Source organism: Vulpes lagopus, chromosome 5, assembly GCF_018345385.1.
Source record: "Vulpes lagopus strain Blue_001 chromosome 5, ASM1834538v1, whole genome shotgun sequence".
Lineage (NCBI taxonomy): Eukaryota > Metazoa > Chordata > Mammalia > Carnivora > Canidae > Vulpes > Vulpes lagopus.
In genome coordinates, this window is record NC_054828.1 from 15,562,967 (window position 1) to 15,851,324 (window position 288,358).

General features: G+C 38.5%; 5 protein-coding genes and 1 pseudogene across 18 annotated transcripts in view; 3 read left to right on the forward strand and 3 right to left on the reverse strand.

The window, feature by feature from the left end:
• Positions 1-3,555: 3,555 nt before the first annotated feature.
• CRY1 (cryptochrome circadian regulator 1) lies at positions 3,556-102,359 on the forward strand. Of its 2 annotated transcripts, none has more exons than XM_041757410.1 (13): positions 3,556-4,591; positions 68,683-68,791; positions 83,132-83,274; positions 89,093-89,277; positions 89,654-89,742; positions 90,306-90,446; positions 90,528-90,839; positions 92,371-92,522; positions 92,759-92,961; positions 93,067-93,162; positions 99,153-99,224; positions 99,299-99,405; positions 102,341-102,359. In XM_041757410.1, exons 1-12 carry the CDS (start codon positions 4,434-4,436, stop codon positions 99,403-99,405), a joined length of 1,767 nt encoding a protein of 588 aa, XP_041613344.1. In that variant the 5' UTR covers positions 3,556-4,433; the 3' UTR covers positions 102,341-102,359. The 2 variants fall into 2 exon arrangements, with proteins under 2 accessions (XP_041613344.1, XP_041613343.1); XM_041757409.1 differs by lacking the exon at positions 102,341-102,359 and adding an exon at positions 100,349-100,989 and having other exon boundaries at positions 3,557-4,591.
• Positions 102,360-105,044: 2,685 nt separating this feature from the next.
• Positions 105,045-113,531, forward strand: MTERF2 (mitochondrial transcription termination factor 2). Of its 7 annotated transcripts, none has more exons than XM_041755274.1 (4): positions 105,045-105,248; positions 107,005-107,127; positions 109,288-109,379; positions 112,111-113,531. In XM_041755274.1, the coding sequence occupies exon 4, from the start codon at positions 112,169-112,171 to the stop codon at positions 113,324-113,326; it is 1,158 nt and encodes a 385-aa protein (XP_041611208.1). In that variant the 5' UTR covers positions 105,045-105,248; positions 107,005-107,127; positions 109,288-109,379; positions 112,111-112,168; the 3' UTR covers positions 113,327-113,531. The 7 variants fall into 7 exon arrangements, with proteins under 7 accessions (XP_041611208.1, XP_041611211.1, XP_041611210.1 ...); XM_041755277.1 differs by having other exon boundaries at positions 107,018-107,127; XM_041755276.1 differs by having other exon boundaries at positions 107,028-107,127.
• A 3,727-nt stretch (positions 113,532-117,258) lies between these two features.
• Positions 117,259-133,283, reverse strand: TMEM263 (transmembrane protein 263). The gene is made up of 3 exons (XM_041755280.1): positions 133,063-133,283; positions 124,206-124,272; positions 117,259-120,170 (listed from the first exon to the last, which is right to left on the reverse strand). The coding sequence occupies exons 2-3, from the start codon at positions 124,264-124,266 to the stop codon at positions 119,884-119,886; spliced, it is 348 nt and encodes a 115-aa protein (XP_041611214.1). The 5' UTR covers positions 124,267-124,272; positions 133,063-133,283; the 3' UTR covers positions 117,259-119,883.
• Positions 132,391-135,647, forward strand: LOC121491732 (formin-like protein 5). Its single transcript, XM_041756931.1, has 5 exons — positions 132,391-132,448; positions 132,588-132,969; positions 133,167-133,653; positions 134,282-134,306; positions 134,840-135,647. The coding sequence occupies exons 1-5, from the start codon at positions 132,391-132,393 to the stop codon at positions 134,896-134,898; spliced, it is 1,011 nt and encodes a 336-aa protein (XP_041612865.1). The 3' UTR covers positions 134,899-135,647.
• A 59,296-nt stretch (positions 135,648-194,943) lies between these two features.
• LOC121492318 lies at positions 194,944-195,122 on the reverse strand (annotated as a pseudogene).
• Positions 195,123-199,038: 3,916 nt separating this feature from the next.
• The window catches only part of RIC8B (RIC8 guanine nucleotide exchange factor B), a 102,509-nt gene continuing 13,189 nt past the window's right edge, over positions 199,039-288,358 (reverse strand). The window contains exons 3-14 of one of the 7 annotated variants that reach the window (XR_005987898.1): positions 262,804-263,412; positions 252,086-252,180; positions 241,943-242,171; positions 241,108-241,203; positions 234,686-234,830; positions 224,266-224,410; positions 216,282-216,401; positions 214,423-214,571; positions 213,036-213,119; positions 209,147-209,285; positions 208,317-208,493; positions 199,039-202,481 (exon numbers count right to left, since the gene is read on the reverse strand). Coding sequence is in view for 3 of the 7 variants with exons in the window: in XM_041755789.1 (XP_041611723.1) it covers positions 202,370-202,481; positions 216,282-216,401; positions 224,266-224,410; positions 234,686-234,830; positions 241,108-241,203; positions 241,943-242,171; positions 252,086-252,180; positions 262,804-263,412 (1,551 nt within the window). In the remaining 4 variants the exon portion in view is untranslated. The remainder of the gene's footprint in view (positions 202,482-208,316; positions 208,494-209,146; positions 209,286-213,035; positions 213,120-214,422; positions 214,572-216,281; positions 216,402-224,265; positions 224,411-234,685; positions 234,831-241,107; positions 241,204-241,942; positions 242,172-252,085; positions 252,181-262,803; positions 263,413-288,358) is intronic. The other 6 variants (XR_005987897.1, XR_005987899.1, XR_005987900.1 and 3 more) reach the window with 6 other exon arrangements.

Below are 288,358 nucleotides of genomic sequence, written 5' to 3' on the forward strand. Positions count from 1 at the left end.
AAAATCGCCTCTGCAAGATGGGGTCATGAGAGAACACAGTCCTTCAATTCAGAGGTTTACACACTTGTGTTTGTAGAGTCCTAGCATTTTAAAATAGTAGAGAAAACTTTGAAATCATCTAGTCCAATCCACTCATTTTATAAATGAATTAGTCAGGCTAAGAAAACTTAGGTGACTTGTTCAAGATCATCAACTAATTAATGGCCAGTTAATTACCTAGTCTCTTCTTCTTAGTCCCATAGTCTTTCTACCCCATGATGTTGGAGCCGACCAGAACTTCACATATTTTTTAAAATATTTTATTTATTTATTCATGAGAGACACACAGAGAGAGGCAGAGACACAGGCAGAGGGAGAAGCAGGCTCCCTACAGGGAGCCTGATATGGGACTCAATCTCAGGACTCTGGAATCACAACCTGAGCTGAAGGCAGACACTCAACTGCTGAGCCACCCAGGCATCCCTTTCATAAATTTCTTTTTTTTTTTTTTTTCCTTTCATAAATTTCTGACAATGCTCCTCATCCCTCCTTTATACCTTTAATCATAAATACTCACTCTGAAAATGAAGGTGAATGGTGGTAGCATTGAGGGACAGTATACATAAGTAAGTAAGGAGATTGGATTCAAATGGTTTTGGTTTTTCTTTCTTTTTTTTTTAAGATTTTTAAATTTATTTATTCATGAGAGACACAGAGAGAGAGAGGCAGAGACACAGGCAGAGGAAGAAGCAGGCTCCATGCAGGGAGCCTGATGTGGGACTTGATCCCGGGTCTCCAGGATCATACCCTGGGCTGAAGGAGGCCCTGAACTGCTGAGCCACCAGAGCTGCCCGGTTTTGGTTTTTCATCTTGTTTAACTACTTACATGTATTTCTGTGCTTTAGTATCTTTATCAGCAAAGCAGCCATAAGTTATTAATACATAATAATAAGCTGCCTCAGAAGATTATGAGGGTTAATAATAACCTAACATGCTTGGCACATAGTAGGTACTCAATAAATCATAGCAATTATTAAATGGTTACTCCTTCCATAAATAGATACATATTTTTTAAAGATTTTATATACTTATTTATTCATGAGAGACACAGAAAGATAGAGAGAGGAGCAGAGACCTAGGCAGAGGGAGCCTAGAAGCAGGCTCCATGCAAGGAGCCTGCTGTGGGACTCGATCACAAATTCTGGGATCACGCTCTGAATCAAAGGCAGATGCTCAACTGCTGAGTCACCTAGGCATCCCCACAAATAGATATATTAGAGTAACCTTACCTGTGTGCCATTAAAAACCCTTTAGTCTTTGAGGAATGCACTGCTGACAGTACTGACACTTTTATAGTAAGTCAGTATTTTTATGTGTAAATGAAAGTTACACACACACGCCCACATACAGCTGTCTGTTAGAAAAAATGAACAATTAGTAAACATAAGTCAACTCTACACAGATCAATATTCTCTCTCTCCATTCCACAATTTCATTTGGATGCTTGAAAGCAATTCTTATGTCTTTAGGCATCATCTACTTACTTTAAAACTACGTAAAGTGAAACATAAAACACTATTATTTTTAAAAGTACAATATACCCTGGAGAATGAGGCAATCCAAGTGGGGGCACAACTCTGTGTGCTACATCCTATGCATAGATGATGGATCTTTCAGCGTGGTAATTACCCAAGGCTCATCTCCATTGATAAAAATAACAAATATTTAATACTTTATAGAGAACAAAGGGTTTTCGTATATATAGCTTTAAATGCTCTTCAGAAACCAAAGAAAAGATGCTATGCCCTTTTTATGGCAGTAGAAGCAAGGTTAGGGAAGACTATCCAGACATTGGCTCACACATTGGCTCACTACATGATTAAAATTACAGTATTGTTGTATTAGTTTGCTAGAGCTGCTATAACAAAGTACCACAAAATGAGTGGCTTAGAACAATAGGAATTTATTGTCTCATCCTTCTGGAGGCTGGAAATCTGAAATCAAAGTGTTTCCAGGGTCATGCCACTTCTGAAGGTGCTAGAGAGGGATCTGTTCCAGGTCATTCTTCTAGCTTTGAATAATTCTTGGCTTATGGCACCATGACTCCAATCTTCACAAGCCATTCTCTTTGTGTGTGGGTCTGCCTCTGTGTCCAAATTTCCAAATTTATAAAGACACTAGTCATATTGCATGAGGGCCCACCTTAATGACATCATCTTAACTTGATCATCCATAAAGACCTTATTTCCAAGTAAGGTCACCTTCACAGGTACTAGGGATTATATGAATTTTAGGACACAACTCAACAATTGCCCTATCTTTCCTCCTTTTAACCTTGCTGGACACATTGATGGCAGAGAGTATTCATTCATTCACTCATTCATTCAATAAACATTGCAGTGCCTATGTATCAGGCTCTTTACTGTGTATTGATGGTGCAAAAAACAAACTGGACAGCCACCCTGTCCTTGAGAAGTCACACTTTAGAGGAAATCAGAGACACATTATTATGATAATAAATACTATTATTGAACACCTACTTCATGCTAGGTATTAAAGTAGGTTCCCTTCATTTACTTTTCACAATAGTATGTGGGGTGAGGTATCAGAGACACTCCTGGGGAGATGGGTGTCTGTCCTGAATCTGCTCTGGACGGCAGGAATATTTTTGCAAATTAGGTAGCACTTCATCTGAGTCTAAAGGCCTGTGCAGAAATACACTAGATAGCTCAAAGGTTGCTGTGGTGAGTAGCACATTCTAAAGAAGAGCATTTTATAAAGGAAAAAAATAGCACGTGTGAAGGTTAAGAGACATAATCGTAAAATCCACCAATGCTGAGGCTTTTGTCTATTTCCCTCGGGTTCCTACAGTGCCTGGTTCATTCAGCCATCGCTTAACGAATACAAGGGCATCACACGGCGAAAGGAATGCCCTGGCCTGATGCTCACTGTCGCTAGAAAGGTGGACCAAGGCCCCTTTATGAAGAGCCTTGTTAATCACACCAAGGGTGAGAAATCAGGGCTGACAGGTGAAGATACACATACAGCGCGAAGGGATTCCGCGTGCCTGGCACCCGCCCTGCCCATCCCCCCTATTCCCCAGAACACGTCCCCGGGAGCCACCCCACGAGGGCCAGAAGAATGGAGGTGGGGCCCCAGGGAGCCACCCCCACCCCGCGAGGGCCGGAAGAATGGGGAGGAGGGCGCCAGCATCACACACTCCGAAGTCGGGTTTTTCGGCCAAGGCTGCACTGAAGCACAAGGCTGCGCTTGAAGTCGAACGGAGCTTTCTTCTCTGCCTCCAGCGCGTCCTGCGCTCATTCCCCTTCCGGCTCCTCCGCCGACTCTCAGAGGACCCCCGGCTGCTGCAGGCCTTCCCGGAACGCCACGGAAGGAATCCCGGAGCGCGCTCCCTCCGCCGGCCGCGCCCTCCTTCCCTCTGGAACGCAGCGAGAGCGCACGCGCACCACCGGAGCCGAGCGCGCGCCCGCGAGCTCCCCGCATCCCCGTGCTCATCCGGGTCTCAGAGAACTTCAGCCAATAGGAGACGCTCACGGCCTCCAGGGGCGGGGTTAAGCCTTCCCTCACATGGGGCCTGTGGTCGCCGCGCGCGCTTCTAGGCGACCAGCTGGCGGAGCAAAGGGGCCGAGGAAAAGAGCTCAGAGTCTGAGCAGGGGTCGACGGCTTTGAGATCAAGCAGCTGCCGCCCCCTAGAAGCGACTGAATCGCGAGCCGATTCCTCAGTCGGAGCCTCTGTAGTAAACACACTTCAGAAACGTGAGGTGCCGGGGGTCACGTGGGGAGCGCGCCCTCCAATGAGGAGCCGGGGGCGGGGCCGAGGCCGCTGACGCGGCGGTGGCGGCGGAGTCACCCGGGCAGCCTCGGGACCGGTCACCGGCCGGCAACCGTCCAGCGGCCTCGACCACCGCCTCCGTGCTCGCTCCTCTTCCCCGGGCTGAGAGACTGCGTGGCCGACGGTGGCTGGATCTCCGCTCCTCCCTCTCGGTGGCTGGCCTCAGGCGGGCCGTTTTCTTCTCAGGGGCCGCCTCGGTGGGGCGAGGTTTCCGTGACGAACCTCCTGGGGCTGCCGGCGCCGGTCGAGGCCGTCGGGGCGGCTCGGGCTCGTGGAACGTGCTCACTGCCGGGCTCCGAGGCCTCGGAGCGATGCGCCTCGTGCGAGCGGTGGCGGAGGGCGCCGGCTCCTAAAGGGCGTCACACCCGGACTCCGCTGACTGGGCAACCTCCATTCATCTTCCAGCTGCGCCTCCAGCGCCCGCTCCTTCTGCGGCCCCCTCCTCGGACTCGGTTGGCCCTTTCCCCCGCTGCCGCCCTGTCCCCACTGCTTGGGTGTGGCGGTGCCCCCTGGGAGCGGAGGTGACGGGGATGAGCCGGCCCTTCCTTCCTTGACTATCTGGGGAGGGGGGACCTGGGCGAGGACCCGCCGCGCCCCCGGGATGGGGGTGAACGCCGTGCACTGGTTCCGAAAGGGGCTCCGGCTTCACGACAACCCCGCCCTGAAGGAGTGCATCCAGGGCGCCGACACCATCCGCTGCGTCTACATCCTCGACCCCTGGTTCGCCGGCTCCTCCAATGTGGGCATCAACAGGTGGCGGTGAGTGGAAATGCCGTGGGACCTGGGGCTTTCGGTGTTTAACGGGTCAGGGCTTGACCGGCAGCCGGCGGAACCTGAGAATTTAGACCCGGGGCCGCCGTCCTTAGGCCGTTTCGGATTAGAGGTGCCTCGGGTAGTACGTAGAATTGGCTTAGTAGTTCCCGGCCGGAGCGTGCTGGCAGCCTGGATCACCTTGGCCTTCGTGTGTGAGTTACGTGCCTCCGCGCCACTGGAAACTCTTCCCCTGGTTTTGTGGGGCAGTTCTTAGCGGTGGAGCACAAGAAACGCCCTCCCGGTTCTCAGTGGCCGCTGGATTGATGTTCTTGGCTTCTTGGCGGCTTTCGGAAGGATCGCGGCTTTGGGTGTTTACGTTTGTGTGTGTCTAGGTAACTCATAGTGTGGAGAAAATCTTTCATTCAGTAGAGGCACTTCCAAATCCACTTTTCTTCCACCTCGAGGTCGCCGTAGGAAAAGCAAGGCAAACATCTGGTTTCTCTTTGCTCAGCTGTTCCTCTCAACTCCTCCTTGTGGTTGACGAGACAAAGCACAGTTTTTCTTTCTAGGCAAAGTATAAAGCCTTCTAGGGATTAGAGCACTGAAAAAAAAAATCTTCCGACAAGCTTTATGATCTTTTCCTGAAATCCCAGGCTGGATGATTTTTAGGCCCCCTGGTGGAAATGAAAGCGTTTGTTTTACAGATAGGGTTTTTTTTTTTTTTTTTTTTTTTAAGATTTTATTATTTATTCATGAGAGACCCAGAAAGAGAGTGAGAGAGAGAGGCAGAGACATAGGCAGAGGGAGAAGCAGGCTCCATGCATGGAGCCTAACGTGGGAATCGATCCCAGGACTCCAGGATTACGCCCTGGGCTGAAGGCGGCGCTAAACCGCTGAGCCATCGGGGCTGCCCTACAGATAGGTTATTGATCACTACTGTCTACCAGGCACTGCTTTAAACACCAGGGAGGTAGCAGGGAATGAAACAGACAAAAATGCTTGCCCTTTTCGAGCACATGTCTCAGAAAGTCAAGTATATAGTAGTTTGAAAAAATTTCTCTGATCATAGTTGTGAATGGGGGGGGGGGGGAGGAAGGTGGACAAGAAACAGGAGGCTGTTGCATTCATCCAGGTGAGAGATGATAGCCGCTTGAACCATAGTGATAGTGGTGGATGTGGTGAGTAGTCAAATGCTGGGCATATTTTGGAAGTGAGAATCCGCAGTGTTAGCAGATTGAGTATGTGGTATTAAAGAAAGAGAAGGGATTAGGAAATTATTTCAAAATTGTTGGTTTGAGGACCTAGAGTTAAGTGAAGTTGTTTGCAGAAGCCAGTGGGAGGGTGATTAGAGTTCTCTTTAGGACTTGATTAAGTTTGAGATGTTTATTACACATCCCCGTAGAGATGGCAGATTGGCAGTTGGATATATTGGGTGCTCAGGACAGAGTTCCAGGCAGGACATATAAATTGGAAGGTTATCAGTTTGTAGATACCATTTAAAGCCATTTATTCGTTCATCCATTCATTGAACAAATATTATCATGCACCTACCACATGCCAGGCATTGTTTTAGGGCATTCAGCGTTAACAAAAATAGCTAAAAAATCCCTACCCTGTTAAAGTTAAATTCTAGTGGAGCCATGAGACTGTATGAGAACATAAGGAAGTGAATGTAGATAGAAAACAGAGTAGGTCCAAGGACTGAGTCTTCAGTACTCTAATGTATAGAAATTGTGGAGCTGTGGAAGAATTAGCATAGGAAATTGAGAAGGAATATCTAGTAAGATAAGAAGAAAACCCAGAAGAGTTTTGGTGTCTTAGAGGCCAAGTAAAGAAAATGTTTCCAACAGTGTGCTTTACCTATGTCAGGAGTTGCTGATAGGTCAAGTAAGATGAAGACTAAAAACTAAAAATCGTATTTAGGATTTTGAAGCCATTTATAGTCTTGACTGGAGTGGTTTCAGTAGTTTCTGGAATGCCAAAGAGAGACTGAGAAGAGAGAATTTGGGGGACAGTTCAGCCCTTTTAAGGGAGTTTTGCTGTAAGAGGATCAGAAAAATGATGGTTCCTGGATTGGGATGTGAACTCGAGAGGACTTTTTTTTTTTTTTAAAGATTGGAGAAATTGCAGTATATTTCTGTGCTTATGGAAATGATATAATAACTGTATATAAAAGCATTCATTAGCAGAATTGATGTCATTAATGCAAATTCTGAGAAAAGATAAATGTAATATATTTTAGTGTATTAACAGTATCTTTAAAAATAGAGTAATAATTCCCTTTTCATAAAATTGTTAAAGAGGATTAGATTAGTTAACAAATGTAAAATGCTTAAAATGTGACTGATAGTAGTAAGTGCTTTTTTTTTGTTATTTGCTACTAAATTGAAAGCCCTAGATGAGTAATATCTAATTAAATGTTTGCAGTCAATTTCTTCTAGAGTATTTGATAAGTTTATAAAATCTAGACTTTAAGCTTCTGTAGCATGGGGATTATATGTTGCTTATCTTTGTACACCCAGCAACTCACACTGTCAAATGAATGAAATATAACTTGTAAGCATAGTAGGAATAGTCCTATATTTTCTTTTTTTTCTCTCATATTTTCCTTTTTAAAAGATTATTTTTAACTATTAAATATTGGTCTTTCTAAAAGATGCGTAAAGATGGAAATAATGAATAGACTTTTTTTCTTCTAGAGGCTAAGTTATAAAAAGGTAGGGATAGAATTTTATTTAGTCTGTTCTCATAGCACCAAATTCAGTGCTTTTCATATACTTATAGCTCAGTTACTGTTTATTGAATGAAGTGACATCCAGGAGTCAGTAATTTTATACTTAAACAATTTTATTTATTTCTTTATTTACCATAGTATAATGGGCAATCTCCTTACTTGGCATTCAGGCTATCTGGTGGTTTCTATCATATTTCCTTCTGCCATTTCCTTCAGTCAGCAGCATTTCCTAGATTTTTGGATTTGATTTAATAAAATTTATTTTGCCTAAGTAAGTTAACAAAACTTTTTTTTTTTTTTTTTTTTAAGTAGGTTCCATGCCCAGCATGGAGCCCAGTGTAAGGCTTGAACCCACCACAACCTTAAGATGAAGACCTGAGCTGAGATCAAGAGTAGGTTGCCCAACTGACTGAGCCACCCAGGTGCCCTCCAGAATTACCTTTTAATATTGCCATCATTTCATTTAAAAAGGATGCTTTAACATTTAAAAAGAAAGTTTGAAGCACATTATTGGAAAATAAAGGATAATCCTTTGACTTGAATAAATTAAGCTTTATGAAAATTCACTTTGCCTTATCAGTGAAAACAGTATCTTGAATTTGGCATATTTAGGATTTTTTTTAATTTTAATTTTTATTATTATTATTTTTAAAGATTTTATTTATTATTCATGACAGACAGAGAGAGAGAGAGGCAGAGACACAGGCAGAGGGAGAAGCAGGCTCCATGCAGGGAGCCCGACGTGGGACTCGATCCTGGGTCCCCAAGATCACACCCTGGGCTGAAGGCGGCGCTAAACCGCTGGGCCACCGGGGCTGCCCCATATTTAGGATTAAATGATTTAAAATATTTCAGTTATGGCTCAGTCAGTAGAGTATGCCACCTTTTTTTTTTTTTTTTTTAAATATTTTGTTTGTTTATTCATGAGAGACACAGAGAGAAGCAGAGACATAGGCAGAGGGAGAAGCAGGGTCCTCACAGGGAGCCCGATGTGGAACTCAGTCCCTGGACTCCGGGGATCATGCCCTGAGCTGAAGGCAGATGCTCAACTGCTGAGCCACTCAGGCGTCCTGTAGAATATGCCACTCTTGATTTCAGGGTTGTGAGTTCACACTGCACTTTGGGTATAGAGCCTACTTAAAAGAATTTCAATTCTTTCCTTATCTCTTTTTAGACTTATACTACACAAAAACTTATATGCAAATATTCAATCATAAAAAGAAATGAAGTACTGATACATGCTACAACGTGGATGAAGCTTAAAAACATTATGCTGAGTGAAGAAGCCAGGCACAAAATTCCACAAATTATTTGATTATATTTATATGAAATGTCTAGAATATGTGCAGATATGTAGAGACAGAAAGTAGATTAGTGGCTTCTTAGGGCTAGGCAGGTTGGGCGAGCCGAGAGGTTGTAGCTAAGGAGCACAGGGTTTCTTTGTGAGGTGATGAAAATGTTCTAGAAGGTGATAGTTGCACAACTCTTTGAATATACTAAGAAAATATTGGATTGTACACATAAAAAAAAAATCTACCCACTCCTTTAAGGTCCAGTCCACATGCCACCTTTTCCATAATAATCTTTTTTATCATGTTGTCTGGGATGTTTTACAGTCTTGTGAACTTTTAGGCCATTTTTTGATATTGCTTCCCATATCACCATCAAATATCATTAAAAATAAGTAAATACTTCTTTAATTTGTAAATATTGATATAGTCCTCATATATTCTTTTTTCCTTCGTTTAACAGATTGCAACTCTTTTTCCTGAAGAGAAGGTACCATTTCATCAACCAAAAATTTATTTTTCATTCATGTTTATGGTAGGCACTATTTTGGTGATGGAGATAAAATAGTGAATAAGAAAAAGTCCCTGCCCTTGAGGTCCTTTTAGTACAGGAGGATGAAGAGGCAGTAAAACAAATATAATATGTCAGGTGGTAGTAAGTGTAATGGAGAGAAATAAAGCAGAATGTGAGAACAGAGACCTAAAGAAAGGGAGGTAAAAGGCTGTACGGATATTTACGGGGGAGAGCTCTCTCTGTATTCTCTATAGTTTCTAATATAGTGTCCCATACAAAGTAGGCATTTGCTAAATATTTTAAAAATTTTCTTTGTTAAGTCTAGGGTTTAGGAGTATGACAGTTGCTTCATTTAACTTTGATGCTAATGTGTATCTTAAAATTCAGAGAAATAATTTTCAGTGAGGGGATTATCTTTGACATTTAAACTTCAACATGTTTAAAATACAATTGACGTTATCACATGTAGATTCTCTTAATTTTCCGTCCAAATCTATAAACATACCCACATACCCATTCTTTCCTTCTACTGTCTAATTTTGGTAGAAGAAACATTGCTTTCCCTATTCAAAACTAGTCTCCAGCTATACCCCATTTTAAACTGCTTATATTTTTTACAACTTTATTGAGGTATAGTTGACAAAAATTGTATATATTCAAGGTGTATAGTATGATGCTTTGATATACACACATACACATATATTTTTTAAAGATTTTATTTATTTATTCATGAGAGACACAGAAAGTGAGAGAGGCAGAAACATAGGCAGTGGGAGAAACAGACTCCGTGCAGGGAGCCTGATGTGGGACTCAGTCCTGGGACTCCAGGATTATGCCCTGGGCTGAAGGCAGGCAGGCGCTCAACTGCTGAGACACCCAGGTGTCCCACACACATACACATATTGTGACTCTTGTTTTTTTTTTTAAGATTTTATTTGACAGAGCATGCGTGTTTGCACATAAACAGAGGGAGTTGGAGAGGGAGAAGCAGGCTCTCTGCTGAGCAGGGAGCCTGATGTGGGGCTCCATCCCAGGAACCTGAGATCATGACCTGAGCTGAAGGCAGATGCTTAACCGACTGAGACACCCATGAGAGGTGCCCCATGACTCTCATTTTTGATAATTTATTTTCTTATCATTTCTTTAACCTCTTTTTGGTTTGCTTCCAGTCAGCATATATAGATGTTTAAGTCGGGGTTCTGTAAGAACAAGAAAACCAATAGAGGAACAAAACCTACCCTTGAGTATGTTTCTTTCCTGCAACTATGTTTTTCAGTTCCTTTATAGCCAAACTTCATGAACAAGATATTTAATATTGGCTAACTTCATTTCTTTATCTTCTATTCAACCTTCGATCCACTCCTAGTCTGGGTTCCACTTCATCTACTCCACCAAAACATTTTTCAACCAAAGGATATTTTAAAATGTTTCATTCCTTGACCTTTTACTGTGTTTGGCACTTTTGACCACATTTTACACCTCCTCCCCCTTTGCACTGGTTAGAGGACCCTGCCCTGTTTTTCTGCCAAAGCTATTAGTGTTCTTCCTTGATTTCTCTTTTTCTGTTCAGCCCTTAAATGCCTCTTAGGTCTGTGATCTCCACTCTTTTTTCATTGTACATTCTTAGGCAGTCTCATCTCTCTTCAAAAAGTAAGTTACGGGATGCCTGGGTGGCTCAGTGCTTAAAGCATCTGCCTCTGGCTCTCTCTCTGTGTGTGTCTCTCATAAATGAATGAATGAATGAACGAATGAATGAATGACAGTTACTGTTTACCCAGAATTCACAAATCATCTTCAGCTCATATCTCCTGATCTCCAGATGTGCATCCATTATATATGAATTTCCTGCCTATTTGAATGTATTGTATTACCTTAAACTCAACTTGTTCAAAACAGAGACCATTGGGGCACCTGGGTAGCTCAGTCAGTTAAGCATCTTGACTCTTGATTTTGGCTTAGGTCATGATCTCAGGATTGTGAGATGGAGCCCTGTGTCAGGCTCCGTGCTAGGCATGGAGCCTGCTTGAAATTCTGTCTCTCCCTCCCCGTCTTCACCTCCCTCCTTCTCCTCTCTAAAAAAAATTAAAAACCACAGAGATCATCTCCATTATCTCTATCTCAAAACCAAACTGACTTTTCCTCTGTGTCTTTTTTTTTTTTTAATTTTTATTTATTTATGATAGTCACAGAGAGAGAGAGAGAGAGAGAGAGAGAGACAGAGGCAGAGTCACAGGCAGAGGGAGAAGCAGGCTCCATGCACCGGGAGCCCGACGTGGGATTCGATCCCGGGTCTCCAGGATCGCGCCCTGGGCCAAAGGCAGGCGCCAAACCGCTGAGCCACCCAGGGATCCCTCCTCTGTGTCTTATCTTCATATATAAAATACTACCATTTGCCCAGTTGTTCAACTGACAGATTAGATTGTCAATTATATTTAAATTTATTCAGAAAATACTTGAGTTCCTACTGTGTGCCAGTCACTTTGTTAATTTCTGTGGGTAAATGGAAGTCAATAGATAATTTCTCTGCCCTCAGAGAATTTACAATATAAAGAAGGATTTATTCAGAAATAAAATAATCATAGAAATACATTCTTCTGTCTCCACTGTCACTTTAGCACATACCGCCAACTTTTTTGCCTGGATTATTTGAGTAGTTTATGAATCATTGTTCCCCTTCCCCTTCTCTAATTCATTCTCTGTAGGGCTACCAGAGTGATCCTTTAAAATTGCAAATCTGTTTATGTCCTTTACTCTTAAAAATCCTTCAGTGACATTTCTTTACCTTTAGGTTAAAGTTCAAAAACCATAACATACTATAAAATCCTTGTATAATCTAGTCCTTTGCTTCTTTTTCCAGCCTTAGAGGATTGCTTCATTGAGGCATTTGAGCTGAGCCTTGAAGTATAAGATGAATCTGAATAATCACAGGATAGATGGAAGGAATTCCATCCAGGCTGAGGGAATAAAATTTCAGCCTAAGGAAATAACATGAGGGAATGCACAGTATTCTGCTACTGGTATAGTTGTTAGTATAACTGAATCCTATGGTGCATGAAAGAACAGGAGGTATTATATAGTACTCTGTTGGTTTAGTATTCTGGATGGTTTTGTCTGACTCAAACAGGCTTAAGCAGAGAGAGCTAGCTTATTGGCAGATGTAACTGAACAGTCCAAGAGAAAGTGGCTTCAGACATGGATTGGTGCTACGCCTCAGAAGATGTCTCCAGGACCAGATTTCCTGCTTTGCATCTCCAAACTTCACTTATATGGTTTGGCTTTTCTGGCTGTCCTCTGGTGGTGAAATATATCAATAACAATAGTAGTTATGGAAGTAAAAGCATATGCCTCTGCCCTAGAAGTTTTAGCAAAAGTATGTGGCACTTCAGTGTCTCTCCTATGACCAATTTATGAACCAGTCATTGTAAACATTTCTGTGAGCTGCAATTGTGTGCCTCATGGGTGGAATCAACTCAACTGGACTGAAGTAACTGAAGTAGAATGAGTAGAAAGTAGGTGGATGTCCTAAAACGATAGATACCTATTATGTAAGAACTCAGATCAGAAGGTGGGACTAAGTCAGAAAAATGTTGACTCCTGTTTGAAGAAATGTAACTTTGGCAGCTGAATAAATTATAGAGGAAAGAGCTGGTAGAGCAGTGTGGAGGCTTTATCAGTAGTCCATTGAAAGATAATGTAGGCTTCAATTAGAGAAAAGTCTATAAGGAAGGAGAACTTCAAGAGAGTGATTGTAGAGGTGTGATGGACACTTTAGGTGACTGTCTAAAAAAGGCAGTTTCAGAGAGGCAGTAGAATGGGAGATTCTCATGCTTTGTGTGCCTCTTTGACAATTAGCCATTAAGTTAGAACACAGGATTAGACCATATTTCGATGAGGAAAAGAATGAGTTTGGTTTAGGTCATTGCTGAATTTGAGGTACTGCTAAGATATCAACATGAGAAATGGAAAAAATAGAAGTTCACGTTTGGAGATTATAGACATTAGAACTGTGGATATGGGAATAATAATTCCTACATAATAGGTAAAACATGACTGATGATATTGGATAAAGTAAGATGCATCAAAATCTTGGTGGTTTCTATAAGATGAATAGAAACTGGTGAAGGAGACTGAGAATAATCAAAGAGGTAGAAAGAGAAGCCTGCCAAGTACTGCATCATGGAAATCAAAGGTGGCAAGACTTTTTCTTCATTGTGCTGAAGAAGGCAGGTTAGGATGAGTTTTGACAGTTATGTGGGAAAAATAATCAGTGACTTGGAAACAGATGGAAGAAATAACTTTGTGTCTTGAATGCTGGGCAGTGGACCCTCCAGGATATAGAGGACCCTCCAGAAATTGTATTATTCTAATTTAGGGATATGTACTTTTGTCCTTGATTGTCTAGACTGCTTTATAGCTCTGTAAAAAGAGATCAAAGACAAAGTGTAGATAAAAATTATGGAGCTGGCCAGTCAAAATGGCCAAACTAAGGAAACAACAGATATTGGTGAGGTTATGGAGAAAGGAGAACTCTCTTACACTGCTGGTAGGAATGCAAAATACAGCTACTCTGGAAAACAGTGTGGAGGTTCCTCAAAAAGTTAAAAAAAATAGTGCTACCCTACGACCCAGCAATTGCACTAATAGGTATTTATCCAAAGGATACAAACATAGTGATTCAAGGGGACACATGCACCCCAATGTTCATAGCATTAATGTCTGCAATAGCCAAACTATGAAAAGAGCCCAGATGTCCATCAACAAATGAATGGATAAAGAAGATGTGGTGTGTGTGTGTGTGTGTCTGTGTGTACGCACACATATATACTACACAATGGAATAGTAGCCATCAAAAAGAATGAAATCTTGGCCATTTGCAATGATGTGGATGGAAGTAGAGGGTATTATGCTGAGTGAAATAAGTTAAAGACAAATCTATGGTTTCACTCATATGGAAGAATTTAAGAAACAAAACAAAACAAAACAAAAAAAACATGAACATGGGGGAGGGGAAGGAAAAAAAATAAGACAATCAGAGAGGGAGATAAACCATAAGAGACTCTTAACTATAGGAAACAGGGGACTCCTGGGTGGCTCAGCGGTTGGGCGGCTGCCTTCCACTCAGATTGTGATCCTGGGATCCGGAATCGAGTCCTGTATCGGGTTCTTGCAAAGAGCCTGCTTCTCTCTGCCTATGTCTCTGGCTCGCGCGCTCTCTCTTTCTCTCTCATGCATAAATACATAAATCTTTTAAAAGAAAAAAAAAGAAACAGGGTTGCTAGGGGGGACATAGGTGGGGGCGGGTAACTGGGTGATGAGCATTAAGGAAAGCACTTGACAAAATGAGCAGAGTGTTATATGCAACCGTTAAATCACTAAATTCTAACTCTGGAAAAAAAAAGTTATGGTGGTGGGACAACTGAACAGCTACATGAAAAAGAATGAAACTGGGCTACTTTCATACATCATACACAAAAAGAAACTCAAAATGGATTAAAGACCTAACTGTGAGACCTGAAACCATAAAATTCCTGGAAGAAAACAGTAATTTCTTTGACATCAGCTGTAGAAACATTTTTCTGGATGTCTCTTCAGGCCAGAGAAACAAACCCAAAACTAAACTTTTGGGACTACACCAAAATAAAAATTTTTGCACAGTGAAGGAAACCATACACAAAACAAAAAGGCAGCCTAGTGAATGGAAGATGTTTGCAGGTAATATACCTGATAAAGGGTTTTTTTTTTTAATTTTTTATTTTTTTTTTATTTATTTATGATAGTCACACAGAAAGAGAGAGAGAGGCAGAGACACAGGCAGAGGGAGAAGCAGGCTCCATGCACCGGGAGCCCAACGTGGGACTCGATCCCGGGTCTCCAGGATCGCGCCCTGGGCCAAAGGCAGGCGCCATACCGCTGTGCCACCCAGGGATCCCTGATAAAGGGTTAATACCCAAATTTGTGAAGAACTTATATAACTCAACACTAAAAAACAAAACAATTTGACTAAAAAATGGTCAGAGGACCTGAATAGATAGTTGGTCATACAGATAACCAACAGGCACATGAAAAGATGCTCAACATCACTAGTCATGAAAATGAAAATCAAAACCACAGCATGATACCTCACACCTGTCATAATGGCTATAATTAAAAACGGGACTCAAATACAAAGAAGAGACTCAAATACAGAGAACATTGTGCACTATTGGTGGGAATGCAAATTGGTGCAGCCACTGTGGAAAACAGTATGGAGATTCTTCAAAAAATTAAAAATAGAAATCCAGATGATCCAGCAATTCCACTACTGGATATGTATCCAAAGAAAACGAAAACACTGATTCAAAGAGATGTATGTACCTCTGTGTTTGTTGCACCATTATTTACCATAGCCAAGATTTGGAAGCAACTCATGTGTCTCTTGATAAGATAAATGGGTAAAGGAGATGTGGAAAAAAAGTGGAATTTTACTCAGCCATAAAAAAGAATGAAATCTTGCCATTTGCAACATCTTGGGTGGACCAAGATAAGTCCAATAAGTCAAATAAGTCAGGTATGATACCATATGATTTTACTCAGCCATAAAAAAGAATGAAATCTTGCCATTTGCAACATCTTGGGTGGACCAAGATAAGTCCATAAGTCAGATAAGTCAGGTATGATACCATATGATTTCACTCATGTGGAATTTCAGAAACGAACAAAGAAAAAAGTGTCCAACAAAAAAGAGACTCAAATACAGAGAACAAACTGGTGGTTACCAGAGGGGGTGGGTGTGGAAGTGGGTGAAATAGGTCAAGGGAATTAAAAGTACACTTACCTTGATGAGCACTGAGAAATTTACAGGATTGTTGAATCATTACATTGTACACCCGAAGCTAATATAACACTGTGTTTAATTACACTTGAAATAAAAATATTTTAAAAAGTTAAGAATTAGAAAACTGATAACAAATGTTTCCTGTCCATAGCAATGCAAATTATTTCTGTTCATGTCATTCAAATGAATTTTGTAGCATGAGCAGTGTAACTCTCTGTATGGCAGATTCTCATTTTAACGAGTTTTAACATCTTATTGGTTCATTCATTATGAGTTAAGTAAAATCTCTGCCATATTCATTTAATAATTTTAGGAGAGTCACGATTGAGGGATTGATGAGTTTTTATGGGAGAGGTAAGACATAAGTTGGTTGCACAGATTCTGGACAGGCTGAGGAAAGTGAATTCTGGGCACATCACCAGACTTCTAGTCAAGACAGGGTGATAAATACGAAATAAGATATATAAAATAAAATGTGAGGCCCCACTGTAGAGTTCTTTGAATGACAGACTGAAGTGAGTTTAGAATTATCTGGCTCTTTAGATTCTTTGTTTTTTTTTTTAAGATTTTATTTATTTATTCATGAGAGACACAGAGAGAGACGCAGAGACACAGGCAGAGAGAAGAAGGCTCCTCGCAGGGAGTTCCACACGGGACTCGATCCCGGGTCTCCAAGGTCACGCCCTGGGCTGAAGGCGGACGCTAAACCGCTGGGCCCCCCGGGCTACCTGGCTCTTTAGATTCTAATCCTTATTTACCTACTGAGTAGCAGTGGTACTGATTTTGGGTAGGTCACTTGCCCTTCATTTGATTGATTTAGGAAACATTCATTAAGAGCCTGTTTTGCAAGGCACTGGGGGTACAAAGATGAAAGTCAATGTTCCTGCTCATAGAGAAACTTTCACACCATTAAAGGACAGATGATTAGAATATAGAATGTTAAATAGGACCTCTTAAAAAATATGCAGATTTTGGGAGCACAGAGGAGACAACCCTAGTAGAAGGAGAGGGAGAAAGTAGTAGAGGTGATTAGTGTGTGTGTGCGAAGGGGGAGTGGGTAAGAGGAAGGAGGGAGTGAAATACTGGTTTAAGAGGAGTTCCAGAGATTTTTTTTTTAAAGACTTATTTATTTATTTATGATCGACATAGAGAGAGAGAGGCAGAGACAACACAGGAGGAGGGAGAAACAGGCTCCATGCCGTGAGCCCGACGCGGGACTCGATCCCAGGACTCCAGGACAGCACCCTGGGCCAAAGGCAGGTGCCAAACCGCTGAGCCACCCAGGGATCTCCAGAGTTCCAGAGATTCTTGAGTCAATATCCTGATAAGAAAAAGAAAGTACCAAAAAAGCTCTAATATCTGATACCATTGGAACCAGCAATTAGTTATCTGAAAAAGGCAAACATAAAGAAGAACATACATAAGTGTATGTTAATTTGACAGCTTTTGATGTAAGACAAAATTCCAGATCTCAATTCTGCTCACTTCTTTATCCATATTCATTCCTTAGGTGGTCTCATTTAGTCACAAACTTGAATACCTCATGATTTGCTATCATGTGTTTCCTGCCCTGACCTCTGTCTTGAGCTCCACATCCCCATATCCAGTGTTTTTATTCGGATTCCAAATAAGTGTCTTCCACTTGGTTTTGCCTCCATCTTCCTCACCTACCATGGTTTCTCAGTAAATGACAACATTGACGTTGGTTCTCTGAAAATACCCAGGAGCCATCTTTTTTTCATTTCTTTTTTCCCTCAGAACCTCATGTCTAGTCCTTTGGCAATTATCATGGCTTTTCCTTAAAAATAACTTTCTTACCCTTTCAAATCTCACCCTTTCATTGCTGTCATACTATCGAAGTCACCAATATTTTTTTTTCCAGAACATTGCAATAGCCTCCTAACTTCTACTTCATTTTTATACCTGCCTTCCCAGTCTGTTCCACGTGGAAGCCAGAGGAATATTTTAAAAACCTTGATCAGATCAGGCCATTTCTGTGGTCAGCATCTTCCCATCGCTTCCACGGTATTTGTATTTTCTGCTTCTCTACCTGGAATATTATGTCAGACCTTGGCAGGGCTCATCTCCTCAATAGACTTTCTCAGAGGGACTTTTTCTGACCATCCTATGTAAAGTAGTTGTCTCTACTTCTATATACTTCCCACTTTTCCCTTTATGTCTCCTTGCCCTGTTTTATTTTCCATGGCATCTGTAACTACCTGAAATTATGTATTTAATTACTCCTTTAGCAGATTACACAAAAGAGGGATTAATTCATTGTTGCTTCCTCATTATTCATTATTGGCTCTTCAGCCCTATAATAGTGGTTCTTAGTTGTTGGTGCAGAGATGCTTATGGGCTCCTGAGATACTTTTAGTTAAGCCAAAACTGTCTTCATAATAATATTGACATTATTTAATTTTTGAAACTGTTGCTCCCATGTGTATACCCTAAGTTTTCTAGAAGCTACATGATAAGTAGTGACATTATTGCAGCCATGGCTAATGGAATGTGTGCTGGTGTAGTCTTGGGTTTTAGTTTTCTCAGCTTTAATTTCTCACGTAAATAATTGGTAGATATTACCTATAAGATAGCGCTCTTTGAGATTATTCAGTAATTTTAAAGAATATAAAAGGTTCTAAGACCAAAAAGTTAACATAGATGTTCCACATGTACTTGGGGGTTGAGTGTATAAGTGAATATTGTTCTGCTGATTTTATTGATGGAGTTTCATGTTGGCTGTCATAAATTACACCCATAGTCTGATATGGCCTATTTTTTTTTAAAGTTGCTTAAAACCTTAAAGACCCCTGTGAAGCAAACTTGAGTACAACATTTCTTTAGTACATTTTTTCTTATGATTTGTTATAAATTAGAAACATTTTTAGTGATTCACCTATTATCAAGCCATTTTGAAGTATTCAATTTAGTTTTCAATAAAACAACTTTTTTAAAAAAGTTGAAGTATAGGGCAGCCCCAGTGGCTCAGCAGTTTAGTGCCGCCTTCAGCCCAGGGCCTGATCCTGGGGACCTGGGATCGAGTCCCACATTGGGCTTCCTGCGTGGAGCCGGCTTCTCCCTCTGCCTCTCTCTCTTTCTCTCTGTCTCTCATGAATAAATAAATAAAATCTTAAAAAAGAAAATTGAAGTATAGTTAACATAAGGGTTACGTTAATTTCAGGTGTACAGCATAGTGAGTTGACAAAAAAAAACTGCTTTCTTTCTACATTCATTTAATCAGTACATACAAAATTTAATTACATGATTATAGTTAAGTTCAACTGACATAAGCAGGTTTGACTCTTGATATGCCTAGAACTTTAACTGATTAAAACAGGAATCAGATGTACTAGAAAGTGATAGCTTGCTTTTCTCAAGCTGAAATTAGCCTTGGCCATCAGTCAGTGTTGGGTTCTGTTTTACAGAGGATTTAGAGAGATTTATGATTTCTTTGATGGTAATAGGAAAAATAATTATTAGTATTATTAAAGATGTAACTACAGGTTTTTAAGTCTGACATTTTATTTTAAGATTTGGCATTTTAAAACTCTCACATATTTTTGTTTTGGATTGCTTATTTGTTTTAATTGGGTATTAGGGTTTCCTAGAGATAAAAGAAGGAAAAATGCTATTTTAAAAAAGGGATTCTATTGACTCTAGCTACTTTTGCCATTTTTATCTTTTTTTTTTAAAGATATTATTTATTCATGAGAGACAGAGAGAGAGAGGCAGAGACACAGAGAGAGAAGCAGGCTCCAAGCAGGGAGCCTGATTTGGGACTCCATCCTGGGACTCCAGGATCACGCCCTGGGCCAAAGGCATGTTCTCAACCACTGAGCCACCGAGGTGTCCCATTGTCATTTTTATCTTATTCCATCTTTACCTCTCAGTAGCAACCATAACAACAAACTAAATATCTTAAAGACATTTGTAGTGTCTTTAATTTTTGCTGTTTCAAGTGATAATGGCCAGCAGGAATTAAAAGGCTATAAATTTAATGATTTAATATTAAATTATTGTATAGTGTATACATGCTGGAGAATGTGCTTGGTTTCAGCTCAGGTTATGATCTCAGGGTCTTGAGATCAAGCCCCGAGTGGAGCCTGCTTAAGATTTTCTTTCTTCCTCTCCCACTGCCCCTCTCTCTCTCCCTGGCTTTTGCACATTCTCTTTCTCTCTCTCAGAAAAAAAACAAAAACAAAGTAAAATAATAAAATAAATATCTATATGGTTTTATAATACACTTATGTTTTTTATACATAAAAATCTTTTTTCTGTCTAGAATTTATATTGACATATGATGGTGATTTCCTCCAAAATGGTGGTCGGTCATTTGACTACTACTAATATCCCTACTGAACTGTTATTTCACTATACAGTAAGTTTTTAAAGTTTTGTGGTCTAATTCTAGGCTATTTAATTTTCAAAAATGTTTTTCTGATGAAGAATGTAATAATTATAAATAATTCATATAATATGAAGAAAGGATCTCTACAATATCACTCCTAAGAAGTATACTATTGGTAGTAGTTTAAAAATATGAATGCAAAAAAATATGAATGCATATAAATATGTGGCATATTTATGTGTTAATTTTGGCATCTCTTTTAAAAGATGCAAGTAATTCATTGGACATTCCTTTGGGAGTTAATTTTGTTAGGTTTGTGCTGATGCGATCCTGTTTGTTAGCCTTGTAAAATAAAATTGTAACTTTATATCCTTTCTATGCTCCCTAACAGAATAAATAGCAGAGATTTTATGTTCCTTAAAGGTTTGCTAGAATTCACCCATAAAGTCTTTCGGGTTTGGGGTTTGGGGAGCAGAATGATTCTTTTTGTATTTATCTCTGGGAACCTGCACAGTTCACACATTAAACTGTCCCATGTCAAAATGCTTATTGAAAGGATGAATTTAGCTTTTATTTTAGTAGCTTATGACTCTGTACTCTATTTTTCATCTTTCTCCTGTGGACAGTTTATTGGATCTAGAGTTGATACCTGACCCAAGCTGTACCATTTGGAATTTGGAAGTTTTGAAGAGGCACACAGAGACTCTAGGTGGTTGGTATTGGGCCTTGACACTGAACAGCCATAAAAAGCCAGGAATCTTAGCATAGAAAAGTGATTGTAGAAAGAGGAAAAAAAAAGGGGGGGGGGGCACACATGTAGAAAGGAACAAATGAAACCATTCAGTTTCAAAAAGGAGCAGGAATAAGGGATTCCTAACGTTGTAGAATCCTTAGCTTGACTGTACTCCGTGAACACAGGTTGGTGAGATATTCCAGTATTTTTCCAGTACCTCTTTTTTCTTTTGCTTGACTTAGTGTGAGTAGATTTCTGTTTATTGCAGTGAAACAACTCCTGAATTAGATTATCTTGTTATACTTTTCAATTCTGTTGGTGTTTATTAATTTTCTCAAGTTTTCTTTTCAGTCAGTTTGGTAATTTAATAATAATTCATATTTTCCTAAGATGTCTACATTTAATCTAGTCTTACATTTTCATATGGATTGCTAAAGATTATGCCCCATTCTTTTCTTTTAATTATCACCAGAATTGCTGTTCTAGTCCCCTTTTTACATTTACTATGTAGGTATTTGTATTTTTTTCTCCTTTTTGTTTTTTAGTTAGATTGCCAGATGCTTTTCTGCTTTACTGATCTTTTGAAAGCACAATTCTTTTTTTAAAAAACATTTTTTATTGGAGTTCAATTTGCTAATATAACTCAGTGCTCATCCCGTCAAGTGCCCCCCTCAGTGCCTGTCACCCAGTCACCCCAACCCCCCACCCACCTCCCCTTCCACTACCCCTTGTTCATTTCCCAGAGTTAGGTGTCTCTCATGTGCTGTCACCCTCTCTGATATTTCCCACTCATTTTCTCCTCTCTTTCCCCTTTATTCCCTTTCACTATGTTTTATATTCCCCAAATGAATGAGACCATATAATGTTTGTCCTTCTCCAATTGACTTAGTTTACTCGGCATAATACTCCAGTTCCATCCACGTTGAAGAAATGGTGGGTGTTTGTCATTTCTAATGCCTGAGTAATACTCCATTGCATATATAGACCACAGCTTCTTTATCCTTCTCTTTCGATGGACACCTCGGCTCCTTCCACAGTTTGGCTGTTGGTGGACATTGCTGTGAAACCCCAATTCTTACAGAAGAAATACAGAATATTGCCAGAGTTACTTTTACAAAAAGCATTAGGCCTAGATGGTTTCATAGTTGGATTCTACAGAACTTTAAGGAGTATGTAACTTTGGTGCTATGAAAAGCACTGTTCTAAGCATAATAAAAGAAGAGGAATCTGCAGTCCAATATTATTTAGGAATAAAATATATGTAGTTATCAAATAGAATACAAAGTCATATTTAAAAATATATATTCTATGTGCATATTGAAAATTCAGGGATAATTCAATATTGGAAATGCATCGATACAAACCTCTATACTAACAGAGCAGAGAAAAATCACAAGAGCATCTTCATAGATGCCAAGAAGACTTTCGGTAAAGTTCAGCATTCTCCCTTTTTTTTTTCCTAAGTAGGCTCATACCTAACATGGGGCTTGAACTCAACAACCCTGAGATTAAGGGTTGTATGCTTTATCAACTGAGCCACCCAGATGCCCCCAACATCCATTCTTAATAAAAAAACTAGTGCTAAACAGAAATAGAAGGTTATATTTAATTAATTAATTAAATTAATTAATTAGTTATTTAAAAAGTGGGCTCCATGCTAGGTGTTGGCTTGAATTTATGATCCTGAGATCAAGGCATGAGCTGAGATCAAGAGTTGGACACTTAACCAACTGAGCAACCCAGGCGCCCAAAGTTTTTTGATATGGCTATATAAAAATACCAGCTGAAAAGCTAGCATCATGTTTAATGGGTGAATTTTGGAAGAATTTTTATAGAATTGAAAACAAGATACAGATGCTTGCTATTATCATTGTGCTGGACCTAATGCAGTCTAAGAGGCATAAAATTGGAAGAGAAGGTAAAATTATTGCTGTTTTTACATGACAGTTATATACATGAAATATCCAGTTAACTGAAAAAGGGTTATTAATAATAAAAGAACTCAGTGATGATGTAGGTACAATTTTTCTTAACCTTAAGAGCAGGAGGTTAAACTAACCTTCTATTCAAGACACATCATCATCATTGGTATGTATAAGGTCTCTCTCTTAGTTATTTTCTTTCTATAGTTTCTTTAGTTCTCGTTTATATTTATCTATTTGAATTTCCCAGGGATCCCTGGTTTGCTCAACGGTTTGGCGCCTGCCTTTGGCCCGGGGCCTGATCCTGGAGTCCCGGGATCGAGTCCCACATCGGGCTCCCTGCATGGAGCCTGCTTCTCCCTCTGCCTGTGTCTCTGCCTCTCTCTCTCTCTGTCTCTCATGAATAAATAAATAAAAATCTTAAAAAAAAAAAGAATTTCCCTTCCCCCTTTTAAACAAATGTCTTAATATTTGTCTATGCTATTTTCAGAAAGTAATTGTATAGTGTGTTATATTGTTTATATTCTAATGTGTTTATCTTTTTGCATTTGTGTTTTTGCAAAACAGGTATTGTTATCCTGTGTGTACTTCTTTTTAAATTCGCATAAAAGTTACTGCATTGTGTATCTTATTCTGTCTTTTTTCCATAGGCACCAAAATTTTAAGATCTACTCATATTGGTACTTTTCTTTTTCTTTTTTTTTTTTTTTTTTAAGATTTTACTTATTTCAGAGAGAGTGAGGGAGAGCATGAGTGGTGGAAGGGGTAGAGAGGGAGAAGTAGACTTTGCTGGGTAGGGAGTCCAAAGTGGGGCTGATCCCAGGATCCTGGGATCATGACCTGAGCCAAAGGCAGACGCTTAACTGACTGACCCACCCAAGTGTCCTCATGTTGATACTTCTAATCCATGGTTTCTTCTTCTTCTACTTTTTTTTTTTTTTTTTAAGATTTATTTATTTATTTTACAGAGTTTGAGAAAGTGAGGGAGAGGGTGCAGGGTGCTGGAAGGGGCAGAGGGAGAGGGAGAGAGAGAATCTCAAGTAGCTTCCCTGCTGAGCATGGAGCCTGATGCAGGGCTCCATTTCACTACCCTGAGATCATGGCCTGAAACGAAATCGAGTCACTCAACCAATTGAGCAACCCAGGTGCCCCAACTAATCCACTGCTTCTTATAACTGCATGGTACTTTATGAGATGTTTACCTGGTTTTACCTACGTGTTATCTTAGGAATAGCTACCTATTGATTTCCAATTTCCTGACATCACATACTGTGTTGCAGTGAACATCCTTGTACATGATTCTGTGTAAGAATTTCTTTGGAACCTTTATACATATGAATGGAATTGCTGGGTTATAAGATAGGTTTTATTTGGTTTGACTAAGAAATGCTGAATTGCTTTGTCCAAAATAGCCAAATCAGTCTGTATTCCCACTAGCAATGAATGAGTGTTCTTACATTCTTATATCCCAACATTTAAAAAATATCCAGCTTTCTAAAATTTACCAATCTAATAAATGTAAAGTGATCTCTGTGTTTAATATATCCTTTTGTGGTTACTAATAGTTTTGAACATTTCTTGTTATATTAGCTTTGGAGATTTTTTTTAAAGGTTTATTTATATAGATTTTATTTATTTATTCATGAGAGACAGAGAGAGAGGCAGAGACACAGGCAGAGGGAGTCTGGGATCGCCCTGGGTCAAAGGCAGGCGCTAAACTGCTGAGCCACCCAGGGATCCCTTTTTTTTTCTTCTGTAAATTGCTTTTTAATAGTCTTGTCCATTTTTCTTTTTTTAAACATTTATTTATTTATTTATTTATTTATTTATTCATTTATTCATTCATGAGAGAGACACAGAGAGAGAGGCAGAGACACAGGCAGAGGGAGAAGCAGGCTACTCGCAGGGAGCCGGATGTGGGACTCAGTACTGGATCCTGGGATCAGGCCCTGGGCCTAAGGCAGATGCTCAACCGCTGAGCCACCTAGGCATCCCTGCCCATTTTTCTTTTTTTTTTTTTTTTAATTTTTATTTATTTATTCATGAGACACACACAGAGAGAGAGAGAGAGGCAGAGATATAGGCAGAGGGAGGAGCAGGTTCCATGCAGGGAGCCTGATGTGGGACTTGATCCCGGGTCTCCAGGATCACGCCCTGGACTGAAGGCGGCACTAAACCACTGAGCCACCAGGGCTGCCCCCTGCCCATTTTTCTATTGATGTTACTGTCTTCTAAAATTTTGTTTGTTGGAATTTAAAAATAAATCTATATTAAATGATACAAACATGATCAACAGGCACATGAAAAGATATTGAGCGTTACTAGTCTTTAGGGAATGTAAAGCAAAACCATAGTGTAATACCATTTTGCACCAACTAGCTAGGATGGCTATAATAAACACATTTTTAAAGGAAAATAAGCATTGTTGAAGATGTGAAGTCTGAACTCTCATGCATTGCTGGTTAGAGTATAAAATGGTACAGCCACTGTGGAAAAGTTTGGTAACTACAACTACCATGTGACCCAGCAATTATACTTTTTTTTTTTAAAAAAAAAGATTTATTTATTTATGATAGACATAGAGAGAGAGAGAGGCAGACACGGGAGGAGGGAGAAGCAGGCTCCATGCCGGGAGCCTGACGTGATACTCGATCCCAGGACTCCAGGATCATGCCCTGGGCCAAAGGCAGGTGCTAAACCACTGGGCCACCCAGGGATCCCCCAGCAATTATACTTTTAAGAATTCCAGTAGAAATGAATAACAGTCATTGAAACAAAAATTTGTACATGATTGTTCGTAGCAGCTCTGTTCACAATCACCAAAAGATGATAACAATCCAGATATCTGCCAACTGATGAATAGACAAATGAAATATAATATATCCATGCAATGGGATATCATTCACCCATTAAAAGAAATGAGTCTCACTACGACATGGAGGAATGTCTGAAGCATTATGCTAAGTGAAAGAATCCAGACACAAAAGATCACATATATGATTCCACTTATATGCAATATCCAGAGTAAGTGAATCCATGGAGACGGAAAGCAAGTTAGTAGTAGCTTGGGGAGGGGGAATTAGGAATGGAGAGTTATTGCTTAATGGACAGTTTCCAGTTGGGATGATGAAATGTTTTGGAACTAGAGGTAATGATTACACATTATGAATTGAATTAAATGCCACTGAATTATACACTTTAATATGGTTATCATGTGAATTTTATCCCAAAATTATAAATAACTTTCATATGTATCAGAGACTTGAAAATATTTTGGCTAAAGGGCCAGATGATAAATATTTTAGACTTTGTGGGCCATACAGTCTTTATCACAGTTACCCAATTGTCCTGTTGTAGCATGAAAGCAGTTCTAATAAAATTTTATTTACAAAGCAGCCGTGGGATGGATTGGCCCATGAGCCTTAGTTTGCTGTCCCCCTACTATAGGTAAACAACCAGTTAGAGTCTTAAGAAGAGAAATCCCATTTACAGTAGCAACAAAGAGATAATAACACCTAATAATAATTTGAATTCAGATACAGAGAGATTAGTGATTGGGTCTTTATTATTCTCTGCCTAAACTCTTGTTTTCAAATAAGGAATGAAGATAAGCAGAAAAGTTACCAGTTCATGACCCCTGAGACTTCCTTAGTTGAGAACATTCTTTCAAGACTCAACGAAGAGTGTAGTTTGAAGCTTTCGAAGTAGAAGAGGCAACAAACCTATGATTTTAGTCATCGTTTAGTTTCAAGATTTCTTAAAGAGAAATCATCTTCCTCCTCTTTTTCTCTAAACTTTTCCAACTTTCCCTCCCCGTATTAGTCTGCAGTCTGGAATCCCGCTGTATAGATTCCACTTCTCTTCTCCTAGAAAGGCTTCAGGAAAGCTTACAGTAAATTCCAGGTGTTTCAGTGCTTCAAAATATAAAAAACAAAACTAAAACTTACAGAAGAAAACTCTGGGGGTAATTTTAAAAATTACTATAAAGTAGGTATACCTTTCTTACTTATGTTTAAGATTTTATATATTTATTCATGAGAGACAGAGAGAGAGAGAGGCAGAGACACAGGCAGAGGGAGGAGCAGGCTCCCTGTGGGGAGCCAAATGCGGGGACTTGATCTCAGGACCACGGGGTCACATCCTGAGCCAGGCAGAGGCTCAAACACTGAGTCACCCAGGTGTCCCAGTAGGTATGTCTTTCTAAAGTGCAAACCAGAGTCATTTGCCATTCCTGGTTTCTCTGTGTTTTGCTTTGTCGGCTATATCTTTGTTTTTATTTTTTGTATGCCTCTTATAAATAGTATGTAGCTAAAGTTTAAAAAAATTTTTTTAAAGATTTATTTATTTACTTAGAGAAAGAGTATGCATGAGTGGGAGGGGGAGAGGGAAAGGGAGTGGGAGAAAGAATCTCAAGAAGACTGAGCTGATGTGGGACCTGATCTCATGACTCTGAGATCATGACTTGAGCTGAAACCAAGAATCAGACGCTCAACTGACTCCACCACCCAGGTACCCTTGTAGCTGAGTATCTTTAACCTGATTTGAATTTTTAATCTTCAGTAGCAAAATATGATCCATTCACATTTGGCAGATTCAGTTCCCTATTTCAGGGACATTTTCTTCTAATGTATGTTTGAATATTTTTTTCCATTCCATTTGTTGTGGTCACTGCTTGGAGTTCAGTAATTGAATTGGCTTTGACTTCCCTATCTTTTTTATGGTTTCAGTTATTTCATTATTTTTCTTTCAATTGTAACCTACTTATTGTCTATGATTCCTACATGCATTTGGATATGCTGAGGTTGATTGGATTACATTTGGTTATACTGAGGTGGGTAGATTCTGCCCTTTTTTGAAAGTTTCTAATTTAATTATTTTATAATGGGCCTTTTGGTTTTTATTTTTCTCAGCTCTGCAATCTTTTTATATCATTCTGTTATTTTATCATTTTTGTATTCAAGCATTTAATTGATTTGATGTGCTTTTAAGCTTCATCTGAAGCTACAGGTCTTTTTGGCAGATTTTTCCATCTTGTGTTCTGATTTCTTCTATACCAGATTGTGTTGTTGTTGTTGTTTTTATCTCCTATGGAATTATTTTGTTTTATTTATATTAATATTACCATGTTATTTCTTTTCATCTTATTCATGGGAACTGTATTTTACTTTTTAAAAAACTCAAATTAACACATAGTAAAATTCATTCTTTTTGGTGTATATATAGCTCTTGTGAGTTTTGATTAATGCACAGAACTTTATAGCCACTGCCAAAATCATGATACAGAATGGTTCCATCATTTCCAAAAAATTTCCTCATGCTATTCCTTTGTACTCACATTCTATTCCATCCTTAGTCCCCTGGTCTTTTGGCAACACCTGATCTATTTTGTATTTTTTCAGAACGTCAAAAGTGTATTGCCTTTTGAATGTGGTGTCTTTTATTTAACAGAATGCAGTTGATATTCATCCATATTGTTGTAGATAGCAATAGTTCATTTCTTTTCATTGTTGAATAATATTACATTATAAGAATATACTACAACTTGTTTATCCATTTCCCAGTTCAAGGAATATTCAGATTGTTTCCAGGTTTTGGCAATATTTACTTGTTCATGAGAGACACAGAGAGAGAGGCACGGAGACACAGGCAGAGGGAGAGGCAGGCTTCAAGCAGAGAGCCCAATGTGGGACTTGATCCTGGACCCCGGGATCACGCCCTGAGCCAAAGGCAGACACTCAACCCACTGTGCCACCCAGGTGTCCCTTGTTCTTTAAGATTTTTTAATGAGAGGGGATCCCTGGATGGCTCAGCAGTTTAGCGCCTGCCTTCCGCCCAGGGCGTGATCCTGGGGTCCCGAGATTGAGTTCCATGTCGGGCTCCCTGCGTGGAGCCTGCTTCTCTCTCTACCTCTCTCTCTCTCTGTGTGTCTCTCATGAATAAATAAATAAAATCTTTAAAAAAAAAAAAAAGAAAGAAAAAAAAGATTTTTTTAATGAGGGCAGCCGTGGTGGCTCAGCGGTTTAGCACCGCCTTCGGCCCAGGTCCTGATCCTCGAGACCTGGGATTGAGTCCTGCATCAGGCTCCTTGCATGGAGCCTTTTTGTCCCAATGCCTGTGTCTCTGCCGCGTTCTCCCCCCCTCTGTCTTTTGTTAATAAATAAAATCTTAAAAAAAAAGATTTTTCTAATGAAACATTTCAGACATATGCTACAGAAGTATAACAATTGTATATCTGTCACCCAGAATTTCAGAATTTATACTTACTTTATCCATCTCTATTTCTGCTGGTATCTCCAATGTATTTTAAAGCAAATTCCAGATTTTTTGTTATCTAACCCCTATGTATTTCCAAATACATTTCTGAAAAATATAGTTATTGGGCAGCCCTGGTGGCGCAGTGGTTTGGCGCCGCCTGCAGCCTGGGGTGTGGTCCTGGAGACCCAGGATCAAGTCCTACATCAGGCTCCCTGCATGGAGCCTGCTTCCCCCTCTCCCTGTGTCTCTGCCTCTCTCTTTCTCTCTCTGTGTCTATGAATAAATAAATAAATAAAATCTTTAGAAAAAAAAGAAAAATATAGTTATCTTACAAAACTGCAGTACCATATTGCATGTAATAAAACTTAAAATAATTCCAATTGCTTGACATCATCTGACATTAAGTATCATCTAGATATAAAATACATTGGAATGATCTAGCTTTTGAGGTAAAAATTAGAAAATTGGTTCTTAGATAACACATTTATGGGTCTTAAAACTACTTGAAATTCTGTTCCTTAAAGTAAAAAGTGGGAGATACAGACACCAAATTCTGAGTCCTTAATTATAAACTAAGTTGATCTTCAGATTTTGATTTCAGCAGCATAAAACAACTCCCTTTCTGTTCTCCATTGTGTTAAAACCGAAGTTGCTCATTCTGTGCCATTGATCCATTTAATTTTTAAATTGTTACAACTTCCTTACCTTGCTTGTTGCCTGCCTTGTACTTCTGTAGTATTAGTGATTCTGAAACCTTTTTTTTTTTTTAAAGATTTATTTATTTATTCATGATAGAAATAGAGAGAGAGAGGCAGAGACACAGGAGGAGAGAGAAGCAGGTTCCATGCCAGGAGCCTGACATGGGACTCGATCCCGGGACTCCAGGATTGCGCCCTGGGCCAAAGGCAGGCTCTAAACTGCTGAGCCACCCAAGGATCTCCTGATTCTGAAACCTTTAACAGGTGGAAAATTGTAATCTGTTAAATTTTCTGTGCTTGTCACTCTTGTCAATGAGACAAAAATCCCAAACTAAGACTCCCGCAAAAATTCATGGAAAAATGACCTTATTTATGATATTTTTCTGCATCATCTGTATAATATATTTACTTTTTTGTTTCTTATTTTGTTAGAGTTTGTTTTTAGTTAGAAAGAATGAAATGTATAATATCTAAATAAAGTTAATATCTGGTGTCTTCATTTAAAACAAAAACAAAGCACGCTGGGGGTGCCTGGGTGGCTAAGTTGGTTAAGCGTCTGCCTTTGGCTCAGTTCATGATCCCAGGGTCCTGGGATGGAGCCTCGCATCCTGCTCCTTGCTCAGCAAGGAGTGTGCTTCAGTGCTTCACTCTCTGCCCCCTCCCCGCCCCCATTCATAAGTGCACATGTTCTCTCTCTCTCTCTCTCAAATAAAGTTAAAAGAAAAACAAAGCACTATGCAGAAAAGAGTTATTAACAAGGCAGGCTTGAGATCACTGGTCTTAGGCCTGTTTGCAAGGTTGGCTTGTAGCTATAGTCTGGAACTTAGATTTCCAGAGTAGTTCCCACCATTCTCTAACTGATAAGAGTGATTTATGTTCCTAAACCATTCATTCTGAACAGCTTCTTTCCTTCAGAAAGTATGGAATTTTGGTACTCCTTAAGCTAGGGTAACTGTGTGACCAGCCCCCAATAAAACCTTGTATCCTAGGGTCAGGTGAGTCTCCCTCATAAATAGTACTTCACTTGTCTTGCTGGAAGGATTAAACACATCTACTATAAACATTGACATATAGGTTTTTGTGTGAACATAGTTTTTCATTTTCCTTGTGCAAATATCTAGGAGTAAGATTGTTGGGTCTTAGGGTAAACATTTCAACTGTATTAAAAACTACCAAATTGTTTTCCAAAGTGGCTGTACCATTTTGCAGTCCCATTGGCAACACTAGAGTCTTAGTTGTTCCTCATCCTTGTGAGGGTTTGTTGTTATAAAGTTTTTTCCTCATTCTAGTAAGTATATATATATATATATATATATAGTCAGTATATATTGACATTTCATTGTTTTAATTTCATTTTTTTAAAGTTTTAATTTAAATGCAGTTAGTTCCAGAGTGTAATATTAGTTTCAATTGTACAATACAGCAAATCAACACTTCCATGCAGCACTGGTACTCATTACAGTAAGGGCACTCCTTAATCCCCATCACCTATTTAACCCATCCTTCTCCCCCTCTTTCCTCTGGTATCCATCAGTTCTCTATAGTTAAGAGTCTGTTTCTTGGTTTACCTCTTTCTCTCTCTTTTTTATCCCCTTTGTTCATTTGTTTTGTTTCTTAAATTGCACATATGTGTGAAATCTTATGGTATTTGTCTTTGTCCTATTTCACTTAGCAAAATACTCTCTAGCTCCATCCATGTCATTGCAAATGGTAAGATTTCATTCCTTTTTTATGCCTATATTTTTTATGCTAATATTCCATTTAATATACACCCCCCCACATATTCTTATCCACTTATCAATTGATGGAACTTCACTTGGGCTGTTTCCATAATTTGGTGATTGTAGACAATGCTGCTATAAATATAAACAGGGTATATGTATCCCATAGAATTAGTATTTTTGTACCCCTTTTTTTTTTTTTTTATTTAATGATAGTCACAGAGAGAAAGAGAGAGAGGCAGAGACACAGGCAGAGGAAGAAGCAGGCTCCATGCACCAGGAGCCCGACGTGGGACTCGATCCCGGGTCTCCAGGATCGCGCCCTTGGCCAAAGGCAGGCGCCAAACCGCTGCGCCACCCAGGGATCCCTTTGTACTCCTTTTTTGATTTGTTTTTAGTTAACTTTTGTATAAAGTTTGTGGTATATGTCGAGACTCATTTTGCTACCTATGAGTTTTTAGGGGTTTCAGCACCGTTTATTGAAAAGACTATCCGGGATCCCTGGGTGGCGCAGCGGTTTGGCGCCTGCCTTTTGCCCAGGGCGCGATCCTGGAGACCCGGGATCGAATCCCACATCAGGCTCCCGGTGCATGGAGCCTGCTTCTCCCTCTGCCTGTGTCTCTGCCTCTCTCTCTCTCTCTCTGTGACTATCATAAATAAATAAAAATTTAAAAAAAAAATTAAAAAAAAAAAATTTAAAAAAAAATAAAAAAAAATAAAAAAAAAAAAAAAAGAAAAGACTATCCTTTCTCCATTGAATTGCTTTTGCGTCTTTGTCAAAAGTCAGTGTGTGTATGTGTACTCATATATATGTGAATTTATTTATGGTCTCTCTTTTCTGTTCTGTTGATTTATATATCTGTCCTTTCACCAACACTATATTTTCTTGAAATCAGGTAGTATGAGTCCTCCAAATTTGTTGTTTTTCAAAGTTGTTTTGTCTATTCTTGTTCTTTGGTCTTTTCATGTAAATTTTACAGTTAATTAGTCCATATTTACAAAAAATCCTGGTAGGATTTTGATTAAAATTGCATCAAATTTAGATCAGCTTGAAATAATTAACAATGTTGAGTCTTCCAATCCGTGAACATAATAAACTTCACTATCTATTTAGGTCTTTGATTTTTTTAAAATATCTGATTTATAGTTTTGGCATGCAGAGCCCAGGAATTGTTTTTGAAGTCCTCTGTTTTGAAATAGTATGTATTATCTTTAATTCCTGTCTATCTGAGAACTTTTAATTTTTTTCCCTAGAAACTATACCATAAGCCATTGCATTTAATTTACTTCTCTTTACTTGAGGGCATTGGTGTATATTTATATGTGTGTGTGTTTTGCTTAAAGAATAGCTCCATGAGATTATATAGCTTTTGTTTTAGAGCTGAGTTCTGCACTGTGTTAACTTGTGTTAAAGTTTTGCAATAGAATTCTTTCCATGTTGATTGAGAATTACCTTTTATAATGGGGGCATATTCTCAGATTTTTAATTTTGCAGCGTCTTCAGTATGTGGCCCTGGAGCTGTATTTTGAAAATTAAAGTCTCATGGTTGTTTGAATCTTTAAAAAAGTTACCTATATTTCCCCAGGGGCATTTGTGTCTTCTCAGGCAAAAAATGATAAGGATTTCTGTGGGTTTTGGCCCCATTATTGGTAGTTGCTGGAAATGGGAGTAGTGAATTAGGGAGTTTCACCCTGGGATTTTCATGTACCTTTTTAGGATCTTAATTAGTTTTTCTTTTATTTTCAGTTCTGCTAAGACTTTGTTGATAGAAGTAAACAGCTCTGTCTAGTTATATATAGTTAGGACCACTGAGTTTTTCCTTTGGTCTTTTGTCCTAACCTAGAGGGACCAAAGTGTCAAGCCATAATAATTCTTCCTTCTTCTGCAGAATTCCTGCAATCCTGGAATGATTATATGGGTTTTAGTCTCAGGAGTTGTGTGCATCTCTTTACAAAACTGATGCCCATAAAATGTTATTTCCATGATGGCTAGTCGCTTACTTTTAAGTGGTGTGTCTAATGACATGTTACAGTTTCTTGAATAGGGTCCAAATGGTCAATTTTAATGTTGAGGATATATAACAGGATTTCTGAAGATTAAACTATAGTACCGATGGCTTTGATAGTAAAGTTTGGTTCTTTTCTAGCACTTGGCTGATTTTGTTCATTTGTTTAGAGAAAGAAATTAATGACATAGTAGTAGATACATTAACAGAAAAGGTGAATGTTTTGTATAGCAATAGAATTTGAAAGAATACCTTCTAAGTCCAAATGTAACTAAAAAATGGATTAGTAATCCATTTGTCATTGTTTCTCAAATTGAAACATTCTGCTGTCCTCAGCTTTTTGGAGGGATTCTTTGAATTAGTTTCTGTTGCTTAAGTTACCCATCACTAAGGTAAAGAGACCTTGATAAAAATATTGCAAACAATAGCATACCTCTTAGTGGTGGGAAACTATTATTATTGTTATTAATAGTTGGGAGTCTTTAAACATTTAATACATTTTCTATTAATTTACCTGAAATTTGTGGTCATTAAAGCTATGGATGCAGATAATTTAATAAACACTGATAAAAAATTAAAAGATCCTGGTTTATATTCACGCAATTCTAGGTTCAAGTCCTGACTTCATTTATGTTAACAATCTGTATGACCTGGGTAGGGTATTCAACTTTTATGAGATTATTTATTTATATTTTATATGGAGATTATACTACCTATCTCATAGAGGATTAAATTAGGTAAAGGAAGATACTTAGCACTGTGTCTAAGAAATTACATTCAAAATCAACATTAAAAATAGTAATACAGAATAGGAAATATCAGGGGGCACTATGTTTTAAGGATTAATTACTTTACAAAATTTTTGTTACATATACCAAAACATACATGATTAGTTGTTCTTGATCATATTTTTTTATTAAGGATCGCTGTTAAAAAGTTTGAAAGTCACTGATTTAATCTACTTATCAGATGGAGAAAATCGCCCAGTGAGATTAAACCACTTCTCCCCATCCCTGTCTATGCTGATAGTGTCCTAACATAAAACTTGATTATTATATTCAAAATCCTTCCAGTTTCTTTGTGTAATTTAAAATAATAATGAAATTGTCAAGAGATAAATGAGTACAGACAGCCTCATGGTGTTTCATATTAGAGTCTTTACTTAAGAATGTTCACTTTATAATAATTCACTGTGAAGTAAGTTGTGATTGGTATATTTTATTGTGTGCTTATTATATTTTTAAGAGCAAAAAGAAGTAGTACTTGCACATTTTCATCAATTGTTATATTTTTTCTTTGCGTGTTTATTTCTATCAAAGTTAAATATAGTTTAAAAAAACATTGTCCAAAAAAAACATTAAAACCCCTCAGAAAAAGCAGAAAGTAGTCCTTGTCCCTTCTCTAACCATCTTCTTCCTTGTTCCCAAAAACCTACTAGTTGGGAATTTTATAGGAATTTTATAGTAATAAATCTATATATGTATTAAGGGGAATTGACATCTTTACGCCACAGGGTCGTAATTCATCTTGTATGTTCATTTATTTTGGTTATAGTTAAAATTTTATCAAAAGACATTTTTTTCATAAAAATTTTTAAAACTTCTGTTACATTTTTTTCCTGGGTCCTTCATGTTTTTTAATGCTATAGTATGGTATCTTTAAAAAGTAATAATTTGTTAGGAGAATATAGAGATGACTTTGTATCATCAACGTCTTAGTCTAAATTACCTATAGTGTATTGAATTTCTATGTATACATTATATTGTCTGTGAATAATGGCAATTTTTTCTCCCCTTCCAATCCATATACCTTCTATTTATTTATTTATTTTTTAATTTTTATTTATTTATGATAGTCACACACACACACAGAGAGAGAGAGAGAGAGAGAGAGAGGCAGAGACATAGGCAGAGGGAGAAGCAGGCTCCATGCACGGGAGCCCGATGTGGGATTCAATCCCGGGTCTCCAGGATCGCACCGTGGGCCAAAGGCAGGCATTAAACCGCTGCGCCACCCAGGGATCCCAACCTTCTATTTATTAATTTGGTATTTGGTAATGGGAATATTTAAATATTTTTCTCCATTGAGTATGCTTTTTTTGCTTAGGTTTTCATTAGATAAATTTTTGTCAAGGTAAAAATCTTAAGGAAAATGGTTCCTGGCTTTTTAGTAGCTTTTTAGTAGCCCCAACATGGGGCTTGAACTTAAACCCTGAGATCAAGACCTGAGCTGAGATCAAGAGTGAGACACTTAACTGACTGAGCTACCTGGACACCCCTTCTTTTTTGCTTTTAAAAAATCCAAAATACCTTATTCTTTGCTGTTTTATAAGGCCAGTGTTCATTTAACTACATATTTACCACTTTCTGTGTTATTTCTCCTAGCGTTTCAAATCTTGCACTTGGAATCACTTTCTTTTATCACTAATAATATCTTTTTGAATGTTCTGTAGTGAAGGACTGCTAGTGGCACACTCAGGGTTTGTTTGTCTAAAGGTGCTGTCTTTCTATCCTTATTTACACTGGGTTTAGAATTGTAGGTTGACAGTTATTTTTTTTTTTTTCAGCATATTAGAGATATAGTAGAGCCAGCTGCTGTGCCTCCTGTTACTTTATTGAGGGTAATTTGTGAGGGTGAGGGGATTGGCTTTTAAATCTTTGCTTTCTCGGGATGCCTTAGTGGCTCAGTGGTTGACTCAGGGCATGATCCCAGTCTAGGGATCGAGCCTTCCTGAGGGGCCTGCTTCTCCCTCTGCCTAGGACTGTGTCTCAGGAATAAATAAATAAAATCTTGGATGCCTGAGTGGCTCAGTGGTAGAGCGTCTGCCTTTGGCCCAGGGCATAATCCTGGAGTCCTGGGATTGAGTCTCACATCAGGCTCCCTGCATGGAGTCTGTTTCTCTCTCCCTCTCTTTCTCTGTGTCTCTCATGAATAAATAAAATCTTTAACAAATAAATAAGTAAAATCTTTAAAAAAATAAAAAAATAAATCTTCTCTTTCTCTGATATGTTCTTCAGTGATGGATCTTAGTGTATTTTTTACATTTATTCCTCTTAATTTATAAGGCTCCTTGAACTTGTGAGTTAGTATCTGTAATCAGTTCTGAAAATTCTTCAGCTGTTAATTTTCAAATAAGTGCTCCTACCTCATTCTCCTTTTGGAACTTTATTTGTACACTTGATAGATGTTTCATTGCATTCTTAATGTCTTTATTTTTTTAGCTCTTTGCTTTTCTGTTTTATTTTGTAAAATTTCTTTATATCAGCTTTCCATTACATAATTCTCTTTCTAACTGTATCACATTATGTTTTATCTCAATATTTTTTAAATAAAAAATTTTTTAAAAAGATTTTATATATTTGTTCATGGGAGATACACAGAGAGGCAGAGACATAGGCAGAGGGAGAAGCAGGCTCCTTGCAAGGAGCATGATGTGGGACTTGATCCCAGGGTTCTGGGATCACACCCTGAGCCGAAGGCAGACACTCAAACGCTGAGCCACCCAGGCATCCCTCAATTATGTTTTTTTTTAAATTTTATTTGTTTATGATAGTCACACACACAGAGAGAGAGAGAGAGAGAGAGAGAGAGAGGCAGAGACACAGGCAGAGGGAGAAGCAGGCTCCGTGCACTGGGAGCCCGACGTGGGATTCGATCCCGGGTCTCCAGGATCGCACCCTGGGCCAAAGGCAGGCGCTAAACCGCTGCGCCACCCAGGGATCCCCTCAATTATGTTTTTATAAAGAGAGGTTTTCTTTCATCTTTTTCACATATCTGAAAAAAAGTTTTACTCGATTTTTTACTCCCTAAACTTGTTTTGTTTTTGATTCTTGCTTGTTTTGTTGCTTTTATTTTTTAAACTTTAAATGTATTAATTAAATTATATTGGCTCTGCTTTCAAAATGTATCCAAACTCAGACCATGTCTCATAACTATATATTAATTATCTTACCAAAGCCACTGTATAGAATGTTGCAATAGTTTCCTTTTAGAGTTCCCTGGTTCTTCCTTTTCTCTGCTTTCACCTGTTATTATCCTTCATAATCATAGGTAAGATTAATCCTCTAATGACATCTCATTGTAAAAGGTGGTATCCATATAATAATTTTTTTAAAAGATTTATTTATTTATTTATTTATTCAGAGCGAGAGAGAGGCAGAGACACAGGCAGAGACACAGGCAGAGGGAGAAGCAGGCTCCATGCAGGAAGCCTGATGTGGGACTCGATCCTGGGACTCCAGGATCACACCGCTGCACCACTGGGGCTGCCCTCCATATAATAATTTATAATATGTTGTGTGAAGTGGAACTTGATAACTTGCTAACCTAATTTTTTGGCAGTCTACCTTTCACTCTCTATGCTGTAGTCATACTAGGCTCTTGAGTAATCTTTTAAAGATATTATGCATATTCATCTGAATCACACATATGATATTCCCCCTGCAAAGAATGTTTTTCTTCAGCATGACTCGGTCTCTCACTTTCCTTCAGTTCTCTGCATAAGTGTTCCATTATTACTAAGGATTTGCTGATAGTCTTATGTGAAATAGCAATCTCTATTCCTTTATTCTATAAAATCATTGTTTCCTCTTTAATCTTATATTATTCAGCTCATACCATCTGACTCATTCCTTTTTTATTCTGTCTGCATCCCTCCATCAATAAAACGTAAGCTACACAATAAATGGTGGGAATGCCTTTTTAAAAAAAATGATACAACTGTGACCCTAATACCTAGTGCAGTTTGTAGTGCATAATTTGTTCTCAAAAAATATTTATTGAATAAAAAATGGTCACATGACATTGTTCAAGGGATTGCAATTGTGGCGAGAGTAGGTACTGTTATTTTGGGAGTCACAAATCTAATTATAATTAGAATACTGTGGTTTACTTTCTGTGAACTTTTTTATTTTTTATTTATTTATTTATTTTTGAAAGAGTGCATTCTTGTTTGGTTGCTTTTGGGAAAAACCTCTGGCAAACTTGAGATAATTGTGTGCAATTTCAGAAAAATGAGTATAACTTTCAGCATTTTAAAATGTTTTTCAGAAAAGAAATTTGTTTCAGGCTAACTACAGAAAAAACATTATATATGGCTCTCTAAGATAGTTTGCCTTTTACAAATGTTTAATATATTTTATTTAATTATCTGAGTTCCCTAAAGCCCCAAATTAGCTCTCCTGCATAATTTTGTTGATCCTTTTGAAGTCAAAATTCAGTGTTCTCTAAAAATAGACAAAGATTAGTATGAGGCCTAGATTACAAATACTTTTATGTGATTTTTTTTAAATGAGGGTAGAATAAATTGCATATACATGTATTAGTGTAATTCACTTCCAGAAAATATATGATACTGCTGTTAAAGATCATCTTACACTGCTATTATAAAGCACTGCTATTATCACAATGCTGTGATAGTAAAAGATCCATACATGTTAAACATCTTTGTGAAACTATGTGGTCCTCCGTTAACAGATTTTTTTCTGTGTTTCCTTAGTGCCATGAAGTTTTATAATATAATTTAATAACTAATAGTTTATTTTTATACTTTATTTTCATTAAATTTAGGAGACCTTAAGGAATATGAGTCTGTATTTTTTATTATATCTCAAGAAAATGCCCAAATGTTGATTTAAAGAATGAATGAGTGAATGAATGAATGAATGAATGAAAGAAAGTGCTTCTGATATACTTTTCTGTATTTTATTAGTCACTGGTAATTGACTAGGAAAGCAAAAAAAATGTTTTGTTTGGACCATCCTACCAGGGAACCAGAAACATAATAGAAGTTAATACAGACTGAAACGTGTCTTTTTACCGAAATAAGATATTGTAGCTTGCACTGTTAATTAGGGGGATTTCTGTTGTTATTATTTCTTTACTTAGAATGTGTTTTTATTGTATAATTATGCAATACCTGTGTGGTCAGGGAGCATTTATTTTCAGATGTGTAAATACATGCAATTAGAGTTTGTGGCCCATGACCAGTTCAGACCTTCATTTTGAAATTTAAGGAAAGTTTCTCTCTCTCTTTCCCCTCATCTCCTGCATTGAAAACTATGTCATATTAGTAGCTATCTTAATGGGATTTTAAAAATTCTTACATTTTTCTTCTTTTCTTTAGAGCCCTTACATTGGTCTCCCATTAGTCCTCCTCATCCAAGTGTCTGTCTTTCCCTTTCTTTCCCTTCCAATCCACCTTTCCTTGTCTTTCTTCTTGCCTCTTAACTCCCTAATTAACCAAACTTAGAACAGATGGAGTCTTGATGTCAGTTTGTCCTTTCAAAAAATGGTTGCTTCATCCATGTCATTCTTTCAGAGATCTGTCTTACAAAGACCTATCCTTTCTGCCAGCCTTTCTTCCTTACTGTCTCTCCCTTGTGTGTGTGTGTGTGTGCGCGCGCACCATCTGCTTTCCTACAATTCTTTTTCCCAACCTCCTTCCCCTCGCCATCTTTCTGCCTAGCCGTCCTCATAGTGTCCCCTATATCCTCCCAGTTTTTCCAGCTTCTTCTATTACTCTTCTTTATATTTTCTTTCCCCATTTGTCTCCCTCTCTTTTCCTCTTGAGTCCATTCCTTTTTTCTTAACTCTTCACCTCCTTGAGGCTTTCCTTCTACAACTCTTACTTTTTACTCCTGTCCATCTGTTGTTCCATCCATATATCTAGACTCATAGCTGTTAATACCATTAATACAATGACTCCCAAGTTTATGTCTAACTATCAAGATATATTTCCTGAATATCAGCGTTATATACATCATTTGATAATTAACAAGTTCACTTGGATATCTAATAGACACCTCAAACTAAATATATGTAAAACTGAACTCCTGAGCATTTCTGCTTCTGAAAATGGCTGATTAGGTTGTCTTAGGCCAACCAACTGCTAAAAACATGTAGAAAACCTGAAAAAAACCTCTTAGAAGTCATTGGAGAATTACAAAGATATTAAGAATTGGTAGAGCAAAGATCTAGAAGAAAAGGAAAATAAAGACAATTTGAAACTGGCATTTGATGCTGCTTTTTCCTTAATGCAGGAGTCAATTCTGAAAATTAAAATTGTGGGCAGCCCCGGTGGCGCAGTGGTTTAGTGCCGCCTGCAGCCCAGGGTGTGATCCTGGAGACCCTGGATTGAGTCCCACGTCGAGCTCTCAGCATGGAGCCTGCTTCTCCCTCTGCCTGTGTCTCTGCCTCTCTCTCTCTCTCTCTCTCTGTGTCTCTATGAATAAATCAATAATAAAAAAAAATCTTTGATAAAATTGTGACTAAGAAGCTGAGCAGAATTTCTAGCAGTCTCAGAGCCAGAGGGGAAAAAATGGAGTTCAGAGCCTACCAAGGAATGAAGGCCCTGGAAATACTCAGCTTTGCCAGGGCTTTATTCTATTTTTCACCGTTTGAAAATTAAAAAAAAAAAAAAAAAAGCCCATTCAAGCACTGAAGTCCAGCATTAAATCAACTCAATCATTGATTGATTAATGGTATTCAAATTTATTTTAGAATTGCCACAAGTGAAAGTCATTCTATAAAAGAAAATATCTATAGTTCTAAAAAATCTTTTTAAAAAATATTTATTTATTTGAGAGAGCACAAGCAGGAAGAAGGGCAGAGGAAGACGAAGAGTGAAAAGCAGGCTTCCTGCTGAGCACAGAGCCTGACTCAAGGCTTGATCCCAGGACCCTGAGATCAAGATCTGAACTGAAGCCAGATGCTTAACCAGTGAACCACCCAGGCACCTCTGTCATTTTTAAAATACATAATGCTTGACATGCACTCACAAATAAACAGTGTCCATCAAAAGATGAATGGTTAAAGAAGATGTGGTCTATATATACAATGGAATATTACTCGGTCATTAGAAACGACAAATACCCACCATTTGCTTCAACGTGGATGGAACTGGAGGGTATAAAGCTGAGTAAAGCAAGTCAAAATCGGAGAAGGACAAACATTATATGGTCTCATTCATTTGGGGAATATAAAAAATAGTGAAAGGGAATAAAGGGGAAAGGAGAGAAAGTGAGTGGGAAATATCAGTGAGGGTGACGGAACATGAGAGACTCCTAACTCTGAGAACAAGGTAGTGGAAGGGAAAGTGGGCGGGGTTTGGGGTGACTGGGTGACAGGCACTGAGAGGGGCACTTGACGGGATGAGCACTGGGTGTTATGCTGTATGTGGGCAAATTGAACTCCAATAAAAAAAAAAACAAATGACTGAAACCATGAAGAAATGAAAGAAGAAAATAATTAGAAGGAAACCCATAAGAAATCCAGATATTAGAGTTATTAATCATGGACTTTAAAATAGTTATGATTAATAGTTTCAAGAAGTTGGATAATAGAGAATCTTGGGAAGAGCTATACAAATAATCAGAGTATTAGAAATGAAAAAAAGTTTTTTCACAGAACTTTATTGATCTAAAAAAATATTAGAAATGAAGAAAACACAATAGTTGAAAATGGTAACTCAGTGAATAAGTTTAACAGAAGATTAGATGTAACTGAGGAAAGAATTAGTAAACTGTAAGATCAGAAGAAAATAACCAGACTCTGAAGCAGAGACACATTAGGATAGAAAATACACAAGAGTATGAGAGACAAGTGGGGCAAGGCAGAGAGGCCTAGCATGTTTGTATTGAACTTCCAGAAGCAAGGGCATATGGATGGTTCACTTGGTTAAGTATGCTTTCGGCTCAGGTCATGGTCCCAGAGTCCTGAGATTGAGCTTTGCATTGTACTGTGGCTCAGTGGAGGGTCTACTTCTTCCTCTGCCCCTCACCCTGTTCATGATCTCTCTCTCTCTTGCTCTCTCTTACCCTCAAATAAATAAAATCTTAAAAAAAAAAAAAAAAAGAAATTCCAGGAGAAGAGAGAAAATCATTCAGGAGAAGCAGATGAAATGTTAAAAATATTCTAGAAGGGGTTTGTCAGGCAAAAGAAAAATGATTCTAGATAGAATTACAGAAGAGTAATAGAAACTGTATGTGGATACTGAATGAATGAGTACCCGCTGTTCAAAGTAATAATAATATCTTTTGTATATGTAGATATGTTAAATGGAGATAATAATATCTTTTGTATATGTAGATATGTTAAATGGAGATAAATGGAGTCAGTATATTCTAAGATCTTTGCATTATTAGAGAATCAATAAAAATGCTAATTTATATTGGACTTTAAGAAATTAGGGATGTAGGGACGCCTGGGTGGCTCAGCAGTTGAGCATCTGCCATCAGCTCAGGGTGTGATCCCGGAGTTCCAGAATCAAGTCCACATCGGGCTTCCTGCATGGAGCTTGCTTCTCCCTCTGCCTATGTTACTGCCTCTCTCTCTCTCTGTCTCTCATGAATAAATAAATAAAATCTTAAAAAAAAAAAGAAATTAAGGCTGTATATTTTGATTTATAGGTAACATCTAAAAGAAGTTATAACAGTGGAGGAAAATGGCATAGTAAAAAAATAATTTAAAAGAAGTCACAGAACAAGTAGAACAAATATTAAGAAGGTAAATTTAAACCTATGTATGTCAGTAATTCTATTTAAGTGAACCACATTTTCTAATTAATAAGGATTGTTTGAATTTAAGAAACTGAGATTGAGCTATGAAATTTCCTTTTTTGTAGGTCAAAACAATATAAGTAATTTCATGTGGTTCAACCTAAAACATGTTGCTTAAAAGAAATACACCTTAAATATGGAGGTTAAGATAGGCTGAGGTTAAAAACCCATGGAAAAAGGTATGCCTGTGCATACACTAATAGAAAGAAAGCTGGTATGGCTTACTGATATCAGATAAAGTAGAATTTAAAGCAAAGAGGCATTATTAGAGATACAGAAGGATATTTCGTGGGATATTTCATGGTTATTTAAAATGGTCAGTCCTCCAGGAAGATATAACAGGTCTAAATTTTATGTGTGAAATGTAGCCCCAAAATGCAAAAAGCCATAACTGATAGAACTAAATAGAAAAATAAACTCATAATCACAGAGGGAAATATAAATACATTTCTTTCTAACTAAATAAGTAAGTAACTAATAGAACAAGCAGATCAAAAATCAGAAGAGTTATAAAAGATTGGACCCCAAAAAAAGAAATATTACAACAGTATGCTTAACAATCTTGATTTAATTCACATAGAGCATTTCATCCAACATCTACAGGATGCACATTCTTTTCAAGTGCACATTGAAAATTTAGCAAAATTAATTGTATCTTAGGTATAAATCAAACCTTATATTTCAAAACATTGAAATAACAGTGTGTATTTTGACCACAATAAAATAAGCTAGAAATTAATAACAAAATTTAGAAAATCCCCAAATGCTGATAATTAAGCAATATGCTTAATTTATGGACCAAAGAGGAAATTACATAGGAATTTTGAAAACATTTTGCTAATGGCATATGACAATGGCATATTAAAATTTGTGGAATACAGCTACAGTTGTGTTTAGATGACATTTATGGCCCTTAAAGGTAGGTAGTAAGGTAGTAAGGTACCTTACTACTATAGGGAGGAAGAAGAGAGATTGAAAAATCTGTGGCCTAAGGAAGGGTTCATGTCCAAGAGGTTGAAAAAAATCAGGGAAAATAAACAAAGTGAAATAAAGGAAATAATAAATATGCACAAAAAATTAAAACCGAATGCATTATTTCCACCTCTTGAAATAATCAGAGTAAAACAAACAGCAAAATCCCCAAATCCTCTTCATCCTGTATTCCCATTTCAATAAATAGAGAAATTTCATCCTATCATGTGTTCTGATTTTGGAATCACCTTAGCTTCTCTCTTTGTTTTATAACTCACATTTACTCTGTCAGATGATTGTAGGATTTTACCATAAAAACATATCCAGAATTTAGTCACTTCTCATCATCTTCATTGATTAGTCTGGCCTAAGCCATTGTTATCTCTTACTTGGATAACTGTTGTAGTTTTTTTTTTTTTTTAATTTTATTTATTTGACAGCACAAGCAGAAAGAGGGGGAGAGAGAAGCAGGCTCCCCACTGAACAGGGAGCCTGACGCAGGGCTCGATCCCAGGACCCCGGGATCATGATCTGAGCTGGAGGCAGTTGCTTAACTGACTGAGCCACTCAGGTGCCCCAACAGCTGTAATTTCTTAATTGACCCCTTTGTCCCCACTCTACCCATTTTTTCACACAGTGGTCAAAATTACCTTGCAAAACTTTCATGTCACTCTTCTGCTCATAACTTTTCAAGTTACTTTCCATTTCTCTAAGCATACAAACCAAAGAAAGGCCTTACAATGGGCAAGGAGACCCTAAATAATTAGCTTATCTGGATTCATGTTTTGTCCTCTTCTGTCCCTTTCTGTGCTGCAACCACACTGTCCATCTCTCTTCTTCAGAATGCCATTGAATATCTGGGCCTTTGCACTTGCTGTTACTTTCTCCAAATATCCACATGGCTTACTAGCTTACTTCAGAACTCTGCTAGTATCACCTTGTTAATGAAATCTTTTAAAATCAGCTCATAATACAGCAATCCCAAACCCCCATACTTGGCACTTTCTACATTGTTTTTTTCTCTGTAATATATGCCTAGCACTCAAGTGTTGTTTGTTAAATAAGTAAATGCGTGGATGGAACTATTGAAGTGGTTACTACCAGAGTAGAGAGGTGGAAATAATATTGTTATGGGAAAGAACTTTCCACACCTATTTGTTTCAGGATGTGATGTTCTCATTCATCTATTTTTTTGTTTTGTTTTTAGTTTGAAATAATTTTAGAGTTAGTTGCAAAACTAATGGAGTTACTATTAACCTACCCTTCGCCCAGCATCTCTTAACACCTTACACAACCATAGTGTAATTATCAAAATTAAGAAATTAGTATTGGTACATTACTGTTAACTAAACTACAGACTTTATTTGGATTTCACCAGTTTTTCCACTAATGTCTTTTTCTGTCCCATAGTACAACCCAGAATTCCATATTACATTTAGTAGTTACATCTCTTTAGTTTCCTTTATCTGGTGACAATTTTCCAGTTTTCCATTGTCTTTATGACCTTGAGATTTTTACAGTAAGCCATTTTATAAAATGTCCCTCAATTTTTATTTCTCTGATGTTTTTCAATTAGATTGAGGTTATACATGTTTGAAAAATACCACAGAAGGTTTATACCTTCTCATATCAGGAGACACATGGTTTCAGTATGTCTTATTTCTGGTGATATTAATCTTGATCATGTGGCTAAGATAGGTTTCTCCACTGTAAAATTACTTTTTCCTTTATAACTAATATTTGGGGAGAGATTTTTTTTGTATTTTTAAAATTTAAATTCAGTTTGCCAACATACAGTATAGTACCCAGTGCTCATCCCATCAAGTGCCCTCCTCAGTGCCGGTCAACCAGTTACCCCATCCCCCAGCCCACCTCTCCTTCCTCAACCCTTTGTTTCCTAGAGTTAGGAGTCTCTAATGGTTTGTCTCTGTCTCTAGTTTTTCCCATTTATGTAGCTTCAAAATATCTCTCCCTAAAAAAATAAAAAATAAAAATAGGGAGAGATATTTTGAACCTATGTAAATATCCTAATATCCTTTCTCCTTATACTTTCAGCCATTGATTTTAGTATTCAGCAATGGATCTAGCCTGAAACAATTACTATGTGCTATTCCAGTCATGATTTTTTCATTTCATCTATTCTTATGTAATGAGGAGTTGTTGGAATTCTTATGTAATGAAGAATTCCCATTTACTTATTTAATAATTTATTTGTGGAATTATGTACATGAGTATTTGTATTTTATTCTTTGGGTTATAAATCTATTACTGTCACTTTTTAAAAAAAATTTGGCACACATCTTGTTTTTTCAGTATGCACCCATTTTATTTCTCTGGAGTATTTTCTTACTTTCTGGCATCATGAGATGTTGGTTGTTCAGCTTTGGAAACAGCCATTGCAGTGAACTCTGGTTCTTCTTATTGGACAAGGTTGTTTAGAAACCAAGATCTGGGTGCTTATTTCATCTTTTATAGTCTTTTTTCTTTTTTGGCACTTTGTTTTTTTCACAGTCCTTGTACTGTGGAAACCTCTGAAAAACCAGAATTATATGTGAAATAAAATTATCATTATTAGGAGGAGAGAACCTTATGATAGGAATGTCAGAAAACCAATAGTATATGTAGCTCTGTCACTTGCTTTTTGTACATGTGTTGAACAGATTTTATGTAGTTCCATTTTAATCCCTAAAGCCTAGAAGTAGATTTTAAAGCTGATTTTTGGCCTCTTCTCATGGTGTCATGATGCACTGTTTTCTAAAAATACACATGAAATAGTAAGAGTCCTAGATTTCAGATACCTTTATGTGACTTGGGGGTTAGGGAGGCATAGATTACAGAGTCTTATGCTAGTGTAAGTCAACCTCAGAAGTTAAAAACTACTTCAAGTAAAAACCAACTTAAACTGCTATCACAAAGTGCTCATCAGTCATATTCTTTGTAAAATTTTACAAAGATTCCTCAGTCTAATTACCTTCCTTTGATATGTCCTTTAACAACAGGGACTTCAAAAACAGAACAAAATAATAGGGACTTCAATAATACAGTGTATTAATTACTATAATAATAAATTTGCATGTCTTATTTTCATTAAACTTGGAGACTCTTGAGGACTAGAAATCTGGATTTATTTTTTGTGTCCTGTGTAGGTACCCACATGTTGGTTGTATAAATGAAAGACTATACTCAGAATATGTGATTCTACATTTTATTAGATTGCTAATAATTAACTCTCAAATATCTCTAAAAAGAGTAAAAATTAATGTGAATCTAAATTAATCTCTTTACCAAATAAGAAATGGTGATATATTTGGAATTAATTTAGTTTTACTTCATGCGTTTCTCTAAGCCTAGAACAAATTCTGAATATAGTTATATAGCCTGCATAAGGAAAGTGACATTTCTTACTTTCAACCGTGAAATCAAATATATATGGAATGTGTTTGAGGTCCATGACTAGTTCATAACCTCATTTATTAGTAATTAAACCAAACTGGCTCTTTTTTTATTACTGAAAACGTAGGATTCTCAAATTTCAGTTGGATTGTTCCTTCCTACCACCTTCTACTTTCCCCTTTTTCTGACTCTTTTTTTTAAAAATTTTATTTATTCACGACACACACACACACACACACACACACACACACACACACAGAGGCAGAGATACAGGCAGAGGGAGAAGCAGGCTTCATGCAGGAAGCCTGATGTGGGACTCAGGACTCCGGGATCATGCCCTGGGACAAAGGCAGACACTAAACCGCTGAGCCACCCAAGCATCCCAAAGATTTTATTTATTTATTCATGAGAGAAAGAGAGAGAGAGAGAGAGAAAGAGAGAGAGAGAGAGAGGCAGAGACACAGGCAGAGGGAGAAGCAGGCTCCATGTGGGGGACCAGACGTGGGACTCAATCCTGGGTCTCCAGGATCACGCCCCAGCGATGCTAAACCGCTGAGCCACCTGGGCTGCTCTCCTTTTTCTTTTCTTTCTTTCTTTCTTCTTTTTTTTTTTTTTTTTAAAGATTTTATTTATTTATAGACAGAGAGAGAGAGGCAGAGACACATGCAGAGGGAGAGGGAGAAGCAGGCTCCATGCAGGGAGCCCGACGCGGGACTCGATCCCAGGCCTCCAGGATCATACCCTGGGCTGCAGGCGGCGCCAAACCACTGTGCCACCGGGGCTGCCCTGCTCCCCTTTTTCTGACTCTTATCATCCTGTCCCCCACTCCCTCTCTCTCTGTCCATTCTCGCTTCTCTGCCCCATCATTCTTTACTTTTTTGTTCCATATACTCTTGTTTCTATCATGTGTCCTTACTTCTTTCTCCCATGTGTCATCATATCATTACCCATTTGTCTTGTCCTTCCTACCTTCTTTCCTTCCATCAGTCATTCTGTCCATCCTTCCTTCTAGGAATATATACGTTTATCCCTTGCTTCTGTCTCTCCAGACTTCATCCATCCTTTTTCTTTTTCCTTTTCTCTCCAGCCTTCTTACTGTCCTTCTGTCTGTCATTTCATCTGTTCATACCAAGTGAAGGTCCTTTCTTCCGTCTGTTTTTCTTTTATCTAGTTTTATGACTACCATCTGTGTGCTGATGACTTCAATATTGTATCTTCAGCCTATACTTCTGCTTTGGACTCTAGACTTAGTAATTCCACATCCTTTGCTATCCCTTAAATTTCTATCCAGATTAAGTTGTTCTTATCATTTTCACTATTATTACCACTCTTATCTGTGCCACCATCATCTCTCCTCTACAGAAGTGAAGTAGCCTTCTGAGTGGTCTATTTTTGCCGTTTCTAATACCCATTTTCTACCCAGAAGTCCAAGCAATTATTTTAAAAGTTAATTCACACCATGTCCCTGCTTCTCCTCTAAACTGTTGAAAGGATTCCTGTTCTTACTCAGAATAAAAGTCAAAGTCTCTATGTGATTCAACACCTAGTGCATCCTTAACACCATTTATCATTTTCTTTTTTTTCTTTCTCCTCACTGATTGGCCTCTAAGCATATTTTTTGTCCCTCAAACACAAGACCTCATATATCTGGGCCTTTACCCTCTGTGAATATTCTGTTTTCTCAGTTATCTGTATAGGTCATTTATTCTCTTAAGTGTTTCTCTCTGCACACATGGCATCTTCATTATTTTATATAAAAATATATTTAATGAATGCAGTGACCAAAAAGGCAAAAACTCCACTCTTGTAGAATTTATATCTAGATGGAAATGAGAAACAAGCAATAAATATAAGAATAATATATATTAGTATGTAAGAGCATGTGTTAAAAAGAAAAACATAGCAAGGAAGGAGGATCTGGATTGCTAGGGGCAAAAGTGAGGGGAAATCAATTTTAGTAAGATGGTCAGAGAGCGTAGCACTTCAGAGGTGATATTTGAGCTCAAAGAGCTGAAGAAAGTGAGAAATTGAACCATGTATATATATGAGGGGAGTGTATTCTACATGGAAAGAATAGCTTATGGAAAGGCACTAAAGTAGGAGCATTTCTGTCATATTCTTATATTCAAGTGATCTCAAAGAGTGTGTCTAGAACAAAGTAAAGGAAAAGGAAAGTAGTAGGAGATGAGATCAGAGAAATAACTGTTGCCCAGGTTTGTCCTGTGGGGCCTAGAAGGTGATTTTAAGGACTTTTTTTTTTTTTTAAGATTTTATTTATTTATTCATGAGAGACAGAGAGAGAGAGAGAGAGGCAGAGAGACACAGGCAGAGGGAGAAGCAGGCTCCATGCAGGGAGCCTGACATGGGACTTGATCCCAGGTCTCCAGGATCCTGCCCTGGACTGAAGGTGGCATTAAACTGCTGAGCCACCTGGGCTGCCCAGGACTTTTCTTTTTTTATTTTATTTTATTTTATTTTATTTTATTTTATTTTATTTTATTTATTTTTTATTTTTTTATTATTTTTTAATTTTTTTTTTTGGACTTTTCTTTTTTGATGGATGAGAAGTCATTGCAGTTGGAGGGTTTGTTCATGACCACTTGGTGTTTGGGTGAAGACCGGGCAGGCAATGGGGGTAAGTATAGAAGCAGTGAGATAGAAGGTCAGAAATGATGGAGGATTGAAACAGAGTGTAAGGTAAAAGTTAGTGAAAAGTAGTTAACATTCTGGATGTATTGTGAAGCTACAACTGATGAGATTTGCCAAAGTTTTACATGTGGGCTACAAAAGAAAATAGAATCAAGGACAGTATGATATTGCTCACCATTATCCATTTCTTACCTGAGCGTATGAGATATTTACCTCCTTATCTCCCTGTACAGTTTAGTGAAGCCACATAACTAGTTATGGCCAGTGAATTGTGTAAAGATGTACTTGGCTGAAGCAGGGTAAAGCCCCTATATTGTTCTCCAGTTCCTGCTTTGAAGGAGGCCTTGTGTTAAAAGTATAGAGCCACAAGATTAAAGGAACTGGATTGGTAAAGTCACCACTAAGAGGGTAGCTACCTGGAGTTGCAGTAAGCTCAGCATGAGCATCATAGAATTTTTTGTTTTATCAAGCTGCTGATTGGGGGGGGGTCGGTTGTTACCTAATATAAGCATATCCTATTCCAATCAGGTGGCACTGTGGCCTGGGTAACTTGAAGGATGGAATCATCAGTAACTAAGATTGGGAAAGACTGTGGGAAGAGAAGATTTGAGGGAATTTTCAAAGGAAGATGTTGAATCAAGGCTGTAGAATATTTAAAAAACCCTTCTGTGACCACTGTATATAAAATTACACTCCTCCAATATTCCTCTACTGTATTTTTATTTTTTTTCCATAGAAATGATCACAACTGAAGTACAGTGCAGTAATTCAAGAGCTTAGAATCTGAAGTCAGGCAGGCTGAATGAGTTTTAAATACTAATTTTGCTACTTTTCTATTCATGTGTTTTTGGGAAAATTACTTATTCTTTATGCTTCAGTTTCCTCATTTATAAATGAGGGAAATACCTATATCAAAGGGTTGTGTGTGCTTATAAAGTGCTTAGAGCAGCATCTGATAGTACACTTCCTAAGTGTTTGCAGCTATCATCATCATCGTTATCATGAAAACTTCATGAGACCAGGCACTTAATTTTGTTTTTCCTTTATCCCAGGGACCAATGTTAGTAGGCTCTCAATAAAGTTTTGATGAATAGATGGATGGATAGATTGCATGAGAATGGCTGTCACTTTTTGCAGTAATGTCAATGTGGGTAAGATCTTGACCATTGGCCAAACCATAGACAGACCTGTGATAGGTGCTGGGTCATAGATTTAGAAAATTTTTTTTCAGCATTATTAGTCTTTTTCTTTTCACCTATAGAAATTGAAATTTTATTAAGTGAAAAGTGAAATATAATTAATTTTTTCCAGCTCTATTGAGATAAAACTAGTGACATAAAGTGACATAAAACTAGTCTTTTTTTGGAAGGAGAGAAATCTCAAATAGTACTATTCAACTACAGAGAAGAATTCTACATAGATCTGGGACAGCATGCTTTTGGCCACATGTTGGACAGATTTTATTTAGTTGTATGTAAATCCTTTAAAGCCCACAAGTACATCTTACACTTAATTTTGTTCTAACCTGGTAAAGTCACAACGCTGTGGTTTCTAAAATTAGAGAAGGAATAATAAGAGTTCTAAATTATAAATAGCTTTGCGTGACATTTGAGGTCAGAGAGGCATAAGTTACATAGATTGTATTAGTGTAAATTGATTCTAGGAATTAAGTGATTTTTTTAACCCTTTTTAAGTCTTACTATTCAAATAATTTTTCTGTGTTTTTCTTTTTTTATATTGATAGTATTGTTGCTCATATCATCTGTAAATAATCAGGCCTTTGTTTCTCCTTTCTTATTCTTATACCTTTTATCTCTTGCTCTGTTACTTTTTCAGTTAGTTCTGCTAGCCAGGTTGATTAGAAGTGGTGAGAGCATGCATCCTTGTCTTCTTTCTGATCTGAAACCCAGTGGTGTCTTTCTTTTCTTTTTTTAAAGATTTTATTTATTTATTCATGAGAGAACAGAGAGAGAGAGGCAGAGACACTGGCAAAGGGAGAAAAGCAGGGTCCCTGTGGGGAGCCCGATGTGGGACTTGATTCCAGGACCCTGGTATCATGACCTGAGCACAAGGTAGACACTCAACCACTGAGCCACCCAGGTGCCCCCAAACTAGTGGTTTCAGTATTTTACCATTAAATATGTTTTCTGTAAGTACTTTTTTTTGGATGCTCTCTTTCACGTTAAGGAAGGTACCTTAGACCTACCCAGTCTTCCCTAATATTAATATCTTAAACAGTATCTTAGAAGCACTAACTAACCTCCAGATGTTATTCAGATTTCCACTAATGGTTTTTTCCTATTCCAGGATCCCATCCAAAATATCACATGGCATTCAGTCATATGTCTCCTTAATCTCTTCTATGACAGTTTCTCAAGTTTTTCTTGTTTTTTATGATCTTTATGGTTTTGAGTACTGGTTATGTATTTTTGTAGACTGGCCCTCAATTTAGGTTTGATTTTTTTTTTCATAATTAGACTAGGATATGGGTTTTGTGAAAAACCCATAGTGGTAAAATGTGCTTCTCATCATACATATCATGTCAGGATGTACGGGATATCAACATGTTGTGATGTTTATTCTGATTATGTGGTTAAGGTGCTGTTTGCCAGGTTTCTCCACTGTAAAGTTACTATGTTATCCCTTTCCATTCAGGAATGGGAAATTTTATTTTCTTTCAACCCAGTCTGTAAAGACAGGCAAGTTCCCTTGTTGCTCTATACTGTGACTTAAGACTTATGCCTTATTTTATATTTGAACTATTAATAGAGCTCTTTGAAATCCAGGTTTATATTGAGGGTCTTTTATTGGCTTCCTCACTTTGGATGGGCCTTGGGCTTTATCTCTGGTCCTTCTCAACTTGGATTAAGCTAAGGGTTTTCGGTGGTCTATAGAAATTCTCTAGGTTAAAGCTGACCTTAGTAACCTACTTACACTCTTGTGACTCCTTACTTTTGGGGCAGTCCGGTGAATTATGTTTAAAAGTTTTGTTTTGTTGTACCTGTTAGTTTGTTATTAGTTATTTCTGTAGGGATATCTTAATTCAATGTTCTGTCAGCAATGGAATTTGGGAGGTTTCTTTGTCATTGATTTTGAACATATTTTGAAGTGTTAACACTGGATTGGGGGGGGGATATAAATCTTAGCATAGGAAGTATGATACTTGTATCATTCTCCCAGCTTCCTCCCACCCCCAGCATAATACAGTTCTTAAGAAATCCTGATTTAACGTTACCTTTTTTTCTGCTTTGATTATCCTTTCCTATTTTTATCCTCTTGGTCAACTACTTACGGATTCCAAACTCTGCCTCAAATGTTTTCTTCCTCATGCCTCCCATGTCCCTTTTCCCTGCTCCCATACACAGAGTTAGATTACTTCTGTGCTGCCATAATACACCATTAAGAAATTTACCATGTGGTACATAAACATCAGTGTTTGGTTTAATATTATGGTAGATGTTATTCTCTTTACCATTATTTGGTGTCTTTTTCTGCAGGAAGTTTATTTTATACTTTCAGCCTTTCTTGAAGTCTGGCTTGGCCGTGTGACCTGCTTTGACCAATTGTGAGCAGAAATGCTTTCGCTTATCTGCAGTAGATGTATATATCATGAGTGAGAAATAAACTTTAGTTATTTTAAAACACTGAGCTCGGGCAGCCCCGGGTGACTCAGTGGTTTAGCACCGCCTTCAGCTCAGGATGTGGCCCCGGGGACCCAGGATCGAGTCCCGCATCGGGCTCCCTACATGGAGCCTGCTTCTCCCTCTGCCTGTGTTTCTGCCCCGCCCCCTCTCTCATGAATAAATAAATAAAATCTTAAAAAAAAAATTGTCTCCCTCTTGACTCTCCCTCCCTGTATCTCTGCCCTTTTCTGTCTGTTCTTTGTTTCTATCTTTATTTAACCCCACCATCTCTGTCCTACTCCCCATCTCCTACCCTGTATCCCCCTCATTCTTAACCTGAATTGGTACCTTTTAGCAGTTCCAGAAAATTCTCAGTCATCTTCAGGCCTCTCAGCCTGCAACTCAGATTAACTTCCTGTTTCCTTGGATATTTTGTGATTGCTTAATTTTTGGTGGAATTTTTAAAATGGAAATTGAGGCATGGATTTGAATACAGAGAGGATTTATAATTTCTTTTAAATTATTCCAGATTACAATCTACCTGGGACCACTTTAAATGCAATTTTATGCTTGAGGTGTTTGGGACCACTTAAATTCCATGAATTGGTATTGAGATTATGCTTTTGGGCACAAGGTATTTTTTAAAATAAATTTTTAATTAAAAAAATTTTTTTAAAAAGATTTTTATTTATTTATTCATGATAGACATAAAGAGAGAGAGAGAGGTAGAGACACAGGTAGAGGGAGAAGCAGGCTCCATGCCGGGAGCCCGACGCGGGACTCGATCCCGCGACTCCAGGATCGCGCCCTGGGCCAAAGGCAGGCGCTAAACCACCGAGCAACCCAGGAATCCCCTAAAATAAACTTTTAAAAATAATTTTAGATTTATAGAAAACATACAAAGATAGTGTAGAGAGTTCCTGTGTAATCTCTACCCAGTCTTCCCTAATATTAATATCTTAAACAGTATCTTAGAAGCACTAACTAACCTCCAGATGTTATTCAGATTTCCACTAATGGTTTTTTCCTATTCCAGGATCCCATCCAAAATATCACATGGCATTCAGTCATATGTCTCCTTAATCTCTTCTATGACAGTTTCTCAAGTTTTTCTTGTTTTTTATGATCTTTATGGTTTTGAGTACTGGTTATGTATTTTTGTAGACTGGCCCTCAATTTAGGTTTGATTTTTTTTTTCATAATTAGACTAGGATATGGGTTTTGTGAAAAACCCATAGTGGTAAAATGTGCTTCTCATCATACATATCATGTCAGGATGTACGGGATATCAACATGTTGTGATGTTTATTCTGATTATGTGGTTAAGGTGCTGTTTGCCAGGTTTCTCCACTGTAAAGTTACTATGTTATCCCTTTCCATTCAGGAATGGGAAATTTTATTTTCTTTCAACCCAGTCTGTAAAGACAGGCAAGTTCCCTTGTTGCTCTATACTGTGACTTAAGACTTATGCCTTATTTTATATTTGAACTATTAATAGAGCTCTTTGAAATCCAGGTTTATATTGAGGGTCTTTTATTGGCTTCCTCACTTTGGATGGGCCTTGGGCTTTATCTCTGGTCCTTCTCAACTTGGATTAAGCTAAGGGTTTTCGGTGGTCTATAGAAATTCTCTAGGTTAAAGCTGACCTTAGTAACCTACTTACACTCTTGTGACTCCTTACTTTTGGGGCAGTCCGGTGAATTATGTTTAAAAGTTTTGTTTTGTTGTACCTGTTAGTTTGTTATTAGTTATTTCTGTAGGGATATCTTAATTCAATGTTCTGTCAGCAATGGAATTTGGGAGGTTTCTTTGTCATTGATTTTGAACATATTTTGAAGTGTTAACACTGGATTGGGGGGGGGATATAAATCTTAGCATAGGAAGTATGATACTTGTATCATTCTCCCAGCTTCCTCCCACCCCCAGCATAATACAGTTCTTAAGAAATCCTTGATTTAAAGTTACCTTTTTTTCTGCTTTGATTATCCTTTCCTATTTTATCCTCTTGGTCAACACTTACGGATTCCAAACTCTGCTCAAATGTTTTCTTCCTCATGCCCTCCCATGTCCCCTTTTCCCTGCTCCCATACACAGAGTTAGATTACTTCTGTGCTGCCATAATACACCATTAAGAAATTTACCATGTGGTACATAAACATCAGTGTTTGGTTTACATATTATGGTAGATGTTATTCTCTTTACCATTATTTGGTGTCTTTTTCTGCAGGAAGTTTATTTTATACTTTCAGCCTTTCTTGAAGTCTGGCTTGGCCATGTGACCTGCTTTGACCAATTGTGAGCAGAAATGCTTTCGCTTATCTGCAGTAGATGTATATATCATGAGTGAGAAATAAACTTTAGTTATTTTAAAACACTGAGCTCGGGGCAGCCCGGGTGACTCAGTGGTTTAGCACCGCCTTCAGCTCAGGATGTGGTCCTAGAGACCCGGGATCAAGTCCCACGTCAGGCTTCCTGCACGGAATGGAGCCTGCTTCTCCACTCTGCCTGTGTCTGTGCCTCTCTCTTTCTCTGTGTCTTTCATGAATAAATAAATAAAATCTTTAAAAAAACAAAACAAAACAAAAAACGAAAAAAAAAATAAAAAAAACACAACAACAACAACAAAAAACACTGAGCTCTTTGGGGGTTTGTTCAGTGTAAACATATTCTGTCTTGATTGACACCCCCATCTTGAAGGCAAAAACTATATTCTGGCAATTTTTTATGTCCTTAAAGCTGTTGGACTAGTTTCCGTAAAACATTTTAGATTATTATATACCCTGTAGGAAAGCAGCATTATATAGTGCAAAGAGCATGGGTTTGGGGTCAGACATATTCAAATTAAATTTTTTACTTTATTGGTTAGCTGAGTTACTTTGGAAAATGTCCTTGTTGAGTTTTAGATTCGTTCTTTAAATGGGATAACTTATAAAGTTGTTGGAAATACATGTAAAGTATTTATATTCCGAGAATGTTCTTTCCATTGGCTATTGACTCAAGTCTTAAAAATTCCTTTCTACTAATTAAGGAATCAATCCCATTTACAATTCCACCAAAACCAATAAGATACCTAGGAATAAAGCTAACCAAAGAGGTGAAAGACCTGTCCTCTGAAAACTATAAAACACTGATGAAAGAAATTGAAGATGACACAAAAGAATGGAAGACGTTCCCTGCTTATGGAATGGAAGAACAAATATTATTAAAATGTCTATAATACCCAAAGCAACCTACACATTTAATGCAATCTCTATCAAAAATGCCAGCAGCATTTTTCACAGAGCTGGAACAAACAATCCTAAAATTTGTTTGAAAACACAAAAGACCCCAAATAGCCAAAGCAACCTTGAAAAACAACAGCCAAAGGCATCATAATTCTGGATTTCAAGTTATATTACAAAGCTGTAGTTATCAAAACAGTATAACACTGGCACAAAAAATAAATACATGGAAAGGAACAGAAAACTCAGCAATGAACATGCAGCTAGACCAATATATGGTCAATTACTCTTTGACAGCAGGAAAGAATATCCAGCGGGAAAGAGACAGTCTTTACAACGAATGGTGTTAGGAAAACTGGACAGCAATGTGCAAAAGAATGAAACTGACCCACTTTCTTACACAATTTACAAAAATAAATTAAAAATTGATTAATTTTTTGCAAGATCTGAAACCATAACAACCCTAGAGAAAGGGATCTCTAGGTGGCTCAGCGGTTTAGCGCCTGCCTTTGGCCCAGGGCATGATCCTGAAGTCCTGGGATCAAGTCCCACATCCGGCTCCTGTCATGGGGCCTGCTTCTCCCTCTGCCTGTGTCTCTGCCTCTCTCCCTCTCTCTGTCTCTGTCTCTGTCTCTCATGAATAAATAAATAAAATATTAAAAAAATGATAGAGGAGAACATATGCAGTAACAACCTCTTTGACATTGGCTGTAGCAACTTCTTTCTAGATGTAACCCCTGAGGCAAAGGAAATTGAAGCAAAACTAAACTGTCGAGACTTCATCAAAATAAAAAGCTTCTGCAAAGCAAACATTCAACAAAACTGAAAATCAGCCTGTGGAAGGGGAGAGGATAATTGCAAATAACCTCTGATAAAGGGTTGGTATCCAAAATCTATAAAGAACTTATAAAACTCAGCACCAAAAAAACCCCAAGTAATTCAATGAAAAAATGGGTACAAGACATGAACAGACATTTTAACAAAGAAGACATCCGGATGGCCAGCAGACACATGAAAAGTTGCTTAACATCACTCCTCATCAGGAAACTGCAAATCAAAACTACAATGAGATATCACCTCACACCTGTCAGAATGGCTAAAATCAAAAACCCAAAAAACAACAAGTATTGGTGAGGATGGAGAAAAGGTGAACCCTCTTGTACTCTTGGTGGAAATGCAAACTGATGCAGCCACTGTGAAAAATAGTACTACCTCAAAAAGTTAAAAATAAAACTACCCTGTGATTAATTGCACTACTAGATATTTAGCCAAAGAATAAAAAAATACTAATTTGAAGGGATACATGTACCCAAATGTTTGTAGCAGTATTATCTACAATAGCCAAATTATGAAAACAGCTCAAGTGTCCATTGACTGATGAATGGATAAAGAAGTGGTATATACATACACATACACACACACATATATACATACACAATGAAATATTATTCAGCCTTTAAAAGAACAAAATCTTGCCATTTGCAACAACATGGATAGAGCTAGAGAGTCTTATGCTAAGTGGAGTAAGTCAGAGAAAGACAAATACATATGACTTCACTCGTGCAATTTAAGAAATAAAGCAAATGAGCAAAGGGTAAAAAGAGAGGCAACCCGAGAAACGTTCTTTTTTTTAAAAAAAACATATATTCGATGTGTATCCAGTTTTCTTTTGTTTTAAAGATTTTATTTATTTATTCATGAGAGACACAGAGAGAGAGGCAGAGACATAGGCTGAGGGAGAAGCAGGCTCCCTGCAGGGAGCCTGTTGTGGGACTCAGTCACAGGACCCCGGGATCACGACCTGAGCCAAAGGCAGAGGCTCAGTCACTGAGCCACCCTGGTGTCCCAAGAAGCAGATTCTTAACTATAGAGAACAAATTGATGGTTACCAGAGAGGAGGTGGGTTAAATAGGTGATGGGGATTAAGGAGTGCACTTGTTGTGATGAGCACTGGGTGTTACATGGAAGTGTTGAATCACTATATTGTATACCTGAAACTGATATTAATTTATGCTGTATGTGAACTAACTGGAATTTAAATAAAAGCTTGGGGAAAAAATCTCTTTCTCTTGCCTTCATGAATTTATTTGGTTAGTCATTAGATAAATATTTTTTGAACTTCTGCTATATGTTATACATTGTCTAGGCGCTAGAAAGTGGATAACAAGATCGAGTCCCAGTCTAAGGAGGTTACAGTCCAGTAGCCAGTAATTCTCGCTCCCTATATCCAGCTATTAAAATCATACTAATAATTGCAAGGCCTCTCTCTATGATCAGCACATCTTTGAAATTTTTGCCTAAATTTTTCCCCATCTCAAAAAAAGAAATCAAAAAGTGATTTCTCCCTCTTGTTTTTTTGTTTTGTTTTTTTTTTTTTAGATTTTATTTGTTTGAGAGAGAGAGAACATGCACGTGTGCATGAACAGGGGTGAGAATCAGAGGGAGAAGCAGACTTTCTGCTGAGCTGGGAGCCTGACTCAGGACTCGATCCCAGGACACAGGGATCATAACCTGAGCCGAGGGCAGAGGCTCAACCCACTGAGCCTCCCTGGTACCCTTTCCCTCTTGATTTTTTTAAAGCAATAGTAATGTTATCCATACATATCTCTTATAATATATGTTGCATTCTACCTGGCAGGTTCTATTATATTCATACACGTCATGTATATTTTTAAGTTTCTAGATTTTCAGCTTCTTGAGCATTGAATATACCTATCACTTATCTTCTATTTCTCAAATCAATGAAATTAGTGAATAATGAATAATATCACTCCTTAGAGGTGTTTTAGGAATTTGTAGGGCATCTTTGTTCATCACAATAATTGGAGGGCACTAGTGGAATTAGTGAGGAGAGGCCAAGAATGAAAGACTTTTTGCAATGTTCAGGACAATCTCTCAAGATAAATTGTTGTCTTGAGTCCCAATAACTTTCAAATATTCTGCCAGATGTTTCATGTAAGTGAAAAACTTATGAAATTCTCTGAATCTAGAGCCTAAGTCCATGTTTACATGTAAGTGCTAGGTATTTCTTATGAAATTTTTATTGTATTTTTTTAAGATTTTATTTATTTGACAGAGAGAGCACAAGCAGGGGGATCAGGAGTGGGAGAGGGAGAAGCAGATTCTTTTGCTGCTTAAGAGACTGAGCCATGCAAGTGCCTCCTTATGAAATTTTAATGTATACCGTTTTCCTAGAATGTATTTATTTCCTTTGTAAATTAAGGAAAGATAGTACTTTTTGTCTAGAATTTTTACTAAGTCTTACTCAACATTACAGAAAATCATGTCACCAAAGGCAGTACTACTTACAGTGTTTGAGTCACCAATAATACAACTGTATTACTCTGTTTTTGTAGCTCTTGAATTTATCTTTTTTTTTTATTTATTTATTTATGATAGTCACAGAGAGAGAGAGAGAGAGGCAGAGACACAGGCGGAGGGAGAAGCAAGCTCCATGCACCGGGAGCCTGATGTGGGATTCGATCCCGGGTCTCCAGGATCGCGCCCTGGGCCAAAGGCAGGCGCCAAACCGCTGCGCCACCCAGGGATCCCAGCTCTTGAATTTAAAATGATTCTGGATGTAGGTTAGGCATTCAACTAATTCATTGTTTTCTTTTGTTATACTCAGATATTTACATTTGGAAGTATGTGTTATTTTTAAAATGTAAGTGACCTTCCTTTAATTTCTCCCATATATTACAGTAAAGTATTAAATTAATGCTTTAAATTTGTGCATATAGATATGCTATATTATCTATAAATTTCTTTTTTTAATTTTTATTTAAATTTCAGAATTTAAAAGAGGACACTGCAAAATATTTGTTGTAAAAAGCAACATTGTGTTATGTTATAAATTCTGTGATTGGGATCCCTGGGTGGTGCAGCGGTTTAGCGCCTGCCTTTGGCCCAGGGCGCGATCCTGGAGACCCGGGATCGAATCCCACGTCGGGCTCCCGGTGCATGGAGCCTGCTTCTCCCTCTGCCTGTGTCTCTGCGCCCCTCTCTCTCTCTCTCTCTCTCTCTCTCTATCATAAATAAATTAAAAAAAAAAAAAAAAGATTTAAAAAAAAAAATTCTGTGATTTATGACTATTAGAGCCTGGCAAAGTAAAAAATTTATTTAAAAATATATACTTAAAAATAAATAAATAAATAAATAAATAAATAAATAAATAAATAAATAAATAAAAATATATACTTAATTACTATTGAAAATTAAACTATTCTCTTTAGGGAAAATGTATATCACAAATATTCTAACAATCTGAATAATGATTATTTAATGATTATTAAATGAAAGCACCAAAAATTTGTTACAAGCCAAAAAAATCATATCCAAACTTTATTCAATTTATAGAGAGAAAGTTTGCTACTTATAATTTTAAAGTTTTCTAATACAACACCATAGACTTTGGTTAATGATTAAGATTGTCTGCTTGTTTTCTTTATTATAATTAATATGTCCAGACCCTAATTTTTATTTTATTTTTTAAAGGATTTTGTTTATTTGAGAGAGAGAGAACACAAGTGGGAAGAACGGCAGAGGAAGAGGGAGAAGCAGACTCCCCACTGAGTAGGGAGCTGGCCCTGGGGCTCAATCCCAAGACCCAGGGATTGTTTCATGCAGAGGACGGAAGATATTTTCTATGTGATTTTAATTATTTTTTAAATTAGCTTTTTAGGGTCAGCAATGAATTATTTTGATTTAGATACTCTAAGTGTAATTTTCTTCTTTGAGCATATGATAAGATATATTTTATAAACTAAAGTGAAGAACCAGATGGTTTTAATCTGGTATGATACATGTTAATTTGTATGCCTTGTTTTCAACAACCGTGGGATTATGTTGTATCCCATCATTGCCTTTTTTAGACTATTTTATAGACAGAACTAGAAATTCTGGTTACATAAAGCTATTCTAGCACAGGCGAAAAAGTAGGTCATTGTGACGGGGAGTATACCAAACCGCCCATTGGTTGCTATAGCAATGACCTACTTTAAGAAACTATTTCTGTTGATTCATGTTGAAATCATCTGTTGGAAATGGTATAAGGAAACTCATGGCATGTAGCTTTTTTTTTTTTTCTAATGGCAGTAAGTTAGTGATCTCTGGAGGTTTAAAAAAAACTTTAATATTTTTAAAGCTAAGGAGTTTATTTTCTTACTTAACACCCATTCTATTTATTTTGAAGTGATGCAGTTAGTAATGTAAATAACAGGAGAACTGTGCTTCTGTATAGCTAATATAATTATGCAAAGAGTTGTAGTGAGTTTTACTACCCTTTGGTCTTTAAAAACTGACCTGTTGCATGTGGTTAATAGCTTTATTAACTGAGCCTCCAAATGGGTATCGTAATATGCCACATTAAGAGAAGATCAGAAAATATGTTCCTGTTAAAAGTGTACCTTATGTATTTTCAAAGTATTATATTGAATTATTCCATTGAATATTAGAGGCCTGTTCTGAGGCACATGTAATATATAAAGGCTGAAATTGATGTGTTCTCTGGAACACACTGAATCTGAACTTTGGCAGAACTGACTCTTCCTGATTAAGGGTAAAGGATGAAAGGTTAGATTTTTATATAACACCCTTTCAAATGACATTATTATCCCTTTAGCACTGAAAAGAAATCTTACATGTCAATGAGTTGATACTTTGAACCTCTCGGATATTAGAGGTTTCATTTTATGCTATTATCAAGGAAGGATTATATACTTAGATAAGTTGATTCAGGATCTTAATTGCACTGTGCCTTTGTGTGTGTGTGTGTGTGTGTGTGTGTGTGTGTAATTTTAATTCTAGTGTTGTTAACATACAGTGTTATATTCATTTCAGGTCTAAATATAGCGATTCAGCAATTCTGTATATTACTCAATGCTCATCAAGATAAGTGTACTCTCAGTCCCCTTCCCTATTTCATCCATTCTCCCACCCACCTCCCCTCTGATAGCCATCTGTTCATTCTCTGTAGTTAGAAGTCTGTTTTTTGATTTGTCTCTTTCTTATCCCCTCCTTTGTTAATTTGTTTTATTTTTATTTTTTTAAAATTTATATTTATTTATGATAGTCACACAGAGAGAGAGAGAGATAGAGAGAGAGGCAGAGACATAGGCAGAGGGAGAAGCAGGCTCCATGCACCGGGAGCCCAACGTGGGATTTGATCCCGGGTCTCCAGGATCGCGCCCTGGGCCAAAGGCAGGTGCTAAACTGCTGTGCCACCCAGGGATCCCTGTTAATTTGTTTTATTTCTTAAATTCCACATATGAGTGAAATCCTATTGTTTTTCTCTGACTGGCTTATTTCACTTAGCATTATACTTTCTAGATGACTATATGTTATTGTAAATGCCAAGGTTTCATTCCTTTTTATGGTTGAGTAATATTCCATGGTATATCTAAATATATGTATATCTGTATATCTTCTTTATCCATCTTTTGATGGACACTTGGGCTGCTTTCATTGTTTGATTATTTTAAATAATGCTATAATAAACAGGGGTGTGTGTATCCCTTTGAATTAGTGTTTTTGTGTTTTTTGGGTAAATACCCAGTAGTGCAATCCTGGATTATAAGAAAGTTCTATTTTTAAACTTTTTATTTTATTTAAATTTTTAAATTTTTTATTTTAAACTTTTTTTTTTTTTTTTTTTTTTTTTGCAATGAGAAGGGATGGGAAGGGAAGGGGGAAGGGGTATTTTAAACTTTTTGAGGAACCTCTATACTGTCTATAGCATGACTGCACCGGTTTGCATTCCCATCACCAGTGCACAAAAGTTCCTTTTTCTCCCATCCTCACCAACACTTGTTTCTTGAGTTTTTGATTTTAGCCATTCTCATAGGTGTGAGGTTGTTTGTCATTGTGGTTTTGATTTGCAGTTCCCTGATGATGCATGATGTTTATCTTTTCATGTATCTGTTGGCCATCTGGATGTCTTCTTTGAAGAAATGTCTATTCATTTCTTTTGCTCATTTTTAATTGATTATTTGTTTTTTGGGTGTTAAGTTGGATGTTTGGGTGTTAAGTTCTTATATATTTTGCATACTAACCTTTTATTGGAATATGTCGTTTTTAAATATCTTCCTCCATTCAGTAAGTTGTCTTTTAGTTTTGTTAATTGTTTCCTTCTCTGTGGAGAAGATTTTTATTTTGATGTAGTCCCAATAGTTTATTTTTGCTTTTGTTTCCCTTGCTCCTGTTATATATCTATTCATGTTCACATTGCCTTGTCACTGGGAAAGATTTTCAATGACCCTTTGTTCAAAGTCACATTCAAGAGAAATTATGAATCTGAGACAATTCTCCATACAGATGTAAGCATCCAGCTAATTATCTTCTGTTTTCATGCCCAAGTATTTACATATAGAAATATATGTTACTTTTTTTAGAAATATAAATTATTCCAAGAGGAGAATAATGATAACTTCTGCACTATCAAGTGCTAGTAATTCTACCAGGTGATTTTATAGTGTTTCTAGTTTTTTCAACAAGCAAGATAACTCTATGGGTTTGGGCTTTTTTTTTAATTCTATTTTTAATTTTTTCAATAGGTTAGTTTGATCACATGGCATTCGTTTACTAAATATAGAAACCAAAACACAGGGTAAGAAAACTGCACAGTTAGGAAAGAGACATAGATACTAATTTGAAATACATCAGAAGGGGAAGAATACATAGATACTTAATTTCAAATACATCTGATATATTTGAAATACATCAGAAGGTGATGTCTATATATGATAGCTATAATATAAAGAGAATATGAACATTTCTCTAGGATGAGGCCATTGTATCCTATGGTAGTTTAGATGATGGGGAAATTACTTTCACCTCAAAGACTGAAGATAAATAGGATATGAACTTGAAGAGATGGAAATTGAAGAGAAGGAAATTCTAGGCTGAGGGAAGATCATGGAGCAAATTCCAGGAGAGTGGATATGTGGCAAGAAGAGTAGTTTCATATGGTGGGAAGGAAGGGGGAATGGTAAGAAATGATCCTGGGGGGGATCCCTGGGTGACTCAGCGGTTAGCGCCTGCCTTTGGCCCAGGGTGTGATCCTGGAGTCCCGCGTCGGGCTCCCGGCATGGAGCCTGCTTCTCCCTCTGCCTGTGTCTCTGCCTCTCTTTCTCTCTCTCTGTCTCTCTCTCTCTCTCTGACTATCATAAATAAATAAAAATTAAAAAAAAAAAGATTTGGTGTAGTACATAAAATGGATTAGAATAGGGAAGAGATGGGATCCCTGGGTGGCGCAGCGGTTTGGCGCCTGCCTTTGGCCCAGGGCGCGATCTTGGAGACCTGGGATCGAATCCCACGTCGGGTTCCCGGTGCATGGAGCCTGCTTCTCCCTCTGCCTGTGTCTCTGCCTCTCTCTCTCTCTCTCTCTCTCTCTCTCTGTGTGACTATCATAAATAAATTAAAAATTATTAAAAAAAATAAAAATCCAATTTCCTTATAAAAAAAAGAATAGGGAAGAGATGTTGGTAGGAAGGTGTTAAGGCATTGCAATAAATAATACAAGGTATTATTTGTTCAAAGTCACATTCAGGAGAGAGAGATAACAAGGGCTAGAACACAAGTGGTATGAAGAATATGAAGAAGGCGACCAAAAATAATAGATAACACATAATTGTGCTTATTATGGATCAGCCACTGTTCTGAGGGCTTCAAGTGTATTAGTTAATTTAATTCTCACACATGTTGTGATTTAGGTGCTATTACTATCCCTGTCACATAGGTAAGGAAAATTGCACTTTTCAGGATTTATTGAAGGACAGTAATTTGTTGCTAGACTTGTTAAATTATGTGACATCCATGTAATGGAATGCTATGAAACCATCAAAATTGATGCCATAGAAGTATGTCTATTGCTTTGAAAAGATATTTACTGTGTTAAGCCATGTTTTCAGTAGATACAGTATTTCTGTTTGTTTTACTCTGAAAGACTGTATGTTCCTTATCAATTTTGTACCTTTTATGAAGTAAAAAAAAAAAAGCAAGCATGTTTCTCTCATCTTTACTCCCACCCCAAATTCCCACTCCCCAAAGGTAGCTGTTACTAATAATTTGTAAGTATCCTGCCAATACTTTTCTTATGTACATATAGCATAAGTAAATATGTGCAAATTTTATCTTATGAAAATAATAGATGCATTTGGGTTTAGAAGTCACAGTGCAAAGGTACTATATTTTTTAAAGTACATATATTTGTATTTACTTCTCTGTATTTGGGTGTACTTCTTTAATTTTTATGTGAAATTACAATGCTGTAGATGATAACATCTGTGGAAGAAAAACATCATACTATGGAAGAAAAACAACATACTTAAATATATCTATTCCTTTGTTTTATGCAGTATCAAAACAAAATTATCTCTTTGGTTGCATTTTCCATTGTAGCATGTTGCTTTAGTCCATAGCATTCTCTACAGTGTTTTTTTTAAAAATTTTTTTATTATTATTTATTTATGATAGAGAGAGAGAGAGAGGCAGAGACACAGGCAGAGGGAGAAGCAGGCTCCATGCACCGGGAGCCCGACGTGGGACTCGATCCCAGGTCTCCAGGATCGCGCCCTGGGCCAAAGGCAGGCGCCAAACTGCTGCGCCACCCAGGGATCCCCACTCTCTCTACATTGTTTTTGGTTCATAGGGTGTTTATTGAAAAGAATTAAGAATGTTTATTTAGCCTGTGAACAAGAAAGGGAAAAATAAGGCCAGTTATTAATTAATCCAGGCTTACTTGTTTATTTTATGCATTAATCAGGTTTTTTTTTTTTTCTTTTCCCATTTTTTTCCCATCTGTCATTGACCTGTTTCACCATATGGAAACATTTCCATTCTGAAACTAATGGTACAAAAGAGATTTGAGGATTATATCTGCCTTGGATTATCCTTCCAGGACATTTTAGTTTTGTACTGTTTAAGAAAATGTAAATTTGCTAGTTCATTCAACTTCTTAATTTTTTATCTGACTGCTACAGTGTAAAAAAAACTTTTATCAAGCAAATACATAAAATTAGATGCTTTCTAATAAAGATCACCAAACATGATAAATTATTCAATTATGGATAACTTTCTAAAACTCAGGTACTTTTGTGTTGGTTTAACAATAACAATCTTCTCCCCCAAAGTATTTGTACATTTGTGGTGGTAGGTTGGGGTAGGGGTCAGTGTTAGAGCAGTGACTGGTTCCAAACCCAGACAGAGCAGGTATGAGGTAAAACATAAATGTGAAGATAGAAGAGTTTATTTCCTATTTGTTTAACACAATTATGCGGCATCCTAAAAGTGATATGATGGGAGTCCTTGTGAGTCCTCAGTGAAAAGAATATCAAACTTGACTAAGTATACTGATGTTACTAATAACTACAACTATAAAAAATTAACAAAACTTTCTTGATGAAATGATGGGATCAGAATAGGCAGATGATTTGGACTGAACAACTTCCTAGAATAATGGTGTCCGGTAGAACTTTCTGCAGTGATGGAAATTTTCTTCACCTGTGCTGTTCAATATGGTACGACTAGGCACACGTGGCTGTTGAGAGGCCTTAAAGTGTGGCAAGTGTGACTGAGAAACTAAACTGTTAATTTTGATTAAATTTAAATGACTATATGTTCTTAGTAGCTACAGTATTGAACAACACATTTCTGAAACATGCCTTTCATTCATATTTACTACTCACAAGTAAGACACAATCACTATTCTCAGAGACCATGTGATTACATGTAATCACTGTAGTTAAAAAAAAAAAAAGGCATACAAATATTTAACCTTGTGATCAGATACATGAAAGAAGCAGAATTAAGAGGAAATAAGATATGTCCAGCTGAGGGGAATAAAATCTACATGAAATGTTAGAGAAATTAACATGAGGCAAACAGGTTGAATTTTCCAGGGGTGACCTCTTTTTCAGATTTGCCCTTAGAGACTGCTCCATTTCTTCACAATAAAAGATGTACAGTAAGCAGTCTTTTGGTGCTGCCCCAGAATTTCCCAACATATCAATCATGTGTAAATCTTGTTGATACTTATTTCATTGAGAAAAATCCATCTGTCTCATGGAATTTTTCTTTTTTAATTAACCTGGAATTAACTGAGTTAATGCCACATAATTTAACAACTTATTATCAGTTTTTTTAATTATATAAGAAACTTGAAATTTGGCATTATGTTTTCTCTCTCTTAGATGATTACAATAGCCCCTAATACTCAAATTCTTAAATTACTCACTTGCTTGGAGTGATTAAATAGGATGTTTCCATTTTTTTTCAGTAGAAAAAAATGTCCTAGATTTTTCAAAGTGGCTTCTCTGTTTGAACCTGAGTTCATTTCATCAATGAAACAAATCACTTCATTTAATTATATAATTTTTATGTTTACAAATTAAACATTGCTAACATTCACTCACTATTATTTCAATGGAAGTTAGTGATTTAATTTAGGGATTATATTAAAACACCAAGAAACTTGTAATTAAAAGATTATAAATATAATTTCTGAAAATAGTAATTTATAGATCAGTTAGAAATAAGATAAGAGCTAATAAAATTATGAGGTTGGCATATCAATTTTTAGAATAATATGCTTTTGTAATACTTTATCTTCTAAACATGCATGTTTAAGAATTTTAATATTTTTCTCTCTGTAGATTTTTGCTTCAATGTCTTGAAGACCTTGATGCCAATCTGCGAAAGTTAAACTCTCGTCTGTTTGTGATTCGTGGACAGCCAGCAGATGTGTTTCCCAGGCTTTTTAAGGTAATCTTTAAAATCTTTGCATAAAGTAATAATCTTTTGTCAGAGAAGACACATATTTGATATATAAAGTATTTGAGGTAATTTAAGTTTTGGGAAATTCTTTTTATTTAATAAAAGTTCACATGGCAGAATCAGACAGTGAAAAAAGTGATTTACAATGAAAAGTTAAATCTTCCTTCTGCCTTAAAGTTCTAGTTCCCTTCCCAGAAGCAACAACTACTACCAATTTCTTATGTATGCATTAGAAATTTTTTTTGCATTAATAAGACTATATATGTGCATGTATCTGTATCTATTTATCTAATACCTGTAGGTCCATCAATATATATAAATCTGCATTTATGTGTGTTACCATCCCCCTTTCTAATAACAAAGATAGGACACACATATTTTACACCATATGTGCCATGCTTAGCAAATGCTAAGCGAAATAAGTCATAGAGAGACAAATACCATATGACATCATTCCTATGTGGAATTTAAGAAACAAGCAAGCAAAGGAAAAAAAATCAAGAAAACAGACTCTTAATTTATTTCACCCATCCCTTACCCCCCACCACCCCCTCTTCTCTGGTAACCATCAGTTTGTTCCCTATAGTTAAGAGTCTGTTCATGTCTTCTGCCCATTTCAAGACTGGATTGTTCATTTCTTGGGTGTTGAGTTTGATAAGTTCTTTATAGATCTTGGATACTAGCCCTTTATCTGATATGTCATTTGCGAATATCTTCTCCCATTCTGTAGGTTGTCTTTTAGCTTTGTTGATTGTTTCCTGTGCTGTGCAGAAGCTTTTTATCTTGATGAAGTACCAATAGTTCATTTTTGCTTTTATTTCCCATCATAAGATGGGTCTTGCAAGAAGTTGCTGTGGCCAAGTTCAAAAAGGGTGTTGCCTGTGTTCTTTAGTATTTTGATGGATTTTTGTCTCACATTTAGATCTTTCAGCCATTTTGAGTTTATCTTTGTGTATGGTGTAAGAGAATGGTCCAGTTTCATTCTTCTGTATGTGACTGTCCAATTTTCCCAACACCATTTATTGAAGAGTCTGTCTTTTTTCCAGTGGATATTCTTTCCTGTGTTGTCAAAGATGAGTTGACCATAGAGTTGAGAGTCCATTTTTGGGTTCTCTATTCTGTTCAATTGATCTATCTGTTTTTGTGCCAGTACCATACTATCTTGATGATCACAGCTTTGTAATACAGCCAGAAGTCAGGCATTGTGATGTCCCCAGCTTTGGTTTTCTTTTTCAACATTCCTCTGGCTATTTGGGGCCTTTCTGATTCCATACAAATTTAAGATTATTTGTTCCAACTCTGAAGAAAGTCCGTGGTAGTTTAATAGGAATTGCATTGAATGTGTAAATTGCCTTGGGTAGCATAGACATTTTCACAATATTTATTCTTCCAATCCATGAGTGTGGGATGTTTTTCCATTTCTTTATGTCTTCCTCAATTTCTTTCAGAAGTGTTCTGTAGTTTTTAGAGTATAGATCCTTTACCTCTTTGGGTTAGGTTTATTCCTAGGTACCTTATGGTTTGGGGTGCGATTGTGAATGGGATTGATTCCTTAATTTCTCTTTCTTCAGTCTCATGGTTAGTGTATAGAAATCCCACTGGTTTCTGGGCATTGATTTTGTATCCTGCCACATTGCTGAATTGCTATATGAGTTCTAGCAATTTTGGGGTGGAGTCTTTTGGGTTTTCTATTTACAGTATCATGTCATCTGCAAAGAGGGAGAGTTTGACTTCTTCTTTGCCAATTTGAATGCTTTTTCTTTCTGTTGTTTGATGGCTGCGGTTAGGACTTCTAGTACTATGTTGAATAGCAGTGGTGAGAATGGACATCCCTGTCATGTTCCTGATCTTAGGGGAAAGGCTCTCAGTGTTTCCCCATTGAGAATGATATTCACTATGGGCTTTACATAAAGGTTTTTATGATACTGAGAAATATTCTCTTTATCCCTACATTTTGAAGAGTTTTAATCAGGAATGGATGCTGTATTTTGTCAAATGCTCTCTCTGCATCTATTGAGAGGATCATATGGTTCTTGTCTTTTCTTTTATTGATGTGATCTGTCACGTTGATTGTTTTATAAATGTTGAACCACTGCACATGCTTATTTGAATAAGAGATTAATTCAGCAGATAGTGATTGAGTGCCTATTATGTACAAGACAGAGTTCAAGGGGGTATGGATATTCTGGTGAACCAAAGAGAAGACATTCCTACCTTGGCAGAGCTTATATGATAGTGGGAAGGAGGCAGATAATAAACTAGTAAATATGCAATGTCAGGCAGTAATAGGTACTAAAATAAAGTGTGGGATATTAAGTGCCGAGGTGAGGGAAGGGTAATTACTTTATATGGAATCATGGGAAGCTTAACTTCGAAGATGATCTATATGACAAACATGTGAAGGGACTGAGCCATGTAAATATCTGGAGTGTGATATTGTGAATCCACAACATTTTGCACCTTGTTCCATCAAAAGGTCAAGTTTAAATCTGGGGTGGCCATATAACTTATTTTGACCAACTGCCAAGGACGACACTGAGTTCCAAATCCTAAGCCTCAAGCAACGTTGAAGTCTGCCTTTGCCCTTTTAGAAAGCTTTTTGTATCATGCAGAGAGTATTGGCTAAAATATCAAATTATGGGAGACTGTGTAGAGATAGAGGGCCAATCAACAGCCAGCACCAACGTCTGAGATGTAGAAGAGAGATTATTTTAGATCCTTTAGGCTCTGCCAAGCTGTCAGCTGATTGCAAGCTCATTTGTGAGCCCGGGTGAGATCAACAGAACCACACCATCTATTAATTGACAGACTTGTGAGGATCATTTTGAGCTGCTAAGATTACTGTAACATGGGGAAAGAATGTTGTAGGCAGAGGGGACAGGAGTTACAACGGCCTTCATATGGAAGTGTGCTATGACTTGTTTAGGAACAACAAGAAGGCTAGCATGACTAGAAGCAGTGAGTGAAAAGCAGAGAAAGGGTCAAAGAGGTTGCAAGGAGCCAGATCACAGGACTCTGTTTATAGACCATGTTTAAAAGTTTGGCTGTTACTCTGAGTGAACTGGGATGCCATAGAAATTTTTGAGTAGGAGTGATATGATTTCATTTATGTTTTCTTTTTTTTCTTTATTATTGAAGTATAATTGACATTCAATTTTTTTTTTTTTTAATTCGACAGAGAGAGAGAGAGGCAGAGACACAGGCAGAGGGAGAAGCAGGCTCCATGCAGGAAGCCTGACGTGGGACTCGATCCTGGGTCTCCAGGATCACACCCCGGGCTGCAGGCGGCGCTAAACCGCTGCACCACTGGGGCTGCCCTTGACATTCAATATTATATTAGTTTCAGGTATAGAGCGTATCAGCTTAACAATTCTATGTATTAGTGCTCACTGTGAGTGTGGTCACCGTCTGTCACCATACAATGTTATATATTATTGATGATATTCTCTATGCTGTACCTTTTGATCTCCATGACTTATTTATTTTATAACTGGAAGTTTGTATCTGTTAATCTCCTTTATCTATTTTGTTCCTTTTCCTACCCACCTTCCATCTGGCAACCACCAGTTTGTCCTCTGTATTTAAGAGTCTGTTTGGTTTGTTTGTTAATTGTTTTGTTTTTTAGATTCCATAAATAAGTGAAATCATATATTTGCCTTTCCCTGTCTTACTTATTTCACTTAGAATAATATACTCTAGGTCCATTTGTATTGTTGTAAATGGCAAGATTTCATTCTTTTTTGTGACTGATAGTCTAGTGTGTGTGTGTGTGTGTGTGTGTGTGTGTAGACACACACACGCAACATCATCTTTATTCATCCATCTGTCAGTAGATACTTAGGTTGCTTCTGTATCTTGACTGTTATAAATAATGCTGCAGCAAACATAGAGGTACATATATCTTTTGAATTAGTGTTTTCATTTTCTTTGGGTAGATACCCAGTAGTGGAATTACTGGATCATATGGTATTTCTATTTTTAATTTTATGAGGAACCTCTATACTGTTTTCTTTCTTTTTTTTTTTTTTTTCTCTATACTGTTTTCTACAGTGGTCGCACTAGTCCATATTCCCACCAACATTGCATCGAGGTTTCTTTTTCACCACAGTCTTGCCAACACTTGTTATTCCTTGTCTTAATACTAGCCATCCTGAATGGTGTGAGATGGTATCTTATTTGTGGTTTTGATTTGTATTTCCCTGATGATGAGTTATATTGAGCATCCTTTTTTTTTTTTTTATCTGTTGGCCATGTGTATATTTTCTTTGAAAAATGTTTATTCAGATCCTTTAACCATTTTGTAAATTTAAATTTAATTAATTAATGTATAGTATATTATTCATTTCAGAGATAGAGTTTAATGATTGATTCATCAGTTGCATATAATACCCAGTGCTCAGGACATCAAGTGCCCTCCTTAATGCCATAAGAGACTCTTAGCTATAGGAAACAAACTGAGAGTCATTTGGCCATTTTAAATCAGATTTTGGGGGGGGATTTTGATGTTGAGTTTTATAAGCTCTTTATATATTTTGGATATATCATTTGCAAATATTGTCTTCCATTCAGTAGATTGTCTTTTTTGTTTTGTTCATTTCCTTCATTGTGCAGAGCTTTTTATTTTGGTGTATTCCCAATAGTTATTTTTTATTTTTATTTTTTTCCAATAGTTTAATTTGCTTTTGTTTTCCTCGTCAGAAGACACATTCATAAATATGTTGCTAAGGCTAATATCTCAACAATGAGAAGAAAGTGAATATGCCACAAAATCATGGGTTGGTTTTTTTTTTTTTTAACCTACTAGGGAGTTGAGGCCACAGAGAAACCTAAACTAAATTCCTTAAAGAGATGAACCTTTCATAGAAAAGAGACTCATGTCTCTATCCATGGGGACACAGCAGAAAAAGAAGGGAATCCACTATAGTTGAGAGTAAAAAGAAACCAGTCAAAATCTACCAAGCTTTTCATGGTCACATGTGGAGTCTGACACTTGTAGAACAATAGTAAATGGCCTAACATATGTATAACTATAGACCTAGGAAAAAAGAGGGGAAAGAGAGTGGGAGAGAAAAAAAATGTTGGAAGATACAATGATTAAGAATTTTCTAAATTTTTTTCAAATATTTTATTTATTTATTTGAGACAGAGAGCACACATGTAAGGAGGAGGGGAGAAGCAGGCTCCCTGCTTTTTTTTTTTTTTTTTTTTTTTCAGGAGAGAAAAACATCTTTCTGCATGTTTCAGAGAGCTGAGGGAGCCACAGAGGGAGCTGTGGGGAGGGTGGGCAGCTTCATGTTGTGCCACAGGAAGTCCAGGAAGGTGGCTGCCTGCAGGGTCCGGCTGAGCCGCTGAAAATGCCGCTCAGTGTAGGGCAGCAGAGCCTCCAGTGAGGCCTGCACGCCTGGGTACGCCAGGAGCTCTTCTGGGGCCTCGTGCCGCAGGAGCACCCCCAGCACAGCCTGCGCTTTGTGGCAGTGCCTGGAGTTGGTGTTCCACGTGACACAGAAGCGCAGCAGGGCCTCTTTCTGATCTCGCCGCAGCCGCAACACCGTGGCTCCCAGCTTCTCGCATGCCTCAGGGTCCCTCCAGATGGCCTGGATGACCATAGCAGGGAGCCTGATGCAGGGCTCCATCCCAGGACCTGGGATTATGACCTGAACTGAAGGCAGATGCTCAACCGACTGAGTCAACCAGGTGCCCCAAGAATTTTCTAAAATTGATAAAAGTTGACACTTGACAGTGTCAAGTCAAGATGCTCAACAAAACCCCAAACAGCATAAATGTAAAGAAAACCACATATTGCCACATCAAAGTCAATTAACTGAAAACCAAAATTAGAAAATTCTATAAGCAGCCAGAGGAGTAAAGACATATTCAGGGAGCCACAATAAGAATGTTAGTGTTGTTTGTTTGTTTGTTTGTTTGTATCGGAAACAGTTGAGTCCAGATGGTACTTGAATGACATCTTTAAAGAACTACAAAAGGGATGCCTGGGAGACTCATTTGGTTGAGCGTCCAACTCTTGGTTTCATCTCAGGTCATGATCTCGTGGGTTGTGAGATTGAGCCCTGCATTGGCTCCTTACTCAGTGGGTAGTCTGCTTGAAAAATTCTCAAAAAAAAAAAAAAAAAAAAAAAAGATAAAGAAAAATTCTCTCCCTTTGCCCCTCCCTTCACTTGGGTACTCTTTCTAAAAATAAGTAAATCTTTTAGAAAAAAAGAACTACAAACAATTTTGTTAACTTAGCGGAAATATTCATTAAAAAAAAAGTAGTGGTGCCTGGGTGGCTCAGTCAGTTAAGCATCCAGCTCTTGATATTGGCTCAAGTCATGATGTCAGGGTTGTGAGAAGCCCTATGTCACGCTCTGAGCTCAGGGGGGAGTCTGCTTGAAATTCTCTTTCCCTCTGCCCTCCCCCAAAATAAATAAATAATTAATTTTTTAAAAAAGGAAGAAGGTAGTCTACGACTGTACCATTATGAATGTGCCTGATCTTGTCTGATCCTAGAAGCTAAGCAATTAGTACTTGGATAGGAGTCTGCCTGGGAATACCTACCTGGTGCTGTAGGCATAGCTAGCTAGCTAGCTAGCTAGCTACCTACCTACCTACCTGGTGCTGTAGGCATAGATAGGTAGCTATCTGGTGTTGTAGGGATAGATAGATAGATAGATAGATAGATAGATAGATAGATAGATAGATAGATAGATTTAAAAAAGTAAGATGAAAAAAAAAAAAAGTAAGATGAAGGCATTTTCAGGTAGACAAAAACAGAACATTTCCACAGATTTATACTATACAAAATACTAAAGGAAGCTCTGCTAGGTGAAAGGAAGTTATTCTAGATGAAAGACAGGATCTGCAAGAAAGATGAAAGAGCACTAAATATGTGGGTAAATATAAAAGACCAACCTTTTTGTTATTTTTAGTTATGTTATTTATCCTATTTTCTTTAAAAGACTATTAACAGGTTAAAACCAACTAATAGCAGTGAATTGTAGGAGATAATATTAAAGGCTTATAACATACAAAAGTAAAATTTATAAAAGGACCACACAAGATGGAAGCAAAAGAAATACAAGTATCTATAAGTTCTTATATTATTCAATGGTAATATATGATTTGAAGGTAGACAGTCATAAGAATGCACAGTGATCTAAAATAGCATAAAGAGCTATTTCAAAAAAGTTAATAGAGTTTAAAATGGAATACTAAAAATACTTGACTCATTCAAATGAAAGCAGATGGATAAATTTAAGCTCAGCTATATCAATTTTATTCAGTGTAAATGGTCTACTTTAAGCTCACCATTTAAAAGGCACAAGTTGTCAGACTGGATAAAGAATAAGCAAGAACCCAAATGTATACTGATTAGAAGAGACATTTTAAAAATATGAAGAGGGGCACCTGGGGGGCTTAGTCAGTTAAGCTCCCAGCTCTTGCTTTTGACTCAGGTCATGATCTCAGGGTCCTGGGATGGAGCCCTGCGTTGGGCTCCTTACTCAGCGGGGAATCTGCTTAAGGATTCTCTCATCCTCTCCCTTTGCCCTTCCTCCTGCTCATGCTTTCTCTCTCTCTCTCAAATCAATAAATCTTTAAAAAATATAAATAAGAATATGAAAAACAGATGTAGGTTTCTAGCTGTAGAATGAATAAGTCACAGGAATAAAAGGCACAGCATAGGGAACGTAGTCCATGATATTGTAATAGTAATAGTGTTTTTTAATCACAGATGGTAACTACATTTGTGGTGAGGATAGTATAACATATAGAGAATTTGAATCAGTATGTTGTAGGTCTGAAACCAGCATAGCATTTTGTATTAACTCTACTCAGATAAAAAAAAATTAACAGTTTGAAATGAAAAAGATGTAAACAGTAAACATAAGGAAGCCAAATTCAAGACAAAATTATCGGGATGTCTGCGTGGCTCAGTTGTTGAGCGTCTGCCTTTGGCTCAGGGCTTGATCCCTGGTATGGGGATTGTGTCATGCATCAGGCTCCCTGCGAGGAGCCTGCTTCTCTGTCTGCCTATGTCTCTGCCTCTCTCTGCATCTCTCATGAATAAATAAATAAAAATCTTAAAATATATATATGAGAAATTAAGAGCAATCTTACATCAAGAAGATATAACCATTATAAATGTATATATGTACCAACTAACAGTATAAAATGTGTTAATCTCAAACTGGTAAACTCTGTTACTGATAGAATATAAAAAAATTAATGAAGATATGGATAATATGAATAATGCTATCAACCACTTTGGTGTACTAATATTTGCAGAACACTATGCCCCAAAACTACACTTTTTTTTTTTTAGTGCATATGAAATACTAAGACCATATGTTCAGCCACAAAACATATCAATAATTTTTTAAAAACTGGCATCTTTTATAGAATATATTATTTGACTTTAATAGAATGAAATAAATAGTAATAAAATTGCAGATATTTATAACTGATAATAAAAATAATACACAAAAATTTATGGGACTTAACATACTTCAGTTAAAAAATAGTGTTAATACTAGGATAATGTTTTTAAAATATTAAACTAACTTGCTATTAAAAGACAAACATTTATGGGATTCAGCTACAGCAGTGCTTTGAGGACAATTAATAGCTTTTAGCACTCTATTAGAAAAAAATCAAAGAACTAAGTCCACCTTAAAAAATAGAAAAAAAGAACAAATGAAGCCTATAGTATAGTAAGTAGAAGAAAGGGAATAATAAACAGAGGAATGGAAATCAATGAAACAAAGCAGGCAAACAATAGAGAAAATAAATTGCAATATTCAGTTTATTGTCTCTCAGTTATAATCTATCCTTCTAGGTCCTGCTTTGTGATAGTGAAGCTGGATGCTGTTAGTATTTCTCCTTTGTCAGCTGACTTGATGCTAGGTTATGTCAACAGATGTTGGTAGTTCTCTGCAAAGTCATAATAGGAGAAAAGTGGCTTTCCTTATTGGTAGCCCTATGTTTTTTTCTTGGGACATTAGCCAGCAGTTGAGCATGTGGGAGACCCAGTAGTATTTATTTCAGCTTCCCTTTTGGACAAGCCCCTGCCTAACCACATCCTCTGGCAAATTTCCCTGCCCCCAGGCCACTTACACAGACCAACTCCAGCTCACCTATACCCTGTAGGAAGTTTTTCAGCCACCCAAGGTGCTATTCCTAGGAACCAGGTCTGCCTAGCCCTTTGGCAAATTCTTTCCCTCCAGGGAAGGTTTTGTGTTATTGTGGCAGCAAAACCCAGGCATTGAGGTGTGAATATCAATGGAGGGTTCTTTTCTTAATTTCTTAGTAGCTGCATTCTGCAATTGCTAATTTTGGACACCTTAGACAACAGAAGCCACATAAGCAATTGTAAATTTTCTAATCGCCACATTAAAAAAAGTAAAAAGAAACAGATGAAGTTAAGGTTAAGAATATATTTTATTTAAAAAATATATTTAACCCAGAATATCAAAATATTTTCCTTTCAATATAAGATGATTATTCAAATTTTAAGCTATTTTAACTTTTTTTCATATGAAATCTTTGAAATCCAGCATATATTTTATGCTTACAGCACATCTCTGTTCCAGCTACCTACATTTCAAGTGCTCAGAAGCCACTTCTATGGCTAGTGACTATATACCATATTGATAGTGTCCCTTAACTCATTCTCTTTTACTCTTTGTCATTGTTGACCACCTTTTACTTGCTAATAATCCTTTATATTAAATTTTCTGTGTTCAAACTGCTGATGTGGTTTCTTTTCCTGACTGAATGAACCCTGATTGATTCAGTCAGCAAAGCCAAAAGCTAGGTCTTCGAAAAGATTAAATTGATAAACTACTAACAATATTGATCAGGATGAAAAAGGGAGAAAATTACTTTTATCAGGAATAAAAAGGGGGATATCAATAGAGATTCTCTAAATTTCAAAAGGATAGTAAAAGATGTTAAAACAATGCCAATAAATTATATGACTAAGATGAAAAATTTCTTGAAAGTAGGAGTTATAAAAGTCTCAGAAAAAAAATGAATAGCCCTATTTTAGTATATGTGCTGCTGAAGCAAGCACAAATAGCCCTATATCTCTTAAAGAAATTGAACTTATAGGGGCGCCTGGGTGGCTCCATTGGTTAAGCATCTGCCTTTGGCTCAGGTCATGATCATAGTATCCTGGGATCGAGACCCACATTGGGCTCCCTGCTCAGCCTGGAGCCTACTTCTTCCTCTCCCCCCTGCCTGCCACTCTGCCTATGTGTGTGCTTGCTCTGTCTCGTTCTCTCTCTCTCAAATAAAATCTCTCTCTCTTTTTTTTTTTAGAAATTTTAAAAAATTTTATTTATTTATTAGGCAGAGGGAGAAGCAGGCTCCATACAGGGAGCCTGATGTGGGACTCAATCCCAGGACACCAGGATCACGCCCTGAGCCAAAGGCAGGCGCTTAACCACCGAGCCACCCAGGCATCCCTCAAATAAAATCTCTTAAAAAAAAAATTGAGTTTGTAATTGAAAACCTTCCTTATAAATAAAACTCCAGGCCCAAGATTGCTTTAGATGTGAATTCCATCATATATTTGAGAAAGAAATCATACCAGTTTTACAACACCTTTCAGAAAACATAGGAAAATGTAGGGAACAATTCCCCAAAACACTTATTTTATGAGACCAGCATAACTTTAATACCATACTCTAATATCAAAACCCGAGGAAGAAATCTTAAGAAAAAAAGTAAGGATAGCCAGTGTCCCCCAGAAACAGGCTCATATCCTTAACAATATATTAACAAATTGAAATTAGCAATATTTTAAAATAATACTACCTCAATTTATCCCAGGAATACAAAGTTGGTTTAACATTATAAAAATCAATTGAAGTAATTCTTCCTATTAAAAGAATAAAGGAAAAGCTATTACAGTTATCACAATAGATGAAGAAAAAGCATTCAGCATCCATTTATGGTTTGCTTAAAACTAGGAATAAGCAAACTAGGAATATAAACTTGGTAAATATTAATTTGATAAAGGCTGTCTTTTAAAAAAAATTATTTACCTATTTGAGAGAGAACATAATGAATGAGAACACGAGTAGGGGGAGAGAGACAGAGGGAGAAGAAGAAACAGGCTCCCTGATGTGCAGCTTGATCCCAGGACCCTGGGATCATGATCTGAGCTGACAGCAGACATTTAACCAACGGAGCCACCCAGGTGCTCCGATAATGATGGTCTACTAAAAACATAGCTAATGTCATTCTTAATGGTAAAATACCGAGTGCTTTCCACCTAAGATAGGGAGCAATCAGGGATATAAACTTTCATTACCAACTGAAGGCCTTGCAAGTGGAATTGGAGAAGAAAGAGTAGATAATTAGTTTACTAACTTACCCTCATCCCCATATTCTCTACCATAGCATTATATTTTTTTCTAATAGTTATTATGTATTTACTTCTTAAATTTACCTTTGTGTTGCCAGTCTTCCTGTAAGCTCCAAGAGGGAGGGACCTAGCATTGTATCCCCCTGTAATAAGAATTTTAACATTCCATGTATGAATTAATACATTTAATGTTTGGGGAACCTTCTCTTCCCTAGCTTTTCATTTTTCTTATGGAGAGATGTTCACTAATTTATCCCCAAGGAAGAAGTAAAAGATTTCATTGATCAGTTTAGTAAAAGGAGCTAGATGAATATAGCTCAGATTGTACCTTTTCTTCTCAGTGGCTGAGAGCACACATCCTATTCTTTTCTCCTGTGTGATAAGTTTTATGGGGGTAGTATATACTGCAGGGAAGGTGCTGCTTATCATTGGATGGGTTAATCTCTTTAATTCTGGGGTGAAATATTAGCAAGCTTACCTGCCCATAAACCTATTATGTTTTCTCCAATTTATCTTTACTAGTAATGTCTATATTTTGATTCCCTTCCCTTTCAAAAGTGTTATTGACTTATTTTAAACTCTACCATTTATCTAAAAACTAAAAAAAAAATTTTATAAAAAAAATCATAAAATTACAAACTATTTAGGAAAAAAGTTGTAGCATATATGGCAGAGAAAGGTTGCGTTCATCAAAATTTAGAGAGCTCTTACAAGTCCGCAAGAGAAAAATTCACTGTGCTAGAAAACCAAGCAAACATAAGTTGCAACTCACTAAAGAAGAAGTATATAAATGGCTAGTAATAATAGCTGCCATTCATTGAGGACTTACTGTGTACTATGTCCTTAACAATTTACATGTATTATTTAATCTTTCAGCAACCCTGTATGATTTTTTTTCATTTTACTGCAGCAAACACATAGTGTTTATTATGTGGTAGGTACTCTCTAAGCACATTACTCACGTTCTATTCATTTTATAGGTGAAGAAGCAGGCATAAAGAATTTAGCCATTTGTGCAAATAGTTGAGTCAGTCTTTGAACTCAGGTCTGACTTTAGATCCTGTGATTTAAACTACTATTCTATACTAGCAGTATAGAAACAAAGTAATATAATGCTTTCCCACCCTTATTTTAATTTTGTTTCTAAATTTCAAAAACAGTACATGATTGTTCTAACAAATGTGAACAGTGCAACAGTGTGTAAAATAAAAATAATTCCCTTTTGCACTCTGAAATTTCAAAGCTAACAGCTATCCAAAGGTAACAGCTATCGATGACTTGGTATGCATTCTTCAAAATGTTCAAGGAAGGAAAATGTTTAAAATGAGATATTATTTCTCTGTCTATACCATGTGTATTTGTTAGTAGTTTCAAAAAACCTTCAACACACTCTACTGGCAAGTATATGGGGACAAAACACATTGGTATACTACTGATGAGAATGCGAATTGGTACAATATATCTGGTGGAAAATTTGACAGTGTTTGTCAAAATTTTATTTTTATTTTATTTTTATTTTTATTTTTATTTTTTTGTTTGTCAAAATTTTAAATGCACTTATCTATTCATTGTTTTTCAAGGAACTGTTTCTAGGAAAAATAGAACTAAGGCCCCAAAATGTTTAAGATGCATTCATAAAGATAAGGATATACACTGCAGTGTTTATACTAGCATTTTTTTAAACCTACCATTGGGAACAGTCCTTTTCTAATTTATACAGATCTGGAGAATTAGTGTGTTACCATATAGTTAGTTAAATAATAGTAGACTTAACAGTTGATTTTTTTTTTCTTGTAAGATATATCAGAGTACATTTAAGAATTGAAAAAGTTACTACTTGGGCAGCCTGGGTGGCTCAACGTTTTAGTGCCGCCTTCGGCCCAGGGTGTGATCCTGGAGATCTGAGATCGAGTCCCATGTCGGACTCCCTGCATGGAGCCTGTTTCTCCCTCTGCCTGTGTCTCTGCCTCTCTCTCTCTCCTCTCTGTGTATTCTCATGAATAAATAAATAAAATCTTTAAAAATAATAAATTAAAAAAGTTACCGCCCCCTTCCGAAATCACAATTGCTTTAAGTCACAGCCTCCACATTGAAAATCACTATAAGGAAATGTGTACAGAGCTTATCAATATAGCACCTGATACTCAATAAATATCTGACATTATTACTGTCTCTGTATCTCCACAGTTAACATTTTTTGGTAATCAGAAATAAAAAATTGTAAAACAGAGTACCTCTGCAAAGTACCACATTAACTATCAAAGGTTTGTGAAAGGGATGCCTGGGTGGCTCAGTGGTTGAGCATCTCCCTTTGGCCCAGGGCGTGATTCTGCAGTTCCGGGATTGAGTCCCACGTCAGGCTACCTGCACAGAGCCTGCTTCTCTCTGCCTGTGTCTCTGCTGATCTCTCTCTCTCTCTCTCGAATAAATAAATAAAATCTTTAAAAATAAAATAAAGTTAAAAAAAAAAAAAAGGTTTGTGAAAGACCAATTCTTAGAATCAGCAGACAAAAATACCCTCTAAGTATTCCTGTTCTTTTTGAACTTGGGCAGGTCCCTAAATTTTTAAAATAACCTTATCTGCCAAATGGAGTTATCAACCAGAGTTATCAACCTGCTAAACTGAGGTTTATTTTGAGGAGCAAATGAGATAATATAAGTGTAATTTATTTGAAAAGTAAAGTGCTATACAAACACAATTATTGTAGGAAGCTGATCTTAAGCATACTACTAGATTGTCTACTGCCTACTGCAGTGCCTAAAATCTAGTGAGTGTTCATTGCTTAGTTACATAATTATAAATTTATAAATTGTGTGTTTTTTCCTGCATATTCAAAGTTTATGTATGATCATTTTATATGTAGAATTGGAGCTTTTCACATTTTTACCAGAATGTATTGTTATAATGGAAAAATAATAATTAAAATTCATGTACATTTTGTCCCTTTTCCTTATTTTAGGAATGGAACATTACTAAACTTTCAATTGAGTATGATTCTGAGCCCTTTGGAAAGGAACGAGATGCAGCTATTAAGAAACTGGCTACTGAAGCTGGAGTAGAAGTAATTGTACGAATTTCACATACATTATATGACCTGGACAAGTAAGTTTTTTTTTCTTTTTGTTTATTTTGATAAGATGCACATAATATTTGTTATCTCAACCATTTTTAAGTGTACAGATCAGTGGTGTTACGTACATGGACAAGGGGCACCTGGATGGCTCAGTCAATTAAGCATCTGACTCTTGATCTCAGCTCATGTCTTAATCTCAGGATCCTTTTATTTTTTATTTTTTTTTAAGATTTTATTTATTTATTCATAGACACAGAGAGAGAGGCAGAGACACAGGCAGAGGGAGAGAGAGAAGCAGGCTCCATGCAGGGAGCCCGATGTGGGACTTGATCCCGGGCCTCTGGCATCACACCCCAGGCTGCAGGCAGCGCCAAACCGCTGCGCCACCGGAGCTGCCCTCAGGATCCTTTTAAAAAAAAATACATGGACAAGTAAATTTTAACCCACAGGACTTAAGTTTTTTAAAATGGAAGTAACAACATATACATAATAGAATTGTGGGAGAATTAAATGAATATATGTCAAACCCTTAGCATTTTATTTAACTTCTCTGATTTTTTACTTACTCAGTGACAGATGCCAGAATCCAGACAAATGAGTGCAGAAGATAAAAATACTTAGAATTTCAATTTCAAACTATTAAGAGTGGGCAGCTCAGATGGCTTAGCGGTTTAGCGCCACCTTCGGCCCAGGGCGTGATCCTGGGGTCCCGGGATTGAGTCCCACATCAGGCTCCCTGCATGGAGCCTGCTTCTCCCTCTGCCTGTGTCTCTGCCTCTCTCTCTGTGTGTGTCTCTCATGGGGAAATAAATAAAATCTTTAAAAAAAAAAAAAACTATTAAGAGTATCACAAAAGTTTCCTTGATTATTCTAACTTGGCCTGTGGTCTTGCCTTTTTGGGCTCTTAGCAATATTACTTTCATAGTTTAGATGACACAAAATGCTGTGATATATTTAGTATGATTGTCTGAAGTTTTTCTTTTTATTTCATTTGTGTTTATCTTGTCTATCTGGATTTTAAGTCCAGTTGCAAATTGTATGTGATATTACTATGTATCACTGTGGCTCTCTGAACAGTGGCATAATATCCTATTTCTCAAAGTATATTTCTTGAAATACCATTTCTTGGTGATGCTTTGTCCAAAAAAGATTCTGTAGTCAAGTTTGAATTTAGGAAGTATTACATGGTTTGAATCTTGAAGGTTCACAAGATTCATTAAATTAGTAAGTTTTGGCATACTGTTGTCCTTGTAAGTCCTGAACTTGAAATCTCATAATTTATGTACCTTTTAAATTATTTTACTTTTAGTTATTTAATCATTTTATCTAGTTAATAAAGCTAATTCTATGTTACATGACAAACTAGTTAATTTTATTCTCCTCTTCCAAATGTATGAAAAAACTATGGCTTGATTTCAGGCAGGGGTCTTATTTCACATAGCATTATATTCTCTAGCTCTATCCCATGTTGTTGCAAATGGCAAGGTTTTGTTCTTTTTTATGGCTGAATAATATTCCTGTGTGTGTCTGTGTGTGTGTGTGTGTGTGTGTCTGTCTGTCTGTCTTTTTTATCCATTGATGGACACTCGGACTGCTTCCATAGTTTGTTGTAAATAATGCTGCTATAAATGTAGGAGTGCATGTATCCCTTTTAATACTAATTTTTGTAGGGATCCCTGGGTGGCGCAGCGGTTTGGCGCCTGTCTTTGGCCCAGGGCGCGATCCTGGAGACCCGGGATCGAATCCCACGTCAGGCTCCCGGTGCATGGAGCCTGCTTCTCCCTCTGCCTATGTCTCTGCCTCTCTCTCTCTCTCTGTATGACTATCATAAATAAATAATAAAAAAAAAATTAAAAAAAATACTAATTTTTGTATGTTGGGGGTAAATACCCAGTAGTACAATTACTGGATCTTAGGGTAATTATATTTCTAACTTTTGGGGGAATTTCTATATCATTTTCCATAGTGACTGCACAAGTTTGCATTCCCACCGAGAGTGTAAGAAGGCTCTCTTTTATCCATATCCTCACCAACACTTGTTCCTTGTGTTTTTAAATTTAGCTGTTCTGACAGGTGTGAGGTGATTTTGTAGTTTTGATTTGCAATTCCCTGATGAGTGATATTGAACATCTTTTCATGTATCTCTTGGCCATCTGGATGTCTTCTTTGGAAAAATGTCTGATCATGTATTCTGCTCTTTTTTAAAAAAAAAGATTTTATTTATTTATTATTGATGAGAGACACAGAGAGAAAGAGACAGACACAGCAGAGGGAGAAGCAGGCTCCTTGCAGGGAGTCTGATGCAGGACTTGATCTCCAGACTGGGATTACACCCTGAGTTTAAGGCAGATGCTCAACTGCTGAGCTACCCAGGCGTCCCTATCCTGCCCATTTTTAATTGGATGATTTGGTTTTGGGGTGTTGAGTTTTATAAGTTCGTTATTTATTTTGGATACCAGTCTTTTATCAGCTATGTCATTTGTAAATATCTTCTCCCATTCGGTAGGTTGCCTTTTAGTTTTGTTGATTGTTTCCTTTGCAGAACCTTTTTATTTTGTTGAAGCCCCATAGTTTATTTTTGCTTTTATTTCCCTTGCCTGAGGAGGCATATCTAGAAGAATGTTGCTATAGCTGATGTCAGAGAAATTACTGCCTGTGCTCTCTTCAAGAATTGTTACGGTTTCAGATCTTACACTTAGGTCTTTAATCCATTTTGAGTTTGTTTTTGTGTATGGTGCAAGAAAGTGGTCGTTTCATTCTTTTCCATGTAGCTATCAGGTTTTCTTAACACCACTTGTTAAAGAGACTTTTCCCCATTGTATATTCATTCTTCCTTTGTCAAAGGTTAACTGACCATTTATAATTGTGGGTTTATTTCTGGGTTTTCTATTCTATTCCACTGATCTGTGTGTCTCTTTTTATGCCAGTACCACACTGTTTTAATTACTACCACTTTGTAATATAACTTAAAATTTGGAATTGTGATACCTCCAGTTTTTTCTTTTTCACAATTGCTTTGGCAATTACAGGTCTTCTGTGGTTCCACAACAGCCACAGCTTCTGTGGTTCCTCCAAACAAGAATTGTTTGTTCTAGCTCTGTGAAAAATGCTGTTGATATTTTGATAGGGATTGCATTAAATGTGTATGTTGCTTTATTTTTAAGATTTTATTTATTTATTTATGAGAGACACAAAGAGAAAGGCAGAGACATAGGCAGAGGAAGAAGCAGGCTTCTCAAGGGGAGCTCAATGCAGGACTCGATCCCAGGACTCTGGGACCATGCCCTGAGCCAAAGACAGATGTTCAACCACTGAGCCACCCAGGTGTCTCTGTATATTGCTTTGAGTAGTGTAGACATTTTAACAATTTTGTTAATTTTTAAACAAAAGTTAAAGTTTATGTAATCTCTACATCCAACATGGGGCTCAAAGTCATGACCCCAACATCAAGAATTAATTGCACGCTCTTTTGACTGAGCCAGCCAGGTGCCCCATTAGTATTTGTTCTTTCAACCTAGGAGCATGGAGTATCTTTCTCTTTCTTTGTGTTGTCTAGAATTTGTTAGCGTTTTATAGTTTTTAGAGTACAAGTCTTTCACCTCTTTGGTTAACTTTATTCCTAGATATATTAAAATTTTTTTAAATGATTTTATTTATTTATTTGAGAGAGAGAGAGAGAGTGAGCACAAGTAGATGTGGGGAGAAGAGAAAGAAACAGACTCCCACTGAGCAAGGAGCCTGGGATCATGATGACCTGACCCGAAAGCAGTTGCTTAACCAACCAAGCCACCCAGGTGCCCTGATATTTTATTTATTTATTTTGGCGCAATTATAAATGAGACTGTTTTCTTAATTACACTTCCAAATTCATTCTGTGAGGCCAGTGTTAGCCTGATACCAAACAGATAAAGACACCATAAAAAGGATCGATAAGTCAATATCTCTCATGAATGTAGAGGCAAAAATTTTCAGCAGAATACTAGCAAACAGATTCCAACAGTACATTAAAAAATTATACACCATGATCATGTGGGATTTATTCCTAACATGTAAGCATGACTCAATATTTGCAAAATAATCAACCTGATATGTTACATCAGTAAGAGGATAAAAATCATATGATCATTGGGTCCCTGGGTGGCTCAGTCAGTTAAACGTCTGCTTTCAGCTCAGGTCATGATCCTGGAATTGAGCCCCACATTAGTCTCCTTGCGTCTCCCTCTCCCTCTGTGCCTACCCCTATTTGGGTGCTCACATGCTCATGTGCGCATGTGTGCGCTCTCTCTCTCTCTCAAATCTTTTTTAAAAACCCATATGATCATTTCAGTAGATGCAGAAAAAGCATTTGACAAAGTGCATGCAACATCCATCCATGATAAGAATCTTCTGCAGGTGAGTCTAGAGGAAACATTTCAACATAATAAAGGCCTTACATGAAAAACTAAGAGCTTTCTCCCTAAAGTCAGGAATAAGACAAAGATGTCCACTCCCACCACTTTTATGCAACATAGTACTAGAAGTCCTAGCCACAGCAGTTAGACAATATAAAGAAATAAAAGGGATCCAGATTGTTAAGGAAAAAGTAAAACTCTCACTATTTACAGATGACATGATACTGTGTATATAAAAACCCTGAAGACTCTGCCAAAAAACTACTAGAACTGATAAAGGAATTCAGTAAAAATGTAGATACAAAACCAATGTATAAAGAGCTGTTGCATTCCTATACACTATTAATGAAAAATAGAATTTAAGAAACAAAACAAACAAGAATAGGGAAAAAAAAGAGAGTCAATCCAAGAAATAGACTCTTAACTATAGAGAACAAACTGATGGTTACCAAAGGGGAGGTAGGTGAGGAGTGGGTTAAATAAGTGGTGGGGATTAAGGAGTACACTTAGGATGAGCAACCTAGTGTTGTGTGGAAGTGTTGAATTGTACTAAATGTACACCTGAAACTAATATTACACTGCATGTTAACTAACTGGAATTTAAAACTTTTAAGAAATGTACTATATTTGGATTAAGAAAACCTTGATTTAGTATTTATTAATTATGCAACCTTGACTAATTCATTTAGCTCTTTTGGTAGGCTTTAGTTTCTGAACCATAAAATGATGGCATTGGATTTTACCAGTAATTCTTTGTTAGGGCTAAATGCCAAGCAAATGGCCATAGTAAAAAAGAATAATTAGTTATTCGTGAGTAGTGTCTAATCCACACTATGATTGGCAAAGCTAATCCTCTTTTTAGTATGACTTGATTGAGGCATTTAGTGATCAGAAGTAAATATAAAGTATGTTCATAAGACACATATGCTGGCAAATTTAACAAAGGCATGATGAGCACAACAGGAAGTAGCAATTGATTATTTCTATAGTTATAAAATCCTAGTAATACTTGCTTTATTGCCCTTCAGTATAATATTGGTCTGGTTTAGTTTTTACTGATGATTAAGAGATTCTTTGAGCTGAGTTGTAATGTTTTTACCTTTTCATATATATATATAACTTTTATGTTATTGCCTTTAGGCTAATTTAGCCATCACTCATAGGTGCTTAATAATACCCTTTGTCTTAAGGTTTTGTTACTCGCATGCTGTATATTTTTGACACAAAACAGATGTCTAGAAAATAAAGAGAATAATTTTTAGATATTTTAATAAGTTTCCTGGCCATATAAGAAGTTTATATCCTCCTGGAAGTCTTAAGTAATTAATTTTGTTTTCTGATCTTAAGCATTCTTAGAACTTATCAACAAAATATATTATCATTTTTTAATATTAACTGCATTTTACTAAGTTTTTTGTTTTTGTTTTTTTTTTGCATTTTACTAACTTTGTAATAGGATCATCGAACTCAATGGTGGACAACCACCTCTTACATATAAAAGATTCCAGACTCTCATCAGCAAAATGGAACCACTAGAGATACCAGTAGAGACAATTACTTCGGAAGTAGTAGAAAAGTGCACAACTCCTCTGTCTGATGACCATGATGAGAAATATGGGGTCCCTTCACTGGAAGAACTAGGTAGGTGTAAATGAAGTTTTGAGAGTTAATAAATCTCTCAGAAAATCTCACTTCTAATTTGACATATAAGGTTTTTGCTTTAAAAGGGAAAGAAAGGAGAAAAAAGTCTAAAAGAAACTCTTAAGCAAAGAAGTGATAAATCTGTACATTATTTGTTTTATAAATATGATGTATTATCACCTTAAGATGTTTGTCCAAAAGAATAGAGACCATGTTATATCCTTATATGTGAGGACCTATCCAGGGCCCTCAGTTCATTTTTATGCTACTGTCATAATTTTTCTGCAAAGTAGTTTTTCCCAATTATTATGGTTCAATAAAAATTATTTTAGTTCTAGAAGAATATTTTTTCTTTTTTCTGTTTGTTTTTTTTTAGGTTTTGATACAGATGGTTTGCCCTCTGCAGTATGGCCAGGCGGAGAAACTGAAGCACTTACACGTTTGGAAAGGCATTTGGAAAGAAAAGTATAATTATAGATCATGCTTATATTTCCAAACTGGCATTTAAAAAAAAATTCACTCTTTTTTAAAAGTAATATACAGACTGTTAAACAGAAGAATTGAAATAGTTAAAATAGCATAAACCTAATTGTTTGAAAATTAACAACCATCTCTTTGTTTGAATATTTTTTTCCTCCTCTGCTGACAATTTCCTCTTTATCTACTACCAGTACTACCTCTTCTATACTTTCTTTGTAAGCTGGTATCTGATGACCATAACTTTGAAGCTATTCTTCTATTTCACCTTTACCTCAATGTCAAGGAGACAGGTTGAAAGTCCTCTCAGCTTGGTGTTAGGAATTTGAATATAATTTATTTCACATGAGTATGTGCTACATGAGGATGGCTGAAACAGAAGAATGCTCACATTTATTCTGTTGTGTTTTTTTATTAAAATATGTTTGTGACTGGGAAAATGAAATTTTATCTCCAAGAACTGTGTAACCTTTAAAAAATATGTCTGTTTTAAACACTCTTTTAATATGGAAAGGCAGTTAGTTAGCATAATTTTCTCTGTGTATTTTCAGGCTTGGGTGGCAAACTTTGAAAGACCTCGAATGAATGCAAATTCCCTGCTCGCTAGCCCTACTGGACTCAGTCCTTATCTCCGATTTGGTTGTTTGTCATGTCGACTGTTTTACTTCAAACTCACAGATCTCTACAAAAAGGTATTGTCTAAAACTGAAGCTTATTTTTCAAAATACTTCTTTAAAAATTGCTGATAATAATACTTTGCTTTTTAACCTTAGGTGAAGAAGAATAGTTCCCCTCCCCTTTCCCTTTATGGGCAACTGTTATGGCGTGAATTTTTCTATACAGCAGCAACAAATAATCCACGCTTTGATAAAATGGAAGGAAACCCCATTTGTGTTCAGATTCCTTGGGATAAAAATCCCGAGGCTTTAGCAAAATGGGCAGAAGGCCGGACAGGCTTTCCGTGGATTGATGCCATCATGACACAGCTTCGTCAGGAGGGTTGGATTCACCATTTAGCCAGACATGCAGTAGCTTGCTTCCTGACCCGAGGTGACCTGTGGATTAGTTGGGAAGAAGGAATGAAGGTGAGTATTCTTCTAACTAATGTTAGCACAGTCTTATTTTGAAGGACTCTATACCTTATTAAGACAATTCCTGGAAGCTGTCAATAATTTGATTCATTTATAGTCTTAATTTTTTCAGCAGGTAAAGATTTTAATTCCCTAACACAGGCATACTCTTGGAGAGCAGAATGGTGTATTCAGACAGGAAAAATGGTGAAAACTGGTTTGATTTTTTTTTTAAGAGTTTATTTATTTATTTGAGAGGGAATGCAAGAAACTATAAGCAGGGGGAGTGGCAAAGGGAGAGAAAGAAGCAGGCTCCCTGCTGAGCAGGAAGTGTGATATGGGCTCCATTCTAGGACCCTAGGGTCATGATTTGAGCTGAAGGCAGACATTTTACTGACTGAACCACCCAGGCACCCCCAGAAAACTGGTTTGATGAACCTAAAGTCATTTCAGAGACTGAACCAGCCTGGCCATCAAGGGAACTATAAGGTTTAACACACTGGACTCATTAGATGAAATATTTATAAGTGATCATTTCTGTTACAAAAATGGATTTGCCCAAGAATTCTTAGAAGTAATGAATTTATATTATAAAAATTATGTAACATTTTGCCTCACTTTAACATTATACTTTTTAGTGATCTATTATGTAAAGTGAAGCATACTGCATTTTGTGACATCAACTTGTGGTCATACATAATAGGATTAGATTTTCCCTATCCAGGAACCATTTTTTTTTTTTAAGATTTATTTATTTATTCGAGAGAGAGAGAGAGAGAGAGAGGTAGAAACCTAGGCCGAGAGAGAAGTAGGCTCCTTGCAGGGAGCCTGATGTGGGACTTGATCCCCGGACCTGGGATCATGCCCTGAGCCAAAGGCAGATGCTTAACCACTGAGCCATCCAGGTATCCCACAAGGACCATTTCTGATCCTCTTTTTTTTTTTTTTTTCATCTCCTGTATTTCTTAGTACAAAGTTGTACATGAGGTAGATAGATGTATATAGTACACACTTAATGACTTTATAAAAAGGCATTTTAATTCTGTTTCCCTTTTGCTGAAGAAATTCCAAATTTAAACTCTATAATGCTAGTGCTTTTTTTTTTTTTTCTTTTTCGCTAGTACATTTTTAAAGGTCATTTATATTTGGGTGCTCCCTTTATGTAGACCAGTGTATCAAACTTCTAAGTTTTTGTTATTTACTTGGTAGCATCTTTGCTTTCTTGAAAGTGTTTACTGCTTTTTTTCTTGCATTTTTAATTGAATCAGTAGCTTGAGTAATTATTTTATCCTCTTCCCAATAACATTGCAAAGACCAGAGAGATAAATTCTATTCAGAAATTCACTTATACTACTGATATTTTTCTTTCCCTGAAATAACTCAGTACAGAATAGAACATTGACAAGGAGGCTAACATTGGAATGTTCAATTTTACAGTTCTGTGCTAGATTTTCTTTGCCTTGACTTTTGATCTACAGAGTCCTGGAAAATGCTTGCTTTGAGAATTATATGTGTACAAACTAATTGGTTACTGTTACTTCTGAAGGTATTTGAAGAATTATTGCTTGATGCAGATTGGAGCATAAATGCTGGAAGTTGGATGTGGCTGTCTTGTAGTTCCTTTTTCCAACAGTTTTTTCACTGCTATTGCCCTGTTGGTTTTGGTAGGAGAACAGATCCCAATGGAGACTATATCAGGTAAATCAAGGGTGATTATTACTCAGTTTGGAATAACTAATCCAGGAAGAGCGTTTCATGTTTAAGCAATACTTAAGGTTTTTTTCCACTCATCATGGGCAGCAGAGATGAGGAGATGGGTAAACAAATCATTAAATGGTATTGACTTGATTTTGGTCATTCATAGCTAATAATAAGTTTGTTATAATTTGCTTGTAGTTTTTTTTATTAATAGTTTTTCTTCCTTCTCCCAAAAGGCGTTATTTGCCTGTCCTAAGAGGTTTCCCTGCAAAATATATCTATGATCCCTGGAATGCACCAGAAGGTATCCAAAAGGTAGCCAAATGTTTGATAGGAGTTAATTATCCTAAACCAATGGTGAATCATGCTGAGGCAAGCCGTTTGAATATTGAGAGGATGAAGCAGATCTACCAGCAGCTTTCACGATATAGAGGACTGGGTATGTCAGTAATTACCTTTGGTTTGTTTCTTTGGCAGGTGTTTATGTACCTATCCTTGAATTTGATCTTGATCATATTTTAATAGGAGTTTTTTTTCCCTTTAGGTCTTCTTGCATCAGTGCCTTCTAATCCTAATGGGAATGGAGGCCTCATGGGATATTCTCCTGGAGAAAATATTCCAGGTTGTAGCAGCAGTGGAAGTAAGTGAAAAGGAAATTTCTATACTTAACATAAAGAGATTAATAATCAAATATATTTTTATTGAATCTCACTGTAATGTTTTTTCTGCATACATGTGTACACACACACACACACACACACACACACACACCCTCCCTCATTCCATTAGTGATATTTGGGAGATGGAAAACATTATGTGTAGTAGAATTTAGCTCAAGGTAAAGATCTTGCAAACTGAATGAAGAGGGCAATTTTAAGGGTAAAATGAAACTTATATTTTCTGAAGGCTCATTATTTTTTAGTTTGTTAGGTGCATATCAGGTATAAGGTTATTAGTTAAGGTCAGTGGTCCTGTGAATATGGCCAAAAGATTTATCACACACACGCATAGTCTTTAGTCTTTTTGCACACGAGTTTTTCCTTACAGTCTGATTGATAGTGGTTTTCTATATGATAAATATTTGGTTGCCACATATATTCTTAATGTGTGTATTAATAATGTCAAGAAGCCAGTATTTATTAGAAATTGGAATCATTGTGTCAGTTTTCAAAGATTCTAACCAAAAATAGCATCATGGTAATTAATTTGATTAAAAACAAGGCAGCATTTGAGGGATGCTTATTTTTTTTTTCCAAAAAGGTCACATGTTTAAAATTGATATTAAGAATAAAATTTATTTTAAAAATTGAGCCATTCTGATTCAGAAATACACTCCATCCTTTTGAGAGCGTATATTTATTCTCTAACAATTAGATTAAGGAGAAAGGAACAAAACATTCATTTTAACTATCTACTTTGTGCACAGTACAAGGGGATTTTTGCCACATTGTCACAATAACCTGGGAGGTGGTGGTGGAAATAAGCCAAGAAAGGTTAGGTAACTTAACTATGATTCCACAGTAAGTAAAATTCAGATCCAGATCTGACTAGTCCTAAAGTCCTTATTGGGCCTCCCCTGCAAATGTAATGCCATATGTACTTTTATAAGATCAAGCATTTTTTTACTGGAATGTCTGGTAGTTGTCAGTGATGGCAGTATACTTCAGAAGTGTTCTTCTGAGAGTCTCCTACAATTTGAACTTCAGTAAGATATCAATTTAGTAGTTTTGTCAGATCTCTTGTTCAGTTCACAGCTTGCTTCCTCTGTCCATACATGAATTTGAGGGACAGAAGTTCTGTGAAGCACATAAATAGCAGGCAGGTAACAGAAGGGTAGGAAGCAACAGGCTTCAGGTGCCCAACTAATGGGTGGTGATGGTACAGACTGCCTCTTGTTCCACTCAAATCTGTATTTATTATTTAGAATTAACCATAAAAACTAATTATGGTAGGAAGTTAAATTGAAATAATTTTGCTTTACAAATACACATGTATTTTATGATACAATAAGATTAATAAATCGTGAAGTACTCTAATCATGTAAATAGTTGGCTGTAACACACTTTGTATTAGGTGCTATGAGGCGAAAAAAGTTATAAATTGTAAGATGCTGCTTCCACATGCAATAGAAAAAAAAAAAAGATCATTGAGCACTTAAGGAACTACAGAAGTTTTCTTGCAAGATGGTGGGTTGGGTAGCATTTGGGTAGGCAGCTGAAGGAGAGAGCATTGTGGACCTGGAAATGAGAGTGATTATGGAAAGATCCTGAGGGTTTGGACTATGCGATTAAACATTTATCTCCCTTCTGGTTTCTGTTCCATTTGAAAGGACATTTAGATACTTCTGTAGCATATCTCTTTATGCCCTCTACTTACCCTGTTTGTAGGCTTTTATTTTACAGTATCTCAAAGGGCAAGGTTCTTTATGACTTGTACACAGATGACTTGAAGTATTGTTGTTCTTATGATAAAACGCAATCTATGATAGTAATATATTTTAGTTTTTATTTAAAAATTTTTTCTATTAAAAATAGTAGTTAGCGGGGCAGCCCCAGCGGCGCAGCGGTTTGGCACCGCCTGCAGCCTGGGGTGTGATCCTGGGGACCTGGGATCAAGTCCCATGTCGGGCTCCCTGCATGGAGCCTGCTTCTCCCTCTGCCTGTGTCTCTGCCTCTCAGTCTCTCTCTCTTGCTGAATAAAATGAATAAATCTTTAAAAAAAATAAAAATAGTAATTAGCATTATTAGTCATTAAGGAAATGCAAATTAAAACCCCTAAGAGATGATATTTCATACCCACTTAGGGTAACCAACTATCACTGATTACCTGGGATTGAGGGGCTTCCTGAGACCTGGGACTTGCAGTGCTAACACTTGAAAAATCCCAGATAAACGGGAGTGAATTGGTTACCCTGAACTCACTCCAGTGCCTAAAAACATGATAGATCGTAAAAAGTGTTGTGGAGGATGTGAAGAGACTGGAACCCTCATATGTTGTTGAGAGATGGGCTGTAAAATGGTACAGCCACTTTGGGAAACAGGTTGGCAGTTTCTTACAAGCTAAACATTAATTTAACATACAATCCAGAAATTCCATTCCTAAGTATCTATTCAAAAGAAATGAAAATATATGTCTACACAAAGACTTAAGAATCAGAAGAATGTTTATGATAGTTTTATTTATAATAGTCAAAATATGGCACATCCACACAATGGAATATTCATTAATAAGAAGGAATAAAATGCTGGTACATGCTACAACATGGATAAACCTCAAAAATATTAAGTTAAAGAATCTAGACATAAAAGACCACATACTGCACAATTCCATTTATATGAACTATCTAGAAAAGGTGTATCTTCAAAATAAACCAAGGAAGTTAATGGTTAATTTAGATATAGGGGTAGGAATGAGAATGAATGCAAATGGGGATGAAAATGTTCTAAAATTGGATTGTCCTGATGATTACAGAACTCTGTAAAGTTACTAAAAATTATTGAATTGTATACTTAAAACAGGAATTTTATCTTATGTAAATTGTACCTCAGAACTGCTTTTAAAAAAATATTCACGGGAATCCCTGGGTGGCTCAATGGTTTAGCACCTGCCTTCGGTCCAGGGTGTGATCCTGGAGTCCTGGGATCGAGTCCCACATTGGTCTCCCTGCATGGAGCCTGCTTTTCCCTCTGCCTGTGTCTCTGCCAGTCTCTCTCTCTCTCTCTGTCTCTCATGAATAAATAAATAAAATCTTTAGAAAAAAATAAAATTAAAAAAAAACTATCCACTATATATAATTTCGGAAATTCAGAAAAATAGAAAAGAAGAAAAAATCACCCACAATTCCATTCAGTAAAGACAGTTACTATAAAAATTTTGGTATATTTCCTTTGAATATCTTTTCTGTGCAGTTTTCCCTCTATAATATCTTTAAGTTACAATTTTATGAGTGAAAAACCCATGGTGCTACAGACAGTGTAACATAAGAGGAGTATGATCATATAAACTTTTTGCCCTTAGAAAATGTGGGATTTTTTAAAAAACAACAAATATGGGTTTTTTAAAGTTGTTTTCATTCTAAAATTCCCATCTTATATAATCTTGGCATTTGAAATTTAACTACTGCAGTGTCTTTGAAGACATAATGAATATGGGGATTTCTGATTTTTCTAAGTAGCTATGCTAGTCATAAGCCAGTTGGTCTAGCAAAGATCTTTACTCATTGTCTCTTACACTGTTATTCTTGTGAAAATATAATTTATTGTATTTTTATGGGAAAGTAATAGGCAGTTGAGATATTCATGAATTTAGAGACACAGGAAGATTCTGAGTGACTGCTTATTATTTAGCTCTGTAAAGAATAAAATGCTGTCTTAAGGAAATTCTGAATGTATTTATTGAGCTTATTAATTTGCCTTTCATCTTCAAAACTAATCACTCCTGATTAATACTATAATTTATAATTTCTTTTGCTCGTTTTTGAACTTTATAGAGTCCTGCTGTTTGTATTCTTTTTTTTATGTGGCTGCTTTCACTCAGTATTTTTTGTTTATGAGATTATTATTTGTCTTAGAACTGGAAGTGGAATAAAATTAATGAAGTTGAGAAAATGAGGTGACTAGTCCGTGATTTAGCCTATCTCTGTGATTCTTCCAGTAAAATTGACTTTTCTTTCCTTGGTATCCCCACTGTATGCCATAAAAGCCTCCACCCCAGCTTAGTAATATTTGTATCCCTAGTACCTGGTATAATCTGTAGCATAAAGGAGCACTTGACAAATGTATAAGTGTGACTAATGTATAAGGTGTATTTGTTGAGATTTCCTTTCTTTTTTTAAAAAAAATTTATTTATGGGACGCTTTGGTGGCTCAGTGGTTGAGCCTCTGCCTTTGGCTTAGGTCGTGATCCCAGGGTCTGGGATCGAGTCCCTCATCGGGCTCTCTGCAGGAAGCCTGCTTCTCCCTCTGCCTGCATTTCTGCCTCTCTGTGTGTGTGTATGTGTGTGTGTGTGTCTCTTATGAATAAAAAAATAAAATCTTTTTAAAAAATTTATTTATTTTAGAGAGAAAGAGAGCAGGGGGAGGGAGAGAAGGAGGTAGAGAATCCCAAACAGACTGCCTGCTGATTGGGGAACCTGACTCAGGGCTCCATCCTGAGATCATGACCCAAGCGGAAACTGAGTCCAGTGCTCAACCAACTTAGCTACCCACAGGCACCCCTGTTGAAGTTTCCGTGATTGCAAAATATATGCAATATGAAACTTAGCATTTAACCATTTTAAATGTACAATTCAGTAGAATTAAGTACATTCACATTGTTATGTGAAGTTTTATTTTTTTTTTTAAGATTTTTATTTATTTATTCATGAGAGAACAGAGAGAGAGAGAGAGAGAGGCAGAGACACAGGCAGAGGGAGAAGCAGGCTCCATGCAGGGAGCCCGACGTGGGACTCGATCCTGGGACTCCAGGATCACGCCCTGGGCTGAAGGCAGGCACTTTAACTGCTGAACCACCCAGGTGTCCCTGTTATGTGAAGTTTTAAATAATCTTGTACAATAATGCAAGGCAGCAAGTATCACTATTAGGGTAAGTCTGATGATAAAACCAGGAGTAGCACCATTCAGTGGTGAATTTGCTGTAGTCCAGAATCCGACCTTCAACCTTACAAGTCCAAGAACTGAGTGTTTTTAGTATAATTAGAGGTGACCTTAAGCATCTGACTCTTGATTTGGCTTAGGTCATGATCTCAAGGTAGTTAGATCAAACCCCACATCTGCTCCACCCTGGTTATGGAGCCTGCTTAAAAGATTCTCTTTCTCCCTTTTCCCCTCCCCCTCAAACAAACAAACCATGTGATTTAAAATATCAACAGGGAATACTAATTATTTATGATGGAGGTATCCCTTTCCAGTGGTAAAAGGCCTCATCCCGGATCAGGGCATGCACTTTCCCAATTTGGAGTACCTGAAAAGCCGAATCCTTTATCCAGAGGAACTTGAGCATGAAATTAAGTAGATTGCCTTGTTCAAACCATGAGGTGACTTTTCTTAGTGGGTAGAATGTGCATATTTGTCCATAATATAGACACACTGACAAAAATGTTTCTCTAGCACCTACCATCTGTGTCAACCCGTTCTCCTATAACATTATGTCTTTTTAGAAAGATTAATATAATTCCTTAGGCTAGGTAACTGCCACATTGTGTTTCCTCCTCCTTGTGTGCTTTGAATTTTTTAATTCTCATCTGGCAGACCCTATTCACTTATCTCCAAGGACATATGTTTTGGCCAGGCACTGAATGTGGAATCGAGGGACAAGAAGTGAAAGGATATATATCTCACTGTTGCCCTATATTTTGCTTCCATGATCAAGTGTCTAATTGTCATTCAGTAAAGAAATGTTTTTTAGACAAAGATTTTTAGTGATACTGCCTTTGAACCAAAAGCCAACATTTCTATGATCCTAAGTTTAAATTTCCTAATTTGGGCATGTGATTTTGGTTCCTGTGAAGGATTGAGGTTTAGTCCTAAAAAGCATAAATGCCTTTAATACAATTATTTAAAAATTAATTTGTAGTCTTAATACATATGACTTGGAATTTAAGTAATTTTACTGTGTTTTAAATACTAACAGGTTGCTCTCAAGGGAGTGGTATTTTACACTATGCTCATGGAGACAGTCAGCAAACTCACCTATTAAAGCAAGGTAAGAATGAAGCATTTGAGCATACTGTTCTTTGTACCTTTCCTATCTTAAATATACATTTTTTAAATATATAGGAAGAAGCTCCATGGGCACTGGTCTCAGCAGTGGGAAACGTCCTAGTGAGGAAGAGGACACACAGACTATCATCGGTCCTAAAGTCCAGCGACAGAGCACTAATTAGGTAAATATTTTAGAGCTCGATTTCTTGTTTTAGTGTGTAATCAACATAAATTAAGACAATTTCCAAAATGGAGCTAATCATTTTTTTCAAACTAGAGAGACTGAGGCATACATTTTTCAGTGATTATTATAAAATCATTTAATTCTTAGACAAGAGAAGTGCATCTCTGCTTTTCAAATTGTTGCACTAGATTTTATGGTCATCTTAATTGATGATCTTTAAATTTGGAAAACTTATGATATTGTGCTTAAGTGATTTCTCAGAAAAAGATATCTTTTTCACTTCCTTACTATGTGACCATGAATTTAAAACAATTAGTGACTTTTTATTTTAGTGGCATTAATATAATTCTTTTATGAACTTTTTCCCAAATCTTTGTCTCTTAAATATTTGTTTCTTTTTCCTACTGTGATACTGCTGAAATCTAAATTCTTTCCAGTTCAAGAATAGTTTAATTTTTTAAGATATTGTCCTTTTTCTTAGAGGTATAAAAAAGCCATGGTGTCTATATCCATGTGGAATATTCATGTGGAATATTATTTTATGATTTAAATTTATATGAAAAGCACCTATAGCAGTATATTTGCCAGTTTTTAAAGACTTATTTCTTCAGTTATCTTAAACTGTTTGCATTTTTAAAATTATTGCTAACTATATTTATCATGGTGAACATTGAGTTATGTATGCAGTTGTTGAATCAATATGATGTACACCTGAAACTTAATATAATATTGTATGTTAGTTATACTTCAGTAATAATATATATATATGAACAGCAATAATAAAAAGTAAGTTTAAAAAATTGCTGTTTTTTTTAGTATCAATTCTAATTAGACTGTAAATTTCTTGAAGATAAGATCAGTAAACACTCATCAAATTTTTATCATTTAATTCCTTGCAATCAAACTTTACCCAGTTTTTTTTTTCCCCCCTTAAATCACAGAAAACATTCAGGAGGAATACTGTTGCAGCTGAAATTGGTGGGGAGTTCAATACTTATTTTAGTTAAATTATTTAAAATGTTCTTCATTGATGGAAAGCAGTTACATTTTGAAATGCATTGTTTCTAATGACATTTCTGTAGTTTTAAACTTTTTAATGAATTTCGCATAGGACAAATGGTAATTTGTATATAAAGAACTTGGTAAAAAATTTGCTTAATGTAAATATAAATAGTCACAATTAGTATAGACCCATCAATATATTTTTGATAATTTTTCATGTATGGTAAAAGTTACAGTGGCAAACTGATATTCTGATATAAAAAAGTTTTGAGAGTCAATGTGGGAAAATAAGGAGGTTTTTAGATTTTCTTAAAAGACTTTGTTAAAATTTTAGGACAAAATTTTCTTGACATCATTGTTTGATCTAACTTTACACTTTGATAATAATGTTTTAGAAAATGTGTGCAATCAAAATTGGTAGTTAGAGCTTCTGTTAACACAGACAATATATGTTTTAAAGCTTCATGTATGCCTGTTTTGACCCAAATCTGTGGAAGTATCATGTGTTAAGTTCTCCCTGTCTCCCTTTGTTCATTTACAGCTAAGTGACCTTGTTATTAAAGTATATGCATATATGGAATCTTGTGTACTTGGTGGTGGTTGTTTTTTCTTTTCTTCTTTTTTGTTTTTGTTTTAGGGTAAGGGGGAGAGCGTTGTTACATGAGATGTGATTACAAACTAGAGGGTCTATAAACCACATATAATAACCATTCTGGATGAAGGAACAGCTCCCTTTTATTTAGTAGTATAGTATTTTTCAAAATTATTCCAAATAAGATTACTATCTTCCAAATGCTTTATACTTTAAAAAATACCTATCTGGAAGAAAGATTTATTTTTTTGTTTGTTTTTCTGTTTTTTTTTTTTTTTTTTTGAAGAAAGATTTAAAATCAAAGAGGTTATTTCAGGTAATGGGGCTTGTAACCATGAGTTAGTCATAACAGTTAATAATGTGGGCTCTGGAGTCCAAGGCTTGGCTCTGCCACTCATTAGCTTTGACACTTTAAAAAAAAAAAAAAAAGATTTTATTTATTTATTCATGAGAGACAGAGAGGCAGAGATGCAGGCTCCTCGCAGGGAGCCCAATGTGGGACTCCATCCCCGGACCCCGGGATGACGACCTGAGCTGAAGGCATATGCTCAACTGCTGAGCCACCCAGGCATCCCTCGCTTTGAGATCTTGGGCAAGTTATTAACTTTCTGTGCCTTTTTTTTTTCTTATCTACAATACAGGGATGAGAATAGTATCTGCTTCATACTACATATGAAATGTTCATAAGAGCACCTGGCATGTGGCAGGATAGTCCTTAGGCATTAGCTGCAGGTCTGCTCTGTGTTGTATAGCTCCTTAGATTGTGCAGTGTGTATATAGTCTGCCTTACTGTAAGCTGCAGCTGTGGTTGGCCGTTGTTATTTTCATTACTATTATTATCCCATTCCTATCTATTGTAGGCTAGTTTTTGCCTTTTGGAATTGTGGCTTTTTATTTTCCCAGTCTTTAGTTGTGATAGTTGTTCAGTGTGATAATTGTACTTGAAGATAACTTAAGAATAATTTGAGTCTAACATCCAAAAACAAAACAAAAAAAATAAAATAAAATCCAAAAACAGTAATATATATTTTTATATGATATGCATTTTAAAAAGCATCCTGAGTAATGAATTAATACTGATTGATAATATTGATTAATAAGTTTCATTACTGAGGAAAGAAAAAATATGCCTCTCTTTCACCACTGTTAATAAAGAGTGATATTTTAATTGTTTTTCATGATGGCTTGTATTTAACAAACTACTCTTTGGACTTGATTGTACTGTACAGCATTGAGAAATTCATAGACCTGGGATTTGCCATCATCCAAGGGAATAAAAGATTCAGTGTCGTTTTTTGTTTTGTTTTTTGTTTTGTTTTGTTTTGTTCTTTTTAAGTAGGCTCCACAACACTGGGCTTGAACTCATAAGCCTGAGATCAGGACCTGAGCAGAGATCAAGAGTCAGATGCTTAACAGACTGAGCCACCCAGGTACCCCCCTAAAAGATTCAGTTTTATTTTTTATTTTTTTTTTAAATTTTTTTTATTTATGATAGTCACAGAGAGAGAGAGAGAGAGGCAGAGACACAGGCAGAGGGAGAAGCAGGCTCCATGCACCGGGAGCCCAACGTGGGATTCGATCCCGGGTCTCCAGGATCGCGCCCTGGGCCAAAGGCAAGCGCCAAACCGCTGCGCCACCCAGGGATCCCAAGATTCAGGTTTAATATGAATAAATATTTAAGTAAAAGAACATTGTTTCAGCATTGACACTTATATTTTACTTTTAAATGTAAGGGGATTTTGTTTTTTAGGGGGTTTTGGAAAGCTTTTTCAGTTTGTTTAAATTGTAACTAAAAAGAATCACTGAAAGGGAAAGACAGGTATCAGTGTATTCCAGTAGAGCAAGTGTTTGAATAGTGTTTTCCCCTAAGCAAGAAAGGTTAGTGTTCTGAAAACCCTGCTAGTGGTTGAGGGATTTAAGAACTTTTATTCGTTCAGGAAATATATCTTGAAATCTTGTTAACAAAACCTGTTCTGTTCTGGCAACTTGGAAAAATTGAGTTGAGGAAAATGAACTTTTGAAAGAACCTTTGCAAAGTTTTTATGTTTTTACATTCAGTTGAAATAAATTCATAAACCTGGGATATAAAAGACTAATAATAGTATATTTTTAATGCACCTCTTAAGTACTAGACACTTCAGGATCTGCCCACAATTTGAAACATGTTTATAATATTCTTATAGGTAATATCCATAATATTGGCTACTTTCTTCCATTTCTTCATTCAAGTGGGCTTTTTTTTCCCTGATTGCATGTGTCATAGAAATTCACTGAATACTTGGAATGGAAAAAATTTTAGGTAGCATTTATTTAATACAGTTGACATTGCTGACTTGGTAAATTTCAATTTGATCACAATGCACAGGGTCATATGTATTGCCATTTCTTAACACAATTATGTGGAGCCCTGGTACAAGCTAACTGCCAGCGCCTAGTGTGCATGTTTGCTCCCGTCTTCCTGGTCAGCGATTGCAGCATGTACTTCTAAGGTGCTTGAGTTTACACTCCTTAATTTCCTTCTCTTCTCTGTATCCTACTCTAATTCCCTTTTACTAAATGCAGTGAAACATTTTGGTTTATCTGGACCCCAGATCCTTGTACTGCAGGAAAAAAATGTTCAATAAAGCCACGAATTAATAGGATTTTTATATAAGGATAACTCAGAAGGAGAAGGATTACTGGACCACTCCCTGATCTCACATACATTAGCTACTCATTTAATTCTAGAATGTCCTGGAGATCAAAATTGATCTTGAGATAAGGAGCTAGAATTCTTGCTGCTACTTTGTGTAATTAAAGTACAAATGTCAGTCCCTCTCAAAAAGCCTACTGAGCACAAACTATATTAAGGCTAGACTCCAGTTAGCAATTACTGGGTTCCTATAATGTGTCACATACTGTTCATAGGAAAATAAATTCATAAGTATCCACAGGGAGTTCACAAAATGAGAGGGCAGTCTGGAAGACTTATAGTGGTGTATGTTCAGGCCACGTTAGAGTTGTGCACAGTGTGCTGTGAAACATGAAGGGAGAGATCTCCAGTCTAGGAAAAATCAAGTTTTCTCACTCCAACTCTACACAGGAGTATAGGACAACTAGGCAGGGTGGGGGCACCCTGTCTTTGGAAACGAAATTGACCTTGTTGGGATTAATGTTATGGGTTGTGAATGTCTTTGTCCTCCACTGTTCTACGTGTAAACTTCATCAGGACAGGGAATGTACTTTATTATTATTATTACCCTCTTGTCTTGTCTTCTCATAGCTGTTTCACATGCTTGGAACTTAATAGGCATACCATAAAGATTTGTTGATTGATAGATAAATGTGAAAATAAATGGGATAGACATTGAGACTGGCTTTAAGGAGAGATTAGTTTATGAGGTTAACATCACAGGTAATAATTATAATGTAAACCACTGGGCAGTTCATCAGAAAAGGCAAGTTTAGGTCAAAGTGGCAGGCTTTTTTTCTTTTTCTTTTCTTTTCTTTTCTTCTTTCTTTTCTTTTCTTTTTTCTTTTTTTTTTTTTTTTGAGGGAGGCTTTTAAAGACGAGTTAGACACAGTCGCTCACTACTGGGGGCGGGTGGGAGAGGTAGCAGGAAGACTAGATATGTTCCAAAGAGGGGTTTTTTTTGGTTTGTTTTTTGATCTACATTTCTTTTGTAAATTAGTTCTTTACCTATCAAATTATTTTTGGAACTCTGAATGGCTATAACTTAGAGGTACAGCGGTTTCTGAGTTAACTTTTACGTTTCTTCTTATGGGCTGGTGACATTCCCCAAGGTACCGCACTCCCGGGTTTCTAATTGCTGGCAGGGAAAGGGTGTGAAAATGCCAGGCGCAATAACTGCTGGCACCTGGCTGTGTTCCCAAGAAGGCGGATTCCCACGCCGGCCGTCCCACGCCGGCCGGCCCCCGCCGCGCAGCCCCGCCCCCGCCGCGCAGCCCCGCCCCCGCCGCGCAGGCACGCCTTGCGTGAGGGTCACGTAGCCTGTGTCCCGCACCTTGATTGGCTGTGTTGGGACTGCGATTACGTCCTCGGGCTCCGATTGGCTGCGGGTAGAGGAGCTGGTGGCCGGGACGGCGGTGCCGAGGGGAGTTCGCGGCGTTCTCGGGACCCTAGTCTCGGGACCCTGCCCCCTGTTCCCAGGCCTCGGGAAGACTGCAGGCTACGGGAAGTCTCTGCGGGGGGAGGGAGGAAGGACGGAGGGACCCGGGACTCACTGCGTCTTGCATGGAGTGGACAGGTGAGTCGCACACCTTTCTCCGCCCCCGGGTGTGAGCCTTAGCCACGCCCCGGCTGGCAGGCGTGGGTCGGGGGCCGCGCACCGCGGAACCGGACGCCACCCCCCTCGTCCCCCCCCCCCCCCCCGCCCCCCGCCAGCCGCTCAGCGCGCTCGGGCTGCTTGGCGGTGGATGCCCAGGCGCCGCAAGTCAGAAGCTCCTCTGGAAAAGCGCAGGCCCCACACGATGGATGTGTGGCTTTCGCTCATTCCCGGAGATTCTCTTCCTTCGGTTCTCATTTTTACTTCCTAACAAATATTGGGGTTAATTTGGAACTGTCAGCAGATCATACAGGTTATAAGAGTAGAACTTAATTATTACTGATGTTGTGGAGCGAACTGTATTAAGTATGAAAATTGCACACATTCCAGAATTGAACTTAAATCCTCAAGAATGCTTAAGAAACATGAAGTATCTGGGGATAGACCATGTTATGAGTTAACATTTGCTAAGAGCATTACTGTGTAGGGCACAGGCTAAGAGCTGTACTCTGGAGCCAAGTTGTTGGGTTTGAATCCAAGGTCTGCCCTTTATTAGCTGAGCAGCCTTGGGAAGGTTACTTTACTCTGTTTCCTCATCTTTAAAATGGGCTGTGGTGGTTTAATAAAATTTCCAAATGCTCTGTAAGTGGTTTATGGTATTAACATAGTCTTCACAGTCACTCAGGATATAGTGAGATATAGTGTCCCCATTTTCTGACACTGAGGCACAGAGAGGTGATGTGACTTTTTCCCCAAGTCCCAACACAACCAATGACCAGGAATTAAGCTCTGGCAGACCACAGTTTAACATACCATATTAGATTGCCTCATGGAGTGGGTTTGTGCATTCAGTCTCAGTTGTCAAATAACTGATTTTGTTCCTCTGTGGGCCAAGTTCTTTGCTGGGAACAAGATAGAGACAAACAGCACTCAGACCCTGTCCTCCCAGTGCTTGCAATCTAGTGCAGGTTGTTTATAGCTGGGCTGCAGGGTGCCCATGAATCCTGGTAAAATCTTTTGCAAGACGGGAGTATAGGTCTTCCCTCCGCCCCTTTTTGGGAAGAGTCTGGCTCTTACCAGGTTCTCTAATGGGTCTGTGATCCAAAGATATGAAGAAACATTTTGGCAGAAGACCTGACAAATGTAATGTAATGACTGACAACACATGAGCTTTTTAAGCATGAGCTTAAAAAAAAGGAAAACCACTGGTTGAATGGATGAAGAACTTTACAGGAGTTTCACTGCTACAGTAGGGTCAAGAGGGTGCTGTGTGAGGGCACACATGAGGTCCTCCTGTCCAGGAATGCCCCCTAGAGTCAGCAATGCCAATGAAGTGAAGGGTAGAGAAGCAATTCATTGGAACATGGCCCTCATGGAGGGTGAGAGAAAAACACATGAACAGCTGCAGCTATGACAGTGGCACAAGGAGAGGTCTGTGGTGCCATCAAAGCCTATAATGGGGACTGGAGGCTTCATCCATTTATGATGGAAGTTTCCCTGAGAAAGTGACACTCAGACCTAGGAGTTAGGCAGGGGCACTTTGGGCATGGGCAAAGCCTTCAAAGCCCCAGTGATAGGAACCGGTACAGTACCAGGGACTGGAAAGAACTGGGTGGCTGTGGGGTTGGGGATGAGGCGGGCGAGCACAGATTTGGATGGTAACAGAACCCAGACAGAAAGGCAGTTTAGACCATGGTGTAAAGGCATTTTTATTTTGTTTTATGTCTTTATCCTAAAGTGCCATTGAAAAGTTTATTGCAGGGAGGTGACAAGATCACATTTTGAGAAGAAGTTGGAGAGAAGCCCAAGTGATTAACTGAAGCCCTGGATGAGGACAGGATCTCTGAGGAGAAACTGGAAGGTAAGAAGAAGAGAAGGTCTAGAATCAAGCCTTGAAGATGAGCCTGCAGAGGAGAGAGATAAAGGGAAGTCCGAGTGTAGCAAGGAGGGGGAGGAAAGCTGAGAGAGGGGAAGTCCTGGAAATCAGGTGAGAGTATTTCATGGAGAAAGTAGTCAACCCTGCTGAAAGCTGCAGAGGTCAAAAGAGGAACCAACAGGACTCATCGGCTCTAATCGCATGGAAGGTTTTTACTGCGATCTATATAATAGGAGGAGAGGAAGTGGAAAGAAAGATATGCAAGAATTAAGTGAGGGTAAGAGAAAATAGGATTTTAGCTGGAGTGGAAGGTGTTTAGTGGAAGTGGAGTGAGAAGAGCCATTGAGCTGAAGGAGTGAGTCTGTGAGAAAGAAGGGCTCTGGAGATTTCAGGGCAGAGAGGTTGGGATCAGCACAGCGGCAGGGATTACCCTGCATACTGAAAGGTATAGCTATAGGAAAGGGCGGAGTAAGCTGGAGGTCCGAGCTGAGGAGATTTGACATCGTTGGTTGGGGATGTGCAAGAGTGCGTTGACCCAGAGGTGGTTTTACAAGGTGTGGCAGAGGTAGCCAAGTGTGCGGCAAAGAAATTAGCCTCGGGGCTCATTCAGGGACTTGTAGGATTGGGGGGCGGGGAACGGGAGGGCAGAGGCAGGTGGAATCCCAGGCTACACCTAATGTAGGGTTAAGGAGGCCTCACAGATGGTGAAGAAAGGAAAGATTGTTCAAAAACAGTGCTTAGAGACAAACTAACCTTTTGATAATCTGTTTAGACTTTCAGCTCACACCAGAAATGTCAAGTGAATTAAAGGAGCTCACTTTTTAAAATCAAAAATATAGAAGGACATATGGGTGAATTTTTATCTGATCACATACATATAAGCAGTAGGAATCATCAAGGAAAGGAAAACTTCCGTGACCCTTGACCACTAAAAATTAACCACTCTGTTCTGACACGTGCTCTACTGTGTATGAACCTTGAAGATGTTATGCCAAGTGCAAAACATAAGCCAAATGCAACAGGACAAATACTGTTTGATACCATTTATGTGAAGTACCAGGAATAGGCAAATTCCTAGAGACAGAAAGTAGAAAAGAAATTACCAGGGGCTGAGAGGAGGAAGGATTGGGGAGTAATTGTTTAATGTGAAAGGAGTTTGTGTTTGGAGTAATGAAAAAGTTCTGGAAATAGTGGTAGAGGTTGTACAACATTATGAATTTACTTACTACCACTGGATTTTATACTTAAAAATGGTTACAGTGGTAAAGTTTATACCTTACCACAATAAAAAATGTAAGCACTTTGATAATTCTGGAATATACCATAAAAAACTGAAAGTGAACTAGAGAGATGATTGTGTTTTTTTTTTTTTTAATATATGAAGAGTTTGTATAAGTTTTTTAAAAAGCAAAAAGATTGCAATTTAGAAAGGCAGGAATAGTTCATTCACAAAAGGAATTAAAGATGGGCAAAATAATGCATTAAGCTCAGCCTCATTAATAGAAGAAAATGAAGTTAAATTAGTATTGTGTTCATTTTTCAGACATTAAAATTAAAAATGATGAATCAGGGGACACCTAGGTGGCTTAGCAGTTGAGCCTTCGGCTTAGGGTGTGATCCTACAGTCTAGGGATCGAGTCCCACATTGGGCTCCCTGCATGGAGCCTGCTTCTCCCTCTGCCCATGTCTCTGCCTCTCTCTCTCTCTCTGTCTCTCCTGAATAAATAAATAAAATCTTTAAAAAAATTAAAAAAAAAACTGATGAATCAGTCATACTGCTTGGTCAACTGAGTTATTCTTCTGGATAGTAAGTTAACAACCTAGCTTTTCAAATGTTCTCACATCTCCTCTTCAGTAATTCTACTCCTAGGAATTCATCCTAAAAGAAAAAATGATGAAATGTGGACAGATAACAGTCACCATATAACAGGTATTACAAATAGCTCAAATACTCAGTGTTAGGGGATGAATTACAGAATTACAATATATCTATCCCATATATCGTGTACTCATTTTAAATGTTTATGGAGTGTTTTTGATGCCAAGGTTACTTAGAGTGGATAAAATAAAAGAAGAAATAACTTGTATATATAACGTGTGTTAATTATAGAGGAGTCACAACATTTGTGTTCTTCACTTTTGCAGTCAGCTGTTTGCTCATCAGAGAGAGAGTGAGAAGGAGCAAGATGGCTTTAATTGTGAGACAACTCACTGAGCACATAATAGTTCACCCTGAAGTAAGCAGGAAATGTGAGACGGCCTGCTTTACCCTCAGACTCATTGGGCAGGAACGTCTTGGTGTGGTCAGCATGGTGCTAATGTTTAATCTGTCATTTTGTATAGTACAACCCCCTCACTAAACCAAATATTTCATCTGGTGCTTGGCCAAACACCAGAATTTTCTAGTGCAGGAGGAACCCCTTGCTATACTGGACTTACAAGAAGACATGTCTGTATTTAGTATGGTTTCTGGTTAAGATATTTTTGAGAAAAATTCTGAGTCTTCACAAGTTCAAATTGAAGGATGAGCTTAGACCCTAATTCTCATATACAAGGTAGCTTTGCTTTATATATTTAAAAATCATAACAAAGGGGACAAGAATCAGAAAACAACAGACGTGTGTCAATTATGAACAGTTGTGAAGGACTTTCCCACACCTTAGTCTTTTGGAAAATTCCCTTTGGTGAGAACATCTTGCTTTTATAAGCAATTACTTGGGACAACTAAAGCATTTAAAATGGTTTTCATGGGCAGCCTGGGTGGCTCAGCGGTATACTGCCACCTTCAGCCCAGGGCGTGATCCTGGAGACCCGGGATCGAGTCCCACGTCGGGCTCCCTGCGTGGAGCCTGCTTCTCCCTCTGCCTGTGTCTCTGCCTCTCTCTCTGTGTGTCTCTCATGAATAAATAAAATCTTAAAAATCAGTTTTCACAATTTTCACTTATTCTTTGTAGATAATGCACTTCTGTCTAAAATACAATTTAAAGTCCTATTACTATAAGAATTTTAGCTCCAGGTGTTTGCTAGTAATGGCTACTACTTATTGAGTGCTTACTATGTACCAGGCTCTGTGCAAAAGTACTGGACTCATAGTATCTCTGTATACTGTAAAAGTTTATGTACTTTGTTTCCCTTTTACAGTTGGTACTATTAGTAGTTGTACTTATTGAACATTTACTGTGAGGCACTGTTCTAATCACTACTTGTTTACTTACTTAATCTGAGGCTAAGTAACTGTCCCAACAAGATGACCCCATAAATTAGAACTAGGACTGAGCTCGGACATTGTGGCCACAGAGCCAGTGCTTCTTCCAGCATTGGTACAGATGTGAGGCCCAAGACTGGGTGGGACTCCAGATTAGATCTGCTTGTACCCATCCTTACTATGTAGTATATCTCCTGCTTCCTGTTAAAATCCATGATCCTCTTAGAAATTTTTTTTTCTCTTAGAAATTTTTAAATAGCTTAATATTTACGTTTTGGTTGTTTGGAGTCATCTAAAGGAAACTGGTAATAGGAATTATATGAAAAATACTCTGGCTGAACCATGAGAAGTAAAACAAACTATGCTTATAATTATTTGGGACACCAGGGCACTCACAATGAGCTATTATCACAAATGGTAAACCAAACTGAGAACCTTGTTGCTTGTTATTTTTCCTTAGAGAATAGTGATTTATTTGCCTTAGTTAGGACAGGCTTGAAAGTGAAAAGTCCTTGGCATGTATGGCAATGGCATTATTAAGGGTAGGGGTTGGATTGTGGCTTTTTTCAACTTTCCTTCAAACCTAGAAATAGGAAAGGAAGGTTATTAACTAGCTAAGTAAGTAGTTCATGCTTTTGTGGCAGGGATGTGACACTTAACCCTCTAAGGTACTGAAAGTTAAGATGTGCCTTGGGTGGCTGAGTCGGTTAAGAGTCTGCCTTCAGCTCAGGTCATGATCTCAGGGTCCTGGGTTGGAGCCTGCGTTTGGTGGGAAGGTGTCCCTGCTTAGCGGAGTGTCTGCTTCTTCCTCTTTCTCTGCCATTCCTCCCCTCCCTGCCTTGTACATGTTCTCTCTCAAATAAATAAAATCTTAAAAAAAAAGTTAAGACAACAAACTAGACGTGTTTACATTACGCTGATAAGGAAATCGTGCCAAAGTCCATAATGCATTAAGCACAGTATAGCCATCTCTAGGGACCTAAGGCTGTCAAGTGGGGACAGCTGGTTAGACTGCTGTAAAGAAGTACGGTCCCTATTCCACTTAATTTGATTGCCCGTTGCTCCTCTGGGGCAGTTACATAGCATTCCTCACTTTATCTGGCTAGGACTTTAATTTTGGATTTATAAAAAGGATTTTCACATAATTGTCATAAAATAAGTTTATACTTTATATATTTAAAGTTTATACTTTTATCATTATTATTACTATTATTAAAATGTTAATTTTAAATAAATTGACTGGGTATTAATCATTCAGCAGAAATATTTACTCTAAAATATAAAATTAGAGATGACTCCCCAATAAGTATTTGCTCTAGCTAAATGTTAGGAAAAAAGAAAACCCTGTGTGTGTGTGTATATGTGTGTGAAAAGTAAAATATGTCTCCTAAAGAAAAACAACAGTGTAGGAAAGGGAATTTGTGTCAGAATAGCATTTGAGGTCTTTGAATCCTTGAACTCTATGGACTTGCTACTGAGCTATAAAATGGAAATTATTCACAAGGTTGTGGCAAAGCTCAACATAGACAATGTGTTTGTAACAAATGTCTTATGTTGTGAAGAGGTGTATTAGTTACTTTATAAATTACTTAAGAGGATATATATAATATTTCACAGAAAGTTTGAGGCTAGCTTTGGCAAAATTCAGTTTTCCTAAGTTAAATCTGTGTTATTTCTGTGCTTATTGCTTAGAGCCCAAATACGTGGTTGCATTCTGACAGTCAGAACCCCTTATATTAAAATCTGTGTTTTCTTTGTTACAGGTGTGATGAGTACATTCTGAGTCCCAGGATAGTGGGAAGCCACCAATGGAGTGCAAGCATGCTGTGGAAATTGCTGATAAGATCCCAGCTGTGCAGGCTGTGTTCCTTCAGAAAGATGCTGTCGGCTTCAAAATACAGACCCTCTTTAGCGTCCTTCACCTATACAACTGATCATCAGTCAAACAAAGAAAATAAAAGAACTGTGGAAAAACTCTATAAATTTTCAGTTGACATCAGGAAAATTCGCAGATTAAAAGGATGGGTCCTTTTTGAAGATGAAACCTATGTTGAAGAAGTTGCAAGTGTTTTACAACAACTAGGTGCCGATGAAGCTACTGTTGCCAGTATTTTGGAACGCTGCCCAGAAGCAATTGTCTGCAGTCCAACCACTGTTAACACTCAGAGAGAACTCTGGCAGTTGGTCTGCAAAAACGAGCAAGAGTTAGTTAAGTTAATAGAACAGTTTCCAGAATCTTTCTTTACTATTAAAGACCAGGAAACCCAGAAGCTGAACATTCAGTTCTTTCAAGAGTTGGGACTCAAAAATGTGGTCATTGGCAGATTTTTGACAACTGCATCTAATATTTTTCATAACCCTATTGAGAAAAATAGGCAAATGATAAGTATTCTCCAAGAGAGTTACCTAAATTTGGGTGGCTCTGAGGCCAACATGAAAGTTTGGTTACTGAAATTATTAAGCCAGAATCCATTTATATTGCTAAATTCTTCTGCAGCTATAAAGAAAACACTAGAATTTCTCCAGGAGCAAGGTTTCACAAACTTTGAAATTCTCCAGCTTTTATCCAAACTCAAAGGATTTCTTTTTCAACTTTGCCCAGGAAATATACAGAATAGCATTTCCTTCTCTAAAAATGCTTTTAAATGCACAGATCATGACCTGAAGCAATTAGTTTTGAAATGTCCTGCCATTTTATATTACTCTGTTCCAGTTTTGGAAGAGAGAATTCAGGGATTACTGAAAGAAGGGATTTCCATAGCTCAGATAAAAGAAACTCCCATGGTTCTTGAATTAACACCACAGATAGTGCAGTACAGGATAAGGAAACTGAATTCCCTAGGCTACAGAATAAAAGATGGACATCTAGCAAATTTAAGTGGAACAAAAAAAGAGTTTGAGGCTAACTTTGGCAAAATTCAGGCCAAAAAAGGAAGGCCATTATTTAACCCTGTGGCACCATTAAATATTGAAGAGTAACTTGGGGACTGCTGCTGCTTTATAGTATCGCAGAGTGAAGCTGAGTAGCAAAGACTTAAGTGATTCAGGCAGTTTATAGGCACTACTACTTTTAAGAAACTACTAACCTTTTGAGTTGTGTCTAATTCCAAAGTAGACAATCTGACTCCTTTGCTATATTTTAAACTATAAACTGCATTTATTTTAAATAAATTTGGTAAATAAAGTTGGTAATTTTTATTTTGAGCTATTTTTAAAAACTCCTGTACTAGTAAGTGGCACATCAGAATGATAACTTTATCAGAGAATCCTTTCTAAGAAATTGCCAGATGCACTCCCTTAATGCAGAGTATGGATACATTTTTATTTGTGTAGCACATTTCGTCTGGGATATAGATCCAGTCTTCTTCCTCACCACCAGCTCTGAAACATCACTGTACTGTGGTCTGAATCCTGTATGTCTTAGTGTTAAGTGAAATTAGCAAACTTCTAATATTTTTTTTCAAGAAAGCTGATTTTATCTCTTGGTTGTGATAAAGGTGTGCCTTTGAGAACCAAGTATTTCTCATCCAAAAAAGAACAGAGCTTATACTTGTGTGGTTTGTTTAAAACTGAACATCTCCTCTCGTAGAACTCCTTTATGTGCACTGATTACTTTCCCCATTTTATAGATGAGGAAACAAGCTTAGAGAGGCCTGCCAAGTGATAGAGCCCAGATTTATTGTGACTGACTTATGTTCAAACCTGTGAATAGAAAAAGGATTGCTTAAGAGTTGGCATTAATTAAGAAAAGTTATACCCTGGGGTGCCTGGGCGGCTCAGGAGGTTAACCTCAACTCTTGGATTCAGGTCGGCTCCTGATCTCATGGCTCTGTGCTCAGCGGGAGTCTGCTTGGATATTCCCTCCCTCTGCCCCTTCCTCCTCTCTTGCTTGCTTTCTCTCAAGTAAATGAATCTTTAAAAAAAAAAAAAAAAGCCACACCCTTATATGACATGCCAAAGGAGTATCAGCTACAAACTTAGGGATTTTTATGCAAAATTCCTTAAATATGAAATGATCTAACTTACATACATTTGAAGTAAGCAGCTTTTTAGAAAACTGAAAATCCAGGTCTGGCTCTGAAAGGGAAAGTGTGTGATGGTACCGATTTTAGTAGCGTTCCAAGTTTCTGTTTCTAAATCTTGTTCCAAGATAAACATTACCCAGATAAAGACTGGCTCACTTCCAGCTGTGCAGTTTGAACTTTGTAACCAATATACAGTTGACCTTAACACTCCAGTATCTGTGTCCTGTGTGTGCATGGTCTTACATAATGAAAGGCCTTTATTCATTAAGCAAATGCAAGTAATCCTCACTATCCACATCTGTTAGGATCCTTTTTTTTTTTTTTTGGTTAGGTTCCTTAGGGTAGTGAAAGATACTCCTGTGCAGCAACTACTAAGTGCCTGGCATATTGTGCTTCAGAACCCTCAGGGTTGAATGCCACCATTTACTGTTCTACAGATGAGGAGACACAGGCACAAAAAGGGTCACTTACCTACCCAAAGTTAAACAGGAATGTTTGTTCAAGAAAAAGAATGGCAGCCAGTAATAGTTGGGTCAGGAAGGAGTGTCAGGGAGAGTGGCACAGGTTAAGAGTGTCACCTGTCCATCTGAGGAACAGCGTCTCATTCTAAGTGTGATGGGAAACCCTTGGAAAATTTCTTTTGGTTGCTGTCCTGACATAATTATCAGTGGTGCACTTTATCTTCCACTCTCAGTCTCCTAGTTTGGAATAGATTATACATTTAAATGGTTACCTTAGTTCTATTTTGAGATGCCTGCTAGATAACTGAGCAGACATGTCAAACAGGCAAATGGCCAAGTCTGGAACTGTGAGAAGTCAGGGCGAGAGAGAGAGATTCAGGGATCATCTGTGTATCTATGATATTTAAAGCTGCAATTCTAAATGGGGTGGCCCAGAAATAGATTATAGATTTGTAGTAGTGGCTGGCCATGCCGGGGAAGAGTTGATCAAAAGAGGAGGTCTGCCAAGAAAAGAGGGCATGGTCAATAATATTGAATGCCACAGAGTGGTCAACTAAGATACAGATAAGTGACCAATGGATTTGGCAACAAGGAAATCACTGGGCGGGGCGCTGCCTGGGTGGCTCAGCGGTTGAGCATCTGCCTTCGGCTCAGGGCGTGACCCCAGGGTTCTGGGATCGAGTCCCACCTCGGGCTTCCTGCAAAGAGCCTGCCTCTCTGTGCCTCTCATGAATAAATACATCTTAAAAAAAAAGGGGGGGGGATATCATTGGTTGGCCCTATCAGGAGTGGTGCAATGAGAATGTAAGAAGACAACTGGAGCGGACTGCAAGGACAGGAGATGGGTAAGAGGCAGGGACTATATAAAGTTTTTCAAGAACTGCAAAGGGAAGCCAGAAAATGAAGGTTTTAAGATTAGGCATAATTTTTCTTTAAAGAAAGCAAATACCAGAAAGTGCTTCTATACTGATAGGTATGACTCAGGAGAGCGATGGAAGAGATGGAAAAACTGCAGGATTAATATCCTGCAGGGAGTGAAAGTGAACGGATGTTGGGTCAGAGCACTGGTCCACAGAACACAGGAACGGATGCAGGCAGGTTGATGGAGTAAGTGGCATGAGAGGACAGTTACTGCTAGGTTGCCTCTTTTTACACAGGGCAGTAGAATGGGGGGGGGGGTTACTGCAGGAGGGTTGGGAAGGAAGGTACGGGGTGGTGGTTCTGAGTAAGAAAACAAATACACATGAGGGTATATGAGAAAGTTCGGCAGAGTTGAGTGGCCATTAATTTGAAAAAAGCTTAGTATACATCAGCAAAATTGAGGTGCTCAGGTGAAGGTATGGAAAACCAGAGGCAGTTTCAGTTATAGAGATACATTTGTAGCTTACTCTGACTTAACAAGATTAAATTTTTAGAAAATACACATTCATGGCCAAACATGCAGTATCCAGATTTTATTTTCCCTTAGACCGAATCCTATTCCATAGTTTTTAGTCCTTGAACCTTTCTGCCTTTTTCCATAATTTCCATAATTGCATTCTTATTCAGGTCTTTCTTCCTAGATAAAATTTTAAATATTCAAAGTCAACAACATAGCAAAGAGACAGCCTTACATAAAACACTAGAGTCAAATTTTACTTCCTCCATGGAAAAAGGCTTAATAACAAAATTATTTCCTTTAAACAGTTTATAATTATACTAAATTCATTTCTCTGACAGAATGTAATTAGCTGCCAAAATAAATAGGATTACCTGTAAGATTTCCCAGGAACTCAAGTTAGCCTGGTAAATCCAGCGTATATAGTCAGCACTGAATGCCAACAGAAGAATAAAGGACTAGTTACTGCGTAGCCCCATTTCTGTTTCTGGTAATAAGCTGGAGAGGTTGTGACTTACACGAATTTAAAAATGGTAATAGGAAACTAACACTGAAAGCCTGTTTCGTATTTGTAAAAAAGAGATACTTCTCTGGTTCTGATTAAATCAGATAATACATGGACAGCACCTGGCAGGTAAGTAGATACCCAGGGTATTACCAATTTTCTACCTTCCTCCAACCTGGTTCCCATCTTTTGCATCACTTCTGTCCAGTGAGAGGTGCGAGTTGGTGCCACAGTTGCTTAGGACAGAGTAAGGTGCCTCCTTCATCAGATCCCAAACTGTAGACAATAATCACCTGTGGAGGCTGTTAAGCTGCAGTCCTGGGCCCCACCCTGCAGAAACTGAGAAAGTTGGGGTAAAAACCTAAAAACCTGCACTTTTAATCTTCATCAGAGTTGTCTAAAATCTATTTGTATTTCATTGTGTTGGTATCAAAATACATACTTGAAGATGTTTACTCATGTTTGTGCATTAGTATCCAAAATTAAAAACTGACTACAGTACCTACTGAACTGCTATGTAACTAAAAATTTTAAGACTACCCTGTTTTTCAAATTTCCTTTATTTCCTTAGATCTTAATGAAACATTTCATCTTTTGCAGATCATAGTGCTTTATTAACAGACTTATGTATTCTTTTCCCATTCCTTTAATACAAAAAAAATTTTATTCAATCACCAGTCATCTTCATCTGACATTTCACTAAGTACAGGATTCATAATGTCAACATTATTAGATCAGTCATTCAAGTGGGTCACACAAGTTCATCGGCATTGTGCCAAATACCCACTCAAAAGATACACTGAATAACAGATGCCTCCAGGTTTATGTATCAACCTTAGTTTCTTGAAGTGAACCAGGACTGTTTCACAGGTCAAACTGCCAGTCTACAGAAATAAGCTGGAAAAGACCCAAGTGTACGGCTGTACATATTGAATGGCAAGTTCATTGCTACAAGAACCTCTATAACTGACTGTTCGTTTGTACACTTCTCTGCCATTCTTGCAAAAGCCTCCCCTGAATAGTTATAGTTCAGAGTTTAAAGCAAACTTGATGAGATAAAACGTACCAGGTGGCTTTTCTGTGGCAGAAATTACAACCATTTTTCCTCAAGCAATTTTAAAGACAAGCAAGGTTGAAAATAAATATGCAAGCACACAGTAAACTAAGGTCTATATTTAGAAATTCAGGTACAAAGCACAGCAGAGCCTATGACTGTAGAAGATAAATTAGAAATATAAACTAGCAATGAAGCAATAATTTCCTTCAAATAGCAGGAAACAAGTTCTCCAATACCATTATTTTAGATCACTATTTAGTATTCATCTATTAACTTTGGAGTTTGTTTTAAAAATCCCTTTTGCTGATTATAACATTTGACCAGATATACCAAATAGACCTTAAATCATAGTACATGAAATAAACCACTTAATTTCTGATAAACTCAACAACTTTTTGCATATAATGATGGGCTCAAGAACCTTTGTAGGTTTGCTTAAGATCCCTACTGGTGTTTATGAAAGCTTTTAAAAGTTATGTTCTTATCCATTTGTTGTTCTACATTATTAATGTAAAACTCTTAGTGGCTTAGAAACAAACATTTAAGCCTTGCATGTTGGAGTGATCTGTTTTAAGTTCTCAAGGATGTATTCTGATTTACTCCAGAGCATCACCTCCTTTCCTCCCCTCCCTCACACTCTCTCACACACACACATACACAATTCTGCAAAATGGAGGCAAATTTCCAGACTTCAGTATAAGGAAAACTAAGATTTTTCAGGCTTTGATTATAACCCTTAGTTAAGAGGAATGCCAAATGTATGTGCTACTTTTAAAATTTTTATGAAACAGAATATGAAATAAAAAGATGAATTCCAGCTATCATATTGAGAATGAATGAGGCATGATGAGACATCTTAACAAAACATGACACTTATCATCCATAATCAAAAATTTCAATTCCCTGCCTGAAGTTGACTTGGAAATGGTACAAAGTCTACGACTTCTTCAAAGGACCACAAGATAACATTTTAAAAGCCTGCAAACCACTGAAAGCACTTATATATATTTTACATTCAAAACTAATCTATGGAGCCCATTTCATTCAATTTAAAAGTCAGTTCCCAAATATCTGTGGCTGCTTTTACTGTGTTTTTAAGAAGGGGATTTTAAGCCATCCTAGAGATAAAATTGGTGTGAAGAATTCTTTTTATATCTTAGATGCTTTAGGTGATTAAGAACTTAAAATTGTTACTCCTTAATATGAAACTTCCAAAACAGCTTATGACCAGCAAAGAAATGTTCCTTAGGCACTGTGAGGTGTACTAAGATGGAGCATGAAACCAGGTTGAAGCATACAGTTTGGTAACTACACTGATGGTTAACAAAACGTTAACAAGCACTAACTTACTACCTTATCGCTGAGCGCAAGAAATGCCTTTACCCCACTACTCCTGAGATTCTTAGAGGGAAAACTAATTTCACAAACAATTTTAAAAAGAATCCATATATAGTTCTAAGAACTGCACATGTTTAGGGTATTAGAAAAGATGTTTTCTTTTATAAGGCATCAATGATTAAATTAATGTAATGCATATCTAACAAAAGATGGTTAACACTCAGTATCATAAAACCATTTACTCTTCTTTTAAATTTCTCTAATTCCTGCTACTTTTACCAGCTTAAATAAGAAAAGAATGCCTCTTGGCCTAATCAACTATGGTTATAAAAAAAACTAAGACATCTGAAACTATTAGGCACATCAAAGGTACAGTTTATGTAGTTCAAGGTTCCCTTCTTAAGGGGCAAATGAGTTACCTGGCACATTATACATATGGAACTGTAAAGATCATCAACTAAATTCAACTTTCACATTTTTTAGTTTAAACTGAAAGACTTCTAGTAAATATTCAAATATACCATATCTTCAGTTACAACTGAATAAGTGTAACATTTTACCAGATAAAAAGCTGGAATTTAAGTATGAGAAACCTTCATACACTGTGCTAGTATTGGTCTCTTCTTTTTAGACAAAAGCCAGTCATCAATACTTTCAACACAGCAGTTTAGAAGATAAACGTCCAAACAGGTGACTTGGTTGTAGTCCATAATTTAGCAATTCAATGCCACTGGCATCATAATGCTGTGGAGAGCAAGTGTATCTCCATATTTTAGTCAGATTTGTCTTTCTTCTTTCCTGTTAAGGGCACTTTGTTTACAACAGCAGACCCAACAGCTGTAACACCTCCAGCCACAGCAGACACGCCCCCTTTCACCAGCCCTATTCCCATGGAAGGCACAGTTGTAACAGCTGTCTTGGTCACCTCCAGACTCTTCCCACCAATCCAAGCCACACCACCAATGGTGGCACCAACGGCTCCCTTTGTAACACTGAAGATACCGCCAGTCACACGGGACAACATGCCTGGTTGCTGCTGTGGGTGATCTTTCATTGAACCTAGTGAGAGAAATACGAAGACAGTCAAATATTAAGTCTTTATAAGAGCAGTACAAATTATTAAGTATCCTAAGACTTCCTAACAATCAGGAGGTTGTTTTGATAAGGTGAACCACATAAATACAAATCTGATCAAGACACTAAGGAGCTCTTCCCTCAAGGCTATAGTCAAGCATGTTTTTAAAATATCCTGGTCCAATGCTGTCTTGGTATCTGAGAAAAAATGCTTTGGGGACTATCATAAAATATTTTAAAACCTAAATTTAAACGTTTCCTTGATTTACAGTTTTGTTGTTATTAATAAAAATCTTTATATCCTAAAAGGAGCATGAAAAAATAAGAAGATAAATATATTTAGCCTTCATTTCCTTGACAGAATTCAGTCATTAGTCAAACAACCTTCTCCATTTAAAGCGGTGGTTCTCAAAGTTTTGTCTGGAACTGCTGGGGATCCAACAAGACCATTTCAGGGGCTCTGCAGGATAGAAATTATTTTCTTTTCTTTTTTTTTTTTAATTTTTATTTATTTATGATAGTCACAGAGAGATAGAGAGAGAGGCAGAGACACAGGCAGAGAGAGAAGCAGGCTCCATGCACCGGGAGCCTGACGTGGGATTCGATCCCGGGTCTCCAGGATCGCGCCCTGGGCCAAAGGCAGGCGCCAAACCGCTGCGCCACCCAGGGATCCCTATTTTCATAATAATATAACATGTCATCTATCCTTTCACTTTTATTTCACATTCATTCACAAGTCTACAGAATTTTCCAGAATCTAAATGATGTGCAGTACTCAAGAGACCAAACATAGAAGCAGCTGAGAAACTAGCCGTCTTCTATTAGCCCTAACACTAAAGAGATCTGTAAAAATTTAAAAACAAGGTCACCCACCCTCTTCACATTTTTTGTTTTGTTTTTATTTGGATAGGTGTTTTTCAAAATCTATGTTAATCGTGTTACTATGTAATGGGTCCACTGGAGTCTTTAATGAATATTTAATTTCCATTATTATTTATATGCCAAATATCAACAAAGACAGCTTTTTGGGGTCCTCAATTTTTAAAAGCATCTTGCAACCAAAAAGCTTGAGAACCACTAATTGAAATACATATGGGTGTCTGCTCTATTTGCATTTTAATAATGTATTTAAAGAGCTAATGATACATAAAAATAGGAAAATTATTAATCTCTTAAAATCATGTTACTTACCTAAAATCATTTTTGTAATGTTGAGATACTACAGCTATGCTTAATACTTTCACTGCCTCAGTAATTCTTACAGGAGAGAGCATATGATTTAAACATCTAGTCTGTAAAAACTCCTTTACTCCAGAAAGGGTAGTATCAATATGAAAATTCATATTTATTTAAGTCATGAGATTGTTATCTGGTTTGTTTCACTTTGTTTTGAATAGAGTCATCCAAACTGGCATGTAACCTCAAACTCAGGAATAAAATAACAGGAAGATTTCATAAAAACCTGCTTGTGTCAGTCTCAAATAAACACAGGTCTTTCCTCCTTTGTAATCTAATGATTTAGATACCAACAACACGTAAGCTATGATGTCTATATTTTTCTAAACTTCACGGAAAAACACTTGGTCACGAAACAGATCAGGCTTTATTCACTGAAAAGGTACACTGACACAAAGAAAAGCAAATTCTTGGGTACACAAGCCCAACTAGGACCATCAAAGTTACTAACTCCTAGCAGAATATGATTATCAGGGAAGATAACACTGGGAAACAGATAATATTTTCTTAAATATTTTATTTATTTATTCATGAGAGAGAGAGAGAGGCAGAGACACAGGCAGAGGGAGAAGCAGGCTGCATGCAGGGAGCCTGACGTGGGACTCGATCCTGGGTCTCCAGGATGATTCTCGGGGCTGAAGGCGGTGCTAAACCACTGAGCCATCCAGGCTGCCCGAAAACAGATATTTGATGGAGAAAAAATTCTGAAACTCAAGCTTTTCTAATACAGCACAATTTTACTTTGATAAAAATTTTCTTTCCATTGTTTTGTTTTGTTTTTTAAAGATTTTATTTATTTATTCATGAGAGACACAGAAAGCGGAGCAGAGACACAGGTAGAGGGAGAAGCAGGCTCCCTGCAGGGAGCCTGATGCGGCATTTGATCCCAGGACCGAGGATCACAACCTGAGCCAAAGGCAGACGCACTCAACCACAGAACTGCCCAGGTGCCCCTGCTTAAGAGGTTTTCACATCATGTAATAAGTATGAAAATCTCACTGACTTGTCAAAATAGTTCATAAAGATATAGTAATGGCTAAATTTATAAAAACTAAATTTTAAATTGAAGCTATTTGGGTAATAAGCAAAGTTAATATAAACGTTTAAGTAGCTGAAATAGAAAACAAGATATGGAAAAGCATCTGAATACGTTAATTATAAAATTATGATGAAAAGGGTTACATAATTGGTAATTCTTTTATAATCAAGGTCACTAACAGTAGGAAAAGCAGAAAATCCTGATTTGAAATGGATAAAACAGGTAACTGCCTCAGGCTGAATACCCTCATGAGTATTATCCTGCTATGCCAAATTTGGTGCACACACATTTGATGAAGACAATTTTTCTTAGTCAAAGTAGATAAATATTAATGCTGTTGATCTCTTTAATTACAGCATGCTCTTAATTACCACCATATAACTTATCTGCTCTGCAGACTACCTTGGTTTAGCAGGTTGCCATATAAAGACATTACTAAAGCACCTTCTCTTCCTTGACAATCATGCTTTATCTCTTTCCTGATTTTATCCCTTAAAAAGTCCTTATTAACTTTCTCATTAAGCCCTAACTTTTCAAAACCCTAGGGTTCTAGGCCTAAAAAATAAGTCAAGAGAACAGCTGAACTAGTAATTTTCCAGGCTGTTCTTCCACCAAACTAAAACTAATCACCTAGTTACCTCCATCTTCATTTAGGGCTTAAGTACAAACTTTTGTGTTTTCCTAGCAATTTCACTGTTGTCTACCAACACAAGAAATATAAGTAGAAAATTCTGGACAGTGGGTAACTGGGAAGAAGATAAAATACCCAGAGTTACAACCTACAGCTACAGAGATACTAGTCTGTCTGCTACTCCACTGGGGTCTGGTGGCCATTTCATCCTTTATTCTTTACCTTGATTCTCTATCTTACCTATTATGACTGTCCTGTACGAACATACAGCTGTCAAACAAAATCACTATTTGGTTTAGTTTAATAATATTCTAGGGCAGCCCCAGGGGCTTAGCGGTTTAGCGCCACCTTCAGCCCAGGGCGTGATCCTGGAGAACCAGGATCAAGTCCCACGTCAGGCTCCCTGCATGGAGCCTGCTTCTCCCTCTGCCTGTGTCTCTGTCTCTGTGTGTGTCTCTCATGAATAAATAAATAATAATAATAAATAATAATAATAATATTCTACAGCAAAATCATAAGTAGAAAATGCCTATAGTTCTTTTCTGTATATAGTCAAGACATTCACATTTGCAGTTAGTGTTTCCAGGGATTTTTGAAGTTTAGGTAAGAAAATGATTCATGATGTCACAATTTTCAAACAAAAAGAGAATTTAATCAGACCCTAAGACCATGTATTAATATAGAAAGAAGAGCTACCAATTATAAATAACAGCTTAATAACAAATCTCCAAATCTCAAGTGCCTCTTGAATTGAGTTTTTGTAATGCATGACATTAAAATTAAATATAGTCCATCCTTCCTCTGCACCCTACACCCATTCTTTTTTTTTTTTTCCCTACAGCCATTCTTAACAAATGAAAGGATATTCTAATTTATGAAATGGTCTTAATAAGAGTAGCAAAAGAAAAGATCTTACATAATAAAACAGCTGCATGGTGTCCCCATTCACCAATATCTGTGCTTTCTTAAAAGCTAAAAATGCTGATCTTCAACTATTTTTGGAACATATTCACTGACAAGGCAAACAGATTATTTTAAATTTAACAAAAACAATCAGAATTTTAATTCAGTAGGATGTTTGTTTCCATTCTTAGTGTGTCAGGTGCATACTTACCTTCTGGTGGTTCATCACTAAGGTATGATGGGAGTTCTTGATTTTTATCTGCCTGATTCATGATCTCCTAAAAAACATATACACATTTCATTGTAACCTCAATAATCTGTGAGATGACCTCCTATCACATACTAAATTAAGACAATCCATTTTATTCAGATAAACATTTTAAAACACTTGTAGCAAAACTTCATCTTACTCCTCTCTTACTTTGTGGTGTTTAAGAAATACTTCTAATTATACTAGTGTACAATATAAATCTTATCTCAAACACCAACCAAACAGTAACAAGTATAGTATTATATTTTTACTGTTGCTTACTAATTCAAAGTTGGAAGGTGGGGATTAGACAAAAATCATGAGTGTTTCCTCCTACAGTGTATTGGTTAACTGTAATTTCACAACAGACTTAAGGAAAACCTATACTATGCTAAAAAATATGTTCTATCTGAAAATTTTCTAAAAATCATGATATCCTTCTATAAAGGTGGCATTACCTATCTGAATCATTAAGAGATGGATTTTGATTACTTTTTTATTGTTTTTAGAGCTCTTAAAAACACAGGTAGCAAAAGAACTCAAGATCTATGAAAAAATATATATACGATTATCTCAGTATGAAAAGGAAATGAACCTAAAAAATAAAATAAGCTACACTGGAATGACGAAAACAGTTAAACTTTCTTTTTCCAATTTCCTTTACTATCTTAAAATATTTGCTTTTATAGTCATTTGACCAAGAAAATATTAAAGCAAGTCGGGACTGGAATACTAATATTCCAGTACTACAAGTATTAGAATATTATTTAAAGAATTTTATTTATTTATTTATTTATTTTTATGTATTATAGTCACAGAGAGAGAGAGAGAGAGGCAGAGACACAGGCAGAGGGAGAAGCAGGCTCCATGCACCGGGAGCCCGATGTGGGATTCGATCCCGCGTCTCCAGGATCGCGCCCTGGGCCAAAGGCAGGCGCTAAACCGCTGCGCCACCCAGGGATCCCTATTTAAAGAATTTAAAACAAAACATGCAGAAATTCTGGCAGAGTATGTGTGTCCCTTCCTGATGAAAAACTACTGTGGAGCCACCTTCTTCCCCACTGAGCTGTTAATTCCAAGAGGAGAGACTGTTTAGCTTGTTTCCAGGATCTGTATATCATATAGGTGCAAGCCAGATCACCTGGCTGATCAACCGGTTAACAGATGCTACCACGCTGTGTACAGAAATCCGAGGAAATTACATACACATATACATCTGACACAAGTGAACTGGAGTATAAAAACAGGTATGATGCAATGGGGAGGGTGCCTGGCTGGCTCAGTCTGTGACTCTTGATCTCAGGGTCATGAGTTCAAGGCACACAGTAGGCATAAAGCTTATTTAAACAACAGGTGTGACGGTAATTGCATATATTTCAAAACTGCCTTTCTGTATATATTCCACAAATCCCAACTAAAAGACTCCTTTTCCTAATACAGAATCCCTTTTTATTTTTTTATTATTATTATTTTTTAAGAGACACAGAGAGAAAGAGTGGCAGAGACACAGGCAGAGGGAGAAGCAGGCTCCATGCAGGAAGCCCGATGTGGGACTCAATCCCAGATCTCCAGGATCACACCCTGGGCCGAAGGCAGGTGCCAAACCACTGAGCCACCCGGGCTGCCCAGAATCCCTTTTTAAAAAATTCTCAATTTTCCCACATATATCTTGTAATTTAGAAAAGAAAAAGGCCACCATTTTAAAAGATTAAAGCTGCTTTATAAAAAAAAACATATGCAAGTTCATTTATATAATATGAATTGACTTTATCCTCCTATGAGTAGGCAATGAGGAGCCACGACAAGATAACATCGTCAGATCTGTGCTTTAAGTAGCTATCTGAATCAAGAACAGATGAAGGTGAGGTACCTGGGTGGTTCAGTTGGTTAAGTGGCTGACTTGATTTCAGCTCAGGTCATGGTCTCGGGGTGGGGCTCTACACTCACTGCATCTGCTTGAGATTCTCTTTCTCCCTCTCCCTCTGTCCATTCCCCTGCTCATGCTTGCTTTCTCTTGGTCTCAAATAAATAAATATAAATTTTTTAAAAGGAACAGATGAAGGACAGAGATTAAACACCGTAAGTGGCTACTTTAGAAGTTTGGTGAGATGGGAGTAACAGTTTAAACTGCCAGTTTTTTCAGTATAAATAAATGTTTGAACAAAAACCTAGGAGTCGGGATCCCTGGGTGGCGCAGCGGTTTGGCGCCTGCCTTTGGCCCAGGGCATGATCCTGGAGACCCGGGATCGAATCCCACGTCAGGCTCCCGGTGCATGGAGCCTGCTTCTCCCTCTGCCTGTGTCTGCCTCTCTCTCTCTCTCTCTCTCTCTCTCTCTCTGTGTGTGTGACTATCATAAATAAATAAAAATTAAAAAAAAAAAACAAACCTAGGAGTCAACCCTCGACTTTCTGATTTTTACATTCCCATCTAATCATCGGTAAATTCTGCGGCCTAAATCAATCCAGAATACAACCATTTCTCATCACCTCTACTGCTACCACTTTCAGTTAAACTATAGTAGCTCTTGCTTGGGCTGCTACAAAGTCTCTCATCTGGCCTCTGAGCTTCTACCGTTGTTCATCAGTTTAGCCCTGCCATACTCTGCTTAAACCCCTACAACTGCTTCCTGTTTTGCTCAGAATAAAATCTAGAATTGAGGCCTGACATCTAACACTCTGATAGTGTCTCCTACCATTCTGCCTCTCACTCGTAGCAGTCCAGAAACACGGGTTTCCCTGCTCATCCTCTCCTGAGAGGCTCTTCCCCAAGACATGTGCATGGCTTGCTTCCTTATGTCCTTCAAATCTCTATGCAAATGTTTCCTTTAATAGAGATCTTCCCAGACCGCCTGACAATAGATTAGCACCCCCCTCCACTCCTCTCCCTATCATTTTCACCTAACCTTGCTCTATTTTCTTTATTGCTGTCACTTGATCATATGTATCATATATATATTTTATATACATATATATGTATATATACATACATATATGTATATAAATACACATACATATATGTATATAAATACACACATACATATATGTGTATACATATATGTATACATATATATGTATATAAAATATACATATTTACTTTATGTCTTCCACAATTTGAATGTAAACTCCAGGAGAACGAGGCTTGGTTTTATTCACTGCTCCATCCCCAGAGCCTTTTTCAATGCCTGATGCTTGGTAGACAATACTTGGATTTTTTGTATGAAGTGGAAAAGAGCTTGGGTATTAATATGAGAGAAAAGGAAAATATAAGATGTAAAATTTCTAGTGTGAGCAATGAAGTAGACAAAAAAGATAAAGACAAGGTATAGGAGACAAGAAACTACTTCTGAGAGAAGATGACGGACTTTTTAAAATTTTTATTTTATTGTGGTAAGAATACTTAACTGAGATCTGCCCTCTAAAATATAAGTGTATACTACATTACTGTTGACTATAGGTATGATGAAGGATTTGTTTTTGAACAGCTGGATTTGAAATGCATTCAGGACATCTACAGGATATGTGTATTAGCAGGCAACTGGACTTAAGGGGTCTGAAACTTAGCATGAAGTTTGAGTTAGAGTTGAGGCCCTGAGAGTGGTTTGAAGTGATAGCTACACATGTTGGGGATTGATGATATGATCAAGGCAAAGAATGGTAATAGAGAAGTAGACTGATAACCTTAATTAGACTGCTCATATTTAAGAGGTAAGTGAAAGGGAAGCCAGCAAAAACAAATAAAATATAAAATACATCTGAAAGTGTACAAATGAGTACAGCCTCATGGAAGGCAAGAGATGAATTTATAAGCTTCCCAGAGACACATACAATGCAGACATTAATATAATTTATGGAGACCAAATACTATGGGGAAATGATAATGTTACATTTAGAGAATATAAAAGGCATATATATCATATAATCCAATTTTTTAAATGCACATAAAAAGACTGAAAGGAAGTATACCAAAATGTTGATAAATACTGCCACTAAGGGAGTAGAAATATTTATATAAAGAGACGAGAGAGAGAAAAAGAAATACCATTCTCCCCTTTATATATAGATATACATATGTATATTTAAAATCTGTATTTTAATTTTTTACCATAAACATGTATTGCTTTTGTACTTCAAAAAAACTGCATATTTTTAATTCTTAGAAATCAGTGATATTCAAAAAGGATATTTTCAAAGATTACGCAGCTCATCTACCTAGTTTTTATACTATTTTAGGTTTTTATCCTTAAATCAAATCGATCATCTAACAAACAACATACTTAAATCACAAAATGCTGATTTGAAGAAAATGACATCAGCAAGTTTAATTCTTGGTTTTGTCCTTGGTAAGGAAACCATGACAAAGAGTCTTATGCAGGCTACTAGTACACTGACTACTGCACTGTAAAGAAGTTACCTACTACATCACTCGATAGCTCTGATACAGAACTCCACATGAGAAATTTCTTTTAGCGGAATTCAGAAAAACTTTTGTTTCCTCAACATATTTAGAACATTTTCTTCTCTTTGAGACCTATGTACTTTTCTATTTAAAAGATACAAAGAGAGATGATAATTCCCTTTTTCCTTTGGCTTCCAGGAAGCTTACAGCTAAAATCCCAACTTAAACTGGGTAGGTTCCTGTAGCCTGCGTAGTTGTCCTATTTTCCCCCAACTCCACACCTCAGGACTTCCACTCTTATCGCTGTTGTCCAGGGTTGGTTTGCAATTTCAATTTCTTATATCCTTACCATTTTGTTAGTATATGTTTTTGTTGTAAGCTTGACACACAGTATTTGCAGAATAAATGGGATAAAACTATCATCTGTATCCACATTAATTTTAAGCATCACAAGAAAAAATACATACCAATATATGGCCCACATTTTTCATTAAAAAGAAAGAGACTACTTTAAGCTAGAATTGTGCTTTTAAGAGCAGTATGCCAGGGGCTTCAAGAACCACAAGAGAGATATGATGCATGTATTTTACTACACAGTAATTTAAAATACTTTTTGTGTTTAAATATACACTAATTAAAAAGATAATTGAAAAGTGCTTGGGAATTTTTAGGATAACTAGACTCTCAAGAAATTTCATTCCTGCTTGGAACTTCTTCAGGATATACTCTCAGATTTACCAGCTCTCTCCCCAACGCACGACAACCCCCAATCTCCCATGAATTTACTCTGCTCCTAAGTTAGATGTTTGGTAGAAGAATGAATGAATGAATGAATGAACGAATTTATTTATTTATTTATTTATTTATTTATTTATTTATTTATTTATTTATTTTTGGTAGAAGAATTTAAAATGTAGATAGAAAATCTGAAAATCTGGAGTCCTGCCAGGTTAGAAGCCTGGCTACAGAGAACAGAGGAACTGGCTATTAGAGGGCTTTGAAAGTCCTAAGAGTCCATAGAGATTGATTTTTGTTTTGTATACATATTTTTTAATGTTTGAGTTTCTTGTACATCACTGGTGTTAACGCAAGCATGTAGTATTAAAATTCCTCTAGAACTCTTAGGGTAATAAAAATTGTGTAAAGGCTGCAAGTATTTGGAATATCGTTGTTTTCTAAATTCCTAATTTGGTCATAAGCCATAAAATACCTTATAAAAGTATTTTTGCTAAAATCCTTAACTATCTGCAATGCCACCTGTACTTTTTACTCACCTAAATCATTCCCAACCCCTACACACATGTATGTCCCAAACTTTAAGTGATATTACCTCTTTATAGACCCACCTTATCACTAAGGAGAACTATTCTTTTTATCACCATCATTACATGAGTTTTGTTTCTTTTAAATTGGGAATTATAAACACAAACACACTCCTAATCTCTTAAAACTAGGAAAGGTAAATAATATGCATGTAAAATTTAGAAGTATACACATGGAGACAAGTAACAACTGACAAAATGTCAAAATGACCATTTAGATTAAACAAAATTATTAAACTCTATTCAAACCAAAACTCAATGAGTCATTAGTTCAACATATACTTGGGTCCCTACTATGTGCCAGACACCGTTAGGCACTGAAACTTCAGTGTGATTCAGCACACACACAGGACTCCTCTAAACCAGTTTACCCAAAGTGGACACACTTCCCGGCACTTTTCAATTTATTTCATTCAAAAACCAGAAAATGATATGCTCTCTAGGAACTCATAATATACACAAGTTTCTATTTAAAAAAGTACCTTCCTAAGGAAGGCAATAAAAACAGAAAACAGCCTTTAAATCAGGACAAATAATTGCATATCCTTGGATATAAATCAGTTTTACCACTTATTCCTAACGTGAACAAATTTAGAGTACCAACTAAAACTGGCTATCGGTGTATTTTTTTTTAAGAAATTGTGAAATGTGAAAGACTTCTTTGCTGTAGACTACAACTTGTCAGTAGTTATCTAGGCATTCTGGGCCAAGGAGAAGTAATTCTTGTCCAGTACAATAGCTTTATAGCAGCTGGTAAATATACTGAGCTAGGATTAATAACAACACTATTCCCTAGAGGGTAATTTCTTCCAATAATAGAAATAAGTAAACAAATGCCTCTTAGGAACGCCCCCGTCCCTTTTTTTAAGGAAAACAGATGAATCAATGTTGTTTGTGGAAATCTATAACATCTGATACATAAAGTTTTCATTAATGGTGAGGACAGAGTCTGAAAATAGTACACAAATTTCCCTGTGGCTAAACACTCCTTTGTGTTCCTAAGGAAGTTAAACAGCACTAACATACTATATGAAGCCTAACTACAAAATACAGTACACAACAGCTTACCGTCAAAGCCACTTCAAAAACCTGTTATTAAATAGTAAATGCCAATTTTCTGTAAGAAAAAGACTATAAATGAATTAGCTTAATTCTTCTACACCTTCTATATATAGGAACTTTGCCACATCCTCATTCCCATTTTAGCTTCTTTGCCAAGTAACTACATGGAGTTTCAAAAATATGTTTATACAGAGCTTTGATACACATACACCAATAAGCAGTGTATATTAAAACACCAGCTTACTGTGTTTAGGCTCCTCTAGTTAACCAACTCTCCTGAACAGGCTGCTTTTAAACATGGCCCCCGCCCATTAAATCAACAGCACACAGGCTACAAGAAATGCATTGAACATGGCAGGGAAGAAAAAGTAATCCATCAGTAAACTTTTAAGTGATCACCTTAGTGATAGTAACAGCTAACAGTATCAAAATGGCAATTTTTAAGTGTTGCCTTTAAATGAAACATTAAGCAGAACAAATCAGATAACCAGAACACCAATTATCTTCACTAAATTATACCTCATTAGTTCCACAGATATTTGTGTCCTTCTTATGTCACACACTGTGTTAGGCACTGAGGTTACAACCAGAACAAGCATGTGAAGGCCCTAGTCTGAAGGTTTATATGTAATCCAGTGAGATATCTTCAGGAAGTAGCAAAAACAGCAAGTACTCAATGACTTAGACAGGTAAAGATTTTCCTAAAGTTAACAAAACACACACACACACACACACACACACACACAGAGGAACTTTTCCATCTATCCTAAACTTTTCTAATGATATTCTTCTTTCTATATGGACATATTTTTACTGAACTTGGTTTCTGGTACATCTGCCGTAACAGACTAAAGAAATGAAAGTGGAAAAGAGTGCATATAGGTTTATTAAAGATTATTTCCCTATTTCTTTTAAAAAAGCAGGCATGGCCACATAGGCAAACACAGACCTGTTGATGTGGTATCGATATTCCTGGGAACCCTTTAGGGCACCCACACCAGTGAATGTTCTAAAGGTTAAACAATCACATATAGCAAATAATCAGAGAGAGCAAATAAAGTATTTTCACTTGGAACTAGCACAAGTGTTCACAAAGGTGTAACAAATAAGAACTCTCCTCTTTAGGGGTTTCTAAACCTTTCCCAGCTGCTCCTTCTCCCCGCACTGATCGCTTTAGTCACAAGCAAGTCTTTTTCTTTTTTTCTTTGGCAGAGGGAGTGACGTGGCAGGAGAGGCAGAAAATGACCCTGGAGAAGCCGTGACTGGGGCTAAGCTCAGCACCTCCTCCCTCTGCTCCACGTTGTACCCAGCACACCCCCACTCCCATCGGGTTCCAGAATTCCTGTCTTCTCACGCGGAAAAGGCGATGTGTTTAGGCGGGGATGTGACTGGAAGTGGGAGCTTGGGGACCAGTCCCCAGCTGCGTGTGCACAGCGGGCACGGATTCTAGTCAGACTCGGGAGGCGATGATGGCACCGACGGGTGCTCCAGCCGCGGTCCCCAGGCAGCCCGGGCGCCGCCAGCCTCTCCCTTCCACACTCTCAGCTTGAGGCTGGGCGTCAGAGTCGAGCCTTGCTGCCTGGAAGAGCACTGGGGCCCAAAGCGGTGTGCCGGAGCCCCAAGGAGCGCTTCATCAACAGGTCGGGAGTCAGCGCGGCGGGGAAGCCCAGCACACGGCCCCGGCCACCCCTCTCGGCTCCCAAGCCGCGGACGCCCTCCCTCCCCCACCCCCCACCCCCCCCCAGCCTGACGCCGAGAGCTACCAAGTGAACCGGCGGCTTCCAAGGAGAGCCCCGGTCACAAAGCAGGGCTGGGGAGTCCGGGACACGTCAGGAACAACAACGCCGCCACGAACCTCAGTCCGCCCCCAACATCGTCCCGCCCCTCCCCCTTTCCCGCTCAGTCCCCCCAAAAGGCTGCGCTCGGGGAAGCCAGGCCCGGGGCGGTGAGGCGCAGGAGAGCTAACGGAAGAAGGCGGCCGAGAGGAGCACAGGAAGCCGAGACGGCGCCCCCCGCCCCCCCCGCCCCACTCACTCACCTCCGGGGTCGAGGGTCGGCGCCTGGAGCCGGGGCTGGGCGGAGGGAGCGGGCCGCACCGAGCGGGGCTGCGGGCGCCTGAGCGACGGGCACGGCCCCGGGCAGCCGCGGGCTCCGGAGGCGCCTCCTCAAGCTCTGGAACCCGAAGACTCCGCGGGCGACGGCGGCTCTAGCGGCCTCTGGATGCGGACGTGGCGCCGGACGCGACCCGCCCCCTCCGCCGCCTCCTCCGCTCCCGCCTCCTCCCGCGCCTCGGCTCCGACGCGCACGCGCGCCCCAGGCCCCTCCCGCGCCCACCCGGCACACGCCCACCCGCTTCTCGGACCGCCCCGCCCTCCCAGCGGCCCCCCGCCGGCCGCCTCTGAGCGTGCGCACGCGCGGCGCCCCCGCGGCCTGCTCCCGCCCCCCGCCCTCCGGGAGCCTCCGCGGGCGCCCCGGGCCCGCCTGCGCGCGCCTGGGCCTGGGCCTGGGCCGCCCGCCCCCTTCCCTCCGCCGTCCAATCAGCTCGGCCGGGGGGCGCCGAGCCGCGGGAGCTCAGGCCTCCAGCCTCGGCCCGCGGCTTCGCGAAGCTCTCGTTCCGCCGCGAGTAACGGTCGGTGGGAGCTCAGAACCTTTGCCCTGGGGGCGGGGGGGACGGTCGCCAGTCTGTCGGGCTCTCCGTGGCCCGGGGGCTTCAGAACCTTCTCCCCTTCCCTGCTGCCCCTCGGGGAGAGGCGGGCTGGGCCTTCGCGGCGACGCCGCCCGCTTACCCCTGTGGCGGTTACTGTACAGCTGCCCGGCCCCGGCCCCGGCCCCGGCCCCGGCCCCGGCCCGGCCCCGGCGGGAGAACCGCTGTGGCTGGTGGTCGCCCGGCGCCCTGCAGGGCTCAGGGCTCGCGGCTCGCGGCTCGCCAGGCACTCGAAATGGGCCCCGGGGAGTGGGCTTGGTAGTAGGACTCAGGAGAGTCGGGAGCGAGACGCCTGGCGCGGCGCGGCGCCCCTCCCTCGGCTCCTGCTGACCCGCTGGGTGCCGCGGCCCGCTCCCCGCCCCCCGCCGTGGCGGAGGCTCTGCCTGCGGTTCTGGACGGTGTGGACAAGCGAGCCGTGCGGGGAGGATGCTGCGCGCACCTGAGCCCTGTGCAGGTGTGGGGATGGAGGCGATGAGGGGCGAGAGGCTGATGCTCGACTAGGTAAACGCGACCCGGTGACCTTTCTCTGCCTCTCCCTTTCGCACCTTAACAGGAGGAGGACTGTAAGCCCATCACAGGTTTGTTTTTGAATCAAGAGATGGTGGGTGTGAAAGGGCTTTCCAAAAGGTGAATTCCTATACAAGTGTGAGATCTTCCTTCAAGGTCCAGGCAGCGAGACAAAACATGCGAAGTAACCAGTCAGGAAACTCAAAAAATGTCCCTCCCCCCCCCCCCCCCGCCCCAATGAAAAATAATCCGGGTGATGCAACCGAATCTTTTTTTTTTTTTTTTTGATGCAACCGAATCTTAACTGTTGACCAGGCGCAGACAAGGACACGCTAACCGAGGAGAGCATCCCTGAAGAAGCTAACTTTGATCCACGTCACAAATGTAGTGGACTAAATATAGTTTATGGTTTCAGCCCAGCCATTGATTTATCAAAGCAGCAAATCAGATCCACTTAAACTATGGATTTGAAACTATCAAGATATTTTAGTTTTCCAGATCTTAAAGGAGAAATTAAATAATATTGTCACTTTAAAATATAATTCGGATGGGGGTGCCTGGGTGGCTCAGTGGCTTAAATGTGGGACTCTGTGTTTTTGATCAGGTCATGATCTCATGATGGAGCCCGCCTCTGGTTCTGCACTGGGTCTGAAGCCTGCTTAGAATTCTTTCTCTCCCTCTATGTCCTTCCCCCGCCCCTCTAAAAATAAATAAATAAAATGTAACATGATTTGGATGATTAGCAGGCTCTACAGGTTGTGTGTTTATCACATGTGAAGAGTTGGGTACGTACTCTATCTTCTTATCACAGAAGCCTCTGTCCTTAATACATGACTTTTTAAAAAAGATTTTATTTGACATAGAGGACACAAGAAGGAGGAGTGGTAGGGAGAGGGAGAAGAAGGCTCCCTGCTGAGCAGAGAGCCTGATGGAGGACTCCATCCCAGGACCCTGAGATCATGACCTGAGCTGAAGACAGATGCTTAACTGAGCCACCCAGGTGCCCCAATACATGACTTCTAGGGTGAACACTAAGCAGAATTACAAAGTACAAAATTGCACTGTTCTTCCCTTGCACTTTTTTCTCTCCACAGGAGAATTTAATCATTATTAAAGTATAAATGATTAATAAAATTGAGGCCACTCCTGGGAGATTGTACATTTTTAGTTATTACAGTCATAATCCACAGCAGTGGTTAAAAACCATCACATAAACCAACCAAAATGTAGGGGAGCTCTTTGGAAGTTTGTGAGTTCACCAGACCTTTATAAAACTGCCAGTATTTCTTAAAAGGTTGACGCTATCATTTTTTATTACCACAGTATTCAAACCTATAAAAATGAATATCACCACTCAGTGCCCACCCACCCCTAGATCTAAAATGAAAATAAATATTATAATCATGATGGAATGGTTTCTACAGAAGGATGCTGTCTTGATTTGATGTACATTGGTACAGCAGAAGGAGCCTCAAGGAAGTCAGGCCCTCTTCATTTTATAGACTGAATCCACTCAGGTCTTGATTCCTGTTCCATGAAATCTCATTCTCAGATTATTAAAAATGAAACTATTTCTAGATGTTATTTTGAAAGACTGTATAATGTCTTAAAATGGTGAGTCCACGGAGCCTTCAGGCAATAACGGTCTTTTAATGCAACAAATTCTTAATGCACCTATATTAATTATCCAGTCTCTTAAATCACCAAGTTTTCCTCTAGTTGGTTACACACAGAGAGCTTTCTGCATTATTGAAAAATTAGAAATTAGATGTGATATCACATGCTTAACAGGATGGGGCATCCAAAAAGTAGGTGCCAGAAGGAAGCAAGCTGTACACCAGAAACATAAAAGCAAGAAATAAGTTCTTTATAGGCATTGAAGTTGAAAGAGATCCCAATCCAAGTCTATCCATCACACGAGTCTACCTCCTAGCATAGGCACAATAATAGTTTTCATTGTTGAACTGTTGACCACTTAGTGTTTGTTTCTATGTGAACTCATTTAAATGACAAATCATTTGGTGTAAGGTCCACATATTTTCCAATGTTCCATCATGTCTTTATGAATGTAGTGCATCATCTTGGCGTTTTGAAATGAACTGGACAGTTAACAGCTTTATATAGATTATCACATAATGTAAATTATTTTGCTTTTCTATTCTCACTTTCTTACTCTTTTTTGACTTCCTGGCACAATTACCTGGACTATTCTTGGTTTTCCTTCTTAACTTTTTCTGTGATATAACTAAGGTTTATTTACACAATTTTTTTGGCACATATCTCATTCCTCCCAATAATCCAGTGAGGCAATATTCATATGAGGAAACACGTAGTGAAGTTAGATAATTTATCCAAGAGCCTACAGTCAGTAAAGAGCAGATCCTGGAGTCAAACACTTTTTTTTCTGACATCAAGAGGCTGACTTGGTGCTATCAGCTAGGGCTTGGTGTTCCTAGGAGCTGGCCTGGCGTAGTAAGGACTTGATGTCTCCTGTGGAACATAAACAGTTTCAGAAAACATCAACATCAGAAAAGGCCACCACATGATCATGATGGATCAGGACAAAAATAAGACTACTCCATAACCATGTCTGAATGTAGACAGAAATATAAACCTGTCCATGCCCCCAAATGGAATACACAAACTGAAAATATAAAATAATGTGACTGTTACTTCTTTACCAATTACACCTTAAGCCTCATGCTAGTCTCTCTTTTTACATAAGATTTATTAAGATACCCAATCATAGACTTATCCCTGCTCCCTAACAGCATCCACTTTAAAGCAAAATTCCTCAAATCACCTAACAAATTCATATCTTAATGTAAGTCCTTTCCAACATCCTTTTACTGAGATGCCTCTGTTGCCCGTGGTGTGTCCTTCCCCTTGTTGAAATGAGTTATAAGGTCACCTTGTTCAACCACTGGTGTTCCTGGTGATGTCTGGCTAGAAAGCATTGACAATTCTTTCTAGACTGTCCAATACAATGCATATCTGTGGAGCAAAAAGCACACTACTTATGCATTTTGTGCCAAAGAAAGTGGGAACCATCCCCTTATCTCTAGCCATAGGATTGTCACACCAAAGCTAGAGAATGTTGTCCTTTTTGTAGATTCTATATAGAGTATCTGATAGATGGAGTCTCCAAAAGATAGTGAAAAGAAAAAAAATGTTGGAATAATTGAACGTTATTTTGCAAGAAAAAAAAGAGAACAACCTGTCAACCCATACCTTGCCCCACATACAAAATAACTCAAAATGGATCATAAATCTAAAATTATAAAACTTTTAGAAGAAAACATAGGAGAAAGTCTTTGTGATTCTGGGTTAGGCAAAACATTTCTTACAACACTCAAAGCATGATCCATTAAAAAGTTAATTTATAAAAACTTCTCTTTGACAGTGTTTAGAAAATGAAAAAACAAGTAACAGACTGAGAGAAAATATTTGCAAAATATGTATCTGATAAATGCCTGTATTCAGAATACATGAAGAACCACAACTCAATAAAAAAAGACAAGTAAACCAGTTTTTAACTGCCAACTGATTATCAATCGCACATTAAGATAAATCTTAAAAAAAAAAGAAATGTTTTTGTACAAACTACTTGGTTTATAGTGGAGTAACTTGGGATCCCTGGGTGGCGCAGCGGTTTCGCGCCTGCCTTTGGCCCAGGGCGTGATCCTGGAGACCCGGGATCGAATCCCACGTCGGGCTCCCGGTGCATGGAGCCTGCTTCTCCCTTCTGCCTGTGTCTCTGCCTCTCCCTCTCTCTGTGACTATCATAAATAAATAAAAATTTATAGTGGAGTAACTTCAAACTGGAGTTGAAAGTCACTGCCAACTGATTATCAATCACAAGATAAAGGTAGTTAGGGTGCCTGAGTGGCTCAGTTAAGTGTCTGACTTCAGCTCAGGTCATGATCTCAGGGTCCCTGGATTGAGCCCTGTGTGGAGCTTCCCACAGCAGGGAGTCTGATTGTCCCTCTCCCTCTGCTTCCCTAACTCATTCATATTCTCTCTCTCTCTCTCTTTCTCTCTCTCTCTCTCTCTCTCATAAATAAAATCTTAAACAAAGCCAAAAAACATTGGGGGTAGTTGAATGATCACCACAGGAGATATATCGGTGGCAAAAGAAATTGTATCATCATTAATCATTAGGGGAATACAAATCAAAACCACAATGAAATACCACCCCTTGGCCAAAATAAAAATAATTCCAACTGCTGTTGAGGATGTTTGAGCAACTAGAACTCCCAGACATTGTGGGTGGAACTGCAGAATAGTAGAGAGACACTTGAGTAAACAGTTTGGCAGTCTCTTATAAAGCTAAGTGTAACTGTACCATGTGACCCAGCAATACCATTCCTAGATATTTACCCAAGAGAAATGAAAACGTGTTTACACAAAAACCTGGACACCCATTTTATAATAGCCAAATACTGGAAACAATCTAAGTTCCTTTTAACTGGTGAATAGATAAGCAAATAGTGGTACATATATACAATGGAATCTAGTCATCAGTAAAAGGAACAAACTATTGATATAACAACATAAATCTCAAATGTATTCTTCTAAGTGAAAGATGCAAATTCAAAAATCTGTATACTGATGTTTCCAGGTATGTGACATTCTGTAAAAGCCAAAACTATAGGAAAAGAAGAAAACAGATTAGTGGTTGCATGGGAGGTGGAAGTATTGACTAAGGGACTTTTTGGGGTGATGTAACAGTTCTATAGCTTGAGTGTGATGTGGGTTACACATTGCATCTTTCAAAGCTCAAAATTTTGAAGCAATTTCAGGAGCAGTTTTATTGCATGTCAATTACATCTCAATAAACCTGATTGAGAAAAATGTTGAAATGGAAAAAAAATTGAGATGAGGTAGGGCCACAGGGCACCATGAATATACAAAGACAACAACATTAGCCCTCCTGATAATTAAAATCTAAATCTTAAAAAGATAAATTTTTAGTGCATAATCCATATTATAAAAAAATTTCTCCTTTTTTTTCTTTCTTGTAGAGTAAGTTCATAGTACATTGAAATGTTTTTGTGCCAGGGTGCCTGGGCAGCTCAGCCAGTTAAGCATCTGACTTTTAGTTCAATTCAGGTCGTGATCTCAAGATCCTGGGATTGAGCCCGTGTTGGGCTCCTCACTCAGTGGGGAGTCTGCTTGTCTTCCTCTCCCTCTCCCTATGCCCCTCCCCTATGCTTAAGCGCAAGCGCACTCTCATACACACTCTCTCTCAAATAAATATATTAAAAAAGAAATGTTTTGGTACAAACAAACTACTTGGTTTTAGTGGAGTAACTTAAAATTGGAGTTGAAAGTCACTGCCAACTGATTATCAGTCACAAATTAAGATAAAACATGTCTGAAACTAAGAACTTTGGGAAAATATATTTGGATTTCAAAAACTCTTATTTACAGCTTTGTGGGAACATGTTTATTGTACAGATGAGTACTAATGCTGTACTGTAGAGGTAAAGGCATTTGAGAGCCTACCAGTAGCCAATAGTGGTCAAGTAGGCAAAAGTAGGTTAAAAACATAGAAATTGAGCATCTTCAAACTCAGGTTGTATTACTGATGGAATGGTTATGAAATGGGCATGCCATGAAGTGCTACCCTACAGGAGCATAAGTGGCTGCTCTCCTTTGGACCTAGGGAAAAGGAATGAAGATGAGAATATTTGCTTATTCATTAATTAAATGGCACTTAGATTATTTCCAGTTTGGGGCCATTATAAAATATGTGTCCAGGTTTTTGTGTAAACATGCTGTAATTTCTCTTGGGTAAATATCTAATTTAAGAGTGATTTAAAATGGTCCAATACTTTTATAATCTCTATCATGTGATATAGAGATCTAGCAGAGATACAGATGGATTAATTGGAGATTAATTTCACAGTCCATGGTAATGGCCCATCCTGGATGTCACCCACTAGTGCTCAGAAGGCCTCCTGTCGATGGACTTTCTCTTTTCCCATTTCTTTATGGCAGTGGTGGCCAGAGTTTCCATTCTGCTTTAAGTGCTACAGACCTCTTCTAAGTAGCAGTTAGAGAAGACTGCACTGCACTGTACCTGGAAACCTTCTAGTTTCACTTGCAGAATTCAGTCTCACTCATAGTTCCCTGGGTGAGCATGAAACTTCATCAGACTGCCGTAGAGCTCTTTGCTTAAAGTGTCTCAATGCACCAGATTAGTTTATCTACCAACTCTTCAAATATCAGTAGCTACAATTGTCTTTGTTTTCCTGAACTTTCCAGACAGGGATTCAAGACATTTTTTTTCTGAAGGAGAAAAATTTTGGAGTTAAGCATTTCATATCTGGTATGTCTTTGGGGTCAACCACTTGTACTTTCATATCTTTCAGAAAATCATCTTTGTGTATTCCTAGTTAGGGAGTACATATCATCAGATTTCCCTAGTATGTCTTCCTTCTGCTCAGCAATCATGAATTTTAAAGAAAAATCTCCATCTGACTTACACCCATTTCTAGCCCTGAATGCAAATTCCTCTTTGGCATTTGTGAGTTTTTTTTTTTTTTTCCAGTTCTGCAATTCTCTCCAAGTCTCCTAATCTAGACCTAGGACAGAGATTTTAAAGATTTTTAAGATTTAATTTTAAGATTTTAAAGATTGTTTAAAGATTCTTATTTCTTCTGTCAATTGGCAATTTGATCTTCTTCTTTTAGCCATTGAAGTTTTGTCTGGCTCATCTCTCCCTATGACATAGAATTTTCTCAAGTCCAATGTAGTCTGCAATTTTTAGTCTCTTCCCTAATCCCTCCATGGTCAGAAGAGACAGAACAGGCTACAATGTGTACACTGAAGGTAATGTTCTCTCTTCCCAATATTTCCCAAAAGGAGGGAATTCGATTATTGAAAAGAAAACAGTTTTTAAAAAAGATTTTATGTATTTTAGAGAGAGCTTGAAAACAAGTGGGGAGGGGCAGAGGGGATGGGAGAGGAAGAAAATCTGAAGCAGACTCTACACTGAGCACAGAGGCCAATGCGGGGCTGGATCTCAAGACTCTGAGATCATGACCTGAGCCAAAACCATGAGTTGGATGCTTGACTGACTAAGCCACCCAGGCACCCCAGAAAACAATTTTAATAAAATTTGTGGTAAGGTTGAAATAATGTAGGTCCTTTCATAGACTACTGCTATATTGGGATCTTAGTGAGAAACCATTTTATTGTAGGAAATTGGTTTCCAGAAAGGGATCATTTTGTTGTGAGAAAGAAAAACCCACCTGAGCTAGAGTAAAAAAAAAAAAAAAAAGGAGGTGGAATTGGGAAGATGATTGTGTAGACATCTCATGGAAGGCAAGAACAGTAAGTGTAACCAGACCTCACGAAGGTCTTTAACCATGAGTTGGTGGACTATGATTCAGGAAGCCGCTATTATCTTTCCATATCTCTTACCAGATTTGCTTCACACCAGCTTTCCCACTATAATTATTTGGACTCAAGTCTATCTGCCTAGGGAAAACAGCCTATGTACCCCTGTTTGAATCTGGTTCCTACTCCTGGCTCTGCCTCCTAGAATGATAGAATGCTAAGTATCCTATAGTCTGACTCTGCTGCAGGCCTACTCTTCCTATGGGCTGTTTGGCTTTGGTTTCTCTTTGTTGGGTTTGGTTTGGTTTGGTTTGGTTTGGTTTGGTTTGGTTTGGTTTCTCTTTGAATAGTTTCTCTCATTATTTGAGGGAACTGCTGTAGCCTTTGTTTCTTGTAGCCTGGAGAATCTAACCAAAGCATTGGGCATTTCTTACATATCATCCATATATCTAGCACTAGAAGATCAGTGACATAAACCTTACCCCTAGATAGTTCACTCTTAAGGCAAGACATTTGGACATTAACCATTTATAAAGCTTTGAAGAAGAATACAAATGTCAAAATGAGTGGTCAGGCAATGAGGACTGAATGAATACAGAAACAATAGATATGGATGTGGCCTGCAGAGAGCTTCTAGGATAGAGAGGGGGAAGGAAGGTATCTTTTAATAAGTATTAAGTGCCTACTTTTAAGGACTGGGGCTGGATACTTATAAATAGGCAGAGTGGAATAATTACTATTTTCCACCCACATCCAGTATAGATATTAGACCCATGAAGGGAACTAGTAATAAAAACTTCATCTTGGGACAAAGCACCCAAAGTGGTAGCAGAGTTTACCTGATAGAAAGTTTTTCAAGGATAGTTTAGTAGCAATTGGTGAGAATGGGCAAAGTAGAGCTTTAAAAAAATATACACATGTCCATCGAAAGATGAATGGATAAAGAAGATGTGGTCTATGTATACAATGGAATATTACTCAGCAATTAGAAACGACAAATACCCACCATTTGCTTCAACGTGGATGGAACTGGAGGGTATTATGCTGAGTGAAGTAAGTCAATCGGAGGACAAACATTCATTCATTTGGGGAATATAAATAATAGTGAAAGGGAATATAAGGGAAGGGAGAAGAAATGTGTGGGAAATATCAGAAAGGGAGACAGAATATAAAGACTCCTAACTCTGGGAAACGAACTAGGGGTGGTGGAAGGGGAGGAGGGTGGGGGAGGGGGGGTGAATGGGTGACGGGCACTGAGGGGGGCACTTGATGGGATGAGCACTGGGTGTTATTCTGTATGTTGGCAAATTGAACACCAATAAAAAATAAATTTATTATAAAAATAAATAAATAAATAAATAAATAAATAAATAATAAATAAATAATATACACAGTAGAGCTGCAATAGTCACATTGAAAGAACATGTATGTTCGCCCTGAGGTGGGAGACTTACTGAGTTAACATTTTCCATGTGACCCCAGAACACAGCATGATTTTTCTAGGATTTGTGTGAACCACAGTAAGAAAGCCTCTCAGTTTGGGAACAATTTCCCATCTATGATTTAGGCAATACTATGTGAATTTAAAGGGTACGGTCTTTCCTTTACAGGTGAAGGAAAAACTGAGGATTTCTAGCATCTTAAGTCCTCTGTTAACCAGGGAAGATGGATTTCTCATACCATGAAATACTAATATCCAACAATATGTGAAGGCAAATGAGTTCCAGGAGAAGAGACCCTGTTTTAGAACAACTTTTGAAATCTGTCATGTATATGCAACATAGAATTTGAGAGAAATAACCACAAATCCTTCACCAAAGTGTGAAGGAGCCAACATTAATCTCTCCCTAGATCTAAAACTGCCAAGCTAAAATTTGTTATCACTGACTCCTTGACCTACTTTCCTGCATTGCTTTGAGGGCACATCCTTACATGGGGTCTAATCACTTATTTGCCAAGAGATTAATTAGCTTTTCAGAGCCTCTGTGCTAGTTAATAGTCCCAAAATAGACCACTAGTCCCACAGCCCATTGCTTTTTAGGAAGATAGATTATAGGAGTGACAATATTTGAGCAAGATATATCTGTCGGTGCCTCTCCGCTTATGAAAGACATGACCTCCAACCTCCTCAACTCAGTTGGTCTCTAGTGGGTTGCCTTAATAATGCCCCCCCACTTCCCTCAAGATTCCTAGAGCCTTGAATAGATAAATCTAAGTTTCAAGGTGATGTGACTAGGCAATATAATATGGAAAAATCAAAGTCCAGGTGCTGCAACCAGACTTGGGTTTTAATCGTGACTCTGCTGCGTTGGTCAGGTTACTTGTCTGGGCTTCTTTTCCTGATCTTTAAAATGTAGACTGATAGCCCTCATCTCCTAAGATTGTGATGATGATCAAGTAACAACGTATTAAACTGCTTACTCACAGAGTAAGTTCTCAGTATATATTAGCTGTTTGTATTGTGATAGAATTGAAGGCACAACATCTTCTGCCTTCAAGCTGTTGAGGTTTGGAAGTAAATTGGATCCACTGGGGCTATCAGAGCTTCAGAGGAGCTAAGACACATGGATGTCTTTGAATTGTTGATCAATATAGCAGAATCTAAATTCCCAACTTAGTTGAGGACAACTGCATCCTTCTAGTTGCTCAGCTCCTTCTAGTTGCTCTAGATGACCTTGGAGTCATCTTGAGCACTTGTTTATAGCTCACATTCAGTCTTTGGGGAAATTGTTATCTATACCTTCAAAACATATCCTGAATCCAATCATTTCCCTTTTCCATTGCTACCACTGTGGTCCAGATTTCCATCATTTCTTGCCTGAATTATTGCATAGTCTTCTAACCAGTCTCTCTATTCTCACACTTCCACCTATAAAGTCAGCTCTCAACAGAGTATTCAGAGTGATCCTTTTGCAATGTCAATCATATTATGTCAGCTTTTCGCTCAGAATTTCCCAGTGGCTTTCTATCTTATTCAGAGTAAAAGCCAAAATTCTTTCACTTCCTACAAAGGCCTTGTGGGAGCTGTACTCTTTCCCCCATCCTGACCTTGACTTCATCTTTTGTTCTTACCCCTTAAACACTCTACTCCAGCCAGCTTTGCCCAAACCTGTCAAATATTCTCCTTCCTCATGGACTTCATACTTGCTATTCTCTCCCCTAGAATGCTTGGGATTCTGGCTTCCACCTCACTTCCTTCAGATCTGCTCTAATGTCACTTTATTAGGGAGGTTTTTTTGTGTGTTTGTGACAAATCTATTTTGTAATGCAAAACCTAGAAGTTGCCCTCATCTAACTTCCTTAGAAATATATAACTAATAAATCTTTAAATCAAATATAACTTTAGAAAAATATTGTTACAACAATACTGTAAAAAAAAAATGATAACAAAGGGCAACAAAATTTCCCTGCAGGACAAAGAAACTTAACAGAAAAATGTTCACCCAAAACAAAAGAAAATAATTACCAAATATCCCAATGTGATCTTTCAGAAACTGTTGATTCTAAGAAGGGAAAAACACATGGTGGAGGTAAAAGAGCTCACAAAAGAAATGGCCAGATTATAGGAGGTACTAGCTAGATAATAGGAGGGGGTGAAGCATTAAGTGGTAGGTATCAAAGGAGAAACAAGAGAAAACAAAACCATTACAAAAAAAGACTAAGTTATCACAAGCACAAGCAAGACAAAATTTTAAAATATATTTTTTCTGAAACAAAATCTACATTTTGACTGATACCTGACAATTTACAAAAAAATTCCTCAACAATGGCCCACACAATATTCTACTAAAATCATTGGATATTAAAAGATAAAGAATATAACTTCTAGAAGAAAACATAGCATAAAATCCTCATGATCTTGGGTTACACAAAGTACAACACCAAAATCACTTCCAGAAAAGATAAAATTGATAAACCAGACTTAATCAAAATTTAAAACTTTCGTACTTCATGAAACACCATTGAAATAAAAAGACAAACCACAGAGAAAATATTTGTATAAACGTATAAAAATCATACATTTTATAAAGGACCTGTACCCAGAATATAGAAAGACCTTAACAATAAAAAGACAATCCAATGAAAAAACCAAGGCAGCCCAGATGGCTCAGCGGTTTAGCACTGCCTTTGGCCCACAGCGTGATCCTGGAGACACGGGATTGAGTCCCACATTGGGCTCCCTGCGTGGAGCCTGCTTCTCCTTCTGCCTGTGTCTCTGCCTCTCTCTCTCCTCTCTGTGTTTCTCAATAATAAATAAATAAAATCTTAAAAAATAAAAAACCACCAAGCAAAATAATAAGCATTTTTACCTATAAAAGATATATGAATGACTAATAAGTACCTGAGAAGATGCACAATATCATTAGTCATTAAGGAAGTGTAAATCAAAACCACAATGAAATACCACTTCATACCCACGAAAATGGCTATAATCAAAAGATAGGCTACAACCTATGGTGATTTTACTATAGCCATATAGAAACTAGAACTCAGACATTGCTGGTGAGGGTATAAAATGGTACAACCACTTTGGAAAACAGTTTGATAGTTTCTTAAAAAGGTAAACACACATGACCTAGCAATTCCACTCCTAGAGAGAAAAAAAAAAAGGAAAATATTTTTACAAAGGCTTTTTTGCAAATGTTCATAGCAGTATTATTTACAAGAGCCTAAATGTAGAAATAAAATGCTCACCAACTGGTGAATAGATAAAATATAGTAGTCAGTTCTCATTGTTCAGGGATTCCACATTTGCAAATTTGCCTACTTGCTAAAACTTATTTGTAACCTCAGAATCAATAGGAATTTCCTGGCCATTCTTGGATATACACATGTGCAGCAGCAGATTTGAGTCACCCAATAAATGTGTTTCCAGCTGAGGTCACTCAGGGCAGCACTCTGCCTTCTTGTTTCAGCTCTCTTTCTGTACAGAACTGTCCTTTTGCAATCCATTTAGTGTCATGTTTTTCACATTGTTTGTGCTTTTTGTTGGTGATTTTGTTTAAAATATCATCCAAGCTTGGGGCTGAAGTGCCATCTAGCATTCCTCAGCACAAGAAGGTTGTGATGTCCCTTGTGGAAAAAATACACGTGCTAGAGAAGCTTCATTCAGGCATGAGTTATAGTGCTGTTTGCCATGAGTTCAATGTTAACAAATCAGCAATATATAGTAAATATATATTTACTGTCTTTAAACAGAAACACACACAAAACAAAGTTTTATATATAAATATATGTTGATGAATATATATATAACATATATGTTGAATATATATATTTACTTATATATATAAAAAGGTAAACACACACATATAAATATATATATTTCATATATATTTTTCGTATATATATTTAATATTTATATATATATATATGAAAATGACATGTTGCAGGCACGTAACCATGCATTTCCCTTAGGACCAGTAATTCAATATTCAGTAAATTCAGTGTTTGAAGTGATTTTATAGAACATAACTACCAGGAATAATGAGAATAGACTGTAGTAAAAAGGAACAAACCACTGATAGACGTGACAACATACATAAACACACTGTGGATGTAAGAGAAATGAGAAATTGAGACCCAAAGGAACATGCCAGTTCATAAGTATACAATTAGATAATTTTATTTTATTATTATTATTTTATTTATTTATTTATGATAGTCACAGAGAGAGAGAGAGGCAGAGACACAGGCGAAGGAAGAAGCAGGTTCCATGCACCGGGAGCCTGATGTGGGATTCGATCCCGGGTCTCCAGGATCGCGCCCTGGGGCAAAGGCAGGCGCCAAACCACTGCGCCACCCAGGGATCCCAGATAATTTTATTATTAAGCAAAAAAAAAAAAAAAAAAACAGCAGAGAAGGACAAAGGACAAACATTATATGGTCTCATTCATTTGGGCAATATGAAAATTAATGAAAGGGCGTAAAGGGAAAGGAGAGAAAATGAGTGAAAATATCAGTGAGGGTGGCAAAACATGAGAGACACCTAACTCTGGGAAATGAACAAGGGGTTGTGGAAAGGGAGCTGGGGGGGGTGGTGACTGGTTGATGGGCACTTGGCAGGATGAGCACTGGGTGTTATGCTATATGTTGGCAAATTGAACTCCAGTTAAAAAAAAAAGAAACCCAGAATGCATGCAAGTTACTCACAAGTGGCTACAAAGCTACAGTGGATTTTTAGTTTTATTTATCTGGAACTAAAGCTATAGTTGTGATACATCATCCTACTTTTGATAGAAGCAACTTTTCAATTTGTGTTACTAGGTACACTGAGCTTACTCTGACATCATCTATTTTGTAATTTTTTATCAGGCTTACTCTGATTTTCATAATTTATCAGGCTTACTTTCATATTCTGTTCTTCATAATTTTTATCAGTACCCCCTATGGTTGCCTCTGCCAGTGAAGCTAGTACACATGATTAGTTACATGTTTCAACATTCCTCAGTAATGCTTCCCACTTGTGAAAGAATACAGATGCAAAAGACTACATTTTACATGATCTCATTTTTGTGACATTTCCAAAAAGAGCAATTCCCTTTTAATTTTTTTATTTTTTCAAAGATTTTATTTTTAAGTAATCTATATACCCAACATTGGGCTCAAACAACCCCAAGATCAAGAGTCACACACTTGACTGATCCAGCCAGGCACCCTGGCAAATCCTTTTTTAAATTGAGACATAGGGGTGCCTGGGTGGCTCGTCAGTTAAGAGTCTGTCTTTAGCTCAGGCCATGATCTTAGGGTCCTGGGACCATGCCCAGCATCTCTCTCTCCCTCTGTCACTCCCGCAGCTTGTTCTCTCTCTCTCTCTCTCTCTCTCTCTCATTGTCTCTCTGTCAAATAAATAAATAAAATCTTTAAAAAATAAAAAGCAATAAAATTGAGATATAATTGACATGTACTGTTGTATTAGTTTTAGGTGTACAACATAATGTTTCAATATATATGTATATTGTGAAGTGATTCCTACAGTAAGTTTAGTTAACATCCATTACCACAGTTACATTTTTTTTCTTGTGAGATCTTTTAAGATCTACTCTCTTAGCAACTTTCCAGTATGTGATACAGTATTGTTAACCATGGTCACCGTGCTGTATGTTACACCCCAGGGCTCACTTGTAACTGGAAGTTTGTGCCTTTTGACCACTTTCACCTATTTTGCCTGCCCCCATACCTCCCACCTCTGGCAACCATTAATCTGTTCTCTGTATCTATGAGTTGCTTTCCTTTAAATGTTTGTTTGTTTCTTTAGATTTCACATTTAAGTGAGATCATGTGGTATTTGTCTTTTTCTTTGTGACTTATTTCACTTATAGTAATGCCCTCAAGTTCTGTCCACATTGTTCCAAATGACAGAATTTCCCTTTTTATGGGTGAATGGTATTCCATTGTGTATGTATACAATATTTTTTTAATCCACTGATGGACACTTAGGTTGTTTCCATGTCTTGGCTATTGTAAATAATGCTATACTGAATACAGTGGTGCAGATATCTTTTTGAGATAGTTATTTTGTTTTCTTTGGATAAATATACATAGTGGGGTTGCTGAGTCACATGATAGTTCTATCAATTTTTTGAATAACCTCTGTACTGTTTTCCATAATGGCTGCACCAATTTATATTCCCACTAACAGTGCTCAGGGGTTCATTCTCCCCCACATCATTGCCAATACTTGTTAGTTCTTGTCTTTTTGATAATAGCTGTTCTAACAGATGTGAGGTGGTGATTATCTCATTGTAGTTTTGATTTGCATCTCCCTGATGATTAGTGATGTTGAGCATCTTTTCAGGTACCTGTTGGCCATCTGTATGCCTTTTATTTTTAAAAAAGATTTGTATTTATTTATTCATGACACACACACACACACAGAGGCAGAGACACAGGCAGAGGGAGAAGCAGGCTCCACGCAGGGAGCCCGACTCGGGACTCGATCCTGGGACCCCAGGATCACGCCCTGGGCCGAAGGTGGCACTAAACCGCTGAGCCACCCGAGCGTCCCTAAATGCCTTTTATTTATTTATTTTTAAAGATCTTATTTATTTATTCATAGAGACACACAGAGAGAGGCAGAGACACAGGCAGAGGGAGAAGCAGAGAACCCGACATGGGACTCGATCCAGGGTCTCCAGGATCACACCTCAGGCTGCAGGCGGCGCTAAACCGCTGCGCCACCGGGGCTGCCCCCTAAATGCCTTTTAAAAATAAAAATGTCTCTTCAGATTTTCTGCCCATTTAAAAAAACAGATTGTGGCTTTCTGCGTGTGGACACCACCAAATGAGCATTGTTAAAGTCCCCCATCCCATGGTTGTCACATCTAAGTCAAGGTCTCCCAAAGACCCTGAACAGCTGTGGACATCTCTTCATTGAGGGCTGAGCTCTGAAACATCAGATGAGAATCTGCAGAGCCATTTTGAGCAAAGGGGAATGCTTCCAGACTGTGTAGTGATGAGAGATCCAAACACCAAGCACTGCAGAGGTTTTGGGTTTATCATGTATGCCACTGTGGAGGAAGTGGATGATGCTATGAATGCAAGGCCAAACCAGGTGGATGGAAGAGTTGTGGAACTAAAGAGGGCTGTTTAAAGAGAAGATTCTCAAAGACCTGGTGCCCACTTCAGTATGAAAAAGGGTTTTAGGGGCACCTGGGTGGTTCAGTGGTTGAGCGTCTGCCTTTGGCTCAGGTCATGATCCTAGGGTCCTGGGATCGAGTCCCACTTTGGGTTCCCCACAAGGACCCTGCTTCTCCCTCTGCCTATGTTTCTGCCTTTCTCTGTTTGTGCCTCACATGAATAAATAAATAAATAAAAATCTCTAAAAAAAACTAGTTTTTGTTGGTGGCATGAAAGAAGACACTGAAGAACATCATTTAAGGGATTATTTTGAATAGTATGGGGAAATTAAAGTGATTGAGATCATGACTAACCAAGGCAGTGGCAAGAAGACAGGCTTTGCTTCTATAACATTTGATGACCGTGACTGCAGACAAGACTGTCATTCAAAAATACCACACTGTGTGAATGGCCACAACTGTGAGGTAAGAAGAGCCGCCTCTAAGCAAGAGGCGGCGAGAGCTTCATCTGGCCAAAGAAGTCAAAGTTGTTCTGGAGACTTTGGGGGTGGTTGTGGAGGTGGTTTTGGTGGAAATGACGCCTTTGGTCATGGAGGAAACTTCCGTGGGTGATGAGACTTTGATGGCAGTCAAGGTGGTGGCTGATATAGCAGCAGTGGGAATGGCTATAATGGATTTGGTAACGACGGAAGCAACTCTGGAAATGTCAGAATAGAATGGTTCTGGCAATGACAACAACCAACCTTCAAATTTTGGAGCCATGAGAGGAGGACATTTCGGAGGCAGAGGCTCTAGCTCCTGTTATGTTGGAGGCCGATACTTTGCCAAACCACGAAACCGAGGTGGCTCTGATGGTTCCAGCAGCAGTAGCAGCTAAGGCAGTGGCAGAAGGTATTAATTCCTGCCAGGAAACAAAGCTTAGCAGGAGAGGAGAGCCAGGGAAGTGACAGGGAAGCTCAGGTTACAACAGATTGGAGAACTCAGCCAAGCACAGTGGTGGCAGGACCTACCGGCCACAAAGATGACATGATTTAGATAATACTCGTGTGTATGGACCAAAAACCAAGGACTGTATTTGTGATAAATTGTATAACAGATTATTTTAGTTTCTGTTGTATGGAGAGTGTAAAGCATTCCACCAAAGGGTTTTAATGTTTTTTTTTTTTTTTGGCACCCATGCTATTGATGACTAAATGTTATAGTCTGATCATGACTCTAAATAAATGTGTCTTTAAAAAATAAAAATAAAAAATAAGGGTGCCTGGGTGGCTCATTCGGCTAAGTCTCTTTCAGTTCAGGTTGTGATCCCAGGCTCCTTGGTCCCGTGTGGCTCCCTGCTCAGTGGGCAGCCTGCTTTTCCCTTTCCTTCTGCCCCTCCCCCTGCTTCTGCTCTCTTTCTCTCATTTTCTCTCTCTATTAAATAAATAATCTTTTAAAAAATTAAAAAGGATTGTTTTTCAATTGTGTTGTATGAATTCTTTATATTTTTAAATATTAACTCCTTATCAAACATATGATTTATAGATATTTGCTCCCAATTCGTAAGTTGCCTTTCCATTTTGTTGACAGTTTCCTTTGCTGTACAGAAGCTTTTCAGTTTTATGTAGTCCCACTTACTTATTTTTGCTTTCGTTGTCTGTGCTTTTGGTGTCAAATCCAATAAGTCATTGCTGAGAACAATGTCTAGGAGGTTGCTGCCTATGATTTCTTCTAGGCTCTAGGTCTTATGTTTGAGTCTTTGATCCATTTTGAGTTAATTTTTGTGCATGGTGTAAGATAGCAATCCAGTTTTTTTCTCTTGCATGTGGCTGTCTGGTTTTCCCAGCATTGTGTATTAAAGATACTGTCCTTTCTTTATTATATATTTTTGGCTCCTTGGTTGTAAATTGACCATATATGCATGGATTTATTTCTAGGCTTTATTCTGTTCCACTGATCTATGTGTCTGTTTTTATGCTAATACCATATTATTTTGATTACTCTTGCTTTGTAACATAATTTGAAATTGGGAAATGTGATGCTTCCAGCTTTGTTCTTTTTCTCAAGATTACTTTGGCTATGTAGGGTCTTCTGTAGTTCCATACACATTTTATAATTGTTTGTTCTATTTCTGTGAAAAATACCATTAGAATTTTGATAAGGATTGCACTGAATCTGTAGATTGCTTTGGGTGGTTTAGACATTTTAACAATATTAATTCCTCCCCAAAAAAACCAATATTAATTCTTCCAGTTCATGAGCATGGAATAGCTTTCCACCTATTTGCATATTTCTCAATTTTTTTCACCACTGTCTTATAGTATTCAGTGTATAGGTCTTTCACCTCCTTGGTTAAATTTATTCCTAGTTATTTTATTTTATTTATTTTATTTTATTAAGATTTTATTTATTTATTTATTCATGAGACACAGACAGAGAGAGGCAGAGACATAGGCAGAGGGAGAAGCAGTCTCCCTGTGGAACTCAATCCCAGGATCCTGGGATCATGCCCTGAGCCAAATCACTGAGTCACCCAGGTTGCCCCATTTTACTTATTTTTAAAAATTTAAAAATTTTCTCAGTTATCTCTCCATCCAATGTGGGGCTTGAATTCAGGACCCCAAGGTTAAGAGTCATATACTCTCTTCACTGAGCCAGCCAGGTACCCCTATTCCCAGGGATTTTAATCACTGTGATTCAATTGTAAATAGGATTGTTTTCTTAATTTCTCTTTGTGATAGTTTATTATTCATGTATAAAAATGCAACTGATTTTTCTTATTGATTTTGTATCCTGCAACTTTACCATACTTATTAGTTCTAACAGTTTTTTGGTGGAGCCTTTAGGGTTTTCTATATATAATATGTTATCTGCAAATAGAAATAGTTTTAGTTCTTCCTTTCTGATTTGAATGCCTTTTACTATTTTTGCTTGTTTGTTTCCTAATTCATCTGGTTAGGATTTCTAGCACTATGTTGAAATAAGAGAAATGGCAAATCTTATGAAGATAGAAAGCAGATCTGTGGTTGTTGGGGTTGGGAGTTGTGAATAGGGATCTATTGCAAATGGGCACAAGATCTTTCTGGGGTGATGGAAAGGTTCTAATGCTGAATTGTGGTAATGGTTGCAGAATTATGTAAATTTACCAAAAATTATGATATTGTACACTTAAAATGAGCTAATATTATGGTATGTAAATATTCCAGAGGCAGAAATAAGGAATTATTTAGGCAACCAGGTAAAAACATCAAATCACTTTTAAAGGAAGAAAGATTAGCTTCTCCTCAGAAGTATACAACTTCTCACAGAAACATTCAACAGCAGAGGACAATGAGGCAATACTACAAAACACACAATGAAAGAAAGGGTAGCCAAAATTATTGTATTGAACCAGACTTTTCCCATCTCCCATGATCTTCTGCAGTGTGACCTTGCCACTCTTCCATGCAGAAGTGGGGTCTAATTTTTCCCCCTTTGAATCTGGATGGCCTTAGGGACTCTCTTGTAACCAAGAGAATGAAGTGGAAGTGATGTTGGTGACTTCCAAGTCTAGGTTAAAAGAGGTCTTGCAGCTTCTGCATAGGTCTCTTGCAATACTCACTTCCTAGAATCTCTCTCAGGATGCCTCCTTTAAGAACCCAGGTACCAGGCTGTGGGAAGCCAAACCACATGGAGAGCCACATGGATATACTCTGGTTGACAGCCCCAGCTGAGCCCAGGTTTCAAACCATCCCAGTCCAGGTGCCAAACTGAGTAAAGAAAGCTCCAGATGAGTCCAGCCCCCAGCTGTTTCAGTTCTCCCCCTCTACCAAAAGTTATAATCTTTTCCCCAACTGAGACCAGAAGCATCACAGAACACAGACAATTCATCTGTGCTACACCTCATGCAAATCCTGCCCTGTAGAATCTGTGACCATGTAACATGGTTTTGTTGCCTACCACTGGCTTGGGTGCTTTGTTAAGCCACAATAGGTAACCAGAACAGCGAGCGTATGATAGAAATGATACTGTGTTCTCATTTCAAGCAATCATTTGGCTCATGATTTCAATGTCTCATTACTCAAGATGTTCATTTTGATCACTTGTTTAAGGTGGTATCTACTATAACATTACTCTTCCTTTGTAGTTAATAGGTATTTTGTGCAGAGGTATCGTGACACTTTGTAAATATCCCCATTCCTCATCAAACATTCAATTAATTTGTTTACTTAAATCACTATGGACTCATAGATTTCTATTTTATTCAATAGCTTATCATTATTTTCATGATCAAATTGGCCTAGTTTTGGCTTGTGGGAACCCCTTTTAAGTTGTCTTCCATGCCCTTTTGACATGTCCCTATAACTTGAGCAGTTTCTAACTTTCTGTTAGAAACAGAAACATCTAACATCTAACAAAATGTTCCAACTTTATCTGTGGTATGTGGAAACCAAGATCTGGCACTGGGTAGGCTCATTGCTGTTAGGTTGTACAAACACACATTTAGTGATATATTAATAAAATCTATATTTCTATATGCCTATACATTGACAACCATAAGTTTACACCAATACCTCTGATTTGAAATTAATGCTTCAAGGTTCACTTTTTGCCTTCTCCCTTTCCATATTTATTTGTCCTTTCTCTGACGATGAGACCCCTGGTTCCCATTATCTTTAATGTATTTACTTATTTGATTAATCCCATTCTATGTAATCAATCTCTCATCACCAGCATGGCCCCATCTTCCATGTTGGCACTTTCCTCTTCCACTTGGGCTTCTGTACCACAAGAATGGCCACTCTCCTACACTAACATCTTCTTAACTCCACAGGGGCTGTAAAATCCCATACAGCTCCTACCCCACATCAACATCTTCCCCCAGCCCTGTGTCCCTACCCTGCTGTGAAAGCCCCCCTGGCATCTAATGGTCTTGGACTGAATTGTCACATGGGGAAGGAAAAGAGAAAGAATAGGGAGAAGGGGAAGAGAAAGAAAGAAAGAAAGAAAAAACAAAGGGGGAACTTACCTTTTTTAAAGTTACAGAAATACATTTAAAAAAAGTTTTTAAGTATAATACGCAAGAGCAAGCAAGCTTATCTTTAAGGAATCAAGTATCACATCCATAGCCAATTACAATTATATCTTAGAGCAACATTTGTCTTTGTTTACAAATACAGCAGCGGGTGATAAAACCTAAAATCTCAAACAGATTGCTTACTGTTTATAATACAAACAAATGGATGTGTCTCAATTTGTATTTTAGGCATTTTAACTTAAAATGCATAAAGAATTGCATACATTAAGTTTCTCATTAAAAAGTTAATTAAAATCACAATTTTAAGGAAAAATCAGATTTGTAGAAGTCAAGTTTCAAAAAAAATAAAAAAAGAAGTCAAGTTTCACTTGCAAAAAATTGATTTTTTTCAGAAGTCTTTATCACTGAAACTATATAAGTGTACAAGTAATGAAATGTTTTCATCTCACTGTTTTCCTGGATAAAGGCGCTGTCATTGCCTGTCACTGAAGAGCACATAGTGATTTGTTGCCAGTAAGTAAACTTGATGCAACAATATTGCATCTCAAGGCCGAGTTGACAACTTATCACAATATAGGACAACCATGACTTACATATGTATTGGCCTGGACTTATTTATTATTATTATTTTTTAAGATATTTTTAAATTTTTATTTATTTATGATAGTCACAGAGAGAGAGAGAGAGAGAGAGAGAGAGAAGCAGAGACATAGGCAGAGGGAGAAGCAGGCTCCATGCACCAGGAGCCCGACGTGGGACTTGATCCCGGTTCTCCAGGATCGCGCCCTGGGCCAAAGGCAGGCGCCAAACCGCTGCGCCACCCAGGGATCCCCCTATTTTTTAAGATTTTATTTATTCATGATAGACGCAGAGAAAGAGAGGCAGAGACACAGGCAGAGGGAGAAGCAGGCTCCATGCAGGGAGCCCGACGTGGGACTCAATTCCAGGTCTCCAGGATCACGCCCTGAGCTGAAGGTGGTGCTAAACCGCTGAGCCACTCAGGGGTCCCTGGCCTGGATTTATTTATTTATTTATTTTTTTATTGGAGTTCAATTTGCCAACATATAGCGTATCACCCAGTGCTCATCCCGTCAAGTGCCCCCCTCAGTGCTCATCACCCAGTCACCCTAACCCCTGCCCACCTCCCCTTCCACTACCCCTTGTTCATTTCCCAGAGTTAGGAGTCTCTCATGTTATGTCTCCCTCACTGATATTTTCACTCATTTTCTCTCCTTTCCCCTTTATTCCCTTTCACTATTTTTTATATTCCGCAAATGAATGAGACCATATGTTTGTCCTTCTCTGATTGACTTACTTCACTCAGCATAATACCCTCTACTTCCATCCACTTGAAGCAAATGTTCATCGTTTCTAATGGCTGAGTAATATCCCATTGTATACATAGACCACATCTTCTTTATCCATTCCTATTTTGATGGACACCGAGGCTCCTTCCCCAGTTTGGCTATTGTGGACATTGCTGCTATAAACATTGGGGTGCAGGTGTCCTGCCATTTCACTGCATCTGTATCTTTGGGGTAAATCCCCAGCAGTGCAATTGCTGGGTCATAGGGCAGATCTATTTTTAATTCTTTGAGGAACCTCCACACAGTTTTCCACAGTGGCTGTACCAGGATTTTTTAAAATATAGTTTCTATAAATAGTAGGTTTCAGAGCTGTGTGACCCATTTGGCTAAAAACAATACAAATCAGGTAGAACTCAAAAAGAGTTTACTAAGTCAAAAAAAAGTTTACTGATCAAAGCTCAAGAATAAAAACAAACACTGGCTAAAGAGCTCAATACCTGACAGCAGTTACTGACAATTTCAGCTACTGATAAATACTCCAAAACATAACCTCAAGAGGACCACATTTATTTTTCTATACTTAGAGCAACCATTTATTTATTATTATTTTTTAATCATTTATTTAAATTATGGCAATGTGATTGTTTTCAAAAGCGTTTATTTAGGGAAATAGTGATTATAGAAAAATGGTTGAATTGAATTGCCAATGAAGTTGCAAATTCCTTTTTTTTTTTAAAGATTTATTTATTTGACATAGAGAGAGAGCAAGTGCAAGCAGGAGGGGCAGGAGTGGGAACTGAGAGAGAGAGAGAGAGAGAAAGAGAGACAGAGACAGAGACAGAGAGACAGAGAGAAGCAGACTCCTCACTGAGCAGGGACCGCCCCCCCACCCCCACAGTGGGAGACTGAGCCTCATGTCAGCTCCCTGCCCAGCAGGGAGTCTGCTTCTTTCTCTCCCTCCTGTATGCACATGTGCTCTCTCTCCCAAATGAATAGAATCTTTTAAAAAGCATTCATCAGACATTTTTCTTAACAGGAGCTTACCTCCTCATCACACTTGAGGGGATAACTTGGTTTCTAAAAAGTAGGGTATCAAAAGGGGAGAAAAACTGTAACTTTATAGTGGAGCAACCTAGCAAACTCTATGTCAACCAGATGATCAAGGTTAACATCATCAATGATAAGTCATGTTGATATCTTGTACCCTTAATATGATGTGATGAGAATGACACTCCACTTATGTGGTCTTCCAGTAGCCCCAACACCGCAGTCTACAATGAAAAAAACACCAGACAAACCCCAATGGAGGGATATTCCTCCCAATACGTGAACAGTACTTCTGGGATCAAGGTCATCAAAAATAAGGAAAGGCTGAGAAAATGTCATAGTCCAGAGGTACCTAAAGAGGCACAACAAGTTAAATGTAATGTGCTGTCCTGGATGAGATCCTGAAACAGAAGAAGAAATATCAGAAGAAATCTAATGAAATCCAAACAGAGTGTGAAGTTTAATAGCACTGTGTCAACATTGGTTCCTTGGTTTTGACAAATATGCTATGGTAATATACGATTGTAGCAGCAGGGTAAACTGTGTGAGGGTTATACAAGACTGCTTTCTGCTATCTTCGCAACTTTCCTTTAAACCCAAAACTTCTAAAATCAAACGCTTATGGGCAAATTGAAATGATCAAATATTAGAAAAAAAGGCGAGGGTGAATTTCTCTATTGGGAGTGCAAGACATTTACTAACTGCCTCAAGACTTAGACACACTGGGAGGCGTGGGTGGCTCCGTGGTTGAGTGCTGCCCAGGGCATGATCCTGGAGTCCCGGGACATGTCTCACATCGGGCTCCCTGCATGGAACCTGCTTCTCTCTCTGCCTATGTCTCTGCCTCTTTCTCTGTGTCTCTCATGAATAAATAAATCTTAAAAAAAAAAAAAAAAGACTTCGACACCCTAAAGAAAAGACTGATAAATCTGGCAAGGTTTTAGAAAACTCTTGTGTATTTGTGTTTGCTAGAGTTGCCATAACAGAGTTCAACTTGGTGGTTTAAACAATAGAAACTTAACTCCTCACAATTATGCAGTCTAGAGGTAAGAGATCAACCTGTCAGCAAGGCTGGTTTCTTCTGAGGTCTTGCTCCTTAGTTTATAGATTACCATCTTCTCTCTGTCTTCACATGTCTTCCCCAGTGTCTATGTTCCAATCTCCTTACAAGGACATTAGTCAAAATGAATTAGGGCCCATCAATACGACCTCATTTTACCTTAATAACCACTTTACAGGACCTATATCTGCAGATAGTCACATTCTCAGGTAAATGTTTGCAACTGATATCACAAAGGGTTAATGTCCTTAATATATAATTTCTAGAAAAGATAAAGACCAAGAATTATATAAATAAACAAGAGATATTGAGTAGATTCATCACAGGAAAAGAAATACAAAGGCATTTGAAAATATCTCAACCTGGCTCAAAATAAAATCCCATTGTCCACCTCTCAGACTGGCAAAAATGCAAGAGTTTGACAATTAGATTATATTGCTGGAGTCTGTTTAATAGGCACTTTCATATATTGCCACTAGGAATGCAAAGATAGCACAAGCATCATGGAGGAGAATTTAGCAATATCTAGCAAAATTACCTATGCAAATGCTCTTTGACCCAGAAATCCAACTTCTAGGAATTTATCCCAAGAATTCACTGGCAAAAACATGAAAAGATGTATGTACAAGTTTGTACACTGCAGCACTATTTGCAATAGAAAAAGACTGGAAACAATCCAAATAACCACCAATGGAAGACTGGTTGAATAAACTTTGGTACATCCACACGTTAGAATCACAGGCACCTGTGCAAAGGAATGAGGACAATCCCTATACACTTCAGTGGAGAGATTTCTAGAATATACCATCAAATGAAAAGTGTGCACTTCAGTATGTGCTATTTAAGAGAGGAATAAGATCAGACATTTACTAAAGACTGCTAGAGCCTTATCAGAAGGAACTCAAGCACCAGACTGATGAGTTTTTCACTGATTAAAGATGGGACTGTTTAAACCAATAAAAATGGTAACTGCAGAGGAGTAAAACATAAAATATCATTAAATCCATGAGTTTATGATGTTATTCAAACTAAAAAAAAAAAAAACCCTCATAGTCATTGTTGAAGGTTGCTAGAGAGAGAGCCCACTAATCTTTCTGAAAATTAATAAAGGGAAATAAGCCCTTTATTATATGAACTGTGACTCAGGACAAACCAAATGGTGAAAGAAAGCTTCTGTTATAAAAGTATCCTGGCTAAGTAAAAGAAGAATTAATAAAATTAGAATATCACCATTCTGCAAAATAATGAGTCTACTAATGATTGTCATCACTAGCTACTAACATTATATATATATATAAAAAAAAAAGACAAGCAAGCATTAAATGCCTATACACCTCCACCTATGAAGGATTTTTTTCTCATATAATCAAGTTGGGAATCTGATCCAACCTCTAGGTTTTCCCAGAGATTTTCAAGAACAAGGACAGAGAAAGATGTTAAATAGCAGCACATGGATGCAATCAACAAATTCAGACTAAGTAGTTCTGTGGGAAAAATTATCCATTTCATCAACAAATAAATTGCAAGGGGAAAAAAAGAAACCAAGGGAGGACCTCTAGATTAGGAGACTTAAGAGATATATCAATCAAATGAAGTTATGGACTTTGGGTCCCATTTTAAACTAACCACTATTTTAAAAAAATGGTAAGACAGTGACTGGATATTTAGTAACACTAAGGAATTATTGTTGATTTTTAGTTGTGATGGTGACATTACGGCTACCTTTTTGAAAAAAGAGCTCTTGGGGCACCTGGTTGGCTCAATTGGTTAAGCATCTGTCTTCAGCTCAGGTCATGATCCTGGGGTCCTAGGATTGAGCCCTCCAACACACTCCCTGCTCAGTGGGGAGTCTGCTTCTCCCTCTCCCTCTGCACCCCCCCACCCCGGCTCATGCTCTCTCTTTCAAATAAATAAATAAAATATTTAAAATAAATAAAAACTAAAAAGGAGTTCTTAATAATTTCTCATATATATGTGTATCAAATAATCACATTGTGCACCTTTAAACTTATACAATGTTATATAATAATTATATCTCAAAAGCTGAGGGAAAAGAGTCCTTATAATTTAGTACCTACCATCATATTTTATGAATTATCTAATATATATAATGTCTGGGATTTGCCTCAAAGTGATCTGTGCGTGGGGGAGTGAGGAGGATCATAGATGATACAAGACTGGCCTTCAATTGATAATAGTTAAACCTGGAGGATGTGTACATAAGGGGATTTTTAAAATTTTTATAACCATTTTTATTTAATTAAAAAAACACTTGAAGCCAAATTAAAATGATTTTCACTGGTAAAGATAGGACAATTTGGACAGCAAAAAAGTTATAACTGTTCATATATTCATTTAACCTGATTCCAAAAAAATAGAAACCATTTTTAAAAATCTAGGCAAGTTGAATCTGAAGTTAATACAAAAAAAAGAAGCAATAGTTGCCAGTAAAACTCTAAAAAATAAAACAATAAGAAGAAACTAATCCTATCAAATATTAAACATCCTATGAGAGGATACCTGGGTGGCTCAGCCGTTAAGTGTCTGCCTCGGCTCAGGGCGTGATCCTGGCGTCCTGGGATCAAGTCCCGCGTGGGGCTCCCCTCAGGGAGCCTGCTTCTCCCTCTGCCTGTGAAGAGAGTCTCTGGGACTCTCTCTGTGTTGCTTGTGAATAAATCTTTTTTTTAAAAAAATAATTAGTTATATAGAATTTAAACTTTCTTTAGGGTTCTTGAGCATACTGTATCAAATTTGCAGATACAAGTTAACATAAAGAAAGAAGAAAAAAAGTTAGAAGACTACTGAATTACAGTTGAATTAAAGAACAAGAAAAGCAACTAGCCAGAAATCATAAAGCTCTAACAAGCTGATGTGTTCACTGGAGGAGTTTTTGTATTATCCATATAGCTGGGCCTCTTTTTGTTTTGTTATTAAGAACACATGCTGTTAGATGATATTCAGAAACATGAATATAGTAAATTGTGTGCAGTCATTTTATCTAAGAGGCAAAACTAGATGTCACCAATTCATTGATTCAGAATTAAATCTTTCCTGATTATTCATCATAACACCATAGATATTCTTCTCCAGTTCTCAAACATGTCTTGAATTCTTTGTTTGTTGGCTAAATTGGTTGATTCATGTAAAGAAAGATTCCTACATCTTTCTTGTAGGGGTTCTGATTTTTAACATAAATAATATTCTCGATGTTATTTTTGTGTTGGGGGGGTGATCTTTGAAGGCCTGCTGTCAGAATTACTTTCATCTAGTAGTAGGTGTAGACATGGTTGATTTCTACATGTGACCTTTACTTGCTATTCTGTGTCTTTTTCCTTGCTTGTGCACAATGTTTCTCAAATTCAACAGTCTAGAGAAATGTAAAAGGTCCTTGCTCCATTAGAAAATAGTTCATATTCCACCATGACAAGATTGGCCATATGGACCACTGCTGAGGCTCTTAAGATGGGTACACAACCATTCCTGTTAAGGTCTTGCTGCTCCAGAGGCTTCTATCCGAAGGATCTTGGGTTCCTTTGCTTCCCATAGAGCTAAAGACCCATAGTTTCATAGTGATTCCAGAATATACTGTTAAGTGAAAAGCAAAATGCAGAAAGGTAAGTATAATGTTGGACCTTTTGTAAAACAAAGAAGTTGAAAATAAGAACATATACTTGTATTTTCATAATGAAATGCTAGAATGATACACAAGAAACTGACAAGTAATGGGGTGTAAATGGGTAGACAGGAGCAAAGGTGGAACAAGATCTCAGTGTGTACCATTTGCTATAATTTTGAATTCTGAACCATGCACCTGAATTATATACTCCAAAGAATTCAAAAACTAAAATGTAGCATATTCATCCCATTGAGTCTACATAGCAGTTGAAATAATTAACTAGATCTATACATATGAACAAGGGAGACCTCAAAAGCAAGGTGAAGAAAGCAACTTGCAGAAAAATACAAACAGTGGGATATCATTTATGTAAAAAAAAAATCTTAAACATATCCAAAATATTTATGTATTTGTGTGGGAAATACATAAATTCATGCACTCAAAAGGTCACACAAAATTTTTGGTGAGGCTATCCCTGGGAAGGAAGGGAAGAAATTGGAATTGAAGAAAACAAAGGGAAGTTATTAGTGAGTGTTAATTGTTTTACAAAATATTACTGAAGCAACTCTTTAGGGATATGCTGAATGTTTCTGAACAAGATAATAGTATTATTTGGGCTGTCTTTGAAGACTGATTGCATAGCCCACTATTGGATATATTAAGTGAGGAGAAACTAAGAGAGACCAGTTAGGAAGCTAACATCCATAATTTAGATGAGAAAAATTGAAGGATTGCATTAGAATAAAAGCAATGGGAGTGTCTGTGTGGTTCAGTCGGGTTAAATGTCTGACTCTTGATTTTGGTTCAGGTCATGGTCTCAGGATTATGAGATGGAGCCCAGAGTAGAGCCAGCTTAAGATTCTGTCTCCTTCTGCTCCCCCTCCCCACCAAAAATTGAATGAAAGCAATAATGCTGGGAAGTAGTGAAGAGACAACTATGGTAGGCAAAACAAGGCCTCCAAATACGTCCACATCCCAAACCTCAGAAACGGAATATTCTGTTACATGACCGGGGGAGTTAAAGTTGCAGATGGAATTGACATACTAATCAGCTGATCTTAGAGGGATTATCCTGGATTATGTGGGTGGGACCAACGTAATCACATGGATCCTTAAATGGGGAAGAGGGAAGCAGAAGATTCCACAGGCCGTTGCTAGCTTTCGATTGAAGGGAGCCAAAAGCCAAGGAGTGTAACAGGCTCTAGGAACTAGACAAGGAAAGAAAATGAATCCTCTCCTAAAGCCTCTGCAAGGAATGCGGCTGCCCTACTGACATATCTTAATTTTGACTCAGTGAGACCAGTTTTAACCTTACAGACCACTGTAAGATAACAAATTTATACTGTTTTAGGCAAAAATTTATGGTTGTTTGTTATATCAGTGTTGGGAAACTAAAATGTGGCAAAGACATTTAATAGAAGTAATGATTCTTTTTTTTTTTTTTCTTTTAATTCTTGAGCCACACAGAAAGGCAGAGACACAGGCAGAGGGAAAGCAGGCTCCCTGCAGGCAGCTCAATGGGGGACTCAATCCCAGGACCCCATGACCTGAGCCAAAGGTAGACGCTTCACCGTAGAGCCACCCAGGCATCCCAGAAGTAATGATTCTGTAGGTCTTATCAGATGTCCAGGTATCAATGTTGAGGATGAAAATATAATGTAAGTGAGTTTAGGGAAAGAAACTGGAACTAGAAAGAGCTGAAGCTCTGGAAGTTTATGTGATGCCAAATAAACAAATGTAAAAATAGAGGTGAAGGAAATAAACACAAGAACACCTACATTTGGGGGCCAAGAGGAGAAAGGAGCCATCAAAGTACAAAAATGTGGAGTGGTCAGGGAAGTGTCAATTAGAACCATACCACATACCACATTTAAGAATGTGGGAGAAGGAAGTAGAGAGCAATTTTAAATGTTCCAGAAATACCAAAAAAATTACACAGTTGTCTGCTTACTTTGCACACTGATAGCTTAAAAACAAAAAACAAAAAACAAACAAACAAAAAAAACAGAAAGAAAAAGCCCACCAGAGACCCAGGCACTGCCCCCAGAACACTTAAATCAATCTCCAAGGCCAAGGACCACAGCTCAGGGGATTTTAATGTGCAATTAGGATTGGGAACCAGTGGGGTAACTGTGAAGGGAGCCTTTTCCTGTCACCCAGGAATGGACATGAGGATCTCAGCTGCAGACTGTAGACTCTAGCTCTCCAAGAGAGGCACCAACCACGGGCGCTAGATACCTAGATCCCATCAGTGGTGGAGGTAGAAGTGAGGAGTTGGTGGGAGAAGCGTTTCTTTCCCTGAAGCGAAGAGAGGGAAGGTCCCCCCAAAATCACTTGTAAATATCGGAGTACCTGGAGGAAGAAAATAATACCTTATTCCCACTCTTTCATCTGCTTAGAGAAGGGCTTACCTGTCTGTCCCTATGCTTACCTGAGCAGTGGGAAGAGAATGGAGAGGCCAGGTTTTCCCTCTGTGAAGCCAAGAATTGCTTGGGAAGTTGGTTGTGGGAGTGTGTGTGTAGTGGGGGGCAAGGGCAGGGGGATGAAGGTGGTTAAAAAGTATGTGAACTGTCCATATCTTTCTTTTTTTTTAAAGGATTTTTATTTATATATTTGACAGAGAGTACAAGCAGAGGGAGTGGCAGGCAGAGGGAGAGGAAGAAGCAGACTCTCCACTGAGCAGGGATCCTGATGTGGGGCTCCATCCCAGGACCCCGGGATTATGACTTGAGCCGAAGGCAGATGTTTAACCGACTGAGCCACCCAGGTGCCCAAGTCTATATTTTTCTAAACACCTCCTCAAAAAAGCTTTTTGTGCTCTCGCAGTGTAGTCTAGCTTCCCTTGTCACCTATTCTCCTGGGACAGTTTTCAGAATGGAATACTCTGAAGTATTTATTTTATTGTGATTATCTGCCCACTTCTTTGAGACTGTTAGCTTCACAAGGGTGGTGGTCATATTTTTTTTTTCATCTTATCCATTGTACCTCCACCTGGCACAAAGTAAGCATTTGCTAAATTCAATTGGATAAGTGAATGGATTTTTAAAAGGAAAAGGAGATCTTTTGACAAAAATGATATATTAAAGTACAAATATATACACAATATAAGCATTACAAATACTGGATAGAGAGGTGCCTGGCTGGCTCAGTCAGAAGAGCATGTGACTCTTGCTCTCGGGGTCATGAGTTCGAGTTCCATGTTGGGTATGGAGATTATTTTAAAATAAATAAACTTAAAAATACTGCGTAGATATACACAAAATGTTAACATTGATTTCATTTTAGTCATAGGATTTCAAGTTATTTTCTTTGCAATTTATAAAATTTCCACAAAGATGTTACTTTTCTAATCAGAAGCAAGGAAATCATAATGTAAAATATACCTGCTGGGGGTATACGTTAATGTCTGGCCCGAGGCCTTGTCAGAAGGGACTGGGCTTGAGTTCTGCCTCTGATATTTACCACCCTTGTGAATTGGGGCAGGTTATTATCTACATCTTTTTCCTCATCTGTAAAGTGGAGATAATCCAAGAATCTCTGCATTAGATGGGGATGAGGAGTTAAGTGGGAAAATACATGTAGCATTTGGTACTGGATGCTTCTTAAGTGTTAACTATTAACTGGAGGGCACTCCTTCCCTTGGCACTGTAGTGAGTTTCTACTGTAAATATGTGTGTAAATTCAGGTTGTAGCTAATAATGTTTAAATGCTAAACTTCAACGTGAACAAAAAAATTAAAAATAATCCAATGTATCACCAACAGGTGGCAGCATGTCACAGGCTTTCCACAACATTGGGCCTGCTATGGTGTCCTTGCTGGACCACTGTCCCTGTTACAATCTATTTTAAAAGGAAGAGGCTATAGAATTCACTTAATTTATCTCCTTCAATTGATAAATAAGGAAACCTGCAAATAAAGTAAAAGCAAAGAGAACAACCTATTCATTTGCCAGGAAAGAGTGAGGGGTTGGGAGAAGAGATGGGAAGAACAATCTGTACTTCACACTGAATTTGGGTTATTTCCACAATATTCCTTTTAGCTAATCAAGTAAACTTAGAAAATATGGCAGAAAATGTTTTCTAGTTCTCAAATGGAAGTATAGCTTTGGGGAATAAGGAATATATTTCTTATTTATGCAAAGTAAATGGTTGGTGAGCCTTAAAATGTAGAGATTCCCTTTCCCCTCTTTTTTTTATATTTTCCAGTTGACAAAAACATCACCCTTTGTTATATCAATAGATCCTCACAATCAGGGCTAAGGGTTATTTTTTCTATTTTACAGACCAGGAAATAGAAGTTCAGAGAAGAAAATACCCTTTTAACGCAAGGAACACAAATTCAAATCCAAGCCATTCATTCATTGCTTTGTTCATTCATTGAAAGCAAGAATTTACGAAGTTCCTGGTATGTGCTAGTGCTATGCCAGCTGCTAGAGATCAGAAATATATTTCCTAATAGGAATATATTTCATCCTAACAGGGCTACAGTGTCTAAAATGCAAAGAACCAAATTCTTGCTTTTCCCCGCCACATCTGCACAGTGGTCTACACACATAGTACCCAACAGTTACATGGAGCAGCTTGGGAACATCCCCAAAAGCCCTTGAGACCACTGAACTGCAATGAGGGTTTTATTGTTGGTCAAATATTACAGGCTCAGAATTATTATTTTTTAATTTGTATTCTGTTTAGACTTAAAAAAAAAGTTTCACTCATTTCTCCCATCTCTTACCCCCCATCTCTGGTAATCACCAGTTTGTATTTATGAGCTTGGTGTTTTGTTTTGTATTTTAGATTCCACGTATAAGAGAAATCATATGGTATTTGTTCTTTCTCTACCTGACTTATTTCACTTAGCATAATGTCCTCCAGGTCTATCCATGTTACCACAAATGGCAAGATTTCATTCCTTTTTGTGGCTGAGTAATATTCTGTTGTAGACATATTACAATTCCCTTGTCCATTCATCCATCTATGGACAGTTAGTTTGTTGTGACATACATCTCGGTTATTGGAAATAGTGCTACCATGGACATAAATTACTGTCTCCATTTTCTTTGGATAAATACCCAGAAGTAGAATTGCTGAATCACCTGGTAGCTCTATTTTTAATTTTTTGAGGAGCCTCTATACTGTTTTCCACAGTGGTTTCACCAATTTATATTCCCACCATCAGTGCATGAGGGTTCCCTTCTCTCCACATCCTTACCAACACTTGCTACTTTTTGTTTTCTTGATAACAGCCATACTAAGAGGTATAAGGTGATATCTCATTGTTGTTTTGATTTGCATTTCCCTGATAATAAGTGATGTTGAGCATCTTTTCAGGTACCTTTTGGACACCTGTATGTCTTCTTTATATAAATGTCTATTCAGATATTCTGCCCATTTTTAAATCAGATTGAGTTTTTTTTTGCTATTGAGTTGTATGAATTCTTGATTTATTTTGACTATTAGCCCCTTCTCAGTATATGATTTGCAATTATTTCCCCCCATTTAATTCAGCCTTTTCATTCTGCTGAATAGTCTCCTTGGCTGTGCGGCAGCTTTCTAGTTTCATGTAGTCCCTTTTGCTTATTTTTGCTTTTGGAATCAAATTTTAAGAATTATCAGCAAGACCTAGGTTGAGGAGCTTACTGCTTATATTTCTTCTAGTGATTTTATGGTTTCAGGTCTTATGTTATTTAATCTAATTCAAGTTAATTTTTATGTACGGTGTGAGATAGTGATCCAGTTTCATTCTTTTACGTGTGGCTGTCTAATTTTTCCCAACACCACTTATTCAAGATACTATCCTTTCCCCATTGTATATTCTTGGCTCTTTTATAGTAAATTAATGGACTATACATGTGTGGGCTTATTTCTGAGCTTTCTATTCTGTTCCATTTATCTATGTGGCTGTATTTATGACAGTACCTTACTGTTTTAATTTCTATAGCTTTGTAATGTATTTTAAATTGGGGCATGTGATGCCTCCAGTTTTGTTCCTTTTTTTTCCAGATTGCTTTGGCTATTCGGGTCCTTTGTGGGTCTGTACAAATTTTAGGATTGTTCTATTTCTGTGAAAAACACCATTGGAATTTTGATAAGGATTGCATTGAATTTGTAGATTGCTTTGGGTGGTATGAACATTTTAACAATATTCTTCTAATTAATGAGCATGGAATATATTTCCATTTATTTGCATCTTTTTCAATTTCGTTCACCAGTGTCTTATAGCTCTCAGTGTACAGGCCTTTCACCTCCTTGGTTAAATATATTCCTAGTTATTTTATTCTCTTTTCTTCAATTGTAAATGGGATTATTTTCTAATTTCTTTTTCTGATAGGTTGTTATTAGTGTATAGAAACAACAGACTTTTGTGTATTGATTTTTTATCTTGCAATTTTTTTGAATTCATATGTTAGTTCTAATAGTTTTTTGATGGGCAATTACTTTTTAAATGTCTAAGGATTTGTTTATGTATTTATGCTTTCTCATGCTCCAGAAAGCACTTAGGGGCTGCAAGATGTCTGCATAGCCAATGAAGTCTTTGTGTTTTGCATAATAGCCCACAGATCTCTTTTTAAAACGCCAAAGAAAATCTGAACCCACATGGTCCCAGCTGGACTGCTAGATGGCAGTAGTAGCACACGCTGTTTTTAGATTCTGGTTAATAAATCTCACAGAAAGGAAGAGGCCTTCAGGAATAGCTGGTCCATTCTCTCCCATTGTATAGCTACTTTGGAGAGCTGAGGCCTCCAAAGAGAAAGATATCTATCTACAAGGCTAGGTAGGTAGTTCGCCAAATAATCAAAATTGTATACAGATTGCTGACTTCTGTGATTTAGTATTTGCAGGAAAAGTTTCCTTGTGAATTCATTGAAGAACTATTTTAAATTATTTGCTATAAAAATGTTTTTGGGGAAAAAAAGCCATAATACATAGGAATAGGTTAAAAGTTAGTCTGTCTCTCACTCCAACCCCTTACTCTCCTAGATGTTCACTCCAGAAACACCACTATTACAAAGTTCTTGGACAACCATCCAGAGATATGTTTAATTAAACGCATGTACACATACACATACATGCACCCACCGCACGTCTATTGTGCATTTATAATATGTAATTTGCGTGTGTGTGCTTGTGTGTGTTCAGATGGATATAAGATGTGTATGGAATATAAAATAATATGAACAAAAGTGGGAGAGCTGTGGACCTCAGGAAGATGTCTCCTTCACCCTCCCAACCTTAAATAAATAAATAAATAAATAAATAAATAAATAAATAAATAAATAAATAAATAAAGGCAGCAGAGGTGGAAGTCCATGAAGTGGTTTCCAAACTCTGGAGTGGCTCTATTTTTACCATTTCTCTGTTAGTTTAACAGATTAAAACTCTGCCAGCGACACGTATAGATCTCTATAAACCCTGCCTTCTGAAGCTCTCCCTGCTGTAATTAAATTACTGTAAATACAATTAGAAGACCCCTCTAGGTGGTCTGGTCAACACCAGCCCAGAAAGAATTGTCTTGAGATATTTGAAACAAAGGTAAAGAGCAAAGTGGTGGAATCTCCTTAATCTTGGGGGACAATCCTCTGAGGATTCGTGGCCATGATCTAACAGGCAGTGGGTATTAGACATTGCAAGCCGCTCTTTCAGGAGCTGTTTTCAGTCATCCCCAGACTTTAGGGTCCCTGTGGGAGCTCCAGCCAGTTACCAACTTCCTGCCCCCCCCACCCCCCCCAGCCCCCCACCACCCCCCCCAGCCCCCCACCCCCGCTTTGAAGCCCTCTCCCAGTCTCTACTGGTGATTTGCAATTTTCCAAACTAGAAGTGGAGAGTCTGGGTAGTTAGTACTTTGCATCAACACCTTTTGCATGGGATTGGGAGCTGTTGCTATGTGGCCCACGTGTGTTGCTCAACAAGCTTAAACTTTGCATAGCCCGTGCTAAACTAATTTGCGTCAATTTGTCTACATCATGCCAACAATCGTTCTGAGAGCCTTGAATAGAACATACAAGACTGCTGATAAAGGCCCTAGGAGCAGATGCCACCGGCCATTCTGTGGGGCCTCCCTGTCGCTAGTTCTTCACCATGGTTTCTTCATATCCTAGTGACAATGTTAGTTTTTCCACCCTGGGGTTAAAACTTTTTTTTTTTTAAACAATGGACAGCCCCATACAACTGGCACTCCAACTGACTCTTTTTTTTTTTTTTTAAGAAAGACATGGCTGGGACTGAATTATAGCCCGTGTTTCCTAACCACTTCCCCCTCCCCCCCAACTTTCAGAGAAAGCAAGTGGAGCTAAGTTTTTGGGAAAGGGTTTCTGCGACTGTGGAAAAGTGTTTTTCTGATCTGTCAATTGTGTTGGACTAAAATTTTAAGCCTAAAAGCCCATCGCTTTTTATGGAAAGATATATTTCTGGTAAATAAGAAATTAACATTCAGAGTAGGGTCTGTAGAAGCAGCATAAGACAACCAAAGTAATTTGTGCCACATGATCTCTAGGAAACATTTTCACATTTAGGAGAAAAGTTTTTTTTTTTTATTCAAAGCCAGATCTGGAAATACATTGATTCGATCAGTCTGGGAAAGACACCAGAGACCCCGGGGAGCTAACTGAATTTCTACAGGGAAATCTACTCAGTTCATAGTTTATTCCCCTGTTTGTGAGTTTTGTCATTCTATAATGGCTCTTCCTACATTAACCCATTAGATATGGGTTATATGCAACTAATAAGAATTTTTTTCAATTCACTGGGTGATCACTGACTGCCTACTGTGTGCCAGGCCCCCTTCCAGGCACTGGGGATATGGCAGTGACATGGCCTTTGCTATTGGGGCACCTCAGAAACAGACACTAAATAAAGAGACCCGTAAGTATAGACTAACAGGCAATGGGAATGCCAGGTGGTGGAGGATACTAAGAAGAAAACTGAAGGGAGGGGGGCACCTGGCGGGGCCATTTGGAAGAACATGCGACTCTTGCTCTCAGGGTTGTAAGTTCAAATCCCATGTTGGGTGTAGAGATCACTTAAACTTTTAAAAAGTTAAAAAAAAACTTAAGGAGAGAAAGTATTCAAAGAGCTACTTTTTTAGATACAAAGGACAGAGAAGCTGTCAACAATGTGTTGACATTTGGATAGAAGCTTATGGGAAGGAGGTCAACAAGCCTTGAAAATGCCCAGGCAGGGATCCCTGGGTGGCGCAGCGGTTTGGCGCCTGCCTTTGGCCCAGGGCGCGATCCTGGAGACCCGGGATCGAATCCCACATCAGGCTCCCGGGCATGGAGCCTGCTTCTCCCTCTGCCTGTGTCTCTGCCTCTCTCTCTCTCTCTGTCTATCATAAATAAATAAATAAAACCTTAAAAAAAAAAAGGAATATTAAAAAAAAGAAAAGAAAAGAAAAGAAAATGTCCAGGCAGAGGGAATAGGGGAGCCAAAGTGTCTGAGGTGGGAATGGCTTTGCATGTTCCTGGCCAGTGCATCCGGAAACCAGGGAGCTAGGAGGGCAAGAAGGGAGATGATGAAGTTCCTGAAAGTTGAGAATAAACAGGAATGGCAAATGCTACAGCATCATGGGCATCTCCATTAATTAGTGTCTCAGTGAATCTAGATGTCAGTAGACTGGTTCCTGGCCTCTCAAGCTACTTTTGCACAGAACCCTAGAGAAAGGTGACTGGCTGAAAAGTCAGTGGGAGTATTTGCAGCTGATTGAAGCTAACAAGCATATGATAAGCTACTCAAATTCATTAGTAATTGCTATAGGTTGAAATATGTCCCTTCAAAATTCCTACATTGAAAGCCTAACTTCCAGTGTGATGATTTTAGGAGAGGTGAGACCTTTGGGAGGTATTTTAATCATGAAGGTAGAGCCTTTATGAATGGAATTAGTGCCCTTATAAAACGGGCTCCAGAGAGCTTTCTGGTGTCTCGGCCATGTGAAGGAAGACACAGTAAGAAAATGGCCATTTGCCACACAGAACCCCACCAGGCTGGCACCATGATCTCAGACTTCCAGACTGCAGAACTGAGAAATTTGTATTATGTATAAACCACCCAGTCTATGGAATTCTGTTACCGCAGCCCGAACAGACCAAGACAGCAATTTTTTAAGTTTGCAGATTAGAGCAACAGTGAGGTATAACTTTTCTGCCAACCACCTGGCAAAACTTAGAAAGCTGAATAATGTCAAGTGTTGGCAGAGACACAGGGCCAGTGGAAGCCTCATATACAGCCAGCTGGGGTGATGGTAGGCAGATGCAGCCATTCTAAGAACAATCTGGAATTCCTTAGGCAATTTAATTTCTGAAATATCCTCTGACCGAGCAGTCCTGTTCCTAGTATTTATATGCTCCCTGGAAATTCTATTGTGGATAAAAGGTCACAACCTAGGAATTTAAAGGCAGGACTTTATAAGAACTACACTGCAGGAAGAAAGGGAGGAATTACTCATCAGCGAGGGCCAAGAGGACCCCACAATCCAGATCCAGGAACTGCCAGTGCAAATCTCATACCTACTGAAGGGCTGGGCCACTTACCTTCCGCAGTGAGGCTGACCATCCTCAGGAATCAGCCGCCCTCCCTAGCACATATAGCATCAGGCCGAAGGTACACATGGAGGCCTACACACAATGTCCAAATGTTTAAAATTTACAAATCAAACCATGTAACATGTTCTACCCTCCTACCTCAACAAATGTACCTTTGTGACAGTCTATAAGGCAACATTTGAAATTCGAATTCTTGGCTTCCTCAGAGTCCAAAGGAGCCAGCTCTTGGCCTAAAAACGTCCCCCTCTGCTCTTCTCACTCTGGACTCCAGCCTGTATCTGGAGGAGACTTGAATGTACATGTGTGGGCACTCACCCTGCATGTCCAAGTCCCAATGAGCAGCTGCTGTGGGGCCATCCCTCAGACCCAGCAGTACTTAACTTACGCAGAGACCTACACAGGTCCTGTCGATGAACTTGGGCTATCTGAGGCCCAGAGTACTTGGGTGATTATGTGTCCTTGACCACACGGACTGTGTTCCATTTTGTGTGACACAGCCATAAAAAGGCTGGAGTGGAGCTCTCCAGAGTGAAGGAAGCAGGGCAGAGGCCCCTCTTGCTTGAGAACGAAGGTGATACCTTTAGAGAGGTAAGCAGGGCCAAGTTGTGAAGGGGCCCTGAATGCCATGCCGTGGAAAGCGGACTTTATTTCAGGAGCTGTAGGGAACGAACATGAGTTTAAAGTAGAATTTATGATAGTAAAACTAGACATGATAGAAAAGTAGAAGCATTTTGAGACCGTTAAAAGTTAGGCTGCCAAAATACTAAAATACCACTTACTAGCTATGGAGCCTTGGATGATTCTACTTAAGCTTTCTGGTCATCAGTTTCCCCATTTGTAAAACAAGTGGATTAGACAACAGTCTCAAAAATCCCTTCTGTCAAAACCTCAGTTTTTCTTGTCTGTATTGTCTGTAAAACAAGTGGGTTAAGCCAGATGAGGGATTCTTAGTATTCTCAGGGCTCTACCCCTACCCCCACTCCAGACCATCTAAGTCAGGATCTTGTTTCTTAAAGCTCCTCCAGGCGATTCTAACTGCAGCCAGGGTTGAGAACCCTTGGACCTGATGATACTCTCCAGGGTCCCTCTCCTGCCTCCACCTGAATGTCTCCATCTGTCAAAAGCACCCAGGGCAATATTATCAGTCTCCTGATTTCATCTCTCATTTCATTCCAGGACTTGAGACCCTCTTGAGCCTCAGTGATTCAAACAATCAGGGTGTTGTTGGGGGAGGAGCCACGGCTCTGAGGGAGGCCTTGGTCACGAGGTCACCTGAGTTTGTGGAAAGCAAGCAGGCCGGAGCTGGAGTTTGTGGTGTGGGGCGGATAGGACAGGTGCTGCTGGTGAGAATAGACCCTGTGGACAGAGCTGCCAAGGTTGGGACTTGGCAGAAAGGAAGCCACTTCTCAGCCCTTGTGAATGGCCTGACACTTCCTGGCAGCTCCTCGGTGCCACCAGGCACCTGCAGGCCAGGGCTTCTTGGCAGGTGAGGAAGAACGAGGAGAATAGGGCTTTTCTCAAGCTGTTCCCCAGAACAACATCTCTTGACATCTGGGGAGGCGAGGAGTGGAAGAGACAAGCCACTGCGTGTTCCTCCCGGCCTGTGAAAGCCTTGTGGGTGGGGAGGCAGGAAAGCGCATTTGTGCTGAAGTGCCACTCTCCAGCCCTACGTCCGGAGCTTAGCATGTTCCAGGCACCGTGAATGAGCCCGGCTGACGCTTTGTATCCAATGTAGAGTGGCCTCTTTTCACACGGCTGGCACTGGAGGCCGATGACCACTCGGGTTGGATCCAGAGCTCCCCGGGAGCTTGGCAGGGCTGAATCGCGGCTCTGTGGGGCAGCAGGGACAATACCATCACCGTAGAGCAGGATTCTCAGGCCTCAAAGGAATAACGTCCTTCTGTTAGGGACCAGCAAGCTGCCACTGCCCCTGTCCACCCCTCCTGGAGCCCACATCTCTCTCAAATGCAAGGACCACAAATGTCACACAAGATTCTGGGATTTGAGGGCTCAGTTCTGGAGACTGGATGCCAAGATATCAGAATGTCCAGGATAATCCGATGGTTTCTGGGAACAACAGGAGTGAATACTGTAATAAGGATCATCCCTGAGACTTTGAGGTTCGAGTTAAAGTGATATTTACCACTTTTTAAAAATGAATTAAGCAGGAATTTTATTTCCAAACTCTTCAAAAACTATTACAAATATAAAGTATCCTTTTAAAAAGTGTCCCAGATGAAATCAAAGGCATATCATCAAACATTTGTGATGTGGAGAGTTCTTTTAGGTTGTAATATTTTCACATTACTTTGTTTTTAACCACCTGCAATGTTCTCTAGGTCATATTTTAAGCAGTTTTTAAAGGCATGAAGTACTGTATTGTTTTTAAAAAGGACAACCACAAATATAAAGGAAAGGAACTTAAGACAAAGATCAAATCTATTTAATATACTGGATGGGGCAATCTAATACACAATACAGCATTAATCTTTCCAAACAAGTCTGCTAAGAAACAGCTCCCATAGTTAGTGTTTAAAAATAAATCATCTCATTTAGAAAAAGCAAGATATAATTTGATTACTAAAGCCTATTCTTCCCCTAATTTTATACTCGTCTGCATTTATAAATTATAAATCCATGGGAAAAGAACAAATTTTGTTGCAGTATATCTTAGGGCCACAAATTGCAAATATTCAATTAAAAAAATTTAAAATGTTTTCCTTCCTAAAATGTAAACATGCAGTAAATAAAACATATATAATATTCCAGGTATAGAAACACCACTAGTTGACTTATGAAAGAAATGTATTTTGATATGTTTGGTGATAAGACTTTGTCAAGGACTTTGCCCTTCACCAAAAGAACCAGGCCGTTATTCTTTAAAAGTTTACTCCTCTGCCCAATTTCCCTATTTGAATTGACTCACCCAATTTCTGCAGAATTTTGGCTGTAATACCAGGGCACAAGAAAGATCTGAAATATATTAAAGTTATTTGGCTAGAGAAAAGTGTTTTCTTGAGTCATGGAGGCATTCATCACTTTGTGCTTCAAAGTATTCTTTGGTGGACTTCTTCACAGTCCCCAAAGCAAAGCCCAAGATCTAGGCTCCTGGAACGTGTTGCTTCTTGCTGCACTTCTCACCAGCAGGGCACCCTTGCAGGCATTCTGCATGCAGCACTGACTGGTGCAGCTCTGCAGCTGCCGAGACCCAGAACCTCTCCACCCTGGCCTCCGGTTTGAGCTGTTCCACCAGGTGGTTGCTGAGCTCCCAGGGTGAGTGCGCAAGGCTGGGCTAGGCCTTGAAGCCTTCACCCTTGATACCTTCTCTGTGCTGGTTCATCTTCTAAGACCCTTAAACAATAGCCTGCAATGGTGTTATGGGCTGAATTGTGTGCCCCCCAATTTTTTAAGCCCTAACCCCCCATATCTCAGGATGTGTCTGTATTTGGAAATAGGGCCTTTCAAGAGGTAATTAAGTTAAAATGAAGTCATTAGAGTGGGCCCTAATCTAATACAACTGGTGTCCTAAGGAGACAAGATTAGGACATAGACCACACAGACAGAGGGGTAACCGCGTGAAGACACATGGAGAAGACAGCCATTTACAAGAGGAGAAGAGAGGCCTCAGAAGGAACCAACCTGCCTGACACCTGCCCTTGGACCTCTAGCCTCCAGAGGCATGAGAAAATACATTTCTGTTGCTTAAGCTGCATAGTCTGCAGTATCCATTACAACAGCCCTGACAATCATAGATGGAGATGTTTCCATTTCATGGCTGAGGTTTGGGGAAGTGAAGCTGCTTGTTCAAATCTGTAGAGCCATGATTCAAACTCTGCTCTAATACCAAACCCAACCTTCTCCCACTAAGCTATGCCTCCTGTAAACCCAGGGAGCAGCTGGGAAGAAGTGTGGTGTGCACACAGAGAGCTTGATACTAAAGGGAAACAAAGTAGAAGAACTTGTTTGTGCTCCTCACCTTGACCAGCTCTGGAGACATTTTTGGTGTCTGAGACTTCATAAATATTGTTGAGGCTTCCTGGAAAGGTTTTGAAAAGGGAGAGGTAAAAGGACTAGATGGTTTTATTTCTATCCTAATCAGGGTGCACATGACTACTAGAAACAAAAACCTATTCTCCCAGCTTAGTGAAAAAAAAAAAAAGTCAGTGTAAGGGAAGGATATGGGGGGCATCTCACAGTTTCCAAGGGCAAAAAATGTAGTCAAGTCTCAGAAAGGACCAAAACTAGAAACTGCGTTAGCCCCTCTCCTACCCTGCGTTTGATAGATGCACAGAGTTTTCATGGGAAGATCTTCCAATTCACGACTGACTGAGGACTTTGTGAAATTTCCTTTGTAGAGAACCCTGGTCTGGTAAAACAGAATCAAGAAGTGTGGTTCCAACACCAAGCTGGCGGGGAAGGTGCATGGCTCCTGGAGCCAGAGCAGACTCAGGTTTGCCATCAGAATCTGCAGCCTACTTCCTGGCTAAGTTATCTTGGGAAAACTTTGTTGCTCTGAGGCTCCGTTTCCCCCATTGGAAAATAAGGATAGTCGAGTTCGTTTCAAATGTGTCAAAGAGGCCCGGTGCCTGGCTTGGTATCAAATGTACTTTGCTTCCTCACCATCACTTAACAAGGTGGAGGGGGCACCTGCTAGAGAACCCCTGGGGTTTATATCACATAGAAGCCCTCAATGAGTGACACTGCAGAGGTGACCTGGAGATTGAAACTAGGGAGTTCCAACTGTTCATTGCGAGTGGTGATGACAACTACTTTTCTTTGAATATTAACTCTTGCCTGGGGTGGGAGTCTATATTATCTCCTCTTCATCAACTGGCTTTCTTCCCATGCTTGAAGCCCTAAAGGCCCTGGAGAGGCTTTCAGAAGAACTATGAAGTAGAACATCCATCACACAATTTTTATATATAGGAAACAAGGGGAAGAGGTGGTTTTGTATGGTACTCTAATCGGCAAAATCAAGAAGCAATGAACACTGCAATCTTTTCTGATGACCTTCTTCTCTATCATTTTGTGATGTCCAGAAGTGTCCTTATCTGAGCAAGTGTTAGTGGGTTTTTCCTCCCGAGGAAGAAATGGGTGCACAGAGAGTCTAATGGGTAGTTCAAGAACAGAACTAATTAATGGACTTGCAGAGAGAGGATACCGATGTCCTAAATGCTGGTCTGGTTTCCTGAGTCCGCCAATCCTATCTTCCCCTTCCCTCACTCCCTCCATGAGAGCCTGAGCTCTCCAGACAGCTCCCTTCATGCTCAGTCTTCAGGAAGGTTCTGATGCTTTTTAGGAAAGCAGAGTTACGGAGCTCACAGTCCTGTGGGCACTAAAAGAGTCACCAGGAGCACAAGGGTTTGGCCCAAGCAGCTGCCCGCTTTCTGCATCATCTGAAATGAGGTCCAGATACCTCAATGACCCTAACTGGAAGCTCTGGAAAACAGAAGAGAGGATAGGAACAATAAGAACTTGCAGATACCACTGTAAGGAGTATGTGTAATGCATCCACTTTGGAAAACCATTTGCCATATGTCCTCTGTAGGAAACCTTCACATGCTATGGTTCAGCATGTTCACTCAGGTGTGTGACCTAAGAAGTAAGCCCAGAACTATCAGGAGATCTTGTACAAGAGCATTCTTAAAAGCATTATTTGTAATAATCTGGAAAGAATTCAAATGTCCATTAACAATGGAAGGGATAAATTGTCGTAGTCATGGAATGGACTTCTATACCCCACAGGTACATGGAACAGTGAGGATAAATGTCACAGCATTAAAGGAAAGAGGTCAGAACCAAAAGAATTCCTAAACTTCCATTTATATGAAGTTCAAAAATAAGCAAACAGGAAGTCACTCTGTTTAGGGATGCACACACGTTCTTGTACGTGACTATTACCAGGACTAGAATTAGAGTCTAAATCTCCCTGATTCTTCCACCACTCTAGCATTCAGCCATGGGCTTGGGACCCTCTGTCTAGCCTTCTTGGCCTAAATTTCCTGGCCTCTAGTCTAGGGTTTCTTAACCTGGGGCCCCCATCCATTTCGGGAGTCTGCAACTCCCCTGATGCTGTTTGTCAAATTGTGTGTACATGTGACTTTTTTCTAGGGGTGGTTCTAACATCTTTGGATTCCTAGAGTGATCTGTGACCCACAAAAGGTTAAGAACCACTGCTAGAACCCTCTTGACTGGCTTAAACAAACAAATGGATAGAAGTGCCCCAGGCCTGAGCAAGGTCCTGGAAAGTCCAGGGCTTTGGGGTGACTCCCTGTGGCATTCTAGAGCCACAGGATCTTTGCTGTCTGTACCATACTGTGACTGCACTTTACCTGGGCCTGTGCCACCAGGTTGGGCCAGGGCTGGCAGGCACAGGGTAATGGAAAAGGCTCTGCGGGTGGGTGGGTGGGAGCAGCTCGCAGGGAAGCAAGTGGTGGGAGGGCTGGGCAGGTACCCAGAAAAGTGTCAGCTACAGCTACAAGTGGGAGGAATTATGAAGAGTCCAGAAGGCCTGGGGTTGGAGGAGATTGATCTTTGAGCTGGGGTCTTCCCAATCAATCCCCAGGTCTCCCTCTACACTCATTTCAGTTTCTTAATGAGTCAAACAAGGACTCATTGGATCACTGATCCAGAAGCCCACGGTGATCGGTGACCAGTGTTAGAGCTCCCATACCCCAGGAACACTCACGCCATTCCCATGGGCACCCTCCCCAACCCCACCCCAGGGCTCATTTACATATGACTTTGCAGCTTCTTTTCCCCTTGGTTCTATCTCACTGAGGGCTGGAAGGCTGTTTTCCCAACACACACAGCCCACTTTTCCAGGGCACATTCCCCCACTCCTTCTACTTAAATATGGCTCTCTGGTTGATTCACACTCACTCTCCTGAGAGCCTCATCATTAGAGTCTGAACTCAAAATTTAGAAGTGGAGTTTTTACTAGCTGGTCTCTCAATGTGAGCTTGTCAGAGAGCACCAGAGTTGTGGTAGCCCCTGAGGCCTAGGACATTGGTTGCTTCTCATTTGAGTTCTTGTGCTGGTTTTTCTGCAGTGGTTACAGGCAGATCACCTCTCTGTCACAGGGCTGGCTCTCTGAGATGTTCCAGTTTTATTCTCCCCACTTCTGCTGCTTTTCTGGAACTCAGTAGATGGTAGTTTGACTACGCTATGTAGTTTTCTTGGAGAGGCAGCCCAGGATTATAGGTTCACAGTAACGGGGGGCAGAGGGGAGAGGCCCCGTTGGACCTCAGAGCCATGTAGAACCACGGACTTCTGCTTATCAACACACTTTGCCCATCCCTGCCTCTCTCTCATTTTCTCAGATCAGCTTTCTCCAGTGGACTGGACCCATGGCTGTTAGCAATCTGCGTGGCTTCTGTCTTTTTCGTCAGAGAAAAATTGAGTCTCTCTCCCTACTTCCACTCAAAAAGTTTTAGGGGTGTATCAGTTGGACCAAACTAGGATATGCTGCAGAAACAAACATCCTCTACAATCTCAGTGCCTTAAAACATCGAGGTTTATCTCAACATCTGTTCCAAGTCTCTTGTGATACTTGTGATCATGTGGCAAAGGTGAATCAGTGAGCCTGCTCTTACATGGCAGCCTGCCTGGAGCTGCTCAGATGGAGGTGAGCACAAGATGCTATGTGGAAAGTGACACCTACCTTAGCCTAGAAGAGTAAGAAGAGACTGATAGGATGCTTTCTTAGAGGAGCTGGTGCTTGAACTGAGCTTTATGAGACAGCAGCAATGAGCCAGGTGGGGGTGAGAGGGAGGATTCTGGCTCAGGTAAAGGAAAAGGCACCTGCAAAGGTTTGCATGCAAGACAGACAGAATTTCCTGGGGAGAGTAAATAATTCACTGAGGCTTCCCCAGGCCCTCTGCCGAGGTGATTTGCTATTTTGGACAGGTCTTAGTTTCCCCTTCTATAAGTTAGGGACAGTAATAGGCCTATCTCCTTGGATTGTTATGAGGATTCAATAGTAATGTCTATATGTCTCTAGCACCATTAGTCATAAGCTCTTGATTTATGGTATAGATGTGACCAGTGTTGAGAGGCAGTCAAGTGTCATGGTTAGGACTGTGGATGTTGGAACCTGATTACTTGAGTTCAAATCCCTGCTTTGTCATTAGTCCCTTGGGGTAGGAATACAAATAGTACCTAGGGTTTGTGTGAAGATTCCTTGAGGTGACATATGTGCAGTGCTGGTGCTCAGAGGACTCTGGGTTTGTCCATGTGGTTGGGGGCAAGTGAGTGCTGGGTACAAGGGTCAGCAGAGGCCAAGGCATGTCCCTCAGCTGCATAGATAGAGACAGATCCAAGTTTGTGAGGGCTCATGATTAGACAGTTCTTGTCGCTCATTCTAAGGAAAGGATGCAAAGTTATATGAATACAAAGTTAGACATGAAAGTAAATGTTTGGTCAGAATGATGAAAAGAATCACAACAAATACAAAATGTTAATAGCTTGCAAATATCACAAAATTCAGAAAAATACATAATGTTTTTTATTAGTTACTTGATATCCTCTATTATAATTATTGTCCTACATTAGCTGCATATTCTTGATCACCTCTTCTTGTTGAAAATGATTTTTGTTATATTTTCTGTAGACAAATTAGACAGAAAAATAATCTAGCCTCTCCTGTAGTGTGGCTGATCAAAATTTTTAATATGGATAGTTTGGAAGTATTTATTTCAATCCCACAACAAAACTTATATACCAGCAATGTCTTACAAGTGTTTTAGAACTGTTGTCAAATTGGGAGAAATATAAAATTCCTGTCATGAAGGAATTATAAGATTTCAAGGCATTTAAAGTTTTCTGGCACAGTGACTGCTATTAGATACTCATTGAATTGATGATGCCAATGAGTGTATCAATTACTTATTGAAATGATGCTGCCAAAATGTCTTTTTTTAAAAAAAGATTTTATTTATTTATTCATGAGACAGAGAGAGAGACACACATACACAGGCAGAGGGAGAAGCATGCTCCTTGCAGGGAGCCTGATGTGGAACAGTCCCTGGACTGAGTCGGCCAATAGCAGAATTCTGAGCCACCCAGTTGTCTGAAGCCAAAATGTCTTTAATGGTCTCGTGGTAGTCTGTATCATATTCTCTTCATAGTTGAGAGTATTTCTTGACACATCTGTAAGAAATTCAAATCTATTCCTGATATATTTCCATGATTCACTCTTCTTCATTAACTAGATCTGTAATCCAAAATCCCAATTTTTATTTCTACTTGATATGTGTCTCTTCTTCTCAATAAGCAAGGGTATATCAAATCTTATCTGAAATTGATTTTGTTATTTTCAGTGTCAGAATAATTTCCATTTAATTTCATTGCTCATCTTTATTTCTTTTTGTTCCATTTGCTGTATTTTACATGAATTTCCTCTAGAGGAAATATGTTGTAAATATATTTAAAGTTGCATCCCCTTCAGGAGTCTGGAAATTTCTCATTTTTTCTTAAGTTCTCAAAGCATCTTTCATATTGTGGTTAGAACAGAACATGCCCACCTCAGCCTACTCTTAGCAAGACCCCCAGAATGCCCTCAGCCAGGACAATGCCACCTGATGGAGGGAAATGTGATAAAAGATGGAGTAAAAAGAAACAGTGATTTTAAGTCGTAATCTTTAATTTTTATAGATTCAAGATCTGTGGCCCTTTGCTGGGGTTTTCCCAGAGCCTTAAAGGGGCTCAGAAACTTAATCTTCATTGAATTCAAGGCAAGCTCACCTCTCTCTCTGGTATCAGCTACATCTCCACCTCCTCCAAGAAGCCCTCTCTTAATGGTCTCAGTGAATCATTTTTCCCCTCTCCCACTGCATTAGTCACATGGTGCAATATTTGTGGATTTACTCCTCTGTGTCCTCTTGCCAGGTCCCTGAAGGTAAGGACCCTTGCTTCCCTAGAGCCCAATGCTGTCTTTATTAAGTTAGGTGCTGTAGTGTGGCCTGGAAATTCACTGACATTCATTTGTACCATGTACAAAGTCCTGGTCTAATTACTATCTACTATTATCATTGCAAGAATTACTTAGACCTGATTCTTGTCTTTAAGTACCTTTCAAGGGACACAAGTCATACATAAAAATACTCTTAAAAAATAGTGTATTACAAACCATTTCCTGTTACATATCCAATTGGTTGCTTTAAAAAAACAACAACTTTATTTTGAAGCAATTGTAGATTCACATGAAGTTATAAGAAACAAAACATCTTGCCTAACTATAATATCACAATCAAGAAATTGATATTGATAGGATCCATTGAGTTTACAGAGTTCACACTTTTACAGACACTTGTGTGTGTTTAACTCTATGCAATTTTGTCACATATATGGGAGTTGCTTTTTTAAAAAAATATTTTATTTATTCGTGAGAGACACAGAGAAAGAGAGAGAGGCAGAGACACAGGCAGAGGGAGAAGCAGGCTCCCTGCATTGGAAGCCGGATGTGGGACCTGACCCTGGAACCCTGGGATCACGCCCTGAGCCAAGGCAGACTTTTGACCACTGAGCCACCTAGGGGTCCCTCCAGATGGATTGTGAAGGCCTGAGTTCACCAAGCAGAGAAGTGGGGATTCATCATTCCAAGGTGGCCTGGGCAGATATGAAGGAGCACCTCAGGCATTCAAGGAATGCTAATTAGATCAATGTGGCTGGATGTGTGGGAGGTGAGGACGGGACAGAAATATTAGGATTGGAACACTTCTTGGATATAAGGCATTCTTGTTAAGAAGGCAGTTTTGGGGTTTTGTTTTTTGCTTTTGTTTTTTAATCCACTGTATACATCAGGCATCTAGAGCAGTGATCTCTCAGGAAGAGGGTGGTTTGCGTGCCTCCCAGGGATGTGCTAGATGATCTCAGGAGGTGTGGGAAGAAAATATTGGAATTTCTATTTTAATTTTTTATCTTACCCTTTAAACATTTCTATCTTGGTAAAAAGTTGAGAACAGCACTGTCCAATAGAAGTCTGCGTGATGATGGAGATATGTTATATCAGCACTTGAAGTGTGTATGACCAAGGAACTAAACTTTTAATTTTTTAAAAATTTAAAGTACCTTAAGGGTAAGTAGCCACATGTAGTCAGTGACGACTGTGTCGAATGGTGAGGGTTCTAGTGTGCATTAATACTGGGGTTTATGTGCCTAATTTGATACATAAATGAGAAAACATAAAGGTACCACTTGTTACTGGTGGCACATGCAATCAAAACCGTGTACAGACCATTGGTCCAGAGAGCAGAATTAAATATAGAGCTGGAACCAAAGTACTGAAAAACCGCAAAGTTGGTGTAGCTCTAAGGGATTAGGCAGAGATGTCTCAGAATTTAAAACATCTGAAAATCAAAAGGGATATTATAGCTCTCTAATTTTCTTGAAGAAAATAAGCCTTGGGCCAAGAGGGTAGGGACTGAAATTCATAGCTTCGGTCTTACTTCTGCATGTGACAGGCTGTCCCATACCAGCCTTTCTACTTCTACTTCCCACCCCTCCGCCCGATTCTTCTCTCCCTGGTGCTGTTCCAATCTGTGATGATGCAGTTGTTCACTTGCAAGTACTGTCTGTCTCTTCCCGACAGCTAGACTGTCAGCTCCATGGAGACAGCACCATATCTCTTGTTTACCACTCTATGCCCAGGACCTGGCATACAGTAAGTGCTCAAAATGCATTTGCTTGATAAATGGTTTAGGAGGTGGATTGTATGGAGTGGGATCCACACTGGGAGTAATGAGAGATCAGGCTAAACAGATATTGGGAGATGGGGACAGAGACACTCTGAGCGGTCAGTGCCCCAGGGCCCCCCTGGCAGCCACACATGCGGTCGGTAACTGTTGGCTAATGGTGAAAAGTCCGATGGACCTGGGTTTGAAGTCCAGTTCTATCACTTACAGTAGTAGGACCTTAGATAATATCCTCAGCTTCTCTAAGTATTTAGTTTCCTCAGCTATAAAGTGAGGAAAAGAACAATACTGTTTCGTAAAGTTGTTAGTTGGATTAAAGAATATACGTATATCCATATATTAGACACTAGTACCTAGACTATCTAGTGCATAGTACAGACACTATGGAGTTTTTATTCAATGTCAATCCAATGCATGTATGACCTGAATGATACCATGTATAGACACAGGAGAAAGACACAGTAGGGAAATGGCCATGGGATCAAAGGACTGGTATTTTTTGATGAAATAAATTGTCAGAGCTTCAAATGTAGTCACATAGAAATGTGATGCACCAAACTGTCCCTTAGAAAATATAGGGTTACTTACTGGAAAGCAGTTTGGCTGGATGTAACAAAAGCCTTAAGAATGCTTATTCCTCATTTCCAGTAAGTAACTCCACTTCTAGGAATCCACACTAAGTAAGTAATAAGAGTTACAAAGATTTTCTTACAGATGCCATGACTATAAGGCCCAAATAATAAAAACTTAAATAGTAAGCAACCTAATCAGCCAGCAATGGAGGAATGCTTAAGGGCAGTACGACCATGTGAAGCAATACAATGCAAATAACTAAAAAACCAAGTGTTTCAGAATATAGTATCACAGAGAAGAGGCTCATGTTATTAATAATAAGTGAAAAAAGTAGATAAAATTCTATGTAATATCACAATTGTAAAATATGTGTTTAAAAAAAAAAGACGAGGAAGACACTAAACTCTTAGCTGTGATTATCTTTGGTGGATAGGTCAGTGACACTCAGGTCAGCCCACCGATGTTCCCATCCCTGGTCTTGGCTCCATGGTGTAGTTCAGGCGGCCCAGGGTAGCTGGTGTGTCAGCTCTCAGATGCACTCTTGAGACTGGAAGGGACTTCCGCCAAACCTCAGTGTGATTCTTCGAGAAGAAGGCTCATGCTAAGGATGGCAGCCTGGGGGAGAGGGCACAGCACTTGGGAGTTAGAGAATCTAAATTTAATCCCTGGCTTGTCCACAAAATAGCAGTGGGATCTGGGCAACTTCCTGTAGCTCTCTTCACCTTGGTTTCATCATCTGTAAAATAAAGGGAGTGGACTGAGGTGGTCTCCAAGGTACCTTTAGGCTTTGACACTCTGCTCGCCTTTTTTTAAAAAAAGGTGTTCAATTCACCTTTTAAAAAGGTGAATTGGTGTTCAATTTGTCAACATACAGAATAACACCCAGTGCTCATCCTTTCAAGTGCCCACCTCAGTGCCTGCCACCCAGTCACCCCCACCCCCTGCCCAGCTCCCCTTTCATTTAACAAGTACTCATTGAGCACTTTCTCTGTGCCAAACACTATTCCAGAGACTGGGGATAAATAGGGAACAAGGCAAAAGTCTGTCCTCTTTCTAGTAAACTCTAAACCATAATAAAATCGAAGTAGGATGTTTTGACTCATCACTTCTTAAAATGAGTTTTTAAGTGATCCCGCCTTCCCTTCATCTCTTTTCTCCTCACTTCCACGTTTCAAATTTTATTTTTATATTGTCAAGATTGATACATCTAAATTCTGTTGGGTAATGACACATCTTCTCTACTTTGTCTATGTGTTGATTCTAAAAATTTAGGATCAATAACTATTCCTCATCTGAGTCAAGTCATTGCCTGTGATTACATTTCCTTTTTTTTTTTTGTGATTACATTTCCTTTTGTGCATGGCTGTTCATTTCCTGAAGTTTCTAATTGCCTTCTTTTCTTAGACAATTTGCCTGTCTCATATATTCAATTTAAAAAGAAAAGAAAACAAAACAAAACAAAAGACACTTTCTCATGGCAGATATGGCAGTTAGAGTTGAATGGGGGAGCAGAAGCACTGGGTACATCACACGAGACAGGATTTATTATAGAAGCTGTGCCACATTATAACTCTAGATCTGTCCCCCCCCATGTGGGAAAACTACCTCCCGTGCACAACCCCCCCCCCCCCCCGCCCACCGCCATGTCTCTCACATTCCTCCAACTCTTGCATTCTCCAAGACCTAGAGCTTTGCTACTCAAAGTTGGTCTGTGGACCAGTATCATTGATTGGCTTCACCTGGGACTTTGTTAGAAATGCACACTATCAGTTCACCCAGTCCCGCTGAATCAGAATCTGCATTTTAGCTGGGTTCCTAGGGCATTTGTATGTCCAGTAACATTTGAAAAGCACCGGTCTGGGTTACTTTGTGGAGCTTGATGTTTCTTTTCTGCCTGCTCCGATTCATTGCAATGAATTCCTATCACTAAATGGCCCTAAAACTGTTCACTTTACCGCTGAGCCCCTTCAGAGTCAATACTGTGCCTGAGGAGGCCCCATCTTTGTTGTTATTAATGATGATGATAATAAGAATAGATACTATCTATTGATTACTATGTGCCTGGTATTGTGCTATGCATTTTATTTTTTAAAGTAGGCTCCATGCTGGGCCCCAACACAGGGCTTGAACTCATGACCCTGAGATCAAGATCTGAGCTAGGATCAAGACTCAGGTGCCCAAGCAACTGAGCCCCCCAGGCACCCCAGTGCTATGCATTTTATATGCACAGCCTCATTTCATGTTCTCAAGCCCCATGGCATGAGTATCATAATTATCTCCATATACTAGGTGAAAAATGAGGTTCAAGACGTGAAGGCACTTGCCCAAAGTCACACTGAGAATAGCTGATGCATCAAGGATTCAGTTCCAAGCTTGTATGACTCTAGAGTCTTTATCTTTTTTTTTAAGATTTTATTTACTTATTCATAAGAGACAGAGAGAGAGAGAGAGAGAGAGAGAGAGGTAGAGACACAGGCAGAGGGAGAAGCAGGCTCCATGCAAGGAGCCCAACGTGGGACTTGATCCTAGGCCTCCAGGATCACACCTGGGCTGAAGGCAGTGCCAAACTGCTGAGCCACCCGGGCTTCCCTAGAGTCTTTATCTTGAAATCATGAGAATACAATGTACACACAGGCAGGCGCACATCTCATCATTGTACAACTGCTCCTCCAGCCCTTTTCATGCTCCCTTCCATTCACTAACCCTGCAAGAGTAATTTCTAGCCTCACTGCTTCATGTCTACATGGAGAGATTAGTTGTCTGGGTTTGTACTTTATATAAAGGGAATATAACACAAGATATTCTCTTTGTCATAGTACAACTGCTGAATCAAGCCTCTTGGACTTCCCATTTTTATGATGTGCTACCTTCTCTGGCTTCTCTTGTCCCACATTATGTTGTGAGATTCATGCATATGGTTGCGTGTGGTGTAGATTGTTCTGATTGCTGTGTGAATATACCACAATTACTTACCTGATCTAGTGTGGATGGGCATTTGGGTACCTTCCCAGTTTCAGGCGCTTAAGAATACGTGAACATTCTAGCACACATCTTAGGGTGAACATATGGGTACATTCCTAGGAGTAGCATTAGTAGATAACACAGAGCATGTATATTCAGCTTCCGTAGATCCCGGAGTGGATTAGCTCTTTAGCTCGAATCAGCTGCGTATGAGAGCTCTGGTGGCTTTACTTCTTTGCCAACTCACTTGGTCACAATTTGGCACAGTTCATCTTTTTTCATTTTAGTCATTCTTGTGGCTTTATAGCCAAAGTCCATGTATTTCTTACACCTCTTTAGTCGATGCATTTGTTTCGTGGTCACTCCTTGTTGCCTACTCAGAATTCACTTTTATCCCCTTCTTTCCAACAGAATCTGATTTTTTCCCCTTCTTGTCTCCCCTTCTTACCCTGGACTTCAGGGGAAGCTGATTTCAGCCCTGGTTACATGTGTAGGCTTTATTTAATGAAGGGTAATTATTCTCCCCTTAATAATGTCAGTTCAGGGATGCACAGGTGATCCAATTCCATTCAAAGAATCTTCAGGTTTATTAGGAGGATTTGGGAAGTCCCCTTACCCTTAAGAGGGAGGCACAGGGATAGATGATCTTAGATACTGTCGGGTCTGGGTGTGACGTCTGCGACTTCTGTCATCTTGCTACTAACTTTGAGGTGAAGCGATGTGCTTTTTAACATCATGGAGCTGTTGAATCACACGCTTTGGGCCTCAGTTTGGGTGCGAGAAAATATTCCCTTTGTGAAAATAAAGGAAACCTCATTTAAAATAGAGCCAGAGCCCTGAAGGGGGCGCTCGCAGGCAGATACTCCCCGCAGAGCCTGCATCACCAGCTGGAAGAAGGAAGATGAGAATTTTGACAAGGGAGGACATTTTTCACATAGGGATTTCATCTTCTGCTTTTTTTTAAAGATTTTATTTATTTATTTATTTATTTATTTATTTATTCATTCATTCATTCATTCATTCACTCATTCGTGAGAGAGAGAGAGAGCACAAGCAAGAGGATCAGGAGCAGAAGAGGGAGAAGCTGACTCCCTGCTGAGGAGGGAACCCATTTCAGGGGCTCCATCCTAGGACCCTGAGATCACGACCTGAGCTGAAGGCAGACGCTTAACAGACTGAGCCCCCAGGCGCCCCCACCTTGTGCTTTTAAGAAAAAGAAGGAAGATGCCTCCCTGCACAGGAACAGTACATCACCCACCGGCTGGCAGCCAGTGAGAAATCACAACCTCCGACTCTTCTCCCACGAACTTTATTCAACGTCTCCCCCCAACCAGGTTTCCTCCTACCTAATAAGCTGACCTTCTCTCCCTCTCTTCAGAATAGCCTGTGGGTCACTGTAGCTTGCTTGTCCCAAAAGCAATTCCTCCACTTTTCTCAAATAAACTTGTTTTGTTAGTAAAATAACTGGCTAATTTATTTTTAAGGTTGATCCCTTCTTATTCAAGCCAGATTGGGTAAAAGTTTCTGTACATTGAATCAATACAACTTATTTTCAGGTTAGTGCCCACCGACATCTGTGCAGAGCTGGGGCTGAGAACCCTGCTCCTTCTTCTGGGAGGCCGTCCGTAGGAATTCCCTCGAGGGAAGGTGTCTGCAGCCACTGAGGCAAGTGGCTCCGGAGGGATGGGGGCAGAGGAAGGGACACAGGACCCGCTGAGCTGCGGAGGCCCAGAGCTGAAGCTCCTTCCACTTGCTGGAGCGGCACCCTCCGCCAGGCCTTCACCCCCATGAAACTTAGTTTCTGTTTTTTTGGTTCTCTTTTCTTTTCTTTTCTCTTTTCTTTCTTTTCTTTTCTCTTTTCTTTTCTTTCTTTTCTTTTCTTTTCTTTTCTTTTCTTTTCTTTTCTTCTTTTCTTTTCTTTTCTTCTTTTCTTTTCTCTTTTTTCTTTTCTTTTTTTTTTTTGTCGGTAAATCAGGAACTGGGAATCCCAGCTTGCCTCCCAGGGTGTGGGGTGAAAGGAGCTTCTTGAAGGGAAAGCTGTCCTAGGCAGTCAGGGGCTGCACAGGCCAGGGCTGCCACTCCGGGTAGACCTGCCCCTGGCTGAAGCTAGCTGGGGCGCCAGAGGGGGGCGCCAGGGGGGGCGCCGGCAGGCCTCCGGACCCCGGTGCAGTGGAGGGAGGCCTCAGTGACTCAGCCTCTCCCCTCCCCCAGGGGGCGCCTCCAGCGTTTTGCCTCTTCCCTAAAGGCAAGGCCTAAGAGGGTCCTGGAGTAGAACTGGGTCATTGTTTCCTGGGGCATTTCTCTCAACTAGCCTCCCCCCAACCCCTCCACCTCTCCCCCCAACCCCTCCACCTCTCCCCTCACCCCCACCTCTCCCCCCACCCCGCCCCCCTCCCCTCCCGGAGCCCAGCTCCCCTGGCCCTGTGCAGGGCGGAGGCGGTGGCGCCCGGGGCCTTTGTTGGGTCGCACAGCACCGTCGCCTCCGGCCACTCTTGCTCATGTCTCTGGGCGCTGTGCTGAGAAGGCCTTTGGAGCCTCCCTCTCTCCAGCCGGCCTTTATTGAATTTCACCTCCATTTTGTTTCCTTTCCAAACAGGAACATCATTTATCTTGGACTTCACGTCGCGGAGGGCTCCAAGAGCTCTCTCTTTCCCAGCGACGATTGTTGACACACACTCAATCTGCTTCTGGCCTCCCGCCCCTCCCCCCAAACGGGCCCTAGAGAGTCCCCAGCTGCGCCCCGGCGCCCCGCCCTCTCGGTGCCCGCCGCGGGACGGGCTGACCTGCAGCAAAAAGGGGGCAAGTTTCAGACATTTTTGCTTCAAGTCAGGCAAGCCGATGGCACAAAGAAAGTGCATCATTTTATTCTAAATGCTTTTTAAATAAGTGTCACTTGGCCATAATCAGCCCTAGAGGATGGAGAGGTTCAAAGCCCCTAAGCCGGCACACAGATGTGCGGGGGTTTTCTCCCTCTTAGATTATGTGACTTGACCCCAAGAAAACCGGGGCGGGGCGGGGCGGGCGGGGTGTGTGTGCCCCCCGCCCCACCCGCACCCCCCTCCTCTCCCGGGCGGGGAGCGTGGAAGTGTTTGCCGGGCCGGGGGTGGCGGCGCACGGGCGGGGAGCGCCTCTCCACGTTTTGCTGCTGTTCGGGGAGGTACTAGGATGGGGGGGCGGGGAGCCCTCGCGGAGGTGCGCGCGCAGGGCTGCGGCGGGGGGCGCGTGCAGGGCGGCGGGCGCGGGCGCGGGTGCAGCCCCGGAGGCGCGGCCCTGCGGGGACGGCGGGCGGGAGCTGGGGGCGTCCGGGGCGCCGCGCGCGGGGGCCGAGGGGGCGCAGGGGGGCGCAGGGGGCGCCTCGCCAGTCCCCGCGGGCACGCGTCGCCGACACCCCACGTGGCGCCCGGGTCCCCGCCCGGCCCGGGGTGGGCTGCGCACGATGGCTGGACGGTTGCCCAAGACCTTCGGAAACCGGGGAGCTCAGGAAGCGCCCCCGGTGAGATGCGGCGTAGGGAGAGGCCGCCCGCTGCCAACCGGCTACGGGACTAACCGTCTGATCCCCGTTTCCTGTCTGTAAATTAGGAAAAATAACAGCGGCTATGCGATGGGTGCCCCGAGGACCGCAGGGAGAATGACTGAAGTCAGCTCCGTCTTGGTCAGCTCAGATGAATGAACACTAGAGGTCATGTGCCCCCCCCCCCCCATTCTGGACCAACGGAGGACCCTGTAGGATGCAACCCCACTAGCTTGCAAGTGAAGATATTTTTCAGATTCCAAGCGTCTTGAGATGGAAAAGACCTCTGGGGGACCAGACCAAGTGGCATCAGAGCGCCTGGCCTCCAGTCAAGGGCAGACCCGTGCCCCAAATTTTGCCCTTAAAAGCCCTCCTTTGCAAGCCATCAGGGAGTTGGGGACTTTTGAGCATTAGCACCCCGTGTTCTCCTGGGCGCGCCCACCAGGGAATAGCCTTTCTTCACTGCAAAAGCTGGGTGTCTGTTCTGGTTGGCTTGCTGCACACGGGGTGTGCAAACTCTCGTTTGGTTCGTTGACGTGATCATACAAAGCCCTTAGTATCATCAAGTGAGTACTTACTACACTTAGTCTGATTATTCCTGAGCATTTTGAGGGGACAAGCGGAGCCTGGTAAATGATGGTTTCCCCTCCCTCTCTTCTTTGCTTCCTTCCTGCCTCCCAGACCCGGGGAAGAGAGCCAGTGTTCGGCGCAGGTTTCGGGGTCACCTGTGCCGCAGTTGTGGTGTAGTAATGTAAAACATGACCTGGGGCTCACACACATACACACGAAATCCCTGGGGTGCCAATTGCAGCTTTGTGACATTGGCCACGTTGCCTCATCTTTCAGAGCCTCATTTTTCTCATCAGCGAAAAGGTGTGCGAATCCCGACTTGCTGGTATGTTGAGGTGAAGCGTGTAGTGTGCACTTCTGCCTTCGTTCCGGGGGCCTTGGGGCCTTCCTGCCTTGCATTTCACCCTGGAGAAGTGTCTGTGGAGAACATAGGGGGATTCTGAGGGGAGGTAGGCGTGAGGGCGGGGAAGGCCTGGAATGTAAGACGCTGGGGAGGGGGGGCTCCCCGGAGGAGGGCCCGCTGAAGAGCCTGAGGGCTGTGCCGGGTCTGACCTTCCCGGTGTTTCTCACACGGTGGTTCCTGCTGTTACCACTTTGCTTGATGATAAGGATGCGGAGGACAATGGCAGCTGTGATATTATAATCTATGATAAATATATATTTGGCCTTTGTCCCAGTTCCTGGCTCACAGAGCTCCTAAAACCCTTGGAATTTCCTAAGGGATGAGAGTTGGGGGTGTCTCTTGTTATGTTAAGGGGGTGACTGGTGGACAGAGGAGGCTCCGTCCTGGTGATTAGAGGGTTGGAGCTTTCAGACCCATCACCTCCCTGACCTCCAGGGAGGGGCCTCAGGTTGAATTGGTCACCCACGGCCACCGATGGAATCCTGCCTGTGGCCTGAAGCCCCACCAGGATGGGGTTGGTGACCACATGGAGACTGGGGGAGCATGGAAGCTCGGGGCCCCACACCTTGCCCGGCATCGCCTCCCCCTGGCTGGTGGTGACTTGTGTCCTCTCCCAGCAGGCGGTGATCTAGTAAGTAAAACAGATCTCGGTTCTGGGAGCTGCTCAAGGGTCTTCCTAGCACCCGAGGGGACAGGGTCATCGGAGGGCCTGGGAGGTCGCACGGGTGACAACCCAGCATTGTGACGAAGTGGGGGTGGGGCAGCCTGAGGTCGGAGCCCTTCCCCTGCGGGTGGCCTCGCCTGCAGAGCACAGACTGTGGGGCCCGGCCAGGGTGTCGCAGGGGGAGGGCTGGGCTTTCCTGCTCACCTGAATTTTTACACAAGCTTTGGAAATCCCCTTCCTGAGATCCCCTAGTACAGTGAAGACTGGTGAGAAGTTAAAAAACAACAACAACAACAACAACAACAACAACCACGTATTGAAAAACCAGGGAAAAGCACGTGTAAACAGGCCCGGGAAGTGCGGGAAGCCCAAAGGCCAGGGCTTCCTCCTCGGGCTCCCACACAGGATTTGTCATATTTATACCCTGGGTCCAATACCGTGTGTCCTTCCTTGGCTTTTGAGTAACCCACGTATACTTAAAAACAAAGCGTCTGGTGACCAAGCTTCCCGCCATCAGGTGGTTTTACTGCATTGTATTGTTCTGCTCTGGATGGATTTCTTTTAGGTTCTTGCTTCCTCTCTATTCTCATTAAGGAGTTGAAGTCTGTAATTCAGCGCAGTTTTGTAGGCCATTTCTTTGGCTCTTTGCTTCTCTGTTCGTTTTGGATTGTGGTTTTCATGTGTGGGTTTCCTCAAATATCTATTGACCCTGGAGTGTCTCTTCCTATTTCGGAGCGAGTCAGTGACCCCCCTCCCCCAAACTGCAAGCTCTGTGGGAGCTGCTTGTGTATGGTGTAGGGCCGCAGTTCCAGCCTGGTGGCCCCTCTGACCTCCCGCACACCACTCTGTCCCATCGTCTCCTTCCTACCTGCCAGACTCTACCACCCCCCCCCCCCTCCGGGTCTGTTGTTTCCCCGCTTTGCACTTGCGTTTCCCACTTCCCGTGGCCCGGAGAGAATCCGCCCCGGGGATTCCCTTTGCTCCTTCACCTCTTTCATGTCTCTGCTCAAATAACACTTGGCCATGGAGGCCTCCCTGGTGCCCTCGGTAAAGCTTCTCCCCAGCCCACCTCGGCTTCAGTGCCGGTGGGTCCCCTGACAGGCGTCTCGCAGGGCATGCTGTCACGTCCACCGCTGTGCTGTGCGTGTGTCTGTCTTTATCCAGACCAGTCCCAGCGCCATGTGAGCAGGGTCTTTATTTTGCTCACTACGCGCCTGCTGTACCTGAGGCCTGGCACGTTAGTGTTAAATGCGAGCTCGATGAAGGAAGGGAGAAAGGAGCGGTGGCTTCACTGGGCGGGGAAGGGCCAGCATCTGGCCTCTTCATTGGCAGATCCCTGACCTTCAGCCTGTCTAGATCCTTCGTTTGGGTTAGTTGCCTCAACCACGGAGTCCTGGCTGCCAGTGTTCTTGGAATTCACTGGGAGAAGGGATTTTATCTGATTCTCTTGGATGCAGCAAAGTAGCCCTGTCTTCTGTGCCTGAGACCTTTGGATGAACTCATCCCGGGAGTAGACCAGCAATCGCCTGGTTGTGGAGGCAGAGCAGGCTGGGGAGACCAGGTGACTGCCAGTCACCCCACCCACAGGCTTATGCTCAGAAGGACCCTGCACCTCTGACTCCTGAGCCCTCTGGGGTTCTGCGGGGCTTATCACAAGGATGTGCTGGTAACTGTTTAATTGGCTCGCCAGGGAGAGAAGCGCTGATTTGCAGTGTTGGCTCATTCCCGGGGTGGAAGTCCTCCCACCGGAGCCGAGCTTAAGCTGTCGTCATGACGTCTCTGAACAGGACTTGGGAAGAAATGAGCAGGAGGCCCCTGGTATTCCACCTTCCGGACGCAATAGACGTGACTGACTTCAAGAGCATAGATAATAAGACCTACTTACATAATAGGGAGGTGAAGACTTTTGAACAGGTATTAGCTTTATTAAATATAAGTTAATTGAGGTTTACCTAATTTTTCACTTAGCAATAATCGTACCTCAGATAAACCTCATTGGCTATGATATTGCCACTGCGCAAAGCTTACCTAATTTTTAATAGTGGTTCTTTTTAACCAGCTTGGAATTTTCCTAAAAATTTCACCGTCAGCTCTTATGGGCTGCTATCAGCCGGTTCTAGCATGTGTCCTCTCGCTGTTGGATTCCCTCACTCTTGCAGGCTTTCATTTTTAGGCATCTGGTATTTTCTTTCTACGTTCAGTTATCCCTGCTTCATCTAATTTCCAGTTTCTAAAGTTTTGTTGATGGCTCTTTCCCGCTTGTCCTCTTAATTCTCACTGTCCTATTAGGCTTAAGCCTTCTTGAAAAACATCCATTTACTTGCATTTTGATGGGTTTCCAGAAGATGGTCAAGGTAAATGCAGGTGTGCAAAGTGTTCTGTTTAACTAGAAGTGTCTGCAGTTAGAATCACTTTGAACTTCTTGGACACACATACTTAATTAAAAATGTACCTTTTGACTATATTCTTTGGCTTATATGGTTTCTCTCTTTTTTTGTTGACTGTTAAACAGTTGGAATCTCATATGGCTCATGTAAACTTTTAGTATGAAATTTAATTCATTAATTTCCATTGCTTTACTGTGGTTTTGGTGTGAGAATGTTTTCATTTTAACACCACAGGAGTAACTCTTTTCTTTTAGCCGCCTAGAAGCCAGACCTTAAACCATTGTCAGGTTTTAGTTTCAAGGGTCTGTGTTTTAGGTAAAATGAGGTAGTGGTTTTTAAAATCTATCCGTATGTGTTTTATTTTCCTGAGTTTGTCTTTATTCCCAGTGAGTTTATTTGTCTTGAGGCAGAGGGTAGAGGAGGAGGGAATTAGAATTGTTACAGCAGCAAAGAAGGAAATTCATGTTGAGGTTTTTTTCACTTTGAAGACAAAATAATAGGCTTAAAAGTCACTTACTGTGAAAAAAGGATTTCATCAATTCCTTTATCTCCTTCTGCACTATAACAAGACTTGGACTTCGATTGTAATTGAGACCCTATTACATCTCCATCCTCTCCACAGCTTGGTTGTTCATGTCCTGTTTCCTTTAACAGAAAAATACCCATGTTCTTCCACTACTAAACTAGTTTGACTTTTCTTATTATTTATTTATTTTTTATCTTTTAAAGATTTTATTTATTTATTCATGACAGACACACACAGAGGGAGAGAGAGAGAGGCAGAGACACAGGCAGAGGGAGAAGCAGGCTCCATGCAGGGAGTCCGACATGGGACTTGATCCCATCCCAGGTCTCCAGGATCTGGCCCTGGGCTGAAGGCGGCGCTAAACCGCTGAGCTACCAGGGCTGCCCAAGTATTTTTTTTTTTTTAATTCAATTTGCCAATAGATAGTATAACACCCAGTGCTCATCCCATCACGTACCCTCCTTCGTGCCCGTCACCCAGCTACTCCATCCCCCGCCTACCTCCCCTCCAGCGACCCTCAGTTTGTTTTCCAGAATTAAGAGTCTAGTTTGAATTTGTTACTTGTTTCTAAGAGTTCTAAGTCTTTTCAGTTATGATAATTTTTTAAAAGCCTAAACGTTGTGGGTCTCCGTTCCACAGGATAGCTGTTTTATTAGCAGTATCTTGACTGAGAAAAATCTAGCTAATAGCTAGATGGGCAAAAAGATATAATGAATTCAGTAATGCTTATGAATGAACTTTATTCATTGCATCAAGATGTATATATACAGTATTTGTAAAATAGGAGTGCTTGCATGATTAAGCCACTGTTTACTCAGTATATAAATGATGCTTGGGGACCATACAAATTTTTAGATTCCTTGAAATAACTCCGAGCTTCACCTGCCTGTTGCCAGACCCAAAGATGCTTCGTTCGTGGGTTGGCAACCACTGCTTTAGATTACCTTCTCCCCAAAACCCTTCCCATTGGAGCTGAAATGAGCTCCTTCTTGCCTTTCTCCAAGACCACATTAAATTTATTCCAGCTTCTAAGGACCTCTTAACTCCATCCTGCTCTTCTACACCTACTGCCACGGCACCTGTCCAGGCCCTGCTTGCCCTCCCCGGCCCCAATGCAACAGACGGTCTGTCTGGTCTCTTCTACTGTCTGTTCCCCTCCGATATGTACTTCGTAGGGCAGGTTTTTCATATTGTGTCCTTCCCTTGCCAGCAGGTTGCCACTCCTGTGTCCCGTCATAACAGCTGGGATACCTTTGTTTCAGTCCTACTTACCTGTTCGTGTCCTGCAAACATGTCCTGTGCCTTTTGCTTATGAGCTTTTGTTTGAACCAGTTCTTTTGGCTTTCCCTATACATGGCAAGCTCGTGCTCCACTCAGAGATTACCTACGAGATTTTAAGCAATCCCCACAAGCCTCCTGCTCAGTGGTAGCTGCACCTGTTCCTGGTCTTCTGTAAGCACTTTGATGCAGACGTTGGTGATGGACATCACACTGTGGACACCATGGGGAAAGGAACGTTTGTATTTCTCCAAGCACCTTAGACAGGGCCTGGTACATGCTAGAGGCCCAATCAATGTCTACTGAACAGATTGATGTGGATTGGTCTGTTTATGAGTAGTCTTGAAGACTAGTTCCTGAGTAGGATTCAAAGTATTTTATTATAAAGCCATGGAAATGGAACAAGAAAAATATGTGAAAATTATTTTCCTGATTTTTTTCCCATTTTAGTCTCGACATTTTTTTTCTCCCAAATAAGTGAGACTTTATTTCCTCTGATTGCAAAAGCAACACATGGCCTAAGATTTACATGTATGTCACACAGGCTTGAGGTCAGATTTTGCTACTCAGTGGCTGTGTTGCTTGTACACAGTACTTGCTCTCTGTATACCTTAGTTCTCTCACCTGAATATGGAGATCATTGGAATAGTTCTCCCTAAGAGTGTCATGAAGAGGACATTAGAAAGTGTATGTAAAGTGGTTAGCACAGTATCCGGCACACAGTTGCTCCATAAATGTGCACAGCTGAAATTATGGTCCATGCAGAAAAGGTAAAGTTCTGTGAGAACAGGGATACAGCTGGAGCCTTGGGCTCAGGACCTTCACTGTGTTGCATTAGAAGAAAACTTAAATCTGACTCCAGAAGCCATGGATAAGAATCTCAATCTTTTTTTCAGGACAGCCTTTCTCAACTGTGGCTCACGTGAACCACACAACTCACAAAATGACCACAGTGACTCTTTTTTGCCCCTGAGGATCCTACATAACTAGCACTATTCTAGATGCACAGGAGGTTTGACGGACTACATGCAGTGCTTGATTGAGGACGCTGAGGCTTCGGCCTCTCCCCACCCCAACCCCTCTTGGAAGACCTGGGGCTGGGCTTGGCACAATGCTGCCTGTCTTCCCTGGAAAGCTCATTTCCCCCAGCCTTCTAAGGACAGCTGATAAAAATCTCTCGCTCCCTCACCCATATTTGTTCCTGGAACACCATTCATCTGTTCCTACTCCACATTGTGCCGACACACACCCAGTAGTTCTGACAGGTGTCATCTTCTCTTGAACGGATAGCTCGTGTCTCCTGAAACTTGTGTGCCCGTTTCCTCTGGGATCTCTGTGAAGTGCATCGCCAAGAAACACAGGTCCCTAACAGGATTCTATAGCAGTAAACCTTGACATTTTTTCTTTCACATGCAGACCTCTAAAAGTCCTCTGGGTCCCTGGCAACTGCCAAATGCCTCTCCTTGACAAAAGCCCTAGAATTATCTGGGCACTTAATCTAAGCATGTCATGATTTGTGCTGCTGAGGCTTCTATAAACGGGTGCTGTAGGGCTGAGCAAATCTGCCTCACTTGGAGTCCTTCCTATTTCCTGTTGACAGGGCTCATGCTATCTCCCAGGAAGGCACCATGCACCTTTTTGGGGGGTGAGGGCCACGATATCTTGAGTGTTAGCAAGGAGGAATAATATTGGGTAGGCAATTAGCAGTGTCTACCACAATTCATATAATGGAATATCATATAGCCATTGCTTTTTGAAGAATATTTATTGACATGGGAATGCTCACAATATGTTAAAGAAGAAAGCAGGATACAAATCTGTAAATACAGTATGATCCCAGTCTTGTAATAAAATAAATTATATATGCATAGAAAATATACAGGACAGAAATACACTAAAACATTAACAGTGATTATCTTGGTGGTGGGATTTGGGTGAATTAACTTTAATTTTCTGCATTTTCCAAACTTTTCATAATGAACATATATTACTTTCATAATGGGGGAGGTGGTGGTGGGGAGAAGTCCATACAGGTGACACCTTACACCTAGTACTGGGAGGCAGTGAGACTGATGTGGTAAGGGGATACACTGTACTTGTACCGCCTCGGGCAGTGTCACTGTTTATAAAGGAGGGAAGTAAACACCTGTCTCCCCCCTCCCAGGGCCACTGGGTATGGGAAAGGGGCCCCAAGCATCTGGCAGTTGTTACTCTACAGCAGCAGCTCTAGTAGCTTATTTTAGTACATGCTCGCATGCCCCGGAGCAGCAGGGCTGTGGATGTGAGGGACCAGAGCACAGATGGCCACTGTACCCTCCTCATCCCTACTGTGGGTCACCTCGGCAAGCATCGGTCTGGGGGAAGTCTGCAGTCCTGGTCTCTCACCTAAAGAATTCCAGGTCCTTGTTTGAAATCCAGCCCTGAGCAACTATTCCACTCACAGATCAATTCCAGGTTACCTCCCTGCTTACAAAGTTCCTTAATCTGGTTCTTCTGACATGGTTATTGCTTAAAATGGCCTGAGAATGCCTGCCCTCCAGCACTCCAGGGGCCTAGGAGGCACGGTGAGGACCCAGGTGGTCAGGGTGGTGAGGGGAGGGAGGGAGGTGCCAGACTTGGACTCCTGTTTGCTAGGACACTGGGAAACTGAGGCCTGCCAGAGAAGGTCTCTAACAAGAGATGAGATGAGGTTACATGTCATAAGAGACCTGAAAAGCCCAGCAGGTAGAAAGCACTTAGCAGATGTTTGTTCTCTTTCCAGGGGCAAAATGAGGTCCTTCCACTCCCCCTGCAAATGCTCTCTTCAAAAACAAAGCTTAGTGCTTAGTACCCAGTGCAGGGGAAACTCAAAGTGAAACAAACTCCTTGAAAGCACAAGAGCACAGCTACTTAACCAGGACTGTTCAAACACTTAGCCTGCATAAGATGGCAAGATGCTATTCCAGTAAACAGATCTTCATTTAGGGAAGCTGACACTTATGAGAAAGCTATTGGACTGTAGAAATTATAAAAATACTTTAAAAATGCATTTGTAGAATGAAGTAACAAAAATACTTTGTCTAAACTTTTTTCACATAATCTAAATTTATGAATTGCCAAATTTCATTTTATTTACTGTTAAAAATGGGCCACCTACCACTTTTCCAACTATCTGGATGAAGATCCTAAAGGGAGTGTATTGTATTCTTTCTAGCCTTTTATTCTGGAGTATTTGGGATTTACTTAGGTTTTTAAAAATAAACTCTGGGTCCTCTCTGTGAGAATTTGTCAATGGGCCATATTGTAGGTACAGATCCTTCTGGGCCAACCAGTGTCCTCTGGGAACCAGGCTGTCCCAGACTTGCGATGCCTGGTGTAGATCTCCGCCTCCTCCCTACCTTCCTATCTGGTTTTCAGCTGGCCTTCAGTGGCTCTTGGTAGACCTGCCTTCAATCAAGCAGCCGTCTCCTCTGCCATTTTTTTCTTAATGGGCTTGAAAGCCAGATAACCTGCTAGAAACATGCAAATTTTAGTAAAGAGGTGAAAAGAGAGATTCTTGAGGATCTCTCCTATGAGCAAGAGACTCTGGTGATCTCTTTTGGCAGCTCAAAGGTCTTTAAAAAGTCCATCTTTGAACTGTTGTTTTGTCAGAGAAGGGATCTCTGAATAAATGACATTTTCCACTAATACTCTGTGTATGTTACCTATCCTTAAAAGGGCTACTGTGGTAAGGGAGGTAATGGATGTGAAAGCACTTTAGAAAAGCATAAACTCTGAAATATTGTTTACCCCATGTATCTATAAAGAAACACACACAGATGGCTAAATTGAATCAACCCCAATGTTTTATTTAATTTAAAGTTTTAAAAGGCAGTGGTTAAGCACATTATCTATGTGTATATATGTATATATGTATGTATATGTATACATACATACATATATAAGAGGAAACCAACCCCTTTCAGCTTTAGCCACTGATTAGCTAGGCCCACTGTCTATTGCAGGATTCATATTCTACTTCTTCATATGACCAATTCTAAAAGTAAAAATAAACAGCCTTAATCAGTTTAACAGTAACTATCTGTGTTTCTTTTTTTTTAAATAAATAAAGTTACCATTAAACTGATCACATACGGTAGAAAGTAGAACACACACACAAGCGCACACACAGTCCCCAATTTAAAACCTGTGACATATGAATGACCTATATGTACAAATGGGTGCTGCTGACTTCCTCCATCCCTGGCGGAGGCCACGAGAGAACTCCCAGTGTGCCGGGAGGCCCCATCCCCTCTGCTGGGTTGGAGGATGTGTGTTCCTGGCACCCCGAGTTAGACCTCAGAATGCATGCTCCCATGCAATGATACAGATGGGGGTTCAGTTCTATGCTACTAGTGTTAAGGTATATAAGGGAATAAATAGGCATCTGTAGCTGCCTCAGAACTAAACCATCATTTATAACCCTTTATAGGGAGAAATGTATTCTGAAGTTCTTGATAAGGGACCTACAAACTTTTAGAATGTAATCTGTTTGTAAGTCTGGGGCTGTGTGTGTGCATGTTGTGTGTGCATTTCCACATATTTGTACAAAATTGAAATGAAGAGTGGGGCTAGGTTTATGGAGCAGCTGCTTGGCTTCCATGTAGTCGGTCCTGATCTAACAGGTCACTTGCCTCAGCCCTTAGCAGCTCGCTCTGCCGCCGACGCGCCTCCGTCTGCTGGAGAGATTCAGAAGGGGCAGCTTTCACAAGCGAGAGGAAGGCCACGACTCAATCTTCTAAGAACCTTGGCAAACAGAACGGCCAGATTCAACTGGGGCTGCTTTACAGGATGAAGTCCTGCAGTTCCATCCTGATGAAACGGAATTCCTCTTTCCTGTGGTTAGCCCCTGCCACTCCATCTACCTGCAGCTCTGGACGAATGCCTCAGTATCGCAAAAACACAGGATCACCTCTTAAATATGCTGGATTCTCAACGAGTAAACCAGTTAATGTGTTTCTAGCCAAAGCAAGGGCATAAATGTTTTAGAGAAAAGACTCCCCTGGAGCTACAGAGAAAAGATGCTAATAAAAGCAGTACTGAGTGCTGGGCAAGTGACGTTCTCAGTCTGTGTCCGAGCTGGTCTCTTCGATGACAGAGTACTGGCTGAGGGCCTCCTCCAAAGGCGTGATTGTCCCGTCGGGCTTCAGTCCCATTGGTTTAAGCAACTCCTCTCTGGAAAAACGAGAGAAAAGAGAGAAAAAAAAAAGTATTCACCAGCATCACACACACACCCCTTCCCTCCACCCCAATCCACATCCTTTTAAAAAGAAGAGTCTTTAAAAACCAAAGTATTTTTCCTCAAGCTCTCTGTGTGTTTGTAACAGGAAAGATGAAAGGGGCATGGAAAGAAAAAGAGGGAGATAAAAGACTTCATTCACACAGGCCAAACCTACTAAGCCAATTAAAAGTATGAAAAGTCAAGGTCTAAACGGGCTCAGGACAAGGAGCAGGTCTCTTCTGTTTTTAATAATTAACTTTTTTTCCTTTTGTGGATTCATTGTTTTAGTGAAGTTGAAGCTGCCAAAATTTCACGGGTCCCGGTGGGCCAGGCAGACAATCAAGTGGATGATTTGATACGTATGGATTTCATTCAACGGAATAAATCTGTCACATTTGATTTTGCCTCTCCAATCTCTAGCGAGACATAAGTACTTCTTGATTCAATCCAAGTCAACTGGCCTTCCCCAACTTTCTCCCTCCCTTTTATTTCCTTCTCTCTCTCTTTCCTCTTTTTTTTTTTTTTAAACACCATTGCTTTTGTTTGTGGCAGTTTAATTATGGGATTGACAGCCATTTTAATCTCTTCAAAGCTCCCCAACTGCCTCTTTTCAGCTAATCCAATTATATCTACTCCACAAGTTACAGCCTCATCTAAAGATGATTAATTATTGATTAAGTCAATCAAAAAGCATTAGGAAAGATTTATTTAATCTTTTCATAAGACTCTTATTTATTACATGGAGATTATGGCAAATGTACCTGTTGAGTTACTAACTCTAGCCCTCCTCCCACCCCAAAAATGTCAGCAGTGCACTTTAAGAGTAGCCTCAAAGAGGCACATGAGAAATAAAATTTATTTCTCAAGGAAATGGGCATCACCCCCTGAAAACATGTCTATAATCAAGAACCCACATGGCAGCAGCTGCAATGTTGGCAGGATCTGGAGTGAAGGGGAACAATAAAAGCTGCTTTCCCTCTGCCTCCTTGCTGTTGTCCTTGAGGACAGCACAAAGAAGGGCTCCCTCCTGGGGAGGGCCAGCCACACAGCACTGTGAGGTGTTAGAGGCACAGTGAAACTCCTGGGGAGAGGTAAGAACAGCTCAGTGTTCCCTGGATCAGACAATAGGAGCCTAATCAAGCAGCTCTGGCTAGCGCCAGAAGATGATCCGAGTAATGGGGGGCTGCAAGGCTATGCCGAGGCTCCTGAGTTATAAAGGAGATGTTCCTAGTCCAAGAAATGGGGTCAGAATCATAGAACTTATAATTGAAGGGGCCTCAGAGATCATTTAGTCCAACCCCCTTGTTTATTAAATGAGACTGAGTGACTTACCCAAGGTCACACACCTAGTGCCAAGCTCGACCTGGGACACAGGTCTTCTGAACCTTGGGCTTGTGCTCTTTGCAGTATACCACATCTGGATTAACTGCCCTAATGGCACTGCAGGAGCGCACTAAGTTCAGCTGTTTAACGTCTGTTCAACACCTACAGGCCAGGAGCTAGGTCATAGGCCAGGCAGGGAAAGGAAGAGTGGGCACAACAGTCCTTAAGGAGCAGGTGAAACACATATGAAAAATAATTCTGTACATAATGGGGTAAATGCTGTCACAGAATCTGACAGCATGGTAGCTCCTAAGATGAAGCACAGACTGTATTGCCTGGGGAAGGTAGGCATGGCATCACAAGTAAGTTACCTAATGCCAGGCAAAGAAGGCATAGGAGACTGTGTAAAGGGCTCTGTATGGTCCCATCTACTTGTGTGTTTCGTATTCCTCTCTGGATTGTGTCCATTTCTTTTCTATCTCTTTGCTTCCATGAAGCTTGGAAGGGCCCAGTGTTTGGAGAGTGGTGAGGGTCAATGAAGGAGTAGCAGGAGGAAAGACTCAAAGGTAGTCTGAGGTCGAGTGGGTAAGTGTCTAAAATATTATGGTAAGGAGCTTAGGTTTTGCCCTGTAAGGGACATCCCGTCTGTTGCATAGGGCAGTGTCTCTGGCAGCAATGTAGAAGGCGCACTGGACCAGGGGGATCCTGACGGCAGAGAGACCAGTCATTAGGATGTTACTGTACAGTGTATGTGGGCTGTGGCCTGTGGAAGGGGAGAGGGCTGGTAAAGGATAGAGTAGGGAATGGACCGTCCCTATGGCTTCCAGCTCAGATGACTAAGAGGATGGTGATAGAATTCACTGGAGCAAGAACACAGCAGATGAAGCAGATTTTGGAGGGGAGATGCTGACACCTTTCAGGACATGAAGAGCTTGAGGCCTTTGCATGAAAACCAGCTAGACAACCTGGTTCCATGAAAACTTCCCTCTAGCACTGATATAGTCCACATATCTATAGTTTTACAACCTAGTTCCCTAGTTCTAACTGCTCATGTTAAAGGATTTTGTGACACTGGACTACTTACTAATGACATAAAAGGAAAAAGGGATAATCGGCTGGGACTAAAACATTGAGGGTAAGAAAGTTGAAAGGTCTAAAGGAACCCAGTGGATGAGGGTAGTCAGATGGGCTAGGGAATCAAGGATCGGGATAGGTAGAAGCAGGACCCTGGATGGGACTAAAGGAATTCTACTGAGATTGGTGATAAGACGCTGGGTAGATAGGCCCCTGCCCACCCTGTCTGCCCCCACTATCAACATGACTCTACTTCTGTGACAACAGGATGATACTGGGCAAGCTACTGGCTGTAACAGAGCAGTTAGCACCTTCTCCAAATCTAGGAGTAATATTTTCAAATCAAGTCCATCAGTTTCATCCCTATTCCAATTTCATGATGGAAATAATTAACATTAGTTTCATGGCCTGATTATAGGAACTTGTCTATGAGATAATGGGCCCCATATTTTAATTCTCACTTGTGAAGTATGCTTCTCAAGCATTTATTTTTTAGGTCCTTTTTATCACCCTTCCGCTAACATGAAAGCTCCTCTGAGGGCTCCATGGAATGCCTGGTCTTATTAAGGACACCTCGGTTGGAGAGATGCCAGTGGTAACTGGCCATAAATCATGCATTTATACAAATTAATTAAGGTATCAATGTGATACAGTGTAAAAAACAAAAATATCTGGAGTTAGGAAGTCTTTTTGGAGCCTTGGCTCTTCCACTTACCAGTTGTGTGATCTTGGGCAAGTCTGAGTCTCAGTTTCCCTATCTGTGAAATGGGGATAATGCTAATACTAGCTCTACCTACTTCCTAGTGATGATGTAAGGAGTAACTATGACAGAACCAGTGGTGGTAGCAATAACAACAATGATGTAGATCAAAGAGTTCTATGAACTGCAAAGGTCCTAAATATTAGTTATTATTGTGGTACAGTGAAAAGCACATACAGGTTTTGGAGTCAGACAGACCTAGGTTCTAACCCTGAGTCCACCAGTCACTAACAGTAAGACCTTGAACTCTCTGAATTTCAATTTCCTTATCTGTAGAATTGGGATAGAAATACCTACCTCATCGAGTTGTCATGAAGGCAAAAGGCCACTATACACATAAACTGTAGTGTAATGGCTGGAATGAAGCTGGAATCACAAGTTGCATTTCCTGTCTTTATGTGCTTATGGGAGGCCTCCCCAAGCTTGATAGGGCACTCTGGGAGTAAGTGGGGGGATGAAAATGCAGAAGCAAATAAAAGACATGGTCCCTGTCCTCAAGAAGCTTTTAGTCAGTTCAGAAGATAAAACACACACACATTAAACAATATTAAAAGAATTACAGAACAGCAGATCAACAAGCTTGAGATGATTAACAGGCAGAGCCCTGCTTTCCCTAACTTGACAGTTCATCAATAATATACTCTTATTGTAATCAAAATATGTTTAAAGGAAATTTGTCCTGTTTGGGAGTGGAAAGAGAGAGGATCTCTCACAGCTTTATGACTGTGTTTTCTGCTGGACTCCAGGCTTGTCACATTCCCACCTCAATGTTTCTGATCTTGCTCTCTATCATACAACAGCCCACAAATACCCAAATGAAATCTTTGATATAGAGACTCACTCCTAAAAGGTCTGATGAATGACCTGGTTATACTAGACTGTTTTATTTAATAAGATATTATATCTAGATCAGCAAGATGTGGATGGAGAATGGGAAGCAGTAATGAATACCACAGAAATGTTATTGCACCATCATCTGGGCTATGTACATGTGGGAGGGACACAGGAGGAGGTGGGGATGCTGATCACAGGCTCCTCGCAGGAGACAACTCAGGGCCAGACTGTAATGGCAGGGATGGACATGGATTCATGGGGATAAAGGCATCCTAGGAACAGAAGAATTAGTCAAGCAAAGGCACAGAAGCAAGGGTTAGTTGTGTGCAGAGACTGGCAAGCAGGCTGGTTTGGCTGAGATAAAGGAAAAAGAAAGCTCAAAACAGATATGGGGTACAAAACAGGATCTGAATGGAGACTTTGAAATCCTAGGCTGACAAGTCTAGATTATAGTTATAGAGGTATTTTGGTCTTCTATTTCAAGGGTCCCCTATCTAAGAATATTTATTAAAAATAATTCTCATTACAAAGTTTGAAAGATATGAAACAGCATTGCCCTGACATTAAAAAGAAACTGTTCTATGCTTTACGTATTCAATTTTCATATCTCTATGTGTCTAGCACAGGCGCCTTGCCAACAACAGGTTCTCAGTAAGTGTTTATGACCTAAATTGAGTTGCCGTTGATATTATTATCTTGTACTTTCACAAAAAGGGAAGGTATAGTGTTTTATGGGACTCTTAATAAATAAACCATGATCAAGAGAAAAGCCACATCTTTGAGTGGAAGATTCACCTTCATCATCAAGATCTACAGAGTTGGAAAGGTATTAGCATTCTATAGGAAATTTTGAATAATGCTTTCCAGGGATTTCTTGTTCTCTGGTAGACTGTGAGCAACTTGAGGGCAGAGTCCATGTCTTATCTGGCTATGATCTGCAGTATCTAGTATAGGCTGGGGGCACATAGTAGGTGCTCAGTAAATGTTTGTTAAGAGGTTATATTATAGGGGTCGTGACATAAATGGAGAATGGTAGAGAACCATTCGTCAAGAATCCTTCTCTTATTATTTTTAATTATTATTTCCCTGATGAGTCAATGTCATTAGACATTCTGACAATGCAGCAGAAATCAGGCCCCCTTTGTACCACACAGCCTGGAATTCTCAACCACTAACTGTGTAGACTCAGCTTCTTACATCCAGACATTGGGAGGTCTAGATTCTAGACTCAGATCTTCCTCTAACTTGCTGGGTGTCCTTGGGCAAGTCATTTTTTCAAGCCAGAGGGGCTTGAGTCTACCCATCTATAAAATGAAGGGGTTGGACAAGATGATCCCCAAGATTCTATTCTACGAGTCTAAATATTAAGCTACTAAATAATTTTCATCCTTTATAGAGCTGCAAGGTTTTTAAGACACTAAAATTCAATAATGCTGAGCCTTTGTTTCTAATCAAGATATATATTCAAAGCCTAAGAGTCAAACACAGCATCCTACCTATAACTGACTGACACCAAGACCAGAAATCCTTTCTGCAAAACTACTGGCAGATGATTAGAATGGTTACAAAAGTAAATCAAAGCAATGGCAAGTGTTACAAGAAAGGATCTAAATTCAATCATGGCCCTCAAAAAATAGGCCATTTCATGAAGAGTTATTGCCCTAAATATGAAGGTCATATGTAAAAAGGATGGCTAGGTGTCAGGTAATATGTACATCATAGTTAAACGGATATACTGTATATTGAAATGTGCATCAGGATTAAGATATTCACATAGCAACAACTCCTTCATACTTACCTTCAATGCTATACACAGGCCTTAACACAAGTTAAGACTGCCCTCGTTATCATCAAAAAGTACAGTGATGTCTACTGGATAAAGAGCCCATTCTAGGCACTGTGACAGTATCATGGCGGGCTTCTCATCTGATCAGGCATCTGGCCAGGGAAGAGATAAGCCTCCAAGAATGTTCAACTGGAACGAAACATCATTTAGAAATTTGATCTTACTAAACGATAAGGAACCATAATCTATAAGGGCTTGGCCAGGCACGAGGACATAGATAAAGCACGTCCAAGAAAGGAAACCCTATTTTGCCCCAGCCTAACCCTTGGGACTACTAATGGAAACCAAAAAATACTTTCTTAAAGATTTAGGGGGTGGGAGATTATGGGATTTATACCATATTTATAATTTTATGGTCTTTTTTTTTTTGCCCCCAGATATATTTTAACATTTTCCTGAGCCACCATTTTCCTGTAAGGATGGTCCTCTGGGATGCCTGGGCTTATAATTTCTCAGAACCTTAGATAAGGTTCCATTTCTTAGGGCTTCTGGTTCCTATGTAAGTGCAATATTGGGGCAGAAATGACAGTGCAATATTGGGGCTCAGATACTAACATACCCAATCGCACATTATAGAATAGGCCAGATGTATGCGTGTATAAAACACTTTACTTGACCTGGAAGCAAGAGAATACTCTTGCCCACAGCACATGTTTTTGTGCAATACAAACAAAGCATTCAATTCAAGAGTACTTGTTGAAAAACAGGACATAATTAAGCAGTTGGTAAAATGCATTCTTGTTTCCCACTTGCAGATCTCCCAAGAGTCCCTTCGAATTTACCTATACGAGTTTCAGCTTCCCGCTTGCCACTTAGCTTGATAACGACTCAAAAATCATTCCCTTGTTTTCAAGGGCTCTTCTTTCTTGTCTGCTCTGTGTACTACAGGGCAGTATTGACACATGGAATTAATGACAGGGTCTGTAATGAAACAACAGTCATGCAAACACCAGTCTGCTCTTTTGATAAAACAGCATGTTAGAGACCTATTCACCTCCCTCTAATTGAGTACTGCATAATAGTTCCGTTCCTTTTATGTAATATATTTTGTTCTATGATTAGAAAAGAAGAAAGGGGGAAACCTGTGAGGCACTGCTTCCTTCAATCGCCCCCTGATTAATTCTCTGTTTCTAATGAGGGTGGCTGCTATTTAGGCAGGTTCTGTTACATACTTGTTTTGTTGACTTCTGTACAATGTATAACAAAACCCAAGACGGGATAATTGGGAACCATTTCTGTGGCACAGGGATTCCTGCTCTTAATGTAAGGTTGGCTTGGAAAAAAAGAACCCTGACATTTTAAATTAGCCATTTCATATTTAATTCCTTTTCACATTTGAAAGATAGGATGAGAAGCTGGTAAGTAAATAAAACATTTTTAATGAACACAGAGCTTTTCCAAAAATGCCTGCTAGAATGGAGCCAGTGCTAGCCCAGAGAAAGCAGCTCTGTAATCTTTGCTCTAATTCCAAGTCTGAAAGTGCATCTTATTTCAAGATTTCGGCATCGGTGGAACAGTCCATAATACACTGAAGTACAGTGGACTGCCTAATAACTTGTTGATTTGCTTATAAGTGTTTATAACCCCTTTTTCTCATAGAAAAGTATTATAACCTTGGCCATTGCTTAACATATTCAGTTACATACTGGGCAAGAATGTCCTTTGGGCTTGGACCCTAACCCTTTATCCTTCATGATTTTCCATCTAATGGCCTCCTAGTGCTGACTGGGTACACTGATCTTTAACTAAGCCACTAACCCAGTATATCTGGAGAGGTGTGGTGGCTTTTCCATAGCAAATTTAAGGTCTTTAACCTGCCTCTTCCAAAGCAATTCTGAGATCTTCCCTCAGACCTCACCATTGTGTTTTGGGACTGGGTACAATTAGGAAGGTAAATATGTAGCATAAAAATATCATTTCCATGACAAACGGATATAGCATATTGTCCACTACTTTGGTCTACTTTCTACTTTGTAAAGGTAATTGGGAGTTGACTAAACAGTCCCATTGGGAAGCCTTTTTAAAGTTAGATTTTCTTAATGTGATTGCATTAAATTTAAGAATTTGTTAGAATACTTATAATTATTGTCTTTTTAAAGTAATTAAAAGAACTTATATTAACATAGAGTCATAGCAATTTCACTGGTTTCCTTCATGTAAAGGTATGTGTGTGTATATGTTTGATATAAACTATTTATTTTAACATCTCACCTGATCTTTGAGAAGACCTCTACTATGGAATGAAAAAGCAGGAATACGTGTCTTCCAGATCTTAATTCTCTTCTCAGGTAAATATGCTTACTATCTATCTTTGTGCTTTGCATTTACTTAAAATTTAGACCATCTTATTTAAAATCAGACTGACGCATTTTTGAGAGTTGTTGGTCATTTTTCAAAATAATGTAAGATCTGGGGTCTTAAGACTAAGAACTGAATCTTGGCTATGTCATTAACCAGATGCCCAATCTTGGGTCAGTCACTTAATGATTGGTCCCACTTATTTCTCAGTGAAATACTCCTTGCCCTATCTAATTCAGATGGTTGTTTTACTGATCATTGGAGATCATATATATGGAAGCACTTTTTCAACTTTAAAGCACTGTAGAAATATTAGTCTTGTATCCTCATTTCTGTTAGAAGATCACATGCAAAGCTTCTAAAAGTTTGTTACCTACCTCACATTAAACAGCATGGTTAAAAAAAATATGGAGAAAGAGGTTAGAGACAGTGCTAAGAATCAAATTCAGTTTTATCCTGAAGTGGAAGTCATCTTATTTCTTGGCAATTTCTCTACAGAATGTTTCTATCCTGTTGTTCAAATTAGCAAAATAATTATCAATAAGGGGGTCAGCCTGCCCAGTGACACTGTTGAGTAAAACAGTAGATTTAGAAGTTCCTACATGCTCTCCCCAATTAGAAAGATGTAAAAGTTGAAGGAGGGTATCTAAGAGCACAAACAGCCAGGGGACATTATTCTTATTTGATGTTTCTCTAATAGAAGCCATTTCAGCTAGTGCTTAAGCTAAGAGCTCAAAGTAGTCATTCGTACCACAGAGGTTTAAAGGACAATGACTACCAACAGACAATACAAAGGTAGCAGGACATCCTACTTAGAGATGTCTAGCCAGTGGAAGGGCCCTTGATGACCTAAATACACACAATATCAAGTTTCTCAAATTAATTGCCCCTTCACATTTAAAATCTTTATATTTTGTACCCACAATAGATCTCATGATGCTTCAAAAATTGGATGTTTCAGAAACATACCTGAAAAACATGTCCTTGACTAACTTATCATAAAGGTGGGTGTAATCAACAGTTGTCGATTAAGCACAGTAACTTATTCATAGGGAAAAAAATTACATATTACTTTTCAGTCAGCCAGCTTTAATAAGTCTAAAAATAATCCCAGCTTTAATAAGTCTAAAAATAATCTCTGGATTAAAGGGAACTAGTCCCATACTTGGAATCTGCATTTACTAAGAAAGCCATGTCCCAAATACTACACACATTATTTACATACATATAAAATAAGGAATAGATAAGGAAGAAATGGGAAACAATGATTTAAATGTAAAATTTAGATTTTGATAGAATATATAAGCAAAATGGCAATGTACCTTGTTAAATGTGACCGGGGTGGGGTGGGGTGGGGTGGGGTGGTGGTGGTGATTAATCAGTGCCTGGTTCCAATTAAGGAACTAAAGGGGATTAGAAAAGTCAAAACAAAGCTTAAACTTGAAATATTATTTCCTTTGGTTAGTTTAAGCTTAAGCCAATCAATCCTCTCTCCCTTCTGGAGGAGGCTGCGTTATTATACATGAGCTGTGTGCTGTAGCTAAGGTGAATGCAATTGTATTAGCTGCACTGGACTTGCTTAAACACAGTCCTCATACCGATCTCCCACTTACATTACAGGGGCTTATTTGTTTTCCAATTCAGGGAAGCAATTTTTACCCTTTTTTACCTCTGCTTTCACAAAGAAAGCTTCATTTGACATTTTTAATCTCATGCCTCAGGTCTTTATGTTTGATATACATTACAATGATCATTTAAAATAAATTATATACCCCAATATTTAAATTAGTCAGTCATGGGCCAAAGTACCTTTATGGAATTCCTTTCCAGCCCTGAATTTTATCATATCTGGCTAAGAAATGGAACTGACAAAGGTATAAAGTCTTAAACCACATAGGCTATTTGATAGAGCAAAAAACCGGCCTACAGATTTGGGGATCAGCTGTGCTCATTATTTCATCATCATACACTAGGGGAACCACAGGGTACAAGGCACTGTACTAGCTAGACATGATGGGATTTACAGGGTTCAGATTATTTTCAAACTCTTAAGATCTCCAGGTCCACTGCCAATCCCCTTACCTACATCTGTTGCAAATACAATCCTTATATACACAAACAAAATCACGAGGAATACTACTACATCAGTTGGTAATCAGTGGGAAGAAAATGTTTGAGCATGAATCTCTCCACTGTCCTTGGAAATACAGCTATGATAAAGCTGCTGAGGGCGTGAGCTCCTTGTGGCAGTTACTATGTCCAGCATGGGGGCAAAGTGGAAATTAATTTTTGCATTGGTGGTTTTATAGTTTTGGTAGTGGATGACATCTATACCCTACACCAGGCTCAGTAACAGTACTTGGCATGACCAACCTTAGTCATCACTTTGGTAAGTGCTTTGGCACGGGCCACTGTTGCTAACCACCATCCTGGTGCAGGTCCTTCACATCTGCTCTCCTATGGATGGAAAAAAGGAAGTGTCTAGTGTCCATTCATTGGCCACGTCACCTCCAACCTAGCCTTTACTCACATGCCTTTCAATTCAGGCCCAGGAGAAAATGATTTCATTTTTGAGAAGGAAAGTTAATCAGACAAAGCTACAGTACACTCTTAGCACAATAAAGACTTGGTGGGATGAAGAACATCCTCAGAGTGACAGTTGAGGGAACCAGTAGCACGATGCTGAAGAGGATGATTAAGAAGTGTTCTGGCAAACACTGACTCTAACAGACAGACACAGTAGCACAGTGGACAGAGCAAAGGCCTTGAGTTCTGGAAAATGAAGTTCCTAGCCTCACTTTGTCACGAAGCTAGAAAGAGAATGTATGTGGAAGTGTTTTGTAACTCTTAAAAGGAAATGGATTATCACATCAGTAGCTTGGAAATATTCTGGGCAATTCTTTGGGTTCTTGCTTCCCCCAGTTATAAATCTGATAACAGATTATATTAATCAAATAATAATAAAACAACCTGAGCTTTGTGGAAGAAAGATGCAGTCTGTGAATACCAAAGGTTTCTATTATTGACAAGAATAGATTTCCCTCTACCTGGAATGAATGGTCATTTCTCCACTTATCTATTAAATACTTTTTAACTTCAAGAATCAGCACAAATGCTATCTTCCCTGTGAAATCGTCCTTGATTCATCCAGACAGAATGAACTGCTCCTTTTCCTGGGTGTTTACAGTTCAACATAGACCTTATTTTGTCATTATTTCCATCTACCTTGTATTTTAGAACAGATTATAGCCATTACTCTCACTAGAAGGTGCATTCCAAAGGCAGAGCCTGTCACGTTCTCTGAATCTCCCTCATCTTCCTAGCACAGTGCCTTGCACAGAGTAGCTGCTTAATAAATGTTCCCTGAATTGTACTGAACTTAGTTTACTTTGGATCTATGCCGTCTCTTCTACCTCAAAAAACCAAAAACCAAAAATCAACAGTGAAGAGAGAGAAGAAACTTAAGACAAACATATAAGATGCATAAAGAATGGGTTCATTCTTTGCATTCCTGCTTTGGAATGCCCACTGCTGATCTCCATACAGTTTTGTCATTGATTATTAGTGAGAGCAAATGTTAGAAAGCACACAAACAAAGGCAGACAATATAAAAAACCCATCACACGTCATGCAAAAAGTCTGTGATTTAGGACTGTTTTTAAAGTTGCCTTTAGCTTCAATTTTAATGGCAAAATTGGTACCATCAAAGCCAACACAAGACATATTTGCTCTGTTTTATACATGCAAAAATCAGTATCACCTTTAGATTGAGGTGGGCATCTGCTGGGTGTTTCTGGGTGAGTAGGCATCTTCTTTGAGGCATAGTTTAAATCAAGTGGAAGCTTGGATATTTCAGACTTGACATTTTTGTATTTATTTGTTGGCAGCTTCTAGAATATGTGGATTCCCCTGGGATTAAAAGGAGAAGGACCTAGCACCATATTCTGTCCCTTGTACAAGGATGCCTTGTGAAAGGGTCTTATCTCTTTTAGTAAGTCAAGTACCTTAATTATACTGTATTATTTTAGGCAGTCTTTTTCCCATTTCCCACTTTCCTAATTTGGAGTTTACTCATCTAGGGTATTGGTAGTTGAACAGCATCTGGGTTCTCTTTTAAGAACTTGTATTATTGGAGTGAAAATTATGAAACTTGTTTATTATCCTGACACACTGATATGCTCCACATAGGTCCTTTTAACACTTCTCTCTCCAGCTTCTACTATATGGACTCTGCTGGTTCTCATCCTCACTTCTGTACTTATACCACTGTTTCACTCACTACATCAGGTCCTTTCAGAAGTAGCCAAGCACAATTCTTATGTTTCTATATTCATTCAGAGCTTATTGTCTGCTTCTTGTTAGTTTACCCTGTAAGTATCTTCTCTTTGACCAGAATTCCTTCAGTAAAGGAACATGTCAGGTTCTATATAAAGGTATGGAGAATGTTGTCTGCAAACAAAGGTCATTTGAAGACTATAAGCATATTCTAACCTTTTTGGAAAAAGATAAAAATTTAAAAGGACTAGCTGGAAGTCACTAAATTCTAGTCATACGAGCTTTGTAGATGAAGAAGCTGTTTATTTCTATATAACTTGTACCACACGACCAGCATCATTTGAAACAAGCTTAGACTCTGCAGTGTCCACAAACTTGTCACACTCCCCATGTAAGTCAGCCTCCTGCTGTGCTTTTAGCCTCTACTTGTTTCTTTGTTATACCTTTCCCTATAATGGTTGGCTTTCTGGCTTTCCTTGGATTCCAGCTGCTACTTCTCATGACTGAGGGATACTAGCCTTTACATAGTTACTGTGAAAAAGGAGATGATCAGAAGAAATACACCTTTAGTGGCAGCTGCCACCAACACACAGAAGCACTCACTCAAGATGGCTTAAAAGAGACAGTGACTCAATGTATGACTAGAAAACAGAGCAATTTAGGCAAGTGTGAAAGGAATTAATATTTTCTAGTAACTCTTCTAAGATGATGAGTTGCTGATTAGCATATATTTGACTTAGGTATTTTCAAAACTGGCTATTTTGGGAAGGGAAGGCAGTGTGAAGCAAGAAAGGAAGGGGAGATTGTCTTTAGAACCCCTAATTAATACAAGCACTTGCTTTCAGAAAACCCTTAATTTGAGCTATTCCTTTTCACTTTTTCCTGTTGGGTACATGACATTTTAGAATTCTTGGTTTCAGCAGCAACCCAAAAAGACAGAATTGCCAACTTGCACATCAAAAATGAGGGGGAAAAAAAAGCATAATGATTTGGAACAAAAACCAAAACAGACTAAAACAAAAAATACAAGAAGCAGCAAAATCATTGAACCTAACTCACAGCATCTTTTTGAAGACAGGGAGGTTAGTTGGTTAAATATCACAGTGATCTAGTTGTTACTATCCTAGCTTTGAGAGTTTAAATGTTTAAGAATGCACATCCAGAAGCGGCACATGTAGAAAAACCATGGTAGCCAAGAGAGATCTGAACTACTGCTGCCCGGGCCACCCTGTTCCAATTAACATGGATTTCCAGAGTTGCTGTTCCATGATAACTCTCAGTAAGAGAGACAAAGAAATAGAACATTTTTAGAAACCAAGCAGAAAATGGATGGGAATACAATACCTGGAAAGTTTATCAAGCATGTTGACAAGTTTCATGGCTTCATATTCTTTTTGTTCTTCTGTCATTTCATCTATGGGGTTTGGCATTGGTTCCTCTAAATGACCAGTGATAAGATTAATGCTACAAAAAGAAAAAAAAGTTATGCTGTATGTTTTAAAATTATGCTCTTTCTATACTTTCTGGTCCAAGTTGTAAGTTATAATAAGAAAGAGTATAATAGCCAAAAATTGGCAATAATAGCAATTTTGTAGTGTAGAACTGCTATAGCAATTTTTTAAAATTTACTTTTTCTACTAATTTGCTTTGGGAAATGGGTGATAGTTTTGCTTTTTTTAAAAAAAAATAGCTAACTTGCCAACTTTTTTTTTAAGGGATGGCTGCTTTTTAAAAATATGAAATTTGGTTGGTGCCGTTAGGATAAATATCCTTGGATGCATAGTTTATTAATTTAAGGGGACAAATGATTTCAGAGTAGGAGAAATCCATTTTGTGATACAGCATAAAATAAATGTGTCAAAAAAACTGGAAAAATGATGGCAGAGAGGCTGAAATCTGAAAATGAAAGCATGCCAATTTATCATCTCAGGAAATTAGTCCATTAGTGAGACCACAGAAGGCAGTGAGTGTTCAAATAATAAAAGATAAAGCAGAAGAACAATTTTAATTAGATTTGATCTGACCTAGATTAAAAAAAAAAAAAGGAATGAAATCTAGCCTACCAAGAGACAGGTATACCATCTGGCTTTCTGGAAATAATTTAATAAAGTACTTAAAATGAATATGTTCCATAAACTTTGTATGAAGTTCTAATACCAAACAAGCTATCCTCTTAGATGAAAGCCACGCTTTTTTTTTTTTTAGAAAGGAGATGAAAGAAAATTCTTCAGTGGCTGCTAAACATCTATAATGTAAACATCTTTCTGGAAAAGCAGACGAGGTTACGGCATTTTTGTTTCAGCCATATATGGACAGTTTGCAGGGATATTTCATTTGATCATTAAAATCAAACAGCAAATTGCTAATAAAGTGCTTTCTAGGGTCTACTAACACAAATGCTTTCAGTGGGCAGGTCTGCAGGATAAGCAAATGAATGAACTGGTCAACTGTAAATAGTGTGGAATGCTGGGGACTGGGATAAATTTGAGGGCAGTGCTAGTCTAATATGGCAGGAGATAGAATCCTGTGGGCCAAATTAAAGACCCTGTGATCAATCGGATCCTCTGGAGACTACCTTGCAAGCCCTGCTTTAGACTTTGACTTGAGCAGGTTAAGTTTCTTTACTGACCAGGGATTTCTCATCTGAGTAATAAAAGGGTTAGGTCACTAGGTATTATCTATTACTAAAAGATTTCCTACTCTTCTTAGACATTCCTTGGAGGGTACATGATATTCAGATTCTTGGGAAGGACTCTGAGCTCAGTATCCTCACAAACCAGATCTAAAACATTTTTTTTAATGGTCTTGTAAGACCTATGTCTACAGCCATGATTTAAAAAGTTTTTTGGGGGATCCCTGGGTGGCGCAGCGGTTTGGCGCCTGCCTTTGGCCCAGGGTGTGATCCTGGAGACCCGGGATCGAATCCCACGTCGGGCTCCCGGTGCATGGAGCCTGCTTCTCCCTCTGCCTGTGTCTCTGCCTCTCTCTCTCTCTCTCTCTGTGTGTGTGTGTGTGTGTGTGTGACTATCATAAATAAATAAATAAATAAAAATTAAAAAACAAGTTTTTTTTTCCTTCAAAGCAGTGGATCGACCACCCACCTCCCCACCTTTTTTTTAAACAAATGATATCAACACAGAAAGCCCATATATAAAATAGACAAAGTGGAACTGCTCAGGCAGAAGAGGGTTGGGGTGGTCAAGCAGAGTGGAGGCCTAAAGCCCCTTCTGTTTGTCTATACTTACTTGCTTCCCCTTAAGGTTGCCCCTGAGGCACTTTTAGGATCTCTGGGAGATAGTCTGAAAACTGTAGCCTGCCAGTGAGTCTTAGTTTTGGCTGCACATTATAATCACTTGATAAACTTTAAAGAAAAGGCTTAGGGCTCACCTGAGACCAACTAAATCTATGAGTTTTATTTTCCTGGTGATTCTGATACACAATGAGGTTAAGAACCACAGGGTTAGGATGCCCACTTCAGACACTCATTGTTTGCTACTATTCTTTTTTTTTTTCTGATCTCATAATAAATGGGAAAAAGTACTAAATGGGGTCATCATAGTCCCTAAAAGTCAAGGACAAACGGGCCCCAGATAAGGTTTCAGAGAACTACAGTGTTTTTAAGATGTATCCAGATGCCACAATGAAAATGTAATTCCACCACCCATTTATTATTTGCTTAGGCTTGTAACAACAGAATGTTTTCACTGGTTTCCTTTCTGCCACCTTCTAAATTAGAAAAACAACGAGTCTTATAAATAAATTAGTGAAGGTACTTATTATAGGCACATACTACTTCCCAAGCAGACAAGGGAAATCAGGTCTTAGAAGAAAGTACAAGGGAAGACAGATATATTAACTATGTAAAACATGTTTGATTTGCCTCTTGAGAGAAGGCTTTTATTCTCAAGTTCAATGGAGGGGTGACTTAAGAAATCAGATCCATCATTTTCAGGGGAAAAATGTGTTAGGAGGATATACTAGTAAGCACTGTAGTATCCACAATATAAAGTCAGGACATGAATTCCTAAATCAGGGCACATTGGATTCTCTTCTTGGTTCTTTAAAGGCTTAATAGAAATGATGTCCATTTTCCACAAGCTGACCTCAAGTCCCCTGCTGCTAAAAATGATTTGATGGCTTGCTCTGAAGTTAGCTACTAAAGTCACAAAATCCTTTGCTCACTAAGCATAGTGGCCAGAAATTCATTCTTACAGAGTGAGAATTTACCATCCTTTACTCATGCAGTACCTCCAGTCCCCAGAAGAATGTACACTATATCACATAAAACACAAATTGAGGCATCAAACTGTGCCCCTCTCTTATGGGAAAAATGCCAATGTACTTGGGGTCAGGAGGCAGACGTGGACACTGTCAGCCCTCTTGCTCCCCACTTCAAAACAGACTTCTGTGGTTTCCCTACCCAGAGAAGAAGAGAAAACAAATAGTCACTGTAACAACAAAGTGAGATTTCATAAAATAGATTATTTTCATTTAAAAAATCACTTGCCACCTATAACCTCAAATAGTATAGTTTAAGACTTAACATTCTAGGTTTCAGGATCTTAACACTGAAATTCTGGGGTTAGTTTTTATCTTGTTCTAAGACTCTGAGTCTTGGGGATCCCTGGGTGGCTCAGCAGTTTGGCGCCTGCCTTTGGCCCAGGGCGTGATCCTGGAGTCCCGGGATCGGGTCCCGCATCAGGCTCCTGGCATGGAGCCTGCTTCTCCCTCTGCCTGTGTCTCTGCCTCTCTCTCTCTCTCTATCATAAATAAATAAATAAATAAATAAATAAATAAATAACCTTAAAAAAAAAAAAGACTCTGATCTTTTATTTTTTTAGTCTTAAGATGCTATAAGTACTCTAACTGTGGTAGATATGTATTGGGTAATTTTATGACATGATTTTGTTCTACCTTGTCTGTTCCCCTCCCCCATCTTTCCAGTACTCCGATTCTTTGTTTTTCTTGTTTTTGTTTTTTTTTAAGATTTTATATACTTTTATTTGACAGAGAGTACAAGCAGGGGGAGTGGCAGGCAGAGGGAGAAGAAGGACTCTGTTGAGCAGGGAGCCTGATGTGGCCTTGATCCCAGGATTCTGGACCTGAGCTGAAGGCAGATGCTCAACCATTAAGCCACTCATGTTTCCCCCAGTACTCCAATTCTATGATTATATATGTCTTTCAATTAGGTGACAAGAATTATTTAAACTCACTTGAAGTATATTATCGAGCATTTTATATCATATAAAATCATTATATGAACTGACCAGTTATGGGCCTGATGATAAAGGGATTAAGACATAAAAAGGTAAGAGCATATGAATATATATGTAAAAGCTGAAATATATTTCAAGACTTTTGCTTTTGATTTGTTGCTACATCTGGCTAACATCAATAGTACTAGGTCATTTAACAAAAAAGCCATTAAAATTTCTCTGAGCTATATGAAAGTTATCTTCAATCTCTAAAAAGTGGGGGATTAAATTTTACTCAAAGTATTCTGGTTAAAAAAGGGGCTTTAAGGACAAATCCTTACAGGGGCTAAGCAGGTAAGATGAATGAAAAGGATCTGCCGTTAAACCAGAGGAGCTAATGCCTGGTATGATGGGGACCACCACCATGCAACTCCATCAGCCAGTTGCTGTGTAAAAATGCAGGCTTAATGTTGTTATTAGAACTTATTCAAAAGAAGTCAGAAATCCAAATTTCCATCTGAAATATCTGAATTCTAAATGTTGGCAAGGAATTAAGAAGCACTATGTGAAACAGAAAATAAAAACACAAAATTAAATAACCAGTGAATGCAACATCAAGGAGGCATGCAGAACCTAACTTTGGGCTAAATCGAGCCTATCCACAGAGAATTTGCAACCTCTAGAAAAGGGATCAGGGTTTTCAGGAAAAGGCATTTGCAAGCCCAGAGCAGGAAAGGAGCGGGAGATGGGGTGAGAAAGGAAAAATTATATGCAAATAAGGCTAGACATGTCTTTCCAGGAAAAACTCCCCAGAATACTTGCCCCCCCCCCCAACAAAATAATAAAAAGAACAGAGTGGAAATTTACTATATCCTTCAGTAAATAGTAAAAATAAAGTTTTTTTTTTTTTTTGTATAGCCTCAATATATGGTGACAATTACAATGGGACTTAAAGCAACAAAACAAATCTTGACAAAGAAAAAAAGTCTCTCGTTTCATGGAGAAATTATACAGCTGCTACCACAGCTACTTCTGAGAGAAATATAGTCAAGAAGGAAACACTCCTCAGTTCCTTAGTACAATGATTTTAAGCTTCTGGATGTGATTTTGAAGTAGTGTAGGGTACGAAGAGTATAAGGAAGTATCTTACAGTTCTACCCACTTTGGCCAGCCCTTCCTTCTGCCCTCCATTTAGCAGCCCTTTAACGACCCCCAGGCTCCTATATATCCAGCTTGAAAGCCACTGGTCTAAAATGAGCCAAATGTCATTAGGAACACATCTTGGAATTGACATTTGGAATGATGTACAAACCACATTAGTCAGTTTCTTATGCCACCTGTAGAGTCAAGGGGTCTCTATCTTCAGAGACATAAAAGAAACAGGTATAAAATTTAGAATTTCGAAATTTTTCTCTTCGATACAGGACCAAAGTTTATCTGAAAACTTATAACAAACATGGCTAGACATATACCAAAAGCCTGTGTGGCATGTAACTTGATTCTATGAGTATATTTCTGCTAATTGCAGAAAGCCATTTCCAGTCCATTAAATACACTTACTTTGACACAAAAAAAGATTGTTGTGAAATTAATGGTGTCCCATAGCCTGAGTGTAAGCTCCACACAATTCTTGGTTTCAGATTCCATTAAAGGATTATAGGTTACCTTGGTGCAACAATCAGAATCCACTTATATTTTTGACAACAGGACTAAGGCCAACTGGATAAAGGGTAATTTCTTTGCTTCTGCCAATACTAGCAACTGTTGTGAATAAATGCATCATAAGGAAAGCACATTGTGTTCTTGGGAATACTGATTGGTGAAGGGTAATCAGAGCGTAGGGGAGAGAGCAATCTTTTTAGAGGCTGACTTTATAAGCTTGACTAGATTGGTAATAAGTTTTCATAATTTTTAGGTTCTTTGAGCACTGTAGATCACTTTCCAGAGTATAGAGGGTCTCTTACTTGCACAGTACTTTGTTTCACAAGGATCATTTGAATAAGTATTTTATTTGATTTTAGGTAGGCTCCACGCCCAACATGGGGCTTGAACTCACAACCCTGAAATCAAGAGTCACATGCTCTACCAACTTAACCAGCCAGGTGCCCCATGAATAAATATTTTAAATGAACAAAATTCGCACCACAGTTTTACCTATAAGAGGGAAGATGTAAGAAAAAAAGCAGATGCAAATCTATCTGAAGGGGAAAGATGTAATGCTAGGTGAGAAACACCTATTTAAGCAATGTTTAAGAAACACAAGATTTCACAATGGTGACTATTCTGATCACACTAATGCACCATTCCTATGAATAGTATCGGCCAGGTCCAAAAGTTGAAGAAGATTCCAACTAGGGATGTAATAAGGCCTAAGTATAGAATCTTCCTAGCCAAGACAATAACAATACCAAATATCATGATGGTCCTTGATTTAAAGAAGAGGTGTTCCCCTGAAATCTAAAATCATTTTCATAATCTAACACATTTCTATTTCCCATTCTATTAGGAGAGACCCAGAGTTCTTGTATTTTCTCCAAGCATTCTGGTGTTTGTGAGACATGTGATCATCACCATTACAGAAGTCATCTACCAAACAAAATCAGCAATATACTCTGTGATATAATGACATCAACCATCTGTGAGCATTTAAAAGTTTTTTTTAATCTTAGTTGACTTGTCCATATAATTTGGGACACAATGAATGCCTAACATAATTTCTACTTTCATTTAAAAATATGAAAGTGTACCTCAAGTAGTAAACTTTAATGTCTCAAATGGAGAGATAAATATTAAAATGGAGAGAGATTAAATATGAAAGCACAGTTTATGGAATAGAAAAATCAAGAGCTAGCAGGACTAATTTAGAATGATGACTTCTATAATTAGGGAAAGATTAAAGTATGATTCCCCTATCTAAGCTTCAATTACACAATGGAGATGCCCGATTTATAACATCTAAATGGTGGCAGTCTTAAGAATGTACTGCTTAGAGTCACTGCTAGCTTCTCCAAAAGTCTTTTTTTCTAGGTCACACTCTATAAGATCCTCCTGAGGCTGAAAGCACTGGAGATACTAATAATGCTACCTACCCAGGCCTGATTTGCCAAGGAATACACGTCATATAAGTCTTGTCTAATGAGGGATTGATCTTTACTTTTACCTTCTGATAACGTAGTACTTTCATGTTAACAGGGCACAATCTATCCCTTAAAAAAAGCACCAGCTTTGCAGATAATGATTTTCTATCCTTTATCAACTACCACATGATCCTCATTACATTCTAGAAACTGTCAGTAGAAAACCTAGAACACGTCAACATCATTGATAATGCCAAAAAGGAAGGGCATACCCTTTTAATATTCAATAATAGAAACCAGAAAATTGAGCTCAAATAACTTCTAATAAGTGGAATTAAGAAATTTACCTGGGATGTGGGTTAAGAAAGGGATGAACAGGATGGGGAAGAAACAGAAGGAAGTAGAGGTGGTCTGTTCTGGGATAAAAGAAGAATTAGTGTCTTTGATTTCTAAGCACTGATTCATGGAAGACTTGACAGATTCTCTGGTTTGCCTACTCAGTGCAATAATACATCTGTTAAAAGACAATTACCCAAATTTTTTACTAAAATTTGCTGCAGCGCTATATTTTCCTTTTGCTAGTAATGTACCATTTTATTGACTCATCATGGTTTTTGTGCAAGAAGGAAGATCAGAATTCATGGAGCTGAACCTATGTTTAGATTTCAGAGAAAGACTGAAGCATCAAATAATCAACTTATATACTTCGTCTTGATTATACCTTACTCAACCTTATGGAAAAGAAAGCAAAAACTAGGCAATAATACTTTAAGTATATGACGGTAGGTGTCTAAATACCATATCTCCAAATACTTAGGAGAGGGTAATGAGCATGCAGCAGAACATTTCTTACAATATAATCCTTCCTCAATTACTTGAAGTCACTCTGTAAGCCACTAGCTATTAAATCACATCTAAAAACACTATTAAATGGAAAGCTTCCAAATCCACAAAAGAAAAGAAACACTTGGAAAATGAGAGACGACGGAAGTGAAAGGCAACTAACCAAATCAAAGGCACAGACATAGTTAGGTGAAAAGAAACTTGATACTATACTTTGGTTTTGCATTTTTGTATTCTTCAGTGTCTGTGTCCTCGTCCTCTGAGTACCAATTATCTCCTCTTCCTCCAGCCAAAAGGCCCCTGGCCGCCAACAGTCCTGCAGCATTCCCATAGCCAGTGTATTTCAGCAGGCTATCCACTGCAAAAACAGAAGAGGTTTTTAGACAGGAATCCATGGTGCTCACTGTCATTACCGACTATTCACCAGCACAGGGAAGCTGGAAATACGTATCTCAGCACTAAACCTTAAAATTGAGAGATTTTCAAAGTGTGGTAGTGGTTATACTGACTACCTACAAATTCTCTGACATGCTCTGAATGCCAAAAGCCTTTTTTAAGTTATCAGAAATTCAAGTGGAGCTGTTTAGAATATACTTTGTGGCAAAAGTGGATGGAGCCTCTGTGACCACAGGGTCATCGGTAAGGGTGGTGTTTTAAATTTCTGGTCACAAATCTTATTATTTATCCAGTTTTATAAAACGATGACTAGAAACTAGAATTAATGAAAGCCAGATTAGAATTTTACCAACACAGGGGATCCCTGGGTGGCGCAGTGGTTTAGCGCCTGCCTTTGGCCCAGGGCGTGATCCTGGAGACCCGGGATCAAATCCCATGTCGGGCTCCCGGTGCATGGAGCCTGCTTCTCCCTCTGCCTGTGTCTCTGCCTCTCTCTCTCTCTCTCTCTCTCTCTCTCTCTCCTCTCTCTGTGTGTGACTATCATAAATAAATAAATAAATAATTTAAAAAAAAAAAAAAAAGAAAATGTATGCGACAAGAAGATGCATTTAAAAAAAAAAAAAAGAAAGAATTTTACCAACACAGTCATTATCTAAAATCTTTCACGTACTCTTTATAGGGAATGGTGGGTAAAGAGTAAAAGAAATCACAAAACTTAAGGATGTTTGCAAAAAGGATAGCTAAATTACTATTTTTTCAAAAAGTCAGTGACAATACATAAGCACATGATATGCCCTGAGAAGACAGGCCCAGGGGCTAGACTGGCTGGATTTTAGTATATGTGCTGCAGAAGCGAGCACTGGCTGGATTTTAATAATGGCTCTACCACTTACTAGCTGGTTGACTTAGGGGGAAGTTATCCTATAGCCGTGTACCCTACTTTTTCTAATCTGGAGAACTGGAATAATAATCTACTTCACAGGTTAATACATGCAAAGTGCTTAGAAAAGTATCTGGCACAAAGTCAATACTCTTTCTTTTCCCCTGGTAATATCAGGTACAATGAGCATGTTAGGCTTCTCTTAGTGAACCACAGCAGCAACGGCTCAATGAACCACTGGGTGCAGGTCAGTATTACCTTGTCATCAGTGCAAGGTGATAACTTTAACTCTAAGATAAACAGACACATAAAACTTTTGCAGGGAACCTTGAACCACAGTTCAAGGATTTTTTTTTTTTTTTTTTGGTGATTTATAAGAACCTTTAACAAAGATACTAAACAATCATTAGCAGCTTTATTTAGCAGCCCTTTTTTTCTTTAAAAAAAGATTTTTATTTATTTATTCATGAGAGAGACATAGAAAGAGGCAGACATAGGCAGAGGGAGAAGAAGGCTCCCTGTGGGGAGCCCAATGCAGGACTCGATCCTAGGACCCTGGTATCATGACCTGAATGGAAGGCAGACGCTCAACCACTGAGCCACCCAAGTGTCCCTTAATAGTACTTTCTTTTCTTCACGTATAATTTTATTTTATTTTTTAAAAGATTTTTTTTATTTACTCATGATAGACATAGAGAAAGAGAGAGAGAGAGAGGCAGAGACACAGGCAGAGGGAGAAGCAGGCTTCATGCCGGGGGCCTGAAGTGGGACTCAATCCCAGGACTCTAGGACCACACCCTGGGCCAAAGGCAGGCGCTAAACCGCCGAGCCACCCAGGGATTCCCATTCACATATAATTTTAAAATGAACACTAAAATATTCACTCTAGGGGCACGTGGGTGGTTCAGTCAGTTAAGTGGCTGGCTCTTGGTTTCAGCTCAGGTCATGATCTCAGGTCCTGGGAGCAAGCCCCATGTCAGGCTCAGCTCCGAGCTTAGTGAGGGAGTTGGCTCTGGCATAATCTCTCCCTCTGTGTCCCTCCACCCCCTGCTCTTTCTCTCTCTCTCTCTCTCTCTGAAATAAATAAATCTTTTAAGAAAAATTCAAATTAAAGATAAAAATTTTATTTAAGGTTTTCAATAAAGTGTAATACTAAAGACAACTATAGGAAACAAACCCAACACTATCTTTTTCACATACAAAGCTTTAGTAAAACTACATCTGAAATACTATTGTAATTCAGATTACTTACCTCAAAAAAAGACAAAATAAAGCTGGAGAAGATTCAGAGAAGAGGAATTAAAATTACTTTGGGATATGAAAGGGGCAGTGGATAGGAAGTATGTAGGTAAGGAAAGGACTATATGTGAAAAGAGTATGAAATCATTAAAGACATGGATGGATAGGATTAATAGTCCAGGATGGGCTCATTAAATTTTCAAATGTTTTAACTAGAGGATGCCTTCCTTCACACTGAAAATAGGTACTTTGGGGACAAATAAAAGAAAGTCCTACAACATCATAGGATTTATTAAACTGGTGACATCTGTGCAAAAGGAACCATGGATTAATAACATAAGTAGAAAAAAAATATAAGTAGATTAAAGTTTACACTATTCTCTTTCAACCATTTTTTGTCTTAAAACCTATTGGCAATTGTTGTCTCTTTGGTAATAATTCTCAATAAGTTCTAAATAGAATCATATTAGAATTTATTGTGGTGTTTTAATTTGAAAGCCCTCTGAATAAATCTGAACATGCTCCCTCTTGCTATCAGTGCCTCTGCGAGACTGGGATGGTTTAGATAAGTTAATTAATTCTTAATAGATTATTAGGGAAGTGAATATTCAGTGCATACAGATATTCTTAATATTCATGGAGGTCAGACATGACTTTAATGACATGGTCAGACTCAAGAGGTGAAGGATCATAAATCTGAACCCACATGGCCCTAATACTCTCACTGGAAGCGTTTTTGACAAGGCTTATTTTTTAACAAAGAGGTTTAGTAGTTCCAGGAAAAAAAAATCACTAAAATTGTAAAAGTCTAAGTTGAAATATGAATATACTTTAAAAAATAACAATAGAAAAGACATAAAATATAGATAACCACCTACAATGACTAAATATTAAAACAGTTTAAGAATGCAGAATTTATGAAAGGCCAAAATAGGTTAAAAAGAAGTAAACAGAACATTAATCTGCTTTCTTAAGCAGAAAATCCTCCTGGAAGCTAGTTGGTAGTAAAAAACACCTAGCACTTTTATGAAAATGCTGCTTACTGTTCATTCATGGCAACAAATGCGTCAACTCTGTGACAGTTTGGGTTACAAAGGGTACTTAAGACACACCTTGCCTTCAAAACAGATAAGGTTATAGTCAATAGTTTTAAAATCAAATGAACTTTTGTTACTAGGATAAAATACTTTAAAAATGAGGGTTGGGGAAGGGAAACAAATGGACTATAAAATCTTCATAGTGAGAAACATTTTCTTTGTGAAGTTCTGATTGACATTATTTGGTGGAGTGTTTCGAGCTATTTTCAAATACATTGTAATAATAGCCTATTCAGTACTGGGAAGGTAGTAAAAGGAAAAAGTGAGCTGCTAAGGGCAAGGAAAGATTTTCTGTGTGGCCCTTAAAATAAAAAGGAACAATATAAAAATATTTTTTTGTCCTAGTAATCAATGACATCATTAGGTAAAACTGCTGCAGAAATGAGACAAATCAGCATTCAGTCAGAAAGTTGCAAAAAATATTTCACCATTATTTTATCAAGATGTTAGAGGGCACTATAAACAGAGGAAAACTGACAGTAGCACCCTGCAGTTAGACCTGCACTGGTGGTAATGACATCATTGCTTATACAAATGTGGGCTTTATCACACTCTATCATGAAATCAAAAAGTCCTGCTCTTTCTGAGGAGGAAGAATGGCAGAGCCAGATTCTACCCAGAGACCATTCTCCCCTTCTCTGTTATGTAGAGAAGGTTTTATAATCCTTTTCCTTCCAAATGCTGCAACTTCCAGAAATTTTACACTAGTAGCTTCCTATAACTATTCTCCCTATTTCCAACCTCATATCCCTCTATTCTTGTTCCATACCATTGCCTCAGATATTTGTAAAGCAAAAATATGGTGTTATCACTTTCCTGGATAAAACCTCTAAGATCTGCCATAAAGGCTAAGCGTTCTTCATTTTCTGGCCCCTGCCTTCTTTTCCAAACTTGTCTCCTATTATTCCTGCACATCGTGCATTCCTCACATCTTGAACTAATCTCTTTCATAAACATACCAAGGCTGTTTCCCATTTCTCTGCATAGATTTTCTCTGTCTCTACACTATCCTATCATTCCCTCTTTCAGGCTGTCACAATACCTGGCACATGCCTCTCTCTTAGTGTACTGAAATTATTTCTTTATATGGAGAGATCCACAGGACCATATTCACTACACTGCATTCAGACAGCAGAAATGTTTACTCTTATAACTATCTATAAGGTACTATCTTAAAACTGGGGATCCAGAGATGAAGAAAACATGATCTCTGACCTAAAGAAACTCAAAGTCTAGAATGTAAGTTCAACAAATTAAGAGAACATAGCAAATATCAAAAGTGCTAAAAACAGAAGAAAGTAAAAATGGTAAAAGAAGAGAGAATGATTAACTCTGCCTCCATGATCACACAAGTCTTCACAGAGATGATACTTAAACTGATCTTCTAGGATAAATAAAGCTCACCATGCTAGCAAAGACATTCCATGCAAAGGGAACGGTATCTGCCAAGTCATGATGATAATGCCAAGAAACAGTACAGTATAATCAGGCAAGAATAAAATATTTAGCACGACTAAGCAGAAAGTATAAGATAATAGCAAACTGAATTTAGAATATATGTTAGGCCATGGAGGCATCTAATAAAATTTGGATTTTACTTGGTGTCAGCTAGATGTATGTATGTATGTATGTATGTATGTATGTATGTATGTATTTATCTAGATGCTTTTAAATTAGAAAGTTTTACAAGGTAGTAATGACAAGATTATATTTTAGAAGAATCATTCTGTTAGCCATGTGGAACACAGATTGAAGAAAACTTGACCAGAAACAGAGGGATATGACAATTTCAATAGTTTAAGAGACATACAGATTGGGAATCCCCAGCAAACAGGCTGAATGTCAAGGGAGAGGATGAGATCATTCAGGAAGCAATGTTAAGTGAGAACAGGGATCAGAAGAGAACTCTAGGGAACACTGGCAATTAAGTGCAGGCCAAGACAGTTGTCAAGACTGAAAAGAAAGGTCAGAGGAAATCTAGGAGTGTATGGGAGCACAGAGGCAGAGAGTGGTCAATAGTAAGATAAAGGCTAAAAAATATCCACTGCTTTTGAACTTAAGTTATCTTATGAGTTTGTTGAGAACACTTCCAATGGAATCTGGGAGGTAGGGAATGGCAATGGGAAGCCTACCTTGCAGAAAGTTGAAGCCTGAGTGGATAGTAAGGATACTAAGAGGAAAAACAGATTAGTCCTTCAAGATGCTAAGATGTGAAGGACAGTGACATGGAGATGTGTATAGGTTGAGTACAACACCTAGAGACAATTAAAAAAGGAATAGAGGGTTATTACTTTCCAAGAAGACAAAAAGATCAGCAGGAAAGGGAGATTCAGCTTCAAGCTAAACAGATTTCTTCCTCAGAGACTGAAATAAAGGAGATCAAAGCAAGCTTGTAGTTGTGGCACTATGTGCTGAGGGTGTCCCAGCCTTATTTCTCTGTGTAATGCAGCCCCTACCACAGTGCCTAGCACACACTGGGAATTAATGAATGTGTTAACAGGGGGAGGGTTGTATTATAAATTATTTTCTTTTAATATATGATATAAGGCCTCTCTTTAGTCCCCTGGATAAAGTACACAATTTGCAGAGCAGGTAATACAAGTTTAGATTTGGCTTAACAGAAATTGGTAGGAAGGAGCACAAGTTAACCTATGGGCCACTGTCCACTGGGGACACAGTTTTAGCCTGGCACAGATGGGTATTTAAGACACTGGGATGACTCTTTCTGTGGCAAGCCTGCCCTTTGTGTCTCTCCCATTTCAATTTTCATTCTTAATTTAGTCTCTGTGTTCCTAACCCAATTTGACTGCTGCTTGCTGTTTCCACTTAGTGGTGTGACTTTTGAGCCTTAATTGTTGTACGTTCACCTTCAAACTTAGCTTTGAATGTCCTTAAGAAGAATGTTAAACGCTGATGAATTATTTGAAATTTATCTCACTTTAATATAGTATGCCTCCATTACCAACCCAAACTCCAAATCTGATGACTTACAAGTTGAATGCAGATTACAAACTTTTTTTTGGCTAGATGCTTTTAAATTAGAATTAGTTGACAGCACTTAAAAACTGGGAGATTTTATGTAAAAATCCAGAGTCCTGGCTTCTCTTGAAAAATCTGGAAGATGTAGTAACGTTAGCCATATGTTCCTTCATGGTAACAATGAGATGGAGCTAAGTAGCAGCAGTGTTCTCTCTCCAATCCTGCACCATCCCCTTGTTCCCCTATTCCCAACCCACCGCCTTCCCAGCAATGAATTGTCAGTTTTCATTTATCATCTTATGTCCAGTCCATGTTTATTACCAGCCTGGCACTTGCAGACATGCGAGTGTGTAACCCTTGGTAAGAAAGTAAGTAACATGAAAGCAGAGATTTTGTTTATCTTTATACCTCTGTATTCCCTGGCTCTAGCTGAAAAGGTTTTTTTTGAACAGGTAAATTTTTATTCCAGAAGAATATATCTACTAAATATAAAATCAAATTGGAAGGAAAAGCTGATGGTTATATCTGGAATTGTTAAAAGTCAAATGAAAATGATAAACTTTTGCTAATATGGGTTGGCTTTTCAAAGTTAATCCTTTCAAATTAAAAACAATGAACAAATTTATTTATAAATGCATATACCATATCTGCTATCATACTAACACATTAGTAAGGTGATTAAGGAATTTATGTATTTAGATATGTAATTATAGAAGAAATAAAACTTCAGCTTCCTCCTTAAAAAATTTTTAAAAGTAAATAAGAAATGCATGCTCAGTGCAGAAAAATTATAATATACACAGAACTAAAAAAAAGTCACCAGTCATCCTACTACTCAGAGGTAACAATGCATAAAATGTTATATTGTGGTAAACCTCTTTTGATTGAGATACAGATGTGTGATTTAGATTTACGTATACATACATAATTATACTTTAAAAAACAGCTCATTTCTGATTTTGGAAAAACTGATTCAATTCAGCCAGTATTTACAGACTACCATATGCAAGGCACTATACCAGTCACTTAATTCTAAGATGCTACATCAATCTTTTTTCAAAGTCATGAAGGGACTGAATTGTTTAAAAGAGCAGATGTGAGAAAGTTGAAGATAATTACTATAAGAGGAAATGTGGCAGAATGGAAAGAGGACTCAAATTTGCTTTAGCACTCAGCAACTGTGTGACCTTGAAAAAATTACTGCAAGTGCCAGGTTAACTCATTTATGACACTGGAGGGTTCTTATGAGAATTAGATGAGTTTATGGCATAGAATGTTTGGAACATGATACCCCCATACATAATAGTTATGTTTATTATCATTATTATATTGATCAAATTATGTTATTAATATACCATCTTAACAGGAACTGAAGGTGGCTGGGTCAGTCAGAAATAAAGTTTAAGAAGTCAATGGATACAACTCAACAAGCAAAATCCCAAATAATTATATTAAAAAATGGTCAAAAAGCCTGTAAAGACATTTTTCCAAAAAAGACATACAAATGGCCAACAGATATTTTTGTGAAAAGATACTCAACATTACTAATCATTAGGAAAATGCAAATCAAAACTACAATGAAAGATCATCTCATATTTGTTAGGATGGCTTTTACCAAAAAGATAAGAGATGATGAGTATTGGCAAGGATGTGGCAAAAAGGGAACCCTTACACACTACTGGTGGGAATGCAAATTGGTGCAGCTACTATGGAGAACAGTACAGAGGTTATTCAAAAAATTAAAAACAAAAAACAAACAAAAAAACAAAACAAAACAAAAAAAACGAACTACCACATGATCCGTCACTCACTTTTATATCTGAAGCAAATGAAATTATTATCCCCAAGATATATCTACACTCCCAAGTTCACTGCAGCATTATTCACAACAGCTAAGATATGGAAACAAGTGGTGTCCATTGACAGATGAATGGATAAAGGAGATTATGTGTGTGTGTGTGTGTATTTATTTCAGCTGTGATAAAGAATGAAATCCTATTTGTGACAAGTATGAATCTAGAGAACATTATACTAAATGAATAAGCCAGAGAAAGACAAATACTGTATGATCTTACTTATATGGAGAATCTTAAAAAAAAAAAAAAAAATCAAACTCCTAGAAGCAGAGAGTAGAATGGTAGTTGGGGATAGGGGAAATGAAATGCTGATAAAAGGCTATAAGCCTTCAATTATAAGTTCTGAGGATCCAATATACAGCATGGTGACTACAGTTAATACTATTGTATTGTACACTTGAAATTTGCTAAAAGAGTCTTTTTTTTAATAAAAGACTAAGTCTTAAGCATTCTCACCACACACAAAACCCCAAAAAGTAACTATGTGAGGTGGCAGATATTTTAATTAACCCGTGTTAATCACTTCACAATGTTCCAATAAAAAAATAAAAAATAAATCACTTCACAATGTATATATGTACCAAATCATCATGTTGTATAATATACTTTAAATATATACAACTTTACTTGTCAATTATACCTCAATAAAGCTGGGTAATAAAAAAGGATTGAACTAAAGTTTTTGAGAGAAATGAGTTAAGTTTTCTATCTTCAAATTATATCTTACAAAACTGAAATACTTTATAAAAGTGGAATATAAAATCAGCTTAGATGGGAATTTTATACTAGCACATTTATAAAACCAGGAGCTAAAGAAAGAAATAGGTAAAAAAAATCTGGATATCTTAAAGTTCTTTGTTTGAGGAACTTGCTTTTGAAGAGGAAATAATCCATATAATTTTAGGAAATATTTGAAACGCCAGGACATCTGCACCCCAATGTTTCTAGCAGCCATGTCCACAATAGCCAAACTGGGGAAGGAGCCTCGGTGTCCATCAAAAGAGGAATGGATAAAGAAGATGTGGTTTACGTATACAATGGATTATTACTCAGCCATTAGAAATGACAAATACCCACCATTTGCTTCGATGTGGATGGAACTGGAGGGTATTATGCTGAGTGAAATAAGTCAATCGGAGAAGGACAAACATTATATGGTCTCATTCATTTGGGGAATATAAATAATAGTGAAAGGGAATAGAGGGGAAGGGAGAAGAAATGGGTAGGAAATATCAGAAAGGGAGACAGAACATGGAAGATTCCTAACTCTGGGAAACGAACTAGGGGTGGTGGAAGGGGAGGGGGGTAGAGGGGTGGGAGTGACTGGGTGGCAGGCACTGAGGGGGGCACTTGACGGGATGAGCACCGGGTGTTATTCTGTGTGTTGGCAAATTGAACACCAATAAAAAATAAATTTATTATTAAAAAAAAATAAAATTATTAGCTGTTACCTCAGAAGACAATCACTTTATATATACTTACAGAATGGTGTTTATTACATTGTATGTAGTATAGTTATTTTAAAATCTCTCTCTACCTCTATCTTCTTTAAGAGTAAGGGGTATATCAGGCATTTTTTTGTACTTTCCATCTTCTATTTTATACTTCCATAGTATGCTACGTAGCTCACACTGAATTATTATTTATTGATAAAATAGCTTAGTGAAGAAACCAAGACTCCTATAGCTTTAATTCTAAGAGGAATTAAAAAGGAGAATTAACCCAGGCCTTCATCTGGTTATCAAAATAGTAGCACCTTGAGGGACCTGGCTGGTTCAATCAGTAGAGCTTGCAACTCTCGGTCTCAGGATTGTGACTTCGAGCCCCAAACTGAGTGAAGAGATTACTTAAAAAAATAAAATCTTTAAAAAAAAAAAAAAGTAGCACCTGAATTACTTAAACAGATTTTTCATAATGGCTCTAGGTCCTGACTCATCAAGATTAAGAAGTGTGGGTTAAGGACACAGAAGGCAAAGTTTAATTTGAGTATGTTTACACATCTCAATGAATTCAGAAGCACACAGAAAATGTGTTCAAATTATTTTTAATATCTCCTCAGGCCCTTTAATAGAAGATAGGAGTAAGCTCTGAAAAGAGTGGAATGAGGTGGCCACTACTAACACAAAGATTTCTTAAATTCCCTCTGAAAAAATAAAAAAGTAGAGAGCAAAGAGAGTTTAACCTACCTCTCTCTTTGCAAAGGACAAAAAGGAATTCAGCAGCAATTTGCTTGACTCCAAGGTCAACATGTGTCATGAGGCGCACCAGCTTATTTCTCACAGTTGAGCCAACTTCAGGTCGATTTGTCACATCCCTCAATGGTGGTAATACCTAATGGCAGAAATGCAAAAACCATCATCAGTTGTGGGTACTAGAGTAAGTGAGGATGGTACCATGCAACTGGTCAGTCTTATGATGTCTATGAGCTCAGTTTTTTAAGAGTGGAAAAAGCTTTAAAAAAAAATAGAGGTTTGCTTCCAAATAAAACTAAACAAAGAAACCCCCTCAAATGATTTCATGCTTGTAATGAAAGTTCATTTGAAGAGAAACATCGCTTCACTGTACCACCATGAAATACTTTAATTCATTTCTGAGTTTTTAATCATCTAAGCATCTGGGGTGCCTTTGCCTGCCTCTGTCAAAATCCATTTTAGGGATCCCTGGGTGGCGCAGCGGTTTGGCGCCTGCCTTTGGCCCAGGGCGCGATCCTGGAGACCCAGGATCGAGTCCCGCGTCAGGCTCCCGGTGCATGGAGCCTGCTTCTCCCTCTGCCTGTGTCTCTGCCTCTCTCTTTCTCTCTCTGTGACTATCATAAATAAATAAAATTTAAAAAAAAAACACCAAACCAAAACAAAACAAAAAAAACAAAATCCATTTTAAAGTCAGGTTCAGGGATCCCTGGGTGGCGCAGCGGTTTAGCGCCTGCCTTTGGCCCAGGGCGCGATCCTGGAGACCTGGGATCAAGTCCCACATCGGGCTCCCAGTGCATGGAGCCTGCTTCTCCCTCTGCCTGTGTCTCTGCCTCTCTCTCTCTTTTTCTCTGTGTGATTATCATAAATAAATAAATAAAAATTAATTAATTAATTAAAAAAAAAAGTCAGGTTCAAGTTTCTCTTTCTTCCACAGGGTCTTCCTAAATACTCTGACTCCTACTGATTTTTCCCTTCCTGTAATTCCTGCAGCATTTAACAACAACAACAAAAAAAACAAAAAAACTGAACTTAGGTTTTATTTTATAATAAAAATGGCTATTAATTACTGAATGCTTTCTAGGTGCTAGATGCTATAATAGAGGCTATACATACATTTTCTATAATCAGTCTCCACAATAACTTTGCAAAGGAGGTAGTAACATCACCACCATCCCTATTTTATTGATTGATTTGCAGAGGGCCTAGGAAATGTCCTGGTTTGTCTGTTTGCTCACTCACCTATTCATCCACCCAGACCCTTCCCTCTTCAGGGTCTCCTCCTATCTCAACTGGTTGCTCCACCCTAGCCTCTTTTGTCAATTCTCTTTTTTCTTCTTGTTTTCTAAGTATTGGAACATTCAAGGGTTACGCTCTTGGGCAACATTCTTCACTATTTTCATTTAATCTACTGGTGATCTCATCCAGTTTTATAGCTTTATATGGTCTCCATATACTGAGAGCTCCCTAAATTATATTTCTATCTTAATTTCTTTACTGACTTCTAGAGTTTTAGGCCTCTCAAATTTAGCATGTCCTAAACAGAACACTTGATGCTTCCACCACAGCTGTTTCTTCTTAGTTTTCCATCCACTTCATTAAATGGTAAGTCTATTTTTCCAACTGCTTAGTACAAACACCTTAGAAATAGCCTCTTCTCTTTCACATCCCACATCCAATCTACCAGCAAATTATATTGTTTATACCTCTGAAATATATCCATAATCCAGACAAACTTACTACCCCCTAAAATATTAGCAAACCCTCTAATATTATTATTATTATTATTTATTTTTTTAAATCAGCTTTGCTGGAACTTTTATTTATTTTTTAAAATTGCTTCATTTGTTTGTTACTTATTTATTCATGAGAGACACAGAGAGAAAGAGAGGCAGAGACACAGGCAGAAGCAGACTCCCTGTAGGGAGCCTGATGTGGGACTTGATCTCGCGTCTCCAGGATCACGCCCTGGGCCAAAGGCGGCGCTAAACGCTGAGCCACCCGGGCTGCCCCAAACCCTCTAATATTAGACGTACCAAGTTACTGGTACGTCTCACCTGAACTGGTTTTTATCAAAACCTCCTAGTGGCCTCTGCTTCCATCCTGGTCCTTCTGTGATTTATCCTCCACAAAGCAGCTAGGGATCCTCTGAAAGTCAGATCACATCATTCTTGTTCTCAATGTCTTCCAGTTCCTAGGACTTCTCATTTTACTCATAGTGAAAAACAACGTCCTCACAACATAGGTTTAACATAATCCAGCTTCCTGCTATTTTTCTAACTTCATTTCTACTGTACTCCTGGCCAAAGCTGCACAGACCTCCATGGAACTCCTTATATACACCATGGACTTTCCCGTCTCATGGTCTTTGCATTTGTTGTTCCCTCTGCTCAGAAACCCTTTCTCTAGAAACTTTCATGGCTCATTTCCCTTATATCAGAATCTGTGTTCAAATGTTGCTTATAGGAAGACATTTCCTGATCACCCTATATGACTAACCTTGTGCATTCTTTTTTTTTTTTTTTGTGCTCCCTCTCCCAACCGCTTTAATCTTCCTCACAACACTCATCACCACCTGATACGGTATGTATTTATTTCTTTACTATTGGCTTTTTTCCACAAGAGTCAAAGCCATAGGGGCAGGGATTTCTTTCTGTTTTATTTACTGCTCTCAGTGCGTGGCATATTACAGACGTTCAATAAATATTTGCTGATGGAAGAATGAATTAATTTGAATATCTTTCTTAAAAACATTTCATTTATTTTTTCTTTTTTAAAAAAGATTTTATTTTTAAGTTATCTTCTATACCCAACATGGGGGTCAGTTTACAACCCTGAAGTCAAGAGTCATATGCTCTACCAACTGAGCCAGCCAGGCACCCTTCAGATATCTTTTTAAAAACGCCTTCTATAAGCTGGGCACTATAGGAGGAAATGAGGATAAAAACAAAGTCAAATAATAATGAACTCTGCTAGACCCTTCATGTGTATATCATTTTATTTAATCTATTCAACTGACTTTCTTCTTTCCCTTCTCTTTCTATATTGAGTTCCTACCATGTATCAGGAAATACTGGAGGCACTGGAGATATGGCTGTGAATACAAATGGTAACTAAGTCTCAGAAAATTGAATAATCTACCCAAAGTGTTTACAGAAGCCATATTTCAATATTTCTGATAGTGTACAGCACCAGAATTTCTGTGCTCTATAGGCACAAAGTCATTGCACAGTAAATCCTTATTATTTGATTCACTAACCATACTGAGTTTTATATGGTCCCTATATACTGAATGAATTGAAGAATCAGACATCTAACGAGTAATTTCATGTAGTATGTGCCTACTGTTCTAGAGTGAAGACTCTATAAACAAAGGTTATCACCCCCAAATTTTGTTAGCTATGTTTTGGGTTTCTTAAAACAAGTTTTTAAAACAGAAGTGTGTTGCTTTCATTGTAATGTATCACTCCCAGACAAATTGTATTCGTATGGACTCATTCTATTTCTTCCCAAATACCACCCTCCTGTCAGGACACCCACCTGTCTTTTCCTTGACAGATCTTGGCCATTTCCTCATTCTGTCCAATCCACAGAATCCTTGTCTCTTCTGTAAGTCTCTCCAGACTAACCCGACCTTGGTCAGTAATTTCTACCATCTGTTCTCTTTCTACCTGCCTAAATACCAATTTCCTTTGGGTATGCATGAGTTGGATTTAATCAGATATTAACTACAGGGCATAATAAGAATTAATTAGCCATTGTTTCATTTATACTATTATGAAAACTAATCATCTGTTACTTTATATTCTACCTTTCTTAATCATCATAGTTTAGACTGCATCGTTCTCAGAAAGAAAGCTGATTTTTTTGTGTGTGTCTTGTGTCTTTAATCATCTTTACTTGTCAGGTCTCATCTCTTTATACTGTAGTGCTTCTTTAAGGAAAAGTGGGTTTCAGGGCAGCCCCGGTGGCGCAGCAGTTTAGCGCCGCCTGCAGCCCAGGGTGTGATCCTGGAGACCCAGGATCGAGTCCTATGTCAGGCTCCTTGCATGGAGCCTGCTTCTCCCTCTGTGTCTCTGCCTATCTCTCTCTCTGTGTGTGTTTCTCATGAATGAATGAATGAATGAATCAATCTTTAAAAAACAAAAACAAAAACAAAAGCAGAAACAAAAAGTGGGTTTCATAATCTTTGTATCCACATGATAGGTGACCCAAGGCTTTCATATAAAGATATTGTTTAACAAATAGGCTTTCTGGCTATCCTGTTTAGAGATGGCAAAATCTAAACAGTTCAGTTGAAACTGAATCTTATGTGAAAAAGCTAAAATATAGAAAACTTAAAATATTTTTCATTTATGATTCTTCACCAAGTCCTATTATTTTAAGTAGAATATCTTAAAATAATCAAATTGGAAATGACCTTAATTCATTAATTAACTATTTTATTTGATTTAAATGAGTATTCATGCTTTCAAGGTACTACTCTTTTCTTCCAATGGACTATAAATTCCTCAAAGACAGAGTCTCTACTATCTAATCTCTCCTTAGCAGCAATATCTACTAATGTGCTTCATCATGTAGTAAGGTGCTTACTAAATCTTGATCATAAACATAAAGGGGGAAAATGAAGCTGGTTCACTTAATAAGGGAAACTCTATATGGCAAAAAAAAAAAGCAGTGGGGTGAATGGTGGCACCATGTACTAAAATGTGGAAAGAAGGAAAGAAATATGAAGCGACAGGAAATCAAGAGCTTAGGTTAGGATATGTTAAACTTAAGACACCTACTATACATCCCAGGGGATGAGATGAGTAGGTAGTTTGTTACCAGTCTGATGCTGAGGGGACAGGTCCAGGCCAGAGATATAAATTCAGGAGCCATAGGCATATTTAAATCACCGGCATGGTTTTCAAAACCATGACTGCTGAATAAGATCACCAGGAGAGTGGGAGTGGAGTCAAAGGAGATATTGACTCTGGGCACTCAGAAATTGCAAAGAGGTTCCCTATTGTGTCCTAGAAATCAAGTGAAGAAAGTATTTCAAGAAGGACAGAATACTCAGTCACCTTAAAATGCACTGGGGAATACATTAAAAAAAAAAAAAGAGATTGAGAACTATTAGATGAGGCAATGTTGGGTTGGTGACTTTTGATGAGTACCTTTGCAGTGGTGTAAAAAGCATGAAAGCCTAATTACAGTGGGTTCAGGAGAAAAAGATGAGTAAGGCAAATAGAAAAAAGTGAGTGCAGAAAACTCTTCTGAGGAAGAGTGCACTACGAAGAGCAGAGTCGTGGGGAGGCAGCTGGAGAAGTGGAATTGAGGGAAGGTATTTTTGTTTTTAAGATGAAAGATGTTTTTGAGTGAAGACAGAAATGACCTAGAAAAAAAAAATATATATAAAAAAGGTTAATGTAAGAGAGGAGATAAATTCAGGAGCAAAGTTCCTGAAGATGAGAAGGAAAGGAATCCAGGACACAAGTGTAGAGGCTGGCCAAAGAAGAAAGTTGTGACAATCCACCCCTCATGATAGAAGGGGAGACACAAAGGATATATGATAGGGGCAAATGGACAGAAGACCAGTGGTGGAAAGAATTCTTTCCATGAACTCTACTAACATCCTACTCCAAACCTTCACCATCAGACCTCTTTTCAGCTGGCCTCCTTGCATCTACTCAGATTGCCCTAGTCTATTCTACATGTAGTAGCCAGAGTATTTTAAAATATAAATGAGGTCCCCTTAATTTAACTCACAAAATGGTCCCATGCTATCTCACTTAGAAGAGAAGCAAAAGTCCTATACAACCTTAGGCCATCTGGTTCTTGCTTACCTTTTTTTTTTTACTTCATCTACCATTCTTCTTCTTACTAACTTGGTCTAGTCTCCTTGCTCTTCCATAAGCATACCAAAGCATCCTGTCATCTCAGGGACTTTGACCTTGTTCTTTCCACATTCCTCTTCCAGATTTTCTCAGAGATTTTTTTCTTACTTACCTAAGTTTCTACTCAATGTCACTTTCTCTGAGAGGCCCTCTCCATTCATCTCAGCCTCCCCATCCCCTGCTGTCTTTCTTTAGAGCACATCACTACTTGCCATCATAACATGTCTTTATTCATTTACTCTTGTTTCCCCACTGTAAGGAAAACTCCACAAGGTGAAGACTTCACCTGTCTTTCAGTGCTTAGAACACAGCACAAAGTAGATCTCAACTGTTTGCTGAATAAATGATTGAATGACTCAGAGAAATACAGAGGGTCACTTTTTTCTGGATTAGGAAGATTTCAAAGATTCAGACAAATTTTCCGAGTTTCTGATTTTATGAAATAAAACCATCATGAAAGAATACCACTTATTAATTTTATTTTTAAAAATGACATATAAGAAGATTAACTATGAGGTATAATATGCATTAAGCACTTACCTGATCTTTGAGAAATTTTCTGATATTTCGATGGGCTCGGGAACATTCTGTTAGTAAGCTGAGAACTGGAGTTAGACCTTCTCTATAGCTACTTCCCTAGAAAGAAAACCAGACATATATATTAGTTTCTAACAGTATTATTTTCTTCTATATAACCGAGCATATTAATACTCCTTTTTGAGGGAGAGACATTTTATGTTACCAAAGCTTTACAAACTACTTAAGAAGTTATCTTCCTAACGATGTTTCCATTCCATCAATTATGTTCATGTTTATAATGTCTGTTTTTATTCTCCCTGGATCTTCCTACATTTTGTGGGGTCCTCAATGGCTCAGCCCATGGGCATAAATGAGGCAAAGGTTTTGAAGGTCCACCCACATTACCTTGCTGCCTTTTAATATAACTGACAAAGCAAATGACATACAAAAGAAAATAAGCAGCTCACACCAAATGAAATATTGATGATTTTTTTTAAAGATAGCTTTTAGGTATTATGGAAAGTGTTTATCATCAAGTGTTTTGGGGGATAATTTTTATTTCTATGCCTTATAAAATAACTACATGGATAAGTAATTAATTTTTCCTTCACCTTCAGGCACAAGTCACAATTTTGGTATTGCATCAACAAAATTCTTGGCTTTAAACAATTAAATTCACTTGGTTTTTGTAACTAATCATATATTGTAATAAAATGATTTCCAGGGTACAATTATGCAATATGTCAGCTATTAAAAAACACCTGAAATTTAAAAATCATGTCCTGTGATGTTTGCATATATGGCACACATTTACATTAGAAACATCTTTCCAAGGCCACCATTTTATCAGCCTTACCTTGTCTATTCTCTTCTCCATAAAACTGAGTAAAACATGAATGGCTTCCATATTCATACCATTGTATACCATGGTATTGTTTTTCAAAACAGTTTCTTTTTCAGCCGTTTTATCACTGGGCAGTTCATCTAGTGTCGTTGCCTCTTGGGCCGTTTCTTCGTGGGTTAATGGACAAATGAGAACATCCAAACAAGAGACCGGAACATTGCTTAAAAGGTTGACTGCATTGCTGAAAAGCAATTTAAAAATACAATATTTTAATTTTACTGAATAGTCCTGAATAGTTTGCACTAAAATGCAAACATAATAAGAAGTTCAGAAATGACTTCCAGGAGTCAATTAAAATTTTTCTTTTTCAAAACAAGCCTTTAATATTACCTGGCATTTACTGACTAAGAGACAGAAAATAAAGAGAACTGTTTAAAGTTCACATATGACAAATTAGAAAGAACAGATGTTAAATGGACACAATCACATGATGTCATGTCACATTCTGAAATGCTAAAATAGGAATTAGTGAGCTTTAATACAGCTCTTTAATTTTATTATGACACAATGCTAGCTTTATCTTTTTTCCTTGGGATTTTAAATCGTTTTGTGGAGCCACTGGTATTTTATTATTCCTTAGATTATAACATAAAGCATCTGAGAAGCTGTATATAAGCAGCTTATCACAGAGGCAACAGCATTAAAATCCAAATATTATAGGATTAAGTTTTGTTCTTCTAGACATAAAAAATACAATTTTTAGATCATCCTATTTTTTAAAAGACATTAGGAGAAAATGGGTAATGGTACTTTTTCTCTTTTTTTTCATCACCAGGTCTCTTTAAAGAAGCCAGCATAGCCATTTCAAATTTCTATCCCGTAGGTCCTTCTACTATACATTAATGAATACACGCACCTGGAATGCACACCAGTAGGGGGAACCCAAACCTTGTGTTTTTGGTATTACATAAAAATCTTGTTCTGTTGTTAGTGTATAAGAGATTAAAGTGACATTAATAATTTAAAAATTAGACATGTTCTCAATTAACAGATTTTCCTTCAGGCATTATTTCACAGTCTTTCATTTAAAAGGAGGCAGTATTCTCTGCTAACTGGATCTTCTAAGCCTGTGCCTCAGAACTTCCTGATAAACAACAATGGAAAGACAGGCATTACATTTCCTAGTGACAGAGAAGCAGATCTAAAAATAACCACATCCTGACTAAAAATAAACTCTTGCAAATGCAATCAGAAAGTCTAACCACTTGGAAACCAAACTCAGGGCTTAATCTATCCGATGCTGTCTTAATTTAGAACATAGTAATTCCTTTTAATTTAGATTATAGTGACACTCTCAAAGATAAAGTAAACAACAACAAAACAGAAATAAAATACACATTTTTTTCTTTCTTTCAATCTGAAGTGTAGCTCTCATTTCCCCAAGATTATTTCCTTCCTTCTTTTTATATTATGGAAAAAAATATTCATAAGAGATCAAAGTTTAAAAATTAGATAATGCAGAATAATGAATAGTAATGTAAAGGGTATCTAAAAAATCTGAACCAAGAAAAAAATAACAAGTCCTATGAATATACAGTTTCTGGTTAAAATACAAGTTATTTGGTGGTCCCCATGAAAAATCTGTTGCTGCTGCTGTGATTACTACTCGCTGTTAAACAAAGGTCTTAATTTTGATTATTTAAAAAAAAAAATCACAAATGGTTGAAATACAACACTTTTCCCACAAACTTTCTTTCAAAAATTTTTGCAAATATCTGTAGTTCCTTATCTAGAGTTAAAAATGTTTTGCTTCTGACTTAAGCATTTGGAAACTGTTAATAAATATAGATTCACTGAGGATGAAAACAAAACGAAAGAACCCTGCCATAGAATTACTTTCTAAAACTGTATAAACCATTTGAAATGTTAGGTTTTTTTCAACACATAGGGCAATAGGCACTGGAGTCCATTGATAGTATGATTCTCTAAATCTACCATAGAGACCATACTGAAAAGTTTAAGATAATGCATTTCATTATAAAGGAATGTTTCCCGTTAAATTCATCTAAAATAAGCAGTTTCCAAGAATCTGGTAAATTTAAGAAACAAAATGCAGAGTTTGATTCAACAAATGTTTGGAGGTTTTATAGACTTTTCAAGAAAAGTTCCCATTTTCTCATTTCTTATTAAACAACCAGGTTTCTAAACAACGCAAAATTAATTTTCTGGCTCACTGTGTTTGAGCTATTCTTTTTAAGTAAGGAAGGCCCGCTTTTTGAGCTCTGTCACTTCTCTGACAGTTTTATTTGTGGTAGAAGGGTGTATGAAATTCTCCAGCTACCAGGAAGTCAGTGACTATGCACAGATCCGCACAATGGTGTTTGCATTCCTACTCCAGGGGGTAGAAATACTGTGTATATTACTCTCCCCTTTTCAGCTTCCTAGAGATCATTAATCACTGGGACATGACATCCTCCCACTCATGCTCCCAGCCCCCTCCTGATATGCAGATTCAAAAGCAATGCCTATTTAGAACTCCTTAATGCTCTGATTAAAGACTTTTTATTTGTGAGAGGGAAGGCAATCTAAAATCTAGTCCTGTATCATTGGCCTAACATAACTTAATATCAAATAACAACGAGGAACATGATAATGGTACATGTAGACCTATAGCCATTAACAAATCTTTCTGGTTCAAATGTATCTTCTTTATATTTGGGGCTCACATATCTTTTTTTTTTATGGCTTGAGTTTACTTAAACCTTAAGATTTTTAAAAGATTAAATTCCTAAATTTAATCTAGCTCAATTCAGTAATTATTTATTAATTATTTGTGTCAGGCATTGTTTTATGAAGAAAAGAGACAAATCCCTGCCTTTATGGAACTTATGTTCTAGCACAGAGAGAACAGTCAATGAAAAGTAAAAACAAATAAGATGACTGAATAGCACGATTGATGGTGGTAAAATGGCCTGGCAAGGAAACTCAGGATGGTAAGACCGAACATGTGAGTTATAATTTTGAATAGAGTAGTTAGGGTAGTCCTCACTAAAATGGTGTCTTTTAAGCAAAGTCTGAAAGGAAGTAAGGGAGTGAACCATGTGCCTAAGTGGGGAAAGAACATTTCACATAGAAGAGGAAGAGCAAAGACTCCAAAGTAGTAGTGGTATGACTGAAGAACTGTAAAGAAGTTAATCTTGCTGAATGACAAATACAGAAAAAGGAGTAGGATAGGATATCAGATAGGTATGGGGGGGCAGATTGGTTTTGCAGGCTATTATAATTTAATTTTGATCTCAATGAAATGGGAGCCACTGTAGGGTTCTAGATGGTGATATAGTCTAATTTACTTTAAAAGGGTCACTCTACTGTATTGAGAACTGATGATGGTAAGACATCAAAGGTGAGAAGAATGAGGATGTTACTATAATAATTCAGGTGACTGATCATGATGGTAACAGTGAAGTGATTGTATCTGGATACATTTTGAAGGATATTTCTTGATAGGTAGTTGTGACGTGTGAGACCAAGGTTCTAGCCTTAGCAAGTGGAAAGCTAGAGTTCCCATAAACTGAAATGGGAAATGCTGCAGGAGAAGGAGCTTTTTAGGGGAAGACTAAAAGCTTAACTTTGAATATGTTAAGTTTGGGACATCTATTAGATTTCTAAGTGGAGATGTTAGCAGGAAGTTAACTATAAGAATCTGGAGTTCAGGGAGGGAAATCTGGATTAGAGACAAAACTGAGGAGTCATTAGCATGTAGATGGTGTTTGAAGATAAAAGACTGGATTGGAAAAAAAAAAAGACCGGATTAGATCAGTGAGGGAATGAGATGGACTGAAAGACTATGAAAGCTGAACGTGAGGCACTCTATGTCTAGAGGCTGAGGAACTGAAGAAGAAATTACAACTATGAAGTAGAAGGAAAACCAAGATAGTATGGTATCCTAGAAGAATGTATATACACAAAAATGGAGTGATCACCTTGTCAAATGATGTGGACAGATCAAGTAAATCATGTTACAGGTGAGAAATGTCCACTGGGTTTAGCAACATGGAAGTCACTTGTGACCTCAATAATAGTCATTCTGGTGCAGCAATGGCTCTAAAGCCCAAGCATATCAAACTCAAGAGAGAACAGCAGAAGAACCAGACAGTCAACAGCTAGAGGAGTTTTTCTATAAACAGCAAGAGAAGACTGGAGGAGCTGCAGGTGAGAAGTTTCAAGAAAACTTTGGATAAGATATGGATGGAAAGACCGCTGAATGCTGCTCTCAGCAAAGCATATCTTTTTAACCCACAGCAACCTGATCACTGTTCTCTAAATGTGCCATACACACATACTCTTTTCTGTATTTAGCCATGTGTTTTCCTGCCTAGAATGTTCTCATTCTTTAAGACTAGCTTAAACCTTACTTCATTCTCAATAAATATTTACTCTGCCTTGTGCTAGGTGCTAAGTATACAGTATAAAGCAAAGGACAAGGCCTCTAATAGAGGGGCCTTAGTAGACAATGAGACCAAAAAAGTACATGTATGTGTGTGTGGAGTGGGGTAGGGGTATTACAAAGGGGACTGCCATGATGAGATGTAGGTTATGGCCAGATGGGTTACTGATGACCTTAAACCAGAGTTATTCTGGCAAAGAAGAAGGTACAGAAGCCAGGGAAACAGATTTCCCCAATGAGGCTGCAGATTATTAATAAGTGCAAAAGGACAACAGATATTTACTCTTAAACATAAAGACAGAGGGAAGCCATGAGGATTCTAAGCAGAGATATGCTTTTTGAGAAACAACTCTGCATGCACGCAGTGGAGAGGATGAACCAACCTGTTGAGTTAGGTAAAATGTCCTACAAGCCAGAGCAGCCTGAGTGTTTAGAAGTGGAGAAGGAAGATGGTCTGACAGCTCTGGGATTGGGTGCTTCAAAACTGGCAGGACAGAACAAATGAGGGTGTATACATAGGTTGAAATCATGAACCAGTGCTTTAGAATAGAGAGGGAAGAATGTAAACCCATAGGGGGCTTACAGGTAGGAGAAATAGGAATCATCAGAAGACCAGAGGTCTGGATGAGGATGGAGAACAGGTGTAATATGAGTAAGAAAGACTTTCCTCATCATGTTAGAACACAATGAGCTTGTCCTTTAAATTTTACTAGCAATTATTATTTGGACAATTAAGTCACTGGGGAACTACTCAAAAACTATCTTTTGACAGCTCTTCTACTATGGTCTTGAATTGGTTTCTAACTTTTCATAAAATTTATGTCTTGTCTCCTCATTTAGACATTATGTTCCTGTAGAGTATGTACTGTGGAGCCCTTCAAGGACCTAGTATGGTGCTCAATGATAGTTCAAAAAATATCTGTTCACCTAGATAACTCACAGTAACAGTAAGAATCAGGTTAAAGAGCTAGGAGCTTTAATGATAACAAAAAATAAAATAAGATTCCCTTTCTCCAATCTCTCCAGACAAAGTAAACTCTCTTGTTTTCTGTATGCCTGTATAAGCTTGTTTGTGTCTTAAACAACACTCATCAAAATAACTGCACTTATTTATTCACATGTCTGTTATGTCCCTTAGCTGGTGAGCCCTGGAGAACAGAGATTGGACTATATTCAGCTTTGTTGTCCTTGAGCTCAGCATAGTGCCTAATATATAGTTAAGTGCTCAGTTAATAAATATAAGCCAAATGAAATCATCCAGTTTTCAAACTTCTGCAAAAAAATTTTCATTGAAGTTTTCACCATGTTAAGAGTAGTTACCAACTGTCACTAAACATTATTACAATATTATTGACTTCATTCCCTATGTTGTACTTTTCATTCCTATGACTTAATTATTTTATGATACAAAGTTTATACATACTCTTAATCTCCTTCATCTATTTTACCCATTTCCTCATCTCTTCTCCCCTCAGTTTTCAAACATTAATTAAAAGTCGGCCATGTTTAAGACATTATGCCTACCTAATGCTGTGGTAGTAATCATTTTGCAATATGTAAGTCTGTCAAATCAACACCATTGTACACCTTAAACTGAAACAATATACATCCGTTGTATCTCAATAAAGCTGGAAAAAAAGATATTTCTTAGGACTGTAATGAGGTATTATTAAGTACTAAATTGTCTCATTCAATACGTGTATCTCGTAAGATAAAAAAAGTTCGTCTAAGCAAAGAATAAAAAAGGCAAGGAGGTAAGTACTTTTTAAAGACATACTGGCTCTTTGAGTGCAGGAAAAAAAAAAAAAAAAAAGAGAAAGCGTTTTGTAGATCCAATGTGCTAAGTGAAAGAAATTAGACTGAGAGGCTAAAAGGAATTAAATCAGATCTGGTCCATCTCTCCCCTCACCTGTCCAGCATTTAGGCCATTCCCATCTTCCCCCTTCTCTCTAGAATAAAACAAAACCACAACCACATCCACATATGGCTATTTATGCATAAGCTTACTGATTATGGACAAGAGGACTGAAAATACTTTCAGGAAGACAGCAGAGATGAACAGATTTAGGATGTCCTTTAATGTATCAAAAAAGGTGGCTCAAAGCAACACTTTACTTGTTACTTTAAGTACAGACAAAAGGAAATGAAATAAATAGATTTTAAAAACTATCTAAGATGCTGATTAGTGGAAATAAAGGTTAAGGTCAGCTGTCTATGTGAGCTAACTCATTTTATCTCTACGTCCCTGTCCTCTTGATTGCTCTGGGGGCGGGGACAAAAGGACACTGTCCTACAAAGACAGCACATCAACAAAAGCTGTTGCCAAGCCATGTTTTTACTCACTCATCTCCTGGAGGAGCCTAGAATGTTCCTGTCATGCATGTATCATAATATATATCTAGTTTGAGAAAAACTTAGATGAGTGGAAAATAGACTTCTCTACATGATCATAGGATGTACACAGAAGTTCCTACACAAAATATCAAAATCAAAAACAACTTTTCAAAAGAGATCTGGAACTCAGTATTGGATCAAAAAGCCAGCGTGCTTATTGTAATAATAACAGAAGTGGCGGTGACAGTACTGTGATGGCAGAAGCAGGGGCAGATCTTTCAGTTGCTGAGTGTTTCCTCAGTGCCAGAGACAGAGTGTTTTATTAATGTCTCATTTAATCATTACTACAACTCTTTGAATTTGATGATAATGCATTATCATACACTATCCAGGTTTACCTATTTCATTACATTTTCCCTAAATCAAAGTGTCAAGAAGAAAAAAAAAAAAACAAACAAACTTAGAAAATAACTTTAAAAAAATGGAACAAAAATGTTACTTTGAAAATATTCTGATTTTTTTTTTGTTGTTGTTCTAACTTTGCCTTAGACACACACACACACCTGATTTTCAGGCCACTATAAATATGCAGAATTTAATGGGTGTTACAATTTTAGTAAGTTTCCTAATATAGCCCTTTGAGGTTAATGCAGTTTTCTCTGTATTTAAATGGCTTAGCCTAGTGTCACTACTCTCAAATGGCACTAATCAGTTTAATTCTGATTAAAGGGACATGCAGGGCCATTCCAGATAAACTGTCAAGTCAGCAGCAACCTCAATCTTCTAGGAAAGCCTTTGAGAAATACGCCTATATCCTGTTTGTGGCTCTAGGGATATCCCTTCTTATTTACAGTGTAGCTAATAGATATTTTATCAGACCAACTTTTAAGATAAAAGCAAATTTAAAGAAAAATATCTTTAAAATTTAAGAAAAAGTAAATATTATCAGAAGGAAAAGAAAGAAATCTGATTACTTTTGTAAAAATCTGATTTTTAAAACATCTCCTTATTCTCTTTTTGATAAATAGTGGGTGCTGTGTTAAAATATTAAATTAAAACAATAAAACAAAACAAAACAAAAAAATATTAAATTTATCAGAGAAATCCTTAGCAATGTTTTTTGTAACTAGTATAACAATTCCCAAAACACTTTCTCCTTACATTCTTGTATGAATGCCATTTAACTTATGATATCTGATTTCCAAAATAACAAACAAAAAAAAGCCATCAATTTACTCTTGGGCTTATTATGAATCCATTTTTTTAAAGTTTTAGTATCTGTATTTCTAGTGTCTCTTGATTATGAAAAAAATTACAGTGAATCAAAATGTTTAAGTCTTTTTAGAGGCTATAATTTATTGCACTTAATCTGATTATTATTATTTTTTTTAATCTGATTATTTTTTTAAAGGGACAGTCTCAAGAAAATCAAAGGAACTTTTGATCTGTAGCTGAAGAAAAAAAGTCACACTTTTTACGTGTGAAGAAAATAATTTTTGAATGTTTGCCTACCAGAGTACGTAAAGATAACCTACCAACAAACTCTGTACAGTATCAAATAATAAATTGCTGATCCTAACTAAAATAATAAGGATTTGATTGAAAAATAACAATTAAGGTTATGTTTCATTTTACACTCTGGTTGTGTTCCTATGAAGTTTTACATAAGCCATATTTTGGAAAACAGACTATTATAAATGCTCAAAAGGCACTTTCTACTATTAAGAAGAACCCAATTTTATTTGTAAAGCAGAGTTAATGCCAAAGTTAATTGAAGATTTGAATTTATTTGCAGTGTTTTTTTTTTTTTTTTTAAATTTTTTATTTATTTATGATAGTCACAGAGAGAAAGAGAGGCAGAGACATAGGCAGAGGGCGAAGCAGGCTCCATGCACCGGGAGCCCGACGTGGGATTCGATCCCGGGTCTCCAGGATCGCGCCCTGGGCCAAAGGCAGGCGCCAAACCGCTGCGCCACCCAGGGATCCCTTATTTGCAGTATTTAAAATACCATTTGTATTTAGGGTGCCTGGATGGTTCACTTGGTTCAGTGTTTGCTGTCAGCTCAGATCAAGATTCTAGGACCTTGGGGGACGCCTGGGTGGCTCAGTGGTTGAGAGTCTGCCTTCAGCTCAAGGCGTGGTTCCAGGGTTCCAGACTGAGTCCTGTATTGGGCTCCCCAGTGGGGAGCCTGCTTCTCCCTTTGCCTGTGTCTTTGTCTCTCTGTATTTCTCATGAATAAATAATATCTTAAAAAAAAGATTCTAGGACCCTGGGATTGAGCCCACAAGTGGGGCTCCCTGCTCAGTGGGGAGTCTGCTTCTCCCTCTCCCTCTGCCCATCCCCCTGCTCATGGCTCTCTCTCTCTCTCAAATAAATAAATAAATAAATAAATAAAATCTTTAAAAAATACCATTTGTATTTTAAGAGACTAGAGCACCATATGCAGTCTTAACTGTTGTTCCTGCAAGTCTGATCTAGAATAGAAAGAGAACTAGAAAAATGCATGAACTCAGTTCTCAGAGAATGACATATTTCAACAGTAGTTCATCAAGAGCTCCAACAGGCAAGTCACCAACACCTGAACTACTTTTTAAATATTAATACTTGATTGAGACTGACCAAATTCTTACAGCAAGTTTTAAAAATTTAATTAATACATATTGCTTAAGGTATACTTTTCAGTATTTTTTTTTAAAGATTTTATTTATTTGTTCATGAGAGACACACAGAGAGACGTGGAGACATGGGCAGAGGAAAAAGCAGGATCCCCACAGAGAGCCAGATGTGGGACTCAGGGATCTTGCCCTGAGCGGAAGGCAGATGCTCAAGGGCTGAGACACTAAGGCATCCCAGTAAATACTCAAAATGAAGTCAGTGACGGTATTAGTTTGAGTGTAGTAATGAAAAGCAGGATTCAAATCCAAGCCCTGTCACTTACTAGGGCTATGTGATCTCAGAGAAATTGCTTCATCTTTCTATGCCCCAATTTCATCACCTGTCAAAAGGGGAAAATAGCAGTACTTACCTCATAAAGTGGGTGTGCCGTTTAAAATAAGTTAATATAAAGCACTCAGCATCATGTCACTACACAGTATTCAATAACTACTGAATTGTGCTATTATTATTGTTGCCCTGGGTTTTATGGTTGAATGCAACAAATGCCAAATTGTCTTCTTTTGTTGGGACTCAATTTAATAAAGTCAAAAGGGATAGAATGAAAATTTCTCATGAGGACACAGTAATGATTTCTCACCAGTTACCTGATTTGCTGTAATATTTTCACTTTCTTGTGCTTATGACAACTAAAATTACATGCATAAAAACAAGAATTGATGATGTCCTTCACTAAGGTATCAACACAGAGGTTACCTACCTGTGCAGCTCTTCTGTTTTGTCTTCAGTTGGACCTACGATTAGTAAACAATGGCGAAGGACAGCTGCCATGACACGGAACTGATGAGAATCACTCTACAGCAAATAAAAAAGAGGAAAAATTGGGGATTGAATGCCTTAATGAGGGAGTCTGGAGTATCACTACATCCCTTACATCGCTGAGAGTCATCATATGGTCCACCTGTCCCCCTAAACAGTCATTCTTCTAGCATACGTAATAGAAGTCAGGGTATTGTAGAAAAAGTTCTCAGCACTTAGTGAATAGTTACTGTCTCACATGAAGAGCTACAGTCACCTCCAGAAATGGTTAAAAACAGAAGGTGGTGATCTAGCTAGCATTCCTTATGGCATGTCAGGCAAAGAGATGCATGATCCATATCTAGGTATTTCCCATTGTTTAACCTTAAGATTTGATTCACCTGAGGATCTTTGCCATTTCCAGAAAGCCTAGATTCTTTTGATAGTATACTGTTCCAGTCTATTAATTGTTATAAAAGTTCAAATAGATGTAGTGCTATCAGATATTTTAATAGTGGGTTGTATATCCTTAATGCCTCATTTCTGGATTTTCAAAATCAATAAATTAAAATCTGTAATCTATCAACTTCATTTTAATGAGTCTTCTTAATCTCCTAGGTCCCCCAAATCTTGTTAATTCTTTCAGAATTAGCAGCAAGTGATGAAAAAATAATGATGTGAGTTTAATCTCCTATTTGCCAACGTTTACTCATTGGTATTAAAGACACATAAAGAGTCAGAGGGACAAACACAAGCAGTAGGAAATAAGCTAACTTATGAACAACCACTTAGTTTACCTCCTCTTTTTTAGCGAGATCTTGCACTACTAGCATTTCCTTAATCACCTGCATCAAGGTCATATCTCTCTTCTTCCAGATTTTTAGTAATTAAGAAGACAGATAATGATCTAATGATATAATCATTATAATGATTATAATGAATGATCATTATAATAGAGATCCTGCACATGCTATACTTCAGGAAGTCACGAATTACTTCAAAAACACAAATTTAAAAATTTGAAAATTTAAAAATCTTTATAAAAAACTTAAAAAGTTTAGCATATAATTTATCTCAAGTCTGTATAAAGTAAAATATACTCATATACATATATTCATAGATGTTCTTATATTCACATATATAACTCAGCCTTCTGAGAAGATATGTCTTATAAAATCTAACAAACAATAGAGCCTAATTTCATTACTCATAATGCAGATGACAGTATTTTAAGCATAAAACTATCATATGTTCAATTTGGAAGAGACAGAAGCCTCAGTGGCATAATGGAAAAAGCACCGCACTTAGGAGTCTAGAGTCTAGGTTGTGACCCTAGACAAGTCATATAGCTACTCTGAGCCAGTTTCCCCACGCATCTCCACACATACATGACTGTTAGGGTTATAGAAGAATTAAAGAGGATGCTATACAAGGAAGTGCTTAGCACTTGCAATGGAACATTTGAAGGTGAGGGGGAAGGATGAGGGAGGAAGGAAACAGAAGATAGAGCTAAAATGAGTGATAATGAAATAATCAAGTGTTGTGGAAGGAAGAGAGGAAAGGGAACAAGGAATCGGTGGAATGCCAGAGACACAAAGACTGGCAGGGTTGACCTGGACACCGTCCCATTTGCCATCCATTTCTAAATGCCTGAAACAAAATTCTCTAATATGCAAATACACTTTTACTTTCCCCAAATTACATGAAGCACACTGAAACACATATGAAATTCTTCCACTTCTTAATTCTTTTTTTTAAAAAAGATTTTATTTATTCATGAGAGACAGAGAGAGAGGCAGAGACACAGGCAGAGGGAGAAGCAGGCTCCCCACAAGGAGCCCGATACAGGACTCGATCCTGGACCCCAGGATCACGCCCTGAGCTGAAGGCAGATGCTCAACTGCTGAGCCACCCAGGTGGCCCCCAACCCTTTTTTTCTTCTTTTTTTTTAAAGATTCATCCATTAATTTTAGAGAGTGAGCAAGTGTGAACAGTGGAGAGGGGGACAGGGAGAAGGAGAGGGAGAGGGAGAGAGAAACCTAAGCAGACTCTGCACCCAGCCAGAGCCCCAGGTGGGGCCCAATCCATGACCCTGAGATAGCGACCCCAGTTGAAACCAAGAGTCTGATGCCCAACTGACTGTGTTACCTAGGCACTCCTTCAATTTCTTAACTCTTAGAATATCATATTTTCCTTGGTTTTGAAAATTAAGTGGTAATGCACTTCCTTTTAAACTAGATTTTTCTGAGGCATCTGGGTGGCTTAGTTAAGTGTCAACTCTTGATTTTACCTCAGGTTACAACCTCAGGGTCGTGAGACAGAGCCCTATGTTGGGCTCTGCACTGAGCAGGGAGTCTGCTTGGTATTCTCTCTCGCCATCTCTCTGCCCCTTCCCATCTCCATGTACTCACTCACATTCACACGCTCTCTCTCAAAACAAAACAAAAACCTAGGTTTTCCTTTATTCTAGATATCACAATTGTTCTCTTATCATGCTGATATTGACAAGCAAAACTATCCATTTTGCTCTCTTTACTTGCAGCTGTAAACCAAAAATCCTACTTCCTTCTGTCCCAACTTTTATAACACCAATTCCCAAGTTATACCTATGTCTGTGATGCCCTCTTTTACCATAAATCCACTAAATTCTCTTTATTTTTCTACCCAAAACAACTGCTAAAATCCCTGGATTGTTTCCTCCACTACTGGCAATCACCAATTCCTTTTCATCTTTCAGGTCCCAGCTAAAATATTTTATTAGAGAAGCCCCTTCTTTGACCACCTTATCTAAGTAGGTTTCTTCATTATTTTCTATCACTGTATCTTGTTACTACCATTCCTTTCATAAAATCATAATTTGTAATGACACATTCATTTATATACTTGCATACCCATTGTTTTCTGTACTGATCTATTACCTTCACAAGTTTAGAGTGCATGTGTTTAATAGGTGTTCAATAATTATTTCTTTAGAGAGGGAGAGAGAGAGAAACGAGAGAGAGAAAGACACAGAACGAGAGAGAGAAAGAGAATCCCAAGTAGGTTCCATACCCAGTGTGGAGTCCACATGGAGCCCACAGCCCTGAGACCATGACTCAACAGAAGCCAAGAGCCCAACGCTCAACTGACAGAGCCACTCAGGTGCCCCCGTGTTTGATCATTTTTAATGTAAATTATAAGTAAAACAAAAAGTCACCCAGTCATCAGTGGGCAATTAGATACATTTTTACAAAAATGAGCATATCCATATAACCAGCATAAAAATGATCCAAAGCCAAGATCAAGAACTCCAGAAATCTCTTCATGGCCTCTTAGAATGATAGTCTCCTGCTCATCAAGGGTAATCCTAACTTCTAACATCGCAGATTAGTGATTTTTTGTTGTCAATGAACTTTACTTGAATGAAATAATAAAACACAGACTCTTTTGTGTCTGGTTGTGAGATTCATTCAGGTTGTTATGTGTACCCACAGTCTCTTCATTTTCATCACTTGAGAGCAGTGCTATTCGAGGTGCAGTCTATGGACCAGCGCTGGGCTGGTCCATACCATTTGCTAATGATCTGCAGTGCCACAAGTGCCAAAGGTGTGCATGAACACTTAAAGACTTTTCCAGTTTGACACTGTGTGTAATATTGTACTATATGAAAGTTTTATTCTGATAGCTAATGCAAAAAAATTCTAGTTAGGTGAAGAAAGCACTGCTGAATATAATGAATATATTACAATTTACTTATCTATCCTACTCGTGATGTTTCCAGTTTGGGGCTATATTCATGAAGACTGCTGTGAGTATACTTTCTTACATCTCATTTGCTGTGTCATAGGGCATATACATATGCCAAGCTTTAGAATATATTCCCAAATAGCGTTTCAAAGTGTTTATACCAATTTATACTCTCACTACTTGCTCTACAGTTGTGGTTAACACTTGGTATTGTCAGCCTTTTAAAATTTAGTCATTCTTGTTGGTGTGCAATGGTCTCTTGGTTTTATTTTGGATTTTCCTGATGACTAATGAAGTTTCATACAACTACTGGTCATTTGAATACCTCTTTTGTGAATTGCCTGTTCAAGCCTTTTGTCAATTCTTCTATTAGGTTGGCTGACTTTATAACTTTTTCTGGATATTCTTGACAGAATATTCTGGATAGAGTCATTTATTTATAGATGTCTTAAAAAATCTTCTCCCATTTGGTGGTCTGCTTTTTTACTTCCTTCTCTTGATGAGCTCATTTTAATGAAGACCAAGCTGTCAACTTTTCCTTTAAGATTTGATTCTTATTCTGTCCTGTTTTAGAAATCTTTGCCTACTTAAGAAATGTATGACTTAAAGTCATGAAGATAATCTGTTTGCCTTTAAAAGCTTTATTGTTTTACCTTGGGATCCCTGTTTTACTTTTTTTTTTAATTTTTTAAAATTTATTTATGATAGTCACAGAGAGAGAGAGAGGCAGAGACACAGGCAGAGGGAGAAGCAGGCTCCATGCACCGGGAGCCCGACGTGGGATTCGATCCCGGGTCTCCAGGATCGCGCCCTGGGCCAAAGGCAGGAGCTAAACTGCTGCGCCACCCAGGGATCCCTGTTTTACCTTTCATATTTAGGTTCTCATCCATCTCAAATTAATTTTTTGCATATGGTGTAAGATAGGAATTCAAATTCATTTTTCTTCCATATAGCCATAAAATTGATTCAGTGCAACTTATTAAAAGTCCACTTTTTCCCAACTGCATTCCCACACTACCTCTGGCATAATCCAGCTGACTATATATGTATAGGTTTATTTCTAGACTCGACTCTATTCCACTAGTCTATGTCTCAGTCAAAATTTGTTGAATGAGTGCTCCCATTCAAGAAGTCTGGCCTGAATACTATTTCCTAGCGTTGGCTATTCTGCAGTATGACATTCCATAAGTAATTCATTCTATCTGATCTTTCGTATCCTCATTTGTCAAATGGGGTGAATGCTCTTGTAGCACAAGGATGCTGGAAAGATTAAATATAATTGTTCTTTATAAAACATTATACAAATACAGTTTATATAACTATAATTTACTTGTTTCATCTTAGCTTTGATATCTTTAAGATATCAATATTCTCTCCTCTGAAATCATATTATCTCCAAAGGTTGAGAAGAAAAAAAGTCATCAAGGATGAAGGGAGGAGAAAGAGAAAGCAAACAGGCTTGCTGTGACAGTGGAAATCCAAAATGAGATAACATTCAATTAAAACAGAGATTAAAAACTCAGGAAATTCTTTGAGATCTCGGGCAGCCCTGGTGGCACAGCGGTTTAGGGCCGACTTCAGCCCAGGGCCTGACCCTGGGGACCCGGAATCGAGTCCCACGTCAGGCTCCCTGCCTGGAGCCTGCTTCTCCCTCTGCCTGTGTCTCTGCCTCTCTCTCTCTCTCTCTCTGTCTCTCATGAATAAATAAAATCTTAAAAAAAAAAAAAAAGGAAATTCTTTGGGATCTCTTTATATATAGCCCTTACTTCTTTTTTTTTAATAATAAATTTATTTTTTATTGGTGTTCAATTTAGCCCTTACTTCTTAATTACAAATCTACTATTGTCCTGTTGCTTTTTTTCTCCTGTGCAAACTGTGGAAGATTACACTTTTGTTTGGTAAAGGTATCAATTTCCTCACATCTTTTCATTCAAAGTGTCAATGCCTGAGAAAGTCTGAAGGGAGAATACTGCACAGCAATGAGTCCTAATAGAGTATTGTTACCCCAGGGTAGTTCTAATTTCTTCAAGAAGGTTTAGGAAACTTGTCTTATGAAAATGTAATTTCAATCCTATATAAAGTGAAAGACACTCAGACACAGAAATATACATACCCCCCAATTTTTGCACAATTACCTAGAAATACAGCTATATCTCAGGTAGCATTTTATCCTATGTTTCACCCTGGTCCTTTTGCTTACCTTTACCATGATTATTTGTCCTACCAAATTGTTTATGTTCAAAAACCTCTGCCTCCTTTGAGGCAAAGATAATATACTTTACCTCTGCATCTTTTGCATCTAACAGGATTCTGGGCAGAGAGTAATAAATGCTTTTTTGAATTATTTACAAGGGGGGATATAAATGTTATAAAGTAGAGTGCTGTAACTTTAAAATGGCTAGAAATCTGCTGCTCTAAACAGTGTTATTAAAGGGTTAGGCTTCTAGAGAATTTTTTAATAGCTTTGAATTTTTTTTAAAGATTTGTATTTATCTGAGAGACAGAAAGAAATAAAGTGAATGAGAAGAGAGGGGAGGGGCAGAGGGAGAGGGAGAAGCAGACTCCCTGCTGAGGGGGGAGCCAAACTCAGGGCTCGATCCCAGGACCCTGAGATTATGACCTAAGATGAAGGCAGATGCTTAACCAACTTAGCCACCCACATGCCCCAACAGCTTTGGCATTTTAAAAGGTATCATAAACTTTTCCTTCCTCTCTGCTAACTTTGGACTTTTTCTCCTATATATTTCTGTATATAACATTTTATTTTTCATTAAACAAATATTTATTGATTGTCTATTCTGTCCTAGGTTCTGTTGCTTAGCAGAAAGACTATGCAGTGAGGTTAGACATACCCTTAAAGATCTAGAACATATTGTATTTAAAGAATCTATGCATTACTGAGGTGATTCTTATTTCTAAACATATAGAAAATATAGAGAAGAATAATAAATAATGTAACAAACATGTGTATATCTATCTGTGTTCACATGTCTGATTTTCCTATTAGACTGGTTTTTGAGGGCAGTGATGTTTTCATCTTGTATCTTGTATGTCTAATGTAGAACTTGGCACATTATTGGGCACTCAATGCTTATTAAAAAGATGATTCAGCAAAAAAACATGGCACAGCTTGAAGATTTATTTTTGTTTAATACCATGTCCTCTTCCCACATTTCCTTTAATGTCTCTAAAGTAATCATGAAACTATGAAACTAACCTTTTCTGTTACACTGTGACATTCCCAATTAATGTCTCATATTGGATATTCACTTTTTTATCTGACTCAAATGCATCTTTTGACTACTCAGAAACTTGTACTTACTGCACTGTTCACACTTGGTTGTCTGACTCTAAAATGTCTGTTGGTCCTTGTGTTTTCTCATTAAACTGCACTGATAACCTAGGAAGCAGAAGGGAACGTGTGCTAGGCAAGGGATTTCAAGAATGATGTGCTTTCCTCCATCAACAAAGAGATTTAGCAAACTGTTAAAGCAGGAGGAAGACAAGACCATTTCAGTTAACTTTTCTAGAATTGACTTCAGGTCCTGCTAAAGTAGCTTTTTGACCATCTCACACTTTGTACTACCTTTAGGAAAGAGAAAATGAGACAGGGAGGGAAGGAGAAAGTGAGGGAGACAGAAGGGCACCATGTGGAAATAAGGCCAGCTACATTTCCTACTGAATGGAAAGGAATCTCCAAATTAATCTGCTGATGATATCAGCAGGCAGGCAGGAATGTAACACTGAGATATGAACCTAAAATGGACATTGATTTTCTCTTTTTGATGAATTATAAATGAACAGTGATAAATAATACCTACTAGAACAGTTAAAACCAAAACCAAACATCTCTATCTCTGTTAACAGTTAGATAAAGGTGATATGCCCCGAGTCTGCAAAGGTATAAACTAGCACTTTTCTTCTGAAGGGCAATTTGGCAATATATATCAAAAACGCTTAGTTTTAAAAAAATGCTCTAGCTCAACAATTTCAGGAATTTATCTACAAAATATTACAATAAGAAAATTCACTGTACTACTTTGTAAAATAGCAAACAACTGCAAACAATCTAAATGCCTACACATAGGGAATTTGTTAAAAGTTGACAGATCCTTATGAAGGAATATTCAAGTATTCCCTAAGTATAATAAAATGACTTCTGGAGATTATTTCTTCATAAGGATTTATCAACCTTTGGCAAAGAGGAAAATAAGTCAGCCGTTAAGTTATTTTTGGTTGCATAATTCTTTTTATCCTCAAGTGATATCTAGTTACAACCTAAATTTAAAAAGAAAAAACAAGAACAACAAAGATGCTTTTTTGAAAGTGAGGGTGGGGAACCTGGAACTTATCCTACTCCTAGGAGCTTTATGGCTTCAAGGAACATTTTGTAAACCACTACTCTTCAAGGACATTTACTGTGGAAAAAAGAATCAAGATTATAAAATGACTACATTTTTGTAAGAAGAAATTATACATATGTTTATATATTATACAATGAAGAATGGTTAGAAAGATACGCATCAAATGCAAACAGTGCTTATCTTTGAGTAGTAGGTTTATACGGGATTTGTACTTTTTTATTGTTTGTATGCTTTTTTCCTTAGATCTTCTATGATGAGCATGTATTTTCAGTATAAGGAAAATAATATTAGTTATTTTTAAAATTAACCTTTAAAGTTGGATTCTTCTGTACAATAAGTTTTCAATATCTCTTTATTTAAGTTGGTATTTTAAAGTATTAACAATTCTTGAGGCGCTTGCTCAGTTGGAGAAAGATGCCATTCATCTGACAATCAAGGCATTATTAAAATCCAAGTAAATGGTCTCTTATTAGCAAGTTTCTCCGTATCCTTATTATAGATTTTCCCTATGCTATGCTGTGGGTACCTACCTCCCTATGCTCTGATATCTGGGTCTTTTCATATGTTGTTCAATTTCTGAGAAATGTCCATCCCCCAATCTTCAAATGACTATTCCATCATTCTCAGTTTTCTATCTCAGGAGATAACTTCACAGGTTTTCCCTGACTATGCTATGCATTCTCAATCATTGCACTATTTCTCTCCTAGCACTTAACACAATTTGAATTATATATTTGTTTACTTATTACTTGTCTTACCAACAAAACTGAAGGCAGAGACTATGTCTATTACTTGCAACAATGCCGGAATATGTAGCAATTGGTCAAAAATATTTATTGACTGACTGACTGACCAAATGTTTGACAAAATTTGAATTTGGAGACTCATGGAAACTCAACTGGTTTAAAAAAAAAAAACTTTCTCAGGGGCACCTGGGTGGCTCAGTGGTTGAGCATCTGTCTTTGGCTCAGGTCATGATCTTAGGTTTCTGGGTGGGGTCCTGGGATTGAGTCCTGCATCGGGCTTACTGCAGGGAGCCTTCTTTTCCCTCTGCCTATGTCTCTGCCTCTCATGAAGAAATAAATAAATCTTAAAAAAAAACACACACACACAAAAACCTTTCTCATACTCTTGCCTAAATGGGTTGGCAGGATCCTGTATTCAGTACTGTTTAAATTCCTGGTGACTTCAGTAATAGCCCAGAGTCACAACAGCTGGGCACATTTTATAATAGCTTTATTTACTGATCCACAACTCAAAAGAAGCTCTCGGTCCGCTGAGCTGCCTACTTCAGGATTACTGATCCTTTCTCATGTATCTTTTGGAGAATAAACTTTCTATAACCCAGAATGAGTAATTGCTGCTTCAACATCTTCTAAGGCTTCTTCCAGCCCTGCTATTAGACTAATGAAGGCTAATCTCAATTTACTGATATATATTACATGTCATTCTATACATATACTGATGTGAAGCCATTGAACTATAAACCCTTTTGGTCAGGAATCTGAACAGTGTGAGCTACTATTTTCGGCACAATTTAAATAACAGGGGCTCCAATAATGGCAAACCAACAGACTCAGAAGAGCTCTTGCAACTAAATAGAGAACTTAAAAACACCAAAACAAACAGTGTAAGAAAAATAACCATAGAAGGTACCAAATAAGCATAGAGACATAATATTTTAAATACTTCCAAATATTTGGTTTCAAAGCATAAATGGAGCATGTGGGCTTTCCACATCTTTTCCTGCCAAGTCTCAGGAAAAACTGACCATACTACAGTCATCTAAAACAGCTGTTAGGACTGATCTTCAAATATTTGGTTTCAAAATATAGACCTATTTGCACTTTAAAACTCAGATGCCTGCATACTCCCACTATAGCACTGCACTTAGATAATCCTTTCAAAGTAGGCTGCTGTCAAAAACAGATCTGTATTCATGGTGAGCACTCTTTCAAATGGACAGAGCAAAATGTTAGCCTAAGTCCTCAAGTCAATTGTCAGAAAAGATAATTTATTTACTCTGGCATCAAAATACGTCATTCATTCATTCATTCATTCATTCATTCATTCACTCATTTGTTTCTTTCTTGCTCTTTCTTTCTAAGGCAGGAGCTCAATGTCACTCATTGTTTAAGGTTAAAGAAAGAGGGTAAATGTGAAATGTTAACATTCTAGAAGAAAGGAAAAAAGTTTATGTGCACTTCACTTATAATTGTTGCCTTCCTTGAACTAAGTTTCTTGTTTAGCGTATTGTTCTTTTGAGTACTTAGATATAAACTATCAAATCTGCTTCAGGACCTTGTTCCTAAAAGAGTCACTTAAAAAAAAAAAAGGTGATAGTACAACTCAGAAAAGTAACTATACTTAGCACCTTATGAAATAATAATCCATAATTAACTATATTGGAATTAAAATTTTAAAAATCTATGAAAAACAAAAAAAAATGAAATAATAGCTCATTTTTATCCTATTTTTCTGGTATTACACAAATGGAAAGTGAGCATTCATTCTTCCCTTGCAGGCAGCTCTAGGGATGCCCCAGACCAATTAAATTACAGGTAGATAAGAACATCCTTCTCAACCTTACCTCTTTATGCACCTTCCAACTGTCTACCGTCACATTGAAGAGAGCTTTGAGGGCCTCAATGGCACAGTCTGTCTCCTGAGGTGAGAGAGGAGGTCCATTATGGTCTATGGCCGATTCATATTCATCGGTCCACTTGATGCTAAAGGCACTTTCCAAGATCTGGGTCAGCAGCGGTAGTCCCTGGAGCTCATAGCGCAATTGTGATCTGATGTCGGTGTGCAAAAGTGATAGGAGGAAGAGCAAGCGCAAGTCAAAGCACTTAATGTCATTGATAAACTTTCGGTCCTTGCACTTTCTCAGAAGGTTACAGAGCTTTGCAGCAAGGTTAAGTTCCAGACTAAGCTGCTGTGCCATCTGACTGTTGAACACTATGTTACACAGACATTTTAATGACTCCACAATAACTGGGAACTCTGACACCTTCTCCAAAGAATCATCCGACTCATTTAGCTTGGCTAGTCGCAGCAGTATCTGCATATTTTCCTTGGTTGTTACAGGAACTAAAATCTTTTTGTCTCTGGAGAGAATGCGGAGAACTTCCAGGCAGGACACTTGACATGTTGTTGGGATGTCCTTTGCAAGGATTTTAAATATCCCCTCACAGAGTTTCTGAAAAACAAGAACAAGTATGCACAAATCATTATTTGGCTTAAATGATTTAAAACAGAGTAGTTCTCTTCCAAAGTATGTAACATCAGTCAGATTCTGGCTAAAAAGGATTTTTACTTTTTTTTTTTTTAAGTTACAGAATGTTAGAACTGAAAGAGATCTTATATTTGCTGCACTTTTTTCACTTATAGATATGAAAATTGAAGGCTAGAGAGGCCATAATGAATCAGTCAGGTCTTATATAATGTTGTTCTCAACAGATTTTTAATATCAGACTACACATAATATTAGGATGGAAGGCAATTAATCTGAATTATAGCTAATGGACCCAAAGTGTACATATCTATCTTGCATTTTTAAAAAAGTAATTATTCATATCATTGCTAAATTTAGGAACCTGGTGATTCTTTCAAAATTCAATGTCCAGCTTTCTTATCCATAGACTGTGGTCTGGGTCTCTCAAGCTCACACCTTATACGTGAAGCTAGCAGGTATAATAACTGTTCAACTGAGGACCACTTCTGTACCTGTTACACCTTATAAAAACAACAGCAACAACTAGGATTAACATCATATTTGTATTAACCAATCATCAGACTTTAACTCTCTAAAAAGAGGCTATCTGTGGGTCGAGCATTATGATCTAGGCAAGAATCCCACGCTGTGTGTACCTTCTCTGTACATCCTAGTTGTACAGGCTTGGAAGTACCAACTTTAAAGGTATAGTTGACCCTTGAACAACATGGGTTTGAACACATGGATCCACTAGTGCATGGATTTTTTGGATAAATACAGTACAGTACTGTATTTTCCTTATGATGTTCTTAATAACACCTTTCTCTATTTTATTGTAAAATATGAATACAATAATATATAAGATAAAATATGTGTTAATTGACTATGTTGGTAAGCCTTCTTCTGGTCATAGTAGGCTATCAGTAGTTAAGTTTTTAAGGAGTTAAAAATTATACGCAGTTTTTTGACTGTGCTATAGGCTAGTGCCCCTAACCTCCATGTTTTTCAATGGTCTACACTATGTTTTCTAGATGGAAGTAGGAAGGAGATTAACATTACAAGCTGAAAAAATTTTATAACAATGTCAACTCTATCCCTGCCATCTCTGATAACTACAAGGGACTTTCATTTAATCTTATTATCATCATTAAAACATTTAAAAAATGAACACAAGTTTGCGGGTAAATATAATGTGCCCATTATAAAAATATAAAAAACAGAAAGTTTTCTCCAATTTCTGATCTTTCACATCTAAGACAAAAAAAGACTCAAAAAACAAAAAACAAAACAAAAACACATTCTATATACTATTTCCAATGAAGTATATTTCTGGGAGTGGAGTCAGATAACCTTTGCTCCCACATAACTTTACTCAGGAGAGAAATCATCTGTGTTACTGTTTAAGTTAAGAAACATGTAATAGGGGAGCCCAGGTGGCTCAGCGGTTTAGCGCCACCTTCAGTCCAGGGTGTGATCCCGGAGACCCGGGATCGAGTCCCACGTTAGGGTCCCTGCATTGGGCCTGCTTCTCCCTCTCTCTCTCTCTCTCTCTGTCTCTATGAATAAATAAATAAAATCTTAAAAAAAAAAGAAACATGTAATAAATAAGGTATTATAAAATATTATATATGTGAATTTGGAGTTGTATGTATCTAAGTAAAAAGACATCTTTACTTCCTTTCTAAACCAAAGATAACATCAGCAACAATAAAATCCCCCCAAATCTACAGACAATATGGGTCCTTTCTTGCTCCACCTTCAGACTCAAGAAAGAAAAAGAGCAAAGCATGAATTACAAACAGGAGTAGACAAGGCTATAAATCAAAAGGACTGAAACTCTCAAACATAAGAGGCTACATGAATGAGATTAGAGAGCCTACAAAATTTAAACTTAAAAACTATCTCATCTCTAGGCTTTCTGGAGATCAACTGGCAAACAAAGACAAGAGTTCTAGCTTTAAAGCACCATTTTCAATCATAGTTGTTCTTAAACATGCCATTTCTCTTTATAGATGTGCCTTACATAATGACCATTAGGTAGATTTTTGCTATAATTGTAACATATCTTGAAAATTAAACCACTTTTTGGATAATGACCCTTTCCTCCCTGGCTTTTTTTTTATTATAACTCAAAAAAAAAATAAAGACATATTCAAAATATAACAAAAGTGATACTTAATATACACTTATTGCTGTACTAAATATAATCATTTTTATTCAGAGAACATTATAAAGAGCAAATTAATAAATCATGTACATCTGGATGAATCTGAGAAATTTTGTTTTGCCTAGGTACACCAAGCCAGAAAACTGAAGAGGGAGAATTCTACACTTTCTCCATCTGCTGAGTACATGCTCTACTTTTGTGTTTCAAAGGTGTTCTTGTGTTTCACCTTTACTTTGCCCCAACAGCATTTTTCTGTGCTGTAACTATTTTTTTCAATTGATTTTACTCTTCCTAAAACATGTTCTCCTCTCTTCACTTTCCATAGCTCCTTCTTGCCCACAGAATGCAGTTGAAATGAGTCTACTGCTTCCTTTTCCACTGCTATCTCTGTTACCCACCGTTCCCCTGATTATGTGCTATTTTTTTTTTCAAGTGTTCCAAACTGACTCCCAGGCATCTGACCGTACGTCCTGAGCCTCTCCCTTGCTGCTCCTTCCATGGCATGTCCAGCTACCATGTCCACCCGTCAGGAGCCCACTCTTTTTCTCAGGTTTAGTTTGAATACTGAGGGGGTTTATATGCTTCCCCAGTCACTCCATCTTTTGCTATTTGTGCTTCCAACAAGAAATTTTTGCTTTTTGTGGAGAGTAAGTTGTTAGGGCATTTCACTCCTTTTCCAGGCTCCTTGAGAACAGAAGCTATGTTTCATTTGTAGCCATGTGGCTGGCTCAGGTGTGCTATAACTATTTTTAAGTGCAAGATAACCACAAATTCCCAACCTTAAAACCTACCACCTGACTCTCCAGCATCTTCCAAAGAATGACTTCTTTGTATTTCTCCTCCACCAGCCACCACTTACTATCAAGTCTTTTCTTCTTTTTGCAAGTACAACAAACTGTCACTACATTATATGTTAGGTACAGACTGTTTTTATTTACTTTGAAAATATTTATTTATACAAACTTGTTTTCATTGTTCAACTGATACATATTTTAATTTGAAAATTATTTTGGTACATTAGATTATCATGGAACCCAATTTTTTCCATCAAAATTAATGGAAATATTTTCTGATTTAATAACTTTCACTTAGAGGTCTGGTTCTCTATAAAGAACTAAATCATAAAGCTAAGACTAGGTATGCTTACAAAGTATAATGACTAATAATGAGTCTGAGATTAAAATGCTTTAAAATGCTCTTTTAAAATGCTCACTAGCTTAGCAAGTCATGGCTATTTCTATAAAGTTAGACTGCACATCCACCAGCATAAACTCAAGAGTAAGATCCCAAATGGTTCCTCAGTATTAATACTAGTACTGCCAAAAAAAAGTTTGCTCCTAAACTGAAACCCTGGAATTTACTATAGCAGTGGGTTCTCAAACTTCATCATGCATCATAATAAGCTAAAGGGATTATTAAAACACATTGTTGAACTTTGCCCCCAGTATTTCTGATTCAGTAGGTCTTGAGTGAGGCTCCAGAATTGGGATATTTAACAAGTTCCTAATTGCTGCTTATGATTCAGGAGCCACACTCAGAACGACCAAACTATGGTTAACAATGGCCTCACGTAACTTGGATGTTAGAGGGTAGGGGTTAATTGAGAGCAATGCACTAGATAAGCATAGATAATAGGTAGAGTTGAAAGCCATTAGCCAATACCTTAACTTCTCCTTGACTGTCCTGATGATGTATAAGGGTGGCAGGGATAGGAATGGGATGTCACTGTCTGGTCACATAACCTTAATTATCTTAAATATTAGAAACTACTCCAGGTGTGAAATATATTACTTATTTAAGGTCAGTGGTCCTGGGCTTAAAACTTGTTCAACTTACCATATACTCTAGAACCAGAGCAGTGTTGTGATTAAGGGCATAGGTTCTGGATTTAAATTTCTTGTATTCCAACCTTGGCTTGTCTACCATCTTCTAACAGTGAGACTGTGGCAAACCTGGCCTCCCTGGGCCTCATTTACTATATAAGAGTTAAATGATAGCCACATGTATAGCACTTTGAATAGTGCCTGGCATGTGATAAGTGTTCAGTACAGGTTTTACATAGTATTATAAGATAAAATCTCAAAGGTAAGATCCTCCAATCTGCTTTCTCAGGTTTCTTTTTCATGCTATGCCCCTATCAAACCCTCTTCTCTAGCTAAATTCCTTTCCAAATTATCTCACATTGAGCTCTTTTGCTTTCTTATTGCCTCCCTCTTTGCATCAGTTCTTCTTCCTCTTTGAGTATTCAAGTTTTAACGATTCTCCAAAGATAGCCTTAAAATTCACTTTTGATATAATTTTTTTTCTAACCACTTCAGCCCCCAATATTCTTCCTGTCCAAGAAATACCCAAACCACAATTTGTAGCAATCATTTGCTACTCAGTACATTCTTCCTGTTAACTACTAAGAGCTCTCTGATGACAGAAGGCCTTTTTTTTTTTTTAAAGACAAAAGAAAATATATACTGCAGTGCCTTTGAATCAGAAAGAGCTGGGTTTAATACCAGGCTTTGTTACTGTGTGATTCAGACATGCTATTTAACTTCTTTGAGCCTCGCTTTCCCATTTCTAAAATGGGAATAATATCACCTATAGTGGATAAGGCTATTGTGAAAGAGACTCTAGGATTGTAGTAAGTGCTCTATAAATGGTAATTATTATGTTTTATTTCTTCATGATCATTGTAGCCCTTAGCAGAGCAACTTGCACACAAGTTAGCACCTAAAATATAAATGGGCTAGATTAAGTTCTTCAAATCAAAAGAATTAGTAGAGATCCATTAATGTTGTCTTCTAAGAAGGAAAGAGCAGTAGTAAAGGCTATTCTTGTGACTGGACTATAAGATGGTTTGCCCTTTTGGGTAAAAAAGTCTTTTACGTGAGGAGCAGAACTCACATGTCTTCATATAAAGTTTTTAAAATTTATACATATATAGGTATGTGTGTTCTTTATTGTTTTTTTTTTTAAGATTTATTTATTTTACAGAGACAGTGCACATGCACACCCGTGCACACGAGGGAGAAGGAGAGGCAGAGGGAGAGGATCTCAAGCAGACACCCTAAGTTCAGAGCCTGCTAAGGGGCTTGATCCCATGACCCATGAGATCATGACCTAAGCCGAAATCAAGAGTCAGACATTCAACTGAGCCACCCAGGCGCCCCTATATATGTGTTCTTTAATATGTAAAATGCACCAAACTATTAAAGAAAATAGAAGGGATGCCTGGGTGGCTCAGTGGTTGAACATCTGCCTTCGGCTCAGGGAGTGATCCTGGGGTTCTGGAATCCAGTCCTGCATCGGATTCCCCACAGGGAGCCTGCTTCTCCCTCTGCCTATGTTTCTGCCTCTCTGTGACTCTCATGAGTAAATAAATAAAATCTTTTAAAAAATTAAGAAAATATAAAAAATATGCATAATTACACTAGCTAGTATATTTTATATACAGTAGACAGAAGGATTTATCCTTAGTCAATATACTTGATTATCAGTAACATATGCATATTACTTTAATACAGTTACAATCATCATGTGTTTATCACTCTGTGTCCTGACTTTTTAATTCTTAACTATCAGCATTTTCCCACAATGCTAGAGTACTTATAAAAATAATTTTAGGGCACCAGGGTAACTCACTCAGTTAAGCATCTGCCTTTGGCTCAGGTCACCATCTCAGGGTCCTGGGATAGAGCCCCATCTTGTTCTACCTGCTCAGTGGGAAGTCTGCTTCTCCCTCTGCCCCTCCCTCTGCTTGTGCTCTTTCTCGCTCTCAAATAAATAAAATCTTAAAAAATTGTATTAAATTGATGCATTATTAAATGACTTCTGTTCTCAGTAAGCCTCTAGTATGATATACAGCAGAATCCAGAAAGAGTATTGGACTTATTACCATCAGAAGAGGTGGTCTCATAATTTTAATAATTATAGTGATATTGCTTGCTTATGTACTGTATGGTTTACAAAAAACTTCTCATACATATCCTTCAGTCTAAGAAATGCTCATTAAACACTTACTAAATTATAATCTACGGACACTTAACTAAGAAGTAGAAGGCCAGGGGCAGCCCGGGTGGCTCAGGGGTTTAGCACCGCCTTTAGCCCAGGGCCAGATCCTGGAGTCCCGGGATTGAGTCCCATGTCAGGCTCCCTACATGGAGCCTGCTTCTCCTTCTGCCTGTGTCTCTGTCTCTGTCTCTCTTTCTGTGTGTGTCTCATGAATAAATAAATAAAATCTTAAAAAAAAAGAAGCAGAAGGCCAGGACTTAATCTAGATCATCTGATTCCAATGTGATTTCCACTCCAAGTCAATGGTTGTACTGTTAGCTGTCTCTCATTTATTTTTTTTTTTAATTTGTTTATTTATGATAGGCACACAGTGAGAGAGAGAGAGACAGAGACACAGGCAGAGGGAGAAGCAGGCTCCATGCACCGGGAGCCCGATGTGGGATTCGATCCTGGGTCTCCAGGATCGCGCTCTGGGCCAAAGGCAGGCGCTAAACCACTGCGCCACCCAGGGATCCCTCATTTATTAACTATAATCTTGAGCATGACATGACACTCTATTAGGCCTCTTTCTTCATCTGTACATGCATTAAGACTCTCTAAGGCAGTGCTTGCTTCAGCAGCACATACACTAAAATTGGAAGACTCTCTAAGGCAATCTTCTTCTAGCTCTAAAATGGTAAGCTGAACTATGAATCTTTAAAACTAAGATCAGCTTTGGCTTTAACCAAGAAACAAGCAGAACATGCTATAAAGCATATATGAGCATTCAAATGATCTATCATGATTTACATAGTTTTATTTTTTTATTTTTTTTTATTTTTTTTTAAATTTTTTTTATTATTATTTATTTATGATAGTTACAGAGAGAGAGAGAGAGAGAGAGGCAGAGACACAGGCAGAGGGAGAAGCAGGCTCCATGCACCGGGAGCCCGATGTGGGATTCGATCCCGGGTCTCCAGGATCGCGCCCTGGGCCAAAGGCAGGCGCTGAACCGCTGCACCACCCAGGGATCCCGATTTACATAGTTTTAAAAGGTGATTTCTAAAAATACTTCAAAACTAAAAATCAAATTTTATACATTAAAAAAAGGTCTTTGTTTAAAATACAGACATCATAATTCACTATACTCTGGCAACCCAAAAGGTAAATGCTATTCAAAAGTGTCTACAGATTGGTGCCAATTCACAAACTTTGTTAGTACACTGTGTTGAGAAAGGTACACAGAGATAGGTATTAAAAAATGAGTTTGCATTTAGAAACATTTATAGTAATCTGACTTTGCTGTGACCATCAAAGGATATGATTATTTCTTTTAATGTTTCATTTTTATTGTATTTTATGAAAGCACTGGTCTACTACAAATTAGGGAAAAAATAACAAAACCTTGACCACAATTAATTTAAGAAGCACTGTTCCAGAGAATGCATTTTATACTATATAAGTCTTCTTCCACTCTATAACCAAAATAGTAAAACTAACTCAGAGCCTAGAGTAATGAGAGAATAATACAAGTCTCCTAAGTATGCCTATCTAAGATTTAGTTTAATTGCTGGGCATTGTATTGATAACTGATAATTGTCCACCAAAATCCATTCTTCTCTTCTTATATAGTAACAGAACTGTGGCAAGGCCCACGACTGCCTAGCCATATGACATTCCTCAGGTGCTCTTTGTGGCCATATGACTTGACTGAACACTTGCCAATGGAATGTATGTGGACACGTTGCCTGCCATTTTCAGGTTTGGGTGTCTAAGAGTGGGCATATCTTCTCCATTTTCTTGTTCCATTCTGTAGCCCAGATCTTGGAAGTGGCAGCCCAGTATAGACTAAGACGATGCTCAGATGGTGAAGCATGACTTGACAACTTAGAAGGAAATAGGGCAACTAAATAAATTTATGGAGCAGAGTCACCCACCTACCTAACTAGAACTGATCACCTCAGAACTATTACTTTAAAAGGTAATAAAACACCACTATTCCTTAAATCACTTCTATCTTGGGGTCCCTTTGTTGCAACAAGCTTAGCTATATTTATTTATTTTTTACAAGCTTAGCTTTAAACTTAAATAAAACGCACCTTTCAAATACAATGTCTCATCAATACCTCATATACAGAACCTCTCGCACCATCATTCCATAAGTAACAGAAGTTACATTTCACCTCAGTGACTAAGGAACAACCCTCTATATCTAATACCAAGAGTTAGACCAAGTTGGCCTAGTTGTGCCATGGTTGGTCTGTATCTTCATTTGTTTATCTATTTATTCATTCATCAAGAATACACCAAGTATCTATTGAATCAATCCAAGGCAATGTCCTTGGTACTAGGTAGACGAAGGCAAACTTCCAAGGAACTTAAAATAGGTGAGAATTACAAAGAAACACAAGCCATAGATTAGTGTAGTAAGTGCTCTGATAGGTCTAAGCCAGGATTTCTCAGCCTCAGCACTACTGACATTTTGGACCGGATAATTCTCCGAGGATATGTATATTATAAGATATTTAATAGCATCTTTGGCCTCCACCCACTAGATGCCAGTAACACCTTCACACTACCACTCCTCAATCACAGCAATCAAAAATGTCCCCAGAAACTGCCAAATATCTCCTGAGAAACAAAATCACCCCCTACTGAGAGTCACTGATTTAAATGTAAAAAACTATGACAGGACAAATCTAAGTCCTATGGGAGGGAAGTAGACCAATTCGGGGAAAGACACCCTAAGGAAGTGGCATCTAAGGTGAGATCTGAAACATATACGTTCAATTTCCATTCAGTCATTTAACAAATACTTGAATGTCTACTATATCATTGTGTTATATGATAGGTGTACACTGGTGAACAAAACAAACATAATTCTGTTATGTGTTATGGGGATGACAGTCTAATGAGGAAGATAAATGAACAAAAATATACATGTTATGAGAAATTGACAGGATGGTATGATAGAAAATAACTGGATCTACTTCAGAGTGACATTTAAGACAATTTCTGATGGTGAGATGGTGCTAAATGTGTAAAGAAAGTATTGCAGGAAGAGCCTCATGTGTTTAAGGTCCTGAAAGTCAGAGTGGGTGATGTTAGTGATATAGTGCTCTGAGATCTAACTGGAAAGTAAACTGGTACCAGATTACATGGAGTTTTATAGGCTATGATAAGGAGATTGGACTTTAAACACTATGAAAATCCCTAGAGAAGTTAAAGCAAAGAGAAATACAACTCAATTAAAAATTTTTAAGAAATCACACTGGCTGCTGTGTGGAAAATGGAGAGGAACAAATGCAGCTTCAACTAGAATGGAAGCAGTAGAGAAGTAGATAGGTTTGACATGTATTTTTGAGAAAAAAGTGACAAAACTCGCTGCTTGTGGGGGAGAAGGAAGCTTCTGGCTTGAGCAATCCAGTGTCATTTACTGAGAATGGGATGACTGGAGGAAGAACAGGTTTTGGAGAAAATTGTATAGATATATTAAGTTTGCAATGCCTACAAAGATGTCAAGTAGAAAGCTGAATGTATGTGGTGAAGCCTTAAGCAGTCATCAGGGCTCTGTCTTCTCTAGGAGTAAGTGCTTGGAAGTATACGAATAGATCACTTAGAGTAAAATAAATAGAAAATAGAGGGACTAAGATAGAGTGCTAAAAAATGCCACCACTGAGAGAGGCTCAGAGGAGGAGAATCTGATAAGAGAGATCAGAGTTGTACTTAGAAGAGGAAATTTAGGAGTGTGGTATCCTGAAGACAAGATAGGGCAGTATTTTATAGAGGGGATAGTCAACTATTTCAAATCTGATGAAAGATCAAGTAGCATAATGATTTGGCAATGCTAGATCACCAATGACTTTCATAAAAGCAGTTTCTGCAAAGTATTTGGGAGATGAAGTGTGAAGAGAGAAATACATATCTTTCAATACATGTGACTATAGGAAACAGATAAATAGGACAGTAATAAGAGGGATTACTAGAGACAGTAATAAGAGGGATGCCAAGATCAAGAGAGGTTTTTTTGTTTGTTTTTTGTTTAAAGAAAGGATATACTAGTCCATGTCTGTATGATGAAGAGAACGAAGTGTTGGAATTAATCCAGAGGGAAATGGGGAACTTTTTGCAAGGGGATGACATCTGATCTGTGTTTTGGATTATCATCCTGATGGTAATAATGGAGAATGCACAAGAAAGGGAACAGCATCAGAAATAAGGTGAAAGGGGATCCCTGGGTGGCTCAGCAGTTTAGCGTCTACCTTTGGCCCAGGGCATGATCCTGGGCTCCCAGGATCGAGTCCTGCATCAGGCTCCCTGCATGGAGCCTGCTTCTCCCTCTGCCTGTGTCTCTGCCTCTCTCTGTGTGTGTCTCTTATGAGTAAATAAATAAATAATCTTTAAAAAAATGAAAAAAAAAAAGAAATAAGGTGAAAAATGATGGTGGTGTGAACTAAGGCAGAGAAATAGAAAGCTACGAGATTTTAAAGGGATGCTTAGCTGGCTCAGTTGGTAGAGCATGTGACTCTTGATCTTGGGTCCTGAGTTCAAGCCCCACAATGGGAGTAGAGCCTATTTAAAAAAAATGAAATCAAAGAGATTTTAAGGAAGTAAAACTGACTGAATGGTGGAATGACTGGTTGTCAAGGGTAGAGGAGAGGAGACAAGGAGCCTCTCAGATTTCTAACTTGGACAAATTGGTTGATGGAGGTATCAGTCATTCAGGAGATAGGGGACTCGTTTCCAAAAGCTGGCAGCAAAAACAAAATGATATTGCTTGGTAGACATTTCTCTCTCATTGCTCCACAGTGGATACCTCAAATAAAATACATCTAAACTCATTAACTAGGAAGGGGTCAGATCATAAGTCCCCCAAGGTCCACCTTTCCAAAACTCATATTCAACTATCTATTGTCACAATTATCCTTGATCTGGGCTGAGAAACCTACTCTCTACTACCTATGTAAATATATGTGCCTTTTCTCATGTTATTTCCTACATTTGGAATGTCTTCTTAAACCCTGACATTCCCAGTACTTTGCCTTGCATTTTCAAGGCAAATGTCATTTTTGTAATCTTTAGGAAGTAACCTCTTCTACCTCTACCAGTTTTATGGCACTTGACACATCTCTGACCTTGAATTATACTTTATGGAGACTTCGTATCTCTGTTATCAACTTTGAGGGGGCAGGATGTGTCTGAGATTATTTCTTTTTGTTCCACCGGTACAAAGATACTGTCAAATATGCTGAATATATACTTACACACATACATACTAATTGCGACCTTCAAAGCACTATGTATTAGATACAAAGTATTATGTCCAGATACATCTTTAAAGCTCTGGGCTTAATTCCTAGGTGCCATTTACTTATTTGTATGATTTTGAATAAAATGGTCAACTTTTAAAATTTCCTGATCTATAAAATGAGTATGATAGTACCTACTTCATAGGGTTGTCGGGGGAATTAAATCAGACAGCGTGTATGTGCTGCCCTACAAGAGAATAAATAATAAATGTTATTTAACATTATAACTGTAATGCATGCATTACAGTATAGTGCTATTATAATATGCTTAGTAAGAGGCTACATGTTGTAAAGAATATGACTTTCAGGGGCGCATGGACAGCTCAGTCAGTTAAGCATCTGACTCTTTATTTCAGTTCATGTCATGACCTCAGGGTCGTGAGGTCCAGCCCCATGTTGGGCTCCAGCCTGGGGGTGGAACCTAAGATTCTCTCTTCCTCCTTATCCCTCTGCACCACCCTCCCCCTGCTCATGGTGCACTCTCTTAAAAAAACAAAACAAAGGGATCCCTGGGTGGCGCAGCGGTTTGGCGCCTGCCTTTGGCCCAGGGCGCGATCCTGGAGACCCGGGATCGAATCCCACATCAGGCTCCCGGTGCACGGAGTCTGCTTCTCCCTCTGCCTGTGTCTCTGCCTCTCTCTCTCTCTCTCTCTCTGTGACTATCATAAATAAATAAAAATTTAAAAAACAAAACAAAACAAAAACATGACTTAAGACATCCAGAGTCAGTCTTCACTTTGCCTTTTTTTTTTTTTAACCTGTGAGATCTAGGCAAGTTATTTGGTTTTTCCAAGCTTTAGTTTCATTATGTGTAAAATGGGAATAATATGCATTACAGTGTTGTTTTAGTAAACAAGATGACAGTACACAGTAAAGGCTAAAACTGTACACTTCCAAGAACAAGACCTATAATTAAAGATCTCAGCCAATAGCAGTTATCTTGAAGGAGGCTCATTTTTCTGATTGAAATAAAAAGCCTATATGTAGATTTGACATGTAATTTTCTAACATCAGTGCTTATCAAAAGGATTTAATGAACTGAGATTTTCAAAAATCTTTACTATTAGTTGGAAAATTCAGGTAAAGATTTATAGATTAATTTAGAATAAAAATAGGCCAGTGATTGGATAACTAAATCAAAATGAAACAACAGTGAACAAAGTGAACATTGCCAAAGACATAGACTAATGTCTGTTTTATTTATAAGAAACAGGAAAATGTAATAACTTTCCAGTTCAGGCTGGAAAGAGGTGCAGGGTACACACACAGCACAAGCACTGAGTTCAACTTGGCAGTAACCCTATGATAATTACAGGCCAGAAAACAGCTGAAGTGCCAAACAAAATGAGTGTAACTGACAGAATCAGAATATTAAGAGTTAGAAGGGGCTATAGTGATTATTTAATATTAACATACATTAGCAGTGCAAAAGGTTCTATAAAAAAGTGGCTATTGGGGAGAATAAGTCTGAGAAACGTATAAAGCTTACTAAAATATTAAAGATTCTCAGATGTACCATGGAAGAGAAATCTGTTTAATTTTTCAAAACTGATTTTTCCTTTATTTGATCACAGAATCCTTTTTGAAAAATACCTAATAATACACTCAGGACTAGGGAATATTTCTTTTATTTTACAGATATGGAAACTGACTCTAAGAGAGGTCGCATTATTTGCTAAATGTAGCACAGAAAGCTACAGTGGGAAAGGGGACTCAGCTGTTTACCTCTCAGTCCTCCTCTTTTCTCATTCTACTGCTATCTGGTGATGTATAAGAAATAAAGCAAAAGTGGGTGTTCCAACATTCAAAGCAATTCTGGGTTAAGCTAGGCCTGTGAAAGGAATTTTGAGGACTTTTTTTTTCCTCCTTAAATAGACTTAAGTCTTTAAACATGGTCTCATTTGTGATCACTTTTTAATTATTATTTAATGCTTCTGTTCTTCTATTTTCATAGTAGTGAATACCTATTCTTAGAGTCTGCTACTTTCTCTTTAATAAGAATGGACTCCCGCCCACCCACTTTTTGTCTTTTATGTCTACAACATTAACCACATGCTTAATTTATTATGTTCTTGCTCCAACCAGGGCTCCTATAGTGGTGGGATAGGACCCTGCTCTTAAAATAAACTATGCACATTCATCTGGGAGATGTGGCACAATGCCAGGGATACTTAAAGTCACAGGACAATCCTAGTACATCCTCTTTAACCACTGGTTTACTAAAAGATTTAGTGGGGGTAGGGTGGGGAAGAATTTCTACACGAAAATAAATATATTAAAACTCACAATATAATAAGTCACATGAATTTTTAAGATTAAAAAAATAAGGTATGAAAGGAATATTGTAGCTAGGCAGGATCTGTTGGATGGTACCTCCCTGGCCTCTCAAGGTTGTACCTACTCTCTCCTCTGATGGATGTCATTGGATATATATTCCACAAGGATCTAATTTTAGTTTGTAACTGGAGTTGAAGGTCAGCCACCTAAATCTGATAGGTCTAAACTTTTGCCCTCTGTGTACAGCACACGTGAGTGTGTGTGTGTGCATGCAAGACAGAGAAAGAGAGGTACTAAATTCTAAAATAAGCTTACTATAATTAACAGTTGAAACAATGTTGTCAGTTCTACAAGACAGACCTATTAAAAGTTTGTATTTTACAAAAATATTAAACAATCACTGACTCATTGCCAGAATTCTGAACTGTGCTTTTAATAAAAGTTGAAGAAAGGATTCTGAAGGTCAAATTTGGAATTTCTTTATAAAAAACTAAAGATGAAAATTTTTAAATGAGTACTCATGCAGTTGGGTCCATTTGATATTTAGCTTAATATTTTATCTGTGGACTTTTGTGGTCTCCCCCACACACACTTGGGAAGTGATAGTAATTCTCACTTTTTATGTCATGGATACTGTCCTTGTGAGTAAGGTTTTATCTCGCTTCCTAAATTTCACCTCTAGTCTCTCTTACTGCACATGTACATTTTTCAGTAAGACAATCCTTCTGGCTATGTTCTATTCCAGGGTAATCCTGCCAAAAAGGCTGAAAAGAGAGTGCAGAGGAACAATAATTATGTAAGTCTGGCTCAAGTTTTTTTGCTAATTAGCAATCCTGAGAAAGACATGTTGCATCATCAAGAGTTCATTAAGGGATAGGAAAGACCACTTAGATGTAAATGGAAATACAAAATCAATCAGTTGCCCATCCTTTTCTGACACAGGGCAGAAATGGGCATTTCAAACTTTTAATTTTTATTCAAATACAGAACCAGCCAACTCTGCTTCTCTTACTACATAAAAGTTTCTTTTTATTTTTCAGAAAGCCCTTTTCTCCTGTATTAATACCTGTATTAAAATACTTAAGTATGTTTTACATATTGGCAAATACAAACGTATCATCAGTTGTTGCTTATTATAACTTGCCAAATAAGGGTCATTATCTCATTTAGCCCTCAGTGAATTCTTAGCATAAGCTATAGTCTGGTTATGCAGTGTTCTAATAAGGCTGGAAGACAGACACTGTCATGACATATACCTTGTATCTTAGTGGCTAATACAGATCATGGTTCCACAGATCTCTAGAGCTCCTTTGCCTTTTTGCCTTTTTCAGTTTATCAAGGTCTTTCCTATACAGTCTCTTTAGGATTTCCTTGCTTTGCGTCCAATGCCATCTACCCTACAGCCCACAACTATTCGCTCTGTACTAACTAATCTAACTCTGAATCCCTGGTTCTCAGCTCTAATGGTCCAGGTATGTACAGAGGACAGTCAGGGGCGCTCTGATGGTAAGCTGATGTTATGGACTGAATGTTTGTGTCCCCATTAAATTCATATGTTGAAGCCCTAACCCCCAGTGTGTTGGTATTTAGAGATGGGGCTTTGGCGAGGTAATTAGGGTTAGATGAGGTCATTAGGGAGGGGCCCTGGTCCAATGGAGTTAGTGTCTTTATAAGAAGAAACATTAGAGAGCTAGCTCACTTACATATCCCCTCCCCCACTCTCTGCACAAAGAGGTCATGTTAGCACACAGTGAGATGGCAGCCACCTACAAGCCAAGAGAAAAGGCCTCAGGATGAAACCTATTGCTGGCATCCTGACCTTCCTCAGGAGAGAGTTGTACCTTGAGAGGCCAGGGAGGTACCATCCAACAGATCCTGCCTTAGCTACAATATTCCTTTCATACCTTATTTTTTTAATCTTAAAAATTCATGTGACTTATTATATTGTGAGTTTTAACATATTTATTTTCAAAAACAATTTGTTTATTTCTCTCAAAACTGTGAGAAATAAATTTCTGTTGTCTAAGCAACCCAGTCTATGGTATTCTGTTAATGGCAACCAGAGTGGACTAAGATAGTTGAGAAGAGGGACAAAAGGGAAGTTAAGGTGTCCCAAAGAGATAGCTATGAGATTTCAGAGATCCTCAAAGTCATAAGAAGACACTAGTGATGTAGCAGAAAAAGCACAGAACAGACTATTTGGTTTCTCTCTAGTCCCTAGTACTACTATTTTCTGAACTTGGATCTGGAGCAATTTTGTTAATCTATCTGAAACTAAATTTCCTCATGTGTAATATAGAAATGTATCTATTACAGAGTTGCTATAATTACTCAATACAGATAATATCTAAAAGAACATACTGTAGGATATAATTCACCTTATATGTTATTTATTGGGAAACAGTACAATTGAAGTGAAGAAAGCTCTTGGTTTCAAGCATTAGCTTTGTCCTTGTGGCTATGTGATCTTGGGCAAATTTCTTGAAATCATTTGTGCCTCATTTCCTCATTTCTAAAATTAGGAATAACATCTAGGGCTTATAAATATTAAATGAGATTATATATTTAAAAATCTTTTGCCTGGGGTAGAGGAGAGGTTAATGCACCTTACATCATAAAGATGGCCAGATGGACAAAGAGATTGAGAAACATTAACAGGAATACTCTACACAGGCACAATATGGCTAGGAAATTTTTTTCTGTATTTGTCTTTTCATAGCAAAGCTACTTAAAAAAGGAAAATGTCAATGTTAAAAGCATAACATTGTAATTATGCATTAATTTTATAGATTCTATGGTGTTCACTCGGAATCTGTAGTGTCTATTACTGAGCACTTGTGTACTCAGCCCCCATATAGGCACACAACTCAAAATGCTCCCCACTTAAAATTCAAGTACATGCATATTATTCAAGAGAAATAAATTCTAAGTGACAAGAAGTCTATTTTGGGTTGGGGAGCTAAAAGCTAAAAAACTCAAAGTTGTTTATATATTAGGAAGATTGAACATATGTATAATGAATGAATAAGGAATGTAAATATATTTCAGTGTATAGTGATTTAAGCTGTGTATTAAAAGACTGAAGGAATAAATTATGCAGAATTCAGCCAGAGAAAGCTTTTTGATAAATATAAATGTTAGTCAGTCATTGGGGGGGGGGGAGGAATGATAGAGATGGTGTGGCAGAAAGGAGGCAAGAAGACAAAACAAACAGTGAACAAAGGTAGAGGCAGAGAGGGATGTCGGTAAGTAGGGGGATCAACCAAAACAGATTTAGAGTTCATACAAGTAAAAGCTTTCTAATAATTAAAGCTATCTGACAGCGGAGTGGCTGCTGTGAGCTTCCCATTACTGAAAGTATTCAGAGTCTAATGACCCTTGGTGCAGGATACCTTAGAAGAATCACAGTACTGGAAGATATTCTGGGTCCCTTACTTTAGGTGTGAGTTCTCTGAGAAAGAGGCCTGCAAATATCATCACTGAAGGCAGAAAAGGAGACAGAGGACCTGGGTTGAGTCTTAGCTCTTCCATTCATTAACTGTGACATTGGATAAATCAACTTCTCAATTTTTCATCTATAAATGGGGAAGCTGGGAAAGTGGAGATGTCTGTTCAGTCAGTAACTCAGATCCCTAAGAATTTTTAATTAGTCAAAGACATACATGTTCTCTCCTTTCCTTAGTACGTGATCAAACTTTGTAAGGAAGAGCTAACTTCTAAGAAAAAGAAATTGTACACGACATACTATCCTATTCAGTCACACTGCAAAGCATGCTACTTTTCTGTTTCCTGTCAATGCTGATAATTAGCTCAGCGTCAAAGCTTTGCTTATGTTCTGCATCAAGTCTCAAATTTTAGAAGCCTAAAATCAGAAAATGAATAGAATCAATTCCTAAGCTATACAACAGGTCAATTCAATTATTAATGAGTGGCAGTATAGTGTAGCACTTGGGCTGTGAAGCCAGACTGTCTGGGCTTGGGTCATGGCCTCCTACTTCATTAGTTTAGGAAAAGTAATTTCCTGTATGCCTTAGTTTCCTTATCTGCAAAGCCAAACAATACCTACTTTATAGCCTTGTGAGGATTAGACATGTTAATCCATGTCCAATCCAATTCATATACTGCTTAGAATGATGATGGACAGTGTATGTTACTGACTAGTATTTAATAACAAGCTTTATTGAGATACAATTCACATATCATAAAGTTCACCCTGCTAAAAGCATGTAATGCATTGGTTTAGTATATTCACATATGTATGACCACCATCATCATCACTGTCTCATTTTAGAATATTCTCATTATCAAAAAAAGAAATCCAAAGTCAGAAATAACTCCCCACTCCCCTCTTTCTCTACCCCCAATGCAACATCTAATCAACTTCGTTACTATGATCCGCCTATTTTAGACATTTCATACAAATGGAATCATACATTACATAGCCCTTGTGTCTGGCTTCTTTCACTTAGCATAATGTTTTCAAGGTATATTCATGTTGTAGCACTTATCAATTACTTTATTATTTTTTCTTGGCTGAGTAATATTTCATTGCATGCTTAACATGTTTTGTTTATCCATTTACAAACTGAAAGACATTTGGGTTGTTTCTACCTTTTGGCTATTATGAATGATGCTGCTGTAAATATTCACATACAAGTTTTTGCATGGATATATATCTCCATTTCTTTTGTGTAAGAAAAGGATTATACCTTTTTCTTTTTCTTTTTTTCCTTTTTCTTATTATACCTCAGCAATTATACCTAGGAGTAGAATTGCTGAGTTTAACCTTTTGAGAAACTGCCAGACTGTTTTCTAAAGTGGCTGCACAATTTTATATTCTCACTAGGAAGGTATGAGGGTTTATTCTCCACATCCTTTCCCACACTTGTTATTGATTTTTATTCTAGCCATACCAGTATGAACCAGAATCTCACTGTGGCTTTTATTTGCATTTCCCTATGATTAATGATGTCAAGTTATCATTTTGATCATGTGTTCACTGGTCAATTGTGTATCTTTGGAAAAATGTCTATGTAGATCCTTTGCCATTTTTGTTTGTTTGTTTGTTTTTTTAAAAGATTTTATTTATTTATTCATGAGAGACACAGAGAGAGAGGCAGAGACACAGGCAGAGGGAGAAGCAGGCTCCATGCAGGGAGCCTGATGTGGGACCTGATCCGAGGACTCCAGGATCACACTCCAGGCCAAAGGCAGGCTCCAAACCCCTGAGCCACCCGGGGATCCCTCTTTGCCATTTTTGAATTGGGTTTCTTTTTACTGAGTTCTCTATATAGTCTAGACACAAGTCTCTTACCAGATACATGATTTGAAAATATTGTCTCCTATCCTGTGGGCAGTCTTTTCACTTTCTTAATAGTGTTCTTAGAAGCACAAATTAACTTTGATGAAGTCCAATTTATCTGTTTTTTTTTCTTTTGTTGCTTGTGTTTTTGGGGTCATATCTAACAATCCATTGCCAAATCCTGGGTCATGAAGATTTGTCTGTTTTCTTCTAAGAATTTTATGGTTTTAGCTCTTAATCCATTAGGGTCTAATCCATTGAGTTAACTTTTACATACAGTGTGAGGTAAAGGTTTAACTTCATTCTTTTATATGAGACTATCTAGGTGTCATAGCACCATTTGTTAAATAACTGTTCTTTCCCCATTGAATGGTTTTGGCATCCTTGTCAAAAATTAGTTGACCAGAGACATGTGTTTACTTCTAGACTCTTGATATTATTTCACTGACCTATGTCTATACACATATATTTATATTTACTTTGTCCTCATGCCAGTACCACACTCTCTTGAATATTGTTGCTTGGTAGTATATTTTGAAGTTGGGAATTGTGAGCCAAGTTTATTCAAGATTAATCTGGCTATTCCGAATCCCTTTCAATTCCATGAATCTTAGAGTTGGCTTGTCAATTTCTACAAAGAAGTTACCTGGGATTCTAAAAAGTAATTCATTAAATCTGTAGATCAATATGGGAAGTACTGCCATTTTACTGAAAGTCAGTTTTCCAATCCATGGGCATGAAATATCTTCCAATTTATTTAGATTTTATTTAATTTCTTTCAACAAGGTTTTGTGGCTTTTCTAAAAACTGAGTTATTTCCTAAGTCTGAGTTTTCTTTGTTGCTCAAGGGCTTACTTAGCATATACATATTATCAGAATCAGCTCCAGATTTATATTAACTTAGTTCCAATGAGCTACAGAAACATTATTTCTATATGATGCTATTCCCTTCTCCTCTTTTTGTGGCATTACTGTTATATATACATCTATGAATGTTGCAAACCCAACAATATATCATAACTATTACTTTGTATAATTTTGTCTTTTAAAGACCCTGAGGAGAAAAAGAAAACATCAAGCATATACTTAGATATTTTGTTATATTTGCCTTCTTATTTATCATTTCTGATTTTCTTGATTTGTTTTTGAGGATCTGAATTAGTATCTGGAGTCATTTCCTTAGCCTAATACAGTTTTGCTCTTATCTACCTTTGTGCTGTTTGGCAAATATTACATTTCTATATGTTATTGGCTCAATAATACATTATATACATATTGTTTTATATAAATGCTTTTAAAATCAGTTAAGAAGGGAGAAATATATGCATTTATATTGTCTTTTACAATTACAAAATTACCTTTTCCAGTGCTTCTTATTTCTTCATGTAAATTCAAACTACAGTTGAAAGAACTTTTAGTATAATTCTTATAAGGTGGGTCTAGAACAAGGTCTTTCAGTTTTTCATTTATCTGGAAATATCTTTATCTTCCTTGCACTGTTAAGATAACTCTGCTGGTAATAGGATTCTTGGTTGAGGTTTTTTTCTTTCTGCTATTTGAATATGTTATTCCACTGTCTCTGGCCTACATTTTTGAGAAATCAGCTGTGTTTTATAGAGCTTCCCTTGTGATGAGTCATGTTTCTCTTGCTGCTTTCAAGATTTTTTTCCTTGTCTTTGTCTTTTAGCGTTTTTACTAATGATGTATCTGTTTGTGGATCTCTTTGACTTTATCCTACTCAGAATTATTAAGCTTCCTGGATGTGTAGGTTGTTTTCCAATAAATTTAGGAAAATTTTAGCCATCATTTCTTTCAATATTTTTTCTTCATTCTCCCTCTCCTCTCCTTCTGGGACTCCCATCATATATAGCTGTTGGCATTAATGTTGCCCCATATTTCTAAGTCTTTCTTTACTTTTCTTTATTCTTTATTCTCTGTTATTTATCTTGTACATTCTCTAGTGTTCTACTGTCAGGTTTGTTTATTCTTTCTTCTGCCAGTTTCAACCTAATGTTGAGCCCCTTTAGGGAATTTTTATCTCAGTTATTATATTTTATTATACCTTTCAACATCAAAATTTCCATTTGGTTCTTCTTTTTCCTTTTAACAATTTCTCTCTTCATATTGATATTCTTCATTTGATGTGACATTGTCATCAACCCTTGCATTACTTTTTAAATCATGGCTTCCTTTAGTTCTCTGAATATAATTATAATGGCTACTTTGAAGTCTTTGTCCATTAAACTCAGCATCTTGTCATTCTCACAAGGACAGTTTCTGTCACCTGCTTTTCCCCCACTGTATATAGGTCATTCTTCCCCTTTTCTTCACATGTCTCATATATAATTTTTTTTGGGGGGGGGGACTGGACATTTTACGTAATAAGTAGTAGCAACAATGGATACTGAATCTACCCTCCAAGATTTGCTATTGTTATTTGTTCAGTGACTGGATGAATTATTTTAGTTAAGTATATTTTCCCCCTCCCTCTCTGCAGATGTTGCTCCTCAGGGGGCTCATCCTAAAATGACAGTGGCTTTGGCTGGCCCCTCCTTGACCTTCTCTTTCTCTGACCACACCCAGCTGTTAAGTTCCAACAACTACCAGCTGATTGATCTATTGTCTTCAACAATACCCTGGGCATAAATTGCTCCACAAACTGAACCAATCTATTAGGGCTCCTTTGAAGGGATAGTCCCTGAGGTCAGTATTTAGAATTTGTTCTAACCACAGGAGGGTTCCTCCCAGCTGCCTCTTTCCCCTTTTCTCTCTAGCAAATTAGCCAGTCTTCTGGTTAGCCTGCATCTCCAATGACTATCAATCTCCCTCCAGCTCCTCCTTTCACCACAACCTGTCCCCTCAGGCATGCACTTCACACTCCGCAAATGATGTTGGTTCCTTTTGGGAGGGTCTCTGCTATTAGGTCTGCTTGTTCTCTAGACAAAATTTCTGAGCTCTGGTTCTGATGCTAGGGGGCAAAGACAATGTCATGCTTCTCTCTGGGTGACACCTCCTGGAGAGCTTGAAGAGGGGACGGAGGAATAGCAGTCCCAGCTATCCTCAACTTGCCTCTCCCAGAGTAGAATCTGCATCCCACAGGCCAGGGCAAGGGCAATTGGGGCTCCTCTATTTTCCATGGTGCCATATCCACGGTAGAGCCTCTGTCTTGTGTGGGGGCTGGGTGAAAGGAGGAGGACCCACCTCTCAGCTGTACTCACCTAGAATTTGTCTCAGCGACAGGTAACTGGGGCAGGATGAGAAATACTGATCTTACCTTTCTACTGGAAGAGAGCCTTCCACCTGAGAACTGAGGAAAGAGAGAGCTCTATGTTCGTGAATTCATCAGTTTGGGGAACAGTTTCCATCTCACTCAACTAATGGGAAGAGGGAGCAGGTCTCAGTTCTAATACCACAGATTTTTACTTTTCTTACTGAGTTTTAGTAGATTTTCTTGAACAAGTATTTCTTCATTGACTCTATGTTCTTAGGAGTATTTCCAGACATGTATGTATGTATGTATGTATGTATGTATGTATGTATTTATATTTAAGATTTTTAAAAAATTATTTGAGAGAGAGCAAAAGCACAAGCAGGGAGAGCTGCAGAGGGAGAGAGAGGAGCAGGCAGAGAGCCCAATACAGGGCTCAATCCCAGGACCATGGGATTATGATCTGAGTAGAAGGCTGACACTTAACTGACTGAACCGCTCCTTCCAAGACTTTAAATGATTGTTTTTAAAAATAATTTTTATCAGTTTCAGTGGGGAGCAGGTCTGTAGAACTACTCATACTATCATGGCTGGAAGTGGAACTTCTTGTTGAGGTTTTTTTGTTTTTGCTTTCTCGTAAGAGAAAATGAATCTGAAATTCTAAAGTACAAACTGGAGATCTATTCTTATAATTCTGAGAAAGAAATCCTAAAAAGTGATCCAAAGACCTTAGGTGGGCTGCCACATCTATGGCCTGCTAAGTCAGAAGAGCTGTTTTGTTCTTTTTCCCTACATTTAGTCTCTCAATGCCTTTGCAAACATCCAAAATAAAAAATGGAGTCTGAAATGAAATTTAAATTATTTTATACCAAATTATTAAACTACTATGAGGCATTCACCTTGATCTATGCTACAATTCACCCCTTCTAGCCAAGTTTTATGCCAGATCCCAGCTGGACACAGAAACTTTAAAAAGTAAAAGGCTTAGGATGCTTTTGGTTGTATATGTGTGTGTGACTGTGTGTGTATATGTGTTTCAAAGAAATCAAGATGTTGAAAATGATTATCTTTAAAGTTATTATCTTCTAAATAAGAGATGTACTTGTATCAAAGTATTCCTTAAGGTGAGACAATAAAATGAAATTTGAGTCAAATTTATAAAGCATATGAAGCTCATTCTGTTTTAGTGAAAATTGGAGTTTAACAATTTCAAGTAACTAAAATAAGCATAAAAGGCTTTCAGAGCAAGCATCATGCCTTGAGCTATTCCTAAGCATGGATTCACAGTATAGAATTGATGGTTCTGTCTTGGCACATTTCCTGAGGAGAATCTAATATGGAAATTTATCCATTCATTTTCTAGAGTCCACAATGGCAATCTTCAGTATGCATCTGTAGCTGAGAATGTGCCAAACCACATACCACAAGGCAAATAGCCAACTTAGCAACCAAGGTCTAACACAGGACCTGGCACTCAGGAATTACTGAAAAAATATCTGTGGACTACAGAGATCTCTACTAATATGCCAAGCACATTCAGATCTGGCAGGAGGGGAGGGGGAAGTAAAAAGAAAATTTCAAATGGTAGAATGAACTTTCATGTTCATATAAATTTATTTCACACCATAAATTGACTCCATAGGCAATATTATTTCCAAACTAGTAGCATTTTTAAAGTTCCCCTCCAAAGGTATATATAAGGTAATCAAAAAGGCTCAATTTTAAGGAAAATAAATGATTAAAAAGTATTGATCTTTGCTTATGCCTCTAACCACACTACTATAGAGTAGCATATGTAACATGTTATGTAATTATCACATTCTTAAATCACTATCATCTACTGTAATTTTCTATTTAAATATAGAAAAGGGAAAAAATATCACCTACAGTAATAATATTCAGATAGCCACCATTTAGTAAATTTAGTAAATTTCCTTATGATCATTTTTCTTTTTATAGTTATTACTTTTACATGACTGTGATCATACTGTTTGAATGCTTTTGTATCAATTTTTTCCCGTAAACAACATTATACTGAGATTCTGTGTAATTAAGAAAATATCAAAGTCAAACAATATGTACAAGTCATTGTAATTCTGGCCCCCATTCAATCTACAAGTCCCTCCATTTATTTAACAGGTGTTTACTATAGGTGCCTATTTTCTGCCATCTGGGAGGCTGAAATATATATATAAAGAAAACTAAGCCAGAGTTCTTGTTCTTAAGAGTTCTCAACTCAGCAATTATCCTCTGCCTTTATAGAAAACGGGCTTATCTATACGAGTTTAAAGGTAATGAGATAAATGCTTGAAATTTGGCTATTTTTAACTTTATTCTTTTGAGGAAAATCACTACGTACACAAAGATTTATCTTAGACAATACCTGAGGTTTTCTATATTTGATATGGCTGTATTCTTATCTCACAGGTGAAAGAGCTGCAATTTTTTTACTCATTAAACAACATGTATGTTTCAACATTTATTGCAATTAGTACTCTTTATTGGTGTGGAGATCAGTTGTGTTTTAGAAGCCAAATATAAGAGCTTTCATTTCCTCAAGATGTAAATTTTCAGATTACTTCCCTCCATCCTACCGATTTGCATGGTGTATTTGTTTTGTGCAGGTAAACAATCACAGCCTAGAGGTAGAGAATATAAGGCAAATGCTTCAATAAGCACAGGTGGTT

Excerpts from the sequence above, each read along its gene's own strand:
- LOC121491732 (XM_041756931.1), top strand. The coding sequence starts at position 132,391 with ATGTGTTTAGGCGGGGATGTGACTGGAAGTGGGAGCTTGGGGACCAGT. Across the intron at positions 132,449-132,587 it reads GGGGACCAGTCCCCAGCTGC|AGTCGAGCCTTGCTGCCTGG; the intron begins GTGTGCACAGCG and ends GCTGGGCGTCAG. Across the intron at positions 133,654-134,281 it reads TCGTTCCGCCGCGAGTAACG|GAGGAGGACTGTAAGCCCAT; the intron begins GTCGGTGGGAGC and ends GCACCTTAACAG.
- MTERF2 (XM_041755274.1), top strand. The coding sequence starts at position 112,169 with ATGCTGTGGAAATTGCTGATAAGATCCCAGCTGTGCAGGCTGTGTTCC.
- CRY1 (XM_041757410.1), top strand. The coding sequence starts at position 4,434 with ATGGGGGTGAACGCCGTGCACTGGTTCCGAAAGGGGCTCCGGCTTCAC. Across the intron at positions 89,743-90,305 it reads AAAGGCATTTGGAAAGAAAA|GCTTGGGTGGCAAACTTTGA; the intron begins GTATAATTATAG and ends GTGTATTTTCAG. Across the intron at positions 93,163-99,152 it reads AGGTTGTAGCAGCAGTGGAA|GTTGCTCTCAAGGGAGTGGT; the intron begins GTAAGTGAAAAG and ends AAATACTAACAG.
- TMEM263 (XM_041755280.1), bottom strand. The coding sequence starts at position 124,266 with ATGAATCAGGCAGATAAAAATCAAGAACTCCCATCATACCTTAGTGAT. Across the intron at positions 120,171-124,205 it reads TAGTGATGAACCACCAGAAG|GTTCAATGAAAGATCACCCA; the intron begins GTAAGTATGCAC and ends TTCTCTCACTAG.